Source organism: Cynocephalus volans, chromosome 4 (assembly GCF_027409185.1).
Source record: "Cynocephalus volans isolate mCynVol1 chromosome 4, mCynVol1.pri, whole genome shotgun sequence".
In the NCBI taxonomy this organism is placed as follows: Eukaryota; Metazoa; Chordata; class Mammalia; order Dermoptera; family Cynocephalidae; genus Cynocephalus; species Cynocephalus volans.
Window position 1 is genome coordinate 118,428,921 of NC_084463.1, and position 218,563 is coordinate 118,647,483.

The following is a 218,563-nucleotide window of genomic DNA, read 5'->3' on the forward strand; positions in this document are numbered from 1 at the left end:
GTAAGGAGTTTATATGAGAATCAATAGACTTGATTCTTTTTGCTCCTCCCAATTGTAGTTATATACAAAGTTACAACGTAACTAAAACTAGAATACAAGCAAAGTATTGACTTACTCTTCCTCTGTTTAAGGGACCATAATGATAAAATTTTAAAAACCAAAGGAAAGGTCTGGGGGGCCAAAGGAGCTTTTTTCTGCCACATACACAAAACACTGATAGAATTGTTCCTACAAGAATTTTATGGACAAATTTTTGCTGGCCAAGTAGAAGAGTTCACTTAAAGACCTTTTTTCTTTTTCTTCTTTTTTTTTTTTTTTTGTGGCTGGCCAGTACCGGGATCCAAACTTTTGCCTTTGGTGTTATAATACTACACTCAAACCAGCTGTTTCTTAAAGGCCTTAATCTGATCATTGTTTCCCTTTTCTAGACTATAATGTGACTGCAAACTCCAAGCTGGTTATTATCACAGCTGGGGCACGTCAGCAAGAGGGAGAAAGCCGTCTTAATTTGGTTCAGCGTAATGTGAACATCTTTAAGTTCATCATTCCTAATGTTGTAAAATACAGCCCAAACTGCAAGTTGCTTGTTGTTTCCAATCCAGGTGAGAATTTTAACTGCGTAAAAAATTGATAGTGTGTGTTATGTTCCATATACACATGTTCATTGATTCATTTCTTTTTCATATGTTTCATTTCAGAGTAGGTTTGTGGGGTTTTTTTGTAAAATAGTTTTTTTTTTTAATTACAAAAAAGTTTTTAAAATAGTTATGTTAAAATTATTTTATTAATTGAGCCACAGTTTTATTTTCATAAAACTATACTTCTTGAATACTCAATGGATTTGATATACATAGTATGGATGTTTAAAAATACTAAGAAAAATTTTGATTAGTCATGATCAATATCAAGATCCATACAGAGCCATATATCTTGAGTAGGCAGTCATTATCTAATGATTCACCTAGTATCTTTGCAAATGTTTTCTTTATAGTGGATATCTTGACCTATGTGGCTTGGAAGATAAGTGGTTTTCCCAAAAACCGTGTTATTGGAAGTGGATGCAATCTGGATTCAGCCCGGTTCCGTTACCTGATGGGGGAAAGGCTGGGAGTTCATCCATTAAGCTGTCATGGCTGGGTCCTTGGGGAGCATGGAGACTCTAGTGGTAAGCATTAGTTATTTTCTCTTTTTATTTTTAAAAGATTGTATGAAAAATTGAGAGGCATTTCATTAGTACATTAGAACCTAAATCAGATAGCCATTAATTAGGATAAAGTAGTTTCCTGAAAACTACCATTCTGTATAATTATATGCTAAGAATTATTAAGATTTTAGCCATTTTATATGACATTTTATGGCAAGAGGAATCAAATTTCTTTTCTTACCATGGGCATGTTAAGACTATAGTTCTTAGGATGACCTCAGTTATTTAATGTCATAGCTATTTATACTTTACTTGAAATGCCTGGCCCTGAAAAGGTCAGCCAATTCCAATGGAGTGCATCAAAAAATTCTGTTACTGTCATAGTTGAGAGATGTTACAATTTGTGCAGAGTTCTCAGAATTCCTTATGCCAAGAAAATTTCCCTTATATTCTCATACCGTCTTCATATTTCAAATATGTATGGATTAAATATTACAATAGCTTAGGATAACAGGTTAGAATACAGTAAAAATTTTTAGGTTTATGTAATCTAAATAAACAAAAATTAAAAATTACCTCATATTTCAAATATATATGAGTTAAACATTACAATAGTTTAGGGAAATTAATTAGAATATAGTAAAAATTCTTAGTTTCATATATTCTAAATAAACAGAAATCTAATCTGAAAGTGAGTAAGGATATTGGTAGTCTTGACCATCTACCAAAAGCGGGTAACCGTCCTCCACAGATAAGAAAGAGAATTAGAAAAATGAGTCACAGTTACTCATCTGTTGGTGTGTGAAAAGTAAGTGTATTCTGTACTATTTCTTTTAGTTCCTGTATGGAGTGGAGTGAATGTTGCTGGTGTCTCCCTGAAGAATCTGCACCCAGATTTAGGCACTGATACAGATAAGGAACAGTGGAAAGAGGTTCACAAGCAGGTGGTTGAGAGGTAATAGATCTCATAATTTGGTAATGGAAGATTAAAATTTATTTTTATTTAAAAGATTAAAATTTTAATAGCATTTGATTTTTTATTAGAGGGAAAATTTGCTTTCTTAAGCTTTGCTAAAGATCATACTATAAAAACAGATAACAAAAAAAGTTTTTTTAAAAAGATGGCAAAAATAGATCCCCTCACTGGCCAGCCACCAAAACAAAACAAAAAAAATGGCAAAAATAAAAAATAGTGACAGCACCAAATGCTGGCTAGGATGTAGAAAAACTGGATCACTTATACGTTGCTGGTGGGAATGTAAAGTAGTATGGCCACTCTGGAAAATATTTTGACGGTTCCTTTAAAACTGAAAATGGATTTACCATACAACCCAGCAATTGCAGATAATGGATCCCAGAGAATTACATTCACATATACACAAAACTGGTGAAGATATTATAAAAATTATAGACATTTGTAATTACTAAACTATCTTTTTTTAATGCCATAATTTTCTATAGTCTGATACATCTTTCTTTGCTTATATTATAAATTATTAAGGTAAAGCAAGTTAGATTAACTCTACCCTATTGGAGGGGTCAAGAGCATATATGATTCATTCAGTTAGGAATAATATCTTTTAAATCCAAGTTCCTATCATAGTCTTCATGAACAGAAACACAGCTAGCTTATTTATTCAGATGATTATAATTTTTTTTTTTTAAAGATGACCAGCAAGGGGATCTTAACCCTTGACTTGGTGTTGTCAGCACCACGCTCACCCCTAGTGAGCTAACCGGGATCCGAACCCGTGGCCCTGGTGTTATCAGCACCACACTCTCCCAAGTGAGCTACAGGCCAGCCCTCAGATGATTATAAAATTTTAAGCAAGGTCTAGATTCATAACAGTACTAAAAATTAGTAAATAATTACTAACTGCTAAAAGTATTGAAATAGAGAAGCTTTCAACATGGTGACAGTATTTACTTATAAATTGTGTGGTCATGTGTGTACCTAGGTTTACAGAATTGGATAATGAATCTTAATCTATGGTCCATGACTTAGTCTCATGATTGCTCTAGGCAAGGCCCTCTTCTTTGTATTTGTTTAATTAAATAAAACCTGTGAACCCACCATTTCAACCCAAGAAATTTGACATTTATCAACTAACTATAGTTTGTTGGGTCAGAATTACTAGGCTTCTGGTGTTTGGAAATAAGTGAAGTCTGCTCCTCCTCTCACCCATCCCTGTGTCTCCCCAGCACTCTCACTTGAGATAATCCTGAATCAAGCATGCTATATGTAATTTTAGACTTACTTTTTAAAATTCAATGTTACATTTCTAAGAATCATCCAATTTTGTTGCAGGTAGCTATAGTTCATTTGTTCTGACAGCTATATAATATTCCATTGTACCAGTATCACAATTTATTCATTCTCCTGTTGGAGGGCATTGGACGTGTTGCCATGTTTTCGCTATTACTAAGAATACTGCTGTGAACATCCCTATACATAATACCCTGGTATACATGTGCAAGGGTTACTCTTAGGTATGTAATGCAATTTTGTGGCATTATTTACTATAAAGCACAATTGTTCAGTGAAAGCTTTGTTTTTCTTTGTTTCTCCCACCCTGCTTTTTTCTGCTCTTCCCTGCCCTTCCCTACCCTACAGCGCTTATGAGGTGATCAAACTGAAAGGCTACACATCCTGGGCCATTGGACTGTCTGTGGCAGATCTGGCAGAAAGCATAATGAAGAATCTTAGGCGGGTGCATCCAGTTTCCACCATGATTAAGGTAAGTCTATGTAGTGATACATTGTATTTGAATGCTTTATTTCCTGGTTTTTTAAAAAAGATTATCCTGAGGAAGCAATTAGATTAATGTAAGTCCTCAATCACTGATTTAAGTGAAATAAATTAATGTACCCACAACTTTATTTTTTGGAAAGAAATGATTGAGCTTTAGGATTAATATCCACTAGGACTGTTCAGCACATAGATACTTGATAACTTGACCAAAAAACTCTCATTCATGTTGAAGTAGGTGGAACAGTATAAAAAAATAGATTTTTTTTTTCCATTGGGAAAAATACAAGGGTACTTTGAAAAGGTCATAGAAATTGTATTATCTTTTAACTCTATTTTTCCATGAACTTTTTGAAGTGCCCTTGTAAATATTACATTCAAGTTAGAATTGCCAAAGTGTTATACAATAAAAATCGAAAAGTATTTTGGATAATGGTAATGGTTTAGATTTTCTTTTAGAAAGGAAATCTTGTTGTTGCTATTTTAATGACTTTCTTTTACACTGTTCATTACATGATAATTGAACATCTGGAAAGAAATTTCTTCTCATCATGTTGTATTAAATAAGCTTCATAATCGTAGAGAATGTAAGTCTTGAGAAACCCTAAAATGCATAGACAAAACATAAAATACCCACTTTTTCATTTTGTCTTCAGGGTCTCTATGGAATAAAGGATGATGTCTTCCTTAGCGTTCCTTGCATCTTGGGACAGAATGGAATCTCAGACCTTGTGAAGGTGACCCTGACTTCTGAGGAAGAGGCCCGTTTGAAGAAGAGTGCAGATACACTTTGGGGGATCCAAAAAGAGCTGCAGTTTTAAAATCTGTCAGGCTGGCAGGTTAGCTCAGTTGGTTAGAGTATGGCATTACAACACCAAGGTCAAGGTTGGGATCCCCATTCCAGCCAGCTGCCAAAAAAATAATCTTCTACTGTCATACCACTTCACTGTCTAGGCTACAACAGAATTTTAGTTGGAGGTTGTTTGTGCATGTTGTCCTTTTTTCATAAAGTTAGAAATAGAAATGGTTTGTAAAATCTTATAGCTATATCCTGATGCTGGATGGTACTTTTCTTGTATATTCCTAAACTGGTTAGTGTAAAATAGTTCTACCACCTTTGAGGCACCACTGCCAATGCTGCACATGCTGCAGTTGCTCTATAGACTAGATGTATGTTAACTGTATGTTATGTAACTTCTGGTTCCTTCACTAAACATGCCCACTCCAACTTTTTTCCCAATCATTCACATCATGGGATCCAGTGTAAATCCAGTATTGCATGTCTTGTGCATAACTGTTCTAAATTACCTTATTTTGTGTAATATATGTATCAGAAGTGTACATTGCCATATAATGTAAAAAGAAAGATCTAAATATAATCAGTGCAACCAATTATGTAAGTGTCATACCAACTAAAACACCAAATAAACCTTGAACAGTGACTATTCTGTTAATTTATTATATTAAGATATAAAGTCATGGGCCGGCCCCGTGGCGCACTCAGGAGAGTGCAGCGCTTGGGAGCACAGCAGCGCTCCCGCCAAAGGTTCGGATCCTATATAGGAATGGCTGGGGCGCTCACTGGCTGAGCGCGGTGCGGGCGACACCACGCCAAGGGTTGCGATCCCCTTACCAGTCACAAAAAGACAAAAAAAGGAAAAAAAAAAAAAAAGATATAAAGTCATAAAGCTACTATTTATTACATTATCTGGAAATATTAGGCTATTCTTAGTCATCCCTGCAATGATTTTTTTAAGGGCTACTATTGACTAATGAGCAGACTTTAATATGAATTAATAATGTATTAAGGGTGTAATTAGATCGACTGGGTTGTTTTAGTACCGTTTCCATTATAATCAATAGTTTTAATATATTAAACCCCAAGGTATTATATGACATATTTGATACTATTAGTGCTAATCATAATCGGTACCCTACAACTCAAGTAGGTAACATTCTATACATGAATGTAAAAATTATTTGCCAGCTGAACATACGTAATGGTACTTTGTTACTAAAGGGGACATATTTTTGAGATCCTTTGCCTCCTTGAAGACAGTAACGTAGTTAATTTTAAATCAAGTAGTATTGATGGTTGTCTACTCAAGTTTTCTTTAGATTTCCTTCAAAATATTTCTATACCTTATGGCCCTTATCTGGGCCTGAAAATCGTATTTGTTGAGGTTACCTGGAACAACTTTGTCATCTTTTCCATCCTGAAAGTTACCTAAGAAAGAGAATTGACTTTTTTTTTAATAACAGCCTTGTTAAAATATAACAGCTCCATATCATAAAATTCACGCTTTTAAAGTGTACAATTCTGTGGATTTTTAGTATATCCATATAGTTGTGCAACTATCACCAATATTAAAACCTTTAAATTACCCTTAAAAGAAGCCTGTACTTGTTCCCATAGCCTTTTGTAAACTTTGAGGCACCTTTAGTCTTTCTGTAAAAATGTATTTACATTTATCAATTTTATATTATTTGATACAATAATCAATACCACCATGACTAAAAATAATACTTAAGTGAAATAGATTTATTCAATTCATCTTTCATGAATTTTCAGATTTAATCTTGTAAAGCTTCCTTACTCTCTGGCAAATAAGTGTTCCAGGTTCACCTTGTACTTTCCTGCCCCAGGCAAAGAATAAGCCAACTCTGCAAGGAGCCCCAATTCTTTTTGTTTTAATAAGCTTGGGAAATGAATTAGGCAGGCCTTAGCCCCATCTCACACTGGTTGCTAGTTAGTGGAGAAGCAAATGGGATGCTCAGAACATGGTCCTTCCTTTTTTTTCCCCACACCACTAAGTCCCATTTTGCCAAAATAAAACTATCAGGACTGCAAAGCCATGTTCTTTCTAAATTCTTTATTGAAAAAAACAAAACACCCAAAATTCTTTACTCAGTACCTACTATACTTTGGTAGATGTTGCAATATACAAGAGTAAATAAAGGAAAGTCTTGGCTCTTCTATATGTACATCACTGCAACTGAGTAAGCAAAATGGTAAGTAAGCTTGGAGTAATTGGACAAATATGAAGAGTCAGTTCTCTTCACCTAGCATAGTTTAGTCACTACCGAGGTGATACCTCCCTTGGCCACCAGGGACCTGAGGCAGGTGTAGAGCTTGAACTTGTAAACCATCCAGGCCAGTAGTCTCCCTCAGCCCTGTGGTAAATAAGGTTGCTGTGGAAGCACTCAAGCAAGTGGTAATACAGGACCAACAAGTGGCTACTGCTCCTGTCTGCTATAAGGGTCCTCTAGCTTGAGGCTGGTAGAGAGAGAAAGGAAATGGTAGTGAAAAGAAAGCAAGAGGAAGTATAATCTATGCCCAAAACTGAAAATGAGGAATTAACCTTGAGACAGGCTGGGGAAGAGCTTTCCAGATATACAGAACAGCAAAAAGTCCTGAGCCAAGAAAAAGCTGTTCAAAGTTTAGTTGGAAGACAGTGGGATGAGGAAGACATGAAGTTGGAGGGGTAGAAGGAGGCCAAATCTTGAAGGTCTTTTAGGTAAAAGTTTGTTATTCTAAGTGTAACAGAAAGCCATTGAAGGGTTTAAAGCAGGGTTACTGCATAATCTGAGCTACATTAAAAAACACACCCAAACACCACAGGCTGTTACATGGAAAATGGATTATCCTTTATATTTTGAAAATGGTTCAAATCCAAATGCTCAACAAAAGATAATGGAGCAGGTTGTGTCCCCTTCTGTGAGTTACAAATAAATTCTTGGTGTAAGTTAAAGCACCCTTAGAAAATCAGACATGAGGGGCTGGTCTGTGTCTCACTTGGGAGAGTGCGGTGCTGATAACACCAAGGCCACGGGTTCGGATCCCATATAGGGATGGCCGGTTAGCTCACTGGGTGAGCGTGGTGCTGACAACACTAAGTCAAGGGTTAAGATCCCCTTACTGGTCATCTTTAAAAAAAAAAAAAAAGAAAAAAAAGAAAAGAAAATCAGACATTTTCATTACTACTCTCTGTTCTCTCAAGAGAAATTCAAGCTTTATTTCAGCACCTGGTCCTGAAGTTACAGAGATTAATGATTTTTAAAATTTTGCAAATATACACCACACAAAGCGATCTACAGATTCAATGTGATCTCTATCAAAATACCGATGACATTCTTCACAAAAATAGAAAAAAAAAATCCTAAAATTCACATGAAACCACAAAAGACTATGAATAGCCAAAGCAATCCTGGGCAAAAAAGGAACAAAACTGGAGGCACCACACTACCTGACTTCAAGATATACTACAAAGCTATAGTAACCAAAACAGCATGGTACTGGCATAAAAACAGACACATGGACCAATGGAACTGAATAGAGAACCCAGAAATGAATCCGTATATCTATAGCCAACTGATTTTTGACAAAGGTGCCAAGAACATACACTGGGGAAAGGAGAGCCTATTCAATAAATGATGCTAGGAAAACTAGTTATCCATATGCAGAAGAATGAAACAACCGCTATGTCTCACCCTATAAAAAAAATCAACTCAAAATGGATTAAAGACTTAAATGTAGGACCTGAAACTATAAAACTACTAGAAGAAAACATAGGGGAAACACTTCAAGACATTGGTCTGGGCAAAACTTTTATGGAGAAAACTAGAGCACAGTCAACAAAGGCAAAAATAAACAAATAGAGGCTGGCTGGTTGGCTCAGTTGGTTAGAGCAAGGTTGAAGGGTTCAGATCTCCATACTCGCCAGCCACCAAAACAAAATACCCCAGAATAGAGAAATGGGACTACATCAAGCTAAAAATCTTTCTGCACAGCAAAAGAAACAATCAACAGAGTGAAGAGACAGCCTGCAGAATGGGAGAAAATATTTATAAAGTATGCATTCAATAAAGGATTATTATCCAGAAAATACAAGTTACTCAAACAACTCAATAGTAAAAAAAAAAAAAAAAAAAAAAAAAAATTAAAAAATGTTAAATGACCTGAATAGGCACATCTCAAAAGAAGACATACGAATGGCCAACAGGTATTTGAGGAAATGCTCAACATCACTGGTCATCAGGGAAATGTAGATTAAAACCACAAAATATCATCTCGCTCTAGTCGGAATGGCTATTACCAAAAAGACAAAAAACAGCAAATGCTGGAGAGGACTGGGAGAAAAGTGTAGCTGATGAAGAGAGTGTAAATTAGTACAGCCATTATGGAAAACAGTATGGAGGTTCCTCAAAAAACTAAAAATAGAACTACCGTATGATTCAGCAATCCCACTACTGAGTATTTATCCAAAGGAAAGAAGATACCTGTACACTCATGTTTATTGCAGCACTATTTACAGTAGCCAAGATATGGAATCAAACTGTGTCCATCAACAGACGAATCGATTAAGAAAATGTGGTATATATACACAATGGAATATGTCTTACCCATAAAAAAAAAAGAATGAAATCATGTCATTCGCAGCAACATGGATGAGCCTGAAAAACATTATGTTGAGCGAAATAATCAGGCACAAAAGGATAAACACCACGTTCTCACTCACGTGGGAGCCAAAAAATGTGAGCTCATAGGAGAGAGTAGAATTCAGGTTACTAGAGGGTGGGAAGGGTAATGGGGAGGGAAGATAGGGAGATATTGGTTAACTGATGTAGAATTACAGCTAGACAGGAAGAGTAAGTTCTAGTATTCTAGAGTAGTGCACGGTGTCTATAATTAACAGTAATTTATTGTATATTTTCAAATGGCTAGAAGAGAGGAGGTCAAATGTTCTCATCACAGAGAAATGATAAATGTTTGTGGTGATAGATATGCTAATTAGCCTGATTTGACCATCACACAGTGTATACAATTATCAAAGTATGACACTGTACCCCATAAATACGTACAATTATTTACAAAGAAAAATTAACAAAATTCTGCAAATAAATGCATGGACAAGGGTGTGACAGTGCATCATCAAAAAGTAAATTCCGGGCCACCCCGTGGTGCACTCGAGAGAGTGCAGTGCTTGGGAGCACAGCGGTGCTCCCACCGCAGGTTCGGATCCTATATAGGAGTGGCCAGTGCGCTCACTGGCTGAGCGCGGTGCGGACGACACCAAGCCAAGGGTTGCGATCCCCTTACCGGTCACAAAAAAGACAAAAAAAAAAAAAAAAAAAAAAAGTAAATTTCTCAGGGCCGGCCCGTGGCTCACTCGGGAGAGTGTGGTGCTGATAACACCAAGGCCACGGGTTCGGATCCCATATAGGGATGGCCGGTTAGCTCACTGGGTGAGCGTGGTGCTGACAACACCAAGTCAAGGGTTAAGATCTCCTTACCGCTCATCTTTAAAAAAAAAAAAAAAGTATATTCCTCAAACCCAGGTTGTTCATTCCCAAGCCCATCCTTTACTTAAATTTCTTTTCAGCCCAAGGGCCCAGGTCTGTTCAGCATGCCCTCTCAGAAAGGTGCAAGTTAGGCGACTTCAGGCCGGGAGGCGAGTTCTGCCCAGGTACTTCCCAAGCTAGCTGCCCATCTTCGGCCTCGCCACAACCAACCACTGTCGCTTTAGGATTTGGAAGCCATTTGGAAGCCATCTCCTCAGGCCGCAGTCTTAAGCTGGCACCACCATAAGAACGGCAGGCGCTCCCAGAAGAGTTCTTTCCCACGGGGACCCCGAGCCTGGCCCCTCAGAGGCTGGGTGGTAGCGAGGTCTCCAAAGAAGCCTGGGCCTTAAAATCAGTCCCGGGCCTAGGTTGGCTGAGGAAAATTAAACACACCAATATCCCCTCTTGCTCATTCTTAGAGGCCATCTAAAATTCTTCACATCAGCATTCTGGTGGTATAGACCACAACATCCCCCCACCCCACTAGACCCGGCTCAGGCCGAGAGGACACCCAGCGCTTGCCAATGCGCCTGCGCCCGGGCCGGCGGGGGGGGCGGGGGTGAGGACGGAGCTTGCGTGCTGACGAAGGACGGCTGTGCGTGGGAGCCTGCGTGTGTCGTCGAGCTTCGCAGCTCAACGGTCGATGTTGTATTTTTCTGGTGTCATTTCTTTCGCCTTCCTTAAAGGTTTGTTTCGCTTTCGGGCCATCTGTATTGAGTTTCGCCAAACAAAGGATTTGTGAGCGTGGTGGCTGGGGTCAGGGAGAAATCAAAAAGCCTTTTTGTGCCGCAGTCCCTACACTGATAGACTGACTGGGCCTTGCCTTTCCCCACTCCCACCGCCCCCTTTCACCAGGACATTCTTTCTTTGGCTTCCTCCCACTCCCAGCTCTAACATTCTGCAATTTAAGAGGTAGCTCCTTAGATGTTCAGGGTGGTTAGTACATCGTAGCTTCAGAGTGATAACTTTTGGGGGTTTGGTTCGACTGAAGTTGGGTTATCCCTGTCAGGTTCTCAGAATGTCTACGGTCAAGGAGCGGCTTATTGAAAATCTGATTGCGGAAGATACAGGCTCCCAGTGTAAGATCACCATTGTTGGAACGGGTAACGTAGGCATGGCTTGTGCTATTTGTATCTTACTAAAGGTAAGTGATAAGCCCAACCTGAAAATCAAGTAAGCACTTAAAAAATTTTTTTAAAAACATTTATTTGTACGTATTTATGGGGTACAGTGCATTGTTTCAGTACTTGCATAAACTGCACAGTGATTCACTTAGGGTAGATAGCATAATTTTTTACCCATTAGTCTCAAGTAAGCACTTCTAGGTTTTGTAGGTATTGATGAGTTCAGGGTTGCAGGGCTAATCCCTTGATAGCAAATGTGTATCCTCTCATCTAATTTTGACACAATTTAAGAAACATTTATTTGGAGCTGACCATGTGTAAGGCATTGCTAGACTATTTAAATTTACTCATAGGGCCGGCCTGTGGCTCACTCGGGAGAGTGTGGTGCTGATAACACCAGGGCCGCTGGTTCGGATCCCATATAGGGATGGCCGGTTGGCTCACTGGGTGAGCGTGGTGCTAACAACACCAAGTCAAGGGTTAAGATCCCCTTACCGGTCATCTTTAAAAAAATAAATAAATAAATAAAATAAATAAATAAATAAATTTACTCATAGGAGACACATTGATTGGATTATTATTATTACTTGTTTGATTGTTTATTTATTTGTTTATTTGTTTATTTATTTATTTGTGGCTTGCCTATAGGGAATTGAACCTTTGACCTTGGTGTTATAAAACAGCTCTCTAAATAACTGAGTTAATCGGGCACCCTGGATTATTATGTTAATACAACATTTTCTGTGGAAATGTTCCAGTACCTTGTCTTCCTCAAGGAATAATGGGAAAAAATCATATTTCCCAATGGCTTCCATACACTTAATGTTTTAAAATAATTGTATAGATACTACATGCACATTGTAAAACGAGAAGTAACAAATTTGGTAAAATAACAATAGAAGTCCTTTGATTTTTCTTCTTTCTGTTTTCAAAGTATTTTTTCATATGCTTTTTGGTCATTTGTATATCGTCTTTGAAGAAATGTCTATTCAAGTCCTTTTCCTGTTTGAAAAATCAGGGGTTTTTTATTTTGAGTTTTAGAAGTTCTTTATATATTCTGGATATTAACCACCAGATATACAATTTGCAAATATTTTCTCCCATGAGTTGCCTTTTCACTCTGTTGACTGTCTTTTGATGCACAGAAATTTTAAACTTTAATCTCAAATTTATTTTTATTTTTGTTGCCTGTATTTTTGGTGTTCTTGCATAAAATCATTGCCAAATTCAATGTCAGGAAGCTTTTCTCTTATGTTTTCTTCTAAGATTTTTATAGTTTTAAGTCTTGCATTTAGGTCTTTGGATTTTTTTTTTTTTTTTTTTTTTTTTTTGGCAGCTTGCCTGTTGGGGATCTGAACCCTTGACTATGCATCTGTCTTTATGCCACTACCACACTGTTTTGATTACTGTACCTTTGTAGTAAGTTTTGAAATCAGGAAATATAACACCTCCAACTTTGTTCTTTTTCAAGATTGTTTTGGCTACTTGGGGCCATATGAATTTTAGAATAGATTTTTCTCTTTCTCAGGCATTCCTTGGCTTTATGAATGAAATAGTAAAGTTGAGTAGCAGCAGGGCCTGCTTCATGGGTGTATGACCTTGGAAGTTACACAGGCCTCTGTACTTAGAAGGGCCCCATGCTTAGTTTAGTGCTCTGCTACCACCATCTTGAAATGCATAATAGTTTTTGAGCAAATGGCCTCGTGTTTTAATATCCACCAGGCCCTGCAAATTATGTTGCCAGTCCTGAGTAGCAGTGCCTTCCTCTGCTCTTAGGGACTGGAGGCTGAATGAGATTCCATATAATTTTAGGATGGATATTTTTTATTTCTTTAAAAAAAATTCCATTGGGATTTTTAAAAATCTGTAGATATCTTTGGGTAGTACTTCTTCACAATCTGTGGGCACAGGATGTCTTTCCATTTAGTTGTGTCTTCTTCGTTTCAGCAGTGTTTTGTAGTTTTCAATGTTTAAATCTTTTGCCTTTCTAAATTTAGTTTTAAAGATACTATTTAATCTTTATAAAAACCTTAAGAGGTATGTACTATTATTATCTCCATTTTAAAATAAGAATATTGAAGCAGAAATGTTAAATAACTTGCCCGTGGCCAAGTGGCTAGTGGGTAGAGGGGCCAGGATTCAACCTTTGGCAACTGAACACATATTCTGTGTTCTTAAATGCTCTAATATATAATTTATACAACATTTGGAAAGCTGTAAAGGGAGATGACAAAAAGAAGCACAGCCAGTTTAATTCCAAAATTCCAAAAAGGCTCAGGAATTGGAAGTAGCAGATGCCTCATGATAGAGTTTGGATGAGTTGTCCCCACCAAAACTCATGTGGAAATCTGATCCCCAATGTGGCAGTGCTGGAAGCTGTTTGAGCCATGGGGGCAGATCCATCATGAATGGATTAATGCTCTTCCTAGGTGGGGGGATTAATGAGTGAGTTCTCGCTCTGTTAGTTCCCATGAGAGCTGGTTGTTTAAAAGACCCTGGCAACTCCCCTCTCTCCCTCTCTCACTTCCTCTCGCCATGTGATCTGCTTGTACCTGCCAGCTGCCTGCCACTTTCCACCATGAGTAGAAGCAGCCTGAGGCCTTTACCAGGTGCAGCTGTCCCAGAATTGTAAGCCAAATAAACTTCTTTTCCTTATAAATCACCCAGTCTCAGGTATTTCTGTTGTAGCAACACAAATGGACTAATACACCTCACAAGGTAGAGGTGAGGGATGGGGCCCAAAACAGGAGGATTGGTTGAAAGTTTATATGAGGAGAGAGAAAACCACCAGATTCTCTTCTGTACCTGAATCAAACAGGCAATCACCTCTCACATCCCAGCAGGCCAGGGAAAGCAGTTAATTCTTTGAAGAAATTGAATCAGGCTGTGCACTCAAGATGTCAAGGATAGTAGAAGACAGGCATCTTATTGAAAGCAATAGGATTAAGTGAAAGTCTACATGTTGGACCATGAAGCATGAACCTTCTTACTCCCACTGTGTTACTATAGAGAAGACTGTCAGACAGAGATGGAATATAGAAGAGAAAAAAAAAGATGAATTTAGAGGATCAATCAGGAGGTCCAATAGGTGATTAATTGATGTTTCAGTAAGAAACGAGAGGGAAGAAAATTATTAAAGAGATAAAACAAAAATTCTGAAACTGAAGGATATGAGTTTTCAGATATAAAGAATTCACTGTGTTCATCACAATGAATAAAAAAGGCCTACTCCAAGGCATATTATCATAAAATTTCAGAACTCTTAATTGTGAAAGGTCAATTGTTCATGCTGTTTAATTTTCTACTAGAATCTACTATACTCTGGCAAATAGCCAGGTGAAGCAGAGTAGTTCAGGCCCCTGTCTTCAGGTCATATTGATGTATATTGTGGGATAAATGGAAAGTGATGAAGGATATTAAAATATACATATTGATAAAATATACATATTCACATATTCTGTTGACTTGAAGGGATGTGGGCTGTAATGAGTATCATCACAGCTGCATATATCATTGAAGGGTGGACTTTAAAGTGTTTATAAGGATGTGTAAAGTTTTTAGGAATGGGTAGCTGTACAGTCTACTTTCTTGTCCTGTACAGAGCAAAGTGCCTATAGCAATTTTCTTTATTCTCTTGTTCTCTGCCTTACTATGGTTACTCTGACACTCCCTGCAGAAACGATCCTGGGACACTCATAACTATTCTTATAAGATTCTGGCACGCTAAACAAGCCCAGGTTCTTTCTTTGGAATTCTATTTGAGAAATGGCTCCCAAAGATGTAGTTAACTCTTTAAAAAAAAAACCAACAAACAGGCAAACAAACAAAAACTTTTTGAGCTTTGTCTTTGACAGTCAAGACAAATGGAGCTGGAAAGATTCCCTTGACAAGAGAATTGTCTGGTAACTTGTTGAGAACAGAAATAAAGTTGGAAATATAATTTAAAAGCAGGTTGCATTGGTTATTAAATTATCATCACTCAGCTCCAAATCCAACCATGTATATATTCTGCTTTGTGATGCTGGCGCTGGATCTCTGCATAACTTCTTAAACCTTTACCAATTGGCATTTTGTTAGGTTCTGCCAAAATGGTGCACTAGAGTGAAGCTGGAAGGCAAGAGGGTTAGAGAAGTGATCTTTTTTGCTTGTTGTTCTGGTCACTGTCATCCCCTCTGCAGCCCTTTGCCCTAATGGTAGAAGTTAGTTTTAGCCTCCAGCTTCTTTTGGAACTCTTAGCATTGTCCTCATCATGCCTCTTCAGTATTATCAGCAGCAGTCAGGTTTTGCCTCCCTCAGAGGTCTGAGCTTAGCTCCTTGAAGCACTCCTTTATTCTCTCTCTTTGTTCCCTCAGCCTTAGGAATAGTAGCTTCTAACTGCAGCTGCTCTCTCTGGGTTACCTCAAATGTTCCCTTTTTGCTTCTTCAGCCCTCCAACATCTGTCTAACCAGTGCCCTATATTAAATTCCCTCTGTTGAAATGCTTAGAGTGTTTTCTGTTTTCCTTAACAGATCCAGGGTTGGCCAATTAGCTCAGTTGGTTAGAGTGCAGCCTTATAACACTAAGGTCACGGGTTTGGATCTCCATACTGCCCAGCTGCAAAAAAAAAAAAAAAAAAAGAAAAAAAAATCCTAAACAGACCCATACATAGACACAGACTAATATAGAAATGGCTTCATAAACATGACTGTGTTTTCTTATCAGTTAGCTGAGAGGTGTTAATGCGATCCTTCTGGATGAAACTTCTTATCCTCTTCTGATTCCTGATATATTAACACACAATTTGTAAAGTTTTAGAATATTCAGTTTTTTAGAAATGCCAGATTACTATTCATCTTTGGAATCTGGCCACTGGAATCTGAGGGAATGTACTCCTTCCATATAGTTCTATACTCTGTTGAATGTGATGAAAACCCAATTCAAAATAGGATAAGCAAAAAGAAACTATATATTGTTCATGTAACTGGAAAATCTAAGAGCAAAGCTAGTTTCAGGTAGTTCTGGATTCTGGAGTTCATACGTATCAAAACAGTTTCTGTGTATCTTTGTTTAGATTTCCTCTATTAGCTTAGTTTTGGGGCAGGGTCTTTCTATGTGGTGGTAAAAATGGTTGTACAGGTTTTCTTAGTGTCTTATGTCATTCTTAGAGTTTATGATTCCAAAGAAAAGTAAGACCTAATCTCCCATCTTTCATTTTCAAACCTCATAGACATTGTGCTCATTTATTATGCCTGGGCCCTATGACCTAATTGCTCTGGCAAGAAGGAAAAGATGGAACAATTGGCTGGGTCTGGTTATCTACCTGTAAGTTGGAGGACCAATGTTATCTGTAGTGCACTGAACCATAGAAAAGAGGAATTCTATTACCAGAAAAAGGGATAGTGGATAGGTGAAAACAATAGATGTTTACCACAGGTGGCTCCCTTTCTGTTTTGGCCATAAGGATGCATACTAAAAGCAGCTTCAGCCAACCAACTCAAGAATTAGGCTTAAGGCTAAATATAATAAAATCCTTTGAAATAATTCATAGCTTTTCATTAGTTTTATTTAATTAGTTTTTTTTTGCAGCTGGCCAGTGCAGGGATCTGAACCCTTGACCTTGGTGTTTTAACACCGTTCATTAGTTTTAAATTGTTATCTGAAGGGTAAAAAACCTACATCTAAAAAATTATAGCAATTATGTGAACGCAAAGCAATTAATTTTTGCTACATCCTATTGTTTACCTTGACTTCTAGTCACTCTAGGCACTTTCAAAAACTTTTATATAAATTTTTTTCTTAGTAAAAATATGAGACTCCTTTGATTATAAAGTAGCTGTATGAAACTCTTTTCATTCTCCTAAAACTTAAGTAGAACATGTTTCAGAACACTTTATTTAAAATTTTTATGTATTTTAGGATTTGGCTGATGAACTTGCCCTTATTGATATTGCATCGGACAAATTGAAGGGAGAAACAATGGATCTTCAGCATGGCAGTCTTTTCTTTAGTACTGCAAAGATTATCTCTGGAGAAGGTTAATTTATGTTTTATAAAGTGTTTTCGAGCTTTTAAAAAACCATTGTATTTTACGAAACTGATGTCAATAAATATAAAATAGCACCATGTCATTAGGCCATATAGTTTAAAAGGTTAATTTTGAAAAAAAAAAAAAACATTTTATTATCAATGGAGGAAATTTGGAAAATACAGAAAAGTATAAAGAAAATTTTGAATCTCTTCTCTTAATGATTTTGTGTAGTTTTTCCTATGCATTTGTTTTTTATGTAACTGACATTATAGTATGTAAATTCTTTTTAAACTTGTCATTCTGTCATATATTTTACCAAGGAAATTTAGTCTTGAATAATTTTGATAATATATTGACATAGTTGTATTTATCCATGCTCTTTAACCTGATTTGCTTTCTGTGTATATAGAGGATCAGGATTCAAGGTACAGCATGAAGCCACAGAGCACAGGAAGTGGAGAACTTGGCCCCATTAGTATTAGCATCGTATATTGACCAACTAAGAAGCTTCAGAGAATTGGGAAAAATAATGATTTTATTATACACTAAAGTATATATATATAGTGCACTCTTTGGTACTGTGATTCAACAGATGTAATAATTTTTTTGTTTGTTTGTTTTGTTTTGTCCTTTTTGTGACCGGTAAGGGGATCGCAACCCTTGGCTTGGTGTCGCCCGCACCGCACTCAGCCAGTGAGCGCACCGGCCATCCCTATGTAGGATCCGAACCTGCACAGCGGGAGCGCTGCTGTGCTCCCAGCGCCGCACTCTCCCGAGTGCACCACGCGGTCAGCCCCAGATGTAATAATTTTCATAGAAACAATTGCCCTTAATTTTCATAGAAACAATTATCCTTACATTAAGAAAAATAATTCCCTTTTCCCTGCCTCTAGGGACTGCCAATAAAATCAAGTGTCTCAGACACTTCAGTGAAGGAAAATGGCTAAGGATTTGGAAAACAGGCGAAACAAATTTAAAGCTATTATTTACAATATTGTCAAAATAGGAAATACCTGGGAATAAATGTAACAAAACATGTATAAGAGCTTTTGTACAGAAAACCTCATTGGAAGATATTAAAGATCTAAATAAATGAAGAGATATGCCTTTTTCATGGAAGCCTCAATATTGTAAGATGTCCATTCTTCCCATATTGATTATAGATTATATGCAACCCCAGTCAAAACTGCAGCAGGTTTGTTACTGTTGGACAGGCCAAACTAATTTTTTTTTCTGGTGGCTGTCCAGTATGGGGATCCAAACCTATGACCTTGCAAGGTTGTTTATCTAACCAACTGAGCTAACATGCCAATCAAATTCTAAAATTCATTGAGAAATTCTAAGTTCCAGAATAGTCAAGACACTCTTGAAGAATAAGGTGATGGGAACTTGCTTTACTAGATATCAGGACTTATTATAAAGCTATACTAATTAAGTGCAAAGACAAAAGATTGTTATATAACTTAACTGCTAATATTGTAGGTAAATGGGAAATTTATGGACGTATATAATTTTTTTGTTTTGGTAATGATCATCTTTATGGAAAGAAATAAAATTGAACCGCTACTTAATACCACAAACAAAAATGAAATCCCAGTTGGTTAAAAGACCAAAATGTGAAAGGCAAAACTTCAAAGCTTCTGTTTAAAAGATAACAAAGAATATCTTTATGACTTCAGAATAGGGAAGAATCTCTTAAACACAAAGACACAAAAAGCACAAATAATAAAGAAGATAAAGTTAAGAATTTGTGTTCACAGTAAGACACTATAAAAGAGCGGCAAGACAAGCCGTAAATGGAGAGAAGATATTTGCAACATAAACAACTGACAAAGGAATAGTGTTCAGAATAAAAATACTTGTATAATAAATAAGAAATATACATAGCACAATAGAAAAATGGGAAAAGACTTGAATACTTCATAAAAGAAACTCAAATAGCTTTTAAATATAGGAAAAGACAATCTCTTTAACAACCAAGGAAAGGAACATAAAAACATATCAATATGCCATTACATACCCATTAGACTGGCAAAAGTGTGATACTACTGTTTGTGAGGATGTGGAATAACAGGTGTTTTTGTGCATAACATGTAGGAGTGTATTAATAGTAAAACCACTTTTAAAAATGTTTGTCATTACCTGGTGAAGTTGAACATGAACATATTCCATAACCCAGAAATTGCACTCCTGGATATATTCCCAAGAGAAACTTGTGTACACATGCACTGGGATACATGTACAAGAGTGTATTTGGGTTTAATTTGTAATAGCCCACAAACGAAAACAAACCAATGAATACCAGTAATAAGTTGTAGAAATTATTTAGTGCAATAATATTATTCAGCAAAGAAAGTGAATAAACTACAGGAATACAGATTAACATGGATGAATATCAGATACATAATATTTAGCTAAAAGAATACCCTCATGATTCAAAAACAGATAAAACTTAATATGTTATTAAAATATGCATAGTTGATAAAACTTTTTTTTAAGGTAAGCTTGTGATTTTCACCAGTCAGAGGAGTGGTTGGTAACCTGTGAGTATGAAGGATATAGGTGCTGTCTGTCTATTAGGGGCACAAAGGAGATTCCAACGTGTTTACAATGCTCTATCAATTTGTGTGGTTTTAACAGAGTTGTTAACTTTAACATTTAAAAAGTTGAACATATATTTCTTATAGATTCTTTTATATGAATAATATGTTTCACAATAGAACATTTTGGAAATATATTTCATGAACTTTAATGAGGAAGAGCAATAGAACATCATTGATTATCTACGTAATTGTCTCATCCTCATATGTACAATGAGTCTAAGTGCCTGGAACATAGGAGGTGCAAAGATTTTGTGGAAGGGAAGAATGTAAGATCAGAACCATTATATGGAGCTTATGATAAAGTTAGGGGTTTAAGTAAGACAGAACCATGGGAAGATAACATGAGGTACTATATTATAAGGATGATTTGAGAGTTATAGGCAGTAAGTGCTGTAAAAATTCTGTGAAGAGTAGTATTTACAAATGATATGATTAACAGACACCTAGCAGAGGAGCTGGTATTTGAAGAAGTACTTGACTATAATAAAAATGATCATTGCTAACATTTATTGAACACTTAATACATAGTAGGCACTGTTCTGAGTACTTAATGTATATTAACTCACTGAATTATCTTTTTTTAAAAAAAATGACTGGTAAGGGGATCTTAACCCTTGACTTGGTGTTGTTAGCACCACGCTCTCCCAAGTGAACTAACCAGCCATCCCTATATAGGGATCCAAACCCTTGGCCTTGGTGTTATCAGCACCACACTCTCCCAAGTGAGCCACGGGCTGGCCCTCTCACTGAATTATCTTAAGAACCATATTAAAAGAACTATTATCAGCTTGATCTTGCAGATGAGGAACTGAGGATCAGAGAGGTAGGCAAAGTAATTGTCCAGGGTCACACAGCTAGTAAGTGGTAGAGTTGTGATATAGGCAGTTGGACCTCAGAACCTTTGCTCCATGCAACTATGGTTTGCTGTCTCTTTGAGGAATGAGTTATATTTAGAAAAAAAAATAACAGGTAAGGAGATGATGGCATTAACAGAATCAGAACACCTGGAAAATCTGACATAAAAATAAGACAATTGCTTCTTGGCCTTTTGGCTAAGATCAAGTGTAGTATCTATTCTTATCAGTTTTATCTGATATATCCTCTATCTGAGGACAATATATTAAATAGATTTTTGGAGCAGGGAGATGGACTAGGAGCTTGCTCCATCCACTCCACACATTGATCTGCTATTGTAGTACTTCCAGGAACCATGCATTCCTTCTGGGGAATAACCAGATTGAAAGAGAGAAACAAGCATAGTAGGTACTTCATTTTTTTTTTTTTTAAGATGACCGGTAAGGGGATCTTACCCCTTGACTTGGTGTTGTCAGCACCACGCTCAGCCAGCGAGCTAACCGGCCATCCCTATATGGGATCCGAACCCGGGGCCTTGGTGTTCTCAACACCACACTCTCCCGAGGGAGCCACGGGCCGGCCCGGTACTTCATTTTCCTAATGCTTTTTTCCTTTTTATTTTTCCCTTTCCCATAGGTTTTGGTCTGTCTCTTATCTTTTCTGTACTGCTCATGTCAGTAATACCAGCCTTTAAAACATTAAAAAACATGTTTCCATTAAAAAAAAAAAGACATAAAGGTAGTAAGATAATTTGGAGCTAGCTATTATGGCATATACTTTAACGGAATCTGTGACAGAATAATTAATCATATTTCAAATTATCTGAACCACAGAGAGATGCTCGAGAAGTTACAATGTTTTTTGCCTATTTATCCTGGTGGGGCAGAGATTGAGATTGTTTTGGATTTTTGTGGTTAGAGAAGACTTTACAGAACGTCAGCGTTGAGCAAGGTCTTTGAGCGAGAATGAGTAGGTTACATGTGCAGAGAGAGAGAGAGAACTTCCTGCTATAAGAGCTTTTACTTGATACAATATTAATCTCTTAGATTAATGTGTAACACAGCCTAAGAAATGCTGTCTTCATAAATTTGTTTTATCAATTAAAATCTTTACCAGGGCAGAAAAAACATAAAAGTGTTTGTTTCATAAGTAATTTCTTTTGGATTAGAAAGATGAGGATGACCATAAGTGGAGATGCAATAATATCTTAAAAATTAAGCGGATTTCCTTTTCCAAAAGAGCATAAAAATAAGTTTTTTTAAAAAAAGTAAAGATGGGATATAGAGGATATTTTAGCTAATTTAATTTTTGAATTCCTAGGGAAAGCAACTCCAAGCTATACGATGCTTAAAAAAAAAAGTCGAATATGGATTAGTAAGCATTGTATCATATTGGCATTGGATTCAATAGGTGAAACAATTTTAAGACTAGTTTCCACATTTACTAGGTAGTTTATTTTCTTGTGTGGATCAAGAACTTGTTTGTTATCTCAAATCCAGTCCCTTATAATAATTAGAAGTAAATACATTCTCACTCTTAGAATCCTGAAACAGACACACAAATTATCAGAGTTCTAAGCTTCTGTACATTTTGGTGTTTCTAAAAAGCCAGAGAGCTGATTATATTGCCTTGGGCCTTAATAACAAATGAGATTGTGGGCTAAAGGGGATGGTAGGTTGTATTGTTATAAAAAATTTGGAGGGGGCTGGCCCTTGGCTCACTCAGGAGAGTGTGGTGCTGATAATGCCAAGGCCACAGGTTCGGATCCTATATAGGGATGGCCAGTTGGCTCACTGGCTGAGCATGGTGCTGACAACACCAAGTGAAGGGTTGAGATCCCCTTACCGGCCATCTTTTAAAAAATAAAATAAAATAAAATAAAAAGTAAAAAAATAAAAAATTTGGAGGTGGTTTTGTGAAAACTGGCAAGTTGTAGTGACAAGGCTTCCTTCAGGTTATACAAGATAATACTACTGCATGGAAAGTCTATTCATCTGCAAATGCCAGATGTGAACGTAGATGAGTACTTTAATACCAAGAACGTACAATAGACTTTTAAAGAGTTAGGGCACAGTCTTGATCCAAATATTGTCTTTTGTTTCCTTTTTAGATTACACTGTATCTGCCAACTCCAAATTAGTTATTGTCACAGCAGGTGCAAGGCAGCAGGAGGGAGAAAGTCGCCTTGCCCTGGTTCAACGTAATGTGAATGTCATGAAGTCAATTATTCCTGCCGTAGTTCATCATAGTCCTGACTGTAAAATTCTTATTGTTTCAAATCCAGGTGAGTCTTTTCTCCTCCTTTTTACTGCATAAGGATGATCTTTCCTTTTTTAACAAAAAGAAATGATACAATTCCTTTTTTAACAATTTCATCGAGGTAACGTACAATAAACCGCACTCATTCAAAGTATACAATACAATGAATTTTGATAGATGTAATCACTCATGAAACCACCACCATAATCAAGATACAAAAAATTTCCCCGAAAGTTTCCTTGTACCCCTTTGCCATTCCTTCGTCATTCCACCTCTGGCTGCATTTTTTGGAATTTTATGTAAATGGAATCATACTGAATGTAGTCTTTTCTGTCTGGTTTATTTCACCCAGCATAATCATTTTGGGATTCATCCATGTTGTTAGGTATATCAGTGATTTGTTCCTTTTCATTGTAGAAGCGCATTCTTTTGTTTATATATTTTAAATACTCTTGTTTATTCATTCACCTGTTGATAGATATTTAGGTTATTTCTAGTTTGGGGCTATTATGAATAAAACTAATACGAGCATTTGTGTATTTCTGTGGATGTATGTCTTTATTTCTCTTGGGTAAATACTTAGGAGTAGCATACATGGGTTATATGGTAGGTATATATTTAACTCTATTAGAAACTGTTTTTCAAAGTGGTTGTACCTTTTTACATTCCCACCATCAGCGTAAGAGAGTTCTAGTTGCTACACATCCTTGCCAATATTTGGTATTGTCAGTCTTTTTCATTTTAGCCATTCTGGTATCATTGTGGTTTTAATTTGTATGAGGACACTTCAAAAAGTTGGTGGAAAAATAGAATTAAAAGATAATATGAATCTTTCCATGAACTTTTTGAAGAACCCTCTTGTTCTCTCAGTGATCAAAGACGTTGAACATCTTTTCATGTGCTTATTGGCTGTTAGTATACAGTAGTTCCCCCTTATCCATGGTTTCACTTTATGTGGTTTCAGTTACCCATAGTCAATGAAATCTTGCACTGTACTGCTCAGTCCCACTGGGATGTGAATCATCCCTTTGTCCAGCACATCCACACTTTCTACTATACTTGTTCGTTAGCCGCTTAGTAGCCACCTTAGTTATCAGATCCATTGTCGAGGTATTGCAGTGCTTGTATTCAAGATACCCTTATTTTACTTAATAATGGCCCCAAAGTGCAAGGATAGTGATGCTGGCAATTACGATGTGCTGAATAGAAGCTGTAAAGTTCTTCCTTTAAATGAAAAGGTAGGTGGGAGTTTTCAACTTAAGGAAAGAAAAAAAAGTTGTATGCTGAGGTTGCTAAGATCTATGGTAAGAACTAATCTGGCCATGAAATTTTTTTCTATTTTATTTTATTAAAAAAATTTTTTTTATTGAATCACAATTGATTATACATATTTTTGGGACTCAGTGTTGACATATCTTGATCAAATCGATATTACTAGTACGTATATTGTTTCAAATCGTACTTATTCTTTATGCCCCTTGTCCAATCTTTCCCTTTCCCCTCCCTCCTACCCCCTCCTACCACTGGTAACCCTAGATTTCTTCTCTCCCTCTTAAAGAGTAATGATTACTCTGTTGATTTGTTGCCTAGATGATCTGTCCAATGCTGAAAGCTGTGTTCAGCTCCCCCAATATTATCATAGAGCAGATGCTTCTTCTGTCACTCTGGAATGGGCTTTGTGGAGAGAGACATCCTCTTCTTTTCTTTGGTCTCTACTGGTGACTCTCCTTGTGTCAATGCACTCCAGTGGCTGGTGGGCCATCTGTGTGGTGGTTGTGACATCTAGCCATTTTCATGGCAGTTGTGGTTACTGTGGTGGCTGGGGTGGGCCACCCACATGGAGGTGATGTTTTTGGCATGCTCCTTGGCACTGGTGCTGTGCCTGCTTGTGTGTGGGGGGTCTGGTTCCTGGCTCCATGCTCCGGGTCCCCCAGTGGGCCTGAGGCACTGGTGGTATGCCTGGGCCAAACTAATCTTTTTTCCTTTGCTTACTTCTAAAACAGAGGAACTTCCTGTGGGAACCAGTACTTGAGCTTTGTTGTTGAGCTAAATTGCTGCTTTGCTGCTGTTTCCCTAGGGAAGACTTTGTGCAGCTCAGGGTTTAATGGATGACCTTATAGGTACTTCTGGCTCTCCAGAGCCCTGGTTCACCTGAGTTGTGTAGAAACTCTGATGTGGGCCTGAATCTTTTCATCAAACTGTATCCCATGCAGTTCTGCATTCCTGACCAGTCTCCTCTGAGTGGTCCTGTGCTGATTGGGGGGTGGATCGGCTGTCCTTGCTGTGTCCCAGAGTTCTCCCAGTAGGCCTGTCTCCCCCATCGCCCGTGCTCCAAACACTTCCCATGGTACGGGCCCTGTGCCGGTCCCTTGTGATGACTCACCAGCCTCTGAATGGTTCCCCTTTTTCAGCTTTTCTGGCTCTTTGCTCCTGTGTGGGTCCACGGGAACCTTATTAGTGGTCTTTCTGCCCTGGGGGCCACCAAGGCTCTCTTCTCCCCTGCTGCCTCCAAGCAGCTCCATTCAAAGGGCATAGGTGTGGCTTCTGCGGGCTCCTGCTCCATGTCCTCAGTCGTTCCAGCATTGAAGCAGCTGTGGCCCAAAACTCTCAGAGCAGTTTTTCCTTTCTCTCATCGTGGTTTCTCCCCCTTCAAGAACTCCATAGGTCTCTCCACCTCTTCCCCTGAGCTCCAGTGGTCCCAGCTTGGCTGTTGTTACATTTTTATAGTTGTAAATTGGTTGATTTGTGGGAGAGAGTGACGCTGGGGACTGTCTATTCTACCATCTTGACTGGAACTTATCCATGAAATTTTGAAGAAGGAAAAAGAAACTTGTGCTGATTTTGTTGTCTCACCTCAAACTGCAAAAGTTACAGCCAGGATGTGTGATAAGTGCTTAGTTAAGATGGAAAAGGCATTAAATTTGTGGGTGGAAGACATGAACAGTAAGTGTTCCAATTGATGGCAATTGGGTTCGGTATTGTCCAAGGTTTCAAGCATCCATTGGGGGTCTTGGAACGTATCGCCCTGGGATACAGGGGAACTACTGTATTTTCTTTTGTGAAGAGTCTATTCAAATCTTTTGCCGTATGTGAAATTTAGGTTGTCCATCTTCTAAGTTATTGAGTTGTGAAAGTTCTTTGTATATTCTAAATACAAGTCCTGTTGTCAGATATAACTATTGCATATAGTTTCTCAGTTTGTGGCTTGCCTTTTTGTGTTCTTAATGTTAATGAATCTTTCAAGTAGTTTAGAGTTTTTAATTTTGATGAAATCCAGTTTATCAGTTTTAAATGTGTGTTTCATGTTCTTTTGAGTCCTGTTGAAGCAATCTTTGCCAACCGTAAGTCTAAAAATTTTCTCCTGTCACAAATCAAGTCTCAATAAATTCAAAAAAATTGGAATTATCCCATGTATTTTCTCAGACCATAATGGATTAAAACTAGAAATCAATAACAAATGAAATTCTGGAAACTATACAAACACATGGAAATTAAACAGCATTCTACTTAATGACATATGGGTCCAAGAAGAAATCAAGCAGGAAATCAAAAAATTTATTGAAACTAATGAAAATAATGATACATCATACCAAAACCTGTGGGATACTGCAAAAGCAGTATTAAGGGGGAAATTTATTGCATTAAATGCTCACCTCAGAAGAATGGAAAGATGGCAAGTGAACAACCTAACACTTCACCTTAAAGAACTAGAAAAACAAGAACAATCCAAACCTAAAGTTAGCAGATGGAATGAAATCATTAAGATCAGAGCAGAACTTAATGAAATTGAAACCCAAAAAACGATACAAAAGATCAATGAATCAGGGCTGAGCCCGTGGCGCACTCGGTAGCGTGCTGCGCTAGCAGCGCGGCGACGCTCCCGCTGCCGCGGGTTCGGATCCTATATAAGCATGACCGGTGCAGTCCCTGGCTGAGCGCCGGTCACGGGAAAAAAAAAAAAAAAAAAAAAAGATCAATGAATCAAAAAGTTGGTGTTTTGAAAAGATAAATAAAATTGACAAACCATTAGCATGGCTAACAAAAAAAAGAAGAGAGAAGATTCAAATAACAAAAATTAGAAATGAAAAAGGTGATATTACAACTGATTCATCTGAAATACAAGGAATCATTCGAGACTACTATAAACAACTATACGCCAACAAGTTTGAAAATCTGGAGGAAATGGATAAATTTCTGGACACACACAAGCTCCCAAAACTGAGCCATGAAGATGTAGAAAATCTGAACAGACCACTAACAATAAAGGAGATTGAAGCTGTTATCAGAAAGCTCCCAACAAAGAAAAGCCCAGGACCAGATGGATTCACAGCAGAATTTTACCAAACATTCAAAGAGGAATTGACACTGATTCTTTACAAACTATTCCAAAAGATTGAAACAGACGCAAATCTCCCAAACTCATTCTATGAAGCAAACATCATCCTGATACCAAAACCAGGTAAAGATATAACCAAAAAAGAAAACTACAGGCCGATATCCTTGATGAATATAGATGCAAAAATCCTCACTAAAATACTAGCAAACAGAATACAGCAGCACATATGTAAAATTATTCACCACGATCAAGTGGGATTCATCCCAGGGATGCAAGGTTGGTTCAACATACACAAATCAATAAATGTGATACACCATATTAATAAAATCAAACACAAGGACCATATGATCACCTCTATAGATGCTGAAAAAGCATTTGATAAAATTCAACACTCATTCATGACAAAGACCCTCTATAAGTTAGGTATAGAGGGAAAGTATCTCAACATAATTAAAGCCATATATGATAAACCCACTGCCAGTATCATCCTGAATGGGGAAAAGCTGAAAGCTTTTCCTTTAAGAACAGGAACTAGACAAGGATGCCCACTCTCACCACTCCTATTCAACATAGTGTTGGAAGTACTAGCCAGAGCAATCAGAGAAGAGAAGGAAATAAAGGGCATCCAGATTGGAAAAGATGAAGTCAAACTGTCCCTGTTTGCAGATGCCATGATCCTATATATCGAACAGCCTAAAGCCTCTACAAAAAAACTCTTGGAGGTGATAAATGATTTCAGCACAGTAGAATGATATAAAATCAACACACAAAAATCAGTAGCATTTCTATTCTCCAATAGTGAACAAGCAGAATGAGAAATCAAGAAAGCCTGCCCATTTACAATAGCCTCCAGAAAAATAAAATACTTAGGAATTGAGTTAACGAAGGATGTGAAAAATCTCTATCATGAGAACTACAAACCACTGCTGAGAGAAATTAGAGAGGATACAAGAAGATGGAAAGATATCCCATACTCTTGGATTGGAAGAATCAACATAGTGAAAATGTCCATACTACCCAAAGTGATATACAAATTTAATGCAATCCCCATCAAAATTCCAATGACATTTTTCTCAGAAATGGAAAGAACTATCCAGACATTTATATGGAATAACAAGAGACCACGCATAGCCAAAGCAACACTGAGCAAAAAAAATGAAGCTGGAGGCATAACACTACCTGACTTTAAACTATACTACAAAGCTGTAGTAACCAAAACAATATGGTACTGGCCTAAAAACAGACACACTGATCAATGGAATAGAATAGAGAATCCAGAAATCAACCCACACACCTACAGCCATCTGATCTTTGACAAAGGCACCAAGCCTATACACTGGGGAAGAGACTGCCTCTTTAGCAAATGGTGCTGGGATAAATGGATATCAATATGCAGGAGAATGAAACTAGACCCATACCTTTCACCATACACTAAAGTCAACTCAAAATGGATTAAAGATTTAAATATACACCCTGAAACAATAAAACTTCTTAAAGAAAACATAGGAGTGACACTTCAGGAAATAGGATTGGACACAGACTTCATGAATATGACCCCAAAAGCACAGGCAACCAAAGGAAAAATAAATGGGATTATATCAAACTAAAGAGGTTCTGCACAGCAAAAGAAGCAATTAGCAGAGTTAAAAGGCAGCCAACAGAGTGGGAGAAATTATTTGCAAAATATACATCTGACAAAGGATTAATATCCAGAATATACAAGGAACTCAAACAACTTTACAGGAAAAAAACAAGCAACCCAATTAAAAAATGGGTAAAAGAGCTAAGCAGGCATTTCTCTAAGGAAGATATACAAATGGCCAACAGACATATGAGAAGATGCTCAACATCACTCAGCATCCGGGAAATGCAAACCAAAAGTACACTGAGATACCATCTCACCCCAGTTAGGATGGCTAAAATCCAAAAGACTCTGAACGATAAATGCTGGCGAGGTTGTGGAGAAAAAGGAACTCTCATACATTGTTGGTGGGACTGCAAAATGGTGCAGCCTCTATGGAAAATGATATGGAGGTTCCTCAAACAATTGCAGATAGATCTACCGTATGACCCAGCTATCCCACTGCTGGGAATATACCCAGAGGAATAGAAATCATCAAGTCGAAGGTATACCTGTTCCCCAATGTTCATCGCAGCACTCTTTACAGTAGCCAAGAGTTGGAACCAGCCCAACTGTCCATCATCGGATGAGTGGATATGGAAAATGTGGTATATCTACACAATGGAATACTACTCAGCTATAAAAACGAATGAAATACTGCCATTTGCAACAACATGGATGGACCTAGAGAGAATTATATTAAGTGAAACAAGTCAGGCACAGAAAGAGAAATATCACATGTTCTCACTTATTGGTGGGAGCTAAGAATAAATAAATCAATTCACACACAGACACAAAAAAAGTGGGGGGGGGGAAGAAGACATAACAACTACAACTCCTTGAAGTTGATACGACAAGCAAACAGAAAGGACATTGTTTGGTGGGGGGAGAGGGAGGAGGGCGGGTGGTTTTGATAATGGGCCACAATAATCAACCACATTATATATAGACAAAATAAAATTAAGGAAAATAAAAATAAAAATAAAATAAAATAAAAATTTTCTCCTATTTTTTCTTCTAGAAGTTTTAGAGTTTTATCTTTTATATTTAGGATTGTGTTTCATTTCATATTAGTTTTAATGCATAATGTGAGAGTCGGTGTTCTTTTTTTCATTGATGACATCAAGTTGTTCTAGCAATATTTGTTGAAAATCTTTTCCTCTTATTGCTTTGGCAAATTTGTTGAGAACAAATTTATCATATGTGTGGGTCTATTTCAGGATTTTCTATTTTTTCCATTGATCTCTCTATATATCCTTTAGTAATTACCATACTATCTTGATTACAGTAAGTCTTGAAATCCATCAAGTCACGTAACTTTCTTCTTTTCCAAAATTACTTTGGATATTTTATGTTGTTTGCATTTCCACATAAATTTTTAGAATCAGCTTGTCAAGTTCTATACAAACCCATGCTGGAGTGTTGACTGGGATTGTGTTAGATGGACAGATGAATTTGGATGGATTGATAGCACTGTTGAGTCTTCCAATCCACAAATATGTCATATTTCTCCATTTTGTTATGCCTCTTGGGTGCCCAGGGACAGGCATTTGACCCTTCCCCCGCCGCCACTGCCATTTTGGCCTCACAGCCCTGGCTTCATCCTGCTCCCTGCACACCCACCTGTGGCACAGCAGCAGCTAATTAAGACCTACCTCCACAGACAGCTCTACTTCCGCCTCAGCAGAGACCCAATCAAACCCCTTGTTTTTGTTTTGAGTTTTTGAAGCCTCCAAAGGGGCAGAGCAAGTGACTCCCAGTGGAGGGATGTTCCACATCCTCAGCAGACTTTGAAAAAGAGTCCTGCCCCTAAGGCACTGTCTCCAGCCTCTCTTAGAACCTTTTCAGCTCTCCTTGGCTTTACCTAGTCTGTCTCATCGCCAGTTCCAGGGTGGAAGATGGAACCCGGGCATCAGGCTCATTCTATGATTGATCCAGAGTAGGGGAAGGAAGGGGGATGAGAGGGTTGAGGGGCAGAATGTAAAATGAGTTGTTTTTTACATCTCATTTGCCAATTGTACATTGCTAGTGTATATAAACACTATTGGTTTTTATGTATTGACCTTGTATTTTGAAACATTGCTAAATTCACTTATCAATTCTAGTAATTCTCTCTCTCTTTTTTTTTAGTTCATGTCTTTTATTAACTCATACACAATTACTTGTCTTTTGGTTTGTTGAAGCAATAAGTCAGACAACATTTGCCACAATAATGTCTGTCAAAGTGGCTGGCCATAAAAACTCCAGCACCGCATTCGTCTGAAGGGCACTCCTGACAAAGGCGACTAATTTTGCCTTTCTCATCCACCTTATAGTATTTCAAAACAGCCAGCTTAACCTTCTTTCTCTTATGCTTATTCTTCTTGGGAGTGGTGTAAGACTTCTTCTTCCTTTTCTTAGCACCACCATGAAGTCTAAACACAAGATGAAGATTTGACTCCTTCTGAATGTTATAGTCAGACAAAGTACGTCCATCTTCCAGTTGCTTACCAGCAAAGATCAGTCTTTGCTGATCAGGAGGAATTCCTTCCTTATCCTGGATCTTGGCCTTTATATTTTCTATTGTATCTGAGGGTTCAGCCTCAAGAGTGATGGTCTTCCCTGTAAAGGTTTTTACGAAAATCTGCATCTTGGCGGCAGTTCCACCACAGATGACAGATCGGAAAGGGCTAGTAATTCTCTTTAAATTCTGTAGGATTTTTTCTGTGCATTATTATGTCATCTGCAAATATAGTTTTACTAGTTTTAATTCTTTTCCAATTTGAAGACTTTTTTATTTTCTTGCCTTATTTCACTGGCTAGGACCTCCAGTACAATGCTGAATATAAATAGTGATGAGATACAAATCTGCATTGCAGGCAGGTTCATTCCTCCCTCCTTTTGGTCATTTAACAGACTAAGCCCTTCTGTGGAGAGAAAGCAAAGCCTTAAACTAATAACAGTATTAATGGCATGCAGAGGTGTTTCTAGGGCCCTCAGTATGTAGACAGACCTTGGACTCGGAAATGCATGCTCTTTACCATTGTTTCTGGCCCGGTTATCTCTTGATAAGTTTCTTATAACAGAGACATTAGGTGTTCTGTACTCCCTGCAAAGGTAACATATAGATATGTAACATACGGTGGTGGTGGGGCTCATTCTTGCCTTCCTCCACAGGGAGTCACTTGCCCTGCTCCCTTTGAGGCTTTGAAAACTCAGAACAAAAACAAGGGGTTTGCTTCAGAAGCAGAGGTGCCTGTGGAGATAGATCTTGAGGGGTTAGCACTGGGCCCTAGACTGGCATGAAAGGAATGGGAGGAAGCTGGTCTGTGAGGGCTGTGTTCTCTTGAAGAGTCTCACGAGGCTCCTCTCCACTTGGCCGCTTTCTATGCAGAAGATCTATGCACAACCTGTGCTTTGGAATAATGAGAGTTCAGTGTACAGAATGTGCTCTCCTAATTCTCTGATTCTAAGTTTTACTAAATTATTGTTTATATGTTATATATACATTTATATATTTATAAAGTTTATATATTTATAAAATTGTATATTTATATATAAACAATAATACACATACACTTGTATATATATCTCCTGAATGTTAGTGGTATGTGTCCACAACACCCTTACATATCAAGTTTTGAGAGTGGACATATCTACCTTGTTTGCTATCTTATAGGGAATGCATTGTCTTTTATCCTTCAGTATGATCTTTGTTGTGTATTGTTTATGAAGTTCCCTTCTCTTCATACTTGCTAAGAGATTTTTTAAAAAGTCATGATTGTTGAATTTTACCAAATGCGTTTTCTGCATCTGTTGACCTTTTTGCCATTATATAATACATTTTTTTCTTTTTTTGCCTCTAGTAACAATTTTTGTGTTAAAGTTTATTTTATCATGGCAAAATACACATAATGTAAAATTTACCATTTTGAAGTGTACAGTTCAGAGGAATTAAGTACATTAAGTACATTTAGTTCAACCATCACCACTGTCTATTTCCCAAAGTTTTTTATCACCCCAAACAGAAACCCTGTACCCATTAAACAGTCATGTTTCATTCCACCCTATCTCCATCCTCTGGCAACCACTAATTTGCTTTCTGTCTCTAGGGATTTTCCTGTTCTGGATATTTAATATAAATGGAATCATACAATATGTGGTTGTTTCTGTCTGGCTTCTTTCACTTAATAATGTTTTCAAGGTAAATCCATGTTTCAGGATGCATTGCTACTTCATTTTTATGGCTGAGTAATAGTCCACTGTATGGATATTTACCAAATTTTGTCTATCAGTTCATCAGTTGATGGACATTTGTGTTGTTTCTACTATTTGGCTATTATGAATAGTGCTGTGATAAGCATTCATGTACAAAATTTTGTTTGAACACTTGTTTTCAGTTCTTTTGGGTGTATACAAGGGTTCTTCAAAAGTTTGTAGAGGGGCCAGCCCGTGGCTCACTCAGGAGAGTGTGGTGCTGATAACACCAAGGCCACGGGTTCGGATCCCATATAGGGATGGCCGGTTAGCTCACTGGGTGAGCGTGGTGCTGACAACACCAAGTCAAGGGTTAAGATCCCCTTACCGGTCATCTTTAAAAAAAAAAAAAAATTGTAGAGGCTGGTCCGAAGGTAGTGAGTTATCTCAAATGATTGTTCGCTGTGAGTTACAGATCGAACTCTTTGTTCTACTCTTTCCTCCTTTCTCATTACTGTACTTGACTAGTCTTAAAAAAGAGAAGGTTGTGGAAAAATGGAATTGAAAAGTAATATGAATCTTTTCATGAACTTTTTGAAGACCCCTCATACCTAGGGGTACAAACACTGCATCATAAGATAATTCTCTGTTTAATTTAGTGAGGAACTGCCTGTTTTTTCATAGTGGCTGTACCATTTTACATTTTTTTTTTTTTTTTTTTTGGCAGCTGGCCAGTGTGGGGATCTGAACCTTGCTGTTATAACATCACATTCTAACTAATTGAGCTAACTGGCCAGCCCCCCATTTTACATTCCTATCAGCAAGGTATAAATGTTTCTAGTTCTCCATATTCTCACCAACACATATTTTCTGTATTTTTAATTTGAACTCTCCTAGTGAGTACGAAGTGATATGGTTTTGATTTGCATCTAATGCCTAATGATGTTGAGAAACTTTTCATTGCTTTTTGGCTATTTGTATATCTTCTTTGGAAAAATAACTATTTAAACCCTTTGCTCGTTTTTAAATTGAGTTGTTTGTCTTTTGGTTGTTAAGTAGAAAGAATTCTTCATATATTTTGAATACAAGAATATATCAGATTTACAAATATTTCCCTCCATTCTTTGGGTTGTCTTTTCATTCTCTTGATAGTGTACTTTGATGCATAAAACATTTTAAATTTTGATGTCTAATTTATCTAGTTTTCCTTTGTTTGTGCTTTTGGTGTCATACTTAAGAAATTATTGTCAAATCCATGGTCATGAAGATTTACTCCTAGTTTCTAGCTCTTATGTTTAGGTCTTTGATTCATTTTGAGTTACCTTTGTATATGGTGTGTGGTAAGTTGTCCCAACAACATACGTTGAAGAGATTATTCTTTCCTCATTGAATGGTCCTAGCACCCTAATCAGAGATCAGTTAGCCATAGATGTTTATGTTTATTTCTTGACTCTCAAATTTATTTGAGAGATAGATTGATGTATCTGTCCTTATGCCAGTATCACACAGTTCTGATTACTGTAGCCCTGTAGTAAGTTTTGAAATCAGGAAGTGTGAGTCCTCCAAATTTGTTCTTCTTTTTCAAGATTGTTTTGGCTATTTGGAGCCCCTTGTGATTTCATATGAATTTTAGGATTGGCTTTTCTGTTTCTGCAAAAAAAAGGCTATTAGAATTTTGGTAGGGATTGAATTGAATTTGTAACTTGCTTTGGGGAATACTGTCATCTTAATAATACTGTGTCTTCCAGTTTATGAACTTGGGATGTCTTTTCATTTATTTAATTTGTCTTTAATGTTTTTCAGCAATGTTTTGTAGTTTTCAGTGTAGAAGTCATACACCTCCTTGGTTAAATTTATTCCTAAGTATTTTATTATTTTTGATTCTACTTTAGCTGAATTGTTTTCTTATTCTCCTTTCTGGATTGTTTATTGCTAGTGTATAGAAATATAACTGATTTTTGTGTGTTGATTTCATATCCTGCAATTTTGTGGAAGTTCTTTATTAGCACTAATAGTTTTTGTGTGTTTGTGGATTCTTTAGTATTTTCTATATATAAGACCATGCCATCTACAAATAGAGATAATTTTACTTATTCCTTTTCAGCGTGGATGCTATTTATTTCTTTTTCTTGCCTAATTGCTCTGGCTGGAACTTCCAGTGCAATATTGAGTAGAAGAGGTGAAAACAGGCATCTTTGTCTTACTCCCAATACTTAGTGAGGGAAACCTTTCAGTCTTTCACCATTGATGTTAGCTGTGGGTCATAAATATCTTTTATGAAGTTGAAGAAATTTTCTTCTATTTATAGTTTACTGAGAGATTCTTTTTTTAAAATTATGATTGAGTGTTGGATTTTGTTAAATGCTTTTTTTTGGTATCTATATCATTATATTTTTGCATGTTTTATCATGATATAAGGTTTTTTGTCTCTGGTAACAATTTTTGTGTTAAAGTCTAATTTGTTTGATAGTAGTATAGATACCCCACTCTCTTTTGGTTCCTTTCCATATGGAATCTTTTCTGTCCTTTTACTTCCAACCTATTTGTGTCTTTGAATCTAAAGTAAGTCACTTGTGGACAGCATGTAATTGGATCATTGGAGAATTCATTACACTTACATTTAATTTAATTACTGATAGAGTTTCCTGTCATGTTGCTATTTGTTTTCTATATCTTATGGGTTTTTTTGTTCCTCAGTGCCTCCATTACTGCCTTCTTTTCTGTTTAGTAGATATTTTCTAGTATACTATTTTAATTCCCTTGTCAGCTTTTTTTTTTTTTTTTTACTATTTATGTATTTTTAGTAATGTTTTTAGTGGTTGCCCAGGGGATTAAAATTAACACGTTAATTTATAACAGTTTAATTTAGGTTAATATCAACTTAATTTCAATAGTACCGAAAAATTTTATTTCTGTCAAGCTTTGTTCCCCCAACTTAATGCTGTTATTGTCACAAATTACTTCTTTATTTAGTGTACCCATAAACCTAGATTTATAGTTATTGCCTTATTCACTCGTCATACAAATTAGATAGGAAAAAAAGAAATTCCAAACAAAAAAATACATTTATAGTGTCTTTCGTATTTACCTATGTAGTTGTCTTTACCAGTGTTCTTTATTTTTTATGTGGATTTGAGTTACTGTCTAGAGTCATTTCATTTCAGCCTGAAGGACTCTCTTTAGCACTTCTTGTACAGTAAACCTGCTAATGATGAATTCTCTTAGTTTTTATTTATCTGGGAATGCCTTAACTTCTTCATTTTTGAAGGATAGTTTTTTCACATATAGGATTCTTGCTTGACAGTTTTTTTTCTTTTAGCACTGTAAATATGTTTTCCCTCTTGGCCTCCTGGTATCTGATACAAAATCAGCTGTTAATCTTACTGAGGATCCTTTGTCTGTGATGAGTCTTTTCCCTCTTGCTGTTTTCAAGATTTTCTATGTGTTTATGTCTTTTTAAAGTTTTTGATATGTCTCAGTGTGGATCTCTTTGACTTTATCCTACTGGGAATTTGTTGAGCTTTTTGGATGTGTAATGTTTTTGTCAAATTTGGGAAGGTTTTTAGGGCCAGCCTGTGGCTCACTTGGGAGAGTGCGGTGCTGATAACACCAAGGCCACGGGTTCAGACCCTATATAGGGATGGCCGGTTTGCTCACTGGCTGAGTGTGGTGCTGACAACACCAGGCCAAGGGTTAAGATCCCCTTACCGATCATCTTTTTAAAAAAAATTTTTTTGGGGGAAGTTTTAGACCTTTTTTTATTTTTTAAAGTATTCTTTCCTCCCCTTTCTTCTGGGACTCCCATTATGTGTATGTTAGTACTCTTGGTAGTGTTCCAGAAGTCTCTTTTAGACCCTGTTTATTTCTTTTCAGTTTTTAAAATTAATGTGAAATCCACATAATATACAATTATTTTTTAAATTTTCTTGGGGTGGCTGGCTGGTATGGGAATCTGAAACTATGACCTTGGTGTTATAAGGCTGCATTCTAACCATCTGAACTAGCCAGCCAGCCCAATTAATCACTTTAAAGTGTACAATTCAGTGGTATATAGTGTGTTGACAGTGTTGTTCAAGCACAGCTTTTCATTATTTTTTCTTTCTGTTCCTCAGACTGGAAATTTTTAATTTACCAGTCTTCAATCCACTGATTCTTTCTCTGCCTTCTCAACCTGCCATTGAGCCCTTCTAGTGAATTTTCATTTCAGCTTTTGTACTTTGCAACTTCAGAATTTCTATTTGTTTCCTTTCCTTTTTATAATTTATATCTATTTATTGATATTCTTTATTTGGTGAGACATCATTCTCACATTTCATTTAGTTCTTTTAGCTTTTTCATGGTTTCCATATTTAAAATAGTTTGCCTAGTAAGTTTTTGTTCAATGTCTTGGCTTCCTCAGGGGCAGTTTCTACTGATTTCTTTTTTCCCTGTGTATAGATCATACTTTCTTTTTTTTTTGCATGCCTCATAATTTTTTGTTGAAAACTGGACATTTTGGGGCTGACTGGTTAGCTTATTTGATTAGAGAGTGATGTTGGTAACACCAGGTTCAAGGGTTTGGATCCCCATATTGGCTAGCCACCAAAACTAAAACAAAAAACAAAAAACAAAGAAAAAGAAAAGGAAACTGTACATTTTAAAATTATGACATGAAAACTTTGTAAATCAAATTTACCCTGCCCCGAAGTTTTGTTGTTATTGCCAGTTGTCGTTGTTTGTTTGTTTCATGGCTTTTATGAACTAATTCTGTCAGTCTGTGTTTTTTGTTGTACATGGCCACAGAAGTCTTTATTCTATTTGCTTAGTGGTCAGCTAATGATTGGACAGAACTTTATTTAAATGCCTGGAACCAAAAGATATCTCCCAATCTTTGCTGGAGAGCTATATGTGTGTGGACCTACCTTTAACACTCAGCTAGGCAATTTGCAACTATGCCTTGGACTTCACTTTCTGCTTGCACAGAGCCTCAAGGTCAGGCAGAGTAAAACCTTAGCTTCTTCTCATGTTTTTCCTGAGCCTGCACACAGCTTCGGACATGCAAATGGCATGATTCTAAATAGGAGATCCTGATAACTTAGATGAGGATGTAGTGATGGACAAGAGAAATCTAGGAGATATTAAGGAGGTAGAATTGACTGAAAGATTATTAGGTAGGCATAGACAGTATCTCAAAAGAGGATTTTTTTTGTTTTAAAATTCTGGTAGTGAATACTTTAACATTAAAAAAAAAAAATGTAAACACCAAGGTCAGCGGTTCAAATCCTTGTACAAGCCAGCCACCGTAAAAATAAACAATGGAAAAAAATTAAAAAACCTGTGTAAGTGATTATCCATATTTGTTTGTTGATTTGCTTCACTTTGAACTCTAATTAATCTGTATTTGATTCTAAGACAATTCGTCTATCTATTCAAAAAAGCAAATTTTAAAAAGAAGATACTATGTGTGAACCTTTTTCTAACATGAAATTGTCTTCCTAGTGGATATTTTGACATATGTGGTCTGGAAGATAAGTGGTTTACCTGCAACTCGTGTAATTGGAAGTGGCTGTAATCTAGACTCTGCCCGTTTCCGGTACCTAATTGGAGAGAAGTTGGGTATCCATCCCACAAGCTGCCATGCATGGATTATTGGAGAACATGGTGATTCTAGTGGTGAGAATAAACCTATTATCATTATGTAACTGCCCTTCTTATCTCTAATTATTATTTTCTTAAAGTATATTTTTTCTGATATTATTATAGTTATGTAACTTTCATTTTGTTGGTGTTTCCCTAGTGTATCTTTTTCTGTTCCTTTAATTTCAATCTTTTGCATCGTTGATTTAGCTACCTCTCATAAAATAGTGCATAAGACATATTGCTGTTTCAAAAGTCAGTCTGAGTATTTCTCTTTTCTGGAGCCCTTTCATTTATTGTGACTTTTAAACAGCTTTATTAAAATATAATTCTCATACCATAAAATTCACCCATTTAAAGTTTACAATTCACTAGTATATAGTATAGTCATAGTTGTACAATCATCACCACAATCTAATTATAGAATATTTTTTTCTTCTTTTATTTTTTTAAATTATAGAATATTTTCATCAACCCAAAAAGAGACTCACATTCCCACCCCCACCCCAGCCCCAGGCAACCACTAGTTTACTTTCTGACTCTGTAGATTTGTTTACTCTATAGATTTTTTAGATAAATAAAATTATATGTGATTTTAACTACTACTTAAGGCCACACCAACCTCTTTCTTTTCTGAACTGAAATATTTACTCTCTGCTATATAGTTAGAACTTTATACTTCTTCCAGTGTTCTCCAGTGTTCTCTAATTATATCATACGTATAAATCATCTTTACATAATGGCAATAAATATTGAGAATAGGGACCATATGTTCATTTGTTCAATTGTTCATTTATTTATTCAAAACATTTGATGTTGGGCCGGCCCGTGGCTCACTCGGTAGAGTGCGGTGCTGATAACACCAAGGCCACGGGTTCGGATCCTATATAGGGATGGCCGGTTTGCTCACTGGCTGAGCGTGGTGCTGACAACACCAAGCCAATGGTTGAGATCCCCTTACCGGTCATCTTATTAAAAAAAAAAAAAAAAAAATTTGATGTGCCTTTCTCTTTCCTTTATACTTCAAGGGTCATAGCATAATAAATACTTTTGATTGGACTTGGACAAATGCTCTTTTAACCAGTACCTTAATTTGACCCTGTTGGCTTGTGTTATTGTCCTAACTCAGCTCTTCTTTCTGAAGGTCATTTAAAATAATTTTTCCAGATATGTTTTAATTTATCATATTTAATATTCCATGATTTTATTTTTAGAAAGACAGTATATTCTGATCAGTGTTAATTTGAATATATTTAGTATTCTATTTAGCATGATTTTTCTTTGTTTCCTTTTTCTTTTTATGCTTTCTGTTGGATCGATTCTGATAGATTTCTTTAATTTCCCCTACCACTTCAGATTATACACTCACCTTGTAAATAGTCATCTACAGATTTTTAATATTCATTCATGACTTCAAGATGATTCGTGTATTAATGCTTCTTTGGAACAATACAGAGACCTCAGAATGCTTTAAGTTTGATCATCCTCTTTCTGTCATATATGTAATTATTAGTTCTTTTCCTGGTTCCATCCTGTTTTTATATCCCCCAAACTAGTGTAATTATTATTGTTTGAATAGTTAATACTTGTTTTGATTTCTTTACATGTTTGCCAGTTTTACTGCTTATCTTTATTTTCTATATCTAATTCCTTCCCCTGGATTCAATTTCTTTCTTCCTGAACTATATCCTGTTAGTGTTGTTTATATGGAAGGATTTTAGTTTCACCTCACTCTAGAATGACAGTCTAATTCCAGATCGACAATTATTCCACCTCAGATCTTTGTTAGTGTTGAGAAGTATAGTATTAATTTGTTATTCTTCCCCCTCTAGTTGTTTATAATATTTTATTTCTTATCAATCCTTTTCTTTGTAGATTCTGTATTTCATATATTGCTTAAAAATACCTCCTGTATATATGTTGCTTAAAAATGTCTCCTATCCCATACAGTTATAAAGAAATTCTACTCTATATTTTCTAACACTTTATAATTTTATTTCTTATATTTTACTCTTTTGTATATTTGAAACTTATTTTTATCTATGGTGTAAGATAGTAACAACTTTAAAGAAAAACACTGAACTCAAACAACTGATGCAATATTGGGAAGAAGAGTTCATTCTGAGTATATATTTTTAGTGCCCTTATGGAGTGGAGTGAATGTTGCTGGTGTTACTCTGAAGAGTCTAGACCCTAAATTAGGAACTGATTCAGACAAGGAACAGTGGAAAACTATCCATAAACAAGTTGTTGAAAGGTAACAGTACTTATTCATTTTCTTAATGCCTTAATAATTAGTCTTAAGAATAAATTTCACAAAAGTCTGTAGTTGATCTTTGCTTTTTGTGAGATAACTCCAGGCTTCAGAAAATCCCGCAATTCAAACTTATATTATGCATAGCTTTCTTTGGGGGGTATTTTTCAAAAAGAAAGAGTACTTATTTCACAAGTACTCATATTATTTGATGGGTAATAAAGCATAGTGATTATGAGCATGGACTTTGGAGCCAGGTTGCCCAGGTTTGAAACCTGGTTTCATCATTTATTAGTGGTGCGATATTGGGAAATTACTTAAAATACCAAATGCTCAGTTTACTCATCTTTAAAATGGGGATAATTATAGAAACTACCCTAAGGGCTATTATGAAGAGTAAATAAGTTAGTACATGTAAAATGCTAAAACAGTGCCTGGAACTTACTAAACGTTCATCATATGACTTGATGAAAGAAACATGAAACTAATGCAGATGATCAGATATTAGTGACGTTTTCTTATAAATGAAGTGTCTGACTCCATATACATCAGGCTTAACAGCATTAATGATTATCCGTCATGTTTTAACCAAGTTACATATTAGTAGAAGTTATAGAGCTTAGAAATCACTGTTGGATAGTCACAACTTGGAATATTAAATCTACAAAAGCCACAAGTCTACTGTGTGTATATTTATGGTAACAAAAACCCTACAAAAATATGTAAGACTTAGGGCAGAGACTAAAAAGTTACATAATATAACAAAAAGTGATTATGGGTGAGTTTTATTCTCTAAATGCCTTTCAGTTTAAAAGTTTAAAATTATTTTATTTTCTGATTATAAAAACATGGCCACCTGAATGGGTACAGAGTTTCAGTTTGGGAAGATGAAATGTTCTAAAGAGGTAATGATTATACAGTAATGTTAATGTACTTAGTGCCACTGAACTGTACACTTAAAAATGGTTAAAATGGTAAATTTTACCACAGTTGAAAAAACAATTTTTAAAGAAGTACATGGCCACTAATAGTGGTCTGAAGTCCAGACTGTGAGATTCACAGGATATAAAAGATTTTTAACCTAGTGTTAAGTTTAGCTAGTATGGTGAAAGGTTACCAGATGGAAAACACACTATAGAGGATCAGCATTTTCTTGAGGAAGTATTGCAAATGCTTAGGTATAGCTTCCAGGCCCTATCACTGCATGGGGCACGCTCAGTTGCAAGAGATGAAGCTGACATGGGCAGACTACTATAACACAGGAAAGCTGCTGACTTTGTTTCTCAGCACTTTTAATACAGTTCTTGTCACACAGCCCTCAGGGTCTATATGTTTGCTCCCAGTCCTCCTAGTCCTGATGCAATGCACAAATCAAGGATTTCATAATACCCAATGCTAACGACCTAGTTCTGTTTTGGTTAATATTCTGTATTTATCCTAATTTTTATATGTTGTGCAAAAGCAAAATCAAGGTCATCTTCCCAGTTACTCCAGACTTTTCGGAAAGGTTCATACTTGCTGTTAATTCTTTGTCCACGGCACTTCTCCATGACCTTTCGTTCTTGTCTTTATATCATATATTCCTAAGAGTTCCTTTGAAAAACATATCTTCAATATTTTATGCATAGAAAAAGGCAAGTTAGTACACTCACAGCTACCAGGATCTACAAGGTCCAATAGGTAACCAGAATCCCTCACAGATGTTTTGGTAATCCTTAACCAGTTCGGCTATCTTTTTTGCTCTCTTTTATTTACTCTCACTTGCCCCTTACAAAATGTATTGATAGGCACATTTAATTTTGTGTTCTATATCTCTAAAGCAAATTTATTTCCTTTTCTGGCCAAACTGTTTTCATAGGAATCACATCAATCAGAAGTTTTAGATCAATTTCCCAAAATATCTGTTTACTTTGGTAGTAATTATTGGTATGTTTCTTCTTAAATTTCCTTAAGGGAACCGGTAAATGCTTTGTTACACCAAACAACTTTGGATGAGAGATTAAATTAATGCCTAGCAAACAATACATATGTTGATATTACAGTATCATTTCCTATCCTACTCAGCAAAAATATCCCTTACCCATATGTTTTCCATTGTAAGGATCATTAAAGACCATTCACTAGTAAATTCAGAGATCTAACTGGTCTGGAGACACAACCATACTCCAGCCACTGGAGGATATGTACTAACCAATACTGGTTTCCAAGTGTTGTGGTACAGCCCATCTACCTCCCATAGGCATGTCTCAGTATTTGTCTTTTATCTACCCAGTCCCTAATAATTGTACCACAAGGAATGTTAGTTCCTTTTAAATTTGAAACACTGTTGCAATAAGGGAATAATGATGGAGATCACATTTCCCATTGAAGTCCTGTATGATTTGAATACCAAATTCTGTAACACGTTAAAGATCAGTACTCATTCCAGTTAGTACTGTCAACTCTGCAGTGTCCAAAATTAAATTATTTGCCCCTTGATCATTTAGCAGAAAATCTATAATAAAAAATCCTCAGGAATACTGCTAGTATTGATCTAAAAATTATGCAACTCTTTTACACTATATTTGCTAGTATCTAACCAACAATTGCAGGGCAGTGACATCATGATTTAATAGGAAGTTCTTCCAGGTTCCCAGTAGGGCTGATTCAATTTACAATATGGATCAGTTTTTGTCTTAAAATACCATCCTTAAAACTACTTGTTCTATTTGATCCTTCTATCCTTTTTATGCCAGCAGTTTTATTTTCATCAGGGTGGTTAAAGCAACTAAAGGATTATGTTTTTAGCCAGTTTCTTCTCAACTGTCTTTTCTTTCTCAATCCATTTTGTTAACTCCTGAGGGGATAAATCTGTCATCCAAATTCCACTGGTAAGATTTGTTTCCAGTTATCTACTATAGAGCTTTTTTTTTACTTCATCTCATAGACAATATGCTATCAATTCATCCATTGCTACGTCTTTCCTTTTACTTACCCTACAGAGTCTTGGCCATATTGAATTGAGGGTCTAAAAATACTTTTGACATCAATCTGTATGGCCTCTAATAGTGGCCATGGTTTTGGGTTGACAGTCAAATCACAAGACACCACCATAGGTACAGTCCAGGCGCAACTTCCCTGTGCCAAGATGGTCCATATATATATATCAGCCTTATCTTTTGTAACCAAGTGTATTATGTTTAATCTTGGGGCTTTAAAACTGTGCCTGGATGGTTGGAAGACCTCCTGATATGAATGATGATGTGGTACATTCTGTGTTTTCTGTCCTGTATCCATTCTTAAAAGTAAATAAACATGGTGCTAAGTTAAAACTTCTTTGTCCAATAAGTTTGATTGTCAGTCCAAAACTGAGACTACTTTTAGTGGCAATGAAAGTATAGTACATATTTATTGTAGAAAATAAGAAAATCAGAAAAGGATAAAGAAGGCTCACCTGTAAGCCTGTCACTCAAAAATAATTGCTATTAATAACTTGGTGGATTGATGCAATTCTAAAGTTCCTATAAAAACTTAGTTTTTTTATGAGCCAGAGGTAAAAAAGTCCATAATGTTTAGGACTGTGCTCTATTCTTCTTTGAAAATATATCATAAACATTTTCACATGTTGATTTATTGGTGATTTAATGATAGATTCTTAGGAAAAATATGTACACATGGCTTACAACTATATAAAGTTACATTGGCACACTAGTAATAATTTTAAATAGTCAGATTTATATGGTAACTTTTAAGGTGATCAGATTCTATGGTTGAGTATTTAAGCAACAAAAGATATAAAAAAGCATGGTTTCATCTTGAGTGGCACATAAGTCCTAGTATTATTTCTTTATGATTAAAGAAGGGTGAAGGGTGAATTAATTCTTTTTTTTTTTTTTTTGGCAGCTTGCTGGTACAGGGGTCTGGACCCTTGACCTTGCTGTTATTAGCACAATGCTCAACTGAATGAGCTAATTGGCCAGCTATTATTTCTTATTTAAGGTGAATAGTGAAGTTTTATGAGCATAGGATAGAAATTTTTATTGCCTATTCATAGTTTCTAGAAGAAATCTCTGGGAATATTTTAAGAGTGGCATTGACATGTACATTGCTTCAAAATGGATGCTTGAAGAATATTATTTTTTCTTAGTTGACTTCTTATGAATTTTATTTTTGTGCTTTTTACAACTGTAGTGCTTATGAGATTATCAAGCTGAAGGGGTATACCTCTTGGGCTATTGGACTGTCTGCGACAGATCTGGCAGGATCAATTTTGAAAAATCTTAGGAGAGTACATCCAGTTTCCACTATGATTAAGGTAGGCTTAAATTAAATCTTTATTTATCACTTTCCTTTAATATTTATTGAGTCCTTTCTATGTGCCAGGCATTTTGTAAGATGTTGAGGATATAACAGTGAACAAAAAAGACAAGACAGCCCTAACCTCATAGAGTTTAATGAAAGAAATGGACTTAATAAAAATAAATATATATTAATAAATTGTGATAAGTGCTATGTTGAAAAACTACAAAGTGCTAAGAATATATAAGAGGAGAACTTTACTCTGGGGAAGGGGCATGGGTGGTAGTTAGGGAAGACCTCCTACGGAAGTTAAATGTGACCTAATCCAAATAATGAGTAGGAGTTAATTTGGAGGTTGCACTAATATTCCAAGCATAGGGAACACATGTGCAAAGGATCTGAGGTAGATATAAGTAGAAAGTACCTAGGAATCTGAAAAAAATTTCAGTTATTGAGGTACAGAGAGTAAAGAGAAGAGTGCATGGTAAGGGTAGAGAAGTCAGCAGGATTAGACCACCAGAAGCCTTATAAAGGGGTTTGGGTCCTTACCTTAAAAGCAGTGGAAAACAAGGGATTGGAAATTTATTTGTAAAAGATTGTTATGGCTATGATGGAGAGAACAGATGTGAAGGCAAGAGCAGATGTAGGGAAACTTAAGAGGCTTGCAGTAGCTCAGAGTAAAGAGGATGGTTCTAGGAAAGGTAAAGAGAAGAGGACAAATTCGAGATACACTGTATTTAGGAGGTGGTAACATAGGACTTAGTAATGGAATGAATGGGAAGTGAGGGAGAGAGAGGTCATTCTTAATTTTGTTTTGCACACTTAGATAGATGGTGCTATCATGCACCAAGGAAGGGAATACTCAAAGAGAACTAGGCTTGAAGATTATGTTTGCAGTTTTGGGGTATCTTTGAGATATCTGAGCAGAAATAAGCAGTTAGGTACAAGCTTCTGGAACGCATAAGAGTTTTGGGTTGGAGTTATAAATATCAGCACCATCAGCATATAAACAGTGTATTAGGACTCTTGGTTAAAATCCATAGAAGCCAACTCAAACTAGCTTCGCCAGAAAACGAAAATATATTGGCTCATGTAACTGAAATGCCAAGGAGGCCTAATCCAGGTGCTCAAACTATGTTATCAGAGCTATCTTTTCTTTTTCTTTTGGCTCATCATTTCACTCTATTGGCCTCAATCTCTTGTGGACTTTTTGCATGGGGGCAACAAAGATACCTCTCAGTAGCTATAGACTTAGCGCCTGTAATTTCAAGACCCTGCCTCTTCCTTTGCTCATATTAATTTCCAGATAATTGGCTTTTCTGGAATCACATATCCACTCCTATAATATCTGTCAGTTGGGGGAAGGGGCAGTACCCAAAAGGAAAAGAGAGGTTCTGTTAACAAAAAAGAGGAAGAGATGTTAGGAAAAGACAACAGATATCCCTTACACGTGGTAAGTGAAGCTGTGAATTTTAATGAGCATGCCCAAGGAGAGTATATAAGGGAGAAGAAAGATTGAGATTCAGCCTTGAGGAATTGCAACATTAAAAGTTGAGTTTAGGGCTGGCCCGTGGCTCACTCAGGTGAGTGCAGTGCTGATAACTCCAAGGCCACGGGTTTGAATCCTTTAAAAAAAAAAAAAAAGTTGAGTTTATAGTGTAAGTCCACAAAGGTGACTAAGAAGTGGTGGCAAGAGAGTTAAAAGAAAAAAACAAGAGAATGTGGAATCATGGTAACCAAGAGAAAGGAAGATGCTTTAAGATGAAAGGATTGGTCTTCTGTTGTTGATTGATGTTGTGAAGTCATATAAAATGAGGATTAAAAATTCTGATAGGATAAAGTGACAGAGGTCATTGATAACCTTAGCAAGAATTGCTTAATGAAGTAATAGAAATGAAAGCCTGATCATTGTACATGAGGATTTTCTCAACCTTAGCACCATCGATATTTGGACTGGATAATTTTTCACTGTTGGGGGCTCTTCTGTGCATTATGAGATGTTAGCAGCATACCTGGCCTCTGCCCATTTAGATGCCAGTAGTAGTTTTCTTTGCCCAGTTGTGACAGTCAAAAATGTCTCCAAATATTGCCAAATGTCTCGTGGGAGACAAAATTACCTCTGGTTGAGAACTACTGGGGTAGACTGAGGAAATTAAGACAAGTGTAAATAGCTATTTTGAGGTAAGGAGAGAAGAGTAGTAGTTGGAGAGGAAAATCAGGGCAAGAGAAATTTTGTTTGTTTGTTTTGGCGGCTGGCCAGTGTGGAGATCCGAGCCCTTGACCTTGGTGTTACCTGCACCACACTCTAATCAAGTGAGCTAACTGGTGAGCCCTGAGAAATTTTTTTAAAGATAACATGCTGACGTTAAAGATCAAGTACCAAGGGACAGGTTGAAGACAGAAGTAGTAAGGAGAAAGCAGATAGTTGAATTCATCCAGATTTGGGTTTTATTTGGAGAGTGTGAAAGGAAAAAGAGAGAGAGAGAGACAGATTGAGAGAGAGGAGCATGCAACTTTGGCTTGCACAAATGTTGAAAATGGGGTTGACTTTCTACTGAAGGGTCACAGACAAATTCAAGACCTTTGCCCTTGAATGTGATCTATATATGCATGAATAAATTATTTTTTAAATGTTTAAGATGTATTATAAAAGCTGGAAATTAAAATGGACAAAGGGGCTTAGGGTATGGCAAAAGGATTACAGAATGATGGATCATGGAATCTAGATTGGATGTGGAGGAACTTCATTAAGAAGGTTCATAGTAGGATAATTGGAGTGGAAGGAGAAGGTCCCATGAGCTAAAGAAGTCAAGACACTGGAAAGAAGGGGAATTGGTTGGCTTAGCCACATGGACAAAGGAGTCAACAAGGATAATGGCAGAAATTGGAATAAACAAGGAGGACTGTGAGCCATGTGTCAAAGTCTTCTGTGAATGAGATGGAATAACCAGGAGTTTAGTAGATGATCATTAAAAGGGGAAGAAGAGCTGAATAAGATGAACCTCAAAAAATAAGAATATATGTGCGTGTGTGTGTGTGTGTATTTTATTTTATTTAATTAATTTTTTTTTTACAAATAGAACTTTTACTTTTTTTATTTATTTTATTTATTTTATTTTTTATTTTATTAAATTTATTTATTTATTTATTTTTATTTTGTCGATATACATTGTGGCTGATTATTGCTCCCCATCACCAAAACCTCCCTCCCTTCTCCCTCCCCCCTCCCCCCCAACAATGTCCTTTCTGTTTGCTTGTCGTATGAACTTCAAATAATTGTGGTTGTTATGTCTTCCCCCCCCCCCCCCGGTTTGTGTGTGTGTGTGTGTGTGTGTGTGTGTGAATTTATATATTAATTTTTAGCTCCCACCAATAAGTGAGAACATGTGGTATTTCTCTTTCTGTGCCTGACTTGTTTCACTTAATATAATTCTCTCAAGGTCCATCCATGTTGTTGCAAATGGCAGTATTTCATTCGTTTTTATAGCTGAGTAGTATTCCATTGTGTAGATGTACCACATTTTCCGTATCCACTCATCTGATGATGGGCATTTGGGCTGGTTCCAACTCTTGGCTATTGTAAAGAGTGCTGTGGTGAACACTGGGGAACAGGTATACCTTCGACTTGATGATTTCCATTCCTCTGGGTATATTCCCAACAGTGGGATAGCTGGGTCATATGGTAGATCTATCTGCAATTGTTTGAGGAACCTCCATACCATTTTCCATAGAGGCTGCACCATTTTGTAGTCCCACCAACAATGTATGAGAGTTCCTTTTTCTCCGCAGCCTCGCCAGCATTTATCGTTCATAGTCTTTTGGATTTTAGCCATCCTAACTGGGGTTAGATGGTATCTCAATGTGGTTTTGATTTGCATTTCCCGGATGCTGAGTGATGTTGAGCATTTTTTCGTGTGTGTGTATTTTAATCAGAGTAGAGGATTAATGATTTGGAAGAGGCAGTGAGGAGTATTCAGTGGATACCACACAGCCCTTCCCTTTTGAGGAGACAGAGGCTGTGGCAGAATAAGCAACTACACCTAGAAGGCTCCTGAGGAAAAGTCAGGAAGGTGCCAAATGAGTTCTCTGAGAAGAAATTGAGTAATACGGGAATTTAGTAGCCTTTACTGAACAAGTCAATGAATGAGTTGTATTTTATAGGAAACAAAAACATTTCACATTAAGAGAAGAATTATTTGTATACTCTTATTCTTTTTTCCTCAGTTACTTCATTTTTACTACTTCACATTTTCAACAAACAAATCAAGGTCGAAACAGTTTATTTCACATTAATATATTAACAGGATTTTTTTGTCAAATAAATAGGGAATTCCCTTTAAATAACCATCTCCTTACTCCATGGCCAAAGAGCAAATGAGAGAAATTTTAATGCATCCAAGGGGGAACACTGCTAACCAGGCATAAAGCTTAAAGGGAAGAGGGCAGACCGAGGGGGGATGGCAGCAGGTCATGGTTAGCACAGAAGGCCAGGCCAGGCCCTAGGGGTCAGGAGATCCAGTTCGCAACCTACCCAGCAGCCCCCAAATGGCACAATGGACATGAATTCTCCAATTCCAGTCCGAGAAGCCCCTTCTAGAGGGAAGAGAGATGACGAAGGTAAAGAGAAAGATTCCAGAAAACAGTAGCAGAGAAGCAGAGGGGCTTCTTCCTTAGCCACAGTGACCTCCCCCCAGTGGTACTCAATCTCTGGAAAATCATGTTATAGCTCCAAAGTCACAGTGGCAATAGAATGACCAAAGATAGGAAAGGAAAGGGAAGGCAACTGTGACTAGGCTGGAACCTGACTGAATGGAATGTGGGCTGACAGTCTGCTGGGACAGTGACCTTCCATGGCTAGTCACAGACCAGAGTGGAGGGAATGTGAGTAGGAAGAAGAGTCTCTGGCTACCTCCTCCACCATGGTCCAGCTCCCTTCTTTTGGTAGCCACTTTACATTCAACCTCATAAGCTCCATCACATCAGCCGAGTGCCCTACTTAGTCTCTGAAGATCCTCTGCCAGGCCCTACTTGTAGTCTCTACTGGAGGCTTCACCTTTGGTGCCCACTGTCCAAACTCATTGGTGCTCCTGCTGTAAAGGAACTAAACAAAGCCTTCCTAGTCAACTCTTGCTTCAGTCTTCACTGTTCCCTTCATGTAGTACGCACCGAAGACAGGCTGCTTAATCTCATAGTCCTTCATCAGATAAAATGGCATCATGAAGGACTGCATAGTATCCTTGCCCTTGAACAGAAAGATGAGCTGGTAAGGGGTGAAGTAGATTGTACCTTTCTTGGTCCTTTTAAAGGCCTTTGGCACATTCTTTAAGTCACTGAATGCAAGTTCCACATGGTCATAGGACATAAGGATGCTCTCGGTTTTGTAGACAATCACTGTGCTGTACTCCAAGTGATTCTTGTTGAGTGCCTTAGTCTCTCCTATATATTCTTATTCTGAAGCTCTCTTGTACAGCTGCTTTTTCATATCAGGTTACTGAACAATAATCTAATCTTGCCTTTCAGGGATTATATGGAATAAAAGAAGAAATCTTTCTCAGTATCCCTTGTATCTTGGGGCGGAATGGTATCTCAGATGTTGTAAAAGTTAACTTGAATTCTGAGGAGGAGGACCTTTTCAAGAAGAGTGCAAATATGCTTTGGAATGTCCAAAAGGACCTGGTATTTTGAAGCTTTTTAATGCCACCGTTTTATAGAACAGAGGATAACAGACTGTATATTTTACATTTTGAAAGTATTTTCATCTGATGTGTAAAAAATAAAAAAAAGTTATTGAAGACCTATGACATAACTCGAGTCTCTCAAGGTTACTGTAAATGGTGAAGAGATTTCTCCTCTTAATTAATCCCTTATAGCTCTATTCTAATGATACCCATTCTGTATAGGTGTTAAGTTATACTTCTGAGATATGTTATACTTAGGCTGAAAAATATATATGGTTTCTACAGGGAATATTCTGGGAAGTAAAATTGCTCTACATCATGTATTCTTTTGGGCAAGGAAGTGAAAATTGGTATTTGGCGGGGGGAGAGGGAGGGCGGAGTGTGAAAAAAAATCTTAGGTATTACAAGGGTTTAGCTCTCCAAAGCTCAACCCGACCTGACAAAATTTTATTACTTAACTGTGGTGGGGGAGGGGGTGGGGAGCAGAACGATTAGGGGGGAAAATATCAAGGCTCTTGAGGGGGTGGTAATGAAAAAAGGTTGATAAACACTGCTTTACATTTTATAAAAGAATTTTCCGGATGTGTAGTATGTATTATGATTCAAAAATGAGTGAGAAAATAGTTAACTAGGTAGGTAAAAAGTGATGGGAGAAAAGAAGTAGAAACCTTGCTTTATCCTAGGCTAATTTTGGGTTCTACATTTCACTACTTCATAAAATCAGTTGAGCTTTTACTTCCACTTGCAGATGGTTATAAGTTAGCACTGCACCGATCAAATTCTTAGGTTTTCATGTATTATTTAAAAATTCCTTTTGCATTGAGGGCTTTAAAATTTTTTTCTACTTCAGCTCACATTTGAGGTGGTAAAAAGTAGTTCTAAGTTCCCTTTCTCCTATAGCACTGGCAAAAATTTCCCAAACGAGAGCCAAAAAGCCCTTATTGGACACATCCAGGTAAAGTTAGGTTATAAATAAAATTACTCGGTCTTTCCGGTGGATCGGTTCTGGGCAGACAGTACCCCTTCGATAGCTGAGGCCCTCCATTTCATTTGTGAAGCGTTCCACCCACAGAAGCCTCAGCTCCCCTATTAGCTCGCACTTAGGAGGAAGTGGCGGGGTGGGTGGGAGTGCGCAGTCGCAGTGCCTCAGAGCCCGCCTCTTGGCCTCGCGCCAGCACGCAGCGTGCTAGGCCCTGAGGCCTGCTCCAGCCCGCGTGGCCTTGCGCATCCGCAGTAGCAGGTGTGTTGGGTGTCGGTGATCTACTTCGCGTCTTAAGGAGCTTTACGGATGCTTTCTCCATGCTGTTTATCTCTTGAGTGCCATGAGTTGGGCTGCAGGAGTCTTGGGGACCAGCCAGAGAGTGGACGCTGCGGTAGCCATCTATTTTTTGCCCGAGGATGGCCCTGTGTCTCCACGAGGCTGCATGTGTACCGCTCAGGGGCGGCTGGCCCTCCGCACACATGGGCGAAGTGTGTGGTCCGAAGTACCTCGAGCCTGGGCTCCGCGGACCCAGGGTGTGGTCTTGGGGCTGGAGAAGGGGGGACCACGTGGGGCAGGGGAGGGAGGACCGTCCCAGCTGGAGTCTCCTGTTTGGTGGAGCAGCCCCTTTTCCTTCCCTCACTCCCTCTTAACCTCTCGACTATACCCTCCTTCCTCCTCCTTCCCCTGGTTTGCCTCATGGATGCTGGGCTGCTGGCCAGTCACATCTGTCGGTCTCTGTGGTGTGTGCAGCACCTCCTTCGCACTGGGGCCCAGGAGTTCTCTGTGCGCTCCCTGTCACTACAGACCAATTCCTCATCTCGGAACAGCTGTGCGGTTTTTCTTCACTCTGTTAGGTTTCCAAGATGGCAACTGTCAAGGGTGACCTTACTAAGAATTTCACTTCAGAGGAGGCCATTCATCACAATAGGATCTCTATTGTAGGAACTGGATCAGTTGGGATGGCCTGTGCCATCAGCATCTCATTAAAAGTTATGTGCTCTGTGCCGTAGGGTTATACAAGTTTTCCTCGGTTGGAGGCAAGCCCACTGCATATGATTGTGCAAGTTGTATCCAGTTCAAGGGATGGGTGCGGGTCCTATTTAGCCCTTGCTTGGTTATCTCAGAGGAACAGGTGTCCTTCTCTAATTGTTCCACCCGAAGGGGCTCCTTTTTCTAAATGTTTTGATGATATCATATATGTTATAAGCGTCTCTGTGAAAGTATATTGACATTTCACTTTGACTCGTGATGACAATATGAGGTCTCTTTTTCTTGATTAGGAAACTCAGCTCACTAATGAAAAACTGGAGGAAGAGGTGGCAGAAAAAAGAGTGCACATGTCAGTGGTGGTAGGTGTCCTACTAGTACCAGATACAATAATCTTTTTCCTTTAAATATCTCTCTCCCATTTCCCACTCTCTTATCTTTATTTCTTTTCCTTTCTTATTCATGTTAGGTTAGTTTTAATTTTAGCTGACCTCAGTACTGATGAAGCTGATAAAGTTAGCTTCCAGTTTAATGGCTAGAGACAGGGGACTAAAAAAGATTCTGACCCCTTTCTAAGAATATTACCCTGACCATAAAGTTTTAGTGAATCATAAGAAACTTTGAACTATACTTTGTTTTCATTAATGAAATATCTGTAACATTTCTCTAAGTCACCTTTCCTGTAACCTTTAATCCTGGCAGTATTCTTTAGATTTCAAGAATTGGCCCTGGATTTTATATCTAAATCACGTAAGTGTCTTTGTGGCACTAAGAATAGCAGCTGCTCACCTTGGGCCCCGCCCAGGGACCCAGGGCATGGAGAAGGGGACCGGACCACCCTCCCACAACCAGGCGCACTGAGCCAGTGCCTTGGGGCCCACCCAGGGATCCAGGGTATGGAGTCGGGGACCAGACCACCCTCCCACAACCAGGCACAACATGCCAGCACCTCGGAGCCCACCTGGGGACCTGGGGCATGGATAAGGGGACTGGACCTCTCTCCCACAACCAGGCACACCAAGCCAGCGCCTCGGGGCCCACCCATGGTCCCAGGGCATGGAGAAGGGGACCCGACCACCCACAACTAGGCACACCACACCAGCACCTTGGGGCCTGCCTGGGGACCCAAGGCAAGGAGAAGGGAAATGGACCTCTCTCCCACAACCAGGCACACTGAGCCATCACTTCAGAGCCCAGCTGGGGACCTGAGGCATGGAGAAGGGGACTGGACCCCTCTCCCACAACCAGGCACACCACACCAGCACCTTGGGCCCTGCCCAGTGACCCAAGGCATGGAGAAGGGGACCGGACCACCCTCCCACAACCAGGCACACTGAGCCAGTGCCTTGGGGCCCACCCAGGGACTCAGGGTATGGAGTCGGGGACTGGACCACCCTCCCACAACCAGACACAACATGCCAGCATCTTGGAGCCCACCCAGGGACCCGGAGCATGGTGATGGGGACCAGACCACCCTCCTACAACCAGGCACACCAAGCCAGCACCTTGGGGCCTGCCCAGGGACCCGAGGCAAGGAGAAGGGGAATGGACCTCTCTCCCACAACCAGGCACACAGCACCTGTACCTTGGGGCCCACCCAGGGACCCGGGACATGGAGAAGGGGACTGGACCCCTCTCCCACAACCAGGCACATGGCGCCAGTGCCTTGTGCTCTGCCCTGGGACCAGAGGCATGGAGAAGGGGACCAAACACACCTCACAACCAGGCATACCGCCAGTGCCAAGGAGCATGCCAAAAACAGCGGCCCCACGTGGGTGGCCCACCACAGCCACCACAATAACCATGGCTGCTGCAAAAGTGGCCAGACATCACAGTCACCACGCAGATGATCCACCAACCACCGGAGTGCATTCATACAAGAAGTGTCACCAGCAGAGACAAAAGAGGATGTCTCTTTCCACAAAACCCATTTCAGAGTGACAGAAGAAGCATCTGCTCTATGATAATATTGGGGGACCTGATCACCACTCTCAGCATTGGACAGATCATCTAGGTAACAAGTTAACAGAGTAACCATTATTCTTTCAGATGGAGAGAAGAAATGTAGGGCAATTAGAGGGGGGAGTAAGAGGGAATGGGGGCTGGGGAGAGATTGGACAAGGGACATAAAGAATAATTATGATTTGTAACAATATATATGCTATTAATAATGATTTAATCAGCATATCTCAATGTTCGACCCCCCAAATATGTATAATTGATTTTGATTCAATAATAAAATAAATTATTAAAAATAAATAAATAAATAAAGGGGGGAAAAAAAAGAATAGCAGCTGCTGTTAACGGCTTCTCCTGCCAGTCCTACAAATTTACAAACTCCCCCTGACTCATTTTGTCCTACCAACTGCAGTGCCTCGATTAGCAGTGTCCTCATTGCTAATGAAGAGTACACATACATGAAAACCAATATATTTGTTTCTAATATCAACAATAATGAAAATAACCAATATGATTTATATACATTATCCAATACAACAACCCGCAAAGCTAAATATTAGCTGTATTTTATAGAGAAGAAAAAAGGCACAGACTATATCAAGTATGAGTAGATAAGTATACAGATAATACGAGGGAACTTCAAAAAGTTCCTGGAAAAATAGAACTAATAGATAATACATATCTTCCCATGAACTCAATGAAGTACCGTTGGACATACAGACAATCTTGAAGTAAAACATTAATTTATCAACTGTGCTTTCTGGGAGGGATTGAGCACTATCCCTATAAAAAAGACAATAGCCACAATCTCCTAGAGCTTGCATTCTGTTATGTTGCAGACTATTATCATTTATATATCTCAGAAAATGTGGTGCACAATTCCCTTACAAAGTCCTAAGTTAAGGTTCACTTTAAAATCCGTCTCCTTGCCCCTAGACTCTGCAACTTCTTTCATTCAAGGAGGTGGCTGTTTATTAAAAGCTCCTTGATGGTCTGGCCCCATGGCTCACTCGGGAGAGTGCGGCACTGGTCGCGCCGAGGCCGCGGGTTCGGATCCTATGTAGGGATGGCCGGTGCACTCACTGGCTGGGCGTGGAGCAGATCACACCATGCCGGGGGTTGCGATCCAGTCAAAAAAAAAAAAAAAGTTCCTTGCTGGTAAGGAAGGAATTCTCAATAGAAATTGTTTAGTAATTTATCAGCAAGAATTTTTGGTACACATCTAGTAGAGAAACAGTAATACCTTTGAAAGTTACTGAATTATACCATAATACATAAACTTTCATTACTATAATGAAAGATCCACTTGGTTTCATTTAGTGTTGTATCCCAAGTCTAGGATAGTGCCTAGTGTAATAGACACTTAGTAATTTAATGATATTCTACTCACCTTCATTTTTATAAATAAGGAAAGACGGTCCCGAGAAATCGAGTTAGAATACACTTTTTATAGACTTTATTTTGAAACAGCTTTAGATTTACAGAAAAATTGAACAGATAGTACAGAGAGAATTTATACCCCTCATCCAGTTATTAACATTACACCTAGTATGGTACATTTGTCCCAGTTAAAGAACCAATATTGATATATTAATGAATAAGTCCATTCTTTATTCAGACCTCCTTAGTTTTTACCTAATGCCCTTTTTCTGTTCTATGATGCCATCCAGGATTCCACATTACATTTAGTCACTATGTCTCCTTGGGCTCCTCTAGACTAATATTTTCTCAGACTTTTCTTGTTTTTGATGACTTCGACTATTTTGAGGAGTACTGGCCAGGTACTTTTTAGAATGCCCCTCTATTGGAATTTGTCTTGTGTTTTTCTCATGATTAGACTGGGGTTTTGGGTTTTGGGAGGAAGACACAGAAGTAAAGTGCCATTTTCATCACATCATATCCAGGCTACATAATGTGAGCATGATTTATCGTTGTTGACCTTAGTCACCTGGCTGAGGCAGAGTTTGTCAGCTTGCTCTACTGTAAAGTTACTCTTTTCTCTCTTTCCATACTAGACTCTTTGGAAGGAAGTCCCTATGTGCAGCCCACACTTAAGGGGCGGTGGGGAGTTATGCTCCCTTTCCTTGCAGGCGGAGTATTTGCCCTCCAAAGGTATTATATTATTTCTTCTACATGGGAGATTTGTCTCTTCTCCCCTATTTATTAACTAATTGAGTCATTTATTAATATCAGTGTAGACTCACGGATCTTATTTTATACTTTGGTTTATAATCTAATATGTAATTGTTTCAGCTTTGATCATTGGGAGCTCATTCATTTGGCCACTATGTCCCTTTGACATACTCCATCAACATAGGGTTTTTGTTTTGTTTTGAGCACTTTGTTACTTTCTGGCACTTCAAGATATTTCAGGTTCTTCATCTTGTATATTTTATGCACCGGTCCTAGAATCAGCCTTTTTTTTTTTTTTTTTTTCATGGAACCCTGGTTCCTTTAATTGGAGAATGGTATTAGATACCAAGATCTGGGGCTAGGTGGGCTCAATGCTACTGGGGTTATACATTTTTAGAACTATTCTTTCAAAGATAATTTTATTAATACTGTATAATTGTGCTCCATACTACTTCAATCTCTGAATAATTCAGAGTATCCAGAAAATGTTGGTATCTCATTAAACAACAGCCTTTCCTTGTGATACAGCTTAGACTTCTAGGCTAATCAGTTACAATCTAGTTTAAAATTTAAAGTGCTTGGCTTTGGATTTCCATCAATTAGAATAAAGTAAAAAGATCTAACAATATAAGTTGGACATGGCTTAAATTATAGGTACTTGATCATTTATTTCTAAGTACCAGAACAAAGGACTTTTTTTTTGTTTGTTTGCCAACTAAGACTCTCCATTTTATTTAAAGTGTTTAATCCCATCCAAAATATATCAGTTTAATGATGGACAGTTGGTCCACCAGTTTAAATTACATAGAAAATAAAAGGCTTTTTTTTTCAGGGAAAATTTTAATGTATATTAAAGATAAAAGAATATGTAGTTAAAATATTTTCTCCCCAAACGTAATGCATTCACAAGGTTCAAAATAAAAGTAATGCAAAAAGATATGCATGGAGAAGTCACACTCTTATCTAGTTCCCATCCAACCTTTCCCCCAACATCTGCCATAAGCAACCATTTAAATCAGTTTCTTGGGGCTGGTCGGTTAGCTCAGTTGGTTAGAGTGTGCTGCTGATGATACCAAGGTCCAGCATTCAATCCCTGCACCAGACAGCCACCAAAAAAGAAAAAAATGAGTTTCTTGTGTATCTTCTAGTGTTTCTTTTGCAAATACAAATATATTATTTTCTTTTCTTTCTTACATAGTATACCTAGAAATACATAGTACTAATTAGTTTCTGCAGGTATTATTGTCTGATTATAGAACTATAAAATTTTAGAGATGGAAGGGGTCTTATATTTTAATCCATTTATTAAAAACAATTTATTGAGCTCCTATTTGCCAGGTGGATGCTAAGCACCAGATGAGTGGAGACGAATGACTTCCTATTATCAAGGAGCTTATAATATGGTGAGAAATTCCTTCAACAGAATCCCTGCTTCATCACTGTGCGTCCTCAGCTTAAATTGAAGTGTGTGTGTGTGTGTGTGTGTGTGTTGGGGGTGGGGGTTCACAACCTTCAGAGCCTGTTCTGTTTATTAAAGTTTCTGTTTTTGTTTTCCTAATGATGAGCTGAAACTTTCCTCTTTACTGTAACTTGTATCTCTTCTGGTTTGCAGTTTTATATCATGATGAAATGTTGAGATCTACAAGTCTTATGTTTTCTCTGAGTCTAATGATTCACAAGTTAGATGTAGATCACTAATATAAGAATTTTCTTTAATTCTCCATTTAATTAAGAGGTACTCCCACCTCCCTCCCCCCTTTGACAATGTATTTTAAGGTTTGAGTGATGAACTTGTGTTTGTGGATGTTGATGAAGGCAAACTGAAGGGTGAGACAGTGGATCTTCAACACAGTAGCCCTTCTATGAAAATGCCAAATATTGTCTCCAGCAAAGGTTGGTGTTAAATACTACAAATATTCTAATACTACATGAACAAATATCTAAGAAAATCACTTTTATTTCCTTTTATGAAGACTTCCGTAGTTTTTATAGATGCTGGTTGCTCCCTACTCTGTACTCTTAACATATTGTTTAACTTTTATTATGTTGTGCTTTGTTCACAAGGTTGCCTACAGCACCAGACTGCATTCCTTGTGAGCAGAAGTAATGGTAGTTATCACAACTATTGTTAATTGCCTATTGTGTACCAGACACTGACCTAATAAGCACTTTACATATGTTATTTAATGCTGAGCACGATTCTGTTTTACAGATGATGTACCTGCAAACTGAGGTTAAATAAAAGTGATGGAGTAGGGATTTGAACCCATTTCTGTTTGACCCCCAAACCTAAACTCTTTAACTATTGTACTTTATTCACTCAGCACCCAGAAGATAATTATTTGAACATGTGAATGAACCAAGATTTTCCTGTTTGAGGGTCTTTTCACACCACATCTACCTCTAAGTAAATACTCTTCACTTACCAGATTAATCCACATTTTGACTTCTTACTCTAAATAGGACAAAGGTATTTTAGGAAGTTGTTTATTTTTTTAATGTACAAGGAAAACTTAGTACTAGTTTTCTGAAATTGAAAGAGTACCATGTTCATGGTAAAAGTTTTAAGGGAACCCACTCTTTGATAAACATAGTGTGATGACTGAGGTGAGCAGAAAATTTGTACTTAAATGCCAAATGTTTTCATTCATAATCTATTTTTTCTTAAAATCTTTCCCCAGATTACCTTGTCACTGCAAACTCCAACCTAGTTATCATGGCAGGTGCATGCCAGAAAAAAAGGAGAAACATGCCTTGATTTAGTCCAATGAAATGTATCCATCTTTAAATTCATGATTTCCAGTATGGTCCAGTACAGTCCCCCCTGCAAATTGATTATTGTTACCAGTCTAAATCAGCTTTATTTAAACTATTTAGTGAAGAATTTTTTTTGGTGGTGGTCAGGGTAGGTGTGAGTTAGTAACTTTGTAGAAAAAAAAGAATTTAATGAGTATTAAATTCTAAACTACCAGTATAATTCCAAAAATTCTTCCGTTTTGTTAGTGTAACATGTATTCTGCAAACTTGTAATCAGTGTATGTACCATAATGAAGATTTCTTTAAACTCTAATATGTATGAAAAGATAATTCGTTTAATCAGATGAGTTCAAGTTTTACATTCTAATGGCTGTGATATCTGAGGTTTGGTTTCCAGGTTACTGTGTGATAAGTGAAAGTAGCACTACAGTTTACTACTTGACTCTCCAAAATTGTACTAGACTCCTCACTGCTGCATGCACAAGGTAGATAAATTCAAGATACACTTTGGAGATAAAATCTGTAGGACTGCTGATTCCACGTAGTGAGGGAAAGGGAGGAATTTTTCCCTGAGTAACCAGTTGGATGGTAGTTCCACATACCTACATTGGAATGCCATCAAGGGGATGGGAGTCAGTGAGGAGGTAATGGGGTGTTAGGTTTAGGGGAGAAAAATGAAGATTTCCAGTTGGGACATGTTAAATTTGAAATATCTGAAAAGACATTCAAGAAGAAACATCACACAGGTTACTGATTATGAGTCTGAACCATCGAAGTTTTAGGGATATTCAAATTATTGTATTCTAAAGTCATTTGGAATAGTTTTTCTCTGTGGGTAGGCCAAAATTGGTACATAATTAAATTTATTTGTTCATTTTAGTTTTAATATTGAGGAACTTCTATTTAAATTTTGTCTCATAATTTTATAACATATTTACATGTCTCTAACATCAAATCTAGAGAACAAGAATTATTCAAAGAAATCTGGCTTCTATCCCTTGTCCTCTCTTCCCTATAGCCTCCATCCCTTTATATAGGTTACCATTAAAAATTTTTATTTTATAGTTTACAGTACTCTATACATTTTCTCCATCTTCTATTTATTTATTTATTTAAACATTTTTTTTGGCAGCTGGCTGGTACGGGGTTTCAAACCTATGACCTTGGTGTTATCAGCACCACTTTCTAACCAAGAGAACCAACCAGCCAGCCCATCTTCTTTTATTTTTAACTTAATATATTACGGAGCTCACTCCATAGTAGTATTTAGAGATATGCTGATTACTGTAGCTTTCTTTAAGTTTTGAAACTGGTATGTGTTGAGTTCTTCAACTTAACAAAGTTTTTCAAGATTATTTTGGCTCTGCTGGTCCTCTGTATTTCCATATGAATTTAAGAATCAGCTTATGCATTTCTGCAGAAAAGCCAGCAGGGATTTTGATAGGGATTGCATTGAATTTGCAGACCAGTTTTGGTAGTATTTCCATCTCAACAATGTTAAGTCTTCTGATCATGCACATGGGATGTTTTTCTACTTATTTAGGTCTTCTTTAATTTCTTCCAGCAATATTTTGTAAGTTTTCAGTGTATAAGTCATGGGCTTCCTTTCTTAAATTAAGCATTTTATTCTCTTGGATGCTATTGTCAGTGGAATTATTTTCTTAATTTCATTTTTGGACTGTGCATTGCAACTATATGGAGATGTAGTTGACTTTTGTGTGTTGATATTGTGTCTTGTCATTATGCTGAACTCATTAGTTCTAATATTTTAGTAGATCCTTAGGATTTTGTATATACAAGGATCATGTTGTCTATGAATAAAGTTTTATTTTTCCTTTCTAATATAGATGCCTTTTATTTCTCTTTTTTGCCTAATTGCCTTGGCTAGAACCTCCAGTACAATATTTTATAGAGATGGTGAAAATGGGCATCCTTGTTTTGTTCCCAATTTTAGGAGGAAAGCATTTGCTCTTTCACCATTGAATATAATGCTAACTGTAAGGTTTCATAGATGCTCTTTATCATGTTAAGGAAGTTCCCTTCTATTCCTGCTTTGTTGAGGGTATTTTTTTTTAAATTATGAATAGATGTTGAATTTTTTTTTTTTCTATTGAGACAATTGTGTTTTTTTGTATTTTATTAGTGTACTATACCAATTGGTTTTTGGATGTTAAATTCTGGGATAAACCCCACTTAATCATAATGTATAATCTCCTTAATGATACTGGATTTGGTTTGCTAGCATTTGTTGAGAATGTGCACATCTATATTCTTGAGAGATATTGGCCTATAGTTTTTGTTTGTTTCATTTTTATCTTTTCTTTTTTTTCCTTTACAGGATTGAAGTGAAGAAGTAAGTCTGTAGTTTTCTTGAGATGTTTTTGTCTGCCTTTGGTGTCAGTGTAATAATAATGTCCTCATAGAATGAAGTGTTCCCTCTTCCATTTTCTAGAAGAGATTGTGAAGTACTTGTATTAATTCTTTAAATGTTTGGTGGAATTCTCCAGTGAAGTCACCTGAGTTCAGGCTTTGACCATTTTAAATTACTGATTCAGTCTCTTTAGTTACTGTAGGTCTATTCAGATGTTCTATTTGAGTCAGTTGCAGTAGTTTTGTCTTTGTAGGAATTTATATGTTTTATGTAAATTATCTAATTTGGCATATGGTTGTTCATAGTATTATTTCTTTAAGGCCAATAGTGATGGTCCCCTCTTTCATTCCTGATTTTAGTATTTTGAGTCTTCTCTTTCTTTTTTCCTTTGTCAGTCTAACTTGGCCAGTCTAGGTTTTTCAATTTTGTTAATCTCTTCAAAGAACCAATTTTTGATGTAGATTTTCTCTATTGACTTTCTATTTCCACTCTAATCTTTCTTTCTTTTCTTGTTTTCTTTGGGTTTAGTGTGCTCTTCTTTTTCTTGTTTCTTAAGATGGAAAGTTATTAATTTCTTGCTTCTAGTGGGCATTTACACCCATTAATTTCCTTTTATGCACTGCATAAGCTGCATCCTATAAATTCTGGTATCTTACATTTTTTTTTGTTTCATTTCAAATATTTTAACATTTATGATTTCTTCTTGACCCATCGATTACTTAGGCGAACATGTTGTTTAGTTTCCAAATTTTTGTGAATTTCCAATTTCCTTCTGTTGTTGATTTCTAATTTAATTCTTTTGTGGTCTGAGAATATAATTTGTATGATTTCAGTTCCTTTAAATTTGTTGAGACTAACTTTGTGGCCTAATTATGGTCTACTCCATGCACACTTGAGAATGTACATTCTGCTGTTGTTGGGGCTCCTAGAGATGCCACTCGGGTCTAATTGGTGATGCCATTGTTCAGGCCTTCTATGTCCTTGCTGATTATTTGATAATTTTGTTATAGCAGCACTAACAAACTGTGACAGTTGTTACTGTCAAATATATTATATATCTCTATATCTTACAGACCCAACAATTAAATTTTATATTGTTTTATGCAATTGTGTTTTATTTGATTTTTTTTTTTTTTTTTTTTTTTTGTAGCTGGCCTGTATGGGGATCAGACCCTTGACCTTTGTGTTATTGGCATCACATTCTAACCAAGTGGGCTAATCAGCCAGCCCTTCCAACTGTGTTTTAAGTAAAGGACGGGTGTGTGTGCACATACACGCATTATATACATAATATATAAATTATACTATCTTTTATAGTTGCTTCATAATTATTACCAGTGCTCTTTATTTTTTATCAATTTGAATTATTGTCTGGTGCCACCTCCTTTCAGCTTTTAGAATTTCCTTTAGTATTTCTTGTAAGACAGTTCTGCTGCTAGCAATCAGTTCTTTATTTGGGATTGCCTTTATTTTGTCTTCAGTTTTGAAATATAGATTTGATTGATATAGGATTCTTGGTTGAGTTTACCTTCCAGCACTTTGAATGTCATCCATCTATCTTCTGACCTCCACTGTTTCAGATTAGAAGTCAGCTACTGACTTATTTTGGTTCCTTTATATTTGATAAGTTGTTTTCTCTTGCTGTCTCCAGTATTTTCTCTTTGGCTTTTAACAGGTTAACTATGATGTGTCTGACTATGAATTTCTTAATTTATCTCACCTGGAATTCACTGAGCTTCTTGGATGCATGGATGAATGTTTTTCCTATTTGGGAAGTTTCAGCCATTACTTCTATGAATAATTTTCTGCTCCTTTGTCTTCTCCTGATGCTAACATTTTCATATGTTGGTGTGCTTAATGGCGTCCCACAAGTTTCTGAGGCTCTGTTCTTCCTTCTTTTCTTTCCTTTTCTTTCTGTTTTCAATTTCAGTAGTTTTTAGATTATCAAAATTTTTCTATTAGACAATTCTGTCATCTCCAAATAAGGACTTCCGTCTGTTCTTAGGATCTTTTTCTTTCTCGTGTTTCCTTGCATCAGCTAAGAGGATCTCTAGTACAATAGAAACAGTGATGGTGGGTATCCTTGACTTTAATGAAAATGCTTCTGTTTTCTTCATATTGTATGTTGTTTGCTTAGGATTTTGACAGATGCCTTTTTGATGTTAGGAAATTTTTTTGTTCCTAGATTGTGGGGTTTTATTTTTTTAAACCCTGAATGAGTTTGTAATTTCATTAGGTTTTGCTATAATAATTAAAATGATTGTATATATCATTTTCTTTAAATCTCATATGGTGTAAGAAATTAACAGATTTTCTGATACTGAACCAAGTTTGCATTTCTGGGGTAAAGCCTACTTGGTCATGAAGTATTTTTTCAAAAACTTCCACTAATTATATTTGCTAATATTTTACATAGTACTTGTATATCTATGTAAATAAGTAATGATGGGTTTATTCTTTTTTCATAGTCTTTGTTCAGTTTTGGTAACAAGGTTTTACTACCATTACCAAAATCTCTTTTCTGTTATCTAAAGCAGGCTGTATGAGATAAGAATTGGTTCCTTGAAGTTTTGATAAAACTTGTCTGTAAAACAATTTGAAATGGTGAGCAATAGATTTTTGATAGTTCACTAATACATATGTTTAGTCAAATTTTCCATTTTTTAAGTCATTTAAGGAAATTTTCTAGAAAGTTATCCATGTCATTCATGTTTTTAAGTGTACTGGCATGTGTTTCATATTTTATGACTTTTTAAGTCTCTAGTTTGTCTATGATTATGTCCCATTTCTCTCAATCAACTCTTGATGTACCAGTACTTGCCTTGTGCATGTGTATGTATATGTATGTATATGTAGTTGCCATTTGATCCAAAAGAATGTATGATATATATTTTGGGTTACAGAAATTCTGATTCTTTTCATCGGGTGCATGGTAATTCTTTTGTTCTGGATGGCTTATACTTATGTTCATTTACATGCTGTTAAAAGTTGTAACTTCCTCTACAATGCAAAAAATGTATGTACACACAAAAATAATCTGTGTTAGTTCCAGCTCTAACACTAAATAAAATCGTGTTTTGACCTTGCTAGTTTTTATTCTGATAATTTTTAAGAGTGGATTTTAATTTTTTATTAAAAGATCTAAACCATATAAACCCCTTGATGATGAGTAAGTCTAAGTTGGTCATTCCTCTCTTGGGAGAAATATACAGTGGGCTGCCTGATTCCCTGAATATCTTTTAAAAGAACCATGTCAAATCAGACTGTTCTTTTGTAATCTCATGAGCCTTCTACCACTCTCATTTTTATAGAGAACATTTTGTTCTACTGGAAGAGCTCTGCAGGACATACAGCAGCTATGTAGCTAATTAGGAGGGAACAAACTTGGCTACTGAATCACTTGGCCATGAAGAATGAACTTCAAATGACAATAAAAGTAGGGAGACAATATACACTGTACCTTCCCCTTTAATTGTACCCAGACCATCTTGCCTAGTTAACATAAGTTCTCAGGTGTATATGTTGGCATCTGCCACTCTGCTCTTTTTTTCTTGATGAAAACAGTTATGGTTCAGTCAGGCCTAGAAAGGTAACAAATCTAGGAGGGATAGTAGGAGTGCACAGAAAATTGCTCAAATCCCTCCATTTGAAATATTTCAAAATTTTGATTTCTATCCCATATGGGTATATCCCATATTAAATAGAATTCACTTTATATGCTATAGAAAAAATACTAAATTTAAACTTAAAATGGATATTATGCCTTGGTTGCTAAATGAAAAGCTGGGCTGATTAAGATTTCATGGATCCTTCCTAAAGAAATCCAATAAAGAAGAGAAAAATTATGCAACAAGTTTTTATTTAGCATAGTCAGTCCCAACATCTAGCACAAAAAATTTACAGAGGATAGAAAGTGCATTAATAAAAGCCAGTCTTTACCAAAAGAAAACAGAAAATATATTATTGATTCAAAATATTTTACACTTGAATGATAAACTGCAATAACTTATTCTGGGCACCTACTGATAAGAGAAAGGAAGAGAAGAAAAGAATGCTTGGAAGAGTTCAATCTCCAGCTGATATCACAGAAGTCAGTAGAGGTCACTGAGACCAGCAGTCTTTCTTGCTTTTTGCATTAGCGCCCTCAGCTGGAACTGTTTACGGGACAGAAGACGTACATGCTAGGAGGGGGGAAAAATTTCATCAGTTAGAATGGCTTTGATCCATGCCCAGGCATAATGTATCAGACAGTTTGTAACCCAGATGGGATCTAAGAACCCTACACTCACTACTTCTATCAACTTTCTTTTGGAATGAATATCTCATTACATGTGGCTTTTTTAACTCTACCACACTGACAATGGCAGACTGTGTTAAGGCAAGCAGTCTTCTGAGACCCTCCCTATAAAGGTATACTCACAGAGAAAGCACCACATTGCAGGATCTAACTCAGGAGTCTGAGCTATATCTTGAGACAACTAAGAATCCGGGGAAACTTGTACTGTGATCCTAGCAAAAGTTACCAAAAAACTTTGATCAAGGACAGGGATGAACAGCACAGGGCCAGCTCTTGTTCCTACTCCAGTGCCTGAGGAAACAGCATACCTTTCTTACCTTTCCATTTGCATCTTTCCGTAAGTTATGCCACCCAAACAGAAGACAGTATATAGAAAAGGGGTTCTCTCTTGGGTCTCTGGTTTATACCCAACCATTTGTGTGCTTGCACGAGGTCTGAGGCACATTGGCCACTCACCCATAGTGAGACAGACAAGAGAGGCAAGATGAACAAGTGACCTGACCAGCCTCGCATGTACGCTGAGGCACTAGCAGCAGGTGGATCAAATATCCAAAGGGTGGCTGTTATTATTCCTAAAACCCTGTTCTCCAGACAGCAGTAGCCAAACTTGGCTTATTGATTTTCATGTCTGTACAATAACATTAAGCTGGAGACAACCTTCATTCAAAAGGTATCTAAAAGGTAGCCTAATACCTTAGAGGGCTCTTTGATCTGGGAAAACTGGTCTAAAATATGCAACTAAAAAAAAGCAACGCCAAGAAAATTAATAGGTAAAAAATGGGGGCGGGGCAGGTCAGTGATCTCAGTTTAAGTGGTATGACCTGAAAAAAGCAATGGAAATCTGACTGTGCCTCCTGATTCACCCAGGCACAGTAGTAAGATAGAATTACATTTATCTTGATGCTGTCTGGTGGGTGGGGAACTACAGCCACTAGCCCACTTTTCTTTCCCTACTCAGATCAATCCCCAGCATTCTACATCTCACTTGCTTTCTTTTGGGGAGATAAGGAATCTTAACCCACCTACCCTACAGAGAACCCCTCTGTTGGTCTGTGGTTTCCAAGGTCAGTGCCTCTACAACACAAGTTCCAAAATCCTGGAAAGCAGGTGAGGAATACACACATACCTTCAGGAACACATCCAGGTCTATTACTCCCCGCCTCAGGGCTTCTCCCAGGTAAAAGATAGTGTCTTCAATAGCGTTTTCCTCAGCATACAGATTTAGGATCTGTTTGTATAGTGGGGCCGTGGGAATGATAACTTCATCAATATCATTATTTTCAGACTGATTTTCCATTTTCTCCAGAGCAGAACTGAGTTCTTCATCCTTCTTTTTCAAAAGTTCTATGTTTTTATCAACCTCAGCCTAAAAACAGAATAGTCCAAGCATGATGAGTTTATACTAATTGTATATAATTATCTGCTTTTCAGACATCTACAACAACTTCACAGGAACAGATTGGCTAATAAAACAATGTTTAAAACACATTGGTCAAAGGTAGAGGAGGTGTGCTCTAATACGCTAAGTGAAAACAGCCTAATAGTGGAAATACTCTGAGCTGAGCATTTTCAGTGACAAGTGATATTGCAAACTAAGCCATCAGACAAGATACTTTCCAGTAGGAGGTTCTCTTACATAGAAAATCATAAAAAAGGTTTTTCTTCCAAATGAATGGGCATCTGCCACAGAAGAATAAGTTTCTTCGGTCTATGTAGAGAGAGGATTCAACACATCCAAACCCTTGCATTCTAGTGGTTGTAGGCTCTGAACTATACTGGTGTCCCTTTCCTGAACTTCTGAAAATAGCTACTACAAAGCTCACTTTACACACTAGGGCCATTTTGTAAGACTAATGTACACCTACAAATCATTTTCCCCCAAAGTCCTCAAACTTTCAGTAACGCTACATTCTTTTTATCAAAAATACATATTTATTGGAATAAATTCTCCCTCACAGGGATGAAAAGCGGAGAATGAAGCTGGTGCTCAAATCATGCTAGTGCCACTACTTCATCATCATTAAACAAAGTCACAGGGCTGACTTACCTACTGACTGTCCAAGGCACAGCAATTTGCTATAAATATGAGAAAGCTTACAGAGCTAAAGGTTACATTCATTATGTTTATATGTAGCTCTTACGTCAACCAAGTATCTGTGGACTATTAAGTTGGAAGGGCTTAAGATACTTTAAAAATGGCTCAAACATTTGGAAACAAAATACAACTGTCCCTTAGGTCTGCAATGCAGATCTTTATCGTGGCTTAGAACTCTCTAAAATTCTTATTTCCTGACAACTGTGTGGCAACATCAATATTTAAACAACAGTCCTTGTTTGCTCAAAACATCATCTCCTAGAGTGAAGGTACAAGCAAAATGCTCTAAATATCATTCACCCCTCAGTCAAAGACCAAATACCAAATACAGGCTATATTTTAAACAAAGCGATAGAGAAATGTATTCTACAGTCTAAAGACACCTATAATTTTCTGAACTCTTACTATACCCACAACATCCCAGGTTCATATAGAACACTTTTGCCATGGCTACAATTTAATCCAAAAATTGCAAATGTTCAATGAGTTACTTACTACTTCTTGATCTAAACGGGTAACCATCTCTTCTAGTTTTTGGTGACCTTTTTTCAGGTCTTCCTCTGTTCGCTTCAAGGCATTGAGCTCTGCCTGGGCACGATCCATTTCCTCCTTCATCCGCCATCTCAGTTTGTCACTGACTGCTGAGATGAGAGAGGCTCGGATGGTGTCCTCACTGATTGTGCCATCCCTACTGGGACCTACAGGAGAAAAGGCCAAAAACACTTACTTAGTTCTCAAGCTCTTTCTATTCCTCTCACAGGAACCTTCAGAAAACAGGAAAAATATAAGCTGACACTTTGAAAACAAGAGGAAAGAAAAAAAACCCATATGTTAATATTACAGTTTCATCAGAAACAGCATAAAAATCTGAGTTGATTCAGAAATACTTTCCCTGTTTAAGAGATTACTACTAATCCCTATTTACCTGCTTTCCCTATTTACTTCCCAAACAATTAGCTATTTTCTCAACAAGGCAGAGGCTATGTCCCTACAGACTGCAAATATTCCTAAATCTCCAACGAATGGGACAATAAACTGATACCAAGGAAAAACATTTGATTTAGGTCAAGTCCATTATCAGGCTTCATTGCTAAGGTGAAGGAGATAGGAGCCCACTATAAAGGCCAATGGGAGGACCGAGAATGGGCAGAATTTCCCTAAACTAATGTACAATTAAGGCTTCTCTTCTGCAAGACTTTTACTCCTTACTCCTTACCAAAAGAACAGGACAAACAGATGAGCAAGAGAATGACATCCAAAAAATTCAACAGCTCATAAGCTTCTGTTTATTCTAACACTCTTTACTATTCTCTTTCAAATGTCCTTTCCTAATCAGCATCATATATAATTTCCTTGCACATTTCAGATCAAGTAAACTTATCCTTCAGATATTTTCTTCAAAAAGTTCCTTCCTTTAATGTAAGTATGGGTAATCTTCATGACTATCAATGTTCTTTAGTTATGGTCCTAAATCAGCAACTGTATAAATGGCATTTTGACTTTTAGTTATGTTTGATTATAGAACACCATGGGGGGACATAAGAAATATATTTAACCTTAAATGCCTACAATGAATAAAAAATAATTATAGACTAACAGAAAGTATCACTTCTACCTTGAGCTGAAAATGTTCATCACCTTGCCATTGAGTTCCACTCAAGGAAACAAACACCTTTAGTCTGTTTGCAAAACTGTACCCAAACTCTCATCACTCATGTTTCTGTCCATTCCAGGCCCCTCCCTGGTGCCAGTGGACAATGTCTCTACAAGAAAATTGCACAGTCCAAAATACACTGCAATCAGCTCCACTTATGCTTGTTAGTGTCCTATTTGATGACAACTCTTGCCATTCCAGAATATGGTCTGGTCATTCCTTTTTAGTTTTTGATTAGTAAAGCTGTCTTCTCACAGAAAAAGCTGTTCCTTACCCAGGTGGCCCTGGGAGACTCTGGAGTTCTCAGGTATCACAGGTTATAAAAGGAGGAGTAAGTATAGAGTTCTGCTTTCTCTTTTCTTTTCTCTTTCTCTCATTTCCACCACAGAAGAATGAAATGGATTTTCTTCTCCATGCAGGTGAAAATGAGTGCCCAGTGTCTCCCATGGCCAGGTTTTCCTGTGGAGTGTCCTAGGGACCCTACTTGTACACAGTGAAAGAAAGAAAGACTCCCAACATCAGACTGACTCCCAGTGTTCACCACTTCTCCCTACAAGGGTCTCCCTCTTTCCAACTAGAAACCTCATGCTGAGGAGGCGGAAACAGTATCCATCCTGCAGGTTCACAGACAATTAATACTTCTGGTTGATTATTAACATACAAATCCATATAGCATACACTTTTCAGAATTCACTTCTGACTTTACAAAAGTATTTCAGCTTATTATTTCGTATTTCTGAGAAACAAAAGTATTAATTCTTTTAGACAACCTGTGCTTTGGAATTCAGAGCTGTAAAGCTAGAGGGTACGTTTCCCCTATGAAAATTGAGGTCTTCCCCCCCCCCCCCACCCCTGGCCAAATGTAAAACTGCATTTAAATGTCAGGCAGGATCAGATCACCAAATATAATCCTTAGAATATAAGACAATTTTTATAGTATTATAATAAACCAATGCTCTACCCAACATATCTGACTATTCAATGAATACTTTAGGCCACTATTTCAAGATGCATTAGTATACACTACTTGATTTAAAGCCATATCTAAACACTTAAGACAATCAGTTTTGTCTCCTAACAGTACTTACTGATGATCACTACTTCCTATAACTCAAAAAGAAGCTATTTTATGTTAGAGAAAGAATATGTCACAGGCCCAAAGTAAAATATAACTAAACATCATCTTTTCTTATCTCACTCCTAACCAGCAGAAGTGAATCACTTGCCCAGCATTTTTACCTCTTGTTACTTGCTCAGGTCCACGTAACGGTCCTTGGTCTGGCATTTGGGTCACCCAGCAAACTATGAAGCTTAAGTAATCCCAAACAGTAGCTTACTGATCATCTACTCAGAAACTGGATCAAGCCCATATGAGGGTTATTTTCTTTTATAATAATAATTAAAATAAGATCAATCTCTGAAGTAGGAGGAACATTTCAAACAATATGAGCAAAGGAATTCTGATTCATGCTATTAAAATGCAAACCCAGCAAATTCATTATTCTGCTTACAAAAGGCTTTTATGAATATGCAAGCTTCTAATACTACTGCCAAGCTCTATGCAGGCTATGAAACCTTTCTTCCAAAGAAATCAGGAGACCTCAATTTATCTTTTAAACACTATCAAAGCTATGCTCTTTCCTTCAGTTTTAGAAAGTTTCCACAACCACAATAAGTAAGAAAAAGTTAGTTAAAGAAAGCCATCAGCGGATTTACACTTCCTGAAAATAAACACATACCACAAAAAAAAGATAAATTAGTTAACATAAAAATTCAAGTTTTCAAAAGTGGAGGCAAGTAGGAATGAACCTCATTAAAATAAGACCAAAATAACTACTTCAAAAAAGAAATAGTGCTACAAAACCACTCAACTAACATAGTAAGTAATAAAAGATGAAAGATGATACCCGACAGTCATAAACACAAAGGCAAATAAATCTAAAGGAGAGTTAAAATTCCATCCTTTAAAAAAAATGGATCAGAAACAAAGTCATTCTTTAAAATTATCATTTTGTGAGAGAGAATAATTTAAGAATCAACCATGTTAGAGATATCCTACAGAAATAACCACAGGAAGCCAACTGATCAACTTCTCCCACTTTCTATTTAACAAAACAATAAAAAGTATGGTTTGCACAGTTAGCTCACTTGGTTGGAGTGGGGTGCTGATAACACCAAGGTCAAGGGTTCGAATCCCCTTACTGGCCAGCCACACAAACACACAAAAAACAATTAAAAATTCATTGTTAAATTACATAATGGCTTTTAAAAAAAGCTTTCAAATGTATCACTATTGCTTTGGATTTTTGGATTTCCATGGCAAAAAAATGCTTTAATACTTAGCAGAGCAAGCTCTCAGCATTTAAATTTGTACTCATGACTCATTGACTGCCTAAGGTTGGAAGAAAATGCTACTTACCCTGAAGATCAGGCAAATATTCCCAAAGCAAGTTTGTGAAAGACTGTGGAGAAGAGGCACCCAAACCCACACGCAAGCAAGTGTACACTAGTACCCTCACACAAGTGGGGTACCTGGGGTGCCAATCCTGAAAGGACTGTTTCTGTAAGCCAAACTCATTAATCTAGGATGGCCAGAGAAGGAAGAACATCCCTGGACAAGACAGTCAAGAAAACCTTGTCATGTTTACTAGCTACCATCAGCAAATGAATGTTAACAGGCAAGGTTTCTTATTTTTAGTCAGGTTTTCCTTTCTCTTTCTATAGCTAAATATCAAATATAAACCAAAGAATGGAAAATACAGAAACAGGATCATTCAGCTGCAGCATTTACAGGGTTTTCCACTCTCACATTCTAAAATAAGACTAACAATGGTAAAACTGTTTTCTCAAATGTCTGTTCATAGCATCCTTCCAAACTTACTGTTTCTGATGCTTGCTTACACGATTTTTAGAAACAAATTCTTTTTCTTTTTTTTTTTTTTTAAAGATGACCGGTAAGGGAATCTTAACCCTTGACTTTGGTGTTGTCAGCACCATGCTCTCCAAAGTGAGCCAACCAGCCATCCCTATACAGGGTTCCAAACCTGTGGCCTTGGTGTTGTCAGCACCACACTCTCCCGAGTGAGCCACGGGCTGGCTCTGAAACAAATTCTTAAAATGATATTATTAAACTCATAGGTTGAAATATACAGTATTTAGGAAGTTTTACTAAGAAAAATTCTGTGGTAGCTATTACCTTTAACTGAGGATAAGCATTCTTCAATGTTAATATTAAGCTGTAACTAACCGAAAATCACACACACTTATGAATCTAGGATTCAGAATTATAAATCAACTATAATCATCTACATAGCCTCCCGAAATAAATCAACCTTCAAAAGAGAACTTTCACATACTGCTGAGACTGGGATTAAGAAATAACCAAACATAAACCTCCTCCTTTTTGACAGGGGGAGGAGTGGTGGTGGTGGTATCTCACCTGGTGCTTCATGATCTCCATTTTTTTGGGAGACAATCTCCATTTTTTGTATGTGAAACTGGTTAAGATATATATAGTCATGGACAAAGCTGTTTATCTTTTGCTCCTGCAGTAATAGGAAAAAGGACCTTTGTGTCATGGACAAAGCTGTTTATCTTTTGCTTGTGCAGAAATAGGAAAAAAGACCTTTGTGTTAAGTTTCAATGCATATTGCCAGATAGATTTTTTTTTTTTTTTTTTTGCTATATGAATACGTTTGTTCCTTCATTATCCACTGACTATCAAAGTCGGGATGAATGAACAAATTCAATGTCACACATAAGTAGTAACTTTTCAACAGTCTATATACAATGGAGTCTTCATGACCTCTTGTTTTGAGGTTTTGTAAAAATTAGTTTTATTTTGTTATGTAAATGTAGAATCCATTTTAAAATATGATTTTGGTTTGCATATACTGAATGACTGCAGTTAAAACTAAAGGACAGTGCTTTTGTGTTTTGCTTTAAAAATCTAGTCAAAAAATTAAATTTGACTTAGGCCCTAAAATATCTTGTGTAGAAGATACACCAAAGTCCTAGGCAACAATGTAAAGAAAATGCTGTGTAGCAAGACTAATAATTAATGATATATTCAATGGCTTTATGCCAGTATTTGGCAGGTTAAGGAAAGAACTCTGAGTTTAGTTACAACGGAATCTGAAATACAACTGTGAGATTTAACACATGTACTCAAGTCATAGAAGAGGGACAATGAAGTGGATAGGGCTGATTAGAAACCAAGTATGATTATTGCTATGGGTTAAATGTGTCCCCCAAAAATTCATGTATTGGAAACTTGACCCCTACTGTAACAGTGTTAAGAGGGTGGGAAATCCAGTTATGGTATTTGAAAGAGAGGGTCTTTAAGAGGTAATTGGAATGGATTGATCCATTCATGGAGTAATGGGTTGGTGGATTGTTATGGGAGTGGTTCTGAAGGCTTTATAAGGAGAGTAGGTGAGGAAATTAGCTCTCTCTCAGGCTATTCTTGCTATGTGACACCCTGGTCACCAAGGGACCTGAAGAAGAGTTCCCAACCAAAAGAAGGCTCTCATCAGATGTGTTCCCTGGACTTTGGACTTCCCAGCCTCCAAAACACTAAGTAAATTGAGGTTGAAGACATCTGTATCACTCTCTGATAAAAGGATTCCATTGAGATTAAATGAACCTGGAGGTTCTGGCACAAGGGAAATATGGCTGATAGTACATCCTCTGATGAACTTCATAAAGGAACCAATAGTTCTTTGATTTTCTTCATAAATACATTCATAACATGTGGAGGTTTCACTAAATGGCACAATACTTTTCTGGGTAATGTGTCAGACCACACTGTAGTAACAGTCTTGAATATTTGCTTGATAAACTTTGAATCTTTTAAAACTCAGATTATAATATCTAACAACTTCATCAGTCCAAGATCATTGCCATCCAGGTACACAACCAACACATAACACTGGCAGGTGGTGCTGAATCAAGGTGCATGAACCAAGGTGGAAATTAACTAATCCCATACCATGCCACTTTTCGCTATCTAGTGGAATTTGGAATCCTCCATGGGAATGCCCAGCTGGGGATCAAAGCTTCTCTTGAGTGCTTGTTTTTCAGCCCAGAAAACATGCAAATGACCACATATCCATACCTGCTTCTACTGTCTTCTGGCATCTGCTATAACATGTATTAATGGTTGTCTCGTAAACTTATTCTTTATAACTTGGTGGTGGTCTAGCAGTTTTAAACGTTTAAAATCAGTGTTCAAGTTCTGTTATAGTTTTGGCAATGCCAACTTGGTGTAAGTTATATACCCAGTCCTGACAAAAATGTTTCTCTCAGATTATGCTCTAATCTGCAGAAACAAAGATTTAAATTTTCAAATTTTTAAAAATTTAAGTTTTATCCTTAGGTATCAGGAAAAGTTTACCATCCTTCTGATACCTCTGTTGGTAAATAATGACTGCAATGAATGGAAAATTTAAGGAAATTTGTCCAAGTTCCACACCTTTTCTCATTGGTCTTCCAGTAGAAAATGTTTGATAGTCACTGGCACAGATGATATTCAAAAAACACACCTGGTCTTACAATGACTTCTGAGAACAATTTAAAATACAGATCATACCTTTTCCCTCCCTTAAACAATACAATAACTTTATTTAAATGTCACTACAACTGCTTGGACCTGATGGAGAAGCACCTTACCACCTACAACAGGTTTTCATTATTCAACCGCTACCTTCACTGCTTAGTCAATGCCCTTGGTGAGCTCCAATCTCATGAAGGGCTGGTTTTAAGTCAGGTTAGGCAGGAAGCAGTCTGTCTAGGTAACAAAAAACTATAAAATAAGATGACGAAAAAAATTCTATTATTTTCTTTTAAGCGTTATCGAGCTGTTTTAAGTCTCGAGATCCGCATCCATCCTTGGCCTTCTTTACCACTTTCTCAGAAGAGCTTGCTATAAAGAATGTAATCTCTATTACTTCATGTTTAAATGGTTCTTTTACTTCAGTATCGTTGATGATGTTTGAAACCAACATTTACACAGGCAGACACATAAAAAGACATAAGTTAATTAATGGTGTCTTCAATCAGGTATTTGATTGATTGATTGATTGATTGATTTTTTAAAAGATGACTGGTAAGGGGATCTCAACCCTTGGCTTGGTGTTGTCAGTACCACGCTCAGCCAGTGAGCAAACCGGCCATCCCTATATAGGATCCGAACCCGTGGCCTTGGTGTTATCAGCACCTCACTCTACCGAGTGAGCCACGGGCCGGCCTTCAGGTATTTGATTTATACCATAAAATCAAAACTTATAGAGTGAAACTGCTAAGTTTCATAAAGAACAAGGATAAATAACCACATGTATTTTCTTATGGCTTCAGTAACACAGAATAATAGCACAAATCCTGAATTGTAATATACTGAGAAAACGTTGACTATCTGTGAATTCTAATACTCATATATTACTTTTATGTTTCTCTTTATTACAGTTTTGAAATTCAATCGTGTACCACTAAAACACAATGAAAAAAATCAAGCAGGTAAGCAACAAAGAGTACAATAACAACACACATTAAAGGATATCCTAGATTATCATAAAATAATTTGCTCTAGCCTAAGACAGTACTCTTGAAAGAAAAAAAATAAAATATTAGTTGATTTGACTACCTATTTTAAAATTATAAATATGAGATCTGATTTTACATGCCCCATTTTCCACATCTCTCTATTTTTTGGATATATGGAAATCATCTAAGCTATAAAATTACTTCATGCCTAATGCAATGAGTTAAAATACAAAAGATCTTTATAAACTGAAGTTCTCTACGAATCAAAGGGATTATACTATCATCTCAATCAGAAACAGGGTGACAAGTAGCACTATTCCTATTTTATTTTTTGGTTCAAAAAACAGACAGCTTAACAAGATTTAGTATGTCTTGCTTGTGGATTACAGATCTCTCATTATTTAGGTTTCTAACTCAAATCATTTAAATTATATTGTAGAAAAAGAGCTATATTACAGTTCAGACAAGCACACTTTAATAAATCAAAACCCAGTTAGCTCAGTTGGTTAGAGCATGGTGTTATAACACCAAGGTGAAGGGTTCAAATTCCCACACCATCCAGCTGCCAAAAATAAATAAATAAATAGAAAATATAAACCATGCTAGTAGAACCTCAAAAACTACAGTGTATCAATGACCAAAAGAGTGAAAGTCAACCCTTTTTGAGGTGGGGGGAGGCATATACATCAGATCTCAGGATGGTTACAAGTTATCAGAAAATAAAAGAGAAAAATAAACTTCACAGGATCCTACATTCACTCAGTCACTCAGCAAAATATTTCATGGACTTCTATATAGCAGCCACTCCTCTGAATTTTGGGAATGTGTAAGTGTGTGGGTTGTTAGTGGTAGTAGTAGCAAGATAGGTGAGGGTAGGTCTGACTTACCCATGCAAAGGAAACAGAGAGTGGACAAATCCTAAGACAGGAGAATGGTAGGAAATGAGGTCAGAGACGTAATGAAGAGAAGGGGGCAAGATCAGGTAGGGCCTTCTAGGCCCAAGAACTTCAGATTGAACTCTGAGTGAAATGGGGAACCATTGGAGGGTTCTGAGCAGAATAGTGATCTAACTTATTTATATTTTAATAGGATCATTCTCGATGCTGTATCAAAAACAGAGAGATGTTGGAGGCCAAAGACAGAAGCAGAAAACCTTGTAGGAGGCATCTGAAGTAAATTAAATGAAAGATAATGGTGACGTGGATCATCACTGAATTTGATCAGAATCTAGATATATTTTGAAGAATATATCAAGGATGAGGAATCAAGGATGACTCCAAAGTTAAGAGTATATCAATGGGGAAGCTGTGTAGAAAGATTGAGAGCTCAGTTTTGGTCATGCTGAGTTTGAGATGTCTATTAAACATCCAAATGGAGATAATAATAAGGCAGTTGTATATAAGAATCTGGAGTTCAGGAGACAGGTAGAGGCTGGAGACATACATTTGGGAACTGCAGACATAGAGATGGTATTTAAAGCTATGAGACTGGCAGAAATTACCAGGAGAGTGAGAACAGAGAGTGCCAAGGACTAAGTCAGTGGACACTCCAACATTAAGAAAAAGAAGCATCTGCAAAGGAGACTGAGCATGAGTACCGGTGAGATAGGAAGAAAACCAAGTGAGTGTAGTGTCTTGGAAAATAAGAGAGGAAAATATATCAAGGAGGGAGTAACCAACCATGTTGAATGCTACTAATATGCCAAGTAAGATGAGAATAGTAACTGGGTATTAGATTTGACCTCAGAAAGGTCATTGGTATGAGGGAAAGACCAAAAGGAGGAGGTTTAAGAAAGGCAGAAGAAGAACTGGAGATAAGATGGACAGACAGCTGTTTTGAGGGGTTGCCACAAAAGGGAATGAAGAAATGAAATACTGTGGGCAGGGAAAATGGAATCAAAGGGAGGATTTCTTAAGGTTATTTTAGGGCATGTTTTTATGTGCTACTGAGAGCAATCCAGTACAAAACAAAAACTGATAATGAGAGAGGAGAATTGTTGAATTGATATCCCTGAGTAAGTTAGAAGAGATAAAATCTAGTGGAGAAATCAGCTACAGATAGAAGCAAAGTTAACTGAGCTATAGTAAGAGAGAAAAGGCAGATATGGTCATGCAGGTGATGGGAGGTAGGCATACAAAAGTGTTCAAAAAGTTCAAAGAAAAATGGAATTAAAAGATAATATGAATCTTTCCTTGAACTTCTAAAGAACCCTTGTATATGGGGGTGGGAGTCTGCAGAAGTTCTCTTATTGCATTACTTTTCTCAGTGGAAGTTCAGGCAACTGTAATAAGCAACACAAAAAAGCAAAAACTACTGGTCTGTCATAATTTGTCTTACTTGATCCACTCATATTAACCCATGGTGTTTTCTTCTTCTAAAAATGCTCATATTTTTACATACAACTGGGCCAGGGAAACCTAAGTATCTGCCAATAGTTCAATACATACAAGGTTCACCAATAAAAATATGTGACAAACAGGAAAGAATGATATGAGTTATTCAGATTTATTTTTATGCCTTGGTAGAAGCCTCATTTATATGATGATAAATTATTTACTTCAAGTTTTAGGACACTGACCTATAATCTAAAAAAAAAAAAAAAAAAAAAAAAAGAAACCCTTTCCTTCATAGGGCTTTTCCTCTACGAAAGAGAAGTATTCTAAAATTTCACATGTAAAAGTAAAATGCACTTTTCAACAACAGGAGATTTTGACTTTGCTTATGTGGAGAAATACAAGTTTTCAAGGGTACTTACCAACAGTGGTCACAGGAGGCTGGGAAGGGTACTGAGAACTTGTTGTGGCAGGATATGGACCACCAGGTGGGTAAGGACAGCCTGGGTAACCACTAAAGAAAAAAACAAAAACCATTAAATGTTAAGATGACCTAGCATGATAGTATTTTTAAGAACCCTGTTCAGGAAATTAAGCTTGACATACTGTTGTTTTACCATTTAATGAATTTATAATTTTAGAGCTTCAGGTGTTTATTTGAGTAAGGTTCTATGCAAATTCAATTAATGGCACTGGATTTACTCTTAAAGTGAATGGTTAAATACTCTTGCTTAGCCCTGGTTATTTCAGGGTCATCTTCCCAGGAGCAGAAAGCAACTAGAGTATTTCTAGTTCAGTATCAGAAGGAACAAATATTTTGTGGGAACGTTCTGTTCTGATTTCCTAGAATATACGGAAAAGATACTATTTAACTTTTATGTGTGGCTCATTGGTAACCTTTGCGAATATAAAGGTACTTGAAAAAGTTCATGGAAAAATAGAATTAAAAGATGTACAAATTTTCACACAAACTTTTTGACGTACCCTCATATTTAATCTGAAAATATACCTCTTCAAATAGTTTTATAAAAACTTTCTTCTCACTCTGTGGATAGTTTGTCTCAATCATGTATTCACATTAAAGTCAGAAGGAACTTTCTTTAGAGGTATTCTCCTCCATCTCCTATCCAACATCTTATCTATAAATATTATTTACAACATCCCTGACAAACGGTCACCTTTTTCTATTGAACACTAAACGTGATTTCAATATAACTTCTTAATACTAGTCCTAAATTTGCATTCTGGAAGGCCATTTGAATATATGAAGACTCCTAACACTCAAATACTTGAAAATGTCTAACATTTTCCCCTCAGTGTTTTCTTCTACAGGTTAAATATTCTTAATTCCTCCAACCATTCTTCATAGGATTTGATTTTTAGATATAACCACTTTCCTCTGAATGCTCACGAGTTTGTCAGTGCTTCCCTTATAATGGAGAAGAAAAGTAAAACAATGATTACTAGCTACCTGTTACTGGACAATAAATCTAATCCTATTTTAGCTGCAATTGTCAGATCTATGACATTTGCAATTCTGATTAACATGTCTTCTACAAGCCCATTAAAATTACTCATTAAAAAGAGCTAGCACAGAGCCCTGAAGCAAGAGCTCTTTCTGAGTTCATGGTTAATAATCCTTTTTCAGTGCAGTGGTTCAAAGATTCTCTTATCTATACTACCAGCTTATGCTTTATAACTTGTCCCCAACAAAAAAATTTTGTAAATGACCTGCTGAAGATTCAATATAGTCATGATAACTTGCTTATCTATCAGTATGAATGCAAAATCAAAAAGGAAAAATTTTAAGCATGTTTCTAGTCTCTGGTAATTCATGCTATGGTGTTGTAAGGAAAAAATGCTAATCTTACTCAAATTTCTCAATCCACCTTTTTGAAAACTGAGATAAATTGCTCATTTTTTCTGGATTTCCTCCCATTTTTCATACCTTTTCAAAAACAATCTGAATTTTTCACTAACTTGGTATAAAATTCTCCTAGGTGTACAGATATTAACTTCAGAGAACTCCCTGTCTCTTTACTTTGTTTGCTCAATTTCCCCTTCATGGTTATTCTCCATGTGTAGGGTTAATAATTTTTCTTGAGTAAAAAAAAATTGAGTTGTGCTACTTTCTATCTTTGCAGACTATTAAACGATTTGCATTATGTAGCAAATCTTTTTCAAATTTTGAAAGAGCCCTTTTTGACCGAAGTGCTTTTAAAAAGCATTTTCCAGTACTCTTATGGTTCTTTTTCCTTTATGTACCCCTAAAAATTAACTATTTATAGGGACTGGCCAATTAGCTCATTTGGTTAGTGTGGTGCTGATCACATCAAGGTCCAGAGTTCGATCCCTGTACCAGCCAGCTGCCAAAAATATAAAGTAAAAAATTTTTTAAAAATTTACTATTTCTTATATTCAAGGCACTGTTTCTAAGTGTTTGAGGTAGGAGCTAAGACATGAATATATCTCTTTCTCAAGATGCTAACAATAAGACTAGGGCAAGATGCCTGTAAACAATCCTGATAGAAGGACAAAGGAAATAACAAACGCTAAGTAAACGTTATCCTATTCCTTCCTGGGATTTTTTGGACTTTCACAGCTTTGCTACATAAAATGAGTGGGCTAGACTTGATAATTGGTAAGTTTCCTCTCAGTTATAAATTGTATAACTCCTTGCTGCTCCTTCTATCTCTAAATATCTAATCTTCTTTAAGGTCATCTTCATAAACCAGTTCTTTCATCTATGAAGCTACCACTAAACTCCCACCTCCACTTGATGTGACCTCTCCTTTAGAGCTCTATTTATCACAGCACTTACCATTTTCTGTCTTTTCTGGTATCAGGAACTGTTTCCTAATAATCTTAATATATGCTTGCTAGTACATATACCAAAACTGGAAAAACCACTCTTGACATACCTTTTAGCCTCCTTGTAGAGACACGCTACAGGTGCTAAATAAAACTTTCAAAGATCTTAAGATTTGGAAGAGACCTTAGAGATCATTTAGTCCAACCTTCTATAGCAACAATAAAGACTCTCATATTCATTGCTTTTAAGATAAAGAATCCTCTTTAGTCATTGACTTATTAATTCTCCTTTAAGACAAAAGGAGAGAGGTTCTGATGCTCTTCTTCAAAGAAACATGGCAATTAAAATATAGTTGCCCTTCATTCAGTATGTTGTTTTGATATTAAAAGTTACATTTCACAGGGAAAAAAAGCATTAAGGCTTTGAAAAATAGCTGCTTCAAAAACTGACATCCTCAAAGGACACTTTTATGATTACCTAAGACAAGTGAGTAACATTTACATTTTTGTTGGTATTTTCAGCCTTCATTTTTATTTACAAGTCTCTCTTAAATGTCTTTATTGTTCATAAGTCCATTTCCTTATTGTACTTTCAACAACTATTCATTCCCACTATGTCCAAAGTTCCTTTTTACTAGCAACTGTTGATTCTAAAGGCTTGTAATTGCAAGGATTCAGACAGGATTCCATTTCTGGAACTTAATCAGAAAATTCAGTACCTCACGAAATCTAAAACTTAAAACCCACTTATACATTATTATCATAGGAATCTTTCTCTATTGTTCCTGACACAGGTTCTTCTTATCTCTACTTACCTATATAAAGTGACAGAATGTTTATTATCTTATAAAGCTGGTCCCTGAAATTAATAAAGGTCCAGAAATAAAATAAGTTTCCTAAATTGTCAAGATCATAGATGTTATATACGTACGAACATGTTTTATCTATGACAGGTGTTCAGGAAATCTGGCTGCATTTATCTGTGAGGGCTATGGCAGAATTATATGAAGCTAAGAAGAGTTAGCAGACATAAAATTTCTTGTTAATTGTTAGCGCAGCTGGAAATCTCAACTAGGCATCAATATATGCCAGTCTTGCACTTTAAGGCCGTCCAATGACCACCTTTGGAAAGTACTCCTAGAATACCACTGGAACAAGTACACATTTAAAACACAGTTTAATAATTATTGGCTTTCTAGTGTGTGTTACTAACAGATTGATTTCACTATTAATTTAATTTACCCGTGTTATGATGCTACCAAATAGATGATAAAGGTTGATAGTACTGTGCATGTAGTCTAAGAAGTAAATGAATAAATATCACAGGACAAATCTGACCATGTCATATAAACACATCACATATTGGTTCTCCATAATTTATAGAAAATAAATCTGATGACATCATATAAACACATCATATATTTAGATCCCTGTAATTTATAGAAAGATAAGATCTTTAAAAAAAGCGGTCATTAAAATATTTTTCTGCTTGGCTGAATTCATTATAACTAGTGTTCCATTAACCTTTCAGCTATGTACACCAGACATACAAAGTTCTTTTTTTCCAGATGTAGCATTAATCTTTGTTTTTAAATTTTGTTTATTTTTATTGAAATGTAATTGATTACACACATTTGTGGGGTACAGAGTTTGTGTAACAGTACTTGTGTACAATATTTAATGACCAAATCAGGATAATTAGCATATTCATCATTACAAAACATAATCATTCTTTGTATCCATTACAAATTTCTTGCTTACCCCTCTCCCCCTTTCCCACCTCTAGTAACCACAGTTGTGTTCTCTTTCTGAAGGTCCAACACATTATTACGATTGTTCTTTTCTCCTTCCTTGCTTCCTTCCTTCCCTCCTTTCCCTCCCCTCCCCTACTCTTCTCTCTCCCTCCCTCTCTCTCTCTTTCTTTGCTCCCACTTATGAGTGAGGACATGTGGTATTTCTCTTTCTGTGCCTGACTTCTTTCACTTAACAAAATTTTCTACAAGCTCATTCGCGTTGCTGGAATGGCAGAATTTCATTCTTTTTTATGCTTCAGTAGTATTCCATTGTGTATACATACCACATTTTCCTTATTCACTTGTCCGTCAATGGACATTTAGGTTGGTTCTATATCTTGGCCATTGTAGATAGAACTGCAATAAACATGGGAGTTCAGGTATCCCTTCAACATGTGATTTCTGTTCCTTTGGATATATACCCAGTAGTGAGATTGCTGTATGTATGGTAGTTCTATCTCAGTTGTTTGAGAAACCTCCATACTGTTTTCCATAATGGTTGTACTAATTTACAGTCCCACCAACAGTGTGGTAGGGTTCGCCTTTCTCTACATCGTCACTAGCATCTGTTATTCTCTGTCTTTTTGATAATCGCCAGTCTAACTGGGGTAAGATGATATCTCAGTATGTTTTGATTTGTATTTCCCTGATGATTAGTGATGTTGAGCATGTTTTCATGTACCTGTTGGCCATCTGTATGTCTTCGAGGAACATCTATGCAGCTCCTTTGCCCATTTTTTAATTGGACTATTTGTTTTTTCACTGTTAAGTTGTTCAAGTTCCTTGTATATTCTGGAAATTAATCCCTTGCTGGATGTACAGTTTGCAAATATTTTCTCCCTTTCTGTAGGTTATCTTTTCACTCTGTCGACTGTTTCCTTTGCTGGGCAGAAGCTTTTTAGTTTGATATAATCCCATTTGTTTACTGTTGCCTGTGCTTTAGGGGTCTTATTCATAAAGTCTTTGTCCAGTCCTACCTCCTGAAGTGTTTCTCCTATGCTTTCTTCTGGAGTTTTACAGCTTCAGGTTCTAACATTTAAGTCTCTAATCCACTGTGTGTTGATTTTCATATATAGTGAGAGACAGGGGTCTAGTTTCTTTTTTTTTTTTTTTTTTTATACTATTGTAGAATAAATTTCTAGTTATAGGTCCTTGAAATTGTTATGATATATTTGTTGTGCATTTTTGAGACAATGCTTACATAGGTCAGAGTAAATAAATTACATTTCTTTTCCAAAAAATTAATTAATTAATTTTTTCTTAATTTTATTTTGTCGATATACAATGTGATTGATTATTGTTGCCCATTACCGAAACCTACCTTCCTCCTCCCTCTCCCCCCTCCCACCCAACAATGTCTTTTCTGTTTGCTTGTTGTACCAACTTCAAGGAATTGTAGTTGTTATGTCTTCTTCCCCCAACCCCCTGGTTTTTTTTGGTGTGTGTGTGTGTGTGTGTGTGTGTGTGTGTGTGTGTGTGTGAGAATTTATTTATTTATTTTTAGCTCCCACCAATAAGTGAGAACATGTGGTATTTCTCTTTCTGTGCCTGACTTGTTTCACTGAATATAATTTTCTCAAGGTCCATCCATGTTGTTGCAAATGGCAGTATTTCATTCGTTTTTATAGCTGAGTAGTATTCCATTGTGTAGATATACCACATTTTCCGTATCCACTCATCTGATGATGGACAGTTGGGCTGGTTCCAACTCTTAGCTATTGTAAAGAGTGCTGCAATGAACATTGGGGAACAGGTTTACCTTCGACTTGATGATTTCCATTCCTCTGGGTATATTCCCAGCAGTGGGATAGCTGGGTCATATGGTAGATCTATCTGCAATTGTTTGAGGAACCTCCATACCGTTTTCCATAGAGGCTGCACCATTTTGCAGTCCCACCAACAATGTATGAGAGTTCCTTTTTCTCCGCAACCTCGCCAGCATTTATCGTTCAGAGTCCTTTGGATTTTAGCCATCCTAACTGGGGTGAGATGGTATCTCGGTGTGGTTTTGATTTGCATTTCCCGGATGCTGAGTGATGTTGAGCATTTTTTCATATGTCTGTTGGACATTAGTATATCTTCCTTAGAGAAATGCCTACTTAGCTCTTTTGCCCATTTTTTAATTGGGTTGCTTGTTTTTTTTCTTGTAAAGTTCTTTGAGTTCCTTGTATATTCTGTATATTAATCCTTTGCAGATGTATATTTTGCAAATATTTTATCCCACTCTGTTGGTTGTCTTTTAACTCTACTTTTGCTGTGCAGAAGCTCTTTAGTTTGATATAATCCCATTTGTTTATTTTTCCTTTGGTTGCCCATTCTTTTGGGGTCGTATTCATGAAGTCTGTGTCCAGTCCTATTTCCTGAAGTGTCTCTCCTATGTTTTCTTCAAGAAGTTTTATTGTTTCAGGGTGTATGTTTAATTCTTTAATCCATTTTGAGTTGACTTTAGTGTATGGTGAAAGGTATGGATCTAGTTTCATTCTCCTGCATATTGATATCCAGTTCTCCCAGCACTATTTGCTAAAGAGGCAGTCTTCTCCCCAGTGTATAGGCTTGGTGCCTTTGTCAAAGATCAGATGGCTGTAGGTGTGTGGGTTGATTTCTGGATTCTCTATTCTATTCCATTGATCAGTCTGTTTTTAGGCCAGTATCATACTGTTTTGGTTATTATAGCTTTGTAGTATAGTTTAAAGTCAGGTAGTGTTATGCCTCCAGTTTCATTTTTTTTGCTCAGCATTGCTTTGGCTATGCGTGGTCTTTTGTTATTCCATATAAATGTCTGGATAGTTCTTTCCATTTCTGAGAAAAATGTCATTGGAATTTTGATGGGGATTGCATTAAATTTGTATATCACTTTGGGTAGTATGGACATTTTCACTATGTTGATTCTTCCAATCCAAGAGCATGGGATATCTTTCCATCTTCTTGTATCCTCTCTAATTTCTCTCAGCAGTGGTTTGTAGTTCTCATTATAGAGATTTTTCACATCCTTGGTTAACTCAATTCCTAAGTATTTTATTTTCTTGGTGGCTATTGTAAATGGGCAGGCTTTCTTGATTTCTCATTCTGCATGTTCACTATTGGAGAATAGAAATGCTACTGATTTTTGTGTGTTGATTTTATATCAATCTACTGTGCTGAAATCATTTATCACCTCCAAGAGTTTTTTTGTAGAGGCTTTAGTCTGTTCAATTTATAGGATCATGTCATTTGCAAACATGGACAGTTTGACTTCATCTTTTCCGATCTGAATGCTCTTTATTTCCTTCTCTTCTCTGATTGCTCTGGCTAGTACTTCCAACACTATGTTGAATAGGAGTGGTGAGAGTGGGCATCCTTGTCTAGTTCCTGTTCTTAGCTTTTCCCCATTCAGGATGATATTGGCAGTGGGTTTATCATATATGGCTTTAATTATTTTGAGATACTTTCCATCTATACCTAACTTATAAAGGGTCTTTGTCATGAATGAGTGTTGAATTTTATCAAATGCCTTTTCAGCATCTATAGAGATGATCATATTATCCTTGTGTTTGATTTTATTAATATGGTGTATCACATTTATTGATTTGTGTATGTTGGACCAACCTTGCATCCCTGGAATGTATCCCACTTGATCGTGGTGAATAATTTTACGTATGTGCTGCTGTATTCTGTTGCTAGTATTTTAGTGAGGATTTTTGCATCTATATTCATCAAGGATATTGGCCTGTAGTTTTCCTTTTTGGTTATATCTTTACCTGGTTTTGGTATCAGGATGATGTTTGCTTCATAGAATGAAAGTGGGAGATTTGCGTCTGTTTCAATCTTTTGGAATAGTTTGTAAAGAATCGGTGTCAATTCCTCTTTGAATGTTTGGTAAAATTCTGCTGTGAATCCATCTGGTCCTGGGCTTTTCTTTTTTGGGAACTTTCTGATAACAGCTTCAATCTCCTTTATTGTTATTGGTCTGTTCAGATTTTCTACATCTTCATGGTTCAGTTTTGGGAGCTTGTGTGTGTCCAGAAATTTATCCATTTCCTCCAGATTTTCAAACTTGTTGGCGTATAGTTGTTTATAGTAGTCTCGAATGATTCCTTCTATTTCAGATGAATCAGTTGTAATATCACCTTTTTCATTTCTAATTTTTGTTATTTGAATCTTCTCTCTTCTTTTTTTTGTTAGCCATGCTAATGGTTTGTCAATTTTATTTATCTTTTCAAAACACCAACTTTTTGATTCATTGATCTTTTGTATTGTTTTTTGGGTTTCAATTTCATTCAGTTCTGTTCTGATCTTAATGATTTCATTCCATCTGCTAACTTTAGGTTTGGATTGTTCTTGTTTTTCTAGATCTTTAAGGTGAAGTGTTCGGTTGTTCACTTGCCATCTTTCCATTCTTCTGAGGTGAGCATTTAATGCAATAAATTTCCCCCTTAATACTGCTTTTGCAGTATCCCACAGGTTTTGGTATGATGTATCATTATTTTCATTAGTTTCAATAAATTTTTTTATTTCCTGCTTGATTTCTCCTTGGACCCATATGTCATTAAGTAGAATGCTGTTTAATTTCCATGTGTTTGTATAGTTTCCAGAATTTCGTTTGTTATTAATTTCTAGTTTTAATCCATTGTGGTCTGAGAAAATACATGGGATAATTCCAATTTTTTTTATTGAGACTTGATTTGTGACCTAATATGTGATCTATCCTGGAGAATGATCCATGTGCTGATGAGAAGAATGAATATTCTGAGGTTGTTGGATGGAATGTTCTGTAGCTATCTACCAATTCCAATTGGTCTAGAGTATTGTTTAGATCTTGTGTTTCTCTGCTGATTCTTTGCCTAGATGATCTGTCCAATATTGATAGTGGGGTGTTCAGGTCCCCTGCTATTATGGTATTAGTATCTATTTCATTCTTTAGGTCTAATAGAGTTTGTTTTATAAATCTGGTTGCTCCAACATTGGGTGCGTACATATTTATGATTGTTATGTCTTCTTGATGGATCAGTCCTTTTATCATTACGTAGTGTCCCTCATTGTCTCTTTTTACGGTTTTTAGTTTAAAGTTTACTTTGTCAGATATAAGAATAGCTACTCCAGCTCGTTTTTCTTTTCTGTTTGCATGGTAAATCTTTTTCCATCCTTTCACTCTTAGTCTATGTGAGTCTTTATGGGTGAGGTGGGTCTCTTGAAGGCAGTATATAGTTGGGTCCTCCATTTTAATCCGGTCAGCCAGTCTGTGTCTTTTGATTGGGGAATTTAAGCCTTTTACATTAAGAGTTGTTACTGAAAGGTGTTGATTTATTCCTAGCATTTTACTGATTATTGTTTGGTTTTCTTAGGTGTCTTCTGTTCGTTGCTTTCTGATTTACTGTTTGTTTTCTGTGTTTGTTGGTTCCTTAGGTTGTAGATAGCATTTTTGTTTGTTTTCTCTTCATGAATGCCATTTTTATTATACTAGTGGGTTTTGATTTTTCTTGGGTTTTTATGGCAGTGGTAGTTATTTTTCAGGAACCAAACCCAGTACTCCCTTGAGGATTTCTTGTAAGGGTGGTCGTGTGGTAGTGAACTCCCGCAGTTTTTGTTTGTCTGAGAAATATACTATTTGCCCTTCAATTCGGAAGGATAGCCTTGCAGGGTAGAGTATTCTTGGCTGACAATCTCTGTCTTTTAGCATTTTGAATATATCATCCCATTCCTTTCTAGCTTTTAGGGTTTGTGATGAAAAGTCTCATGTTAGCCTGATTGGGGCTCCCTTATAGATGATTTGATGCTTCTCTCTTGCAGCTTTTAAGATTCTCTCTTTGTCTTTGAGTTTTGCCAATTTGACTATAACATGTCTTGGAGAAGACCTTTTTGGGTTGAATACGTTTGGAGATCGTTGAGCTTCCTGGATCTGAAGATCTGTGATTTTTCCTATACCTGGGAAGTTTTCTGCCACTATTTTGTTGAATATGTTTTCAATGTAATCTCCATTTTCCTTCCCTTCTGGAATACCCATGACTCAGATATTTGAGCGCTTAAGGTTGTCTGATATCTTTCTCAGATTTTCTTCAATGCCTTGATTCTTTTTTCTTTCTTTTTGTCTGCTTGTGTTATTTCAAACAGCCCATCTTCAAGTTCAGAGGTTCTCTCTTCAACTTCGACAAGCCTGCTGGTTAAACTCTCCGTTGTGTTTTTTATTTCGCTGAATAACTTCTTCAGTTCGGCAAGTTCTGCTACATTTTTTTTTCAGGGCATTGATTTCCTTGTATATTTCCTCTTTCAGGTCCTGTATACTTTTCCTCATTTCATCATGATGTCTAGCTGAGTTTTCCTGCATCTCATTCAGTTTCCTTAGAATTATCACTCGAAATTCCTTGTCAGTCATTTCAAGCACTTCTTGTTCTATAGGATCTAGAGCTTGAGATTTAATATCTTTTGGTGGTGTACTTTCTTGATTTTTTGTATTTCTGGTATCTTTTCTTTGATGTTTATTCATTTTGGCAGGGGGTTTCACAGTCCACAGATCAGATGAAATGAGCAGAGTATCTTCTGTTCCACTGGGCAGTCCGATGAACACAGCAGGAAGACTCAGAGGAGAATCGGGGGTAGCGTGTGGAGTCCCCGGTCTGAGTGCAGCCACCGCCCGTCAGCTGCAGCTCGGCTCGATATGTTGGGGCGCTTGGGTCTGGAGGGCCCTGATGTTTGGGTGAGGAGAGGCCGCCGCTGCCGCTGCCAGGTGAGGAGGTGGTACCGCTGCTGATGCTGCTGCCTCCGCCGCCACTCCGGTGCCAGTCCGTAGTTTCATTCTTCTACATATAGATATCCAGTTTTCCCAGCACCACTTATTAAAGAGGCTGTCCTTTCTCCAATGTATGTTCTTGTTGTGTTTGTCAAAGATTAGTTGGCTGTAAGTATGTGGGTTGATTTCTGGGTTTTCTATTCCTTTCCAATGGTCTATGTGTCTGTTTTTATGCCAGTACTATGTTGTTTTGGTTACTACAGCTTTGTAATATAATTTAAAGTAGTGTTTTATTTATTTTTTTGCTCAGGATTGCTTTGGCTATTCAGGATGTTTTGTTGTTACATATGAATGTTTGGATAGTCTTTTCTAATTCTTTGAAAAATGTCATTGGTATTTTGATGGGGATCGCATTGATTCTGTAGACTGCTTTGGGTAGCATGGACATTTTCACAGTGTTAATTCTTCCAATTCATGAACATGTGTTTCCATCTTTTTGTGTCCTCTTTAATTTCTTTCATCAGTGATTTGTAGTTCTCACTGTAGAGATCTTTCACCTCTTGGTTAAATTTATTCCTAGTTATTTTTTTTTTTTGGTAGCTATTTGGATACACAAAGTTCTTAAAAGGGAAGTAGCAAGGATTTCAAGGTCCGAAACCAATCAAGATCATTGTCGTTATCCCCCCGCCACTGCTTTCGTCTCTGTAAATAAAATAGTTGCCATTTCTCTAGACTGGGAAAAACTCCTTTCAAACTATATTCACATAGCATAAAATTCCACCAATAAACTGAGTTTTTAACTTCCATTAAATTGCAGCTAAATTTATTTTAATGACCTAGTTAGCAACCATTATTTTGATTCTAGATCTCATATTAGAATTGTTAGAGTGAATAAGACTGAAGCCATGTTGGGCCCTAAAAACTGCCTAAGCTTTAGAAAATTTTAAAGGGCACAGATTTTTTTCTCCTCTGTTTCTTCCCATCCTCTAACTTTCTTTTTTTTTAAATAGATGACCAGTAAGGGATCTTAACCCTTGACTTGGTGTTGTCAGCACCACGCTCTTCTGAGTGAACCACGGGTTGGCCCTAACTTTCTTATCTTCCTTGCCAAGTAGAAAAACAAGGCTATTGAAAGCTAATCAGCACCTTGAAAAACTAACATTTTTTTCTTTGAGGCTTGCAGATCTCAGAGAAGTAACCAAAACTAGATGTCTGGCACCAGCAAGGAACTACATGACCAGCTGTGAGATAACAGAGCTCTGCAAAGCTACAGGTAGACCTTGCGAAGAAGCTGACTCCAAGGGCTGGTGGGTTAGCTCAGGTGGTTAGAGTATAGTGTTATAACACCAAGGTCAAGGGCTCGGATCCCTATGCCAGCCAGCAGCCAAAAAAAAAAAAAAAAAAAAAAAAGCTGACTCCTTACTAAATCTTTCCACATTCCACTCCCTTAATACCCTCCTTACTCTCCCTAAAAACCCCTCAGCAAATTTAAGTCTTTGAGATGGTTTAGCTTGCCATCTCCTCAGGCTTTCTGGTTTCCTGAATAAAGTTGCCTTCCGTTTTCACCAATATGTGACTTTTGAGTCTTTTGTTTGCATTTGGCAATGGGCAGCTGGACTTGGGTTCAATAACAGAATTTCTAATACAATTATTCAAAAGATAATTTTTCATTACCTGGGATTTGGAGGGTATCCGGATGGGTATGCAGAGATTCCACTTGGCATGCCTGGCATGTAGGAAGCTAAAAACAATTTTTAACATTTAAAAAATAATATGCATAATCCTGAATATGTAGGCTGTTGAATAAGATATATATCACACTGTCATCCCACAGCAAAATTTCATACAGTTAAAAAATCCAAATCTCAGCACCAAAACAAAACAAATACCCACCTGTATTAGTTTCTTCAGGAAGCAAATATTTTCAAATCACATAATTCTCAAATCATTAAACATGAGTTATAAAAACATTCATGGCAATCCTAACAAGGAATAACTGGCAAACAGGTCAACCTAATCAGCAATATTAGTTCTCAAGGAGTCTATAACCAGAGACAAGAGCTGGTTCAATTTGTAATTTAGAGGAAGATAATTCTGACCTCCTTTGGTCTAAAGTGAGCTTTTTCGAAAGTGACCTCATTATTATATCTAAGAAATCTTCTGATATTTCTTTTAAGACTATGTTCACCAATTAGCACAGCTGATTTTGTTGGCTTATTTTAGAAGACTTCAAATTACTATGAGAAGTTCTATACAAACTTTATATTCATCCAGACTTGTTAAGAACAAAATAAAAGCTGGGAAACACCTGTACTTGGGGGAAAATGTTGAAATCCAGAACATTAATGGCATAGAACTAAGTCAGTGGTGCCAAGAGGCTAATCAACATAGAGAAAGAAAAAGGGAAAAAGCTAATTTTGGCCTTAACTGACAATAAGTTGTTCTCAGAAACTATTTTTCCTCAGTGAAACTTTTCTCACTGAATACAATGGTGAATCAGCCCTTAATTCAATCAATAAATATTTTAGTGCCTTCTACGTGACAGGAACTGAGGATTGGATAACCAAAAAAAGAAAGAATCCCATGCTTCAAGCTGCTTAGAGTCTAGCTGGGGAGACAAACGAACAAGGAATAAAAACGAGTGGTAAGTGTGACAAGGCAGGTACAGAGTGCTATATATGGGATCATCCAAGAAATGGAGCTAAGCTAAACCGGGGGTAAACAAAAGTGATCTAGTTGAGAAATGATATATGAAGGCTTGAAGGTGAGAGAGGTGGAGACTTCAAGAAATGAACTACTAGAGCACAGAATGCAAGTGAGTGGAAGAAATACGCTGGGCTCAGATCAAGAAGGTCCTTAGAAGCCTTTGCCAAAGTTGCCAAGCATATATCTCCAAGCACCAGTGTTCACAGTTTTCCTGTTAGAATGAATATAAAGAAAAAATTTACTTCTGACATCTAAAGTACATACAAGCTAGAATGATGTTCAAAGATATTTCAGAAGGGAAAAAAATCTCTCAAAATGTCACAATTGCTAACTTCTATAAAACATCTTTTCCTCCCAGGAAAGCACAGTTGATCTTTATGAATATCTTTATGAAAAGATGAGGCCACTATTAAGTGTCAGCAACATACACAGCCAGTTACCACCCTCCCCACAATGCTAGTTTCTCTCTCACATTCAAAGTTCTGTCTCATAGTTATAAATAATTTCCTCATAATTATAAGCAATTTTTTCTTTTCTAAGATAGTGAATAGCTAATAATTCCATTAAAGCCTTCAAGTTTTACTTTTGGGAAACAACAAATGTTGTTTGGATCCAAGACTGGCAACGAAGCATATAATAGGATGAAGTAATTTCAGAGCCAGAATAAAATGGGATACTAATATACATAAAATATGGGAGTTATTGTAAGGATTAAATAAAATGTTATACGAAGTACTTCACTGTGACTCATAATTACCACTCACTAAACATTGACTATCACTGTTAGATGTTAGATTATCACTGTTAGATGTCAAAAAATGAGGTTTGACTGTAACGCTTTTTAAATGTGACTCATAGGTCGCTCAAAAGTCATCCTAAAAGAGATAAAAAATATTTTAAGTAATAATAATAACAATAAAAAATAATAGAAGTATATAATTTCTCAGCTATAAGAAAATATTTAATTATGTATCTAAATTCCTGGGCTATTCCTTGATTGTATGGAGAATGGAATTCAGACCTTCATTTCTTTAGAGTCATACCTAATAAAAATGTATATTGTCTAAAAGTATTAAATGTATTAAAAATGGAATGGATGGGCAATAAATTGGGTCTCTTATTTACTTAAATTAGCTCTAGAGTTTAATGTGACTTACAGTGAGTAAGTACAAAACTGAACTGCAATAGTGACCACAGTATCGTCTCTTTCTAGAACATTACATTTCCAATGTCAATGTAAAACTGGAAGAAATTTAGAAAAAAAAAAAAAATGTTGCTTAGGACACTACCTAAATTTCTGGAAAGGTTTTCTTTGTCTTAAGTGGTTGCTGGCTATACTACCTGAGCAAACAAAAGTGATGAGACTAGGAAGATTTGGTATTTCAAACTTAAAGAAGCAAGATTCATGGGCACTAGAGTCAACAGAATTAATAAGATAAAAACAAATTTCTAACCCAAAAGAATCACTGATATCTTTATTAAAAGAGATGTTAATCATAAAACAAAGCTTATTCTGGGAAGGTAAGGAAAGAAAAGAAAAAGGGGTTCAAAAAGTTCTTCCTGTTAGTTCCCATTCAGCTTATAAACCAAGATATTCCTCAAGAAAGAATGGATTAAAGAGGAAGAGGATGATTTTCAGCAGAAGAAAGGTGAAAGTCACATAATTTGTCTTATAAGATAAATAAGTTTGGTTAATTATAAGCTTTAAAAAATTGCCAAAAATAAAAAAAAGCAAAAAACCCCACAGCTCAAAACACAATGAAATCAATACAGATTTAGTAAAGTCAAAACAAGTAAGTACAACCAACTCTATTCACGGTAATTTTAAAGTATCACAAAGAATTATTAAAAAAAAAAAATAGAGATAACAGAGATAATGTAAACCAATTAGGGGAGAACTGATACTGTCTCCATGCCTCCACCTCTCCATACAAGGTAAAATTATGAATTGGCTGTACTAAGGAGAAGAAAGCTGAGAGCTAGGTGTCCAATTGTGTATACCCAGAATAGCTGAATGTGAATGATTTTAGTTGATCTTATAATTCTTATCTACAACTTTGATCCTGGAGTTGCAAAGGGAAAGGAGAAGTCAGACTACCTTTCAAGTTATATCTGCTTTCAAGGTTATCAAATACAGCTATTCTGCAGCATGCATAATTAAAAAAAAATTCTAGCTCTATTCCAGCATTCTTTCTTCTCAATTTTGGAATCCAGCACATCCATACTTAGATTTCTACCCACAAATGGAAGCCCAGATGCCAGTCTTTAGTGGAACTCTGTACATGCAGATGTGGGGCCTCAGAATACCTCCAAAAAATCCACTAATGTGATAAGCTGAAAAGCAAAGTGAAGTCATTAAAATTTTTTTACAAGGCTTTCAGTTTTCATTTGTTTACTTGTGTTTTAAAATCAAATCTCAAGTCTACTTACTATTTGGTGGCCCTGTTGCTTGGTACGGGGGGTAGGATGCTGAAATAGTAGGACGAGAGAAGACTGGAGGTTCATCTCCAAATACCACAATCATGACCTGAATAAGCCCCAACAAATCTGACTGTGGCTAAAAAAGGAAAACAAGTTCAAGTTATCTAGAGTCACTTTTCAGCAAAAAGGAAGTTTGGCCATTTCTTATCAGCTTGATAATTTTCTTTATAGGACCCTGATCATGAAAATTCCATTTAATTAACTTTAATAAAGTTTGGTGGTTTTTAATCAATAATTTACAAGGCTCTTGCTTCATGTATGTAAAAACTATATTAGCCAAAGCAGTATATTCTGAAATTCAGATAGTATCGTTCTTCATTTGACTCCACAGAGCTAACCAAACCTTACTTTAGGCCTTTAAAAGATAGCAATGTTACCTTGGAAACACATATTTTTATTAAAGACAGTATTATGAACTCTAAAATTATAGGTAGATTGTAGTTTAGAAATCACTAGACTGTAGTACAAAACATGCTAATTATTAAAGGATCTTTCCATCCAGTAACAGTTTTAAAGAGAGTACCTGTTTTTCCATAAGAGTTCCTAAAATGTTTTTCTCAAATATCTACTGACCACTAATTTTTTTTTTTTTTTTTAAAGCCGACAGCACCCAGTGTTCTCCGGCAGTCTCCTAACCAAGTACTAACCAGGCCCAACCCTGCTTAGCTTCCAAGATCAGACAAGATGGGGTGTGTTCAAGGTGGTATCACCATAGACTTGACCACTATTTTAAGACAAACTACTCTAGGCAAAGTTGTTCAAACTGTCTTATTTGATGGTTCTGTTTTCACTCCTTAATCTATTTTGTGAATATCTCATCTCATATACTTCCTCATTCACTAGTTCACCAGGTTCTGAAGGATTACTCAGTCTCCTTAACCATCTTCATAACTTCTTTTACTCCTCATGGAAGAGTTTGTTAGCATTTTTCACCTTTCCAAAGAACCAAACTCATCTCATTTGTCAATTTTTTAAAAAAATTTTTTTAAAGATGACTGGTAAGGGATTTTAACCCTTGACTTGGTGTTGTCAGTACCACACTTTCCGACCTGAGCCAACCGGCCATCCCTATATAGGGATCTGAACTCTTGGCCTTGGTGTTATCAGAACGCACTCTGAGCCACAGGCCAGCCCCTCATCTGTCCAAGTTTGACCCAATTTATGGAAGATGACAATAAGTAACATTTCTCAAAGCTTCCTGTGAAAACGTGCTGATTCTCACTGTTCCAATACCCTTCTTGTATTTGTCTGTCAATTTATATGCTGATACTGGGGTAAATATGTGCAGTATCTGTGTGGCACTCAGGGGTATGCACTGTGGATGGTAGGTGGAGGAGTGCAGGGAGGAGGAGCCACTGAGACCATCATCTCTTTTCAATTTTGGAGTCAAAGAAGACTTGGAGTCAAAGAAGACTCCCAAACTAAATCATAACCTCAGACAAGCTTTTCCTAAATTGAGATATAATTCACATACCATAAAACTTACCCTTTTAAAGCACACAGTTCAGCAGTTTTTAATGTATTTACAAAGCTATGCAACCATCACCACCACCTAATTCCAAAACATTTTCATTGTCCAAAAAAGAAACCCTGTACCCATTAGTAGAGACTTCTCATTTCCCTCTCCTTGCAGCCATTGGCAATCACTAATTTACTTTGTTTCTACAGATTTGCCTCTTCTGGCTGTTTCATATATAACAGAATCATACAATATGTGGCCTTTTGTATCTGGCTCCTTTCACTTAGCATAATGTTTTCAAAGTTCATCCAAATTGTAATATGAATCAGTTCTTCACGCATTCTTATAAACATAGTTTTGTCAGGACAAGTTTTATTTTAATTCTTTATCACACCATTCCTGTCACACTATTCTTTGAAGGAAGGAAAATTAGTCTCATCTTTAATATCTACTTCCAGGCTTATTATAAAGCAACAGGTCATGAATTCAAACTTATTCAGAATGACTTGGACTAAGTTGACACAGGATATGAAAAAAGTGGCAAGTGTATCGCACAGTTTATTTTAGCTCAAATGCCCAAGGATCAACTGAAACAGGTACTACTTTTATAAAATTGCTTTCTCATTGAAAACTCTGAAAACTTAGAGGAAAATTCCTCTCTTCTCTATCCCTTTTCACTTGTTTGCTTTTCCAGCAAGCAATTAAAAAGTCAGACTTTATATTCTAAGCGGTATATGATAGAGTCAAGATTAGGATTAACAAGCAATTTAACTAGTAAGATAAAGATAAATGACAGTAGCCACAGTATACGTTCTGTGTCATACTAGATTATTGCAACACCCTCCTATGAGGCTTCCAGCTTTACTTACTTTTGATGACTGGGATGGTTTTCTATAAAAGTTCATACTCCCTTTCCATAATAGAGTTGTTGCTGAGAATAAGGTGACTACATTTTCCAGCCCTCCTTGCAAGTAGTGTTTTCCAATGGAATGATTTAACTTCTAAGGGTTTAACCTCTAAGCCAAGGTGGATAAGAAGGGGGATATTCTTAACTATCTCTTTGCTCTTCTTGGATGCAAAGGACTCTGAAGTCCTGGGAGATGGTGGCTTCGCAAATTGGAAAGACCCTGGGTCCCTAAAACACCAAGTGGAGGAAAGCTACCTGCCAATAAGGAACACTCTTAGTGGACTATTATGTAGGCAAATTTCTGCAGTTTAAACCTTTAACATTTTGGGCTAGTGATTACTAGCTAGAGAGCTAACTAATATATTTATCTAGAATATTTTAGATGGCATGCACAATAAGCATGGCTTTTAATATGCTACTCTTGTTCAAAAATCTAAAATAACTCTCAATGCCTATTAAAGGACAAAGTCCTTAGCTGAAAATCAGGATTCTCCATGATATAACCTTGTTTACCATACCAAAGTTAGTCACTATATTTCTTTTTATCAGATTTGGGAAATATGTCATACATACAGAAATATATAAAATATATGTAATTTTAAAGGGTAAAAATAAAGAAAATACCTGTTCAGCCATCATCCAAGTTAGGAAATAGAAGACTGCCAATAACTTAGAAGCTCCTCATGTACTCTAGAGGTAACCACTCCCCCATCTACTCTAGAGGTAACCATTTCTCTTAGTGGACAGTCATTCTTTTGCTTACTTTAAGCATACTACCTTATGAATAATTTCTTAAACCATATGTTTAATTTTGCCTGTTTTTGAGCTCCATATGAACTAAATATAACTATGTGTTCTACTGAGACTTGTTTCTTTTGTTTAGCAATGACTGTAAGATTCATTCCTGTTAAATAGCATAGCTATAGTTAACTCATTTTCACTGCTGTATGGTATTCCACTGAATGAATATACCTCTATTTCTTTATTCATTCTCCTGTTATTGATAGTCATCTGGGTTATATCCAGGCTTTGGCTTACTAATCATGATGCTGTGAACATTCATGTTATGTTTCAAGTCTGTGTTTTATAACTGGGTTACTTGGGGATACGGGTGTCCTGTTTCTACTGTCTTTTTTCCCTCTTGGTTCTCTTTTTTGGTGTACTTGATAGTTTAAAATTGTATGCTAGACATTGTTTGTGAAATATTACAGAGGGTCTATACATTATCTTCCTCCAACAAGGATTCACCCTACCCTGTGGCAGGCAGATACAGTGAGGAATACCTTAATAACATCAGGCACTGAGCTGACACAAGGCTGGGTTCTTGGAAGGCTCATTCTACCTCTGAGTTACTGCTACTAATATGTGTTCCTCCACTGGTATCAACTAAGAGCACAGGGTATTTACTTGTACTTCTCCTTCTTGATAAGTTTCTGAACTGCAAATGCCTACTCAACCTGAGACCGCTGAGAACTTGGCGTGTCTTTCAGAGTCTTTTAACTCAGCTTTGTAGCATCTTGTCTTTGAAGTTTACAAGTTAGTTCAGCATATCTCTTACAGGTGGAAACTCAGTCTGACTCAACTCTGTGTGGCTTCCTGTTCTCCCAAATCTTGGATCTTAAAGTCCTGGCTACCTTGGTAGACAGAAGAGCAAATTTTGTCTTTTCAGCTAGAAACTCTGCAGGCTTCTCTGCCTCTTAATGAAGGCCCTCTGCCCCGATTCCCAGCCTTTCACACTGTATCAAGAATCAGTAAATATTCCTTGGAAAGAAGTTAGTGGCAGAATGTTGGCTCATCTCTTTGTAGTCCTCTTCTCTACTGAATCTTGGCCCTCTAAGTCTTGATTGCCTTAATGGCTTTCCAAAGCCTTCCAAAAGATGTTGTTTGTATTTTGTCTAGTTATTTTTGGCAGGAACACTGGTCTGCCACAGTTACACCATCAAAGGTAGAAACAGAAGTTCCCTATTATTATTTTTGACACGAATGCTTGAGTAATAAGATTTGAGGTCCACAAATATATTCCACCTGTATGCTATTGTTAAATGCATTTCTACTATTTGAACCCTATTTTTAAAGGTTCAACTCAAGCAAGTAAAATAGTGAATACGAGGATTCTGTAAATTAGAGACTTTTTATCCTCAGCTCAGTGATTAGTCCATTATCTGAACTTATCCATCCTCCTTAGAATCTTCCTTCAGTGTTAACAGAAACCAGATGCTAGTGAGCAAAATATATAAAACACAATTCATTCACAGAACACTATTAATACTTACGTGTTTCCATTCATGTAGGTAAGGAAGATATATCTTCCCATTTGCATCAACATGCTTTCCTGTTTTAATAGTCATTGAACTAGTAGGCTTAACAAAACAGATAGGGGGATTATATGGGTATGTGTCCAGCAGCCATAGGCATATTGGAATATTATAAGTATTACCTGAAAAAGAAAGAGAAACTTCAGGTATTCTATTTTTATTATTTTTCAATAACAGCTTAATAGGTAAGGAATACAGAGGTACAACTAAGCAACGCTTTAAAAAAAACTACAACAAATATTTTATGTTTAAAAGTTCTGTTTAAACAAAGATCAGTATCTCAAATTTTCAGTTTGTAAAATACATCATTAAGGATTAACGGATCACTACTCTGCCAGGATCTGCTTGCGGTTAGAAACATTCTTCATGAATTATCTTTTGACCCAATCTATTCTTTGCTACTTGACTCTTGCATTTCAGTTAATAAAGGTCACTGCGAAGGGATAGAGAAGGAAGGAAGAGCATGGAAGTGCCATATCAGAAAGTAATAAGCTAGACATAAAATTCCCTTGCCAAAAGCCAGATTATAAGACCCAATCCAACTGTCAGATGCTGACTGGTGTCCACAGCTTGATATATGGCATTTTCAGTGGTAGCTACTCAGAATCAAGGATGTCATTCCCTTCTCTCTTTATGTAACAGAATCTTAGTTGAGAAATTTGACTATATATAAACTGAACAAACAGTATTTCAAAAAATCCAATAGAGTTAATATATTAAAGATAAATCACAGTCTTTTCTTACTATGCTCAAAGCCCGATGTCCCAAGTAACTGTCTGAATCACCTGACATAATTCAGATGCAATTTTTCCCCTTAGAAAGTTTCACCACATATAAACATGTACATATAAATTTCACCTAAAGAAATCAGATAGTTGTGGAACTTTGGATTTATTGTTTTTACCCTAAATTACTTCTACAGTCAACAACAAAGTTTCAATAAAATATTTCCTAATACATAAAACATAAGTTTATTTTCACCATTCAAAATTTTTTGCTTGGGCTGGCCCGTGGCTCACTCGGGAGAGTGTGGTGCTGATAACACCAAGGCCCCGGGTTCGGATCCCATACAGGGATGGCCGGTTCGCTCACTGGCTGAGCGTGGTGCTGACAACACCAAGTCAAGGGGTAAGATCCCCTTACCGGTCATCTTTTGGAAAAAAAAAAAAAAAAAAAAAAAAATTTTTTTTGCTTTGTGAAAATGAAGAATTCCCCAGAATAACTTAGGCATGTGAACTATGCCATATGAAGAACGGTTGAGGGAACAGGGGTTTAGCTTAGATAAAAATTTATATACCCCTCTAATACCTATTTCCCTCACCAGAATTTATTTCACTCAGTCCTCCCTAAACTTATCATACTCGCTTTATACAATGCTAATGCTCAATTAAATATTTTTTCCTTCTGCCTGGAATGTGCATCCTGTTATGAATGCTTCACTCATTCACACTTCCTGTGATCTTCCCATGTGGCCTTGTTCTCTTCTGTAATACCATACAGTACCTTTACATTTTATTGTCTTATAGCAGTTATAGAATAGTGTAAATATCTATATATTCCCTGTTTCCCCTATTAGTGTGAGTTCTTCCAGAGAAAGTACAGCCTCTGTTCATCTTTATATCCATAGCACCTATCCCCATTATCACATGGACAGCAGGTATCGTGTGAAATCAATGGGTAAGTTAGAGGGATAAAGGTCTTGGCTAGTCACAAGGAATAATTAACAAACAGAGCTGTCCAAAAACAGAACAATCTCTTATTAAGCTGAACACTCCCTTATCACTTTAAGTATTCCAGCAGAGGGTGGATGACTGGCTAACAGAGACATAATTACCTATCATCAGCATTATCACCAACTTCACAACCATAAAGAACAGTTACTTTTTATTGTCTACTTATTATATACCAGTCTCTGTGCCAAGTCCTTATCTCAATGAATTCTCATTTCCCCTGAGTTAGGTACTATTATCCAAATGTGATAGATGCCCACGGTCACAAAACTGACTAATAACAGAGAACTCAAACCTAACTCTGTCATGACTTTAAAGCCTCTATTTTGCCACTATACTAAACAGCTTTCCATTGTCAAAAGTGTCTGAATGGTGTGGGAGGTTGAACTAGGAGGCATCTAAAATCTCTTTCTAGTTCTAAGATTGTCTGATTCTATGAAACATTAAATTCCTCCAGTATACTTACTTGTTGAAATATTTTAGTAAGGAAGTTTAAAAAAAGCTGAAAATGTTAGCTGCTGCTGTCAAATGAAATTCAATTAGGAGTTCAAATTTCTGTATCATCATGAGAGCCATGAGAAAGTATGTTTAATTTACTTATAACTCTTTGGCAACATTATGTAATAAAAAATACATCTATACTGAAAACATTAATAAGACATTTACCTCTATAAGGCACAGGAATTGTTCCAGTGAGGTTCATTAGTTCCCTGGAACTGCCATCATTAAAAACTAAAAGGAAAGAACAATGATTTAATTTAAGCATTTCTGTAGACTCCTATGTAAGTTATTCTTTCAGAAACACTGGTTAAAATTCATTATTATTCTTGAAAGGGGCTAACTTGTTAATGTATTATCCATTCTGTCTAATGACAAAGAATCCTTTGTTGAGTCACTCAGTGTGATCAGCTTTTGAATGAGTAAAGCAAAGTTGTTTTCAATTACTTGGAAAAATGGATGTAAGTGCTACAGTCTCAGTAAATATGAGCTCTTGGTCTCCAACTAACATGATTATAAAAGTATTTAATAATCACTATCAAATAATACCATACTAAATGTTAACCTGATATCATAGTATTTGAGAAATCCCTATTCTTTTTTTTGGTGGCTGGCCAGTACAGCGATTGAACCCTGGACCTTGGTCTTATCAGCACCACGCTCTAAAGAAATCCCCATACATTTATCCCTATTCACTGTTATTCTCAATTGTAATGTAGTATCAAAACACAGTATTAAAAATAAAAGTTTTCACAAACATAGGCATTTTCTTATAATATGTATTTCTCATACCACAGATTTTTCTATTCACTATTGATGTCAATAATTGATTAATTAGGGTACATAATTTGTATTACATGGACTGCGATCATTTTTAGCAATGATATGGAATTAAAACTGTATCACATAGGGAAAAGGCTGTAACACACAGCACAAGAACATAGAACTATTCTGTTGACCTAGGTTGTTTCACTTACCTGTTTGACAAATGTAAACTGTATTGCAATTTATTCTGACTTTGTGCAGTTTAAAAAAATCACCTTATTTAAATTTGGGGCTTCATTTACTCTAAAAGTATTTTGATAACAATGGTTTAGACTTGGTCCAGCCATAAGAAGCTATACAAGATTTGTTTGATGATGCTGCAGTCTTTGTCAATTTTGATCAACATATCCTTTTTATTAGCATGCAGTGAAAACTATACACTTACAGTAAAGTTCTAGCCAGTCATTCCCCACTCCATGCCATCAAAGCCATTTTAAAACTAACTTTAATTTTAGTAATATGAGGTTTTTTGTAGATCAAACACCACAGTTAAATAACATGGAAAGAAATAAGATAGGTCAAAATGAAGGGGAATCTTGTGCTAGGTTTGGGAGAAGACTTTAGGTTCATGTCTTTGTTCAGAAAACGCAGAACTGATTACCCCTCTGTTGTCTCCTACCTCTCTTCACCAGGCTCCTAATGTTTTCAAAGCTCTAGGAGGTGAGTGTAATTTAGAAAGTCTCAGCTGCAAAACTCAGTTCCTTGCTTTCAGAGCCAAGGACTTCAAAATGGACAGGAGGCAGCATGGGTTTTCTTTTGGCCCTGGCACATTAGGTGTTTTCAAGGAGACAGGGTTGAAGAAATGATGTTAGAATTTGCTGGGGACAGAAAAGACTATTTTTGAAAAAGGAAAACTCTGGGTGTTATTTCTTACTTAAATCCCAACTTTATTTTGTCTCAATAAAAAGTAGAGATAAATTGCCACCAACTGCCCTACAGAATTAAAGACCATATTAAAAATATTTCTCTCATTTATAAAATGAAAGGGACAGTCCACAGTATAGTTTTGCAAAATGTGTTCCTGAAAATACAGAAAGATGCTATAAGGGGAAAAAAAGAGGTCAGTAGTTAAATAACTTTAGGATATACTGCACAATATATTCTATTCTCTCCCCTCTAGGTGATGCACAACACATTAGCTTATCAAAGGCTCTGAGAAATCTTGGTGCAGTAAAACCCATTTAATTTTGCTTAATCCAAAACTGCTTAAACTTAACCACAGAATTCTGCTTTTACTCCACCCCCAGCAACATTCTTCACAACTAGGGGGTCTATAGATAACACTTTGGGAAATGATGGACTAAACTATCTTGAACATCTCCTCTTAGGTCTAAATTTGCATAGCTCTACATTAGAGTATTTTTTTTTAAAGTTAAAAGAACTAAATAAACATAAGATGTTATTATTAGATCTTATAATTTCCTATCTCCCAATACTTTCATTAGGTGGAGGTTCAGTTCTACAATTGAAAAATCAACCAACTTATAAGGAAAATGGGAAAACTACAATCATTAACAAAAAGAGTAAACTCAAAGTAAAGTAATTTGTATTTTTATTGCATAAACTCACCATATGAATCCAACACAGGTTTGAGATCTTTGTATAGAGTAATAACGTTGATAGTTTCACGTACAGTTAGGTCCCTGTATTTGTACTGAAAAGCAAAATCACATAAGAATTTAGTTTAAAACCAATGTACATACTTAATTGTTAGATTAATTTTCTTAGTCTTATTTTCACTAATCATTAAAACCTTAAAGAACCTTAATAGCTTTCTCTCATGCCACCTATTTGAACCCTTACTGAAGCTCACCTCCATTTTAGCTCTTCTGTCCAAGTTAAAAGGCCCTACACCAATCAAATCCTAATCATTCTCAAAGACCTAGTTTCATCTCTCTCCCTCTTAATGAATCCTTTCCCAACTTCCTTTTAGCCCATAATTATCTCCTTTCCCACCAAACTGCATTTATTGTCAATACCAACTATTTTGCAATGCATCATTTGCTATATTATATTTTTCACCTCATCTTATACCACAACACTCCAGAAGAACTAACAACCTGGCTTACACACTCCTGGCAGGAGATAAGGAGATCAGGGACCCTCCTCTGATCACAGAACACTGAAATTCACCCGTTGACTAGCTCCTTTCATGCACACAATCCTTTTGATCAGCTTTTAGTGCTTCTCTCTTAAAGAGAACAGTCAACTATTCCATTAAAACAGACTCCAATAGCAAGTCAGAGATCAAAAGAGGTACTAACAAGAATTAATAACTTTCATGAAAAAAGAACACTCAAAGAATAAGAAAAAAACTTTTGGATATAAAAAATGTGAGAGCAAAAACAAAACATGCAATAGAATTAGAATATAAAGTCAAAGAAATCTCACAGACACTAGCACAGAAAGGCAGAGTAACAGACAAATAAGGGAGAAAATATAAGAAAATTTAATGAATCCAGGTCTACTCAAAAGCATCTCTTCAGAATTTGTCTTCCTTTGTCCTGCAGCACCAATTTTTCCATGTTATGGGATCAGTCCTATTAGCATACAAACATATTCTTATTTCTTCCATCTTATTCACACAAACAAACCCGTTCCTAAACTCCCTTGACCCTCTAGCTACCTCCACATTTCTCTCAGTTTCTCTTCACAGAAGAAATTCCTGCAAAGAGCTGCCTACACTTGCTGTCTTTGATTGCTCTCTTCCTATGCTCTCTCTCCTTTTTATTTTTTAAAAGATGACCGGTAAGGGGATCTTAACCCTTGACTTGGTGTTGTCAGCACCACGCTCAACCAGTGAGTGAACCGGCCATCCTTGTATATAGGGATCCGAATCCATGGCCTTAGTGCTATCAGCACCACACTCTCCCGAGTAAGCCACAGGCCGGCCCCTATGCTCTCTTTTTAAAAACGTTTTGCTATGGAAAATTTCAAACATATCCAAAAGTAGACAGAATAGAATAATGAAAACCCCGTATCCAACACCCAACTTCAACAATAACCCACAGCCTATAACTCCACTCACTTTTCCCTCCTATATTACGCTGAAGCAAATCATAACATCATATCCTATCACACATAAATATTTTAGTATATATCTTTAAAAGAACTTAAAAATCCAAAATACTATTATCATGCTAAAATAATCACTATTTTCTTAATATCAAATACCCTGTCTCATGTCATATTTTTTTTAGTTTGTTTGAATCAGGATCCAAATAAAGTCCACATATTGAAATTTATTAAGAAGTCTTTTAACGTATACCTTTGTTGAGATAGAATTCACATACCATATAATTCACACATTTAAAATGTATAGTTCAATGGTTTTTGGTACACTCAGAGTTGTGTGACCACCATCGCAATCAATTTTGGAACATTTTCATCATTCCCAAAAGGAGCACTTACCCTTTAGCAATCACACATCCCCCACCGCCCCATTCCACCAGCTCTGCCTTCACTCTAGGCAACCATAAATCTACTTTCTTTCTCTACAGATTTGCCTATTCTGGACATTTCATATAAAAAGAATCATACTAGGGGTCTTCAAAAAGTTCAAGGAAAGGTTTGTATTATCTTTTAATTCCATTTTTCCATGAACTTTTTGAAGTACCATCATAAAATATGTGGCCTTTTATGACTAACTTCTTCCACTTAGAATGTTTTCAAAGTTTATTCACGTTGTTGCATGAGTCAGTACTTCACTCCTTTTTATTGCCAAATAATATTCATTATATGGATCTACTATATCTTATTTATCAGTTGACGAATACTCAACCGTTGGGCTCATCTCTATTTTTACCCCTTGGAATTTGTTTGTTGAAGAAATCTGTTCCTATAGAGGCTCCAATGGTTTAGAATTTGCTAATTGTATTCCTTTGGTATAGTAGGGTCCTGTGAATTGTATCGCTTTGGTATATGCACGTTCCTGTGAATTAGTAGTTGGGTCTAGAAGTTATGATCTTCAGGATTTTTTAAAATTTTTAATTTTTTTTCTCCTCCCTCTCTTTTTGGCAAGATCATTTCACAGATGATAATGTTTTACCATCAAGGAGCACATATCTAGGTATCTCTGTGATGTTAGCAACCACTGATAATGTCTAGACCCACTCTCTTCAAACCCACTCCAGTTAGGCTTTTGTGCCCACCACTTCACTGAACTTACTCATCAAGGTCACCAATAAGTGCCACGTGGTATGCAGTGGCCAAATCTGTCTTTTTCTGTCTTAATCTATCAGCAGTATTTGACCAAGTTGATTTCTTCCTCTCAAAACATGTTCTTCATTTGACTTCAGGATACCAGTGCTTGTTTTCCTCTTCTCCATGGCTGTTCCTTCTCAGTCTCTTTGATGGTTCTTTCTTTTCTCCTAACCAATTAATATTACTGAACCCAAGGGCTCAGTCTTTAGTCTTCTTCTCTATCTAAACTCACTCATTTGGTAATTTCCCTAGTGGTTTTAAATACGATTTATGTGTTCATAACTCCCAAATTAAAATTTTCCACTCTGAACCCCTTCCCTGAACTCCAGACATATGTTGCCAGTTACCAATTTTGACATTTGCACTTGGATATCTAATGAATGTCAAATTGAACATGATCAAAAATGAACTCCTTATCTACCCCTAAAATTTGTTACTCTTATGTCTTCCATACATGTATGCTTCCAACTGCTTAGGCCAAAGACCTTGAAGTAATCTTTGATGCCTCTCTTTCCTTCACATCCATAGCACATCTGTCAGAAAATCCTGCTAACTTTACCTTCACAATATATCCAAATCTGGTCACTTCTCACTATCTCCACAGCTACAATCCTAGTCTAAACCATCAGCACCTCTCACCTGGATTATTGCAACAGCCTCTTTATGGGTGTCTCTGCCTCCAATCTTAAACTCCCTACAGTTTAGTCTCAACGCAGCAGCTAGAGTAACACTATTAAAAGTTAAAACAGATCAATGGCTTCTCATCATACTCGAAGTAAATACCAAAGTCCTTATAATGGCCTGCAAGGCCCTCTAAAATCTACCATTGATGTTCAAGGTCTATACCTACACCACTACTTCCCTCCTTGCTCACTTCAGTTGAGCCACCCTATTCTCTTTGTAATTCCTCTATTGCGAATGACAAACTTCTATCTCAGCACCTTTGCACTTGTTTTTCCTTCTTCCTGGAAATGTTCTTATCCCAGACTGTTCTACAGCTTGTTTCTTTACCTCTTTCAGGTCTCTGTTCAAATAACTCTTCTCACAAAGGCCTTCCTTTACTATCCAATATAGAATTGCAACCCATTCCATTTTCACCCCCCAGCACTATTTCCCTTTTCTGTTTTATTTTTCTCTAAAGCACTTACCACTTTCCAACATACTACTTAATGTACTTGCCTTCTATGAGGATTTAAATTCCAGAAGGGTAGAGTTTTTTGTCTTATTGTTTAATGTTCTATCCCTAGAACCTAAAACAGTGTGAGGTGCATAGCAATCTTTAATGTGTCAGCTCTCTTCTACTCATTTAGTAGTGACTCCACCTCAAGGAATGCCGTAGATATACTACGTAAGAATACAAGTTGTTGTTTGTACAAAAAATCTAAAGTAGAAAGTTATTTGTGTAAATATATAAAGCAAGTATAAAAACAGTATAAATATACCTCTGTTAATTGCTAAAATGATGACAGAGATGGGTGTTAACTAAAGTTATGTTTAAGTTGAGAGTTAAGATAACACTCAAAGGAAAAAATGATTTGTGATAATATATATATTAAAAAAATAAGGCAGGTGGCGCAGAGTACAGATAAAGGGTCCTGGTTAACAATTCCTACATTAGACCACACTCAAGTGAGAGGATAACACTTCAAGATAGCCCTCCATTAAGAGGAAGGAGCTCCACAAACTGCTTCTATTATCCTACTTACTGTTCCTACCTATCTATTCATGGGCTGGACAGAAAAGATGCTGATGATCATAACTGTTATAATCACAGGAGTATCAGTTTTTCAGATACTGAGCCAAGAACCAAAAGATAGGTAAGATATCGTCTCCCACCTCTTACCTATCTCCTTTTTTGTTTTTTAGGGTAAAAAGAGGTAGGGTGGAGGGGGAGACAGGTGGAGGTATAAAAGTACCATCAGTCCTCCATTTCCACGGGTTCCACATTCCTGGATTCAAACAACTGCAGATCGAGAGTTCTGAGGGGAAAAATTGTGTCTGCACTGGACAAGTACAGACATTTTTTTCTTGTCATTATTCCCTGAACAATACAGTATAACAATTATTCACATAGCACTTATATTAGGTACTATATATAATCTAGAGATGATTTTAAATACACGAGAGGATGTGCATAGGTTATGCTATGCCATTTTATATCAGAGACTCAAGCATTTGTGGATTTTAGTACTGGCAGAAGGTCTTGGAACCAATCCCTTCCTGATACCAAGGGACAATACCCAGGGATGACGATATCTTCTAAAGATGCCCTTCCTTTGTCTTTGACAGCAGGTTCCTCTAGAGGAAGCTTAGGAAACTTAATTAGGGTTTAAAAAATAAGCCAATATTTAAATATTCTTGTTTTTATAAATACACATACATTAAGGAGTAAATCTTAATGACTATGCTATCAATTTAAAGATCAAAAATGTCATGGCACACACTCTTCGGTTACATAGTATGTAAAATAATATACTGTTTTTCAAAAAGTGATATACAAATGTTACAGCATAGACCTTTACCTGGGCCACAACATTCTACAGCTCCCCCAAACCTCTACAATTAAGGATAACTACTTAATCCAGGGAAAACCATAAAGCCTAGAAGATATGATTAGACAACCAAGCGATACTTTATTTTGAAAACTGTCACTTTCTCTTTAGAGACTATTTGCTCTTCAATCAAGGACTATGGGGGAGATTTTACTGGGAAAAGTCTATTTAAAAAATAGTTTTATACATAAGTGTGTTTGATTAAAAGTTGAAAACCGCTTATACAGTCAATTTCTACCATTCTTGCTTTGACAAAAATATCCAAAGCTAACCCGTTGAACTGGACAATGCTCAATTCTCAACTACTTTACATATATCTCGTTCCAATTAGGTCTGGTAAATTTACAACAAAACAAAAGCCATTCCACTCTGGTGTCAGAAGCCACATTTGACGTAGTGTAATTAAAAAAATAAATCACGGCTTTAAAATACAAAATGCCTAACTGCATTTTAAAAAATGAAAAAAGTACAGGGGCTTTGAGCTGTAAAGATTGTCAACTAAGATCAAAGCAAATAAACACGCATTATTAAAAGCATAAAATTAATAGTAGTTACTCTTAGTAAATCCCTGAAATGGTAATGGGATTCTCTTTACTTCACCTGGCGTTGTGAGGGACTGGTATTCTGGCTTCCCTGGACGTTTCTACTTATAACTGAGCCAGTTCAACCAATAGTTACTGATCTCCCGCAGGTCGGCGCTGAGCTGCGTGGGGAATACAAAACTGAAAAGGCCATAATCTCTAGGGGCCGACGAGTGAAGGGCGAAGACTGATGGATCACTAGACTAGGACACAGTGGAGCACTGCCTCAGATCAACCCTCCTCTCTGTGTTTATAAAAACTAAGACGAAAACTATACTGCCCCACAGACAGTTCCCAACTCTCCCGAGGAGAGGAGGGCGGGCGGCAGGTGGCAGGCGGCCTCGGCTCCTCGTCTTTGTTGACTGTCGCTTCCCCCTACCTTCCCTGCCCCCTTATGAGGGATTACGGAACTAGGCGACAAGCGCCTCGGGGCGGGTGGCCGCAAAGGTAGCTGTGGACCCAACTGGGGCTTCCGGTCCGCCCGGGAGACTCCCTGGGCCGGACTGGGCCGGGAGCTGAAGGGAGCGGTGGGCTCGTGCCGGGCGGCGAGCGCATCGCGGACTCACCTTGGACACCATTTTCTTCAGCTGGCTCTCCGACACCGCCATGACGGTCGCCCCGCGATTCCCGTCCCCGCAGGCAGAGGGTCAGCCGCCCCCTGGCCGCCCCACACAGCCGCACACCAAGCGGCCTGCCCCCCACCCCCCGCCTCTAACAACAGGAACTTGGCGCCACGACAGCACTTCCGCTTCCCTTACGTCACTTCCGAGGCTACTGTCCAGGAGAGAAGGGTGGACAGTGCAACACTGAGGCCCAGCGCGGGGGTGGGTTCCGACCAACTCACTCCTCGTGTGCCTGACTTGGCGGGCCAAATCGGGTCCCAAGGATGAGGGCAAGCCTAAGGGTTTGGGCTGGGATAAGATTGTCAGGTATTTCAGTCGCCTTTAGACTTAAGGAAGCAGGTGCAGGGAGGGGAAGAAGTACGAAGGGCTTGTGAGTGAGCCTTAATGACTCATTCACCATCAAGTGGGAGAGCACCGGACTGTCAGTCAGAGAACTGTTCTGCCACTGCCTTGCCCTTGTGGTAATAGTAGGCAAGTGCACTTCTAGCTCGGGCTGAAGTTTTTCCCAGCTCTAAGACAGAGGCTTGCATTAGGTGGTGCCCGACGGTTTCTCTGATTATCAGGTGATTTTTTTTTTTTTTTTTTTTTCCTTAAAGGTTAGAAGTCCTTCCTACTACGTTCGCAAGGGCAGACAGACTGTACGGCCCTTGTTTCTGAGGAGGCCAGACAGTAATTTCTTCTCCAGGATACCTTTCCCTATGTCAGAATTTCTTTGTGCCCAGACATAAATAATAATACAGGCTGCATTCTACCTTGCGCTGTATTTGTGTAACAGCCTGTCCACCGTCAAAGTCCAAGTCCTTGAGGGCAGACTTATCTTCACTTCCTCATTGCCTTGTACGAGTACAGTGCAAGAATGGGTACTCAATCTTAACTGAATTTCTACTTCCCATAAAAGTTCTTCATGGTGACTTATATTATCATGGTTATTCCACATCACCACCAGTTTTATAAGTACAGAGTCATTCAAGGTATTGTAAAGCTTGGGTTTGATAATGCGAAATATGATAGTTTGGGTGATTTTAGTATAGTGCTAATAAGAACAAGGCTGTGGTATTGATTCTCTTCTAAGTTGGCAGCTAAGTGAAAGTTACATACAGAAAGAGGGCCCAATTGAAAGCATATGGAAGTGTCATTATGAATTGTTGCCAGTACACACACACAAACAAATAAAGGCTGTCCCAACAGGTATTATTTTGGGATAACAATATGTTAATCATACAGCTCCGTAAAACTATAGGTCTATCGTTCCACTGCACCTGCTGTTTTGTCACTTAAAAGCAATGTGGTTTTCAAATTGTTTTTAAAACCACAACTTAGGAGTACCTTCAATTAGAGCAACTCTGCTTTTAGGAAGTGGAGTAGTGCCAGGTAATAGTTTTCTTGCTAAAAATAATTTTTAAAAATTTTAAAATAATTGATAAAACCCAGTCTCTTCATTTTGCACTTAAGCCACTTAAAATGAAATAATTAAGTACTCTGGGTGCTGTAGGAATTATATGAAAAAATCTTCTTAATCTGAATAAGTTTCCTTTCACTTAATAAATCAAGCATCACTTGGTGATTTTATTTATTTTTATTGATTAGGCATATTCACGGGGTACAAACCTGACCGTCACTACCTGTGCCCAAGATGTAATGGCCGATGATCAATACTATCAACATGCCCATTACCACAAATTGCAATTATTCCCCGTGTCCCCCACCCAATTAACCCCCGACCTCCCTACCCCTCTCCCAATCTGGCGATTTTAAAATCAAAGTTTATTTTATTCATTATTCTTCATATTTAAGGAAAACATGATGTAAATTGGAAAATAAAAAATTTATCTTCTGCTCCAATACCAAAAAGGCATTTTAATCCAAGCATCACTAAAAATCATAACAAGAAAAGGCACCCTGTGATTTTGGAAGAGTGAAAAGTAAAAGTTAATAGAAGTATTGTGAATGTCAAATTATCAACAAATGCTTCTTATGTAGAGGACTTATAACATGATTACTAATACTTAACACTCAAGGAAATATCCGATATAGAGAATTACTTCTACATGATGGCCTTCCAGAGAGCAAGGACTATTACTATGCATCTGAGGACTCAAACTCTAACACAGTACTTGGAATAACAGTAGGAGCTCAATAATATTTGTTGTATTGGCATATTCCTTTTATAATGTAGTGAATTCTTGGTAATTCTATTATACAATGTAACAGAATAATAATAATTCTATTATACAATATTTTGTGGTTAGATTATCGTTCAAGAGCATATTAGAAATTAGGTATCAGGAATTATCTAATTTCTAATTAGATATCAGATTTTAGAAAAGGCTAGCTTAAAAAACACAAGAAATGGTTCTTGCAGCTTTACTTTCCTATTACATACAGAAGGACAATAAGGATACATTGTTAGAGTAATACAAAAATAATCTACCTGTATAACGAAATTACATAGAACTAATGTTTATCTCTTCAAATGTCCAAGGTTTCTGTCCAGTTAACTCTGGTGGGAATCTTTCCAACATATTAAATACTTTTCTACTTTCTTAAACATGGAATACTTAATATAATTTCACCCTTTCTGTATGACTGAAATTCATTATTACAAGCATCCATTATTATACTAAATCAGCATTAGTTTGACTATTTCCTCTCTGTCTAGGATGTGTCTACCCTTATAAGCTTTCTGGCTCTTACCTCCCTGACCACGTTCAGATTCACCTATTATATGCTTTCAAAGCACCTTGGTCTTCTTCACAGTACTTATTACACTTGCAATTCATTTATTTGTCAGATCTGATTACTGTGTCTCCCACACTTGATTGTAAGGACCAAGACGGCTTGTACCTTATCCAGGCTTGTTCACTATTAGTGCCTGGTGGATGGTAGGCTCCTAATAAATACTAGCTGAATAACTAAATAAATAAACACCTATCTCAGTGCACACTACCTCTACTATTTGCTGAGGACAAGTCTGGGAAGCCAGGGAATCAATCTTTCTAAACACTATGCTTTTTTGTTGTTGTTTTTTCAAAAAGTAAGCCCCTACATGAGAATGGAAGTAATCCTTTCATAGTGTACAGGACCACAACTTTAGGGTCTTCTGATAACTATTTTGGCTACTAGGCCTTTTCCCCTTTTTAGTGCCTAGAGAAAGTAGAGGTTGCATGGGTAAGTGCCCCTTAATAGCCATGAGATCTTGAGTACTAAACTTCAATTTACTTCTCTATAAAGTGATGACAATAATAGTTACTACCTCAGTGTGAGAATTAAACAATAAAGTGCTCATCACACTGCCTGGAAGAAGTGTTGGTGTGAGCTATTATTATTAGTGTCACAATAGTAATAATATGCTATAATTCACATACAAAAATATTGCGCTATTGACCCATCACCAAAGTGTATGTACTCTGAATCATTTTCTCAGGAGTGGTTAAAGGATTTGCTCAGAACCATCAGTCCATCCAAACTCTCCCCCTTAAGACCAATGGTTATCATGAAAGCCTCATATTTTGACTTCAAAGTAAACTGCTTAACTTTCACTCATAATATTTTTCCACTGAAAATACACATTTCTCTACGGTTCTACTAATACCACAGTAAGTTTATTAGATGTTGGCGATCTTATGTAGCCCAGGAAGAGCTTACAGAAAATTTCTGTAAAAAGGAAGTCCCACTAGAAATTGAAGTATACTTTTTCTTCATATATTAAAAAATTACATTTTCCCTTTTACTATTTTAAAGTGCATGCAAAATTCTTTTCTATTTTTTGGTAGCTAATGAATCTGAAGAAGGAAAATAAAATGTTTTACCATTACTAACAACTGTATTTTGCAAAATAAACATTAATATCTTAAGATATGAATGTATACCTAGCACAGATTTTGTAGAACCATACTGGGCCTTACCTGATCATGTTTATTATAAAAGCTACAGAGTAATTTTCTTTTAAAAATGTATTACTTTCAAAATATTCCCAAAATGCTGAATGTGCTTTCAGTTTAGGACACATAATTTAAAATGATTCGCATTGCAGATGAATGTTTATCCCTGCTAAAGGTTTAAAGAACAGTACAGATATCTCAAGAACGCCAAAGAAAATTAGATTTCCCCCCTCCTTGTCTAACTTCTTAAGGATTCAAATTACAAAGCTAACAAAGAAACCATCTACCTTAACCAAGCAGTTTGTAAGGATAAGTAATAAGATGCAGAAGTTCTCAAATCGATATATGTTGGCAAAATTAAATGACCTTTCCTTTCAGGTAACTGCACTTGAGAATCAAAGTTTTAACTGTTGTTGGAGACCATGGATTGAGGATGCACTGCTTTGGAGTTTCTCCGTCACTGTATCTTCTTTCACTGTGGTACTGATGACTTCAGATACCCCCTTGTTTCCAAGAATGCAAGGCAAACTTAAAAACACTTCAGTATTTATATCATAATATCCCTGAAATGAAAAAAAGTAGGGATTATAATAGAGCTGACTCACTGCAAAAATAGTTAATATCATAAAAAATGTATACTTTCTTGCCTTTCTAGTTCTAGTACAAAGTAATACAAGTTGAACTTTAAAAAAAAAATTGTTCATTTATTTTATGAACTCAAGTTACTGTTTCAGAAAATTCTTGGGGGAATTTGAAAGATAGGAGGAGTTTGGTCACCCCTTGTGGGGAGGTAAGCTAGCCCCCTGTAATATAGGCAGCAGGTTGGGGGCTAAGAAAAAAGATGCTCAGAATGGGGAGCACCATATGGGGAGCGGCATCGCAGGGGCTCTGGGCACAGTCAAATAGAGTGCCTCTGTTGAGTTTGTCCTTTCTATGTTGGATTTTCCTCCTTGTGTTCCTAAGTCTTCGAGAAAATTTGATTATGCATTTGTGCCTCATCTTAGCTGTGCTTTAGGGAATTTATGCTTTGGGTGTAGTGATAAAGGAGAAACTGGAGAAACAGTCTGATGACGACCGGAGACCAGCTGGCACATCAGTCTGGGATGTCTTGGCTGGCTGAGGTGATAAAAGGACAACCAGAAGTTGTTTCTGGAATATATAAACACTTCTTGGGGATTCCCCAAAATTACATGATGGTAAGAGGACAATCTGGTATAAACCTAGACTTCCCACAGCCAAGCAGGATAGGCCTTAGACCAAACTGCCTCCTCCCACAAGTTACTTTAAAAGCTGGTGACACCGAAGACACCTGAGTTAGAGTATGAACAGCAATACTGCTGGTTTATATTAATAATATTAAAGTTTAAAATATGACGAGAGGCTGGTGAGTTAGCTCAGTTGGTTAGAGTGCAGTGTTATAGCACCAAGGTAAAGGGTTTGGATTCCCATACCAGCCAGCTGTCAAAACAACAAATAAATAAATAAAATATGATGAGAGAATAAGAATAGCAATTACCTTTGCTAAAACTGATACAGAATGCACTTTCTTTTTATCATTTACAATACTGTCAACCAGGTCAGCTACTGATAGTCCAACAGACCAGGATCTTTGACCTTTCACCCTTAACAGTTCCATGGCTCTAGGTTACAAAAAAACATGATCTCAGAAAATTTACAAAATATGCACATTTAGTTTTACATTGTTTAAGGTTTAAATTAGATAATTTTATAACAAAAATAAGAGTTATACAGCAATTGTTAGGTAAGCCTACAGATAATCTAGTGATTATTTAAGCTTATCTTAAGATGTCAGACAGGCAGTTCACAGAGAGAAAATACAAATGGTCTAATAACATAAAAAGATGCTCACTGCCATTAATATTTAACTAAATATGAACTAAAACAATAAATACCAGTTTTGCCTATCAAAATTGGTAAGGATTAAAAAGACTGATAACTAATTTTGGAGAAGTTATAAACAGGCATTCCCATAACTGCTGTTGAGATTATGAATGAATTAGAATGAGAGTGTAAAGTGATCTAACCTTTTAGGAAGATTTGGCAACATCTAATCTAGAAAGTCCTCTTCTAGGAGTTTATCCTACAGCAATATGCTCAAGTGTGCAAAGATATACATAATAAGCATGTTTGCTGTATTTGGAAACAACTCATCAAAAGAGGATTGGTTAAATAAATCACTACTAGGCTGGCTGGTTGCCTCAGTTGGTTAGAGCGCAGCCTTCTAACACCAAGGTCAAGGGTTTGGATCCCTGTACTGGCTAGCCGCAAAAAAATAAAATAAAATAATAATAATAAATAAATCACTACCAAATGTAGTTACATATTTTTCTTGAGAAGAATAATGTAGATTTACATGTACAATATCGAAAGATGTCCAAGATTTATCATTAAGGAAATAAATCAAGTTGCAAGATAGTATGAATAACATAAATTACAAAATAATTTTAAAAAATAATAATGTTTGTAGAAGCATTGAAAAAAAATTTTTGGACATGTGGACACTAAACTCTTAACAGTGGTTGTCTCTAGAAGACAGAATTACCCCAGCTTCTTATTTTCTACTTTACAGATATCTGCAGAATTTGAAGTTTTATAATCTGCATACATTCTTTTTCTCAATAAAAAAGATATAAATTAAACAAACATTTAAATTTCTTCCTTTTAATAACTATAAATGCAGGATTATATAATCAGATTAGAATGACTTATACTACACACTACACTTCTCGATAAGAGAACATTCTTTCCAGTTGTTATATTCTAAAAACCAAAAGCTGAAGGTTTAAAATCACCACCACTTAGACTTCAGGAAAATCTGTTACTATGTGATGGTGAAACAACAAATGACATGAAAATATACAGAGCACAGAGTCCAACCTGTGGGACAAAGACCCCTGGGAAGGCCTCTGAATAAAGGTAAAAGATACAAGGATCTACACATTACACTTTTTTTTGCCTGAACATATATGTCTTATCCGTTCATATTAGACTGATTTCAAAATGTATTTATGTTTGATTAATACATAAGTCATCCCTCGGTATCCATGGATGATTGGTTCCAGGACCTCCCCAATACCAAAATCCATGGATGCTGGAGTCTCTTATATAAAATGATGTAGTATTTGCAAATATAATACATACATTCTTCCGTGTAATTTAAATCATCTCTAGATTACTTATAATACCTAATACAATGTAAATGCTATGTAAATAGTTTTTATACTACATTACTTAAAAAATTTGTATTATTTTTTATTGTTGCATTGTTATTTTTTATTGCAGTTTTTATTCCCCCCAAACATTTTTGATCCCCAGTTGGCTGACTCCATGGATGTGGAAGCCAGAATACAGAGGGTTGACTGTACTCATTTTTTTAGTGACATGGACAAATTCTCTTCTGCATTAAGCCAACTGATAGTATCCTCAGATGTTTTAAATATAAGAGCAGTAAATCACTGTCTATAAATAAAGAACATGTCCTACCCTTTAAATGACAACTATGTTATCTGAAAAAGTTCACAAAGCACTCTCAGATCTACCTTAAAATAAGAAATCAAACATATAAAACACTGATCACTTACACTTTTGGATTTGTCCATACTAGCTAGTTTTGTTCACATAAGCCTGGTATGTACATGCTGTGTAAATAGCTGTCATGCTAGCTATGAAGTGCGTGATTTTAAGTTGGGTAAATGCAAATTTACGCTCAGAGTTACCTGTTGGACAGCTGTACCTGAGAATTATGACTCATTACTTCTTGGCCACCCCATGTAGGCACTAAAAATTAAATGAAGAATTAATTATATTTTGCCAATGACTCTCATAGAATTAAGATGTGATAAATAATCTTGTGCAGTCAAAGGGACCTGTATTAATCTTTACTTAGAAGTTTTTCCCCCTTCTAGCAACAGTTACATTTTTTCACTGATGGCACTGAATGTGCTGTGCCAGTTGCCTGGGTGAGAAAGACTTTGAACTACAATCCCCCCAAAAAATGTGATCCCCAAAGTCTACTTGCAACCTCCTAACCTGATCTCTCTCATCAGTAATAGTACTTCAAGGGCCATTTTACTTTTTAACTTGGAAGCTTCTTTCCCTCAGCAGGCTGCATATAATAGGCTCCCAAGAGCTGCAAGCACTTGTCATTTGTTCTGCTGGGAAGCACACTAAGACTAATGTTTTTCACCAGGTGAGGAATAATTTAGTCACCTACTATTTTGGGCTAGAATTTTCACAGCTGTTAGAGAGGGAGGGTCCTGTTTTCTAAGAGCATCTCTCAGATTATCCATTTCCTCTCACCACACCACTGATAAAAACAATTTAAAAATTCAAAGCTGTGCACACAAACTAGATATTTATACAGCACTTTAATATTAAAGTGAAATTGCCAGTAATGTTTTGAAACCTTCCCCATATTCATCTGTTTCTCATGTGTGTGAAGTCATTCTTTGGTAAAAATTTGAATATTTTGGGTAGGCAAAACAAACATACATTTGGCTGTATAAGAATACCCTATGTTTAAGATACAAGTATTCTAAACTACATTCAAAATCAGGCCAGATAGTGATGAGTCAGCAACAAAAAGGACACCACATGTGTCCAGATGCCTCCCATCCTCAAACTGATTTTGAGAATCCGGTGTGCAGGGACCGTGTATTATTCTTTTGTGTCTTCTTGCACATATTTTTTACCATGGTGTTGGGTACACAGAATACAATACAGAACTAATCTCACACATAATCCATAATTATATTTGGTGACAAAGAAGAAAACATAGTTGCAACAGTTAAGTTGAAAAACATGGAAAAGTTTTAAAGTTTTTGTGTACATTAAAAAAAAATAAAAGCAAAACCAAAAAGTTGTTATATATGAAAAATATAAGTACAAGTGGACAAATTAAGGAATTTTAAAAATATTTTACTTGGATAGGAGGGTTATACATGGATTAGTTTCTTTAAAAATTTGTTACATTATTAGTATATTTACAATATATAAAAAAATTGAGGGGAAATGTCTGTTAACTGACACACAACATTTACAGACTTTGGAAAGATGAATAAAAGTATCCAGGTGGGTATAAGAAAAGACTCACAAAGGATGCAAAAAAAAAAAAAATCTGGAAATTATGAATACTGCTGCCCTTAGATAGATATCTCATATTCTTTATGTCTCTTCTATGAGTCCTGACTTATAAGAGCCATGAGAAAAGAATATTCTGAAAGAGGAAGAAAGCTTCACTATGCTCCAATTTGCTTGTGACACACTCATTTGAATTTTCAAATAAGTTTAGACAGACTTAATTATTTTACTTTTCATTTATTTACTGCCCAGCCTCTCAAACTTCCCAATGTATATATATCCACCCTAGTTTAGCAGCCCTTTCAAATATTAAATCTAATCAATCCTGATCTTTGGTTCCACTCCTCAAAAACAGTAATCTTCTGGCCCCAAAAACTTCAGTGAAAAATGCCCATGGGACAGCTCTTTTCCATTACATACAATAACCACCCCATGCCCAAAGCAGATAGTCTAGAATTCTGTTTTGAGGTCCAGCCCTTGGATTTCTTTCTTTCTTTCTTTTTTTTTTTTTTAAGATGACTGGTAAGGGGATCTTAACCCTTGACTTGGTGTTGTCAGTACCATGCTCTCCCAAGTGAGCCAACTGGCCATCCCTATATAGGGATCCAAACCCGTGGCCTTGGTGTTATCAGCACCACACTCTCCCAAATGAGCCATGGGCTGGCCCCAGCCCTTGGGTTTCTAAAACACCACTTGAAGGGGTTATCTGCAGTTTATATATGATTTCAAGATCATAGCTAAAAATAGCAGCTCCACAGGATATGTTCTGCTAACCATCTAATTTGGTGTGGCATAAATGAATGACCTTTGGTTACAACAAGGTGGTGTCAGAATCATGTGTTCATTCCAAAACACATTTACTGAGGCCATTTCAAGCTCAAGGAGCTTACAGTCTGGAGGGGCAAACAGACAGGTAATTATAACACAGTGTAATAATGGTTATAAAAAATATATGAACTTATGCAACCTGGAGCATTAAAGATGACTGCTTGGGAGAGGTGGCATTCAAGCCCCGGCCTGAAGGTAAGGAGGAGTTAGTCAAGTGAATGAGTGTTCAGGGAAAGGAAGCAGCGGATGTAAAGGCAAGGAGGCATGAGAGTAAATGAACCATTCAGGAAACTGCAGGTCAACCATCAGACAAGCATAGAATATCTGGCAGAATGGCAGAAAATGAAGCTGGGGAGGGAAGCAGGAAATAGAACCTAAAGATCTTGTATGCCATGTGATTCCTGCCCAGGCTGTAGGTGTCATTCATCTCTGAAATACTTGAAGAAAATAATTTTACTTACACAACTGCTATTCTTATTACTGTTTCCAAATCCTAACATTGCTATACTTTAAAGCATAGTTTTACATGTCCTTTTGCCAATTTTCTATGCATCACCAGGTTGCCAACCACTGTAATAACACCAACCATTTGCCGAGTGTTTACTCTGTGCCAGACACTGTATTAAATGCCTTAGATAATTTATCTAATTAAGTGACAGCAAAAAAGAACACATCTTTAGAGTCAGACCAGGGTTCAAATCTCAGTTCTTCCCTTACTAGATATGTAACCTCAGGCAAATTACTTAACCTCCCTGAGTCTTAAGTTTCCTTGTCTACAAATTTGGAAAACGACTACCTCCTTCACAGGGTGTTTGTAAATTTTAAATGACATATGCAAAGCATTTAATACACATAGAGACACTCAATAAAAAATAATTATAACTGCTATTATCATAATGGTGTCACTTATGCAAAAATATAACCAGTTGGTGTCTACACAAGAAACCAGTAGAGGGAGCCTCTAATCCATTTCTGGCTTCAGGGCCAAAGTAAGTATACCTATCCATGGATATAACTGTCTGAAACAAGAGAAGACAGGATAAATAGTGATCTGATGGTAGCTCTAGATAGCAGACAGCAAGATGAATTGAGGAGAAGCACATAGGTAGCTTCAGTGGTATTGGTAATGTTCTTAATTGAGTGTGGATTCATTAGTGCTTGTTCTTATGTTTTAAAACTTGCATATACATTATATATGCCAAATATTACATAACACTATATTTAAATAATCCCAATTCACATGCACCTATGTCCCTCTATTTCTAGTTCCCATTTGAGAGCTCAAGACAAAATTACCACACGCCTTCCCCTGTGCTTTCATCCTACTTCCTGGACCTCTCTCATAGCAAGTCAATACTGCCTTCTAGTTATTTTCTGTTAGACTCTAAGCTTCCTAAAGACCGAGTCAGGTTCTTATACAGTTATATAGTTCCAACAGCAGTCAGCACAGTGCGTTAGGCAAAGGAGGTACTCAATAAACATTTGTGAAAATAAATTCCTACATTTGGGATAAAAAGTCATTTAAACTGCTTTTTGGTAGGTTTAAAATGGTTCCTGTTTGAAGAGTTCACAAGTAAATTCTATTAAATTGTTTTCTTCCTTCACCCAGATATACTAGGTTAGGATAAGGGGCATATTTAGCAGGTGACACCATCCTTTATTTTCTCTTTATAATTTGAGAAATCAACACAACCATATTTTGAAATGTTCTTCTTCAATATCTATTATACACCGACTATTCCTTAAAAATTTTAACTCAGTAGGGGGACAGGTTAAATAAATTATGGTATATCCAGTAGTTAAAAGAATGAGTAAGATCTAGATATGTTATTATGAAATCATTTCCAAGTCATATCAATAAATAAAAGGGCAAGGTGGAGAATAATGTATGATGTCTTTCACATATGTGCTTGTCTATGCACAGAATATTTCTGGAAGATTATACAAGAAACTGGTAACTGTAATAGTCCCTAAGGAGAGGGAGTGAGTGTCTGACATAGAAGGGAGATTTATTTTTCTGTACTATTCAATTTTTTTCAATGTGAATGTACTACTTTTTCAACTAAAAGAACAGCTCAATAAACAACACTTTCAATAAAGAGAAGGTACACACACAAAAAATCAGACTGGATAAGGACAAACAGCAGTACAACAAAAGAAGAAACATCATGAGACAATACATAGTTAATTACCATATAGATCACAATAGCTTTTAGTTCAAAGGAATGAAGAAATCACCGTTGAGTGATGTGATCAAGAAAACCTTCATAGTATAAGATAGGCTTGACTTAGACCTTGAAGGATGAAATTTGAATATGCTGGCAGTGAGTGGGAAGAGATTTTAGGGGAGGTAAACGCATTGGTAAAGGTCCCTGTGATTGAAGCAAAGCAATGGGGTGGACCTAACAGATACAAAATGACTTAACCCTAAAATCTGTAGGCTCCTGGGCAGGTCATTCTTACCATCTCTGCATCCATTGCTGGCTCCCTAAAACAAAATGTAACAGATGATCCCTTAGGTTCCTTCCAGCTCTATCATAACATAGCTACCACCATAACTATAATTGACAAAGGGCTATATTTTGGGGGTCCCTGAGTACCAAGCAAAGGAATTTAATGGTTTGGTGAAAGGAAGCCCCTGAAAGTTATGGAAAAGAGGAAAATGTTTTAGGAAGACTGAATTAATATGTGAGAGCATACAGTAAACACTATTTAACTTTTGGCTAATATCATTGTTAATTTCACATCATTACATGGTAGACTACAGGAGAAGAAGCAAACTAACTGGGAGATTTGCAATAACCAGGCAAGCAAGAGATCAACATGGACCAGAATTTAAATGGTGGCAGTGAGTAAAATTCAGGGTCTTCAGTTTGTTTGAATCCCTAGACACTGATTACTCTGATATATCTGCTCCAAGTTCCTGTCTGCTACCCTTTTCTAGGGTCCTACTGATTAGTGTTTAGTGTCAGGGAGCATTTGGAGCCTGATATTTCTTTGTTTGTTTGTTTTTTGTGGCTGGCCCATAGGGGTCCGAACCCTGACTTTGGGCTTACAACACCACGCTCTAACCAACTGAGCCAACCGGCCAGCCTGGAGCCTGATATTTCTGCTCAATCACATCGTCAGGTTTTTTAACGGTTTATTCCATAGCCTGACTCATTCTACCACTGAACCTTCTAAGTAGCCAGTATAGACTTATACATATTTAAAATACTGCTATATTTTATTAAAATAATTTTCTTTAAAATCATATAAATACTACTATTTTGTACTACACAGAAAAGTACACATTTTTAAAAGTTACTTCTAACCCAGATACCACAATTGTTAATTTTTTGTTTTAATGGCATCAAAGCATATATGAAGGTTTATTCATTTTTAATTGAAACACAATTGTACATATCTGTGGTGTACAGCGCTGAATATCATTCCAGTGTGCAATATGTGATCCTCAAATCAGTATAATTACTATGTTTGTGATTACACAATGTAATCATTTTTTGTGGCCCTTTACCAATTTCTTGCTCACCCCCCTCCCCCTCCCCACCTCTAGTGGTCTCAGTTCCCTTCTCCCCTTTTGAAAGTTCAATGAATTATCATGATTGTTGTAAATTTCTTTCTTTTTTTATTTTTTTCAGCTCCACTTACAAGTGAGGACATGCGGTATTATTTCTCTTTCTGTGCCTGTCTTATTTCATTTAACATAATTTTCTCTGAGTTCATCCATGTTCCTGCAAATGACAGAATTTCATTCCTTTTTATGGCTGAGTAGTATTCCATTATGTATATATACCATCTTTTCCTTATCCAGTCATCTGTCGATGGACATTTAGGTTGGTTCCTCTATTTACAATGGCTAAACTCTTAACCATTGTAAATAGAGCTGTGATAAACATGGGAGTGCAGGCATCCCTTCGACATGATACTTTCCATTCCTTTGGGTATACACCCAGAAGTGAGATTGCTGGATCGTATGGCAGTTCTATGTGTAGTTGGTTGAGGAACCTTCATACTGTTTTCTGTAACAGCTGTACCCACCAACAATATAGGAGGGTTCCCCTTTCTCCACATCCTCACCAGCATTTGTTATTCTGTCTTTTTGATAATGGCCAGTCTAACTGGCATCAGGTGATATCTCAATATGGGTTGATTTGTATTTCCCTGATGCTTAGTGATATAGAGCATTTTTTCATATGTCTGTTGTCCATTTGTATACCTTCCTTTGAGAAATGCCTGTTCAGCTCCTTTGCCCATTTTTTAATTGGGTTACTTCTTTTTTTACTGTTAAGTCGTTTGAGTTCCTTATATATTCTGGATATTAAACCCTTCTTGGATGCATAGTTTGCGAATATTTTCTCCCATTCTATAGCTTGTCTTTTTGCTGTTAACTGTTTATTTTGCTGTGCAGAAGCTTTTTAGTTTGATACAATCCCATTTGCTTTATGGTGAGAGATATGGGTCTAGTTTCATACTACTACATATGGATGGCCAGTTTTCCCAGCACCACTTATTGAAGAGGTAGTCCTTTCCCCAATATATGCTCCTCTTGCCCTTGTCAAATATCAGTTGACTGGGCCGGCCCCGTGGTGCACTCGGGAGAGTGCGGCACTTGGGAGTGCAGCAGCGCTCCTGCCGCGGGTTTGGATCCTATATAGGAATGGCCGGTGCGCTCGCTGGCTGAGCGTGGTGCGGACGACACCAAGCCAAGGGTTGCAATCCCCTTACCGGTCACAAAAAGACAAAAAAAAAAAAAAAATATATATATATATATATATATATATATATCAGTTGACTATAAGTATGTGGGTTGACTTCTGGGTTCTCTATTCTGTTCCATTGGTCCAAGTGTCTGTTTTTATACCAGTACCACGCTATTTTGGTTACTATAGCTTTGTGGTATAATTTGAAGTCAGGTAGTGTAATGCTCCAGCTTTGTTTCTTTTGCTCAGAATTGCTTTGGCTATTTGAGGTCTTTTGTTGTTCTATATGAATGCTGGGGCTGGTTTTTTTCTATTTCTGTGAAGAATGTCATTGGTATTTTGAAGGGAATTGCACTGAATATGTAGATTGCTTTGGGTAGTATGGACATTTTCACAATGTTAATTCTTCGAATCCAAGAACATGGAATGTCTTTCCATCTTTTTGTGTCCTCTTTAATTTCCTTCAGCAGTGATTTGTACTTCTCATTATACAGACCTTTCACCTCTTTGGTCAAATTGATTCCTAGGTAGTTTACTTTTTTGGTGACTACTGTAAATGGGTTTGCTTTCTTGATTACTTTTCTGCTAGTTCGTTGTTGGAGTATAAATACACTACTGACTTTTGAATGTTGCTTTTATATCCTGCAACTTTACTGAAATCGTTTATCAGTTCTAAGAGTTTTTTGGTGGAGTCTTTAGATTTTTCTTTATATAGGGTCATGTCATCTGCAAATAGGGACAGTTTGACTTTGTCTTTTCCTATCTAGATGCCTTTCTTTCTTTCTCTTGCCTGAATGCTCTGGCTAGTACTTCCAATACTATGTTAAATAGGAGTAGTGAGAGTGGACATCTTTCTCTTGTTCCTGTTCTTTAGGGAAAAGCTTTAAGCTTTTCCCCATTAAAGATAATATTGGGGGGGGTTGTCATATATAGCCTTTATTGTGTTGAGATACTTTCCTTCTGTACCTAATTTGCTGAGAGTCTTTATCATAAAAGGATACTGAATTTTGTCAAATGCTTTTTCTGCATCAATTGAGATAATCATATGGTTTTTATCCTTGATTTTGTTGATGTGGCACATCACATTTATTGACTTGCATATGTTGAACCATCCTTGTAGCCCTGGGATGAATCCCACTTGATTGTGGTATATAATTTTTTTGATGTGTTGCTGTATTCTGATTGCTAATATTTTGTTGAGGATTTTTGTGTCTATGTTCATCAAGAATATTGGCCTGTAGTTTTCTTTTCTTGTTATATCTTGGCCTGGTTTTGATATCAGGGTGGTGCTGTCCTCATAGAATGAGTTTGGGAAGACCGGCCTTTGTTTTGATTTTTTGGAACAGTCTGAAGAGAAGTGGTATTAATTACTCTTTAAAAGTCTGGTAGAATTCAGCAGTAAAGCCATCCAATCCTTGGCTTTTCTTTGTTGGGAGATTGCTGATTACTGCTTTAATCTCATTTCTTGCTATTGGTCTGTTCAGGTTTTCGATGTCTTCTTGGTTCAGTCTTGATAGTTTGCATGTGTCCAAAAATTTATCCATTTCCATCAGGTTTTCAAATTCGTTGGTGTATATTGTTTATAGTAGTCTTTAATGATTCTTTGTTTTTCTGTGGTATTGGTTGTAAGGCCCCTTAAAGCATTTCTGATTTTTGTTATTTGGGTCATTTATCTGTAATTTGGGCATTTTATCAATTTTCATTTGGATGTTTTATATATCTTTGGCTCCTTTCTTTCCCTTCTATTGCTTGTCCGTGATGTTGGCTGGCTTTTTGCAGAGGTTAGATTTAGTTTCTTTCTCTTTCTCATTTGCATTTTTGTTATACCAGTGCATTTTTTCTTTTTTGTGTATTTGTAGTAGTGATTATTGTTTTTCAGATTCCAGTTGCAGGACTCCCTTGAGGATTTCTTGGAGGGCTGGTTGTGTAGTGATAAACTCCCGCAGTTTTTGTTTGTGTGGGAAATACAATATTTCTCCCTCGTTTCTGAAGGATAGCCTTGCTGGGTATAGTATTTTGGGCTGGCAGTTTTTTTCTTTTAGTATTTTGAATATATCATCCCATTTTCTTCTGGCTCATAGAGTTTCTGTTGAGAAGTCTGATGTTAGTCTGATAGGGATTCCATTATAGATGACTTGATACTTTTGCTGGATTTTTTTGTCTTTGAGTTTTGCTAGCTTGACTATGTGTCTCAGAGAGGATCTTTTTGGATTGAATCTGTTTGGGGATTTTTGAGCCTCCTGGATCTGAAGGCCTGTGTCTCTTCCTATACGTGGGAAGTTTTCCATTATTATTTCTTTGAATAGGTTTTCAGTGCCTTTTCCTTTCTCTACCCCTTCTGGAATGACCATGATTCATATGTTTGTGCGCTTAAGGTTGTCTGCTAGCTCTCTTAGATTATCTTCACTTTTTAAAATTCCTTTTTCCTTTTTTTTGGTCCATCTGAATTATTTTTAAAAGACCATCTTTGAGACCATAAATTCTTTCTTCTGCCTGCTCTAAGCTTCTGCTTAACCTCTCAGTTTTGTTTTTTATTTCACTGAATGAATCCTTCAGTTCCAGGAAATCTGCTGCATTCTTTTTTTTTAAGGAATTAATCTCTTTGTAAATTTCCTCCTTCATATTCTGGATATTTTTTCTTGTTTCATTACATTGTCTAACTGAGTTGTCTCACATTTCATTGAGTTTCCTTAAGATTGTTGCTTGGTGGGCTGGCTGGTTTGTTTGGTTGGCTAGAGCACGTTGTTCTAACACCAAGGTCAATGGTTCAGAGCCCTGTCCAGCCAGCTGCCACAAAACAACAACAACAAAAAGATTGTTGCTCAGGATTCCTTTGCAGTCATCTCCAAGTTTTCCTGTTCCATGGGGTTTGGTAGTTGAAAATTACTGTTTTCCTTCGGTAGTGTCATATTTTCCTGGTTTTTCGTATTTCTAATATCTCTATGTTGATGTCTCTTTATCTGATAGAGCAGTTGCTTCTACTACTCCTGAGTTGCCTTTGAGGAGAGAGACTTCCTCTTCCTTTTCCAGTCTCCACTGGTGACTCTCCTTGTGTTAATGAAGTCATGTGGGTGATGGGCCACCTGCATGGTGGCTGTGGCTGCTACTGTGGCTGCTACTGTGGCTATGAGCCACTCCTGCAATGGCAGTGACTGTGGTTGTGGCTCTTGTGGGCCACCCATGCAGAAGTGATGTTTTCAGCTTATTCCTGCCTTCTGCTGGGAGGTGGGGGCTGCCTGTGGTTCCTTCCTAGCAACCTGGGCATACTCCAGCCTTCTGCTGGGTAGTGGGGGTTGACCCCGCCTCCTGCCCATATACAAAGCTTTAAATTCCAGGAAAATGGTTTTGAGAAGGTGATTTGCTTTGTGGTACCATGGTTTGACATCTATTTAACTTTTTAATGTGCATGCTCTTTCTCCAATTAAATTATCACCTCCTCATAAGCAGCCCCCTGCACCACCTACATCCTTAATAAAGTAATAGTAATGTACTTCAAATGACAGAGTAAAGATTAATTTCTTCCAAATTACCCTTTCACATATCACAGATCATTCTCATGCTCAAATAACTTACATGGTTCCCCTCTGTCTGAGAATCACTTTCCAACTCTTTTATCAGGTACTCAAGGATCTCCAAAATGTGATTTCAACCAGGCTTACCAAAATGTGATTTCAACCAGGCTTATCTGGTTGAAACCGTCTGCAACAACCACTCTAGATTTTTTATCCCATGAATATGCCATGCTTAACTACGTGGCTTTGTCTGTTTCTGATTTCCCATTCCTGGAATGTCTTTTCCATTCTTTGCCATCTGTTCAAATCCTATTCATTCTTCCAAAGTCCAGATCAATGATGGCCTTTACTGAATTTTCTCTAGTCATTTCAACCCGTGTGAAAGGTTCACTCATAAGTGTCTAATCTAAACACTGTAAATCTACACTATTCATTTTGGCACTTAATCAAATAGTATCCTATACCTTTATTATTAACTAAAATATATTTTTCTTGTCTCTCTAAAATAATTATCTATGATGAAGGAAAAGACTGTGCTCTATGCCTCTTTTACTTCATACTAGCATCTAATAATACAGTAGTGAATACAGAGTAGACACTAATACACTTCACTTAAATGAAAAAAAATGAGCAAAAGTGACAGTAAACAGCACTTTTATCACCTGAACAACCTGGCTTTATAGCATGAGAGAAACAATAAAGGAGTAAAGGAAGAGATTTCCAAGTGAAATAGGGAAAGCATTCTTTTGGCATAGGAAATGGGGCATTCCAATCCAGAGAACTGAATGGGTTTTGTGGGAGGGAGACAGCAAGTGGCCAGTAAAAAAGGCCATAAAGATAAACAAAGAGTGAAAATTCTGTTTAAAAGGTGAGAAACAAGAGGCATGTATCTAGGAAGAAGGTCTAAACGTAGGTAAGCAAGGTGCAAGTGTGGGGAGAGTAAAAGAAAGAGTTCTGTATATGCTTCAGGGTTAATTTAAATGTTCCTTCCTGGAAAAATTTAACTTTAAAATTAATCCTGGACTCTGAAGTTCAATTAAAAAATATAAACCCTCACTACAGGGTCTTGCCTAATCTTACACATCCAGGAAAGTAATTACAATGAGAATGACACATATGAAGAATCTATTCATAACACAGGGCCTGTTACACAGAAGGCACTCAAATGTGGAACGAAAGCCAACTAAGATCCACATATAACTAAGCTCTGGTTATATGGATTTCTTACCTTTGTCTTCTCCCTGCTCACCAATAACCCACACGTCTTTGCCTGAAGTCTGTGCCTTCAAAACATTTGTAATAATATATTGTAATCTCAGTGAATCTAGATTACATCCAATTCCAATCACTTGATTTTCAGGAAACGCACTCAGTTTCCATGTCACGTAGGTCATGATTTCCACTAAATACAAGCATACAAGGTGAAAATGTAAAGATTTTTAAAATATATACTTCTTGTCAAGTTCACAAACAAAATATTTATTACTTTAATAACTAAAGAATATTAGAGCTTCTACTCTTCTTAGATCCTAAATGCACTGAAGAGTAATATATTTTAATGTATATTAAAAAACTAACCGGGTTTCAACAGATTTTAAGTAACTGTGGTTAAATATAAATTGCTAGGGGTAGGAAATAGATAATTTCCTAGCAGAGATAAGCACGAAGGTTAAAAACTGAGTATAGAAAGCCAGAAAATAATTTCTTTTCATTGATTACATTCTCTTTTATATCTATCTTAAACTGAATTTCTATCTTTAAATTATTGATTCATATATGACATCACTATGCAATATAGCACTATGAACAAAAACACAACTACTTTTTTTTTTTACATGCCAAAAGGGTGTCAGGAATTGAAGAGACTAATGTCCCTTAACTAATGACTACAGAAAAACAGGTGAAACATATACCATACCCCTGTATTGGGAATATTTTAAAAAATCTGTTCACCAAATTGAGTCCAGTACCCACCCAACTCTTTGAAAATATTTCTAAGTAAAATAGTTCAAAAACAATTTGCAATATATAAAATGTTAAAAATGCACTCTGGTATGCTAACGTTTTATGATACTTCAGAGTTAATAAAATATCTTTCACATAAGTCACTACATTTTCTCTTGGGGGTTCACCCATTTTCTCATGGAAGAAGGTATGACTAACAACCTGAAACATAATTTTACATTTCATAAAAAATTATGTTAAAACCTTCTAATTAATGCCAGTTATAAGAAGTAACTGGCTGACAGGATATGGAAATACTGTATTGTTCCATTGTAAGAGCAATTTTACTAGACGTCCCTTTATAATCTAAAATTTTATGGCTTTTATCAGTAATGGCAATTCTACCGATGCACTGAACCATCAAATTCATTTAAAATAAAGCCTTTTACCTGGTTGAGATGCAATGAGCAGGACACTGTGTTGACTATAATGTCCCAGAGCTGGGACAAGTGCTCTGAACATATCCACATTGCTCTGCACAACATCAAGGTAAGACTGAGAACTACCCAAAGAGTTGACTGTGAAGATCACCACCTTGGAATGAGCAGAGGCAGACAAATCTAATGAATAAAAAGAAACAGTCTGAGCTCAAGATATAGGCTGTAATCAAGTTCTAGTTCATGATAAAATGATTTTTCTTTTCTACAAGTAGAGAGCTTTTAAGCATACTTGCCCCCAGATCGATCCCATATTCTCCTAAGTATTCAAAATGCTGAGGTTTACCAACAGAAGGAGTGTTATCTCAAGGGGGCAAGATAGCAACAAAGGTAAACAAAATAAGTTACAGGATCTAGAACTGACAAAGACTGAGTTTTTGATGTAATTTACACCTTTTTAAAGGAAAATCAATAATTTGTTATAGGCAAAATAAACCTACAGTCTATCACACCACTGATTTTTTTTTTTTTCTTAAACTCAGGCTGACTTTAACGAGAACACCACTATTTTTAAACTGTGAGCTTAGGCACCCTAGAGTTCCTTGAAAGTGACATAGAGGCCATCCAGGAGGAGGGGGAAGAAGTGGGAAGAAAGCTGGTAGGCATGGCTCCAGACCACTTACCGTGGCCTCTCTAAAAAGAGCAGTGCTGCTTTTATGTGTTTTATCTATTAAGGATTCTACTCTAACGCAGAAAAAACTGATTTGAAAATCTCTAAATAAAAATAAAATATCTTTACTAATTTTCAACTGACTTTTTCTTATACTGAAGCCCAGTTGTCCTTGGGTAACTTTTCAATGGGACCTACAGGTAAGGAATGGTTATAACTTGGGAAAAACACACGTATGCTATTTTACAACTATATTACTCTCTACTGCACACTGTGTATGACAGTAAGTACATGCCAAAACAGTGGCCAGATGTTATCAGCATCAGAAACAACAGAAAAATAATAAAGCAACTAGAATGGCGTCAGTCCAGTCAACATTCATAAATTAACATTCGCCTCCTAGAAGATAGTGAGTAGAGTACAGGATTTATATTCTTAAATAAGCCTCTAGGGCCCTCCTTCTAAACAAATTTCAGAAGGAAACACTTGTAAACATGCCTATTGGGAAATGCATTATCCAGTTATACTTCATATTCTGACACAGTTGTGGTGATAGAAGATCCAAAAACTGAGTCCCAGATTTTAATTATGGTTCTTCATTACTTCTTCTTTAGTAATTCCTGTGTTCTAGGGTTCAGAGTAAATACCTGGTGATGAGTCAAAACCTCAAGAACTAGAAGACATTAGAACTGGAAGGGATATAGTTAATACTTCCATACTACTTCCCATGGGCCAGATACTGTTCTAAGAGCTTTCCATATATTTATTCATTTCGTCTAATCCACAACACACAATGAGGTAATATAATACCCACTTGAATTATAAATGAGGAATCTGAGGCACAGAAAAATTAAGTAACTTACCAAAGTCATAGAGCTTGTAAGTAGAAGAGGCAGAATTCAAGCCTCCTCAGTCTGGCTTCAGAGTGCTATTAAACATTATGTTATTTTTAGAAACTTATCGTACAGCCACATAAAGATGAGGAAACTGGTATCTGGAGATGTTAGGTGGCTTGCCTGTATTATTAAGCATCAATGAACAGTTCAATTTACAACTCTACAATTTGGCCCCAAGCTGTCTTACCAGAATTATTATCGTTATTTTTTCTCCTTTAGCTCCCTCTATTTTGAATGACAGAAACGCCATTATCCTCAAGGTTAACTTATGAGTAAACAGAGTAGTAGCTGTATAAGGTAATTTCAAAAGTACAAGAAAGCCTTCCTACTCTATAAGATTTTCCCATCAAGCTCCCAAACCTTTTAATCTCTTCCTTTTAGTGTAGAAGCCAGTACTTCTTAAAACTCTCCTATATAAACCTTTGGCTCAGGCTCAATTAGTCTATATTCATTCCCCAGAATATTTGTCTCATTTTCATGATACTGGCTTTTGCCTAAACTCTTTTCATCTAGAATGTTTCTCCCTGCGCTTACCACATGTTTAATAAACATCTCCTTAACTGACTACTATATCGAACATGCTATGAGTTCTGTGAGAGCAGGGATTGCTTGTGTCCTACTCATCTTTCCATCTCTAAGATCTAGTCACTTAGCAATTGGTTCATTTCCCGTGCCTCTCTGCCAGTCCAAATCTCCCCAGTCCCAAAGGTTCCATCATAGGTCTCAGTCGTATTCAGCTGAAAGTAATCTGTCTCTCCACTCAACTCCAAGAGTCCTCACTGTCTGGACCATTCTCTTGGCAGTTAATCATATACTGCCTTCTTACTTCCTTGTCACGAATTACTGTTTACATCTTGCATGTGTGTCTTTTCATCTAAACTTTAAGCTGCTTCTGACCAAGTAGTCTTCCATTTCTATCAGTTCTCTGCAGCAGTTCTTAAATGCTAGGCTGGGTGCTTAAGAATAACCTGGGAAGCTTAATAAAAATGCAGATTATCCCATGTTCTGAAGATATTATTTAAATAGATACAGGGAAATAGCTCCAAGGAATACAATCCCCCAGATGATTCTGATGCACAGCCAGGTTTGGTAAATACTGACCCACAGACAACTAAGTTCCTTAAACTCCGAAGGCATTCAAAATTTTTATCTGACCCTTCCTTTTCAAATCTTCCTTTAGAAGTTGGTGACATATTAAGGGGTAGAAGATTATACAGTTATGAAGAGAATTAGGGAGAATCTTAAACATGATTATGCAAAGCTATGGTATAAATTACAAGGTTAAAGATCATATGAAAGTTTATTTGACAATAATTAATTCAATAAACCCCTTCTAAGGTCCTGTCATGTCACAAGTAATTGTGTTAGGCACTGACAACACAAAAGTGAACAAGATATTGTCCCTACCCTACACATAGCACAGTATAATACAAGGGTTATAATTGAGGGCTTCAGAATAAGACTGCCTGGTTCAAATCCAAACGTTACCTCTTACTTATTAGCATACTGATGAGCTTCCTCTTGTGCCAAGGGCCTACTTAGCATCTGTATTACCAGGACACAAGCCTCTCACCTCTTTCCCATCTGTACAGCCCGGAAAAAAACAGGTATTTCTCTAAGGAAGATATACAAATGGCCAACAGACATATGAAAAAAATGCTCAACATCACTCAGCATCCGGGAAATGCAAATCAAAACTACACTGAGATACCATCTCACCCCTGTTAGGATGGCTAAAATCCAAAAGACTCTGAACGATAAATGCTGGCGACGTTGCGGAGAGAAAGGAACTCTCATACATTGTTGGTGGGACTGCAAAATGGTGCAGCCTCTATGGAAAATGGTATGGAGGTTCCTCAAACAATTGCAGATAGATCTGCCATACGACCCAGCTATCCCACTGTTGGGAATATACCCAGAGGAATGGAAATCATCAAGTCGAAGGTATACCTGTTCCCCAATGTTCATCGCAGCACTCTTTACAATAGCCAAGAGTTGGAACCAGCCCAAATGTCCATCATCGGATGAGTGGATATGGAAAATGTGGTATATCTACACAATGGAATACTACTCAGCTATAAAAATGAATGAAATACTGCCATTTGCAACAACATGGATGGACCTTGAGAAAATTATATTAAGTGAAACAAGTCAGGCACAGAAAGGGAAATACCACATGTTCTCACTTATTGGTGGGAGCTAAAAATAAATAAATTCATACACACACACACACACACACACACACACACACACACACACACAAACCAGGGAGAGGGGGAAGAAGACATAGCAACTACAATTCCTTGAAGTTGATACGACAAGCAAACAGAAAGGACATTGTTGGGTGGGAGGGGGGAGAGAGAGGAGGGAGGGAGGTTTCGGTAATGGGCCACAATAATCAACCACATTGTATATTGACAAAATAAAATTAAGAAAAAAATAATAATAATAAAGTGCATCAATACCACATTGTATATTGACAAAATAAAATTAAGAAAAAAAATAATAATAAAGTGCATCAATTCTGTGTGTATCAATAAAAACAAAACAAACAAACAAAAAAACCCACATCCTTCCTGGTAAGCCACTGGTTTCCAAGGTCTAGACCCTAGACTAGTGTCTGGTCAGTTATAACAAGGGATTCTCACATCCAATACCAAGTATGTCAAAAGACCAAGTAATCATAGTTCATGCTCTGATATACTACTGTTCTCAGATTATGAGGATGATGATGAAATAAATAAAATTTAAGTTTATTTTAAAACATTACTGAATTATTTTATTCAAAACCAACAGGCAAATCTAAAGCAAATAATGATGTCTAAATACTGTGGAGACCTGTTGAAGTGTTCTATCTAGTATATCAGTCTGAATATACCATGGACAGAAGTATTTTAATTTCTCTGATTTTTCAGTAAGTACTGTTAAACCATCCTAACTGTTCTAAAAATTATCAAATATGCTCTTTTCAAATTATTTTTTAGGGCTGGCCAGTTAGCTCAGTAGGTTACAGTGTGGTGATGGTAATACCAAGGTCAAGGGTTCAGACCCCTGTACTGGCCGGCCACCAAAAAAAGGAAAAAAAAGTTTTTTTAAATAGGACCCCAAATTTTAGAAACATGTCCGCCCTCATACTGATGATGATGACCCTTCATCTAGAAAACTGTATTAAGAAGGTAGCTATTAAAAATCCTTCTATGTTGGCAGAGGAGAACCTCCAAAGAATGAATTCAAAGTAGCTTTGGGCATTATATTTCAATCAATGAATAGTAGGGATAAATTTTTTTTTTCTGGTGAAATGGTTGGATTTTTTAAAATGTTAAACAAGGATACCCATATTTAAAATAAGGTAGGAAATCACTGTTTCATTCAAGTGAAGTCCTTTAGTCACTACTGCCACAGTGAGCTGGGCTTTGGAGTTCTGTTTCCACGATTTCTGTATGTGACAAACTAAGGCCATGAACTAGGTATGTTATGCCTTATCTCTCTTTAGAAAGGACTGCCTGAAGAATAAAAGGTATGTCTATTGATAAAATTTCACAGTAAGAGAAAAAAAAACAATACAACACAAATTGTAGACACCAATACTAAGAGCATTAGGAGTAATGAGTGATCTTGCAAAAGGGTTACTCTGGCAGGTTTCCTAGAGAGGTGACTTAAGCTCTAAGAAGAAGGGCAAGTGAGAAGAGCAAGTTGAGGCTGATGAGAGAGTATTTACGTAGACTAAGTAAAAAGGGGGAAAGCAGGTGATGAAAGGCTTAAGTCATTCTCAACCTCAATACAGTGAATTTCAAACTTTTTTGATTGTGACCCATGTTATGAGAAATACATTTTAAATCACAACCTGATACACGATATATAAATAGATATATACATATATAAATTAAAACAAAAACTTTACAAAAAATACCCTTACTGCGTATGTTCTGATATTTTCTATTCTCTTCTAGTTCATTTTTATAAAATGCTGGTCAAAATCCAGCATATGTTGATTTTACAATCTACTATTGTGTCACTACTCACAATTTGAAAAACTTTGCTTTTAATGAGTATAGGAACTATTTGAGATACCTGTCTAAAGTATAGATTCCCAGGTTCCACCTCTAGAAAGTCAGGATGTCTGTAGGCCTGGGGTAGAAGCCAGGAATCTACAATTTTAATAATCACCTCAGGTGATTCTGACACAAACTATCCATCTACATAAACCATGTTTTAAGAACCACTGGCTATTGAGCAAATTTTAGTTTGCTTGATTACATCATAAATGATTTATTTTTTGCTTTACAGCTATTGTTTCCCATGCACAGACTCATATACCTGTACACATAAGCATTTATACTTGTATATGCACAGACTATTTCTGGAATGAATCATAAGAAATTGGTAACAGATGGATGTTTGAAACTCCAGCTCAGCCTCTTACAAACTGTGTGACTTAAGCCACAATCTCTCTGAGTCTTACTTCCTTCACCTATAAAGTGAAGTAAGGGACATAATGAAGTATGAATATATGTAAAGCACATAGCACATATTACTGATTCCCTAAAAGAAAAAAAAAAAAAAAGGCAGCTATTACTATTAAGGGATAAGAGATAAACATAATATGTCTTCAGCCATGAAATGACATGATCAAAGTAATATTATAGGCCAATTATCCCAATTGTTATGTTCAATATGGTAAAAGAATAATGGAGAGAAAGGAAATAGGAACCCTCATGAGAGTACAGCTTGGTTCTTTGGTGACAATTTAATACTACAAAATTTAAAAACATGTATCTTATGACCCAGTAATTCTACTTAATCCCACCAGTTCTACTTAGAGAAGTACACGAAGATTTCTGCATTACAATGTTCTCTGCAGAATTATTTTTAATCACAAAAAAACCCCCAAACAACCAAAGTGTTTATCAATAAGGGACTAGTTAAATCAAATACAGCATACATATGATGAAATATTATGAAGCCGTTCAAAGAAACAGATATTTAGATCTCTATGTGCTGTTAATAAACATCTTCAAAAGTATATCATTAATGCCTTAAAAAGTTAAACATAGAATTGCTATATGACCCAGCAATTCCACTTCTGGGTATATACCCCCAAAAATTGAAAACAGGTGTTCAAAAAACACTTGTACATGAATGTTCATAGCAGCACTATTCACAATAGTGCAACTCAAATGTCTATCAACTGATAAATGTATAAATAAAAGGTGGTATAGCCATACCACACAACATTATTCAGCCATAAAAAGGAATGATGTACTGACACATGCTACAATGTGAAATGAACTTTGAAAACATTATGCTAAGTGACACAAAAGCCACAAATTGTATGACTCCATTTACATAAAATATCCAGAAGTGCCAAAACCATACGGGCAGACTACAAATCATTAATGATAAATTTTATGTTATGTGTACACAACAAAAAAAAGGATTTAAATATATATAAGTAGTGTGTATATACATACATGCACATTTCTCTTGGTCCTGTGGGTCTCAGGAGGCAGGACTACACGTAGCCTCTGCCAGGAGTTCCTCAGGGAGCAGGGCCACATGTAGCCCTGCCAAGAGAGTGCAGCGAGGTGAGTTGCTCAGGGCACGCCTTGAGCTAGGGGCTGTTGCCTAGGGAGGTGAGCAACCAGAAACCAGACACAAAGTTCTGGGACTTAGCACATGCACTAAGCAACTTTATTGTCTACAGGCATGCATTATATATGTTTTAGTCAGCTGTGAGCCCCTCCCATACCTCCCCCGTCTCCTAGGCAACTCAATAGGAAGTCTGTGGTTTGCAGTTAAGCCTTGAGAATTCTTGCTGACCCAGTCTATTTGCATTTCTGCTGACACAGTCTAAATCCTGGAGAGCAAGAGTGCCTCCATCTTTAATATGTGTTCTCCCTCATTTTCCTCCACCTACATATACTATATACTATGTACAATATATACATATATACTATTAAGTGTAAAAAACAAGCACAGAACCAGTTCCCCCAAGTCTGACTCCTGAAGCAACTAATATTAACAGTTTCTTCGTATTTCTCCAGATTCAATCTATACATACAAAAGCATAACTGTTTGTGTATACATATATGTACAAGTGTATTTGCATGCTTATGTATATGTGTATATCCCTCTCCAAAACGTTACAGTAGCTATTAAAAAAAAGTCCAAATGGGGCAAAGTACAACTCTAGGACAGTCAGTTGTAATCATCTATGCACATCATCATGGGGCATTACTAAAATTTCCAAATAAGCTTTAATTCCCAAAATTATTAATGTACTTCTCTGTATCATAGAATATACTTACGAGATGTTAGTTAACATTACATTTAAAATTAGTTCATGTAACAGTAATTACATTAAGTGCTATCAGAAATGTACAAACAAAATTAATAGGGGGAACATGATAGTTACCCCCAAGATGATGTATGCTCATTCAACTTCAACAGATAATTACTGAGTCCCTACCTGGTGGCAAGCATCATGCACTATACATCTATTCCAAGGATTCTATTCTTTCAATTATCTCAAGCAGTGGTTATTAATGGTTAATGAGACACATGAGAAGAAACAATTTCCTCAGGTCCTAAGTGGCTTCACAACCTCTAGAGTTCATGTACTAAAGAGTCTCCTGAAGTAATGTGGAAGAGGTAAGAGGTCCCTTAAGAACTTCACTACCTGGAAATGATAGGCACAAGAGACTATCCAGGTTCCCAAGGGATCCTCTGCATGAAGCCTACAAAGGGATCATTAAAGCAACTACAGTACTCTTTCTAAGAGAAGGAAAATGAACTCATTGTATCCTACAGGGTTCAAAGGATTACTAAACTACTACATCCAATTTTTATAAACAATAGGTATAATCTCAACTTTTCTAATCACTGTTTTTAGTACATCCAGGCTTGTGAGACTATGTCTTTATATATTATTTGAAAAATATGGTCAAGGAACACAGGGAACCTAAGGAATGGCAAAGGAAAGCCAAACAACTACAGCATGTTATATATCTGACCTTACCTATGACCTTGTAGAAAGGCTTTAGAAAATATGTTTACTCCAGTTCAATGGCCTCCTTTTTTTTGGATCATGCATCTCTGGTAGTAAAATATTTTCAACCCATATCCCCAAATATAGAATCTGTCCATAAATATGTCTGTACGAATAATATTACATATATTTTGAAATACATGCACATTTTTTAAATTAAAAGATAGAAAAAAATACCTTTTTAAACATTTTAAATTTTATTTATTGATAGAAAAATGCTTTTTATTCTTATTAAAACTTATTTTAACAATATATTTCTAGTAAAAGCAACGTGAATTGAGTTTTTTTTCCTTAATCTTGGTTTGACATTTTGCTATATACCAAGAGGTAGGTATTATCCCCACTTTACAGATGAGAAAACTCAACTTGGAGAGATAATATATTCTGACAAATGTCAAGAGCTATAATGTGGCAGAGCTAGGATGAAAACCTCTATCTGTTAAACTTTAAAAACAGTGCTCTTAATACATTCTAAGAAAGGAAGCAATCAGAGATAACAAATGTATCCCGAGATGTAAGTCAGTGACAAAGAATAAATCCTTCTGACCAATTTGAATAAATCTGCATGTTGTTTGCTTGTTTGACTCTTGTTAATATAATCAGTTATAATCTGTGTATAACTTTGGGGAAGTCACTTACCTCATTTGAATTTTAGTTTTTGCATATGTAAAATGAGGGACTTGGACTAGATGATCTTCGAGGTGCTTTTTAGCACTAAAACTGTAGGACTTAAATACAAGAGCAAATAAGACAAACATCTTTAAGCAGAATAACAGACCTTTGCTGATCTCCACATTAGGCAGGTTGAAGATGTCAAGGTCCATTGTGCCTCCTTTAGTCCCTTCTGAGAGGTCTAAGAGAACCAGCCTGTCTGCAATGCCCTGTACAGTACAATAACAAAAAGAACAGCTTAACACTAGACATGGCCAGTTACTCAACTTAAATTCACTAAGAAGTGAGAGCTAACAGAGAACACACAGGTCTCGTGTGTTGTCTTAAGGAAAGTAACACAATAACAATAAAAATGGCATGTGAACAAATTAAAATGAACTTGAATAATGCGATCCTTTAGGCTTGACTACTGAAAACTGAGACCTAACAGGGCTTAACTCAGAAGACACAGATTGTAGATTTCTTTTGATGGCTTACGCCATAAAGATGACTTGGCCGTACTCAGTAAGTTTGTTCGTGAGTTTATGTTTTCATTTTGATGTCATAATTTCCATTCTGAAAGAGTTTAGAGTGATTTGGAGGTCTATTTTAGCACCTCATTTCTAGCTTGAAAGTCAAAACTAATAAAGAAAAAAAGAAAAGAATAGTAGCCATAAATCTAAAGTCAAATCCTATTATCATGCAGTACCCTCCCTGGAGAGCTCATGGAAAATATACCACAGGCCTGTAAATGGCTCCTCAGGGGCCATGGTGGGCTGACTGTAAATAACAGCATAGAAACTCCTACGAGTCAGTTTACCTTTGTGGAAGGTCTTTCTCCAACGTAGTAGGAGACTTGATGATCTCTCCTATCTTAGGGTGCAAGGATCTACCAGACTGTCAGGCAAAACGGTTAAGAAAACCCTGCTATATTATATATTAGCTAGTAACACTAGGCAAGTCACTGAACTCAGCTTTACTTCATATGTTTGTGCAGAGTAATTACATGACATGAGATTGGCATACAGTAGTCCTTTCTAAATCATAGCTATTAGTTTTATTATTAGTAACACGCATAAAGGAAATGCAGAGAAAACTGAGTTACCATTTTCATTTATAAGACACACAAAGATCCAAAAGTTTAACAACAGCAGTTGCGGGAAAACAGGCATTCTTATACACTATGGGCGTGAGAATAAACTGATACAATTGATATAGGGGAAAATTTGACAATTTCTATCAAAATTTTAAAATGTTATGAAAATTAAATTTAGTAATTCATTTAATACATCAATCTCATTTATAGAAATCATCCTACGTGTGTAAAATGATACAATATATGTAAGTATATTTATTAAGGATATGAAAAAGATTAGAAACACCAAAATCTCCACCAACAACAATAATAAGGCAGTATAAGGCAGTGGTTTAGGACAGAGCTTCTCAAGTTTTAATGGATCACCAGTTAATGATCAGTGAAGCATACAGATCACCAGGAATTTTATTAAAATGCAGATTTTGCTTCAGTAGGTCTGGGATGGGGCCCGGGATTGTGCAAGATCTCAGGTGATGCCAACACTGCTGGTCTGAAAGTCACTCTTTGAGTAGTAAGGATTTAGAATACTGGCTCTGGTGAACAGATGACCTGTTTCAAACCCTGGCCCCACCACTTATTAATAGTATGACTTTGGGCAAGTTGGGCAACCACCTAAGCCTTTGTTTCTTCATTTGTAAAATGACAATAGTAACAGAACCTAAGTAAAAGGGTTGTTGTAAAAATGAGTCAAGTGTCTAGACAAGTACCTGGCACCTAAAAAGCATTCAGTAAAGGTTAGTTACTGCTGTCACAACCACTAACTTCCACTGCCATTATTATGACTATTAGTATTGTTGCATTATTTGAATATTATACCTTGTATCAAAATATTAATTTTTAAAAAGAAAATGGAAAAAAATTTCCACCCACACAGTTCACAAATAATGACAGTGAGACTCTTCTAACAGTTTAAGAAACATGATTTTATGGTGCCTTCCTGTGCATACCACAAAAAAAAAAAAGGCAAATAATTACAAATAAAGTTAATAAAACCCAGTACTTTTAGGGATGTCAAAAACCACATCATTATTAGCAGCATAAATCAGTTTCTGCCTCTCTGAAAAACAATCTAGCAATATGTAATGAGGGCCATAAAAACCATTCAGGCTTTCTGACTCACTAGTACTATTTTTCAGATTATGGACACTCAGAAGAAAATAATTCAGATGGGAAAATAAGCAACTTATAATAGAAGCATTTTATTTAGACAGAACTGAAAACAATTCAAATTCCAATTAAAAGGTAACAGTGTATTCAGATGGAGGGTGGAGGAAATGTAACTATAATATGTTAAAAGTTAACGTACACTGTTCTGAGCATCCAGCTTTTAAAATTTTCTAGCTCCCTGGGTATAGTTTGATTATTTGCTGAAGTAGAACCTACCTCTAAGGCATATGTGAGTCTTAAATGGAAAAGGAAGAATTTAAATAGTAAAACAATCAAACTTTTATAGAAAAGTGATGCCAGCCACCAAATAAACATATAGAGGGACAGCTATTCTACTTCGGGTGACATCTCTCAAATGACGCAAGGCATGCTGTTACCACAATACTGGACTGCAGAGGAAGGAAGGCAGGTATTTTGAACCTATCTGGAAGGGAATTTAAGCCTTTCTGTAAACAATTTATATAGAGAAGATCTAGTAAAAAGAATTGACAAAAAAATAAACAAATCCTACACCAGTGTAAAATATCAGTTTGAAAACTACGATCCTAAAAGAAAGCAATTATACAAGAAAAAGCAATTCTTTCTAAAAATGCTAATTTTAGAAAGCATTAAAACTAAGTATTATATTGAGTAAGAATTAATTAAGCAGCATGACTCAGAAAACACAAAAGAATTTATGACTAAGTCAGATGCATGTTAAGATGAAGTTTCCCTTGGATTAGGATGAGCCCATTTCAAATCACTTTTTCAAAGGCTATTCCATGACTAACTACTAATTAAGGGGCAACATCACTGATGAGAACTTTCAGCTATTTTTTTTTCAACTTACTAAATATATTTTAAGGCAAAATGAGGTTTTCCTACCTGCCAAAATGAAGCCATTATTTTTTGTATGTTAAACATAAACTGCCTAAAAGTGTAGCACTATGATAGATGTATTTATAACCACTATGCTTACATACCTTTGCCGAAATTGCTAATGTGCAGGCAATACCCAACTCTCCACCTCCAACCACAGTAATTTTATTGACTGTTTTATTCTCATAATTTGTCCAGCTTTTCGAATTTATATCTGAGACACCTAGAAAGAAATGTGGGTTATCCTGGGAATTTAAAAATAACATCAAAAATCTTTTTAGCATCTTTTTCTAAGTGTATCAGGCTTCAATAACTCAGACAGAAAACATGGTGCTAGTCCATAATAGGCACTCAAAAAAATACTTGTACAAATGAATGCAAGAGAGAAAGGAGTCTCATATTAAGTATTCTACAAAAGAGAGGCTATCCTTTTAAAAAGAATCTTTCCAAACATTTAAAAATATTAGATAAGTTTCTAAAAAGGATGGATTTCCATAATTCTGAAAAACATTCTGAGTCTTACTGCTCTGGTCTACAATATAAAAAATATTAAACAGTTTACTAATATTTTCCAAGCATGGGTATTTGGCTTTATCCTCAATGAGAAACATTGAGAATCATAGACTGTCTGGTCCAATATACTAAATAAGCCAAAAAGCTACATAAACATGTAATGAAAAAGGCTTGGAATAATTAATATACATCAAATGGTTTTGATCAAAACAAGAATTATTTTATGTCAGTATAAGAGTAATTTTTTACATTTTTAAAAAACCATCTTCACTGGAACTGTATGATAATACCCTACGATAAATACTTAGGAATTTTTGATTCAACACAGATACACACACACCCTACGATAAATACTTAGGAATTTTTGATTCAACAGATACACACACACACACACACACACACACACACACACACTTATTTATAGAAATCAAGTAGCAGAGAGTAAGAGATATTAGTGACAAACTGTAAACTCATAACTCTCAAGGCAATCCGACCGTCGAAAATACAAACCTTCAGTGATTTTTGCAATATAGGCTAGCAAGTCTACCTGCCGTGCCTCATCAGATGATGACAGAGAATAAAGGGGAAGTTCCTCTTGAAACTTGGTAATCATTTCTTTAATTAATCCAACAATGACAGATTTAGGCTGCAGAATACACACAGAAGAAAAAGTTACACCAAAATTTTGCTGAAGAATAATACTTTTTTATCCTACACATTGTTATAGAGTTAGCCAAAAAAGTATTAAATCCTGTTCTCATTTTTTGAAAACTACCATAGAGTTTATGTGATACTTTTAACTGTTTAAATACTTTTAATTGAAAAATTATTTAATCCTTTTGACTAAAAAATAAAGAGGGAAGAATGCTACATCAACATCTCCCAGGCTGGCCAGTTAATTCTGAGTGTGCTACTGATAACAACATAGTCCAGGCTTTGATCCCTATACCAGCCAGCTGGCAAAAAAAAAGAAAAAAGAAAAAAAAACCCAAAACATCTCCCCAAAGTACAAAAATAGCATGAATGTACTTAGTAGCAAAATATCTAGGTTTGGAAACTACCTTTCTCTTTTTTTAAAAAAACTTTTTATTTCCAAATAATTTCAGACTCATGGAAAAGTTGCAAAAATAGTACATATACTCTTCAACCCTGATTACTCAAATGTTAACATTTGACCCCATTTGCTTTCTTAGTCTCTCCATTTTTTCTGAACCAACTGAGAATAAACTGCATGATACTCCTTTACCCCTAAATACTTTAGTGTATGTTTCCTAAAAGGCAAAAAACCAAAACAAAAAATAGACATTCTCCTACATAGCCATTATCAAATCAGAAATTAACACTGGTAAGATATTATCTAATCTAATACTGTTTTCTTTTAATTTAACTGGTTAAGCAACCTTGGTGAAATTCACTTAACCTTTCCAAGCTTCAGTGTCATCAGTAATATAATGTGAATAATAAATATCAAATGGCGGTTAGGAGAAACAAATGAGCTAATGTATGCAAATTATAATCTGTGAGTATAAAATAGATGTTTATTATTATTAGGAATATTTAGTAGTATGCTCATTTAAAAAGTGCTTAATTTCTCAGAGTCTGGGTTTCACCACATATAAATTAAGATGTTTGGGCCCTAACAGCCAATACCTTCATGGACCAGGCAGATAAGTGAAGCTGCCAAGCATAAGAAAATCTGGAGAGATGGTTACTGTGGCAAATTGGAAAGAGCATGCCTACAAGCATTCAAATTCATATTAAGAACAAAACAGAGCAAAGTAAAACAAAACCACTATACTGTTCAAACAAAATTCCATAGTCCTAACGCAGCCCTCTCTGAATCTCTCGGTGAAACCATCTGCAATTCCTGCCCTAGATGACCTCTAGATTCCTTCTAGCTCCAAAGTCCTATAAAATTATACTACATAATTGTAATTCCAATTGCACATGTACTGCAGTACTTTTATATGGGGCAATTCAAGTAATGTAATGTTTTTAAAGTCTAGATTTAGCTTATAATAAAGATGGTCAGAAAAGTAAAAGGAAATCAATAGTGTCTAAAATGAAATCAAGCACAACCTCAACTTGATTGTATGACTATCTCCAAGTATTTATTAAACAAACAAGCAAAGAAAAAGCTATAAAAAGAGATGCTAAAGAAAACCAAAGAGAAGAAAGAGAATACGTGAATTCCCGCAGCAGGGTACAGATGTCAAAATATTGTTTGAGGATGAAGGAGATAAACAGACAATTCAAAAAGGAAGAAATATACATGACTGATAAATACATAAAAAGATTTCAATTTCTCAAATAACCAAATAACTGAAAATTAAGAATAAGACACCATTTTGTCCTTTCACCTGATAAATGTTTATTATGCCCTACTTATCACATTTAACTGGTAGTCTTATTTAAATCATCAAGTAATGCAAATAATGTACAAGTTCATAAAGTAAAAAGTCACTCCATTACTGATAATGTGGTATGTGTACTTTTTCTATTCCTTTTAATCTTCTTTTTAAAGATTTTATATATGAAAAATATAGAAAACCATAAAAACAAAGTAAAATGGGCCCATCACTGCACACCTTTTTATAAGATGTCTATAAAATAAGAAGTGATACTCCTAATGCCATCCTTTACTCAACCTTTCTTGACTCTGACATACCCCTGTTCTCCAGTCCTACAACTTTCTCGGCACATATATTACAAATTATTTTTATAAAATTTTCAATTACTTACAAAAATGGGAACATACTACACATCTGTCTAAGTCAATGTATAGGGATAAACAAGGGTTTGTTTGTTTGTTTAGATGACTGGTAAAGGGATCTTAACCCTTGACTTGGTGTTGTCAGCACCACGCTCTCCCAAGTGAGCCATGGGCCGGCCCTGGGTTTGTTTTGTTTTAATGATAATATCTTCTTTTAGAGCAAGGGTACTGAAAATAAGAATCCTGCTACACTGATTTCTATGGATGGTAGAAATACAACATTTTGTCTACCTTTTTGGAGGCCAATATGGCAATATATAAGAAAAACTTAAAAATATTTAAAGCCTTTGATACAATAATTCTATTCCTAGAGATTTATTACTAGGAAATTATTAGATAAATAAGATACACACAAACATTTATATTTAAGGATGTGCATCATTAAATTTCTTATAATAGAGAAATTTATAAATACATTATGTAATATCCTTATGCTGGACCATCAAGCAACCATTAAAAACTATATATTTTGAAAACAGTTTAACATGGAGAAATCTTCAGCATAACGGTAGATTAGAAATTCAGAATACAAAATTGCATACCATGAGGACTTCTAAAACAAATAAACTACAGTTACATATATCAATGTGGATAAATTTTTTAAACTTAACGCTAGGTTGAAACAAAGCATGCCACAGAAGACATACAGTATAATTTAACTTACATAAAGGTCAAAAAAAGGCAAAACTACATATATATATATAAAACATAGAAACCTTTAATAGGGAGCGACTAGGAAATACTGTCCTAATATCTTGCTGCTAGCTTTTCATGTGCTTTCTCAAGAGGCAAACAACTGTAAAAAGACAGGGAGCAAACAACAGTTGGCTCCTAGACCTGGAGAGGGCAGCTGTTGTCATCCGGGTAATGGGACTTGGGTGACCCTAGAGAGCTCAATTTCAAATTACTTTTTCATTTTATTTTATTTTTATTTTATTTTATTTTTTAAATTATTTTATTTTATTTTATTGGCAGCTGGCCAGCACAGGGATCGAACCCTTTACCTTGGTGTTATAATGCCCCACTCTAACAAACTGAGCTAACCAGCCAGCTTCAAATTACTTTTAAAGACCACATGAAGAATACCATTGAAAGAAAAGGCAGTATTTTACTTTTTTGTACCATCAGTATCAAAGATAAATATTCAGAAAAATAAAAACTTTTTAAATAAAATCCAAATCGATCTTACATGGCTCCAGTTTTGGAGATAGGGCAAGTATATTCTGCCTTGAGCATCCACATGTTTTCCAACTACGATTCCCATATTTGCAGTTGGCTTCAAGAAGCAAATGGGGGGAGCAAAAGGGTGAGAATCCAAAATCCAGAAACGAATTGGTATGTTATATGTATTACCTATTTGAGACAAAATAAACACATCTTCAAACAATTATGAAGCATACAGATAGTTATGATATAGCTAGGTTGCATCTTAAACATACAGTCTAGCTAAGTTTATATATAAAAGATTATAATGTAAATCAAGGCCTACGTCCTCCATTTCATGCATATTCACACTGGAAATATGTTCCTAGTAGAGTGCTAGTATAAAACTTGAGGAAATTTAATTGAGACAATGGCCAGCTCATCCAATTCAATTCACTAAATATTTACAGGGTCTACTGTGCCAGGAATTTGGTATATAAAATCTTCTCTATGTAATTTTCTTTGCCTCACCCAAGGAGAGATATTACACCTTCCTTGAAAGGTAGTGAATAACTCTATTTTGTACTTATTCCATATTGAAATTATTTGTTTACAGGTCTGTTTTCCTTTTACACTGTAAACTTCTAGAGAGGATTGTCTCATTCATTTCTATATCCCCAGCATCAAGTACAGTGCCTAATATATTAGCTGCTTAATAAAAGTTTCTTATATGAAAAAGAACGAAAAAAAAAAGAAAAATGAATGAATGAACCAAACTGAGTTTGATATTTGCCCTCAAGGAGCTCAAACTATAATACACAAGCTAAGTTAGATATATAGAACTTAGAGCTGAAAATAACCTTAACAGTCACCTTGTCCAGTGACTCTTAAATTTTAGTATACATCAGAATTACCCAAAGAACCTGAAAAACGTGTAGATTCCTGGGAGTTACCTCCAGAGATTGAGATTTAGTTGATGTGGGATGGGACCCCCAAATCTGCACTTAAACAATCTTACACACACCCACACCTACACACTCCAGAAGATTTTGAAGCAAATGGTCTATGCATCTTTTGGAAACATTAAAATAAATACCACCTTTTGGTAGCACTTCAGTATCCTCATTTTAAGAAGAAGTAGGCCTTATAAATAACTATAACAAGGTGAAAAGAAAATACGTAAGAACAGAGGTGAGATAGGAACTTGAATGTATGCTCTCCCAATTTTAACCATGTAGGCCATGCCTACTGAGAGACAAAATCTCTGATTGCCTTGGTTATCAGGAAGCCCAAAGCTAAATCTAATATGAGTACAACTCTCTCTAACCTTAGACTAGAAATCTGATAAATTACATTAGCTGTTCTGTTATATCTCTTGATATTTATTACGGCTTTCATAGTCTTATTGCATGTCTTTCACCATATTTAAGAACAAGTCTGCTCAGGAGCAAGAATGCCTAGGTTCAAATTCTAATTCCACATATAACTAGCTATGACTTTAGGCAAGTTACTTAACTTCTCCGTGCCTCAATTCCTCCCTCTATAAAAGAATAATAATAGTTCCTATCTCATAGAGTTGTCATAATGAAATTAGCTAATGTATGTAAAATGTACTAAACAGTGAATGACATGGTAAGTACTAAAAAGGGTACTTTACCTCAAACTCATTTTGAAAGTAGGCCAGATAAAAATAATAAATAGTTCTCTTTTTCACTACAATCTCTTTCTTACTAAGGAAATCCTCCTTCTACTGAAAGCTACTTTTTTTATCTTGCTTCCTCCTCCCCTAACCAAAATGATACTCAGCCATGTCTGCACATTAGAAACACTTAAGGAACATTAAAATATATCACCCCCAAAGCTTCTGATTCAATGGGATGGAGTCACGACAACATTTTTAAAAAGTTTATCATATAATGCTAATGTGCAGCCAGGATTGAAAATCAGTACATTATAAAAATGTCTGTAATATCTGGACGGTGTACTAATTTTATATCAGCCATTCTCAAAACCGTACTTCTCTTCTGTTTTTGTCTAAGTATTTACAATATGAGTGTGGGCCTACCCACAGCTGTTGATCCACAGATAAACCTATGACTATCAAGTCATGTAATCATAGCACCAAAAAGTGACTGCCAGGTTCTGAGACGCACCATCACATCTCTCCAGAAGTTACTGTCAAATGTGTGATAAACTCCAGACTAGGGTTTTTCAACTGCTGATCACAATAAATGGATCATGAAATTAATTAATGGGCATCAAACAATAATATTTTTAAGTGGAATTGAACAGAAAATAGATTGTGTGACAGGTAGTTTTATATATACACACACATATATAGCTAGCTATATAAAAGTATTTCTTACCGTGGGTTATAGTCAAAAGATTTGAAAGCCACTGTTCCAGGCTTTCAAAAATATTTTTTCTGCAGATGACTCCTAATATACATGGAATAGTAGCCCAAACCCGATGGACCTACTTTCTGTATTAATCAATACATATCAAAGAAAAGGAAAGAAATATCTATTGAAGGTATACCCTGGTTGATCAAGGATCTGATGCCTCCATCAATGCCCCTCCCCAGTAACGTTCATGCACTTTATCAGCCCATGCCTAGAAAAGCACCTGGTGACCCTGATTCCTATGTCTAACTGGTAATATTTCACTACTGGTGTGCACTAGTCTCTTCTTCCTTCCATCTTTTCCATCAGCAAATACTCTGCTTCCTACCTTATCCATTTAGCTTTTAGTAATTCATCACCAAAGAGTCAGAACTCCTGGTAGAGAGTCCTCAGATTTAAAGTAATTTTGTTGTAAGAATATAATTTAAGTTATATGTACATAAAGTTAAGATTATTAAGATGATACACATCTCTAAAGAATGAGTATATGAAGAAAAGGTGACGTCATGACCTTAACACAATCTTGGAGGGATAAGAAATAATAAGGAAATATTAACAAAAGTTTCATCTGGGGAATAGGACAGGGGGAGAGGTTAGATACAGGTTTAACCTCATCCAGTCTCAACTGTTTAAATTTTTTTTTAGCATAAGCATGTATTATCATTATACTAATGACAGTTACCTAAAAGACAGTAATAAAAGCAGACAAATAATAATAGCTAACATTTATTGGGCACATAGTGTCAGGCACTATGCCAAAAGCTTTACTTATTGTAATTCATTTAAGCCTCACAACTCTATGAGGTAGGCTCTATTAATGGCCTATTTTACAGATGAGAAAGATAATATATTCTGACCTTCTGATCAGCAGGAAATAATTAGTGTGCATTCACACTGAGTTGATATAATTCTAGTAAAAAGCAAAGTAAAAAAAAAAAGTACTGCAAAAAAAGGGCACTGTAGATATCATTACTACCTTGGGAAAGATCCCAGATAAGAATCAATGATGTACCTCCATGGCTCTAGGAAAGGCACAGTACCAATGAGGGGCACCTTACTGATGGAATTAAGATAACCTTTCTGTCTTCATGTTACCTCCACACACTGTCCTAGAAACTGAAATGCTACTAAGCAGTGATTCATTTAAATTCATAAGCTCCTCTGCTAAAATACAACTACCCTTGAAATCACTGGAGTAGGTAAAATTGTCCTTTATCCCTCAGAATGACTTACTTTAATCAGTTTCCTTTCCTTTCCCTTTCCTTCTCCGTATTCCCCTTTTCGCTTCCCTTCCCTCTCTTTCTAACATCTCACCAAGATAAATGCAGAATACAAGGTCTGAGTAAAGTTCTAGGCAGCCAGAAAACAGTCTGAGAGCATGGCAGAGGAAGGAGCAAGTAAAGAAAAGAAAAATAAGCTCTATCTGTTCTGCTGCCTCATTCCACAGTCTCTGCACAGAGCCCATGGCTAGCTGCTTCCATCACCAGCCACATTCCTATAAATGACAATAAACTAAATTCCTATGCATTTCCTAATGCTTACCCGGTGCTAAGGGAGTTGTCATGGTGGGACATGAACAGAGGCAGAACAAAACCTGAGTGCACCTCCAGCAATAAGTCATGGGCTGGGAGGTGGGGAGAATTAAGGAGGATTTGCAATAGTCTAGGAACCACCATAAAGAAGCGCCTACTTTGAAAGTCTGCCAAAATGCAGCTTCCTGGTGTCTCTTGGGACATACATTCCCATTGTACAATGCTGAACCATTTCTAAAAGACAGCAAGTTCCACTGTTCTCTCCCTATTTGGTTTCCAGATGCTCTTCAGCCCTTTTTTCAGTATACCTTCTCTTTCCAATGTTCAGTAAACTCTTTTATTTTTAAGCACTTCAATCAGTAATCAAATAAACCAACTCAATCATTCAATAGATATTTACTGGGAATTTCCTATAAGCACAACACTGCGTATTAATGATTTTGAATGTTATCCTTCCTGGTATTATTTGCATTTTAGAAGAAAATGAATTTCTAATGCTGGGATTGCAGGCACTACTTCAGAGAAATATTCTGGGTCCAAACCTTCACTGGTGTTCTTCAAATAATACTATATAAGCAACCTCTTATGATACCTATTGGAAAGGTTAGTTCTTACTAATATAGGAGGAAGTAGGTCTGGACAAATAGGAAGAGTTACATGTAGGGAAAGTTAGTGATTTTTTTTTCTTATTTTTTTTAGGCAAACACTTAGCTATTTTAACCTGTCAGCTCATCCTAAAATGTGCTGCCTTCTTTGACTTTTAATAACACTTGCGTTTAAATTTTTCCTACTGGAGTCTGAAGTTTCAGTCTAACACTAGCTGTGCGGTCTTAGGTAAATCACTTGACCAGGCTAAAATTCAGTTTCACCTATGGAGTGAGGATAATGCTATATCACAGAAGGAAGAGGAGGGGACCAAACATAGATGTAATGGAGAAAAAGGTGGGACCCCTGCACTTTGCTAAGGAAAACAGATAACTCTCCTCAAGAGCGGGCCTACGTTTGTCTTGCTTTCCCCTGTACCCTGGAATCTACCAGAGTAGCGGGAACACAGTTGACAATAAGTAAGTATTTGTGGAACTGAACTGAACTTGACATTAATCCTAGGCCTTTCTTTTTCTTTTCTTTCTTTGGTAGCTGGCCGGTATGGGGATCCAAGTGACCTTGGCATGATAGGGCCGCACTCTAACCAAATTCCTAGGCCTTTCTTGACTGGGACAGCATCCTGCCAGATCCTATTAGGTTCTGTATAGATCGTACACATGTAAAAATACTTTAAGACTGTTATGGCATAAACAAAAGCACATTCCTATTAACCAAATTGCTCTTTTAGAAAACTCCCACATTTTCTCAAGTTCTACACTTACCCTGATACATCACAGGAATAGTGCCAGTAAAATTCAGCAGGTCTTTCTGCAAACTGTCTTTAAAAACTGGAAAGGAAAAAAAAGCCCCAGATGGTGCAATCAGAAATAGGAAGAACTGTATCAATGTGTGTAAGTGCACGCATGTGCGCATGCATGCATCACCCCCCATACCACACAATCGCTAAATACCATCATCTAGGAATCATTAAATTTGTCAACAAGGGAAAATTACTCCATGTTGTTTACTAAGAAAGCAGTGAGGGAGCTGAAAAACCACAGGACTTTGATACTGAAATCCCAAGTTCTAGGCCCACCTTCCCCACTTAAAGATGTGTGACTTTTGTTTACTTTAATCTCTTTGATCTTCAGTTTTGTCATCTGTGTGATAAAAATAAGACAACTTCACAAAGTTGTCATAGGATCAAATGAGATAATGTGAAAACCCTTAATAAGAAAGTACTACAAAATGCAGGGATATCATTAAATAATTGTCACATGTAACAAATCAGTTATAATCACTTTTATAATCAGAAAAACAATTTAGCTTTAATTATTAAAGCAACCTTTTAGAAAGATCAATAATTACCTTCTTTGGTTTCTCTAACTCCATTATTCTCTCTCTCTCCTTTTTTGGGCAGCTAGCTGGTAAAGAGATAGAATACTTGACCTTGGTGTTATCAGCACTATCCTCTAACCAACTGAGCTAACCAGCCAGCCCTAACTCCATTATTCTCAACCTTCCTGTCCTTGAAATCTCAGCATTCCCATCAACAATAGGACATACTGATGGCAAAATCAATGCTTTAATCTTAGAACTGAATACAGAAAACACTACCTTTGGTTTCAAACAATCAAACTGCCTTGGAATGCAATCCTTTTAGTACCTCATTAACTATACTATTTGGGCAGAGTAAGAAAAAATTCTAAATAGATTTGATGACCTATTAAAAAAGGAAAAGAGGAAAACAGGCTGTCTTAGTATGTTCATGCTGCTATAACAAAATACCATAAACTGGGTAGCTTACAAACAACAGAAATTTACCTCTCACACTTCCAGAGGCTGGGAAGTCCAAGATCAAGGTGCTAGCAGATTCGGTGTCTAGTGAAGGTCTCCTTCTTAGTTCACAGACAGCTGTATTTTTGCTGTGTCCTCACATGGTAGAAGGGGCAAGGGGTCTCTCTCAAGCCTCTTTTATAAAGGTACTAATCCCATTCATAAGAGCTCTGCCAAAGAACTTCCCAAAGGCCCCACCTCTTAATACCATCACCTTGTGGGTTAGGATTTCAACATATGAATTTAGGGGGACACAAACATTCAGACCACAGCACAGGCTGACACAGAAAACGCAAGGGTAAAGTACAAACATTTACTTCAAACTATAGGACTGAAAGGTAACAATGGGTAAAGGGATCACTCCATGGCAAAAACTAAAATGGAAAGAGGAGTGGAACAAGGATTGTTACTCAGGGACACAGAATAACCTAGAAATGTGGTAGAGAAACTATAAGTGTGAATATTCATTGCCCAATCAAATTATTAAAAAAGCCAAAATAGAAATGATTGTGTTACCTCACGTATTTATCATTTAAGAAAAAAATAAGCGATTATAATTCATGACAGTCATTTCCTCCAATAATAAAATGTACATTGACAATATTAATCCTACAGTTTGAGGGTTTAATGGCATCAGAGCTTTCTTTAGACAGAGGGAAATCAGAATAAGAATTAACTGGTACAAAGAAGCATCAAATCCATATGATGAAGAAAGACACTGTACAAGAGGAAACAGAGTGCAAGACAGTGCAAACCCCAGCTTCATCCCTGATTAGCTGTGTAATCTTGAGCAAGTCATTTAAACTCTCTGAGCCTCAGTATATCTGCAAAATGAAGACAATAATACCTCTCAGTTTTGGTTGTAAAAAATACATAAGATAACACAGATAAAACATTTGGAAGCATATATGGAAGTATATTACATCCCTTGAAATTCTAGGCATTAATGCAGCACCACATAACTAGGTGTTAATCAAAAGAGGCCAGTCACAGATTAATCAGAATCTAATAATTTCTTCCACATATACAATTGACTGTTCCCAAGCAATATTTCAATAACTCCTCAAGATGTCCAATATATAAATCTGAATTAGATACATTTTCTTAACCAAAGTAATTCAAATTTAAAACACACATGTAGAATGAAGAAGTTTTTCAAAACTGTGCATATTGACTAATTCACGGGTCCTGAAACCAACTTAATGAGTCTCAACTAGCATTTGTTTTTAAATGGAATGGAATGGGATGGAATAGAAGAGAAAATGCCAGAATGAACACAGTATTTTAGTTATGTGTATATGGGATCATGATATAAAATATATTTCCCACTGTGGGTTGTGGTAAGAAATTTTTGAAAGATAACAAAGTAAAATCTTTCTTAAATAACCAGATCTTCTCTATTAAGTGAACAAGATAACCAAAACTTTGTTATTAATAATTTAGGATCAACCATATGTGCAGTAGGCAGAATTAAGGCCCTCCTAAGATGTCCATATTCTCATCCTTGGAATGTGTGAATATGTTACCTTACTTGGCAAAGGGACTTTTTAGATGTGATTAAATCTACCTTGTTTGCCTTGTGGGCAAAATCATTTAACTTCTTTGAAGTTATTTTCTCATCTGCAAAGAGAAATAATACCCACCTCCTATATTATTGGGGTGGGTCTAATCTAATCCCATTGGTTCTTAAAAGCAGAGAACCTTCCCCAGCTGTAGTCAAAGGGAGATTTGACTATTGAAGAACGGTTAGAGACATGCAACATTGCTGGCTTTGAAGATGGAAGAAGGAGACCAAAAGCCAACAAATATGAGTGACTTCTAGAAACTAAAAAAGGCAAGGAAACAGATCCTACCCCAGAACCTTCAGAAAGGAACAAAGACTTGTTGACCCCTTGATTTAGCATAGTCAAACTTCTAAGCTACAGAAATTTGTTGGACCTGTAGCCTACAGAACTGTAAGACTGCAAATCTGTGGGTCTCTTTTTAAGCCACTAAGTTTGTGGTAATTTGTTACAGCAGCAATAGAAAACTAATACAATATATAGTGTTAACTTAAATTTACTCAGAAATCACAAGTCAGAAAGTATACCTCAAATGAGGGGATAAAAAAGAATAATGAGAAATTATGATTCGGCAGCTCTCTAGAACCAAACAATTAATAGTTCAAATAATGCAGCAAAAACTAGAGGATACGATTCTTACCATAAGTGTCGATGGAATATCTGAAATATGGGAAAAACACATTTACATTCTTTAGTTCTTCCATAGTTAGATCCCTGAACTTGTACTGAAAAGAGAAAAACGAGTATGGAATAAGAATAAAGCTATGAGCAACAGAAGAATTACAGTTAACATTTAACTGAACCTTACTATGTCCTAGGCCCTGGGTTCTGAGCTTTACTACATGAATATCATTTTAATTTTTTTTAACAACAACCCTACGAGGTAGGTAGGTAGGTAGGTAGATCTTACAACTGCTGTTTTACAGAACAAAATGAAAGAGAATCAAAGTATGTAACTTGCTGAGTCAGACAGCAAGTTAAATGGTGAAGCCAGAGCTGAAACCCAGGACCTGGGCCTTTAGTCACTAAATCAAACTGCCTCCAAATAACTCCTTAAGACTTAAGAGATAAGGCAGGATGAATCGATACTCACCACTATTCAAGATCCAACTCTCCTTGAAAACCTCTTTCTCTTGATATAACTTGACTTTCCCCTCCCCACCCTCCTGGTATACTGCAACCTTGGTTTCAAAGGGGAAACGAAAGTATGCAAAGGTTTGCAGTCAGGTTGGGTGAACTTCCTCCTCACTCATCTAGATATCCTCTCAGAAATACTACCTTGGTTGCCTTGCAGGCAAAATCATTTAACTTATTTGAACTTACTTTCTTCATCTGCAAAGAGAAATAATACCTACCTCCTAAGACTTGTGGTAAAGATTAAATAACATTTTTTAAAAAGTATATTAAGAGTCTCTTACCATTCTGAAAATGGATTTGGGGAAAAAATAGCATTTACAGTGGCATCAAAAAGATTAAATTACTTAGAAATAAATTCAACAATAAGGTACAAAACTTAGACCCTGAAAACTACAAAATATTGTTGAAAGTAATAAAATAGATCTAAATAAAAATGGAAAGACATCCTGTATCCATGGATCTGAAGACTTAATATTCTTAAGATAGCAATACTCCCCAGCAGATTGAACACAATCCCAATCAAAATGCTAGCTGGCTTTTTCTTGCAAAAATTTACAAACTAATTCTAAAATTCATATGGAAATTCAGGGACCCAAAATAGCTAAAACCATCTCGAAAAAGAACAAAAAAGGTGGAGGATTCAAACTATAGTCAAAAGCCAGGCTATGATCAAAAAATGAAAATAACAAGTGCTGAAGCAGATGTGGAAAAATCAGAACTCTCCTACACTCTTATTCACATAAACCACTGCTAGTAGTAAAATGGTGTAGCTGCTTTGGAACCAGTCTGGAAGTTCTTTAAAAGATTAAACTGCAGAACCATATGACCCAGCAATTCCACTCCTAGGTATATACCCAAGAAAAACGAAAACTATATCCATACAAAAACTTCTACATGATTGTTCATAACAGCATTATTCATACTAGCCTAAAAGTGAAAACAATCCAAATGTCTATCAACTCATAAATGGATAAATAAAATGTGGCATATCCATAAAATGGCATATTCAGCCAAAAAAAGGAATTAAATATTGATACATGTTGCAACATGGATGAACCTGGAAAACATTATGCTAAGTGAAAGAAGCCGGACACAATTAGTCACATATTATATGATTCCATTTATATGAAATATCCAGAATAGACAAATCCATAGAAACAGAAAGTAGATTAGTAGGTGCCTAGGACTGGGGGCGATTTGGAGAAAATGGAGGATGGCTGCTAATGGATCCTGTTTCATGTCTGAGCCTTAAGTTTTTCAGCTGCAAAAGAGATATAGCTCTATTGCCTACCAACTTCAACAGGTGTATATGTGGATCTCATAATCAACATATGTAAAAATGAGATATTAAACAAAATATGCATACAATAGTAAGTACAGGCAGGAAACAATGCATCAACATAAAACATATCTAAATTACTGAAAGCCCTTCTGGAGGAGTTGAATGTACAATTCAGCCTGGAGTCTAAAATGGTATAGAAAATTAGAGGGAAGGAGGAAGGTCATTCTAAAATGGGGACGAGTTTGACAGAAGAAAAAGCCTATAATTATAAACAATTTAAGGGCAGTAATCATCTCTTACTCGTTGTTGTATCTCCCCAGAGCACCTAGCACAGGGTATGCCTTCAATTGATTTATATTCTTTCAATGGGAGTTAACAAATAGGCAAATTTACAGGAGTAGAGTGGATACTGAAAGCAATTTTGATCCACAGCAAAACTAAGAATTGATCACTAATATCTATAGCAGACTAATGGGCGAAGTGAATCTTAGATTCGGTGTCCATTATTTAATGTAAACAAAGTTGAATGAAGTCATCCCAATTCCAAATACTACACAAATGTACAAAAGCCTACATTGTTTTCACCTGGAATATACTTATTACTAAATAAAAGCAATTTTTGTTTTGTTTTCCACTTATAAGCTATTTTCTACATCCTTAACATCCTCTGAGAATGTGATTATTAATAGCTGCACAGAACTACACAAGAATTGATTTAATTGTGAAACTGCTATAAAAGTTCATTTGTCACAAGGTGGCAAAAGTGCTCTTCTTTGGGGCTTAAAAACCCAAATGTCACTACTAGTCAAATATTTGATTTGCCTTTTCACACCTTAAATTTAAAAAAGGACCTATTTTATCTCTCCTGAAGAAAATACTAATGTTACTGTCACTATATATAAAAAACTATCATCTTAGTCTAATATTAAGAAATAGATTCCAACTGTTTCCACACCACTAAGAGAATTCTGCATAACATTCTTTAAGGAAATGTGCCTCAGATAGTACCATGTGCTTAAAGATACAGGTACTTCACTAAAGAGTTACCGAAGAGATTCTAAAACTAAAGCAATTATACTGTTTGTAAAAAAATAATTAAGGCCAGCCCGTGGCTCACTTGGGAGAGTGTGGTGCTGATGGTGCTGATAACACCAAGGCCACGGGTTCAGATCCCTATATAGGGATGGCAGTTTAGCTCATTTGGGAGAGCGCAGTGCTGACAACACCAAGTCAAGGGTTAAGATCCCCTTACCGGTCATCTTTAATAAATAAATAAATAAATAAATAATAAACGAACAAACAAATAAATAAAAATAAAATAATAAAGTAATTAAGACTGAAAAATTGAGGTTTAATAAAATTTTAACTTTACATGCTATATACTACAGTATATTTACTCAGGAGATAGATATTTATGATCATTAAGGGTACTCTTGTACGACACTGCTCCAGTGTAGAACACAATGAGGAATACTAGCAGGAATGAATCTTATAGATCAAGTTCTATGTGATCATTTTTTAGAGTGAGAAAATCTAGCTTAAACTACTTGTCCAAGGCAACTTAGCCAGGAGAGTGGAAAATAGGAATTAGGGAGGAAGAGAATTTTTCTAAATATAACATTTAATACAAACTAAAGAATATGTGTGTGTGTGTGTGTGTGTGTGTGTGTGTGTGTGTGTGTGTGTGTGTGTGTGTGTGTTCACCCACATATTTTAAAGAATAAAAAAAAGCGAACATTAATGAACCAACCCATCTACCTATGGTCTAGAAAAGCATTGTCCACCAAAGTTTTCTGCCATGATGGAAATTATCTATATGTTCATTGTCTAATATGATACCCAGAAGCCACATGTGTCTACTAATAATTGAGATGTGTCTAGTGTGACTGAGAAACTCCACTTTAAATTTTACCTAACTTTGGTTAATTTAAGTAGCCACATGTGGCTAGTGGCTACCATATTGGATAACACAGACCTAGAACCTTTACAATAACAGTACATCTGAGTACTTCTCTCTCCCATTCAGCTGCCTCACCTGAATTGTGTGTTCATTCCTTTGCTTTTTCCCTCCATAGTTTTGTTATACGTGTGTATCCCTGAGCAACATACTGTTTATACAAGGGTACTTCAAAAAGTTTGTGGAAAAATAGAATTGAAAGATAATATGAATCTTTCCATAAACTTTTTGAAGTACCCTCATATATTGTTTAGTTTTCCTTGTTTCTTGGCTTTATCAAAATGTAATTTTGTATATAACCTTCAATTTGTTTTCACTCAGTGTTTCTAAGATTCATTTGTATTGTTGCATGCTGTAGCTGCAGTTCATTCATTTTCACTGCTGAATAATAGTGTTTTCCATTGTGTGAACATACAGCAAATTATCTTTTATCCTGTCAAAGAACATTTGGGTTGTTTCTAATTTTTATCTCATTTTTAGTTACAAATAATTGTGCTATAAACATTCTTGCCCTTGTCTCATATATCAAATACTAAGAATTCTCTATGGTATATAACTAGACGTAGAAGGGACATAGAACACAAACAATCAAATTAACAAAATAAGGCCAAATTGTTTTCCAAAATGGTTAAATTACCATTTAACTACTAGCAGTGTTTATACTAATTTATGCCAATCTAGTGAGGAAAAATGATGTTTACCATGGTTTTAATTTGCTTTTCCATGATTACTAATGGATTCAGCAAACTTTGATTTCTTTGTTTCCTTTTTTTTTTTTTCTAATGCTTATGCATGTCTTTTGCCCCATTTTCCATTTATTAGTTTTAAGATTGATTTATAGGCATGCTTTACATACTCAGGATACCAATGCTTTGTCAGTTACGTGCATTACAGATATATTCTCTAAGTCTTGCCTCTTCACTCTCTTCTTGATGTTTTTTGATATATAAAAATTCTTAATTTTAATATAGTTAAATTTATCTGTCTTTGTGTCTTGTTTTAATAATGTTTGCATATTCTGAGTCTATAATATTTATCCTGACAAGTTTTAAAGTTGTCTTTTACATTTAGGTTTTCAATCCACAAGAATTTTTATGTTTGGTGTGAGTTAAGGATACAATTTCATTTTTTCCCATATGGATAATCACTAGTCCCTGTATTCTCCTTTCCATAGTTATCTGCAATGCCTCTTCTGTTTTATATTGTGTTTCCAAATGTGTGACTATGATTCTAAGTCCTCTTGTCTGTTTCATTGGTTAATCTGTCTATCCCACACCAACAGCACCCTAAATCTTAATTTCTATAGTATTGCATTTGGTAGAGCAAGTCCCCAGACCTGTAATAACGTCAAGATTATTCTTGGTCTTCTGACCTTCTAAATAAATTTTAGAATCAGTTTGAAAGGTTGCCAAAATAACCCGTTAGAATTCTGATTGGAATTACTTTGACCTATGGATCAATTTGGGGAGAACTGACATCTTCACATCCACTAAGTTGGGACATCTATTTATTTAGGTTTTCTCTTATTTGTTTTCAATAAAATTTTTCACTTACTCCATACAGTTGTTTGATTTTTAATGTACTGCTCACTTCTCAAGAGATTTTTTTGCAATAAAATTATTATCTAGATATTAAGTTATTATGTTATTTGCTTAGTGCAAGGGCTAAGGAACTTCAGAAATATTTGCTGGACTGACTTGTCTCTGATTGGTTTCCTTAATTTATACAAGGGGTCTTCAAAAAGTTCATGGAAAGATTTGTATTAACCTTTTAATTTTATTTCTCTGTGAACTTTTTGAAGTACCCTCATACATCCAACAAATACTCATTAAGAACTTGTGTGCCAGACTCTATGCTATGCACTGATAATAATTTTTTTTTAAAAAGGTTTCTACTCTTCTACTGTCACCCTTGAGAAAACATTTTCTCTCTTGTCTTTTTCCTTCATTCCAGTTACACCAAAATTATGCTGTAGTCTTTTTTCTACTCTCAATTCTTCCCATTGGACAATCCATCATCCTGCCCACATTAAAACTTGATAGATGGGTTCTTTTAATTTCATGTTTTCTGAAGAGGAGAAAGGGTAGTAATCCTAAGCATGCTGATACTTCTTGTCCTAAAGGACCTACATCTGTCTCAGTAGATAAAAACATTCAAATCAATTACATAAATAATTTCAATCCTGGGGCTTCAAACCTCCCATAGGTGTGCAAACTGCCCCACCAAAGAAAGACACAAGCAAGTCCCACAAAAATGGCATTAATGTATGGTTTCCACATGGGAAAGTCTTAAGCAGCATTAAGAATCACTTACCTAGGAAACAGATGAAAAGGGGGATTTCCTTAGAGTTTACACTGGCGGGGAATAAGAGAGCCTTGACTAAGAGGTCAGAAAGTGCCTACTTGTAACAGCCTGAACAGAAGTGACTCCGTTTTGTTAAATCTTTGAATTTAAAATTTGCTCTCCCCTGTAACCCAAACCACACAGTCTGCAGCTAATTGCCAGGCCACAACGACTCTTGCTCTCACATTGTACACAAAAAATTAGAGAAAACTTATTAACCCAGATGGCCATTCTTTACTACCTTACTAACCTGATCTTATTTGAGAAAAACCAGAACTGAACCCATGGAGAAGTATGAGGATGGTCAGCTCCCACCTGGGAAGTTCCTTGTCAATTATCTGAAACACTCAAGCCCGTTTGCACGTCTCCGCTTTAGTCATCATGAATCAACTTTCCACCACAGACCCCTATGAAATCCCTTGGCAAACTTGGGAGAGGCGGAGATAGTCTTTGAGACATAAGTCCACCATTTCCCCAGTCTGCCAGCTTCCTCATCAAAGGCTATCTTTCCTTATGCCAACACTTGTCTCTCAACTATTGACGTACTGAGCGGCGAGCAAACGGACCTTTGGTGTCTCGGGAACACACTGACCTGGAAACTCGTGCAAGTCAGGTCCCTGGAGGAGAGTCTTCCCGCTCAGTCCTCCCACTTCTCAACCTTACAACCTTAGGAGGATCTCTACTGGGCCTTCAAGCTCTGTCTTCATTCCTAAATCTACTTAGATATTTCATTCACCGGACAGTTATTTAGCACCAACATTGTTGTTAGGCATAGTGCTAGACAGAGGGAATACAAAAAACAGTCTCTGCAGGCAAAAATGTCTGTAAAGGAGTAAGATTTGTACATAAATAATTACTCTACAATGTGATGATCGGTATTTTTGAAAGCAGGTAGAAAGAAAGAAGTGATTCAACCTTGCAGGGAGTGATTCTGAGTTGTGTCTTACAAAAAAAAATGAGCACTGCAATTCAAGAAAAAAGGGGGGGGGGAGCAGGCCATTTCAAAGGAGAGAAAGGCGTGGTTACAGGGGTAGCGTGTGCTGGGAGGTGTTTGAGGCCAGTGAAGCTGGTGGCGTGAGAAGGACTCACATCGGGTGGAGGTTAGGGGACCTCAGGGTCGCGGGAGGAGCCAGAGCCCAGGCCTCTGCAGGGAGGTGGGGCCTACGACGCCCGCGGCCTTCCTGGGGCCACGCTCACAGCCGACTTCACATCAGTCCGCCCCCGGATCTAAGCCCCAAGACAAGCCGCGAAAGGCAAAAAGGAGGTTGCCCGGCCAGGGGCGGAGACACCCCCCCCAGACCCAGAGGCCCAGAGCCCGAGGCCCCAGACCCGGCCCGGCGGGCTGTCCGCACCTTGCCAAGCAGCCGTCTCAGACCCTCGCAGTCGAACTCCATCTCCAGCCCGGTCCCGCAGCCAGGTTCCACGATGCCAGCCCCTGGACCTACTTCCTGACTCGCCGCAGGACGGAAGCCACCGAGGACCAAACCTCCAGCGCTGTCCAAGGCCACACCCCTTCCCAGACTCGAAATTCCGCCCCGGTCCGCGCCGCAGGCTCAGCCGCGGCTCCGCCCGGAGTCACAAGGCTCCTGCAGAGTGGAGCCTGAGCAGGCAGGTGACGGTAGAGCGGCCAGAGACGCGTAGGCAGCAGGGATGCCACGACTCAGCTTGCTGGAAGGACACTTGGAGACATCTATGTAGAGGAATAGGAAGGACCCGAGTAGAAGCAGTAAAAGAGGTAGAAGCAACACGCGGTGTCCCTCAGGAGAGTTTCTAGAAGAGAGTTAAGTTCAACAGAGAATCGGAAAAGATCAAGACCGAAAATTGTAGTTGGATTTAGGAAGGAGGAGGTAATGGACCTTAAAAATCAAAATTTCAGTGGGAGATAGGACAGCGGCATGAGAATGGTGCAGCATTGGGGGAGGGGTTGCCCTTTTTTTTCTTTTTCTTTTTTTGGGATCGGGGGACGCCATAACCATGTTGGTGGTTGAGAGAGGAAAAAGCCAGGTACAAAGAGTTTGAAAGCAAGGAAGAAGGGAGGTTGGTGGATAAGGTCATCTGGAGAAGCAAGGCAAAGAAGAGATGGAGAATACAGTAATTTTCTGCCGTTGTTTGGTCTCCTTGACTTGTGAGTTACTTTACCTGCTCTGTATCCCTGGCTTGAGGCACTGAAACTAAGAAGTCTGAGGAGCTGGATATTGTAATTGCCAAGGGGTTGGGCAAGCAGGAGCCTGATTGTATTTATAGGGCTGCTGTGACTCAATTAGGAGAAGGAACTGAAAAGCTGGAAGGAGCGTTTATCCATTCAAAAAAACTGTTGAGCATCTGCTATTTGCCAGCTATTTTACTAGATATGAGCACAAAATAGACAAAAATGGCTGCTGTCCCTAAGGCTGTCATTTTTTTTATTAGTAGAGGAGAGCAAAACAATAAATAAGTAAAGTATACAGCATGTAAGAAGGTAATTAAATGTTGTGGAGAATAAATTTTTTAAAGACAGGGTAAGGGATTTGGGGTAGGTGTCACCGAGAGGTGAGGGAGTAAGCATTTGAAATTAGAGGGTGGCCAAAGCAAAATCCTAAGACAAGTGTGTGCCTGGGGAGGCTTAAAACAGCAAGGAGGCCAGTGAGGCTGGAGTAGAATGAAGTAAGAGGTGAGTAAGCACAAGTGGGAAACTAGGTCAGAGAAATAAGGGGAAGGGACAGATAGTTTAGAAAAATGTTTCTTCCAGGGGCCGGCCTGTGGCTCACTTGGGAGAGTGTGGTGCTGATAACACCAAGGCCACGGGTTCGGATCCCATATAGGGATGGCCGGTTGCTCACTGGGTGAGTGTGGTGCTGACAACACTAAGTCAAGGGTTAAGATCCCCTTACCGGTCATCTTTTAAAAAAAAAAAAAAGAAAGAAAAATGTTTCTTCCAGTGTGATCCCCAGACCTGCAGCCTCAGCTGGAACTTGTTCGAAATGCAGATTCTAAGACTCCACTCCAGACTTAATCAGAAACTCGCGGGGCCCAAGTATCTGTTTTGACAAGGCTGATATCATGATACATGATAAATTCAGAGAATCACTGTGGGGCTTTGTAGACAATTCTAAGGATTCTGGCTTGTCAGTGCCCTCCAGCCAGAGACCATCAAGAACACTCCTGTTGGGTTTATTACTCCTTGCAGTGAGGAAGCAGGGACTATGGAGAATCACTGGACAGCCCAGTAAGAGAGTGTTTGGAAGAACCTATTATAGGATTTGGGTGTTTGGGGAAAGGGCTTAAGGAAGCCAGGCTTTACTCTGGATTGGGTGCTGTCAGAAAGCAGGAACATTTTGCTGTGACTGGATATCTCAATAAATATACACATAGGATGGACAAACTAGATTGAGTATAAAGCTGTAATTGGTAAAGAGGCGGCAGTCACTCATTAGCAGACAGAGAAGAGGATGTTTGATTATGTGTTTGGTACAGTGACCTTGTTCTTGTCTCTGCTTAGAATTATAAAGTGCCTTGTTGTGTCTCACTTTTTCATGGGCTGAGTGACCTTGTCTGATGTAGGTGTTCTGTGACATTGTTTACGTCCAACAAAAGAATAACCTGGACTATCTGAGCACCAGGCCAACTTCTAGCAACACCAAGGCCTAGCTGTGTCAGAGCTGTTCTAGATGTCAGGGCCTGCTTTTTATTTCTCAGGCTTTTACTGTGATAGAAAAAGCCACTGGAAGGTTTTGGACAGAGGAATGACATGACCTGACTGAGTTTTAAAAGAATAACTCTGGTGCATTATGAAGAGACTGTGGAATGCAGGAAGTGTGAAAGTCAGGAGACCAGGTAGGAGGAAGATTACAGGGAAAGTTGAAAGATGAGAGGCCTAAGTGCACCTCAGCCAGATCTAACAGACCTTAGAAAAACAGTAGAACTTCTAGGGGCTCCAGGATCTAACATCCTGCTAGAAATCCATTAATCAAGTAAGAGATATCAAGTCAGCAGCAAGGCCTGAGCAAGTTTCTTCAATCTTTTATGAAAAGCCTTTTATGGAAGAGGCCTTCCATCCAAATCACCAGTTCTCTTCGGATCTAGTCAGTATGAACACTTTATGTGTGTGTGTGTGGGTGTGTGTAAGTGTAACATTTCCTATGTTGAAGGTACATTGTTAGGAGTTTTATGTGCTTTATCTCAGTTAATCTTCACAAAACCCTATGTATGACCTGGATAGAATTATTACCTCAATTTTACTTATGAGGAAACTGAGGTTCAGTGTTGTATTACCTATATTTTCTTAGTTCTGAGATCCTGTTGAGTAAGAGATGTATTAATGACAGCTTTTGGGGGGAGAAAAGGACTACAAAATTAAACATACGTACCGATTTTAATATTTATACTTATTTCAAAAGAGCTTAAATGTGAAAAAGTGCACACCTTAAAATAGAAACTACATGGTATAATTGGTTCCATTTTATAGATGGGGAAACCATAGACTCAGAAAGGTTACTTTATGGCAGAAGGTGATGTCAAAGACTATGTCCCTATTCCATGCATCATATTGCCTTTCATTCTGTGAAATTGTGATGAAGCTTTGTGATTAATAATAATCTAGGATGTCAGAATTCTGAGACTATTGGTATTTACTCACAGGAGGAAGGCTGTGTAGTACAAACATCAGCTCTGTTAAGCCTCCCCCTGACTTCCAGTCTGGCCACCCTCATGTTCTGAAACTGGTAGTATTATATCTTGTAGCCTAACCAGAGTGGAACATTCACTTTCCCCAAGGCATGTCGTGTTCTTCTTTGCCTCATACGTTAGTGCCTGCCTGGAGTATTTTATTATACTGGTGTACCTGTCTACCTCCATCTCCACCCCTCTTGCTGTCCCCAAAGACTGAGGCCCTGGCTGGATAGGGCTTGAACCTCACTCATCTCTATATTCCCAGTGCCGGTTGTGCTTAAATTTATGCATGTATTCATTCTACTAATATTTAATAAACCAAATATAAAGAGGCCTTCAATAGAAATAAGAAATGCTGAATGACGGATGGCTGGTTTAGCTCACTTGGTTAGACTGTGGTGTAGATAACCTCAAAGTCAAGAGTTTGGATCTCAACACTGGCCAGCCGCCAAAATAAAAAAAAAAAGAAAGAAAGAAAGAAAGTTTGCTGAATGAATGAAAGTATAAGGTGACCAAAGCCTTAGGGAGAAGAAGATATAGTATACTAGTTCTCAGTCCTATCTGGGTTTCAGACTTAAAAAATATCTGTTGAAAGATACAGACTTGCCCTAGAAAAATGTGCATGCTCATGTATATGTCCATTTTGTCTCTAATTTCAGGAATGTCCATGGATTCACTGAAGCCCACTGGACACAGCTTAAGAAATTCAAGTGTAGTTGGTGGGAGCATAATAATACTACATACCTTTAAGCCCATAACCCCACTTTAGAGAGTTCGTCTTACAGATATAAAAGTACTCAGCTTATATTTACAAAAATGTTAATTATGTTAAAAGGAAAAAATAATGTCCCCAAACTAAGAAATGGGAAAAGTGTCATTCTGCATCTTTGTTTGAAGCTTTAGAAAAATCACAAGAAGGCTTGTTTAAAATTAGAACTCATTTCTTGGTACTCTGCTTCTGATCTGTTTATATCCTTTGTTGCTTTCATAACCATTGGCCATCTCAGACATATTTTTAGAGGGTGAAACCTTGTTATTCCAAATATCAGACATAAATGTATCCTTGTCATATACTTCTTAGATGTGTGGAACTTATTGTGATTGATCATTGACAGAAAATCAGTATATTCTGCATCTCAGGCCATCCTTCCATAAACATCCTTTGTAACAACCTACATAGCAATGTTTTTATGACCTTGTGAATTGAAACTGCAATCTTTCTTACTTTTCTTAACCTAGTTCTTTGTCCATTTTCCTGCTTTGTCTGAACTGGCGTACTTTTATCATCTTGCTGCTTCTCTGGGTAAGAAATACCGGTAAAAAATTGTCCATGATTCAGGGAAATTTGTCTAGTATTTTGTTTTTAATAATCATAGCAATTTTTTTTATGGTGGTAAAAGTTGGGAAAATTCCAAATGCACATTGTGCCAGTTAATAATTTATTGCTTTTTGGCTTCAAATCTACTGTTTATTGCTTGCTCTGCCATAGTGGAGCTGGACCCTACAAGCATTTCTTCTTTACTAATGGACACATGATGTTATGTTTTATCAGTAGCATGCCTTGGGGGAATACCGCAGGAGGAAGGACGTTCTCTTCCTAGTTTCAGTGTACTTCTATTCTTCTTGGTTCTATTGTGTGGCTTTCACTGGCATGTGTGGGGACATCTAGTGGTGTTCACCCATTGAGTGTCAGTGGCTCTTCTATGGATTGCTTCCACACCCACGTCACTGAAACAGTTTGCCAGTGAATTCTACCAGCACCCCACAGGGCACGTTCCTGAGACATTGTGCTGGTTTCCCCCACATTCTCAATAGTGATCAGTAAACCTCACAGGACCTGCTCTAGAGGCTTCCCAGCAAACTCTACCCGCACCTCGGAGGGTAATTGCCTACTTGCTGGGTTTGGCATGCAGCAGCTCATTGGACTTCTCTACCATCCAGTTGGTCATAGCCATGACTTCTACAAGTTTTGGTTTTTTGTTTGTTTTTGACAGCTGGCCAGTCCAGGGATCAAACCCTGGACCTTGGTGTTATCAGCACTCTACTCTAACCAACTGAGCTAACTGGCCAACCCCTTCTTACAAGTTTTTTATCTCCACCTTGGAGGAGAGGGGACTACTCTAAATTTATTTCCTCCTTGGGTACTTTGTCTCATGGAAGTAGTGGCTGCTCCCTATATATTCCTTTAATATACAACTCCTTTTGTAATTAATCTCTTGCTCCTAGTCAGTAATTCTCTTTATTAAACTTTCCCTGTTCAAATTACTGTGTGGTTTCCGTCTCCTGACTGGACCTTGACTAATATATATCATTAGGAGAAACATGAAATAAACTGTAGAATATTATGCAGGAATTAAAAAAGAATAAGTTAGACTTCTGCAACTGCCTATAAAGGGTCAACAGCTACAGCAATTGCCTTCTCTTTATAAACAGAAAATTGCACAAAACGCTTGCACATGAGGGTACTTCAAAAAGTTTGTGGACAAATAGAATTAAGAGATAATGACTATTTCCATAAATGTTTTGAAGATCCTGTGTATGAGATAATTGCTTTCAGATCTTATATAAGAGGCAGCATGAGACTGTAAACTTAGGGAAAGGAAACAAACGAAGTGAGCCCTGCAATTGCACCAGCCTGGAGGCAGTTTTCACACTATAGCAAAGACAGGGATCACCTAAACTGGGAATCTCACTGAGTCGAAGAGAAACATGGCAGAGTACAAAGGAGGCCAGAGTGTTAGGAATTTGCAGAATGGACTACTGAGAAGAGGGAGCTCCACAGAGAAGGAACTCTGGAGATTTCCATAGGGGCCCTGTGAGTCTTTGGCTAAGTTCTATCTGTACATATGCAGGATAAAAATCCATGAGTCCTGGAAAAAGACCCCCCAAAACAGTAGGCCAAGCACTTGGAGCTCCTGAAGGGCTGGGAGTTGTGGAAAATTCCACAGGCTGGAAAGGGCATCAGTAAAAGTGCTCAGAGGGGTCATAGCTCAGTAGTGGGAATAATTAACCCTACAGTAAAGGCTGTTCTTGGCCTACCATAACAAGGCTTAAAACAAGCCTTGGAAAAATCAAACTGATCCAGATAACTTAAGTGTATCTTAGAACAAAATCCAGCACTCAAAACTATGAAGTTCACCATTCGATCAAAAGTTATCAAGCATTTAAAGAAGCATGAAATATCAACCACAACAAAAAAAGAGATCAGCCATCCACACAGACCCAGAAATGACAGATGATGGGTTTGCAGACAAGGTTCTTAAGACATTAGTTGTAAATCTTTTATGCTCAAAGATGGAAAACATGAACATGATGTGGAGAAACATGAAAGGTGTAATAAAAAACAAATTGAACTTCTAGAGATGAAAAATACAAGATCAAATGAAAAACACATTGTATGGGATTAACAAGATTACTATAGGGGAAAAGATGAATGAACTTGAAGACATAGCAGTGGAAACTATCCAAAGTGAAATACAAAGGAAAAAAGTCTGAAAAAATGTAAAGAACATCAGCAAGCTGTGGGACAATATCAACTGGTCTAATGCGTGTAATGCAGGTCACAGAAGGGGAGGGGAAGACCAAAAAAATATTTGAAGACATAATAGCCAAGCATTTTTCCAGTTTGATGAAAACCATAAACTCACAGATCCAAGAAGCTCATCAAACTCCAGGTAGAAGAAACATGGAGAAGATTGCATAAAGATACATCAAAATCAGTCTGCTGAAAACTAGTGATAAAGTGAAAATTTTTAAACAGGCACTTACCATATGACCCAGTAATCACCCACCTGAGTATTTACCCTAGACAAATGAAAACTTATGTTTACATAAAACACTGTACACAGATATTTGTAACATCTCTATAATATCCCCAAACTGGAAACAATGAGAATGTTCTTTGACAGGTAAGTTGATAAACTGGTATATCCATACAATGGAATACTATTCAACAAAACAGAAGGATCTACTGTACAATAACATGGATGAATCACAAAAGCATTATGCTAAGTGAAAGAAGCTAAAGATTTTGTTTATATGAAGTTCTAGAAAATGAAAAGCATGTCAGTGGTTTCCAGGATCCAAGGGATTGAGGGAGGGTATTGACTGGAAAGGAGCACAAGGGAACTTTTTGAGATGATCAGAAGTTTTTCTCTGATTGAGGTGGTAGCTACAATAATGATACATTTTTCAAAACTCATCAACTGCACACTAAAAATTAATGAATTTTATCATATGTAAACTACAACTCAATAAAGCTTATTATTAAAAACACAGGAAATGTATAGGATTTTTTTTATCAATTGATCCAGGAGATGTCCATGATGTATTGTTATAAGAGAAAAGCAAGTTGCATAGTAGCGTATGTAGTATGATCATCATTAATAAAACAACACTAGGAAAAACCCTCTATAAACCTGTATATGTGTATTGATGTTTGCAAGCTCGTGGAGATGTCTTTGGCAGGATACATACCAGGCTGGTAACATTGGTTACATCATAGGGATGGGAACTGAGGGGAGAGTAAGTTTTTCTTTATACATCTTTGGATGGTTTCATGTTTTACAATGAGCGCCTATTATTTTCATAATTAAAAAATGATGAAAATAAAGAGTATATAAAAATAATATATAGGGAGGTGCGTATGTAGGAAGAACTCTGGAGGGAGGGGTCCATCAAGTCTGAAGGGAAGTCAATGAGAATGAGATGTGTTGATTACACTTGACAAAAATGGTCTTTGATGACCTCTGAGAGAATATCTAAATAGTGGGGTGGGGGCTAGAGGTCAGAATGTAATGCATGGAAGAAAGGCATAAGTTGGAAAGAAAGGCTTTTGAATGTGGACCACTTGTTTAGGAAGTTTGGTGATAAAAAAGTTCAGAAACAGGACAATTAGGGAGAGAGCAATAGCATCAGCTAGAGGTTTTTCCTTTTTTTTTTTTTTTTTTTTTTTTTGAGGAAAGGAAAGGAATACATGTGGCTTCTTGATGGCCAGGAAAAGAGAACCAATGGAGGGGATCTGACCAAAGGTATTGAAAAATGTGGGTAAAAAATGGTGGTGAGAAAGCCCTCAAGATGGGAGGGGGAGGTGTTGCAGGGACAGAAATGGATGTCTCATTTCCTTAGAATTCAATTTGTTTCATTCACAGCGTTCCAAATCCTTGTCTCTACTCTAAACAGCCCAACTTCCTAACAGGCAGCTGGGCCCTAAGTCTTGGCCCTGATCTAGAGCATCAGTTGTGTACCTTAGTACAGGTCACTTAGGCTTCTGCAGTGGATTGAATGGCCCCTCAATGTCATTAAAGCTTAACCCCCATTATAACTGTTGAGGGTGGGAAATTCTATTATGGTAATTGAAAGGTGGGACCTTGAAGAGATGATTAGATTCTGAGGACCATACCCTAATGAATGGATTAATAATGGAGGTCTTGAGAATGGTTCTGAGGGCTTTAAAGGAGAATCTTTCTTTCTCTGCTCCACCATTTTCTGCCATGTGAGACCCCTGCATGGCTGTAAAGCCACTACCAAAGAAGACCCTCACCAGATGTGTTCCCTGGACTTTGGACTTCCCAGCCTCTGAAACTGTAAGCAATAAATTTTGTTTTCTTTATAAATCACCCAGATGCAGGTATTTTGTTATAAGCAACAGAAACGGAGTAATACACTCTCTAAACCTCAGTTTTCTCATTAGTGAAATGGGGTTATTAGTAGTACCTTCACCATAAGATTGCTGTGAGATAATGTATACAAAGAGCTTTGTTTGCTGCTGAGCTACTGGTCTGGGAGCAGAATCTCTGGCGTGTTGTGAGTCGGGGCCCTGTGACCAATGATGTCACAATGCCCTGCTAGACTCTACCTTCTCTATTAGGGAGTTGCAGATTCTTTGGAGCCAAGGATATGCACTGACATGTGAGACCACTACCAACTGAGGGTTTCATGAGCACACCCCTTTGCCAAGATCTTAGTGAATAGTCTCTCACTGTGCAATTGTACCTTAGAAATTATTTTACTTTTGATCATGATTGTGCTTGGCTGGATGCTTTTTGTTGGATTTGCATGTTACATGGGCACGTTTCCAGAGCTGATGGTAAGTAACGGCCCTGCCTGTAAATTTCTGGCGGTCAGTCCTGGTGTTGGCTGACCCTCTCAGCTGGGGTTTCTGAACCAGTGGGTAAGACAGTTGAGGTCTCACCACTAATCGGAAGTCAGGATGTGATGGGAACAAAATTAATTTCCTAGGCTACTTCCCATCTCATTGGGCATCCTCCTTTAAGTCTTTTTTTTTTTCTTCTCTCCCTTGGATACATAACTTTACTTGTTTCAAGGCATTATGGAATTTATTTATTTACTTAGGTGGCTGGCCAGTACAGGGATTGACCCCTGGACCTTGGTGTTATCAGCACCATGCTCTAAGCAACTGAATTAACTGGCCAGCCTGGCATTATAGAATTTATAAGGGGTCTGCTTGAGACAGTACCTGACTTCTGGATTTTAGGCTGATTGGATCAGTGGTTGCTGGTAGGAAGGGGAACTTGGGGGTTTAGTGGGACCTTTCAGCAGCCCTTCCAGTCACCATACAGAGGTAACTACATAGTAGGCCAACAAGTAGAGCCATCTCTGTCTTTAAATTTTCTTTCTGATTCAGCCTCCAACTCTGAAGTGGAAAGAGAGGTGGCCTGTTCAGGAGAGCAAGGCACGACTGAGGATTTGGGCTTTGGATGAAGATCTGCCTCTGTGAGTGGGTGAGCGGTCAGTCTGTTGGGCCAGATTCCTCCATTTCCGGGGAACTTGGAAATCTTAGTGGAGAGTTTTTATTTCTCTGGAAAATATAATAAACTGTGGAAGGGGAAATAACTTAAAGTACATGGTGAGGAAAGAGGATTTGGGGAGTACTGCTAAGGACAGCAGGCCAAGGTTCAAAGATCTATTAATAACTGTGTCTCGTAGGTAATATATTGTACCAGCATTTTTAATGCTCCTTCTGGCAGATTCTGAAACTCGAGTTAACATAAACTTGTTTAAGTCCTGACTTTGCAACTTATTACCTATGTGACCTTGGGAAAGTTTAATTTCTCTGAACCTCAATTTCTTCTGTACAGTGGGAGATATTTAAGTATCTTAATATTTTTGTTAAGATTACATTTGGGAATTCATGTAAAGCACTCAATGCAAAGGTTCATAATTGGCATTTAGTAAAATATTAACAGCTAAGTAAAATAATGAGCCAGTCAGCAAAGATTTACTGATGACATTGACCTCTATTTACCAAGGCCTCACAAACCAGCTTGTTGGTGAAAGTGGGATACAGGCACAGATCTCTGGACTTGATAGCCTCTTATACTCATTCCACTAGCCCAGCCTGCCTATAGGAAACATTAATGGCAATATCCCTTTTAGCACACCATCTCCTGAGTTTCTTACATCCCACCCCATTTCATTCAGACTTGGGTTTTTTTAGAGCTGTTCCCATTGTTAGAAAAACTTAGAGAGTGTTAATAATACACTGATTATAGGAGCAAAGGTTGTTAGGAAGCTACTCCAGAAAGTAGGGGTGTCAAGCCCCATGTATACTAAGAGCAAGACATGATGGTTGGTTTTTTTCTCCTCCGTCTGCCCTAGTATTTCTGTGACAGCACTGGCCCAAAGCAGTCAGATCTTTGTGAAGGTGGGGATGTGGGTGAAGGAACTGGATATTTATTTACCTGAGCCACTGCCATACTGTGTGATCCTGACCAAACCACTTAAACTATTCTGTGCCTTAGTTTCTCCATCTGCAAAATGAGTAAAACAAATAGCTCATCTTCCTTCTCTTTTTTTCTCAGGGAAGTTGAGGCTTACCCTGTGTGATGAGGATTTAACTGTGCCATTTCACAAAATGCAAGATTTTTCTTCTTTGAACAGCCTAACGATAGCATATAAAGTTAATTGCCTCATAGCATGCCTAGCCATTTAATTTTCCCAATTAATCCAAGGTGTTTTTGTTTTGTTTTTTGCATAGCAATGATTTTTCCATCTTATTGCATAAAACCAGTAGTTGAACATTTTGTCGGATGATCTAATCAAGGAGTGATGCCCATTGGGTCCTAACCTCATAGGGTCACCAGAGAACAGTTTCCTTTTCATAAGGTTTCTTTAGTGCCAACACACCTGGCATCCTGGCCAACCATCGCATAGCTGCTCATTCTGATTGAGTTCCCAAGGTCACAGGGGCTGATGTCACAATTGGTGTTTGAGCTCTGCTCCCCAAGATGGCCATAGGGATCCTTTTCAGTTCAGACTAGACTGCAAAGCTCCTTAGGAGCTGCCATGCTAGGCCATCCATCATCTGGTCTCTAATGAAGACAGCCCCGTTCCCAGGACTCAGGGAATAGAACAGCCTGTACACACCACCAGCTGAGCAAGAAGCCCCACAATGATTGTTATCTTATGGATGCTTTTCATTGCAGGAACGATGTGGAAGGGATATAAATATCCCCCAGGAGGGGTAAGTGTACCTCTCATTTTGTTCTCTATTCCTACTTTGAAATGTATTCCCCCAGATAAACTAAGCATGATCCAACTCTAGTAACTTTAGAAAGAAATACTCTTTTCTTTCTTTCTTTTTAGAAGTTGTAGCTTACCTACTCCTATTATTATTTACTCTAGAGTTGGGAGAGTTCCTTTCTTTCATGTGATGTTATACATATTTTTTAAAGTCTTTATTCTTTTTAAGTTCTTCAGTTTGGAGGAAGAGGAAAGAATATTTCAGGCCCAGAGTCAAAGCTTTCTGACTTGGGTGACCTATACTCTCTGTTGTGCTGATAGGACATTTTTTATGCTCAGCCTTCCATACCATTTCCTACATCAGCCCACTTCAGCAACCCTAACTTATCTCTTCATGTAAAAACTCGTCTGTAAAAGAGTTCGGGTGGCAGATGTCTCTTTCCTCTCTCCTCTTGTTAGACCTTGGAATATTTTATATTTCCTCTGTCTCTTGTCAGCGCCCACACTGCTAAACAAACCCCCCTGACAGCTGGGATCAGAGGCATTAGGTGAAACGGAAAAGGACATAGCCAGCCCTGGACAAGGAGGGCCATTGCCTCAGCCCCACGCTTTAGCAACCACGAATCCCACTAGACCACTACACCCACTTGACATACCTTTTTTTCTCCTAGACCCCAGTGGAAACAAGCAAGGATGATCCTGGTGAACTAATGCAGCTCTGAAGCTCTCTTGACCAGCTGTATATTTCCTGTTGTTGGTTTCGCATAAAGTAATTGCACATTATTTTGTCATATTTCATGTAAAAAGTTACCACACTTTTAAGATGAATGAAGACTTGGTATTCTGTTAGCTCGTAACAGGGAGATAGAAGGTGGGGAGGTAGTCGAGGTAGATGAGAGATGATTGGGTTCTGTTGCATAGTTGAGACTAGCATTAAGACTAAGATACCTAGTTCCATTTGTCCCTTATTTTGTGTACTTAAGGATAGAAATTCTTTAGAGCTCTTTAGACTTATTTTCCAAGTAATATCTTTCTCCTGGATCCAGGGTCCAGAAGTGAAAAAATGTTACAGAAAGGGCTAGGGATTGCCACAACTTTAAGCCTGTTCTTCGCGGTTCTCTTACTAAGAATCCAAAGCTTATACCATATAAGGAAAGGACCTCGTGTTAATATTGGGGTTAGATGCTAAAGTACACATTATTTTAATCCTTACAATAACCTTCTGAAGCTGGATATTAGCTTCATTTTACAAAATGGCAAAAATGAAGTTGAGGGGCTTATGTATCTTGCCAACAAACACAGACAGCTCTGGGTTGCAGAAGTCAAGATTAAGATTCAGGCCTTCTCCTTTACGTGCCTTTATGTGCCAAGTAAAAGATCCAAACAAGACTATGGGATATTCAAGATCTTGCTGCCTAAATGTCTCCCTTACCTGAAAAGCCAAGTAGTTGCCTGATGATTCTTTTAGCAGTCACTACTGCTAATAAAAGCAGCATATGTAGAAACAAAAGCTAACTGCTCAGACCTCCTACATGATGCAGTTTATGAAGCAGAGATAGGAACCTAAGTATAAGGCCTATGCAATTAATCTAGGTGTCTGAGCCTTAGGATCTTCCTAAAAGCCCTCTAAAGGTTCAGAGAGGAGAGCAAGAGAGAGAAACCTAACAGGAACAAGTACTTTTGCTGCTTGCGGATGACTGATATATAGTTCCATTATTCAAGAGATGTGCCTGCTATCCAGCAAAGTAGATCTTTTGTTTACACAGAAAATATTTTGTTGATTATTTAGTATGTTTGCTAAACTATTTCTAAGTGGCTCTTTGCAATGGATAGATGACCCTTTTTTTTTTCCCTTTAAAAGATGACCGGTAAGGGGATCTTAACCCTTGACTTGCTGTTGTCAGCACCATGCTCACCCAGTGAGCTAACCAGCCATCCCTATACATATGGGATCCAAACCCATGGCCTTGGTGTTATCAGCACCAACTCTCCCAAGTGAGCCATGGGCCGGCCTCAGATTACCATTTTTATGGAAAGAAAAATGAATTCAAAATCCATAGCAAAACTTTGTTAGTAATTTCTGAATCTAGGATATTAGCATCTATTTCTTCCATGACCTAGTCTACACATTCCAGTGAATTAAGTACCTAAATTCTCTGGCTGCATGGCTTTGCCCACTTGCCTTGTGTATGAGGGGTCTTCAAAGTTTATGGAAAGATGTGTGTTATATTTTAATCCCATTTTTCCACGAACTTTTTGAAGTACCCTTGTTTATTCTAAAGGACACCTCTTCTCAGCCATCTCAAGTTTTTTAATCATAGAGGATTGGTATGTGCTCATTTTGACAAGAGGAATGCTATAAACCCAGCTTCCCTCCAGTTTCACTCTAGAACTTGAGCCGTGAAGCTATATTCTATTGCTCTGACCACCTGCTATCCTAACATGGGTATCTGAGAGCAGAACAGTTGGTTCTGCTGGTAGGGGAGGAGAGAGATCAGTGGTAAGTGCTGAGCAGACATGAATGTGTAAGGGAGGATGAGGAGTGTCTGCAGGAGAAAAACCCTATCTCTGTAGCTTGATGAGTCTATTGAGGCTTCTAGCTAGAAAAATGTTCAGGGTGTGATGAGATAAGGAATATTTCAAAGTTTTGATCAATAAATGCAAACCAGTAAAAATATCAATAAAAAATTTTAATGTCTATAATTTCTTGTACACATAAATTGCAAAACTTTTACCTGTATGTGCAAAAGTATATTCTCTTGCAGGTCAACAGCACCAGAAAACAAGCTAAGCTATGTAAAAGTTTTTTTTGTTTTTAAACTTGATTTGTCCATATGTAAAAAACATGTTTTAATAATTCCAAAGAAGTCTACGTCCCACTCTTAATCATACACTAAACACCTGAATATTTCATCACATTCACTCACAAAATAAATAGTAGTCTAATATATTCAGCACACTGAAAATAAAACCACCAGTATCTCTTCATATATTTATTCTTTCCAAACATGTTTTGGCCTCCTGCTATATCTCAGAAATATACTAATAGCTGCTTTTAAGTTACAAAATACAAAAACAATTTATTTCTCGGAGAAAATCTTGGGGGATTACATGAAAAAATGAAATTTCGAGTTCCCACAGACTTTTTTTTAACAGTCTTTGAATCTTCTCATGGCACACATGTAAGGCTGTCTGTGACATGTGGTACCCTGGCCTCCAAATGGACATAATTGCATTTATAGTTTAGAGAAAATACAAAGACAAGTTCTGAAAGTAGCCTTAAAAGAAAGTGCCCTTTGCTTTGACATAGCAATATCAAAAGCAAGTGGGACTGTGCAATCAGAGCCATATAAGTTTTATGAAAACTACTTTCTTTTTACATTTGTATTAGAGAATGCCGCACCCATGATCATGTAACATTATTACAATCGTGAAATAACATTACTACATTCATGAATTAACATTACTCAATAAAAGGCACATCTTCAAATATTGAGTTAAGAACATCTGAAATCAAAACAGTAGAATATATATTGAAAATCAAGCACTTAATTTGTAAACCTTGATAAAGTAACAGCCTATTCCAGTTTCTTCAAAGGCTTGTGAGTTTTTTGTAAGAGTGGTCAGAAGTGCAAAACATAATGGAAGACAGGATTTGGAAACAAGCCCAAGATTAATTTAAAAGACTTTTTTTTTTTTAAATGAGCCATGAGCCACAGAAGTGCCCTTAAATCAACATCTATATTGTAGAAGAAATGCGCTCAAAAGTGATAGACACAAGGTTACAACCTGACTCTTCCTACCAAGTTCTGGAACTTTAGCACAATGGTGCTTTCTGTACACATAACTGCACCATATCATTAAGTGCTAGTAAACTTTAAGCCAGCAGAAATCTTTCAGCAATGACAAGCACTTGATTTCAGAGTCTGAATATTGAAAAAAATATATCTAAGAAAAAACTTTTGAAGGGAAAAAAACACAGTGATGGCAAAGAAAATAATGTTTTAAACTTATTATATTACATGGAACATCACACTACCCTTACATAAATTTCATTGAAGGTATTTGAGATGAGCTCCTCAGGAGGTCAATAGAATTTTCTGCTAGGAGTATAACTGTTCTATGTGGAGAATTAGAAAGGGTGTTATTCCTAGTGATGAAGACACTTTTCATGGTATTCAAATTCAAAATCAAATCCTTGCACTTTCAGTTTGAAATTCAGTTCAAAATGAGTTGATCTTAAAGGACTGGGTCACATGCTATACTAAGGGAAGCTAACAATGATAATCTGTATTACCCAAAACTGAAAGGTAAAGATGACTTTTTGTATAAAAAAGAATATACAAAAACAACATATGGACCTGTTGAAATGAAAGGATTCTTTGTAGGACAACCTCACCAACTTCCTAATCCCCAGTGTCCAATGGCTTAATACAGCCAGAACATTTACTGTAACTGTCCTACAAGCTTATGTCTGACTGCCCCCAATCCTCCACACATAGTGTCAAGGACAAATGCTCTCTAGCATCATGATAATCTCATTTTCTGTTGCTGACTGTCCTTGCGTCTTGGCTTCCTTCCAGCCAGATTCTAGGTCAGCCTGATTGGAATTGCTTGGACTTGAGGCTTAAGTGATATCAAGTCTATAGACATGACTTAAAGAAGGGTGACAATGTAGAAAAGTTCCACAGCCTGGTAAAACCAGTTTCAGAGAACATCCTTTTCTACCTGGGAAAAAAATCTCTTCACAGTGCATAGTTTGAAATAAAAGTGCAATATGGGCAAAAAGAGAAGTGGTGCTTTTGATACACATGAATTTAGTTTTTGGTTTTTTGTCATTAATATTTGCTAAGAAATTTAAGCTAAAAATGCCAAGTCTTTAACATCTAAAGGTACAGGGACACCTTGGAATTCCAAAATATTTTTATAATGGGTGAGGGGAATAGGAAGGAGGGGAGCTTCACATGTCATCCTTATTTTCTAAACAATTACTCTTTCAAATCTAATGCTTGAATAAAATAACTATTCTTTAATATAAAAATGAAATTTTTTTAGATAAAAATCAATCAGCACAGTGACCTTGTCTATTTTACACCAAACCCAACATAACAGTAAGTTTCAAAGGAAACCTTCAAAAGAATATTCTTATACTGGCATAACTTGTATTTTAAATTGGATAATTTTTTGTTAATTGCCTAATCACCTAAATTAATGAATAAGAATGCTCAGCATCCAATCCATGAATAATGCAGAATACAATATAATTTATTCTACTTTGTACTTCAAAGTCACAGGGATGATATCCATATGATAATAATAAAGCCTACTCTACATTTTCAAGTTCTCAATCCAAACATATAGATTAGGACAGGTCACTTTATTGCTGGCAACATTCACGGAAGGGCCAGGTTTCTCATAAAAAGTAAGTTTGGGAGCTGGGCAGTGCCCTACTCACATATCAGTAGAATTATTAAGAAGTCAAAAGGCAATCTTTTTTTTTCCTCTTAAAGTAGCAAAGGAACAGTAAAAGATTGGCTGACTGGTGAGCAGCCCCACATTAGAGTGCATAGCTCATCAGGATCAAAGCTGGCATTTGTGAACAGTTAACTTCATAAGAGCGCACAGTGGGCATTACATTGTCTGCATTACAGATTTCACCCTGGGAAATATCTGAAAATACTTTATGTTCAAATGACAGTATGTATTCCTTCTCGAGTATCCAAATATAAACCTAATATGATAAGGGGGCTTCTTCAGTCTAAAGGCAGGAAATCTTTGCAGCAGAGTATCTCAGGGTTTCACAAAAATAAATAAAAGCAGCAGCTAACGCCTCTTCAGCTTCTTGGCCTTCCGACGTTTCATTTCTTCTTCTTCACGCCTCATTTCCTCTAAGTCCTCTTGCATACCTAGTCTTAAGCTGTCGGAAAAAGAATTTAAAAGGGTATTTGTCAATATAAGAGTACCTCTTTCTTTAAAAAGCAAGAATGAAATTTGAACTGGGAGATAACATGGATTGTGCTGATGCTGTCAAAATGCCTCAAGGCTTTAATACTGAAAACAGACTAGCAGGGATATTTTTTACCAGGGGCCTTGGATCCAAATTGTAGTAGAACAAAGATCTCACACCAAACAAAAAACACCTTAATATTCCCATTAAATAAAATATAAATTTATCTCAAAAGCTTCTAAAAATAAAAAACAAGAAACATTCATTGAATAACATACTATTCTTGTCTTCCTACACTTGAGTTTCACATTTTATCTAGTTACAGTGGGGAGGGCAAGATAGAGAAAGAGGTTTAGTATTCTGAGTTGACTGAAGTGAATTATTTACCTATAATTACTAGGTAATAATAATAATGATTAAAACTATAAACGAAGTAATTACTTGGTACCCCTACTTGAGAAATTATCATTAGTTTACTATCTGATAGCCAAACAAAAGTCAGGTAGAGGGAATCTAATATACGAGGGTACTTCAAAAAGTTCACAGAAAGATTCCTATTATCTTTTAATTCTATTTTTCCACAAACATTTGGAAGTACCCTCATACGTCCATTGGCTCCCTAAGGCCAGCAGTGTTACAGGTTAGCAAGACTGAGATGGTCTGATGGGGAAAGAAAAGCAAAAACATACTCTAACAGGATTAGGAGCAGCCTCTAATATTTATTGTGTGCCTACACGTGTGAGGCACTGCACTATGCACCTTGTACACACTGTCTTAATCCTCACAATACCTAAATAAGTGAAACAGTATATTCTCATTTTACAAAGGCGAAAACAAATTTAGAAAGGCCAAGGAATTTGTGTAAGGCCCCACAGCTAGTAAGCAGGATTGGAATACAGAACCATGTGGCCCAAAGCCCTTGTTCCCAATGGTGCAACTACAGCACCAAACAGAATTTTTAAGACATTTTTGTGCAGATGTGTTTTGTACTTACCTCTTTGCTTCTTCCTTCTGCTGCTCTTTCCAACTACTCTCCATGTAACGTAAGGCATAATCACTTTCATCCTTGTATCTGATAAAAGGAAATCAAAGTTGTAAAAAAAGAACAAAAATTCGGATTTCTAAAAAACTACATCTTCTCATTTAAAAAATCATCTCTTTTATAACTAAATGAAACAGACAGTTAAGATTACTCCTCCTAGCTTGGCAGGGACCGAGGCATGGACCGAGGCAGGGGAGAATGGGTAGAGATGTGTTTCTGAAGTAAGGACAAATTAAACGAGCCCCTATCCTCAGAAGGCAACTATTCCTGAATCTAATGTTGATGACGATGCCAATCCAACAATGCTTCCTCAATCCATTCACCTAACATATATTTGATAATTTATATTAAAATCCTGAAAGCACAATACGGTATATATAAAAATTATTTAAAAAACATTAATCTCATTTGAGTTTCATAACTGTCATGAGGTGGGGAAGGACTTTAGAATAGAGGAAACAGGTTAATGACTTGACCAAGAACATATAGCTAGTTAGGGACAGCACTAAGATTAAATTTTTAGATCTGATTTTTAATCCAGTTCTTCCTTCTATTCTACCAAATTTTTAAAATGACCCTTTCTTAGGATGACCTAATTTCTTATATCCACAGGCTTCTAAGGAGGTAGAAATTGTTGATTTATAGGCAATGTGATAGATTCTATTTGTTTTATATATAGAATACCTCATTTAATCCTTCTAAAATGTCATTTTAAAAATAATTCTCAAGTTTACCCAGCTAACTTCACTTCAAACCCTGATCTTTCCTCTATACCAGTGCTTCTCAAACTTTAATTTATTTAATAAATACAAAATCACCTGGGGATCTTATAAAGTGGATTTGGATTTGGTAGGTCTGGGTCTGAGGTGGGGCCTGAGAAGTCTACACTTATAAAAAGCTCTCAGGTATGTCAATGCTGCTGGTCCCATACTTCTGTCCAGCAACCACTCTTGTGTAGCAAAGCTTTTCACACCAAAGAAAAGCAAGTGTCAGATCAGACTGGCTTATGACAAGTCTCTGTGGATGGCTTTTTGACTTCAAAGACAATCTATTTCTACCACACTAAGCTGCTTCACTCTAATTATGTATCATACCAAGGACAAGTTTTATACTCATACCAACCAGCTGCCACAAAAAAAAAATTTTTTTAAAGGGATATTTTTGACCCTCATGCAGATAACTACACAAACTATTCTGAATTAATTCTAAAATACTTAGTGTCAAAAGAGTGAATCTATTTAAAATAACAATCACCCTGGGGTTCTTAATTAAGAACTGTATTCAATGACTCTACTATTAATGTTTATTTCTCCCCCATAACATGAATAATTCAAGATAAAAAGTATATCATGTTTATTTAAATGTTGTTTAGCCTTACTTTTTTCGGTCATAGCCAAAGATTTCTCGAATGTGCTTGGATATTTCTTCCTGAGGTTCTCCTTCATCTTCAATAAAATCTTCCATTTCAGAGTCATATTCATCATCTTCATCATCTTCCTCTTCATATTCTCGCTGCCTTTTGTAACCAGTAGGGAAGGGAATTCTTTGAGGACCTAAGAATAGAAACCATTATTTGTAAGAACATTAAAATTTAATACAGTCACAACAGAGTTCTGTGTAAATTGACATTCTTATAAATCATTAAGATGGTATCCTTAAAAACCAGAGCAAGCAGGCTGGCCCTCAGCATGGAGTTACTACTACATCATCCCTGCTGCGTCACTGTGTTTAGGGCTTGCTAGAAATGTCTTGTTACATTTTCTAGCTTAGCAGTGCCCATATTTCTGGATTTCAAAGATCAGTAAAATTTCTACAAGTAAATAAATAAGATTTACAAACTTCAATAGAATCATTAACTTTTAATTCTGCTAAGACAAGACACCAAAAGTAGCCACCTACTATCGACTATCACCTTAATTCCATTTAAAAATTTTCAGTCCAAATATATATGAAAGATTCTCAAAATTATGGATAATTGTTCAAACTAAGTTTGACTATAGGAGAAACTCACTACATTATTATCCTTACTTTTGTCATTTTGCCAAAAGACTGATAAAAACTTTGCAAAAGTCAGGCATAGATCAATAGGCCAATATCTGGGAACAACTACTTTCCAGTCTCTAATTACAGACCCTCCTTTTATTCTTCTACCACTGTTTTTATTTTGTATGGCTTGTCTCCCTAGCTCTGAGTTTCTCAACCTCAGCTTATGACATTTTGGGCCAGATAATTCTTTGTTGTGGGGGGGGTCTATCCTGTGCATTGTTTGTCAGCAGCATCCTTGTCCTCTACCCACTAAATGCAGTAGCATCACCTACCCTCAATTGTGATAATCAAAAATGTCTCTGGACATTGCCAAATGTCCCCTTGGGGGCAAAATTGCCCTTTGTGGAGAATCAATGATCTAGCTGAATTAGGAAGTTTAAAGCAAGGAATTTCACAGCTGGTTTCTTTCTATATTCTCCATGGTGCCTAACAAGTACTTTAGCAAATGCCTATTAGCATGAAGCAACTAGACCTAGCAGGTGCCACCAATGATCCTTCTGTACCCTGCAACAGCAGATTCCTAAGGGATCAGTGGTTAGGACCTTGATACAACCCATTATAAGGAGCAGAAACCCAAGGAGAGTCCAAAACAGTTCCTGGCACATAATGGCTACTTAACAAACACTTGCTAAATAAATGATGCACCAAAAAATTAAACTCTGATCCTTGAAGACAGGTCTCTTTTAGTACTCATGAAAACAAAGAGATTAATTCATCCATTGAGCCATATGTATAAGGGCATGTACATTCACCTTATCTCACAAATCACAAGTTTATTAGACTTGGGGACATTGCAGAGGTAAACACAGAGGACTTTAGCTAAGTGTCTTTCTAAAGACTTTACCAAGTCATGATCATTAAAGGAACTCTCAGGCACAGGACGGATAAAACATCAGGATTCTATCAACACTAGAGTACCTTAAAGGACACATGGAAGGGTCCGCAGTCATATAAAGTACTCTTTTCCAATTTCATAGTGACAAATATATACTCTTTAGGGTGAGGAGCAATTTTACCTTGGGCAGATCTGTAGTGAGATAGGCGAGGCTTCATTCCATTCATCTGTCCATTGCTGGACCGGCTGATGATATTCTTGGAAGAAATTGTTTCTGAGACAACAGTGCACTTGGGCTTTATGGGGGGACCTGGGCTACTAACTGTTTGCCCAGGTCCCAAGCTGCTAACTGGTCTTCCAGGGCCTGAACGACTGACAGTCCATCCAGCTGGAACTGATCCACTTATGGATCGCCCAAGGGGGCCTGAACCACTCACTTGTCGTTGAAAGTCACGTGGACTGCTCATAGGCCGCCCAATGCCTCCAGAGCTGCCCACAGGTCTCCCAGAACAACCTGAGCCACTGATGGGTCGCCCAGGGCCATTTGAGCTGCTTGCAGGTCGTCCGGGGCCACTTGAGCTGCTTGCAGGTCGTCCGGGGCCACTTGAGCTGCTTGCAGGTCGTCCGGGGCCACTTGAGCTGCTTGCAGGTCGTCCGGGGCCACATGAGCTGCTTGCAGATCGTCCAGGGCCACTTGCACCACTGAGTGTCCGCCCAGAGAGATGTGAGTCACTGGCTGGCCTCTTGGTCCCACTGACTGATCGCTCAGGTCCTGAGCTGGAGCCGCTATTCTGGCGCCTGGACACATGGCCAAAACTAACTGTGGACCAAGTAGTCCCTGGGCTGGGCTGTCCAGTGGCTGAGCTGGAGCTGCTGCCTGGCTGCCTGATACCTGGACTCTTAGCCTTACTTTGTGGGGTGACTGTGGGCCCAGGCATGGAATGGCTGGGATGGGAAGGAGATTTTTTGGCTTTGTGCTCAGTATTAAATTTCTGAGTCCCACTAGCAGAAGTCTTTGGGACACTTGGTGAATAGGTACTGGAGTGCAGCTTTACAGCCCCATTGAAAACAGGTTTGTCATGGCCCTCACGAAGCGAGGGTTGGGAGCTATTGCCAGATCCTGCCTTGGTCCTTTCTCCTGGCATGGCTTTGGATGAAGACAAAGCTAAATGTTTCTCATTGGCTGTGCTGGATCTGGATTTCTTCTCAGCATGAGGAAGGGGCATTCCCTTGGGAAAAGAATGCCTGTCCCCAGAACCTTTGCTAAGTTTTGTGCCCATGCTTTCTTTCTGAGAGGGTGCCTTTTTGGACACAGTTGGAGGTAGTTTTGCATCTGTCTCAGGTTTCTTTTTCCTATGCTTTTGTTCAAGGAATTCTCGCTCCCTAAGTTCTTCTGCAGTCATAGGCCGCTCTTCTGATTTTTTCACTACCTTGATCTCAACTGGTTCAAACTGCTTTTTCTCAGCCAGCCTGAGTAAATCGGTGAAGTTCATGGGTGGTGGGGCACTTTTAAAGGGAACCTTTGGTTTGCTTTCAACTTTGGGAGGTTCTTGTTCTTTCTCATACTCCTGCTCTGACTCTCCTTGATTGTATTCTAAGAAGTCATCCTCTTCTTCCATCTCATACTCTTGGTCTGTTCCCTGGCTGGTAAGGCTTTCCACTGCCTGCCTCTTCTTTGACTTTTCCTCAACAGGAATCCCATTGTAACCATGGAAATTATCCTTTGTCCTCTTGGCCATAGCTCTTGCTTTCTTGTCATGTTTGAGCTCAATTCGCTTTTTCACTAGTTCTTCTTTTCTTTTTTTCTCCTCTAAGGCTAAAAGGGACAAAACAAGAACATATTATTTCAAGGTCTCAAGATAGCAGTATGCTCATCTGCAAACATAAACAATGTTCAAGTTACAGTTTGAAGACATTTAGTAATCAAATGAGGAAGTCATTCAAACAAGTACCAATTGAGTCATCTTTACATACGAGTGGGTCACATATAGGTTTTTCTATATGACTAAGCAAGTGGGAGACTTGGTTTTCAACTTTAACAGTTCATATCAAATAAATATTTCAAGTTAAGGGAATATTAGTACCCACTTTGCAGTTGTTAATAATTATAAATCAATGAATACTTAAACTCATTGAATCACTTTCTTTGTCATTTGATGAAGTAAAACTTCTTGAATTTAATGGTTTAAAAAATTATCCCCATTTTAAACCTATTAATAAAAAAAATTAAAATACAAAATAGGTAGAAACAATTTCAGAACCAAGGTTAAAGAATGGAATTCTTATTGGGGACTTACTATGGCCAATTAGAAGACACGGTCCCTAATCTCCCAAAAGCTTTTAATTTAAGGGGGAATAAAAGAAAACTTCTATACAAATGATCAACATGAGAACATATGTAAAGCCATAAAAACAGTTAATCCAGACACACACACATACACACCCCAAATCCATTGGCCTATTATGTTTTTACAAACACCCACTGGTTAAGTACAAGCTAGATGGGAAGGTGGAAGACTTTAAAAGTGAGAACAAGGATACAGATACATACCTTTTTGTCTGAGCTCCTCTTCTTTTCTTCTAAGAAAAGCCTGTACTGCTGCTGATTGGACACCTTTAACTTTTGGGTCTTTTTTGGGAGGCCCCACAGCCAAACTATACCTTTTCTAAAAATAAAAACGGAGTAAAAGTTATAATTCAACTTTAAAAATATATCACCTATTAGGTGTAAGGCACTGTGCCAAGCAATAGAGAGGTTTAAATGTTGACTGAAAAACCCATTATGAGTAATTAAGAGATCATATAAACCACGTCCAAACTCAGCTATAAAATATCAGGCTAAATATTGATTATGCATAGCTATTTTTAGGTGCAGGATTTCTATGTAACATCCCTAATAATGCATTAATGAACAATTCAAAGAAACCCTTTTTTCAGGCTATTTTCCAAAAAGGCACCTACACTGGGTGACTGAAAAAAAAAATCATCTAGAAGACAGTGGATTACTTGAGTGTGTTTTAAAATTCTGATTTAAAAATTAACCTTCCTCATAACTGAGCATTTCAAAGTCCAACTTTCCAAACACAGAAAACTACTCTTCATTACTGTTTTCTCTCCTGACTACCCTAATCCAAATGACTTTCTAGTAGGGACTCATAGCTACATAGGTTATTTTGCTCAGAACATGGAAATACTGAGATTTTACACTGGCCGTAGGCAAACGCTAGGGTCAATCACAGCTAAAAACCATTTCAAAGTAATCTAAGCAGCAAGAAGGGTCCAATTCTCTGTAACCTTTAACTGTAGCTCTTATGCTCATTAAATGTTAATCTGTCACAGAAACTATCTTTTCGACAGGATTCCATATCACCCAAAAGAGTGCTAATATTATCTTGGCACAAACGGTATTTCTCTGGACTTCAGTATTTTAAGTAACTACATTGGGAAATGACTAAAACTAGAATAATGTTAATTTGAACTACAAAAGGAAAAATATTTCCATTTTATAAATATTTTTTATTAGGGAAGTATGACAAACACAGAGCTAATCATTCAGACCAGAGATGATTCATCTCTAGGACTATTCCCTATCAAATTTATGGGCCAGGAAATAAGATTTTTGAAGTATCCTCCTTCTTTCATCTTGTTAGGCAGATGCTATTCTTATCTACCGAACATTTTCCTGTGGTTAGTAGAAAAAGAAACACTAACTTCTGAGAACAAAGTGAGCAACTTAGGAACCAAAAATGTATTCTCAAAATGTGTATGAAGTTCCTGGAGGAAAGCCAAAGGATCTGTACTTACTATGAAGTTGCCAAATAAAGTATGTTGAAACAGGCTGGAAGTTCCAACTAAATTAGTCTACCAACAGAGCAGCTGGCCAAGGAAGCAGGCCCTAATCCAACCTGAAAATCCTGCATGATAGCAATGCTAAGAACTGACACATCCCAACAGACAGAAATCAAGACAGCATACAGATTTCTTTCCCAATCACCTTGGCTAGGTCACAATGAAATCTTTGTAAATTTAATTATAGACTCTTTCCATAGTGGATAGGGGCCCACAATTTAAAAGAAAAAAAAAGAAAGATAAAGGAAGACTGAAGAGAAAGAGAAGTAATATTGCTAACCGAACTAGGATGTATAAAATTGCCTTAGTATATAAGAAAAGAACCTCAAACACAGGCTTATCAACAAGAAGCTCACATTTTCATTTTATCATAAATATGATTCAAGTTAAGACATGCAAAGACTCTCCTGTATTGGCCAACCACCAAAAAAACAACCCCCCCCCCCCCCCAAAAAAAAACATACTAAGACTCTTAAGCAGAGGCATACACTCACTCCACTCCATCCCATCAGGTAGATTTGAAGAAGAGGAAGGTTGGATTTCTGTCACCGAGACATAAAATATTCCTGCCCCTGCCAACTATATATAGCTCATAGACTCACCTGCCAAATCAAAGCTTACACAGGGTTTCCCCTAAGAAAAATGCAAATGTACACGTTAGTGTTACTTTTTGGCGGCTGACCAATACAGGGATCGAATGCTGGACCTTGGTGTTATCAGTGCCATGCTCTAACCAACTGAATTAACCGGCCAGCCAATGTTACTTATTTAAATCAGGACTGGTTCACTGTCTAGATAACACAGCACTGAGCACTATCTAACATGATTTCTGGATAGACAGCTTTTATCCTAACCTAGGACTTCACAAGACAGAAAATGGGATATGACTAACAGAAAAACTGCCCTTTAATGAATACTGGTACCCAAAAGGGAAAACAACAGTGTCTATAGGGCATAGTTTAATGCAGTGTTTACCAAACTTAAGTCATTTGCATTCGTACCGTCATGATTTTTGCCTTTTTAGTATATCACCTGTGCTATCAATTACTAATTAAAAAAAAAAAAGTAGACTTAACAACATAACCTATTATTATAGCTTTATCTCAGCAATGACTGGCTTGAAAAGCTATTTATATTTTTCCAATTTCTATCAAAATATATAACTATTAAAAAAAAACTTGTATATCACCTAAAATCATGGTACAGCCAGGACTATATGTACTGCCCTTTAAGAAATACAGACTTAAGGAACAAAAATACAAGAAAGGCAGAAAAACAAGGAAGGATATGTTCAGGAACTCAAATTTGGTCTGAAAAGAATTACAAAAGCTACTTTTAGCTTTTTTCAAAGTATACACCTATTCCCATCAATTCATATGACAATTTCAACTTTTTTTTTTTTTTAAAAAACCTTTAATCCTTGAGGATACTTAAGCTAGGTCATATTTAACCCAATGACTTTGTAGTATGTGTTGTCTTGCTCCTATGATGCAGGAGAAATGTAATCCATCTGTATAATGTGTATGTCAAGGATTTGCTAGGAAACAATTTAAAAAACAAGTAGTAGGTCAAGGTTAGCACTGCTGTGATGAGGCTCAATCTTGTTTACTGACTTAATCTTGTTTACATGAACTGAGTTATAATTAATAGTTTCTTTTAGCCTCTGTAGCTTGAAAATGTACTCAAAGGCACAAATACTTAGCAAATACACAACATTTTCTTAAGCAAAGTTGAGGTCACAACCTAGAAATCTAGGGCAAAAAATGGGCTGGGTCACCATAGATGATCTTTAAAAAAAAAAAAAAATCTTTGAGATATAATTCATATACCATAAAATCAATCCATCCATTTTATGTGCACAATTAAACGGTTTTTAGTATATTCACAGAGTTGTGCAACCATTACCACCCATCTGATTCCAGAACATTTCCATCATTCCAAAAAGAAATCCCTTACCCTTTAGCAGTTACTCCCCATTCCCCTTTTCTTCAGTCCCTGGCAACCAATAATCTACTTTTTTTCTCTACGGACCCATTCTGGACATTTCATATAAATGAAATCATACAGTATGTGATTGTGATGGTTAATTTTATGTGTCAACTTGGCTAGGCTATAATACCCAGTTATTTATACAAACACTAATCTTGGTGTTGCTGTGAAGTTATTTTGTACGTGTGATTAACATCTACAATCAGTTGACTTTAGGTAAAGAAGATTACCTTCCATAATGCGGGTGGGTCCCATCCAATTGAAGACCTTTAGAGCAAAAACTGAAGTTTCTCAGATAAGAAGGAATTCTACTTCAAGACTACAGCATTAACTCCTTCCTGGCTGAGGTTTCTCCTTTCATCAGTTGGACCCTTGGCTTGTCTCTACTTTTTGACTATGATGAATAATGCTGCTGTGAACATTCGTGTACAAGTTTTTACGTGGATATATGTTTTGGGTATATGATCATAGATCTTCTTAACACTGAGCTGGCTAGATCTTTCAAAACGGAGGTGCAATCAGACCCTGGGTTTTGGGGGGTTTTTTTTGGTTGCTGGCTGGTACAGGAATTGGATCCCTTGACTTTGGTGTTGTAACACTGTGCTCTAACCAACTGGGCTAACCAGCCAGCCCTGGACCCTAGTATCAAAAGACATGTTGTAATGGAATATTTTATAACACAGCTCCCCAACCTTACAGGGATAGCCCAGTAAAGAATCGTGTTAAAAAAGAAAAAGAAAAAGAAAAAGAAAAGCCGTAGTCTGGGATTACATTATATTATATTTAATAAGTAGAAGAACTATTTTGTACTTTCTCTTATGTCAGATGGCCATATTTAGCTGTAGCAGCAGCATATCAAGATGCACCCATCAATTCTAAATCTGATTCAAAGCACTAGGCTGCTTCATTGTTTGAGCTTCATGAAAAGCAGCTGGACAAGAGTTTCTTTTATTCTAAGCATACCCATTTTATTACACTGCAAGCCAACTCAGTCATTCTGCTAGACCCCAATGAATGATCCACAACAGCGATGCATGTGCCATTTAAATATAGCATCAGAGATTTTGCTAAGATTTGCAATTTTGAGGGCAACAGAACTAAAAAATATTAAGCCACTTTAAAACACACGTGTTCCTTGCATTGAAACTACAATACACTGTCAAGATCAGATTAATAACGAGCTTTCAGTCTGGAAACATGCGTTCACCAAATAAGAGTATGTTATATTGAAATCAATAGTCAATCCCTCCTTGAAAGCTGTTCTTTACACAGGAGATAATAAAGTGCTGTAACTAGAAAATATAAATTTTCTGATGGTTTTACATAAATTAGAGATTTACTATTGGTTAGAGTTAGGAATTAGGAATATTCAAAGAATACATTCTTAATCACACAATTTTTAAAATCTTCTCAAAACATCACAGTCATGGAATGAATGCTGGCCTGGAAAAACACTGGTTTGCATTAGGCTTACTTAGCTGGATGGCTAAGAGAGTGAAAATTTAATAAACCACCCAAAAAGCATGCTACTCACATTATGAGGTTAAATGTAATTTCTATTTTTACTGTGTTTATAAAAACATACTTTATTATAAAATGTAATAATATCAGATGGGAACTTCAGAGTATCTCTAGCCCAACTTCTATGTTAGAAAAGGCCCAGAAAGGAAAGCTGTGTATTTACTGGCAATCAACTGTTTGCTGCAGAGTCTGAATTAGAATCCAGGTTTCCTGACTTAGGTCCCCAATTGTTCTCATTACAATATGCCTCATTTCAAATTTAAACTGCAACACTTTCATAGCTAGCTCTAACCTCAATCATAAGTGACATTCCCTAATTTCCACGTGCCTGTTGGAAAATACATTACCTCAAACAGTTCTGCAACTGAACTTCCTATCTTATTCTCCCTCACTCTCAGACTCTACTTCTATAAACTATGCTGGCACTCTCATAAACAGGCTAAAATATCCCTCTATCCACCAGTTTCCAAATGCTGTTGGTTTGGTCTTTAAATTTTTCTCATCAGACTTTACACTGAGAATGTCATCAGAAAACCAATAGGGTTACTGCCTAAAGATATATCAAGGTGGAGTTGGGGATAGGGAGCTGGATGAGTTCAGGCTGTATATGTAACAGTCTTCCTCATCACCCCATCTTAAATACTCTCCCCTCGTTCTACACAGGTCAGGACTAACAGCAAGAACTCTGGAGACAGTCTATCTGGATTAGATTCTCTCCTCTGCCATTACTAGCCCTATCATTTATTAGCTGTGTAACCTTGGGCAAGTTTCTTCACCTCTCTGGTCCTCAGTTTCCTCATCTGTAAAATAACCTTCCTTATAGGGTGCTGTGGACTGATTGAATTGTGTCCCCCAAAGTCCCTTTATTATTAAAAGCTTAATTCTCACTGTAACTGTTAAGGGTGGGAAATCCTATTACGATAATTGAAAGGTGGGGCCTTGAAGAGGTGATTAGATTATAGGACAATGCTGTAGTGACTGGATTAATAATGGTGGTCAGGGGCATGGTTCTGAGGGCTTTAAAAGGAGAGCATGTGAGAATCTCTCTCCCTGCTCCACCACTTTCTGCCATGTGAGATTCCTGCATTGCTGTAAAGCCACCACCAAAGAAGACCCTCACCAGATGAGTTCCCTGGATTTTGGACTTCCCAGCCTGTGAAACTGTAAGCATTGTTTCATTTTCTTATAAATTATCCAGTTCCATGTATTTTGTTATAAGCAACAGAAATGGACTAATACATAGGGTTATTATGGCGATTAAATTCAGTTAATTAATTTATAAAGTCCTTGGGACAGGGCCTAGCACAGAGCAAGCACTATAAATGTTAATTATTATTATCATTATTATTTAGAGATTCTCTAGGTGGTGATGGGGAAGAAAAATAACTGAATCTCTGTGGGGATAAGGTGGGCAGTAGTTTGTAAAAGACCTTCTCCCAGTGAAAGACTTCACTGGTTGAGAAGTACTGCTCTAGAGATCCAAAGCTGCCCCAGGCACTGGACAATTCATCTCCAGATCCAAGAGTGTGGAGCAATCCAGTTATATAATCCATGATAGATCAAATGTTACCTGCAGAAAAAAGTTTCCTGCAGAAACTTTATTGTTGGCCCATAGTGTTCTTTAAAAGGAAATATAACTACTATACAAATCGTAGGCTTTTTTTGAATGCATGGAGCTTAGCATCCGTCATTTTATATTCAGACTACTTCAAGAATTTACATTATCTACCTGGCCCCTGAATAGATCTGAATTTGCCATCCCAGTTAAAGTCCCTGGGCTGCATTTTCAGTACCTATGGTTCCTATCTTCGAGGGACTATAGACCAACATCCTTATATATCTGGTACCACATAAAGGCTTGCCCATTACCTTTCCATTTGGCGGGGGTGGGGGGGTGGGGAGGGGGTCATACAGAGCTTCAGTATCTTGTCTGGGATGACTTTCCTAGTCTGTGAGAAAATCCACATAACTTGTCTCATGCATTATAAGCCATAAATTATAACTATGTGAAACTTACAAGAATCCATATTCTAGCTCTACTACTGTATCAAAACAAGACCACTACTTTGTTTTTGCTATTGGAACCCAGAGGGAAAAAAATCAAGTGCAAGGTTACCAAAAATAACTTTTCTGCTTTAAATATAAACAGAGCCAGTGACAATGACTGGTTACATCACCTTAATCAGCTGTTATTTTGTATTCAGTTTTCCACTGGGAAATGATAGTGTGCCTAATATTTCTAGGCATGATGCAATCCTGTCTTTCTTTTAACTGACTAAAATATTATAAAAACTATTTTTCTTAAAAAGAAACAAAGGAAAAGAATGATTAGGGAAATATTCACAGCTTCTCAAGCCAGATACAACAGAAACCACTTTTTTTTATTAAAAAAAAAAAAAAAAAAAAAAAAAAAAGATGACCGGTAAGGGGATCTTAACCCTTGACTTGGTGTTGTCAGCACCACACTCACCCAGTGAGCTAACCGGCCATCCTTATATGGGATCCGAACCCATGGCCTTGGCGTTATCAGCACCACACTCTCCCGAGTGAGCCACGGGCCGGCCCAACAGACATCTCTTTAAAATAAAGCTGTGCAAAGAGTCTGAAGTGGCTGTACAGGTGTTTTGGATTTTAGTCTAATGATTGCTGGTGACTGGATCTCCTTTCTGTAGTAAAGCCTTGACCTAAGAACTCTGAAGACTTAAAAATCAGAGTGTCAGCTCTGATAGGATTCAAATGTAAGGTGAGGGGTGAAGATAACCAAAAGGGAAAAATGAACCAAACACAAGAGAGGGATGTAGCCTAGCTGTCAGTTACTACAAAGCCTCTACGCTTCTCAGACCATCAATCAAGTTTATGTCAAGCAGGGAGTATGTATGGAAGGGTGTGAGTGTGGGTGTGTCTGTCTTGAAATGTTTTTTGACTTGGATGGTAGTTTACAAGGATACCTGCTTTGTACTAATATGTTACACTGTACAATAAGTCTGTTACATGTATTTCACAATTTTAAAGAAAAGAAAATAGGGAGTTGGGAGACTTCAATTGTATCAATTAGGCTTTATTTCTTTTAAAATATATGAAATAGATATGGCAAAATGTTAATACATATCAAATATGGGGTGTGGGCATATGAGGATATGTTAATATTTTGTATATGTTTGCAAGCATCCAAATTACTTTGAGCTAATAAAGAAAATGAGACTGAATAGGTCAGACGAATCAAGTTAAAGCAAGATCATGAACTAAATTTAACTACAGTCTTTTTCTATTTCTCAATAGCGTCTTTTGTGAATTTCATTCCAGGTAAAAAGGATTATAATAGTGCCAACTAAATCAAACTTTCAGGCCTACTAGCTTTGCTGGGGGGTGGGCGGGGAGGGAGGCTGTCAGAGAAAAGCATGATTCATAAAATATATGCCTGTTATTCACCTATTAAAATTTAAATTATATCACCAATTTTCTTTTTTCTTTTTGTTTCTTTTCTGTTATTCCAATCATAAACAGATAATATATATATTATGAAATATACACATATTTTGAAATTTTATGCTCTAGGATTATTAGTCTGCTTCTCTCCCAGCAGCTACTGGGTTTTAGAATAAGAAATGACTAACTTGGTTCTGATTCTTCCATAGAATATTCCTGAACATCAAAGCTAGTATTGTATTATCTATCTTTGACCTCTCCTGAAATTCAGGAAGATCTAGAATAAAATATGGACCAAATTATACAAAGACGAGTGGTTACCACAACCAATATTGACTTGTCCAGGTAATGTACAGATGCAGAAAGTAATCCTGTTGTTCAAGGTTTCAAATGTTCGAGTCCATTAACTTCAATACGCAGGGCTTATGACTCATGGCTTAGGGGAATGATTACTCAGAGTACCTGGGATGGGGGATGACTGTAGATATATAAAGGATATAGATATATACACACGAGTATATACATACTGATGGATGCAGACCTTTTTACTAGTTATCTTCAGGTCAATATTTTAAAAATGTTTTCAGATCAATATTTTCAAAAGAATAGGCCAACCTTAGAAGACAAGAAAAGCGGGAGGAGAAAAAAATTAATATTGCAATATACTAAAATTTAGGAAATGCAGAACACATAGTGAGAGCTCAATAAATTCCAGTTGAATTGACTTCAGAGATGTCTGAGTTCTACACCTCACTGCTCAAACCGCAGGTATCACAAAGCAATTTATCGGTTTACAGCTGTGCTGTGGGTACCATCTGAGGATCCAGAGATGACTGTTTATGCAAAAACAGCTAAAACAACGCAAACTAGGCACTCTCCAACACTTCAGCATTTAGATTTTAAGTCTGCAAATATAAGTGAATTGAGCAAATGGGACCTAGACTTCAAAGACTGAAATCTGGAAGGCCAACAAGTAAACGGAAACTGAAACTAGCTCATCCATTCAGTTGGCCAAGGATTTCGTGGAATCGGCTCAACTTGCAATACAAAAGGTGACACTCCCCCACAGAGAGGTGGTAATTTAATCACCTCGTTTGCCAAGTGAGTGGGGCCAAGAGTCAGAGAACTCATTCAAGAAATCACACACTTTTGATCCGAAGATCAGCAAGAAACTAGTCGAAACGCTATCAGGCCAAGTCTCTAAAATCCCTGAACTCCCCTACATACAAGGTACTTCAAAAGTTTCGCGGAAAAATAGAATTATAAGATGATATGAATCTTTAGATTAACTTTTTGAAGCACCGTCATATACGCTTCCTCCCCAATCTTTGGGTTTAAGTTTATGCCGAAGCCAGAAACTACTAGCGTTAGATTCCCCTAAGTGCCACGCAGGGCTCACTCAACCTGCTTTCACGCAACTCTATCTAAGACACCCAAACTGCAAAGTCCATTTTGCAGAGTTAAGTAAGCCAGCGAACCCCACTCACAGGAAAGCTCCCGCCTCACGTCCCAAGCCTCTTCACCCCGAGTTCCCAGGAGTACAAACCCAAGGAAAGTAAATACGGCGGCCAGGTCCTTACTCTCCAGGAGTCGATAGGCAGCTTCCTAGAAGTTCCATGGGCCAAACATTCCGAACTTGAAAATTGGGGTCTCCCACAGGAACGCCCCAGCTGTTACGTACCGGCACACTGTTGACACCTTGTCCTTTGGAGGCTATCAAGAGAATTTCCCTGAAGTCCATGTTTGAGCTGGCACTCGGAAAGCAGCGAAACTGCGCCTTACCGAGGCGCCCAGCCACCGCCAAGCGAACTGCCACAGCAACCCTACTCCCACCCCTCCTCAGCGCGACCACTTCCGGCGCCTTCCAATGCCGTAGGCCCGCCCCCTTCCCTCCAGCGGCCTATATCCTCTCAGGGCCGCCACTGCGTTCGCGAATCTTTGCGTAACTTCCGCTTTTGGCCCGAGACACGTAGAAACGTGATACGTGGCTGCTGGCGTTGGCTTGAAGAGGAGGGACTAAGCCCTTTACCAACCAAGGAGAAGCGGGCTGGTAAACTGCGGGGTGTGGTTAAGGGATTCCGGCTTCCCTAGCGGGCTGCTTAGTAATCTTGGTGCTTCTTGTGAGCTCTGGTTAGGGGGAGCGAGGGACAGTCTGGGGGAGAGATGTTACTTGCCAGGCCTGGGTTATCTGGGTATCACGGTTGGGCGCTCAGGTCCGAACCGGCGGCGCCCCCACAGCTGAAACGACAAATCTCGAGCGGGGGATTTCGGTTACTGGTTCCTAGGCGTTCGCGAAGCTGCGCAGGCCCACACGTCACCGACTGGTCCTCTGTCTCTGATTGACATTAGTCTCACGTCCTGGCATTCGTAGTGCGCTCATCTCCCCACACAGATGCTCGCAGGTCGGGTATAGAGGCACGCGCTTACTGCTTTTGCTCCGTTTGCGTAATATGCTCCACGTAGCGCAGGCAACCTGTGTTTCTGCTCAGGGGATGAGTGAATTCCTCACATACAAATCCCGCCTTGACATACTCTGATGCACTGATGAACATATGTGGCCCGTGGTCATATTTATGGCAAGCCTAATCCTGGCTTCCTTTTGAGAGTTTTCTTGGGTCTATAAGGTCATTTCGACCTGGTAGAGCACACTTAAAACAATTAGGCACACCTGGATCTGGGGTGAGACTGGGCCAGGGACTTCCATGGGGTGATGGAAATGTCCCCAAACTGGATTGCGGGAATGGTTTCACTGTAAATTTACTGAAAATCATTGTACACGTAAAACCGGTGAACTTTACAGTATGTAAATTATATGTTAATAAACTTTTCAAATATTAGGCAAAGCTGCTGTGTTTACTCTTTCAATTGACGTTTTAATGCTGAATTGGAATTTCTCCACTTCAGGCTGACCAAGTAATAGACCAAGATTAAGCCTTTGTCCTAGGGCTGAATTGAAATTCTCAACTTTCCTGTTCCCTCTGGGGAGCTCAGCATGGCTCACAGTATGGCCTAGGCTGTACTTACCGTTCAAATACATGCCCACTTATTTTAATTAGTTCACGCTAGCAGGAGGCCAACTTTACAAATATTTTATCTTCAAGATTTGTGAGTTATATGAAGGCTTAGCCAGGGTGTAATATATTGAAAAAGTTTCAAGTCTCAGGTTCCTCATCTGTAGAAAAGTAAAGCTAAGATCTCTGAATTTTCTTCAGGTGGTTCAATATTCAGCAGGTAGAGTGATCCTTCAGTGGTTTCCCATTGCTCTTGGGATAAAGACCAAAATCCTAACCCTAACCGGGACCTGTAAGGACTGTCATGATTTGCTGTGGCCCACGTGTTTAACATTATCAACTTGGCTCTTTCATTTCCTTAAGTATGCCAAGCTCTCTTCCACTCTAGGGCCCTTCCATATACTTTCCTTTGCCTAATCCGTTTGCTGGGCTTCCAACTCATTCTTCAGCACTCCATAAGCCTTTGGTGGGTAATTTTATGGTTTCAAGCCCCAGCTCTATTGATGTCTGAGCACTTGCCTAAGTGCTGTGTACCTCTGTGTACCTCAGTTTTATCATCTATAAAATTAGCAGTGGTAGAGTTGGGGTAAAATAATGTATGTAATGAGCACAGATTAGTAACCTGGCTGTTATGGTCATAGTTATGTGCCCTTCCCGCCGAAAACTCGTGGTTTTTTGTTTGTTTGTTTGTTTTTTGGTGGCTGGCTGGTATAGGGATCTGAACCTGTGACCTTGGTGTGTTATAAGACTGCACTCTAACCAACTGAGCTAACCGGCCAGCCCTTTAAAATTCCTGTGTTGAAATCCTAACCCCCAGTACTTCAGAATGTGACTGCATTTGGAAATAGGATCTTTAAAGAGGTAATTAAGTTAAAATGAGGTTATTAGGGTGGGCCCTAATCCAAAATGCTGTAAGAAGAGGAAATACAGACACAGTCAGGTACAGAGGGAAAACCATGTGAAAACAAAGGGAGAAGATGGTCATTTACAAGCCAAGGAGAGAAACTTCAAGGTGCTGACAACTTGATCTTGAACTTCTAGCCTCCAGAATTTTGAAAAAATAAATTTCTGTTGTTTAAGCCACCAAGTCTGTGGTACTTTGTTATGGCAGCCCTAGCGAACTAATACACTGGCATATGGTGAGTGCTCAGTTACTGTCAAGTGTCATTTCTCAAGGAAACTTTCTGAACTAGCTCAGGGCCCCTTTTATAAATTCCTACATCCCCAGTATTTTCCTTCATAGAAACTTTCACAGTTTGTAATTACGTATTTTTTTGTGTTTTACCTTTCTAACTACTGGCTATCTCAGGAATAGACGTTGGAATAGGAATACACGTGGCATAGTAAACTATGTGTGTATTCAGGGAGGTAAAGGAAGACAAAGGTTTTTTTTGTTTTGTTTTTAAAAGATGACCAGTAAGGGGATCTTAACCCTTGACATGGTGTTGTCAGCACCATGCTCTCCCAAGTGAGCGACAGCCCGGCCCTAGACAAAGGTTTTTAAAGGAAAAATTATGTTACGTAATTGTTTTGGGATAATTATCCTTGGCTACAAGGATCAATAAGGGTGGTGCCAGTCCAAGGTTGGGCAGGCAGTTGTTGGGCATATGTCCTTGCAGAAGTCTTTTTTATGTGTGTAAGGTTGTGACAATCTTTGTGCTAGGTTGTGGGTTTTGCAGAGTCTTTTGTGATGGTTCTTGTTTTCACTCTAAAAAAAATGGGGGTCAAGAAAATAATCTAAAAAATGGTTGCCTCTGTGGAGGAGAGAATCAGTCATAGATGGGAGGGAGGCTGGCTTTTTACTGCATTCTCTTCAGTGCTATTTGGATGTTTTTCCTTGTACTTTCCATGTACTGCCCTTTAAAACAATTTTTTTTAGGCTTTAAAAAGATTATGACAGCCAACAGTTTTGTAGTGCCGTCCACATTATAATGGGCTCTCACATACATGAATTTCTTTGATCCTCAGTCTTCAAGGAAAGCCAAACTTGCCTCTTTCTGGAGAGTCATTTTACAGACATGAAATATTCTGTCGGAGATCTCTGTCTGGAATGGACTCCATGGAGCGTCAGAGCTGCTGTAGTGGCACTTGTATTGTCATTAACGAGAGGCAGAGGCGTGGGCAGGGTAGGCCCTGTGCATTTAGCTGTCTCAGCACTCAGAGTTCTTCCAGTAGTTAAGCAACTTCAACCAGAGGATAGGGCTTTTATTAGCAGTCTCAGCAGTATGGTGAGGGCAGAACAGAGGACTAGAGATTAATAGGGTGTGAAGAAGGACAGGTGAGTGTGATGTTTCAAGACATTTGGTGATAAGGAAAAGGTGAGAGATATGCAATAATGAGGGTGGTGGGTAGGGACTGTTGGGAGAAAGGCAAATTCAGAGAGGCAGTGTGAACAGGAAACAATGGAATAAGCTGAGTCTTTGCCAACTGCAGGTTCAAGCTTTAATCATAGCTCCGTCATGGAAGAGCTATGTGTGCTTAGGCAAGTTACTTTAAAAAATTTTTTTAAATGTATGTATGGCAAAATATTTAAATACGAATCTTGATGTAAAAAATTTTTTCAAACAATATGAGTAACGTAAGAGTCCCCATCAGGCCCACCCAATCTTAATTCCCTCCCCAGAGGAAACTACTATATCAGGTCGGTGTGTGTTCTTCTGAGATGTTTTTATACACACAATTATGCTTAATTGCTGTGGATTGAATGTCGCCCCAGAACTCATGGAAGCTTGATCACACTGTAACAGTGTTAAGAGGGTGTGAAATCCAATTATGGTAATTAAGATGGGGCCTTTAAGAGGTGATTAGATTGTGAGGACTGGGCCCTTGTTCTGGTGGCTTTAAAAAGAGAGCAGGTAGAAGGTTAGCTCTCTCTTGTTCCTGCCATTCTCGACATGTGATACCCTGTGTAGCTGTTGATTCACCACCAAGAACAAGGCCCTCACCAGATGTGTTCCCTGGACTATGGATTTCCTAGCTTCAAAAACTGTAAGAAGTAAATTACTCAGTTTCAGGTATTTTGTTATAAGCAATAGAGACAGACTAATGTACAATATGTATGTAATGTGCATATATAAATGTATTACATATATTTGTGTAGGATACATATATAATGTTTGCATATTAATACAAATCTAGAATATGTGTTTTTGGAAACATACAATTTGGTTTTGTGTTCTTGGCTTGTTTATAGAAATGAGACATGTATATATATGTATATGTGTTATGGACTACATTGTGCTCCCCCAAAATTAATATTTTAAAACCCTAGCCCCCAGTGTGATTGAATTTGGATATAGGGCTTTAAAGAAGTAATTGTAAATGTCTAACAATAGGCTAACACAGAACCATGGGCAGCATTAAAAATAAGATTGTAGATCTATATTGACATGAACATATATTGTGTTAAAAGCAAGTTCCAAAATATCACATATAGTTAGGTTCTATATTCATAAAAAGAATAATTTTATATGTATAGATATATATATAGATGCATAGAAATAATTCTGACAGACCATCCTTTCAAATTTACCTATGTTTATCAATTTCTGGATGGTGGCATTAGAAAATTTTTTCTACTCTATTTACTTTCATTAACACATGAATTTTTCACAATTAATAAAAATAAAATTGAAATTCTATTTATTTTTATGATTAAAGAAGTGTTTTCAACCAACAATAAAAACACTTCTTTAATTGCAAAAACCCAATAAATTACAACTAGATAGGAAAAACAAGTTGTGGTCTACAGTAGTGCTAGACATCTACAGTTAACAGTAATTCATTGTATGTTCTCACGTGGCTAGAAAAGAGGAGCTCAAATGTTCTCATCACAAAGGAATGATAAATTTTTATGATCATGATTATGCTAATTACACATATTTGATCATCACACATTGTATACATGTATTGAAATATAGCTTTGTACCCCATAAATATGTACAACAAATATATGTCAGTTAAAAAACAATTAAACATTTTTTAAAAAGAGGTAATTAAGGTTAAGTGAAGTCATATGGGTGGGGCCCTGATCCGATAGGACTTATAGAAGAGGAAGAGATACCAGGGATACACATGCACAGAGAAAAGGCCATGTGAGGACATACTGAGAAGACTGCAATTTGCAAGCCAAGGAGAGAGGCCTCAGAAGAAACCAACCCTGCTGACAGTTTTATCTCAAACCTTTTGCCTCCAGAACTGTGAGAAAATAAAATTTTTGTTGTTTAGGCCACAGAGTCTGTGATATTTTGCTATGGCAGCCCTAGTAGACTAAGACAACACAATTATTATGTAACTTGGTGTTCTTTTTTTTTGGTTTAAAATATGTCTTATAGCTCTTTTCATGTTAAGTACAGGTTGTTTTTTATAGCTGTTGCATCATATTCCACAGTATATATTTAGTATAGTTTATGTAACCACACTACTAATGAATTGTAAGGCTTCTTACACATTTTCACTACCATGAACAATGCTGCAGTGTATACCCTTGGACATGCTTTTCTGTGCAAGTATTGATCATGTTTCCCCATGCTAGATATTTAGAAACCTAGAAATTGGATTGCCAGGATAAAGTATACACATTTAAAATTTTGATAGCTACTACCAAATTGCCCTCTGAAAAGCACATACCAATTTAGATTCCCACCATCAGTATATTGGGGCACCTTTTTCTCTATACCCCGTCAGATCTGGATATTACCATACTTAAATTTTTGCTAATTTGATGGGTGAAAAATATCTCATTGTTGTCTTATTTTGCATATCCTTAATTAATAGCCAGCATCTTTTCATATGCTAATTGTAATTTGTTCTTTTTTGTCTTCTATAAATTGTTCACATCTGCAGTTGGATAGTTTTATTACTTCTCTGGCATCTATCCCATTCCCTTTCCCATTGTATAGCAAAAATTCCATCTCAGTGGGATGGACCCCTCTCTCCACTTTAGGGTAGCCCTCCCCCCAACCCCTTTTGCCATAATCTAATCAATATACGATTACCCTCATTTCCTAAGGGATTAAGTCAAAGAAACCATTCCATTCAGGCTTAAACCAATCAATCAGGAACAATATATCTCTTAGACATAAACACAGTACCTAGGGCCCACAATCCTTTTAAGGGCACATGAAAATGTTTTAATTTCTTTTAAAATCAAAAAGAAAAAAAATTAACTTTGAGGTAAAAGAAGATGTTTTAGGATATAATATTAGTATGTTCATCTTTAACACCAATGCAGTCATAGAATATAGTTTAAAATTTTTTTTAATGTAAAGGGTCCACAAAGAAACAAGTGTCTAGGGTCCATGAATGTCATAATGTGGCCCTGCAGTCAGGCCCTGACATCCTCCTGGTCCAGGCCTTTAGAACAGAAGGGAGAGAAGGCTGCTCTGGGTGGTGAGGTGTGCTCCTGGAATGACTGTAGCTGCTTTGCTGTCACAAGGGAAGCTGACACACTGAAGTGAACAGACTGGAGGAACACAGAAAAATGCAGGCAGTTAAGGCTCTGAAGCCTCTTGCCCCCATGCTTAAAGAACTTACATTTTTTTTTAACCAAGAAATCAATGTATGCATTCAGTTTTAAAAGTTAAACAGTAGGGCCGGCCCATGGCTCACTCGGGAGAGCGTGGTGCTGATGACACCAAGGCCGCGGGTTCGGATCCCATATAGGGATGGCTGGTTTGCTCACTGGGTGAGCGTGGTGCTGACACCACCAAGTCAAGGGTTAAGATCCCTTGACCGGTCATCTTAAAAAAAATAAAAATAAAAAAATAAAATAAAATAAAAGTTAAACAGTAAACTTATTTTAAAATGAGTGTTCTCTTATCCCACCCCACTCCATACTCCACAGTTTGCCACCCCAGAAGCAATAACCTTCAACTCTTCCGGATGCTTCCTTGATATTAAACTTTTATATGTCTAAATAATATCTTTATGATTGCTTTGTCTTGAGTGTTCAGTTTTAGGTACTATTGACATCTCACTTTTCTACGTAAGGACTTAGCTCTCACATTCTTTCACTGCCTATTCCTCCAATCTCTCAACATAGCGCAGTTTTTAAAAAAAATGATAGTCCATACTTACACTATTGTTACATGTAGCTATTGCTTACTGTTGAGGCACATAGTGTAGTGTGCTATAAACATGTCTCCTTTCATATACAACTCATTTTCTTAGAATTAATAATTGCCTTATTTATTCATTTGTCAGTTTTTCATGGACCTATTGCTAATTTTCTCCCCATGTCAAACATTACTGTCACATGTCTAGGAAAAACATCTTCCTCCTGCTCAATCACACCTGCCCCATTGTGTGTGAGGAGCTGCCCGAAATCGCCATTACAAGATGGCGCTGATTTCCGGTGGAGGGCAGGGCTGCTCGGTAACATGCCTGGGCCGATTAGGCAGCCACCAATAAGGTAGGAGCACGTCCTAGGCGAGGAGCAGTCTCTATATAAAGGGCGCGGGTTCCCTCGCTCGGGGTCTCCATTTTTGGCAAGCTTATGCTCTCCCTCTCAAGATGCATTAAAGCTGATCTGCAGAAGGATCCTTTGTGTGCCGCGTCGTTCTTGCTGGCGAGACGGTAGCGCGGGACATTTGGTGCCGAAACCCGGGAACTTGTGTCATCGTCAGCACCTTCGGAGACCCCCTGGAGAAAGGGAGGATTCAGAACTGCAGGAGGGTAAGTTCGGAGAGGTATGCCTGTTCTTGGTCTGGGGTTAATCCGGTTGGTTTAAAAGGTTTTGAAATCGCCCGTTGGTGTGGTCAGACTGACGTAGATAAGCAGCTGCACCAGAGACCTGTGTGAGCCTCTAGTACGTAAGGGAACGGCGCGTCTCACAGCGCCTCCCACGGAGTGGGGCGCGTTATGGGTTCCACTCAGTCCATGGTTACTGCGTTAGAGGCCGTGCTGAGACAACGTGATATAAAGGTAGGGGGCCGTGTGCTCAAAAATTTTGTAAAAGAGGTAGATCGTGTAGCGCCGTGGTTTGCTTGTTCCGGCTCCTTGACTTTGAGCTCTTGGAACAAACTAGGCAGAGACCTTGACCGCAAGTACGCGGAGGGAGACCTCCGTCAGGGCACCAAGACCATTTGGAAGTTTATTAAAAATTGCTTAGAAGATGAGGGCTGTAAACCGGTAGTGATAGTAGGGCAAAATACATTAGAGGAGGTCCAAGACAGCATGTCAGAAACTGAACGGAGTGAGAGGATGGGTACCCGCAGGAGGAGAGACGTCTCCCATAAGAAAAAGGGCCCTCCCGGTAAGTCTACGGACGAGGGAGAGATTCTAAAACAACAAAGTGACACTCCCGGCACATCTGCCGGTAAAGGAGGGATTTCAAAACCCAGACAAAAGTTGGAAGGGAAAGAAGGAGGCCTCTACCCTATGCAAGAGCTGGGGGCCTTAAAACAAGAATTAGAAGATTTAAATCTGGATGAGTCCGACTCCGATCCCCTCAGCCCTAGTGAGGAATCCGATTTGGAGGAGGAAGCTGCCAGGTACGAGGAGGAGAGATATCATCCCGACAGGCGGCGGAGACCACTCGGGGAGTGGAAATGCCGGCCGCCCCCAGTGGCCCCCGCACGGCCTGCGCCTTCGGCGCCTCCTCCTTACGTGCAGTCTTCTAATCCCTTCTCATTCCTCTCTGATAAAGTGAGGAAAAAGGTTCAAGCTGCCTTCCCAGTTTTTGAGGTTGAGGGCGGAGGGAGAGTTCATGCCCCCGTCGAGTACACCCAAATTAAGGATCTAGCAGAGGCGGTTAGAAAATATGGTGTAAATGCCAATTTTGCTCTAGTAATGCTAGAAAGGTTTGCTGGTGTGGCTATGACACCCGCTGACTGGCAAATGTTGGCTAAGGCAGCGCTCCCTACCATGGGTCAATACATGGAATGGAAGGCGCTATGGCATGAGGCTGCACAAGCTCAAGCCAGGGCAAACGCTGCTGCACTGACCCCCGAGCAGCGAGATTGGACCTTTGATATGTTAACAGGCCAGGGCCCATTTGCCGCTGATCAGACGGCTTTCCCATGGGGTGCTTATGTTCAAGTTTCTAGCACTGCCATTAAGGCTTGGAAGGCACTCCCCAAAAAAGGGGAAGCTTCTGGGCAACTTACTAAGATCATTCAGGGACCTCAGGAACCATTCTCAGATTTTGTGGCTCGAATGACAGAAGCAGCAGGGCGTATCTTTGGGGACCCTGATCAGGCTGCGCCTCTTGTTGAGCAACTGATTTTTGAACAGGCTACCCAGGAATGCCGGACGGCTATAGCGCCCAGAAAGGGTAAAGGTTTACAGGATTGGCTCAGAACTTGTCGAGAACTCGGGGGACCCCTGACCAATGCAGGGCTGGCAGCTGCCATCCTCCAGTCACAGAGACTGCCTAGACAGCAGAAACAGGGGTTGGACCGGAGAGTTTGTTTTAAATGCGGTCAACCGGGACACTTAAAAAAGGACTGCCGAGCCCCGGACAGGGATAAGGGCCCCCAGAGTACAGACTCCCTCTGTTCCCGCTGTTCCAAGGGATATCATAAGGCTGCTCTCTGCCGCTCCGTTAGAGATATCAAGGGGCGGCTCCTTCCGCCGCTGACAGAACAACGCCAAGAGATTCCAAAAAACGGGAGAAAGGGCCCCCGTTCCCAGGGCCCCCAGAAGTATGGGAACAAAACGAACCGGGGTCAGAGGGAAAGGGAGGAGAGCCTGCTGCCGTCTCCTTGACTACCACGGTACAGACTGCCACCACGTTGAATAATTTGTCCTCCGCGGTAACACAGGCCCTAGAAACACAGACTGCGCTAAACGCTCAGCTGAAGGGAGGATTAATGGTGGTTAACCAGCGGGTGGATCTTGTGCAGGAACAAATAGACGTTTTATGGCAAATTGCTCAATTGGGGTGTCAATGGAAATATTCAGGGTTATGTGTCACCAGTATCCAATATAAAAAGTATACCAAAGCTGCAAATTTGTCTAAACAATTATCCCAGCATCTTTCAACAGGTTGGACGAGAGAATTTGACAACCTGATAAACCAGCTGCGCATGGCCATTGTGTCCGTGAATTCAACAAGAGTGGATGTCTCCTTCGCAGCCGGACTGTCCTCATGGATTAAAACGGCCGTGTCCCACTTCAAGGAGTGGGCAGGAGTGATTGGGGTTGGCATGTTCTTATGTGGGGGAACTGTGCTCCTACTATGGTTGGTCTGCAGATTAAAAGCCCAGACCCAGAGAGACAGGGTAGTCATCGCCCAGGCATTTCTAGCCCTGGAACAGGGGGCCAACCCTGACGTTTGGCTGTCCATGCTTAAGGATTAGCCTGCTCTGACTCCCCTTCCCCCTTCCTGTTGGCTGGCCTCCCTGAAGCTTGTTCAGAGGAATTCGCCCTTGCTCAAACAGGTCTATGTGTAACAACAGGCTCCAGTGTGTCCAGAGACGGGCAACTTCCCCCAGACTTGAACCAACCTAAGACATGGTGCCCGGTGGCGATAGGGTCAACCTATGACGGGTAAGGTCAAAGTCTGTGGAGGGACGACCTAGGACAGGAACGCTGGCTAATTTGTCCGCGACCGCCGAGCTTGTACCAGCCGCTTTAAATGATAAAAAAGGGGGAGATGTGAGGAGCTGCCCGAAATCGCCATTACAAGATGGCGCTGATTTCCGGTGGAGGGCAGGGCTGCTCGGTAACACGCCTGGGCCGATTAGGCAGCCACCAATAAGGTAGGAGCACGTCCTAGGCGAGGAGCAGTCTCTATATAAAGGGCGCGGGTTCCCTCGTTCGGGGTCTCCATTTTTGGCAAGCTTATGCTCTCCCTCTCAAGATGCATTAAAGCTGATCTGCAGAAGGATCCTTTGTGTGCCGCGTCGTTCTTGCTGGCGAGACGGTAGCGCGGGACAATTGTGCCTGCCTTGTTATCTCCCTCCTGGAGCCCTCTATCCTCCTGCTCCAAGAGGTACTGGTGGATATTCAGCTTGCTGCATTACTGTTATCCTGTGATTTCTCTTTGTTCTCCTGAGTTGAAAGCATAGTTACCTGGATCCTACATCTTCCCTTTCACACTCTATCATTTTTCTGGAGTGGACTTTATAATAGCTTCTTAGAATGGGTACACGAGAATTAAATTATTCTGAGTTCTTAAATGTCTGAAAACATCTTTATTTGCCTTCCTTTCTTGTTTACAGTTTGGCTGACTATAGAATTTAAAGTTAAAAAAACTTCACAAACATATGAGAGAACTTCAAAAAGTTATTGGGAAAAATAGAATTAAAAGATAATATGAATCTTTCCATGAACTTTTTGAACTACTCTCTTACACTTACTATGTAACCCAGACACTTTTAGGCATTTACTCAAGAGAAACGAAAACGTATGTCCGACAACTTGTATATGAGTGTTCACAGCTAAAAACAGGAAACATCCAAGTGTTCACCGATATGTAAATGGATAAACGCATGATGATATATCCATATAATAAAATACTACTAAAAAAAAAAGGAGTGGGCTATTTATACACATAACAACATGCATGAATCTTAAAATATTTATGTTGTTTGAAAGATGGAAAAATAAGACTACATAATATATAATTTCATTTATATAAATTTCTAGAAAATGGAAACTGTATCATAGAAAGCAGATCATAGGTTGCCTGGGGGAATAGAGTGGAGAAAGAGATTACAAAGGGATACAAGGAAAGTTTTGTAGATAATGAAAATGTTTGTTATCTTGACTATGGTGATGGTTTCATGGAAGCATACATACATGAGAACTAATCAAATTGCATACTGTAAATATGTACTTAAATCATAGCTCAATAAAGTTGTTCCAAAAAAGAAAGAAAAACCTTTTCACTCTATTTTTAAGGTGTTACTCCACTGCCTTTTAGCTTTCAGTGTTGTTGAGAAGTCTGATGCCATTCTGATTCTAAATCTGTGGTATGGGACTTAGTTTTATTGCCTCTGCTGTCACTGCTGCAGTTGGTGTGTGCGTTCTCAGTGAAAACTCCTAATATCTTCTCTGTTTCTGCTGTTCTAAAATATCACAAAGATTTGTGGGCATATCATTTGCTGGCCATTTCCCTGGCCCTGTCACTCTCAAAACTCATTTCCTTCAGTGCTGGATTTTTTTCCATAGCATTTTTTTTTTTGTCTTTTTTGTGACCGGCCGTGCCGCGCTCAGCCAGTGAGTGCACCGGCCATCCCTATATAGGATCCGAACCCGCAGCGGGCGCGTTGCACTCTCCCGAGTGCGCCACAGGGTTGGCCCTCCATAGCATTTTTTTTTTTTTTTTAAAGGTGACCGGTAAGGGGATCTTAACCCTTGACTTGGTGTTGTGAGCACCACGCTCAGCCAGTGAGCGAACCGGCCATCCGTATATGGGATCAGAACCCGGGGCCTTGGTGTTATCAGCACCGTACTCTCCCGAGTGAGCCACGGGCCGGCCCCCTCCATAGCATTTTAAAAACAAAACTCTCTGTGTTCTTCTGTTCTCTTTCTAGAACCGATATCAGATTTCTTGGACTTATTCTCTTAATCTGTCATATCCTATTTTCTATTCACTTGATGTTTTTGTTCTACCTGTCGTGAGGCACCCTCCCACAAGAAATGCACTTACATGCCACTCGTGCAGAAAAGGGCAGTTTATTCACTCCAGCTGGCCAGCGTCCATCTCCCAAGGAGCAACCAAGGAAGAGTGGCATCGGGCCTTGGTCTTGTGGGGTTTTTAAAGGCAAAAACTACATCCCGTTGGCACACAGGTTTGTCCAGGTGCACAAAGCAGGCTAGGGAACTAGGTTACAGAGGCCAAGAATGAGCTGTTAGAGCAATCATGCATGCAACTTTTCATTGTGTATGTTCCCATGTGATAGTTCACCGTGTGTGGCTCCTGCTCCCGTGCGATAGTTCACCGTGTGTGGCTCCTGCTCCCGTGCGATAGTTCACCGTGTGTGGCTCCTGCTCCCGTGCGATAGTTCACCGTGTGTGGCTCCTGCTCCCGTGCGATAGTTCACCGTGTGTGGCTCCTGCTCCCGTGTGATAGTTCACTGTGTATGGCTCCTGTTTCTATGCAACGGCTTTTGTTTCTGTGAGAAGGTTGCCGGTTTCTCATGCAGAAGGCAGGGTAGTCTGCAGGTCAGACAGCGGGTAAAATGGAGTTACTTAGGTTAAGCAAGCAATTCTGCAGAAGCAGATCGCCTACGTTATGAGGGTGTAGGGAGCTCTATTTCATACCTACTCGACTTCTTCAACTCTGGTTCTGAATACTTTATTTTAGCTTTTTTTTTTCTCCAGTTTATTAGAATCAGGGAAAAAGGAAGCAAATGATGCCACCATTCAGAAGGAACCGTTTAATTCCTTGTGTCAATCTAATGCCTTACGATTACTTCCCACAGTGTCTGGTATCCTAAATTCAGAGCCTCTTTTAGGTTGATTTCTCCAGAAAATAACATAACTTTTTAAAGGCTTCATCCATAAACCAGGGTTAATAAGACACCTATGATGGAGTTTAGATGTGTTGTCCCCTCCAAAACTCATGTGGAAATCTGATCCCCAATGTGGCAGTGCTGGAAACTGATTGAGTCATGGGGGCGGATCCCTCATGAATGGATGAATGCTCTCCCTGGGTGGGGGTAGTAATGAGCGAGTTCTCACTCTATTAGTTCCCACGAGAGCTGGTTGTTTCATAGACCCTGGCACCTCCCTCTTTGGCTTCCTCTCTCGCCATGTGATCTGCTTGTACCCACTGGCTGCTGCCACTTTCCATCATGAGTAGAAGCAGCCTGAGGTCGGTGCCAGATGCAGCTGTCCCAGAATCGTAAGCCAAATAAACCTCTTTTCCTTATAAATTACCCAGTCTCAGGTATTTCTGTTATAGCAACACAAAATGGACTAATACAACCTATCTCATAGGATTGTTATGCAATTAAAGATGTAATAAAAGTGAGGAGTTTTAAACAGTAGCTGGTGGCATCTAATAAATTTTTGCAATTACTATTATTATTTTACTATGTTAGTGTGATTTCAAGAGGGAAAGTAAACTGACACATGTGACAACCTTTCATGTTTAACCAAAATTTGTCCCTCTATGCTTTTTTCAACTAATGAGCCAGTTCATATCCTTTATGTTTAACAAATAATAGCTACAATTGATTGCATACCTACTATGTACTAGGCAGTTGGTATATATTAACATGTCTTTTTGTTATAAAATATTTCAGACAAGCAACAAGGTCTAAAGAATAAGATATAACAATCAGGGGCCGACCCTGTGGCGCACTCGGGAGAGGGCGGTGCTGGGAGCGCAGCAGTGCTCTCGCCACAGGTTCAGATCCTATATAAGGATGGCCGGTGCGCCGGTCACAAAAATGACAAAAAAAAAAAAAAAAAAAAGATATAACAATCACCTGTATAATCACCATCCAGTTTATGAACAAAAACATTGTAAACATGGTTGAAACCCCTGTGTACCCATTTCAAATCAGTCTCCCCACTCCACTGAAGAAGTAACAGTTATCCTGAATGTAGTTTATCATTCCCATGCATGTGTTTATGTTTTTACTACATGGTATTCTTTTTTTTTTTTTCCAGCTGGCCAGTTTGGGGATCCCAACCTTGGTATTTGGTATTCCATACAATACTGTGCTCTAACCAACTGAGCTAACCCACCAGCCCTACATAGTATTCTTTATGTTTAAGCTAGTTTGAGTTAGGTTTTCTATTCCCTGCAGTTAAAGCAAAGTTGCAATATATTTTTTAGGAGGAAGAGGAGGAGGAGGAGGTGTTCAGTAGTGCTGAAGTACAGGGATGTTGTGTATAATGAAGCATGAGAGGGATCCTTTGGACAGGGATTAGTGCATAATTGTTGACTTTCTAGACAGTAGTTTCAGTAGAGTATGGAAGGGGCAGTGCAGAGCCCAGATTACAAGGGGAAGAAGGGAAAATGAGATGAGAGAAAGCAGGGCAGTGAGCCAAGGCCACCACTGGGAAATTTGGCAATAAAGGGAAAGTGTCAGACAGTTTTGTGAGAGTGAAGCTGGGTCCCTAAAGACCATCTTTAGGCTGAAGGGCAAGCACAATAGGTAGAATATGTCTGAAGAGATGAGAGAGTTCATAAGATCTAGTAAACTCCAAGAAGAGGTAAAGGGCACTGTGAGTGCAGAGACCATGTCTCCATATCCCTCGCCCCTAGCAGAGGGCCTGCCTCTTAGAAGGAGCTCAGTAAATGCTAGTTTAATGAACAGATGGGTAAAAGTACAGAAGAAAAGTTAGCCTTGGAGGAGGGAGGTACACTTTTCCTTAGAGAAAAGCATAAAGATAGAGGGAGAATGAAAATCAAGATAGTTTGAAGTGGACATGAAGCTATGATGTGAGCTAACTTTCATCTTCTCAGTCAGGTAGAGGCAAGACCATTTGCTGAAAGCAGGGAGTGAGGAGAATGGGACTGGCAGGTGATGATACGAGGGCCTTTCACTGACATAAATCAGACGAAGATCCTTGGTGCCTTCAAAGCAGCAATTCCAATTTCGGGATGGAACCCACATACCTAAACTACCAGTACACAAGATTATATGTACAAGGATATTTATTGCAGTTTTATGTGTATTAGCTAAGACCTAGAAACAACCTGGACGCTCTAAGTAGGAGAATGACAGGAAAAAAGCCAAAAAACAATAAACCGTGGTACACTCAACCCATGCAACATGGTAGTTATTGTATCTGAGTCTAACCCAGAGAGAAACCACTTAGTAATTTGAACAGGGAAGTTTAATATGAAGAACTATTAACTATAACAGGGGATTAGAATAACGATGGATTGTCTAGTAAGAAGTAAAGGGAATTTGAAAGAATATAGGAAGCAACTACTATCCCTATTACTGAGATAGAGCATCCAAGGACGAATACCCTGCCCCTATGTCTGACATCCAGACCCTGTTGGAGAGGACATGACTATGGCTCACTGAGAGACAGAGAAATCAGGGGAACTTGCTGGAAATCTGTCCTCTGGAACTTGTTAGATATCTGCCTTGTAGGTGCTGGGGAAAGCTCTTCACAGGGAGATGTCTCACTATAGGCACTCTAGTACCTAGAGAGTGCTGGGAGGAAGCTGGGGCTGGTGCTGCTGACTACCTTGCACTGCAAGAGCCTGGGGCTAAAGATGCCTGGCTGATTGCCAGAGCCTGCCAAGGGAGCAAGCAGGAACCAAGAAGTAAGGTACTCTTTTCTCCTTCAGTGTTTCTCTAGCGCCCTCTACTGACAAAGCTTCAGCGCCATCTGCAAAGGAAAAATATTTTAAGGGCCCAGAACTATTTTTCGCAGAGCAGTTAAAAAGGGTGAATTTGGAACCAAGGTAATAAATTGATAACTGGCACAGTAAGGTTATATTTACAAGGATATTTATTGCAGGATTTTTTGTAATGGCTAAAACCTAGAGACAACCTGGGTGTTCTCAATAGAATGATTGACTAAAACCATGGCCCACCCATCCCATGAGATGATGTGGCATACCCTATATGCCACAGTAGAATACTCTATAGCTACTTTATTTTGTTTGTTTTTTAAAATTAAAAATATAAACTTTATTTCTCAACATAAGTTCCATCAAATTCAAGACACTTTTTTAAGAGATAATGCCAACCATTGAATACATCCATAAAGAACTGAAGGTCCTGGGAATTTAACCATGTCAATGCAGTCTTTTTTACTTTTTTTTTTTTTTTTTTGAGAAATGAGTTTTGAGCTTGATTTCAATCTCCCATAACAAAATCTGTCAAAGAAAATGAATGACAGTTACATATTTAACAAGTTACACAATCTATACAAAGATTATTACACCCTAAAATAATTATGTAAGGTTAATGTCTGATTAAAATATTTACATCAATGATGCTATGTAGACTGCTTAATAGTGGTTTTTTTTTTATTTTTAAAAAAGATCAACAAAATTTGCAAACTGTTATCTAGACTGACTGAAAAAAGAGAGAAGACAGAATTTGCTAAAATCAGAAATGAAGCAGGGGCATGGTAGAGCAGTTGCTTCTTTTATGCTGGAGTGGGCTTTGAGGGGAGAGATGTCCTCTTCTTTTTCTGGTCTCCTCTGGTGACTCTCCTTGTTTCACTACAGTCAGTGTCTGGTGGGCCACCAGCATGGTAGCTGTGGCTACTGCTGTGGTCGAGTTGCTTTTGTGGCAGCTGTAGCTGTGGTGGTGGTGGTGGTGGGCCACCCATGAGGAAGTGGTGTTTTCAGAGTGCTCCTTGCCTGTTTCCCGGTGGGGGATGCTGCCTGTGGCTCCTTCCTAGGACCCCCGATGTGCTCTGTTTCTTGCCTGCATCTGGGTGGAAGGGGCTGGCCCTCCGCTACTGCCTATACCTATTTTAAAAATGTGTTAGATCTATATCTATTGCTTTAGAGGGATTTCTATGAGTTTTGAACAAATGCAAAGAGCAAGTTTCAGAGAAAAGCATAAAATTTTATTTTTGTGAAGTGAACAAGGATTAAAACCTTGTAGACTTTTAGGTATGTTCGAGTGTGATGGAATGAGCAAGGACAAAGAGGGTGGAGAGGAAAGAAGAAGTAAGGTAAGAAAAAAAGAAGTCTCCCCAACAAAAATACAGAGAGAAAATAAAATAATGGGAAACTAGTACAAAAATGAATTAAGCACACTGTTGCCAAGTGCTCTTTATACTGATGAGAAAAGTAGAGATAGCATAAATGTTCAGTTATAGACAGTTGAATAAATTAATTATGGTATGCATATATAATAGAATATTCTATAGCTACTAAAAATGAGGTTGCACATGAAATAGCGTTTAAGATGTATATTGATAAGTGAAAAAAATTGCCCAAATAGATCCATCCCAAAATGATAATGATAGTTATTTATGGTCACAAAATTATGGGTGTTATTACCTCCCACTTTTTGACTGTTAAGTAATCTTTTAATTGGAGTGTAACAAGCATACCGAAAAATGAATGAATCACAAGTATACAGATCAATGAATTTTCACAAAGTCAATACACTCCAGGAGGCCGATCAAGAAAGAGAACATTATCAGTATCCCCAAAAACCTCCCTCTGGTCACTACGCATCCCCCAAGGCAAACTACTATCTTGATTTCTGACAGCACAGTGTTAGATTCGGCGAGATGGAGAAAAGGGAGAGAGAGAGAGATCTGAGCCACTTTATTCCACTAACATGGAGACTGAGTCAGATCAGTTCCCCCAAACAAAGGAAACCAGGGGTTTATAAGCCTTTGAGGGTTATGGCAGAGTAATGGGCCATTTTGAAATCAGTGGTATGCAAGGTGACACAGTCCTTGTAGTCTGCTAACACCTGGTCAGTTAGGGCATAGGCTTCTAATTAGTGTCCCTGCTATATCAGCCAGTGCTCCAGCCCAAAGCTGGCTACTGCAGCCCACAAGATGTTCCTTTGATCATAATGGTCATGTTTACCCCTTCCTAGGAGAGGAATTTTACTGCTCAGTTCCCAGTTCCTGGAGCAGAAAAGGGAAAGGGGAGGGGGAGAAGAGAGGGGAAGTTGCTTAAATTGGTTGTGCTGATGTTCGGCTAGCCATGAGGCCAGTACATAGATTGGTTTTTCCATTTTGAGTTTTATATAAATGGAATCATAGAGTATATACACGTTTGTGACTTTTAAAAATTGAAATATATTGATTATACATATTTATGGAGTACAGAGATATATTTCAATATTGTATATAATGTATGATGATCAAATCAAGGTAATTAGTGTATTCATCATTGCATTTTGTGACTTTTTTTGCTCAATATTGTTTGTGAAGCTCATCTATATTTCTATAGGTAGTTGTAGTTTACTCATTCTCATTGTTGTGTAGTGTTCATTGCATGGATATATCACAATTTATTTTTTCTCTGTTAATGGACATTTGGGTTGTTTCTAGTCTGAAGCTATTACAAACAAGTTGTGCTGCTATGAATCTTCTTGAATATGTGTTTTGGAATATTTTTATGTGTTTCTTTTGGATATATTTCTCCCTTTATTTTTAATGATAGCAAATATTTATTGAGTGTTGACTATGGATATACCTTAGAACAGAAGGTTCTAAGGGCTTAACATTTTAGTTCATTTACAAGGATATTTCAAAAAGTTCATGGAAAAATGGAATTAAAAAATGCAAACCCTTCTAAGAATTTTTTGAAGTACCCTTGTAATTCTTGCAATTTATGAGACTGTAATTATTTTTCTCCATTTTACAATTAAGAAAATTGAGGCACCAGAAGGTTAAGCAACTGGCTGAAACTTACATGGCTGAAGAGGAAGGATTTGGATACAGGGAGTCTGACTCCAAACCATACAGAGTTAACTACTACGTTTCAACTTGTGTCGGGCCTTAAAAACTAACGCCACCTTAAGTGACATTACAAGCGGCGCCATTATGGGCCCACAATGGCGGATTAACATGGCAGCCTAAGACAGCACTGGGAGGAAATAGGGTGGGAGTGTCTGCGGGAACCTTGCCTTAGCCCTTATTGGACAAATACGCGCTTCTGCGCTGTGAACACTGCACGATTGCAATAGCTAGGCATTGAGACAGGATGCATGCTCTGGTAA

The 218,563-nt window shown here is 37.5% G+C and overlaps 7 protein-coding genes, 1 non-coding gene and 1 pseudogene across 15 annotated transcripts in view; 4 read left to right on the forward strand and 5 right to left on the reverse strand.

Moving 5' to 3' along the window:
* LDHA (lactate dehydrogenase A) overlaps positions 1-5,335 on the forward strand; it is a 10,670-nt gene extending 5,335 nt beyond the window's left edge. The window contains exons 4-8 of the mRNA XM_063092632.1: positions 429-602; positions 992-1,165; positions 1,982-2,099; positions 3,759-3,882; positions 4,550-5,335. Coding sequence (XP_062948702.1) covers positions 429-602; positions 992-1,165; positions 1,982-2,099; positions 3,759-3,882; positions 4,550-4,714 — 755 coding nt within the window. The 3' untranslated portion in view covers positions 4,715-5,335. The remainder of the gene's footprint in view (positions 1-428; positions 603-991; positions 1,166-1,981; positions 2,100-3,758; positions 3,883-4,549) is intronic.
* Positions 5,336-11,253: 5,918 nt separating this feature from the next.
* Positions 11,254-51,050, forward strand: LOC134375068 (L-lactate dehydrogenase C chain). 2 transcript variants are annotated; one of them, XM_063093215.1, is made up of 7 exons: positions 11,254-11,379; positions 17,256-17,373; positions 22,936-23,109; positions 38,696-38,869; positions 40,973-41,090; positions 45,258-45,381; positions 50,886-51,050. In XM_063093215.1, the coding sequence occupies exons 1-7, from the start codon at positions 11,254-11,256 to the stop codon at positions 51,048-51,050; spliced, it is 999 nt and encodes a 332-aa protein (XP_062949285.1). The 2 variants fall into 2 exon arrangements, with proteins under 2 accessions (XP_062949285.1, XP_062949286.1); XM_063093216.1 differs by lacking the exon at positions 22,936-23,109.
* On the forward strand, positions 21,003-21,191 carry LOC134377491 (U2 spliceosomal RNA). The gene has a single exon (XR_010023528.1). It is a non-coding gene; the product is annotated as a U2 spliceosomal RNA (small nuclear RNA).
* LOC134374662 (ubiquitin-ribosomal protein eS31 fusion protein-like) lies at positions 31,184-31,670 on the reverse strand. The gene has a single exon (XM_063092534.1). The coding sequence runs from the start codon at positions 31,668-31,670 to the stop codon at positions 31,200-31,202; it is 471 nt and encodes a 156-aa protein (XP_062948604.1). The 3' UTR covers positions 31,184-31,199.
* A 15,025-nt stretch (positions 51,051-66,075) lies between the features above and the next one.
* TSG101 (tumor susceptibility 101) lies at positions 66,076-111,406 on the reverse strand. Its single transcript, XM_063094324.1, has 10 exons — positions 111,282-111,406; positions 104,949-105,033; positions 102,723-102,788; positions 100,285-100,448; positions 95,595-95,721; positions 92,133-92,199; positions 79,574-79,665; positions 69,120-69,322; positions 67,656-67,895; positions 66,076-66,413 (listed from the first exon to the last, which is right to left on the reverse strand). The coding sequence occupies exons 1-10, from the start codon at positions 111,321-111,323 to the stop codon at positions 66,324-66,326; spliced, it is 1,176 nt and encodes a 391-aa protein (XP_062950394.1). The 5' UTR covers positions 111,324-111,406; the 3' UTR covers positions 66,076-66,323.
* On the reverse strand, positions 96,244-96,362 carry LOC134377485 (5S ribosomal RNA; annotated as a pseudogene).
* Positions 111,407-113,584: 2,178 nt separating the features above from the next.
* On the reverse strand, positions 113,585-164,634 carry UEVLD (UEV and lactate/malate dehyrogenase domains). 7 transcript variants are annotated; one of them, XM_063093126.1, is made up of 12 exons: positions 164,547-164,634; positions 157,116-157,200; positions 153,860-153,925; positions 148,605-148,768; positions 145,190-145,288; positions 144,234-144,374; positions 141,136-141,238; positions 131,756-131,926; positions 130,591-130,764; positions 118,957-119,017; positions 116,736-116,859; positions 113,585-115,782 (listed from the first exon to the last, which is right to left on the reverse strand). In XM_063093126.1, exons 1-12 carry the CDS (start codon positions 164,586-164,588, stop codon positions 115,615-115,617), a joined length of 1,398 nt encoding a protein of 465 aa, XP_062949196.1. In that variant the 5' UTR covers positions 164,589-164,634; the 3' UTR covers positions 113,585-115,614. The 7 variants fall into 7 exon arrangements, 6 of the variants coding, with proteins under 6 accessions (XP_062949196.1, XP_062949195.1, XP_062949197.1 ...); XM_063093125.1 differs by having other exon boundaries at positions 144,234-144,352; positions 145,153-145,288; XM_063093127.1 differs by lacking the exon at positions 164,547-164,634 and adding an exon at positions 163,787-163,860 and having other exon boundaries at positions 144,234-144,352; positions 145,153-145,288.
* A 9,226-nt stretch (positions 164,635-173,860) lies between these two features.
* Positions 173,861-178,985, forward strand: MISFA (mitochondrial sheath formation associated). The gene is made up of 4 exons (XM_063095228.1): positions 173,861-173,929; positions 174,488-174,576; positions 176,289-176,326; positions 176,997-178,985. Exons 1-3 carry the CDS (start codon positions 173,861-173,863, stop codon positions 176,308-176,310), a joined length of 180 nt encoding a protein of 59 aa, XP_062951298.1. The 3' UTR covers positions 176,311-176,326; positions 176,997-178,985.
* Positions 178,986-179,303: 318 nt separating this feature from the next.
* SPTY2D1 (SPT2 chromatin protein domain containing 1) lies at positions 179,304-198,808 on the reverse strand. Its single transcript, XM_063095319.1, has 6 exons — positions 198,662-198,808; positions 188,747-188,861; positions 186,377-188,011; positions 184,693-184,867; positions 183,267-183,344; positions 179,304-182,242 (listed from the first exon to the last, which is right to left on the reverse strand). Exons 1-6 carry the CDS (start codon positions 198,719-198,721, stop codon positions 182,149-182,151), a joined length of 2,157 nt encoding a protein of 718 aa, XP_062951389.1. The 5' UTR covers positions 198,722-198,808; the 3' UTR covers positions 179,304-182,148.
* Positions 198,809-218,563: the final 19,755 nt, after the last annotated feature.

Coding starts and splice junctions, on each gene's coding strand:
- LOC134375068 (XM_063093215.1), top strand. CDS start 11,254: ATGTCTACGGTCAAGGAGCGGCTTATTGAAAATCTGATTGCGGAAGAT. Junction 23,110..38,695: donor TCTTATTGTTTCAAATCCAG/GTGAGTCTTTTC, acceptor TTGTCTTCCTAG/TGGATATTTTGACATATGTG. Junction 45,382..50,885: donor CAGTTTCCACTATGATTAAG/GTAGGCTTAAAT, acceptor CTTGCCTTTCAG/GGATTATATGGAATAAAAGA.
- LOC134374662 (XM_063092534.1), bottom strand. CDS start 31,670: ATGCAGATTTTCGTAAAAACCTTTACAGGGAAGACCATCACTCTTGAG.
- TSG101 (XM_063094324.1), bottom strand. CDS start 111,323: ATGGCGGTGTCGGAGAGCCAGCTGAAGAAAATGGTGTCCAAG. Junction 105,034..111,281: donor TGAAGAAAATGGTGTCCAAG/GTGAGTCCGCGA, acceptor TTTGCTTTTCAG/TACAAATACAGGGACCTAAC. Junction 67,896..69,119: donor CCCGTTTAGATCAAGAAGTA/GTAAGTAACTCA, acceptor TTCTGTTTTTAG/GCTGAGGTTGATAAAAACAT.
- UEVLD (XM_063093125.1), bottom strand. CDS start 164,588: ATGGAGTTCGACTGCGAGGGTCTGAGACGGCTGCTTGGCAAG. Junction 144,353..145,152: donor TATTGCAAAAATCACTGAAG/GTTTGTATTTTC, acceptor ATTTCTTTCTAG/GTGTCTCAGATATAAATTCG. Junction 116,860..118,956: donor CAGGTACAGCTGTCCAACAG/GTAACTCTGAGC, acceptor TTTGTAACCTAG/AGCCATGGAACTGTTAAGGG.
- MISFA (XM_063095228.1), top strand. CDS start 173,861: ATGATTGTGCTTGGCTGGATGCTTTTTGTTGGATTTGCATGTTACATG. Junction 173,930..174,487: donor GCACGTTTCCAGAGCTGATG/GTAAGTAACGGC, acceptor TTTCTGATTCAG/CCTCCAACTCTGAAGTGGAA. Junction 174,577..176,288: donor TTGGATGAAGATCTGCCTCT/GTGAGTGGGTGA, acceptor TTTTCATTGCAG/GAACGATGTGGAAGGGATAT.
- SPTY2D1 (XM_063095319.1), bottom strand. CDS start 198,721: ATGGACTTCAGGGAAATTCTCTTGATAGCCTCCAAAGGACAAGGTGTC. Junction 188,862..198,661: donor AAGGTGTCAACAGTGTGCCG/GTACGTAACAGC, acceptor TTTTATTTTTAG/AAAAGGTATAGTTTGGCTGT. Junction 182,243..183,266: donor CAGAAGGAAGAAGCAAAGAG/GTAAGTACAAAA, acceptor TTTTTCCGACAG/CTTAAGACTAGGTATGCAAG.